At 47.6% G+C, this 288,358-nt stretch overlaps 3 protein-coding genes across 4 annotated transcripts; 2 read left to right on the top strand and 1 right to left on the bottom strand.

Annotated features, from left to right (window-relative positions):
- Positions 1-34,211: 34,211 nt before the first annotated feature.
- On the bottom strand, positions 34,212-61,804 carry ADAMTS15 (ADAM metallopeptidase with thrombospondin type 1 motif 15). The gene is made up of 8 exons (XM_065417075.1): positions 60,839-61,804; positions 47,102-47,234; positions 45,077-45,244; positions 43,423-43,706; positions 42,222-42,399; positions 37,374-37,555; positions 36,312-36,487; positions 34,212-34,992 (listed from the first exon to the last, which is right to left on the bottom strand). The coding sequence occupies exons 1-8, from the start codon at positions 61,802-61,804 to the stop codon at positions 34,212-34,214; spliced, it is 2,868 nt and encodes a 955-aa protein (XP_065273147.1).
- A 24,120-nt stretch (positions 61,805-85,924) lies between these two features.
- ADAMTS8 (ADAM metallopeptidase with thrombospondin type 1 motif 8) lies at positions 85,925-111,075 on the top strand. Its single transcript, XM_065417094.1, has 9 exons — positions 85,925-86,542; positions 100,021-100,260; positions 101,157-101,289; positions 102,324-102,491; positions 103,203-103,501; positions 106,372-106,555; positions 107,135-107,307; positions 107,419-107,594; positions 110,343-111,075. The coding sequence occupies exons 1-9, from the start codon at positions 85,925-85,927 to the stop codon at positions 111,073-111,075; spliced, it is 2,724 nt and encodes a 907-aa protein (XP_065273166.1).
- Positions 111,076-133,423: 22,348 nt separating this feature from the next.
- ZBTB44 (zinc finger and BTB domain containing 44) lies at positions 133,424-191,965 on the top strand. Of its 2 annotated transcripts, XM_065417427.1 has the most exons (6): positions 152,020-152,065; positions 158,659-159,726; positions 168,619-168,703; positions 179,541-179,704; positions 183,469-183,769; positions 186,494-191,965. In XM_065417427.1, the coding sequence occupies exons 2-6, from the start codon at positions 158,709-158,711 to the stop codon at positions 186,774-186,776; spliced, it is 1,851 nt and encodes a 616-aa protein (XP_065273499.1). In that variant the 5' UTR covers positions 152,020-152,065; positions 158,659-158,708; the 3' UTR covers positions 186,777-191,965. The 2 variants fall into 2 exon arrangements, with proteins under 2 accessions (XP_065273500.1, XP_065273499.1); XM_065417428.1 differs by lacking the exons at positions 152,020-152,065; positions 158,659-159,726; positions 168,619-168,703 and adding an exon at positions 133,424-133,435.
- The last annotated feature ends 96,393 nt before the right edge of the window (positions 191,966-288,358 follow it).

The following is a 288,358-nucleotide window of genomic DNA, read 5'->3' as shown; positions in this document are numbered from 1 at the left end:
GCAAGTGGGAGCCAGGGTAAGGCCTTTATGCTTGTAGGCTGGCTACTGGTGTCAGAGCTCTGAGCCGTAACCGCACAGCATTAGGGCACCCAAATTGACATGGCAGGTGGTGACAGAACGCTTACTGCTCTGGGGGATCCCCAAAACGTCACTAACAGCTGTTCCCTTTCTCCCTATTACAATACTGCAACTCACCAGCCTCACCTACAGGAGCGGCTTGATTCTAAACGAGAGGCGAGCCCAGAGATTAACAAGCTTGATTCACCCGACTTTGCTCCCTGCATTGTCATGTCCTCCCGAGTAAGGCAGGTGTAAAACACTGCCGTTCTGAGGTGGTCGCGGTTTGCACCTAGCTTGCGCTGGGGTAAATGACAGCACAAAGCGCAGGGCAATAGAGAAGCAGGCCCAATGTACCTAAAAAAAAGTCTGGTTGGCCAGGATGAGCATTAAGTTCCAGACAAGTTTCCCAACCTGGTTGACAATAGTGTGACTGAAAACTCACTCCACAAACCTTTTTCTAATTCCTTAAAAGGGGGTTGCTATCACCAGCTAGAATCCCCTCCCCTATCTCCTCCACCAAGCCTAACCCGCAGCCTGAGTAAGAATAATTCATACTCATCCCAGGATCTCAAAGCACATTACAAATGTGAATGAAGCCACACAGCACCCAGGTGAAGAGGGAATCCATTCTTAGCCTCATTTTGCAGATGGAGGTAGCTGAGGCAAAGTGACTTGGCCAAGGCCACTTTGTGGGCCAGTGGTAGAATGAGGAAGAGCAACCAGGAGCCTAATTCATTCCTGACAGCAGTGGCCCATCTTCAACTGGTGTAAATGGGCAATGAAATGAATGGGGAGCTCCACCCATTTACACCAGTTGAGACTCTGACACTCATCTCTGCATGTGAAACTATAGTGATAATGAACCTACTCTGCCCACCTGACCTCTTCTTGTTATTCCCGTTTATTTAGTTCCCTGAAAATTGTCTAACCCAGACGAAAGGCCTGATCCAAACCCAATGGAAAGACTCCCCTGAGCTTTGGATCAGGCACCCTGCCCCTGCAAAGCAGCAGGGCAGGGCCCTGGGGAAATGTCAAATTTGCCTGAGTCATAACAAAAATGCACTCATTCATTTTACTGTCAAATCGGCTTTAAACAAGCCCAATGTGAGTAAACATGGAAGCCTAGATCGCAAAGCCTATACAAACACTCTGGGCTAATTGGTTTATACGCACTATGCAGATGTTGTCATTTTGCGAACAGAGATCTGCTTAAAGATTAAAGTACAATTTGAAAAAGCAAACGACAATGGGTGGGGGAGTTGGGTGTATGTGTGGGAGCAACGCATGGGCATTGCTGTTCTCACAGGAGAATCATTAGGCAGGATTCTTGAATTCACAGTGTTAACAGTTCCAAGTACATAGCCCATAAAGATGGGGCCATGTAGGCATATCTCATACTGACATAATGGCATGGTGGACCAGAGATTCTCAGGCTGTGGTCTGTGGTCTGTGGAGCCCTTGGCACTTTGGTGCCAGTTCAGCTAAGCAACCTTAAGGCCTGCTTAACTTTAAACGCACCTTTAAGCCCATCCCTATTCAGCAAAGCACTTAGGCCCAGATTTGTAAAGGTATTGGGGCATTGCTTCGCTCAGTGTTGCAACACCTAACTGTATCAGGAGCCTAAGGGTACGTCTACACTGCAGTGTGAGTAGACATCCCCAAACTAGCTTAATCTAGCCAGCTCGGGTAACAGAGCAGTGAAGCTGCAGCCATGTGTTTCAGAGCTGGCTAGCCCTGCAACTAATCACCCAGGGGTCTAGGCAATTAAAGCTAGCTCAGGTATGTTTTCTCAAGCAGCACTCAGAACCCATCACTGTCGTGGAGAGGGACCCTAAAGCTTATCTTCATGTAAGGGGACTGTTGCCCCCTTACTAACATTCAGTGGGGGTGTTTTGATTGGCTTGCTCCCAGTACTAAAAGGGGAAGGGTCGATGGCAAATCAGGAGCCTGAGACTGACAGTCCCCAGGAACAATGGGGAGAGGCCAATGCTCCAGATCAGCCTGATTGACAGGGCGGGCAGGCTAATCAGAGAATCAGGAGGCGAGGGGGGTCCCGTCCTCCGTGTGAGCTGGAATTGCCTGGGTCAGACTGAGTGGGGCCGAGCTAAGGAGAAAGCAGGGGCCCAAGCTGAGCTGGAGAGCAGAACCGTGCCAGATCCAGAGGCGCCAGAGGCGCAGCCACAGAGCCAGAGACAAAGCCCAGGGAGAGAGCAGGGGCCTGAGCTAAGTTGCTGGGAGCAGAGCTGCAGCCCCAAAGCCAGAGCACAGCCAGGAGAGAGCAGGGGCCTGAGCTAAGTTGCTGGGAGCAGAGCTGCAGCCCCAAAGCCAGAGCACAGCCAGGAGAGAGCAGGGGCCTGAGCTAAGTTGCTGGGAGCAGAGCTGCAGCCCCAAAGCCAGAGCACAGCCAGGAGAGAGCAGGGGCCTGAGCTAAGTTGCTGGGAGCAGAGCTGCAGCCCCAAAGCAGAGTTACAGAAGCAGCCTGCAGAGCAGACCTGCCCTGGGAGGAGAGCCGCAGCAACCAGAGCCAGAGGGGCCAGAGAAGCAGCCCAGGGAGCTGGAGGCAGAGCAGCAGCAGCAGCAGCCGTGCTGAGGCAGAGTGGAGCTGGAGCTGGGGCTGGAGCAGTCCGGAGCTGGGTGCGGTGAGCAGCTGGGGAGAGTGAGGGGGACCCTGGCAGTGGGCCCAGCGCAGGGAGATACCTCAGCCAAGAGGCCTTGCAGGCCAGACTTGGAGGGGGATCGTAACCCTGACAGGGCGGGGGCGACGCTGGGAAGAAGGGTCCTGCCACCTAGAGCCTGAGAGCGTGTGGCCACCGCCAGAACAAGTGTCCAACCCACAGCGTCCCTGCAGCACAGCCAGGGCCTGAGAAGGAGGCCCGGGACCTACAAGGAACAGACTGTGAACTGCCCTGATGTTCCAAAGACACTGCTTGTGATGATCCCTGCCTCAGAGCAGGGTGATGTGTTTCCTTTAACCTTTTCCATTTTTCCTTATTCTTTTTTAAAAGTAATTGTTAATTAAACAACTTGTATTTGCTTTAAATTGTATAAGATGATCAGTGGGTCAGGGAGGTGCCCAGTGCAAAGAGAGTACCCCGGAGTGGGGACACCCTAGCCCCTGTCCTAGGTGACCACAGCAGGGTTGGGGGTCAAGCCCCCCAGGAATCCTGGGCCCAGCCTTGTCGGGGTTTACGAGGACTCTGCCAGACAGGAGAGTGGAAGGGGCGTCCTCAAGGGCAGGGAGGCCTCTGGGTAAAGGAAGTGGGAGCGAGGACTCGGATCCTTTCGCTAGCCCACTTCACCGGGGTAGTGCAGAAGCCAGGAAAGTTCCCCACAATAGCGGGACCATTCCCCCGCTTACATTCAGAAGTGCCTTAGACTTAGTCTCCTAAGTCAGTTAGGCATTGAAACACTGAATGGGGCAACACCTAAATTACCTTTAAAAATCTGAACTTTAGGGCCTGATCAATGGGTGTTTAGAATTATCCAGGTAAAGATTAGGAATAATGATCAGTATCAGAGGGGTAGCCGTGTTAGTCTGAATCTGTAAAAAGCAACAGAGGGTCCTGTGGCACCTTTAAGACTAACAGAAATCAGTAGTGGTTTCACACCTAAATTGTGCTAGATAGCGCGGATCAGAAAAGAAGGGATTTTTCTGTGGAAGTTTTTGACTTTTGGGAGAAATATTTCCACTGAAAAAGAAAATGTTTCTATTCAAAATGGCAGCATGGTGCCTCATGGGAGTTGTAGTTCAGATACTCCCATTCTCCTGTGTGGGCCAGACTCTCTCGCTAGCCTATATCTCCCATGATGCACCGTTTTATCCCTTCTTGGTGAGTGGAGGTTCTTCATCATAATAGTACCTGGCCATGGTGCATTATGGAAGATGTAGTCTGGCCAGAAAGCCTGATTTCAATGGAATATTTTTGAGCACCCCAGACCACTTTACAGAGTATATAAAAGACCCAGTCCTTGCCCCAAGGAGCTTACAGTCTACATGAGACATGGCACATCAAGGGGATATGAGAAAAACAAAATAAGGGAGTGCACAGACATTACAATAATGGGATGATGTGGTTGCTTAGAGAGCAGAACACACATCTCAATGAGTGTTGCCAGAGGGTTCTTTTTTTTGTTGAAGGTTTATTTTTCCTATTGTGCATTTATAATATGAGTATATATATATTCTGAGGGTCAGCCTTTAGGGTTGAAGTGAGGAGGAGAATAGAGGAACAGGGGAAGTCCTGAAGGAATAAAATAACGAGGAGAGATATAGCACATGTTCTCTACCAGTTTTTGTATACTGTGTAGTAGGCCCTGATCTAGCAAAACAGTGGGATTCCTCGTGTGATTTAAATTAGGCACTCATTTTAGTACTTTGCTGACTTCTGACTTTAGTATATTAGGGCTAGTCTACACTAGAAGCGCGACAGCAGCGCAGCTGCACCGATGTAGCACGTCTAGTGAAGACGCTCTTTGCTGACGGGAGAGAGCTCTCCTTCCAACATAGCGCTGTCCACATCGGCGCTTAGGTCAGTGTAACTTCTGAGGGGGATGGCTTATTCACAACCCTGAGTGCCATAAGTTATACTGACATAAGTGGTAGTGTGTACGAGCCCAAAGAATCTACAATGAAAAGCACCTAAAATAAAGATCCACCAGGGGTCACCTTATTAAATTAATAGGTAGTAGGTTTAAAGCAACCATAAAGATATACTTCTTCACACAACACAGACTCAACCTGTGGAACTCATTGCCAGGGGATGTTGTGAAGACCAAAAGTATAACTAAGTTCAAAAAAGAGCTAGATAAGTTCATGGAGGATAGGTCCATCAATATCTATTAGCCAAGATGGTTAGAGATACAAGCTTCTGTGCAGGTGTCCCTAAACCTCCAACTGCCTGTAACTGGGAGTGGACAACACAGGATGGATCACTCAATAGTTGCCCTATTCTGTTCATTGCCTCTGAAGCACTGGTTACTATGAGAAGACAGGATCCTGGGCTAGATGGGACATTAGTCTGACCCACTACAGCTGTTCTTCCGTTGTCTCTCTCAGACCCTGATCCAAAGTCCTTTGAAGTCAGTTGAAACACCCCCACTTACCTGTTGAGCTTTGAATCTGATATCCTGTTGTCTCTCTATCGGTCAGCAGAGGACAGTCCTACAGCATCACCGAGGGCAGCCTTACTGGAATGTGATTCAACTTAGTTCTGATGCTGACTGTGATAGGAAATGCCTGCATTCAAGCCAGGCTAGCTTATGATGAGAACTGTATGCTGGCTGTTGCTTCAGCAGATGCCTGGAATAAAACAATGCAGAATGCAAGAGAAGTAAAGGATGACTCATGGATGAGTGACCATCAATTAGCAGCAAAAAGGAATATTCCCCTCCCCCGCCCCGAGAGAAGGGTGGAAGGTGCATGGCAAATAGGCACGGAGCAACAAAAAATAACAAAGAAATGTCAGCAGCTGCGAAAGCCAAATTCATAATGAGGGTTTGCAGCATGTCATACGCACATGCTGATACCAATGTCATTTTGCTTCAAATTACAGGGAGGGGAAACACGCTCATTGGCTGGGTCGTATTATCTCTGCCACACAAACATATACAGTGGGGAGAAGAGATGTTTCCACCTGGCGACATCCGTCCCCCCGTTGGTAAACATTGATGCATTTGTGATTACATGTCCCAGGTCACCAGAATGTATCTCACTTGCTCAAAGGAAAGATGAATAATACCCTCTGTAAATCAGCCAGGGACAGATAGCTCACTCCTGCAGCCTTCCTTCACATCATGCTCAGGCTCATTGACTTCCATGAGCCCACTCACATGTGTAAAGGCCACTGGGAGGAAGAAGGGTCATGTTGCTGGAGCAGTAGCCTGGGCTCAGGAGAACTGGTTCTGCCCATGCTTCTGGGCTAGTCCCTCTCTCTGTGCCTCCGGCTCCCCCTCTGCAGAATGTGGTTAATAACGTCTCCCTTCCTCACAAGGGTGTGGAGGGTGTGAAATACCAGGGTACGATCCAGACTAATGAGCTGTTGCGTTCCCCCTGCCCTACAACCTCGGGTGCCCTACAACGCCTTGCTGAAGTAGCTCCCACCTCAGCTGCTCACAAACATTTTCCCAGCATGCAAGTCACATCCTGAGTGTCTGTGTGTAACTGCAGCCTGCTGGCCACACTTGGGTTACATTCTGGCTCTCACCAGCCTGGGTTTTACTTCAGGGTGACCCCAACGTACTCTCAGTCAGCAGCCTGTTAAGCCTAGTCCAGGGTCTGCATCCCAGGGTGGATGCAAGTTAGCATTTTTGAAATTCGTCAGCATGCCTCCCTAGCCCAGAGTTGCTGCCACTCTGCGAAGACGTAGCTGTCAGCCCTGCTTTACCGTTGTTGGCCCAAAATTGACACTGGCCTGGAAGCACTGGATGAGCGCATGAACCTCCGCCGTGAAAGGATTTCAGACGAGTTGCACATCGATGAGGGAGTGTGTCTCCTGAAGCAAGACATGTCCCCTACCAGGGGAACTGTAGTGGAGCTACTCCATCTTTACACCAGTGTGAAAGAAGAATCAGGCCCCGGGGGTGGGATTCAAGGCCAGTTCACAGACAGTGTGAGTGTTTGTATTTCTCCCTCCCTAGCTATCCATTGTAGCACATTTCTGGCATCCATCAAGGAAGCCCTGAAGCCCCTTTGTTTGTCTCTCCCATCATGCTGTTTGGTTTACAGTCATTTTCAGCCTTTGTGCCTCACGCCATGAGGGGGAATGCAGTCGGGTTTTATCTCCTTTCCGCTCCGGATTTATCAGTTATTTGTTTATTTGGGTTTATTGCTTTACTTGTTCATTTTGACATTTAATTTATTAAATCCCCGAGGCTGCTGAAACATGGCACCGAAAAAAAGCAAAGTACAACTTATTATTATTTGTGTGTTCTCTGGACTGAGCCAAGAAAAAGAGTCTGGGGGGGGGGGGGGATTCTTCTCTGTTTGTTTCTTCAGAGACACGCTCAAGGGGGGGGGAAGGCTGATGAAATACTTAACCCTTGCCTGCCTGGGCCGTCACTGCACCATCAAGCTCTCGGCATCCCATTGAAACAGAGGAGATTGTGGGGTGTAGGTTGAATATTCGGTAGCAGGGAAAAGGAAAATGAGAGAGTGTGAATCAGAAGCAAGTTTCTTTATATTACCGGCTTTCTGCCGTCAGAAACTTGTCCGGTTAAAAATGCTGGGGGCATGTCTATCGAGCAAGTGGGAGAAGGGGGCAGTGTGGTCTGATAGGGCACCAGAATGAGAGTTGGGACCCCTGGATTCTACTGATGGAGCTAAGAGCTATGAATATACCCCACAGGCTTACATAGCAGAGGCCTGCAAATGCCTTGGCGGCATGAGAAGGATCTGACCTCAATGCTGCGAATGAAAGTCTGTTGCAGCAGCTCGGACTTCTCCCCCAGCCACCTCCTCCATTGCAAAGGGGTGTCCGTTGCACATCCCCTGCCTTCCTGCAGTGGCAATGAGGTCACAGCTCTGCCGTCCCTCGGCAGAAGGGTGAACAACAGTCTTTGCTCCGACGGGTCTGACACATTGATGCCCATCAGATACTTTTCTGGAGATAGTCCTTGGGCAAAACAAGGGGTTTCAGCTCTGATCCTATGGCTGCCTATTGTCTCTTCTAGCTCGGGTCAGAACTGTTGATCTTCATTGTATCGTTTGCAATCATTAAATCCCACTCCATCATTATCCCCTGGCATATTCCTCAGCACAGCTGCTATTCCATCATTAACTGGATACAGCAGCTTAGATAAGTCATAAGCATCTCCTCAGCCTGTGTCTTTCCCGCTGTGTGTTTAGAGTTTCTGCATAGAGCATCTCAGCCTTCCCCCAACACTAGATCAAACCTCGGGAACAATTTTGTTTGCTTTGCAAACTCAGTTCACATTCACAAAGGTCTTCTCCTGTCATTTAAGCAGTTTTAAAAGGTTTATTTCAAGGGTGTTTTGAATTTTAGAAAAACACAACCGACGTGACATCTTTTCCCCGGCTGAGCTGTGTAGGTGGGGGAGCAGCGCCCTTAAGAGCTCAGCCGGCCCAGCAGGGTGCACTACGTACTGCAGCCAAGATTTTCAGAAGTGACTAAATTTGGTTTCTCCCATTTCTTGGGAGCCCAACTTGAGATACCTTACAGAGGCCTGGTTTTCAGAAAGTCCTGAGCACCCGCCTGCCCCCTGGAAACCAGGCCCATTTAAGGTGTCCCAAGTTGGGCTCCCAAAATCACTAGTCACCATGGGCAGCACGTGCACTCCCCCATTCAGAGAGGCTACCCCGGTCTAGGGTGACCAGATAGCAACTGTGAAAAAACAGGACAGGGGGTAGGGGGTAATAGGTGCCTATATAAGAAAAAGTCCCCAAAAACGGGACTGTCCCTTTAAAAACGGGACATCTGGTCACCCTACCCCTGTCCTGCTTCTTCTGCCCAAGGCCCCGCCCCACTACGCCCCTTCCTCCTGAGGCCCCGCCCCCACTATGCCCCCCATCCCATGCTCTCACCAGCCATCCCGCTGTCACAGCCCCAAACCCAGCCAGTGCCCAGAGCAGCCCCGAGCCTGGGACAGCCTGCCAGCACCCAGAGCAGTGCGGCGGAGCCCCGAACCCCAGCCAGGAGCTCTGACCCCCACTGAGGCCCGGCCTCAGGGCTGGGGCAGGAAGCATTAGCAGACGTTTGGGGAGGTTTAGCCTCCTCCAGCCTCCATCATCCATCGCCCATGCTAGTCACTTTTGAAAACCTCGTCCTAGACACCTAACTGTTGGCACCCCACTTCGCAAATGCTGACCCCAGAAACGTCCCATGGCTCGCACAATGCATCAGCGGCACATCCAGCGACAGACCCTGATCCCTAGCCCTCTGCTCTCCGCGAGCCCTCTCTGGTTCTAGACCACACCTTTCTGCAGGAGCGGCGCCAGGGTTTTTGCTGCCCTAGGCGGGGGGTCTTTTCGCACTCCCAGTCTTCGGCGGCAATTCAGCGGCGGGGGGGTCCTTCCGCGCTCCCGGTCTTCGGGGCACTTCGGCAGCGGGTCCCGGAGCGAGTGAAGGACCCGCTGCAGAATTGCCGCCGAAGACCCGGAGCACGGAAGGACTCCCCGCCGCCGAAATGCCGCCCCCCCCCAAATCCTGTTGCCCTAGGCGACCGCCTAGGTCGCCTAAATGGAAGCGCCACCGCCTTTCTGCCCTCTCTCCCAGCGTTTGTCCACACCCAGAGTGCATGGAAGCGGAACTAGCTCCCATCTCCGTTAAGAACTGTATCTAAGCACCGAGCCAGAGAGGACGAAGGAAAGCGGTTTTGTAGGTCAGCTGTTGCTGAATGGGAGACGTGGCCATCGTGGAGAGTTTGATCTTCCAATCAGAGCTGTCTCCCTTCCAGATTCCATTCTGTCAGCGTTTGGCAGCATGGAGAACAGACTGCTGGCCTCAACTCATCCACGGTCATTGTTTCTTTAGTCAGCAGCAATCACATCTGCAAAGGCAAATGCCATTGGGTCAGAGGGATAATACCTAACTAGTTTCCTCCTCCTCCTCCTCCTCCTCCTCTCTGGATCACACAATGAACGCTCCCTGGCACCCTGAGCTGATGGCTTAGCCCAGGCAATGCCAACCACCAATGGGGGACTTTGCTTGGGAATCCAAAACGTGTGACTCATCAGAGCTGAGTGGGCTCAGAGATGGGGCCCGGGTAGGAAAATCTGCTCTCCTGGGAGCAAACACTTGCTGTGGTTTCTTAAGGGCCTGGACTTGTGTTGCTCCCACAAACCCCCCTGTGCATGTGAGTCTATACAGCAACACACATTTAGCTGGATGACCGCTCTAAAGGCCTCAGCTGTATTCTGTAGCCATGAACAGAGTGTCTTTCAAATTGCCCCAGCTCCCTTTGCACGGGGAGAAGGCAGCATGAACTGGAGATGGCTTCTTCTCACCATTTCCACCTCCTCCTTGTTCTGTGCTCTACAAAAGGTGCCTTGCATTTTCCCCAACCCCTGGGCAGCTCCCGCCCAGAAGCTGGGGCACCTGCAAACTTTACTGCCCTGCAAAAGCCATGATGTGTTTGCTGTAGGGAAGATAATCATGTGAGCTGGTGAACCTCAGAACGATCGGCAAGTCAAGCCGGGAAAGCATCCGAAAACCAGCAGCTGACAATGCCTCTTTGGGCGAGGGCTAGGAGCATTGTCCGGTGGGGAGGGGGGCTAATGTTAGATTACGATGAGCCTAATTTTGCTCCTCTTTCCCATGCCAAGGTCCACTTACTCATGGGAATAGTCCCATTGGGCCTGGCATTTGTTCTCATTGTCCACTGTATAGCCAGGGTGCACAATGCTACCCGGTGAGTGTTTTATACCCACTTGGAGCTGACTCTGCGCCGGGGTAAATGACCCAGATTGCAGGGCAGCAGCAAATCAGGCCCACCGTCTTGGCACGTGCCACAGTGTGGGGTCTGTACACCCCATCACACTGTGACAGCCAGGAAGGGGTTAATGGATGGGTCAGTTACTTCTTCAGCTGCAGCTGATGAACCCAGCTGCGATAAAAGGTTTCAGCTGAGGTCGAGGAGGGTGGCTGCCAGAGTGGCTAGAAACTACCCTGAGACGGTGCCTCAGCAATGAGCCAGGAAAAGCTGCATGGAGAATGGAAACTCCAGGGAGAGGTGACTGGAGATTGCAGCTCTGTGGCAGATCCCTGCAAAGGTAGGAAGCAGTCCAGGGAATCAGCAAGGGATTGTAAGAACCAGACCCTAGCTGTGTATTGCTGGAGGGTGGGGCTGGGTCCCTGTGCCATCCTCTGCTGTAAGCCTTGGGAATAAAGGGAGAGCAACTGGTGAGGCTGAAGACCTGGTAAAAGGCCTGGGAGTCTAGGTTTTTGTTTGGCTTTTCCTGTTACCTTAGAAGGCATGAGGTATTTTACTTATTTCTTTTATACCTGGTGTGTTTTTGTTTTTTAAATGCTGGGGTTGGTACTACTGGTAGCTCTGCAAGACATAGTGAAGCATTAATCATAGCCAGAGAGAGCAAGAGAGCATGCGTGCACCCATTTCAGACACCTCGACCTACAGGAGACTTCTGAGTATGGGTTAATTGCTTCCTATCGTTGCTCATTTATTTGTCCCGAAGCAAACTCATTTCAGGTGGCTTTTCCGTGCTGTAGATTAAGTTTCAGCCACTGCCCTGAGAGATCCCTGCCCTGGGGCTACTGGGCTTGAGGGGCAAATGCTCAAGAGCTCCCTGTGCCCTCTCTTTTTGGCATGGCATAGAAAGCCAACTTGTCAGGTGCCCTGGTAGACGGGCAGCTAGTCCTGTTATCTGCAACAGCAAGAGAGAGTGAAAAGGGAAGAGCAAAGAAAGAAGGAATGGGAGGAGGAGGAGATGGACAAAGAGATTGTGAGCCCATAACAGTAGCCCGTTGTAATCCATCATTATTCTTGGGGCTACCTCCAGTGGCATTAACCAGCCCCTGATCTGCTGCATGCGCCCTGGAACCAGTTTTCAGTGCATCCATTTGAATGAATTTTGGTGAGGATGGACCCAATGAATGGGTCGCAGTGGGGCAAATGCATTTCCAAGGTGGTATCCAGCATATTCATCCACAGATTTTTAAGGCCAGACTGACCTCCCGAATGAACACAGGCTCGGTTGCTCCCTGAATTTCAGGGACTCGGCTTCCTAGCTCATGAGTGTGGTGTGATGTGTATGAGAAGGGCCTGGGGCTGGGTATCAGAAGACAAACCTGGACTCCAGATCTAAATAGCAGTGCAGCCTAAAGAATCATTAGTGGCGACAGCAGAGGCACGGCTGAGCCCGTGCAGAGTACGAACCCATGTGAAACTGGTGAGTTGGCACGACTCAGCTGTGCCACAGCGTCACTGCCATGTACACTTGCACTAGCGTGAGAGCCAACATGAGTATGTGTGCATGAGCAGGGGAATCACACCCCTAGCTTGTAGTATAGATATAGCCTTGGTGTCTTAGTTGATCTGTAAAGTGGAGATGATAGCATTCAGGGATGTTGGAGGATAAGATACTAAAGAGTGTGAGGGTTCATACCCTATGGTAATAGGGGCCATATAAGTACCTTAGGCCTTGCCTTCACTGCTAAAATGGGTGATCTTTTTACAACAGGGTAACTAACACATATGAGTTATCCCAAGGTCAAACCCACAGGGGAAGACCAAGCCCTCTAGTTTTACCTATAGGAAACCAGCCCTGTATCCCCTCCAGGGGCTGACCTCAGCAAGTTTGTCTTAACTGAGCTTTTTTTATCTCAAGATAGCTCATGCCTGTTAGCTACCCTGGCGTAAAACAATTCATCTTTTCAGCAGTGAACACAAGGCCTTCGGTTCCTTCTCTCTCTCTCTTTCCATGTTGCCTTCAGTCCCTCTTTTCCTCATGTTTCCTGTCCAGATGCCCTGTCTGTACCTCTGGTGCCTGTGTTTATAAAGCAGAAGGGATTGGTTCTGGATAACCCATGTCGTCAGGAATGTAGGGAGTCATCTCAGAACATGCTGATATTGTCCCTAAAGCTGATATAACATGTTTCTGCTATCAGGGGCGGCTCCAGGCACCAGCGCACCAAAAGCGTACCTGGGGCGGCAAGCCGCGGGGGGCGGCCTGCCAGTCGCCGTGAGGGCGGCAGTCAGGCTGCCTTCGGGACGTCCGCCGGTCCTGCAGCTTCAGCGGCAATTCGGCGGTGGGTATGCCGAAGGTGTGGGACCTGCGTACCTCCCGCAGGCATGCCGCCGAATCCACGTTACCAGCGGACCTCCCGCAGGCATGCCGCCGAATCCACGTTACCGACGGACCTCCCGCAGGCATGCCGCCGAATCCATGTTACCGGCGGACCTCCCGCAGGCATGCCGCCAAATCCACGTTACCGGCGGACCTCCCGCAGGCATGCCACCGAAGGCTGCCTGACTGCCGTGCTTGGGGCAGCAAAATACATAGAGCCGCCCCTGTCTGCTATTCAGATATTAAGTGTTGGACTTCAAAAATATTATGAACAATATCTAGTTAACTGAAAAATCAAGGCGGTAAATTAACAATAAAAGGACCCTGTTCTGTGACCGAAGGAGAGAGGGAGATGATATCTATTTTATTTCTAAGGCACAAATGCACGTAGGCCTTGATTCAGCAAAGCGCTCAAGCCTGTCCTTACCTTTAAGCATGTTCTTAAGTCCCATTACTGAATATTTTGCTGAATTGATATGGCTGAATTTAAGAATGTGCTTAAATGCTTTGACTCAGGGACACAGTGTATATCAGTAGATAAGAGTTTCTTACCTACTATCGCTGGGGTACATGTAATCGCTTTTAGGACCAGGAGGGTCCATTATAATGATCTATATAACACAGGCTTGAGAACTTCATCCAGTATTTGCTGCCTCAAGCCCATCACTTCTAACTGAGCTAGATTTACCAGTGAGTTAATGCACAGAGAAGCTTATGGCTGATTTTCCAACTGGCATTCTAACTTGCCCCCTACTCTTGTCAAACTAATTAGGATTGAGCTGCACTGTTCTTGGTCTCCTAAATCACCCCCCCCCCCCACTTTAAGGCTCCTCTGCATTACCAGAGTGGTATAAAGGGGCCTTAGCGTAAAGGAGACCCGGACCCATTGCTGTCGGAAGTCTCCTGTTGCGGTATTAATGCTGAAGACGATTTGGTCCATTGAGAGGTGAGGTCAAGGTAGCGGAGATCAAAGGGGCTGGTGCAGAAAGGAAAAGAGTGCACAGTGTGCAGCTCTAGCCGAACGGTTGTGTCAATACTATGCTCTACTTGTTAATAAGTCTATCGCCATTATGGGTCCCACCCTGTTGAGCCATGGTGGCTGTCAGGCAGAGAGCAGCTGACAGTCTGCAGTGATGGAAGGCTGGCTTTGGCCATCTCATTTGATGAGTCCATTTGGACTCCAATTCAATGTGTTAAAAGTCTGGGCGTAGCATGCGCTGTATTTCTCACCCCCCACCCCCCGCAGCTGTTCTCCATTGCTACGGTTACATGTGGAGGCAATCCTGTTCAGCGTGCATGCAGAGACTTGGCATGTGTAAATGCAACATAAAAACTGGAGAACTGGAGCTCAGGAGATCTCTATCTATGTGCAGAAAATCCCACTCGACATGCTGCTATGGCCCTCATCGCCACCGTTCTGAGCACCCCACAGTCATAAATGGAGTTTATCCTTACAACAGCCCATGGAGGGAGACGCTTTACCTCCGCTTTAGAGAAAAATAAACCGAGGCAGAGAGAGATCAAAGGATTTGCCCAAGATCAAATAGCAGATCTGTGGCAGAGCTGGGATTAGAATTTAGATTTGAGGGGTCTTAATACACTGGATACCCACATGGAAACAGTGCAACTGGGGACTTTAGTTATCCTGTCCCAAGAGTGAGGAAAATGCTTCTTGCTAATCTCTGCAATCACTAGTCAGTATCCATACTTCAAGGGACAGGAAAGAGCTGTAGCTCTGTAGCATAGAATTGCCCATCTAATCACTAGCTGTTATTGTTATAATGATATTCTTATCATGTAGAAGACTCTAAAACACTTCACCAGAGAGACCTTCAGTTTCCAGGGAAGTTGAGCTGGCACCTTTCACCAGCGCTAAATTCATTTACAAGAAAAAGATGTAAAAATAATCCTGCTAAATTAAATTACCCTCCACGATTTCATCAGGCTCGGCTGGTGTCCTGGCTGCACCTGATGTGAATTACGCCAAATCCAAAAGCAGTGTCTTTTGTGGTACTCGGATGGAAAGTGCTCCCTGATCACCCCGTGGCTGCAATTTCCAAAGGATTTACTTAGTTAAAGGTTATAATCTTTAACAGCTGCCTGATTTACTCAACTCATTTTCCACCCTTCATTAGAGATGCTGACATGGATCTCAGAAGAGGAGTATAATCTTCCTCCTTCTGATGCGACTTCTTTGAGGATTAAACCTTTTTCATAAAGGCAAAGTCTGGGATGGAGACCTCAGCATGGAGCTCCAGTGCTTTCCAGCATACAGCTCTGGTACAGTCGACACTATCAGCAAGGAGCTGAAAGCATATTTGCCACAAATCTGCTTAGGGCCACGCTCCAGGTTAGAATTGCTGGACAAATCTGACCATCTTCATGTTGCATAACTGGGCAGCTCTAACATCAGCTTCTTGGCTAGGGAGTCTGATTCTTTAGGAAGGCCAGTGGGCATCACCCCATACCTGATCAGTATCTCCCCCACTCTCTCACTTTTGCAGATCAGCAGCACGTAGAGGCTTTTAAAGCTATTCCCCACCCACCTCTTAGTAATGTAAAACATGCCATTAGGTCCTTCCTTTATTGATCTAGATCTGTTGCTTATCTGGCACTGGTCCAGACTTCCTGCAGGCGCATGTCCGGGGCCATTATCTGTGTCTGTCAAAGCTGGCTTGGGGTGAAAAAAAGACTTTCCTGCATGGAGAGCCTCTCTTGGCTAGACTCAAATCTTGGGCAGAGATGCCTCTGGAGAGCACACATTGTGGCAAGAAGGCTATGAAGGTTAGCAAAGTCTGCAGTCAGCCAAAGGAAACTGTTCAAGTGTCCCAGTCACACACAAAAATTGGAGAGGGACTTGCGACAGGTTCCCAGATCTGACCTACTATGGGCTTTGGGAGTTTGAAATTCTGTTTCAGATCTTGGTTTTGCAGTTTGAGGTCAGCTCTACTGAAAAACAAATTGGGTGCAAGGTAACTTGTCAATATCTGAATGCTGTTGGGACACACTGGGGCATTTCCATGTGAGGAAAGAGACACTTAATTCGTGCCTTCTCTTGGGATGGGGGCAATTCTCTCTTCTTCCCAGTGCCTCGCTGTTCTCTGCTCTGACACGCTCAAGCTGAGAACTAATCACCATGGCCACAACTCATAGAATCATAGAATATCGGGGTTGGAAGGGACCTCAGGAGGTCATCTAGTCCAATCCCCTGCTCAAAGTAGGACCAATTCCCAACTAAATCATCCAATCAACTCTGCCATTGCAAAGCTCCCTCGGACATCAGTGGGAGTCTCGACTGAGGAAGGACTTCAGGATTTCGCCACCTGTGAGTAAAAGGCATTTTCCTGTTGATCATCGTCCATCCTCCACGCTTTTGGCCTATGGGAGGTAGCGTGACTCAGTGCGTCGTATGCTGGATTGGTACTTGGTTCTTCCTCTAACCTGCTGGGTGACCTTGGGCAGTCCCATTACTTTTCCATGCTTCAGTTTTTAAAATGGGGGCTTATGAAGCCTACTGCTTTTGTAAAACACTTTAAGAGCTATGGATGCAAGTGCTATGTCCGAGCTAGGCAGGTCCTGTCTGCTAATTGCTGTGCCCAGGGACGGCTCTAGCTTTTTTGCTGCCCCAAGCACGACAGGCAGGCTGCCTTCAGCGGCATGCCTGCGGGAGGTCCCCGGTCCCATGGATTCGGCGGCATGCCTGCGGGAGGTCCGCCGGTCCCGCGGCTTTGACTTACCCACCACCGAATTGCCGCTGAATCCGCGGGACCAGCAGACCTCCCGCAGGCATGTCACCAAAGGCTGCCTGACTGCCTCCCTCGGAGGGACCGGCAGGCCGCCCCCCGCGGCTTGCCGCCCCAGGCACATGCTTGGAGCGCTGGTGCCTGGAGCCACCCCTGGCTGTGCCATTCCAATCTGGCGTTGAACAAACACTCACTCTTTGGCTCGAAAGGATTAATAGCAGCCTAAAACAGGGGTAGGCAACCTATGGCAGGCATGCCAAAGGCGGCACGCGAGCTGATTTTCAGCTGGCCACCGGTCCGGGGGGGCTCTGCAATTTAATTTAATTTTAAATGAAGTTTCTTAAATGTTTTAAAAACCTTATTTACTTTACATACAACAATAGTTTAGTTATATATTATAGACTTATAGAAAGAGACCTTCTAAAAATGTTAAAATGTATGACTGGCACGCGAAACCTTAAATTAGAGTGAATAAATGAAGATTCGGCACACCACTTCTGAAAGGTTGCCGACCCCTGGCCTAAAACAACAGAAGCAGGTGTCAGGCAGGGATTCTGTTGTAGATGTTGTCGGTAGGTTTATTGGGCATCCCATCCACTCTGCATTGTAAGTGGATTGGGACTAAATTTGATGCTGATCCATTGAATCTTTGTGGACCCCACGAAAGGTCTGTCCACCAGCCTCCCCGCCAGTCCATCCTGTACAGGATTTTCAGCCTCGCTTCATGCAGGCAGGCCCCAACTGTGCCATGAGCTTCCTCAAACCTGCTCAAAGTTTGAGGCTGCATGTACCCAGTGCCCTCCGATGACTCGCACCTCTTGCCCACTCAACAGATATCATGCAACTGCCTCTTCTGCACCAGCTGGGGTGCCCAGGACTTATCTCCTCCCACTGAGTGGAGCAACAGAGTTCCACCTCCCTTAAAGACACATCACCCTTACTAAGCGGAAAGAATTGTCACTGATTTGCTCCTCACTCTTTACCTTCTGAAGAGCTGGAGACTTAATTTCAGCTGCTTTGTCTGCAAAAGTGGTTACAATTTAAAAAAAAAAATAGACTGTATAACAATCCAGTGATGGAGCCTGTGACGGGTTGGATCACAGAAACCCCCTTGGGAGCTGCCACCTGATGTACCAAGACTACTTCTGCTCCTGTTTTCCCTGCCAGCTCAGGACTCCAGCACCCTGTCTTGCTGAGCCAGACACTCCCGTCTGCTCCAACACAGACCCAGGGTCTGAATCACTTGCCCCAAAGCTGCAAGTTTACCTGAAAACAGCTCCCAGAAGTGTGCTTGTCTTTAGCACTCAGATGCCCAACTCCCAATGGGGTTTAAACCCAGATAAATCCGTTTTACCCTGCATAAAGCTTATATAGGGTAAACTCATAAATTGTTCACTCTCTATAACACTGATAGAGAGATATGCACAGTTGTTTTCTCCCCCAGGTATTAACACATACTCTGAGTTAATTAATAAGGAAAAAGTGATTTTATTAAATGCAGAGAATAGGATTTAAGTGGTTCCAAGTAGTAACAGACAGAACAAAGTAAGTCACCAAGTAAAATAAAATAAAATGCGCAAATCTATGTCTAATCAAACTAAATACAGATAAGTTCCTCACCAGTTCCAGAATGCTCCCTTTTACAGGCTAATCTCCTTTTAGCCTGGGTCCAGCAATCACTCACACCCCCTGTAGTTACTGTCCTTTGTTCCAGTTCCCTTCAAGTATCCTGGGTGGGTAGAGAGGCTCCTTCCTTAGCCAGCTGAAAACAAAATGGAGGGGTCTCCCACAGGTTTAAATAGACTTTCTCTTGTGGGTGGAGACCTCCCTCCTATGCAAAGTCCAGCTCCAAGATGGAGTTTTGGAGTCACCTGGGCAAGTCACATGTCCCTGCATGACTCAGTCTTTACAGGCCGAAGCCATTGTCCACATGGTATCTTGCATGTCTCCCGGAAGACTTCTTATGTGGATTGGAGCATTCCAAGATGCGTTGTTCCCCAAGTGTTTCCTGATCAGGTACTTAACCCGGCGAATTCCTTCCTAAAGAAGCTGACTAAATGCCTCACAAAGCTTACTTAGAAACCAAGCCAGCATACAGCCCATATTCTTAACCTCAAGTAGAAAATGATATATATGTACAAATAGGATGAATAGATATAGTAGACCATAACCTTTACGGAGATATATTACATGGCACAGGCAGCACAAAACATATTCCAGTTATGTCATACATACATTTATAAGCACACCCCCCCCATAAAGCCTTATGGGGTACACTGTCACAGAGCCAGCAAGCTAATTCAGTGGTCAGCTGGCAGGAGTCATGCAGTAAACAGTGATTACAGCAGAATAAACTAAGGGGCATTGAGCGAATCAGCTGTCTTCAATCATCTGAGTGGGAAATGAGTTTACCACATCACAGACCAACGTGTTTCTTGTTCTTGGTATCATCCTCTGGTGCATGCTGCCATTTTTGTTTGGCTTTGCCGACCCCACGGGACCGCCTATATTTTATGTATCTGATGCTAGGCATGACTTGCTAAGAGCCCCAAGTCATTCTGCACAGCTTGGTTACACTCGGGAGCAGCATTTCACTCCACATGTTACGAATTAGGCCCATTAATTCAATCTACGTCTGTTTGTTTTAGTCTCTTGGCCAAAAAAAAAAAAAAAAAAAAAAAAAAAAGGAACCCAGGCTCAACAAGTTGATCTGAAGCCACATCTCAATCAGAACTAAATCCTCTGACCAAAAAGAAATACCAGGAGGCCTTTTAACATTGCTTAGGAAGGTTTCTCTCCCTCAACATACATTTAATACTGTTCTCTTCCCCACCCTCAGTTCCTTTTATTTCCGTTTAGAACAAAGGAAAACAAGCAAAATCCCGTTCAGTCCCAGACCCAGGATCAGAATCTAATTTTGAAAAGTATTCAGTATGCACAGATCAAGCCATCTTCCTTCCATTGACTTAAATGGAGATACATAAGGAATGAATTGGGAGCGAAAAATTAGTTGATTTGGACAGAAAGCAACGTATGACTTCCTCCCTGGCACCAACCGCACGGCATATTAAATCACTTAGCAAAGTTATTGCTCATGATTTGCATTACACTGATTTGCATTACATTACATCCAAAAGCCTAAAGATCTGTTTATCCACATAGTACACAACAATACTGCCTCATCCCGCTCTGGATAGGAAAGTTCAGTTTCCACAGACATGGGGGGTAGGTATTTGGAGTCAATAGCTTTGCAATGCAGACACCCCTCCCCTGGGAGCTCCCTTCACAGAGCTGACCTTTCCTTGACTGCTGACCTGGACTGGCTACCAATTAGGTCAAAGGCACCAGAACCTCAATTACTAATAGCCTGGGCCATCCAGTTCCCCTACAATAACTGGCTTGACTGGAGATAGGTGTGAGCCCCAGTCTTTGGACCCAGTGTTTAAGCGGGATGTCTGCACACAGAGTGGTGGCTTTTAAATTTTTTTTTCAAAGATGCCTAGAGGGTTGGACATGTGTCAAAATCCCACCCATACCATACGGCACCTCTTCTGTGTCACGTATGTTGCAAGGCCAGAGAGAAAGGATGATCTGCTGGTTAGAGCACAAGAGTAGGACTCAGGGGAAATCTGGGTTCAATTCCCTGCTCTGCCACAGACTCCTGTGTGATTTGTGTAAGTCACTTACTCTCTCGCTGTGCCTCAGTTTCCCATCTGTAAAAAGGGGGCACTAGCCCTGCCTTGCATTACAGGGGTGTCATGAGAATAAATATGCTAATGATTTGGGGGAGCTCAGATATTATGGCAATGGGGCGCTAGATAAGGTGACTCTGTGTCATGGCTGGGGCTCATTGAGCAGAAGGCTGTGTAGCTCAGTTCTTATCTCTTTGGGCCATCATTTTATTTTAAGAATGTGGGGATTTGTCTTGATTTAAAGGCCAATAAAGAGACCCCTCTCCAGTTCTAGGGGCCCTAACAGTCATGTAATACAGCAGTAACCACCCAGCAGGGTAACAGTCCCCTCCACGACACAACTAGAGTAAATGAACCTGCCACTCATGTAAACAGCAAAGAAAAAACCACCCAGTCTCTGAACGGTCCCCAGAACTTTGTAGCGTGCTGTAACAGGGCGGCCTGCTACTTTAAGGGCCAAGAGGACTGGAGCCGGTCAGCTCTGTTCATTTAGTCCTGCTGCAGCGCAATACCTGTGCGGGGTCTGGGGTTTAAAAGGAGGAAGCCCAGCAGTTGAGGACTGGCTGGAGTGGAGAACAGCAGGCTGTAGGGACCCACTTTGGTGGCAGAGCGGCACCATGCTAGGCCTTGCCGTGATGGGGTGCTCTGAGGTGATGAGTCTTGTAGGTGTGCCCTAAAGAGTGGCGCTATTTCAGTAGAGCAGCTAGTTTCTCAAAGGATGTGCCGAGCTGGCTGTTCCCGCCCTTTTTTACCAAGGGGAACTGCAGCTCCTTAGAGCACAGCTGTGGCAGAATGGCCTGAGGGGTCGCTTGGGAAAGCAGGCAGGTCCCAAGCTTATTTAGGGCTTTCTAGATTCATAGAAGATTAGGGTTGGAAGAGACCTCAGGAGGTCATCTAGTCCAATCCCCTGCTCAAAGCAGGACCAACACCCACTAAATCATCCCAGCCAGGGCTTTGTCAAGCCAGGCCTTAAAGACCTCTAAGGATGGAGATTCCACCACCTCCCTAGGTAACCCATTCCAGTGCTTCACCACCCTCCTAGTGAAATAGTGTTTCCTGATATCCAACCTAGACCGCCCCCACTGCAACTTAAGACCATTGCTTCTTGTTCTGTCATCTGCCACTACCGAGAACAGTCTAGATCCATTCTCTTTGGAACCCCCCTTCAGGTAGTTGAAGGCTGCTATCAAGGCTTCAGGTAGTTGAAGGCTTCTAAATCATCCCTGTCCCCAATCTCATCCAAACAGTGGCTAAGGCCCTCAGCTGCAGAGTCAGATGAGACAGACCTAAAACTAGGTGTCTCTACATACTGAAGATACTCTAGGGGAACGTTAGTGAGGCGGCCTGGGTGGGGCTGAGGTATGTTTACGCAGCAAGCCTGGGTCAACAGACTAGGGCTTGTGCGACTTGCGCTACCGCACTTACAAATATCTGTGTAGACGTTGTGGCTTGGGCTGGAGCTCAAGCTCTGAAGCCAGGGGAAGGGTGCAGGCTTCAGAGCTGCCGCAGGCTGTGTAGACATGCCCCTAACGGCCTCGTGTGCGTGTGCAAAAGGAGTGAGGATGGAGCCCTACCATCGTGCCCGAGTGTAAGTGGAGAAATTGCCTACAACTAACCCCCCTGCAATTTCCCTGGGAGAAGACCAAAGCCGTGGGAGAAAAATGTTTGAAACATTCTGAGCAGCTCTAGTCACTGCTAGATTCCCAGTGTTAAGTGCTGACCACCACGAATGAATGCACCAAAGGCACCGCCCTGGGCCGAAGGGGAGCATATTACGTCAGGGCAAATTCAGAGCCATTCTGAGGGTAGAAGAGGAGGTGCACTCCTCCAGAATGCTCTGGGATAAATGCAGCTGGGAAAAGCATGCATGATGATTCTCCTATAATGTTCAACTGACAGTGGAAGTCCTCTGTCTGCTTGATGCTAGGGCTACTTCTGCTAAATCCTGTATTAAGTCCTCTCCTGTCTACCCAAAACCACTTACCTGAACCTCCAGCTGGCTGACAACAGGGATATCTACACTTCCTTCTACCTGACTCTTTCCCTCGCCCCTCGGTCGTACTAGCCCCTCTCCCTGTCTGCCCCTACTACACACTTTATAAATGAGAGTTTCAGGGAATTCCTGGGCTGGGGTTTTCAAAGAGACTCCTGCGAGCCCATCTCCAGGAGAACCACTGGGATGTCCCTAAAACCATGCATTCAACACAGCACCAAACACCTTCATAAAGTTCAGAGAAAGAGGGGGGGGGGGCTCGTATTAGTGCAGCAATAATTTCTGTTTGGTGGCTCCATCGAGGTGAATGGGCCTTTTTATTAAATGACTTCCCTCTAAAAGCAAAACATGGCCCGATGTGATTTATAAGGTGCTATTGTGCTTTTATTAATGGCAAGTGTTTGAAAGCAACCTGCTGTTGGCACATCTTGGCGCTGCTGCTGGCATGTGTTGGGGTGCTAACAGAACAAAGAGGAATTAAAACCCAGAAACGTTAATTTAAATGTGGGCCGCAGGGAAACGTTTATAAGTGCCTTATAGCCAGTTCCCACTTCGAACAGTGAACAAAACCACAAGGTGAACTTGGTAAGGAACAAGAGTTTCTACAGTTCCTTTTTGATAAGGAGATTATATTTGTACAGCTCCTTTCATCCTGAAAGGTTAGTAACCATGATTTCTAGTTAGTTAAGAGTCACTTATTCCAGTGTTCTCTAGGCTGCTACACAGAGCTGCTTAGCAGAGCCATACAAGTAGCGAAGAACAATACTGTTTGCAGTTGTAACAGGAGGGAGATTTAGGCCTGGTAAAATGTAGTCATTACCCTAACTGAGCTGGGCCATGCCTACATCTCTGTTCTTGTCAATTGCTCCACTTATGTCCTGGCTGTGCTACAAGCTTCCTGTGTGACCTTGGGCAAATCACATAGCCTCTCTGTGACTCAGTTACCCAGCTGTAAAACGGGGATAATAGCATTTCTGTACATCACAGAGATGTTGTGAGGGGAAATATGCTAAAGATTGTGTGGTGTTCAGATACTACGGTAACTGAGGGCTAAATAAATACCATAGTTTTATGGTTCCATTCACTGTACTACCTAAGCACCTCAAGTCACAGATGTGAATCAATCCAGTCTCTCAACGCCCCTGTGAGGTAGGGGAGTGTCACAGACAAGGAGCTGCCACATGGATGGGTTAAGCAACCTGTCCTGGAAATCTCAGTTAGAGTCAGGAACAGAACCCAGGTCTCATGAATCCTACTCCAGTGTTTTCACCACTAGGCTGTCTTTCTTCGGAAGCTTTTTACATGCTCATAAAGTAGTTGAACCCCAGATTTCTGATGCCCGTGAAAGGAGACACCTCCAGCGGCACAGCACTGCCCTGAGGCATTGGTTCAGGAGTGGCCCGGAAGGGAAAGTGCCACCAACGCCCCTTGCCGCTGTACGCTGGGGTTTCACTGCAGCTTCCCCCTCTGAGCATTGCCTGGCTGGTGAGATGGCATGAGTGCACAGGCCCAGTTGGGTGTGGCTGCAGGCCACGCGGCGAGGCAAAACTACACCCTTGTATCTTGAATTTGCTCCCTCCCCTCTCAGAGCGAACATTCCTCTGCAACACTCTATAAATAGTGCTCTGGGCCTGAGTGCAGAGGAGATCCGGAGGCACAATGCTGGCAGGTCAGTGACTAATGCCTGGGGCACTCCGTCACCCAGGGTGGCCAGCAGACAGCTTGGAAACTGCCCACTCAGAGGAAATGGCCTTGCAGTTACAAGCTTACCCATCCCTAAAATGGGAAGCCTTCCTGGAATAGCCTCTCTCAGTCCACGGGTGTATCCGGGGACCCGGAGCACTGGGGGTGGCTGAGGGAGACCACAGGCAGCTGAGTCAGACACTGAACAAATACCTTTTCCTTTTTCTTATGGTTCTTGGTCTTAAAACGGTTCCTAAGAGCCATCATTTCCCCTCGAATTCAATATCGCCCATGAACGCCTTGGGTTTCCCAAGCTTCGCTGCATCCCCGTGACTGTCATATACTGTAGCAGTTACTGTCAAATTGCCACAACTTACACACCTGAGGGGTTCCCACAGCGAGTGGCTGGAGCAACTTGGCTTCGTTTGGACAGACTTGTCCCCTTGCTATAGCCTAATGCCATTAGCTGACTGGGGACTCTGTCCAGAATGCACTGGATTTGCCATAACTCTCTGCGAGGGGACGTCAGCACGATTGGATCAAGCACTGAGCTCAGGAGACCTGGATCTATTCCTAGCTCAGCCCCAAGACCTGTTGTCTGACCTTGTGCAAGTCACTTCACCTCTCTGTGCTTCTGCTTCCCCTCCAAGCCGTTAGGTTGTTTGTCAGCAGCCCAGGGCCTGTCCCTTACTCTGTGTCTGTGCAGTGCCAAGAACCATGATTTCAGTTGGGCCCTTGAGGGGCTGCCATCAGACCAACAGCAATAAACAGTCCTCCTTTGTTGGAGCAATTAGCTCTCCTCCCTCTGTAGGGTGATGGACAGTCCATTGAAATGGAGATGCCACATCTCATGCTGGCCCATGTCCATTGGGAAGCGGGAGAGGTTCCATATCTCTTCCTGAACCTTGCTTCCCCTTAAAGAGAAGCCATCCTTCGAGAGAGGTGCAATGGCAACCTAGCATCGGGTTCCACTGCTGTGCAGAGTACTCCCAACTATTGTAAGCTGCTCTTTTCTAAATGCTGTGGGTATATACATCAGCTGCCTCCCTGGAGCAAGGCTTGCCTGGGGATGGCTCCTGGGTGATTATAGTTTACCCAGCCAAAGGCTGAGGCGATGGTGGGTAAAGGGCGCTGAGTTGAAGTGATCTCCCGCTCCCTTTCTCCTAGATGGTGGGGGCTCCTGGGCTATTTTGGAGGGGTAGGAATATTGAGAGGACTGGCTGTGGTTACAAATGGGTTTATCTAAGCGATGTGGCTAGGGTGACCAGACAGCAAGTGTGAAAAATCAGGACAGCGGGTGGGGGGTAATAGGCGCCTATATAAGAAAAAGCCCCAAATATCGGGCCTATCCCTATAAAATAGGGACATCTGGTCACCCTAGATGTGGCCAAGGTGTATCAGTACTTGTCTCCTGGGGACCCGGTGATAGTAAAGGCTTGTGTACATGGGGACCTTCAGGAAAGTTAATCCGAATTAACTAAAGGTCTGAATTTAAAGTGGATTAGTTGAACTGCATTAAATTTGTGTGTATGTTTCCTTTCTCCAGATGCAGACAAAAACAGACTGAACCACATTGTTAGGGAGACCCTATGAATAGGAAAGAAAACAGCTCAGTGTCAGAAACCCAGAAGCTGATGTCCCTTAAACCCAGTCTGACCCCAGGGAAACCTACAGATTTACATTAGTGCATGTACTCGAGTGTAAATCTGTGTCAGATTCAGTCGTATGGGATTTCTCTCACTGGGATAACAGATCTGAAGAAAGTCATAGAGCCATAAGGCTCAATCCTGCAAGGTGTGCTGAGCATTCTGAACTCTCAATGATTTTGGTTGTCAGAGGCGGATCCTCAGTTGGTATCCATCAGCATAACTCCACTGTAGTCAATGGAGCTCTGTGAATCACAACTGCTGCAGATCTGGCCTTCAGCATTCAGGACCTTGCAGAAGTGATCCCTTTGGGGAAAAGTTCTAATTTGGGTGCCTTCCGCTAGACACCTAAATCCATAGGCATAATATGGATTTAGGAGGCTACCTGACCATTTTGGTCTTACCACATCTCATAAGAATGGCCATACTGGGACAGACCAATGGTCCATCTAGCCCAGTATCCTGTCTTCCAACAGTGGCCAGTGCCAGGTGCTTCAGAGGGAATGAACAGAACATGGTAATTATTTCGTGATCCATCTCCTGTTGTCCAGTCTCAGCTTCTGGCAGTCAGAGGTTTAGAGACACCAGAGCATGTGGTTGCCTCCCTGACCATCATGGCTAATAGCCATTGATGGATCACCCCTATCACAAAACTGATTTTCTAACCCTTTGTTGGAATGTTATGTGCTTCTTTTTCTCCAACCCCGTATTTGGGGATTGAGATAAAGCAATTGGTTGAGATTTTGCCTGTCAGTAAGAACTTCTTTCCTCTGCCACTAGTTATGCTCTCTGTTTTTTCTAATGTTTGTTCTTCGCCAATATGCTGTTCCTGAACAGTTTGTTTAATATGGCTGTTCCATGTCACGTACGTCACTTATGTCATGCCCTTTAATAGTATATTTCTCAGATACATTAAGCAATTGTGTGGCTTTCCCTAGGCGATATTCCCAGACAAGGCACTGAGCAAACAAACTTGGAGTTGACCAAACATAGACTCTAATCACTTTACTTTGAGCTGGGGTTTCAAATAGTGGTGGTTGTTTCCTTTAGTCTTTCGCCTGGAGATGGTTTCTCTGCATCCACATAGATTCCTCCCTCCCCCCCCCCAGGGGCATTTGATGAGATGCAGTGGTGCTATCTAGTCCCCAGTGAACAAGGGGTTAACTTGAACTCAGTTCCCGCCTCTCGTCACATGGGCACTCAGAGGAAGAGGTATGGGATCAGAGTAAAGTTCACCCTTGTACAGAGGGTTAGCACAAAGCTCGTTGTGCTTAAGTGAGACTTAAGTGGCACATAGATCTTGTACTAAAGTGGGGCTTAAATTGTGCGGGTCCTCTGAATTTCACTCTAAATTTCCCTCTAAAACAGTGAGAGATGCCCATACTACCACACCAGCATCTACCAGACTAGATTATTACATATGCATCCATTTGGTTTGCTGGTATCTTAGAAATCCAGCAATCGTAATCAGACAGGATCAATATCTCCATCTCCCTTATGCCCCACTTCTGCAGCAGCAGGAGATATTTATGCCATGTAGACATTCCAGCTAGCTCCTCAGCTGGTGTCAATGAGCAGAGCTCCATTGCAATCACTGGATCTCGGTCCATGTGCATCAGCTGAGGATCTGGCCATGTGATCTTGATAAAGCTGTTTGTAACTGGATCCTTTGCAATATTGTCATATATTTGAACAGAATTTTTTTTTCTTTTTGGGGGGCAAAGAGGAACAAACTATCAATCACTTTCAATAGATAATTTAGATGCAGGAGTGGTAGCAATTTCTTGTGCAAAAGAAGTTCACCCCCGAAGTCTTTGGGGTGCCCTCAAAATTTGCCAAGCAACTGCAATATGACAATCAAGCTGTCATCTCCTTTGTTTGGGATAAAATAAAGAAAAGGACAAACTGTCCCTGATGAGAGCTGGATGTGACTTTAGTCATCTCTGTACAGACATGTCCTGCTACAAGGAAGGAATTGGGGCTTATCTCATGTTGGCGCTGATATGACTTAAGGAGCGGGAACTGACTCATCAAGGGTGTGCTGGGAATCGTTCTGCAAGCAACGGAAGGCATCGCTAATGTTTTCTAAGCACCTAGCAACATTGTTCATGAGCCAAACTGCTCTCATTGGCACCCATGTAAATCTGGAGTTGCGTTCATGAAGAACTCACAGGTGATGTGGAAAGTGGTATAACTTAGCGTCCCTTTAATATGACTCCTTCAGACTCGGTATACCTAGACTCCCTCAAGCATTGGTGCATAAGATGGTCCAGAGGAGCCTCAAGGAGGTGTTAACAAGGGTCAGTTAAAGTACTGCGCCAGTTATTCTAATGTACACCTTCCTTTCAGCAATAAAAACAACCATCTACTAACCCCTCAGCATGGGAATTCCTCCAGATTAGATTCAATTACGTTCAGTGGGCCAGATTCACAGCTCACTTATTGCAGTCCATGGGAATTACACCAATTTAAATGAATAGACTCACACAGAGTTACCTAAGTTGAGAAGGAGTAATTGGAGTAACATAAGCACAGAGTGGGCCTGATGAAGATGCAGCTTATAGCAACCTGCATGGAACTTCAGAGGAGGAGCACAGGTTGCAGGAGGAATATGTTTGGAGGAGGCACCAGGAAGTCAGTCTGCGTGCACATGGCTGGAATGTTAGCTGCCGTTGCAGCATCTCTGTAAATAGTTATTTTAATGAAGAACTAGTCTAGCTGAAGTCGTCTCGTGCCATTACCCAGCTCACAGGGCATGAAACACCATGGAAACGGTCAGTCTAGTGAGACTCAGTGAGCAAGAATGAGACAAACAACGCATCATCCAGATACAGAGCAAACAGGCAGCATGGAGGAACTGAGACCACGGGCAATGCTAGATTCCTATCTACCTTGCACAAGCATGGAAGCAAGAAATGAGTCTTTATGGGAAGCTGACCATGGGGCAAAAGATGAGAAAATGAGGATACAATTTAAGAAAGCTTTCTCGTTGGGGAAAAGGAGAAGAAGTGAGAGAGACACTGTTGCCAGAAATAATGCCCAAAACATGAACAGCTAATACGTGTGTTTGAGTACTGTGACCCTAGGCAGAGAGACTGAAGAGAGAGTAGTGTTTTTGGTTTTTTTACTGGAAACCAAAAGCAGAAGAGGGAATGGATAATAACATTTACAGAACTGAGATCTCTGGCACCCACATGTAATTCTGGAGACATTAAGATTCCTTGATGGGGGGCATGCGAGTGACGTGATTCAAGCTTACAAGAGGGATTGTGGAGAGAAACTGCTCTAACCCTAGAGAAATACCCTTGCTATTTGCAGGCGTCTGAACTGTCCAGAGACAGGATCAGAACAAAAATGCAGGCTCTAGCTAAAAGGAGCGTGGGGAAGAGGAACCATTTTATGTCCCAATGCAACAGCTGCCCCCGAGAAGAAAAAAGCAACAGTCCATGCGGTGCTTGAGGAAAGAGAGAATGAAGAGGAAGATGTCTGCAATATGATTTTAGCAGATCCAAAGACACAATGCACTGCAGGAGGAGGCTGCCAGCCATTCAACTGCCATATTTGGAACAATGACAAAGTTTATTCCAACTAGATTGTGGAGCCAGCTGCAATGTAATCCTAGCAACAGTGATAAGCAGCAATGTTCGAGTGGAGAAATGTGACCAAGTGCTAGTGATGTACAATAAAACCATTGTTAGGCCAATTAGTAAAATGCAAGCTGTAGATAAGAGACATTATCACTTAGCAAATATGTTTGCCCACAAAAGTACCACCCGCTGCTGGGCAGCAAGGCAGCGAAAGCCATAGATTTAATCACAGAGCAATACCAGAATATCCTCAATGTGAGAGAAGAGGGAGAACGGTCACCCTGGGCCCTGTCCAGCATTGTAACAGAATATAAGGACCTACTTCCAGGAGATGCACACCTAGAGGGCAAGCTGAAGTTAGGGGAGGAAACCTCATGTGCAGCCCATAAGGCTACCAAAATACAGAGTTCCATTAGCCCTGGTGGAGTCGCTGAAGAAGGAATTGGCAAGCCTGCCAAGAAAAGACATTGACACTTTTGTTGAAACTAGCACAGAATGGATCATCGGCCTGTAGGGGTAAGAGAAACTTCAGGTCAGCTGAGAGCTGCATTTGACCCAAAACCACTGAACAGAGCATTGAAACAAGTCACTCCACATTGCCAAGGATGAAGGTCCTTCTATCCAGGGCCAAAGGTTTTTGCTGTTTTGTGGCATCAAGAAGGGGGACTGGTGAGCCAGTCAGCCACTTGACAACCTTTTCCACATCTTTTTGGCAGGTGCTGGGGGATACGAATGTCTATAGCATCAGCCTGGCCTCAGAGGTGCTCCAATGTAAACTCTGTTTTAGCAGTTATGAAGCGCTAACTTTTTGAATTTTTACTGTCAAATAATTGTCTGACCCGCCCCTCACACAACTGTGGACATGTAAATTGATTGGTTTTAACCGTGTTTTTTTATTTTAAACATCAATATATCTGAAATTATATTTAAAACCAAATCTAATTCTTCCAGCCTCCATGGAGGTAAGCCAAGGTACATGCTCTCTCCTCACCGTAAACTTTAGGCTCTTTAGGGTGTACCTTGACCAGTTAACGTGTATGAAGACTACACCCTTATGGAATAAAAGTCCAACCCTAGTAGGGTTAGGTTGAGAGCATGGCCAGATTCTGCTCCCAGATAGACAGAATGCACGGACCCATACTCCCAAATAATCGGATGGAACTTTAAATACCACTTTATTTCAGGTTTGCTATCAATGCACAAACAGCAAAGACTGATGTACAGTATACATGGTATACACAAAGCAGCCAGTACAATAGGCATTTCTGTCCTTCTGCCATACATCTTGCAAAAGAACCACAAAAAAACAAAACACCCCACCCCCCGCCCCCCACAACTGTGACAATTCTTGATGGTGTTGGGAACCAATTCTTTTCGATGGAAAGACACAAAGGGCAGCCCCTCAGGACCAGCTACACAACTGGAACTGGTAGGGGTCAGCTGTGCTAGACACAGCAAACCCACCAATAAACATAATGTATATTCCTAAGGATGAGGGGGTGGACTCTAAGACAGGGAAAGAGGTAAAGTAGAAGTGTTACATACAGACACTGATTGGTCTAGGGCCTGGTCCAGTCTGGCCTAGTGCAGAACTCTTTGACAACCCTGGTAACTGCTTGCCCAATGGGATTTCGTTTCCTTTCTCTTGATCCTCTCCCACTAAAACATATTATTTCTCTTCTATAACCAGTAACCAACCAGTCCAAGTTCTCTCTCCCCTATGCTGATACTAATTTTATATCATGAGAGATTATGGGAATGCTGAGAGTTGACACTGTCTTATCAATGCTCATTGATCATTAAACACTGGGAAGAAAAGTGAAGTGAACACTCAAGAGCTGATTTGTTCTGGAGACTGGGCGCATTTTTAAGGGGATATTGGATTATGTTAACCAGGGCCTTTAAATAGGATAAGATGCAGTGCTGAATCACAGCTGGAGTTAGGTAACAACAAGCCCCATCATCCATTCTGCACAGCATCTGTGAAGGACAGTGGAGAGAGAGAGTTGGTGTAATTTGGTGTAGCTCTATCAAAGTCAATGGTGTAATTAAGGCAACAGACCTATGCTGATTTACACCAGAGGAGGATCCAGCCCAGAAGCCCTAAATCTATCCATCAGAAAGGGGTTTTGCCATCGAAGAACTGTCTATAATCCCAGTGCTATAGTTCCTTGATCTGAAATCCAGCATTAGGTGTGGTTAATGCCCTTTGTAATAAAAAATCTGTTGAATTTCCAGGTGGGGTTATTTTGAAGCCCAGAGATCTTTGGGCCCAGTCCCGTCCCACGCAAGTCTATGCCAGAATTCCTACTTGCTTCAGTGGGACAAAGAAGACTCATCTTCCCCATAGAGTGGAGAGGCTGCCTCACAAGACATTCCCTAACTACTGTTGCTCGCATCCCAACATCAGAGGGAATCCTCTGGATAATATAGGGCTTGGGGGCTGGAGAATGATCCATGGGCAAAGCTTGGACAGACCATTCATCATCTGCATGCAGATGCTCAGTGCAGCACTTTGCCTGTGAGACAGACTTTGTGCCCTTCAGTACACAGTTGTATGCTCAAACAAGAGATTTGGATGCTCTGTTCTGGGCCCAAACTTGGGAGGTGGGCTTGTGAGGGCAAGCTCGCTCTAGAAGAGTGTCCTATCAAAGTATATCCAGTGGGCTGGCTGGAAGGGGGCATGTTGGTAAGAAAGGGTATGATGGAGCCATGGGGAGCCCAGTAGAGGGGTAGGAATTGACAATTAGCCCATTGCCAAGCAACATTTGAATATGAGTTGTTCATGCACTTTAGAGTGCGGGGGGGTCTACAGCTAGCTGCCGTTCTCTGGCACTGGAAGGCGGTTGGTCTTCGGTTCAACGCCTGAGTTACAACCCGGCCAAGGGCCAATAATAAAAAATACTTTCCCCTGTTCTGGTATCTTCCATGCTAAGATCTCAAAAAGCTTTGCAAAAAATGAGCAAGTATCGTGATCCCCATTGAACAGGTGGGGAAATCGGGCCACAGGGGCCCCAATTCAGCAAGGCATATGCCTCACTTTAAACCGGTGAGTTGTCCCCTTGATGCCAGTGGGAACACTTGCAGACTTAGCCCTGGTCTACACTGGGGGGGGGGAGGAGGTAGCGATCTAAGTTACGCAACTTCAGCTACGTGAATATGTCGACGTACTTAGATCTACTTACCGCGGTGTCTTCACTGCAGTAAGTCGACAGCTGACACTCTCCCATCGACTCCGCCTGTGCCTCTCGCCGAGCTGGAGTACAGGAGGCGACGGGAGAGTGCTCGGGGGTCGATTTATCGCATCTAGACTAGACGTGATAAATCGATCCCTGCTGGATTGATCGCTGCCCGCCGATCCGGTGGAATCCTGCAATCCTGCAATCGCAGGGTGTGATTATAACTTGAGTTGACCTACCCAAACTACCCTCTGTCTAGCTAATCTGAGTCCTGGAGAAATGAAACTGTGCTGGTTTGTGCTTCCGCACGGGTTGTCCAAGCCTTCCTGGACCCCTGCTGATGCTAGCCTGGGCTGAAGCATTCATTACTGCAGCGTCACTGCTCCGGGACCCAAGCTTGCTAGATTAAAGCTAGCTCAGGTATGTCTGCACAAGATGTAATCGCACTCCACAATTGCAGGATAGACACACCCATAAAATTAGAGATGGGCTTAAGCAGGGTACGTAGCATAGATCTTAAGGCCAGAAAGGCCCACGCAATCATCTTCTGGGAGGAGAGTTAGTCCCCATTTCTTTTATACTTCAGCACCGAAGATCTCTATGTGTTTTTGAGAAATAACCTGAACAAAGATGTTAGGAGAAGAGGGTGGAGGATAGTGCGAGTACTGGGCACGGAGTGACAGTTACTGACATACACGGAGCACCGTTTCAAAAAAAGACTCAGTATTTGCCACCCGTGGTAGTCACGCATACAATACTCTTGGCAGCGTTTCTCATTCTTCCAACAGGAAGCACTGTGGTGGGGCACCATTGTGCAGTACCTCCTAGAATTAAAGCCATATTCGCACATACACCGAGATCCCTTTAAGCTTCAGCCGTGTAAAGGGGTCGTGGGAATGCAAGTTGTGCTCATTTTAAGGCACCTTTACATTATTAGCAGAGCAAAAAGGGACCTAAGTGTATTTGGTCTAAAGAGGTTTCTTTAAAACACATACCCACCTTGTATTAGCGACACACTGCCCCTTCACACACCCTTCTCAAAGCACCATATAAAGAGGCATAGTCTTCTGAGAGGATCCAATGGAAAAATGACAAAATTACCCCAGGTATGCAGGGTTTGCGTCAACCACGAGGAAGGAGAATAAAAATACAGATATTAAGCACCATAAGAATCTACGTTGTTCGGTCCATACACATGAAAAGCAAAAGCCGCCGATCAATGACCCGCATACAGCCCTGCATGACAACGCTGCTGCCCAGGTGTGGAGAGCAGCAACACATCGGCTGCAGAGTCATTGCTAGCAAGCCCTGAAGGCATCAGTTCTTAATAGACCCCAGCACTTTATTGCACCGGTCGTTAAGCAGTATAGTTTGTCGTCCTTGCAATGGTAATTCCTTTTGGTCCCATCTAGCACTAGTGTTTCGGAGGTTGGGGCGTGACCCTTTGAAGCCTAGAGGGAGGCTGGCCATGGCGATATAGAAACACACTCTTGTTGTCCTTGGTGTTTTGGTGGATCCCGGAGAGCAGTCCCCAGAGACCGATCCTGCCCTCGTTCCTGTCCTTCCCCCTCACGCCCATAGCATCCTCTGGATGGGGAGGGAGCCTGGACAGTTTGGCAGCTTCGAGGTAGATGTTTATTTTACTCCATCTCTGAGCAACCTGTTCTATAACACCACACTGGGCCCCTCTCACATGTGCACGCTCTCGCCCTGCGTACAAGTCCTTTGTCCGCTGATATGCCCTATGTAACAGACCCCTCACCTCAGACAGCTCCCCCTCACCCTCCCCCCAGCTGCTGTTCAGCCTTCAGCCATTTATCTCCAGCCAGAGAGACACCAGGCCTTCTTTGGAAGCAGCGCCCGTGGGGTCAGCACGGCCTCAGGGTGCAGAAGTCCAGCTCCTGAGGCTTCTTCCTGAGGTTGCAGCGATCCCGAGGCAAGAGCTGGCCGGCCCGTGCCGTGCATTTCAACATGCGCCTCTTGAAGCCCCGGCCGCAGGTTTTGGAGCAGGGGGACCAGGGGCTCACCTCCCACGTGGGGCAGGGGTCGCCGCATATCCTGACATCGATGGGCCGCTGGGCAGCATCGCACACGGAGGCCAGTTGGCCGTAGGAGTCGCGACAGTGTACGGAGCGCTTCTGCAGCCCGTTGCCGCAGGAGACGGAACAGGCCTCCCAACCACTGGCTGCCCACTTGTAGGACACACGTTTGTAATTCGGCCTGCCCGGATCCAAGCGGTTGGACATGCTCAGGACGTGGTTGTTGAGCACAGGTGGGCTTTTCCCGTCTTTCCGATAAGAGGACTTGTCGTCTTTGCTCTCCTTGGGCAGGTAGAAGGAGTAGCGCACACGTGGTGGAGTCATCTTCCCCACTGACAGCACCTCCACGGTCAGCGGCTCCTGGATGGGCTTGAAGGCCTGGAGGCTTTCCACCGCCGTGCCCGTCCCACTGTACCGCAGCACGCTGCCCTTCACCATCAGGTCCCTCTCCACAGCTGAGACGATGAAGTGTCCGTTCAGCAGATACTTGCCTTGGCCGTTCTTCAGAGCTAGGTAGTTATCGTCGCTGATGAGGCCCTTGTACCCCCGCTGCCTGATGTCAATGCTGGAGGCTCCTGCTGGGATGGTCACCACAAAGTTGTAGCCGTGCCTGTAAGAGAACAGCAGACAAGCCACCCGGGAGGTGGTGTTAGCACCACTGACATCACTGGGCATGGGCCTTTCATTCATAAGCTGTTGCTCTTAGAGGTGAGACTTGTCCTCTCTAGGGCTGGTGCTTCCCAAACTTCTCCCTCCTAGCTCTGCCAGGGCCCCTCCCCTTGCCTGAACCCGCCTCTGCTAGACCAATAGAGGGACCCCACAGCTCTGCCAATGTGCCTCAGTCCTGACCCACCGTACCCCATTCCAGCCCCGCCAGTGCTCTGCCGCCCTACAGCAGCTCTATAGCTCTGTCCCTGAGACTTTCCCGGCCCTGAAAAATCCCCACAAGAGGTGCTGGACAGACAGCTTCAGGGTAGGCTTCCCTGTCCCCCCAATGGGCCTCAACCCTGACCTGAAGGGGTCACCTCTAGTGATGAGAGAGGAGTTCAGTTTCCATGGGTTTCCTTGGTCCCTCTGCTGAGATGGCTACCAAGGCAGGCAATTGTGGTGCTGAGTCTTTCTGATGTAGACACCTGAGCGCTAGGAACCAGGCGGAGAGCAATCATTCATTTTACACAGTCCACTAGAAAGCCACCGTAAAACCATCCACTCACTCCCAACCTGGGCTGGGTCTGATTCAGAAACCTACAGCTGAAAGGGTCACTGGTCCAGGATCAGCCCCTGAGTCATCTAGTCCAGTGGCTCTCAACCTTTCCCCTTTCAAGAGTCTGATTTGTCTTGTGTAACCCCAAGTTTCACCTCACTTAAAAACTACTTGCTTACAAAACCATACAAAAGTGTCACAGCACCCTCTTACTGAAAACTTGCTTCCTTTCTCATTTTTGCCATATAAAAATAAAAAATCAATTGGAATATAAATACTTCTATTTCTGTGTTTAGTATTTAGAGCAGTATAAACCAGTCATTGTATGAAATTTTAGTTTGTACTGACTTTGCTAGTGCTTTTTATGTAGCTTGTTGTAAAACTAGGCAAATATCTAGATGCATTGATGTACCCCCTAGAAGACCTCTGTGTACCCCCAGGGGTACACGTACCCCTGGTGGAGAGCCACTGATCTAGCATACCCATGTGAGGTTCAACTGTAGACAGTTCACCCCCAGCGCAAGAGACCAGATTGAAACCCCTGAGAGTAGCCTAGAACTTGGAACCTTCTCTTCCAAAGAATCAGGGCCTACCGATGAAGCTAACGGCAGAGCTCCCATCCCTGGAAACAGTACTATTGGTCCCTCCCTTCCATGAGCCCCATGTTTTCTGAGGCCTATTTTATAGGGCACATGGGGAAAGCAGCAGGATCCTCTGGCACTCACATGGGTTTGGTGAACAAGCCCGAGACCTTCTTGCAGCTCTTGTTGTCTCCTCCACACACGCTGCACTTGTCAAACTTCTTCTTGGAGCCCAGCTTGCCGTCGCATCCCGCTTTGATGCATTTGCCCTGGACGCAGACCGAGGTGGATTCGGGCGCGCAGGGAGTGCCATCCACAACCTGAAGTTTACCCGTAGGCAGAGAGAAAGCACAAGCCATCAAGTCACTTTGTGCTCAAGTGAAGATATTTGCCCCACCTGTGCGTGTTCCGCCGGCATTTCAAGAAAGAACTTTTGGGTGCCCATCCGGGACTATCGTAGCCCTACGTGCCAGTGAGCCGGCAGCTGCTCTAAGCTAAGTTGCCTGAGCAGCCCAGTATGGAGGAGGTGTTATGATGGAGGACATAAAACCGCCTTTGCCTCCGTTCCGGGCTGTGCCTTCGAGAGGCACTCGAGAGGTGCTCTTTGACTGCTGACTGCCACGTCTATAACCACATCTCTCTCTCTCTCTCTTTCCTCACATTGAATCCTGAGGGCAGCACCCTGCAAACTAGCAGCTTTGGAGAGTTGATTAACTCTTTGACGGTGTCATGTGCACACCACATTCCCAGTCCCAAATCTGACAGGCGGCCCCGCCCTGTGCATGTGAGCCAGAATCCCCGGGGGGAAGTGTCTAGTTGTTATCCTTTATTCCTGTTCTAGTGCCATAGGCATGCAAGCTGGGATGCTTTACAAACACAGGTCCAGGCATGGGACCAGATCCACAGCCGGTGTAAATTAGCACGGCTCCATTGATTTACACCAGCTGATCTGGCACATGACCTCTCATCTAATCCCCTTTATGCCCCATGATAACACTGATAGCCAAAGAACAGGCTAATTTTTCTTGAATCCCAGCCTCCGGGGCAGTGAATTCTAAACGTCACCCGCTGGGTCAAAAAAAAATCCTTCTGTTCATTCATTTCCAGCTGCCCTTGTGTTTCCCTATAGCCCCTTACCCGATTTCATTTACAATGGCCCCCCTTCCCCCATGGTCCCCGGTTCACACTGTTTGTTCTCCTGCTCACCTTAGGAGCCAACACGTAGAAGTAACCGGTGCCATTAGCTCTGCAGATGAGCTTGCATTTGTCCCGAGGCGAGACTCCCGAGTACTTCGGGACCCAAGAGACGGTGGCGGTGAGCCGGTTGGTGCTGTGATTGTAGCCGTTGAAAGCCTCGCACTGCTCCTCTCGGAAACTCTTTCCTAGCCCTGGAAGGATACAAAGCATGCGTGGGCATTTCACTGGAGAGGACATCCTCAGCTAGGCAGCATCAGCCATACAGTATCACACCATGGAATCTGGGGATGCCCAGGGTCAGATTCTTCTCTCCCTGCAACTGGTTTTACTCCAGTTCTGCTCCACTGACTTAAGTGGAGTCACTCCTGATTTACACGAGTGTGGCTAGGCTCTGGTTCCAAATGTATGGCTGGTCTGAGTTGGTCCCCAACTGGACTATTAAGGATTGTAGGTGTCTGCCAGACTATCTGGCTTTCTGGGTTTACTGAAGCAAATGAAGCTTTGGTGTTGCGATTCGTGAGACATGTTATGTCCTAGACTCAGAGGAAACTTGTCTGACTATTTGTATAGTCAAGGCACCCCCAATGAAGAGATGATACAAGGGAGAGTGGTTTGTGGGGGTACAATAACAGCGGGACAGTATCACCAATGGTGGAGGGTACAGAAAGCCACTTCAAGCCACACTCACAGCTAAGCCAGTGTCAGTTCCAGGGGTAACATCCCACAACCATTGCTCGAAACAACTGCCACCTTTTTACTCCAGGGAGAAATGAAACTGGCAAGACTGTAAAGTCTACGTGCATGGCTCATGTCTTGGCAATCACTGCCTCATATTGCAGGCCATATCTAGTAACGGGGGGGGGGGGGAGGGCACTTGATGTTATTGCAGTCTTTCAGAAATGGGAACAAGATGTGTAATAAAAGATAATACAGCTCTTCACCCAAGGGTCTCAAAGGAGAGTAAATAGTATTATCCCCCTTTTACAGATAGGGAAGCGGTGAGACACAGAGTTGGGCAGTGACTTGCTCAAAGCAACACAGTAAGAATATAAGAATGGCCATACTGGGACAGAGCAATGGTCCATCTAGCCCAGTATCCAGTCTGCTGACAGTTGTCAGTGCCAGATGCTTCAGAGGGAATGGACAGAACAGGGCAATTCTTGAGTGATCCATCCCCTGTCATCCAGTCCCAGCTTCTGGCAGCCAGAGGTTTAGGGACACCCAGAGCATGGGGTTGGATCCCTGACCATCTTGGCTAATAGATATGGATGGACCTATCCTCTGTGAACTTATCTAATTCTTTTTTGAGCCCAGTTATATTTTTGGCCTTCACATCATCCCTTGGCAATGAGTTCCACAGGTTGACTGTGCGTTGTGTGGATAAATACTTCCTTTTGTTTGTTTTAAACCTGCTGCCTATTAATTTCATTGGGTGACCCCTGGTACTTGTGTTATGTGAAGGGGTAAATAATACTTTTTCTGCACACCATTCATGATTTTATAGACCTCTATCCTATCTCCCCTCTACCCCTCCCCCCCACAGTTGTCTCTCTTCTAAGCTAAGGAGTCCCAGTCTTTGGAATCTGTCCTCACAGGGAAGCTGTTCCATGCCTCTGATCATTTTTGTTGCCCTTCTTGGTACCTTTCCCAATTCTAATATCTCTTTTTTGAGATGGGGCCACCAGCACTGCACACAGTATTCAACGTGTGAACATACCATGGACATTCCAAACTATGTTTGTTTATTTTATCTGTGTATTTGGCACTCCTTGCAAGACCTCTGAGCAGTGTGCAATAAAACCTGAAGAAGACATCCGACAGTTAGATTATTAGAAGAGACACAAAGAGACCCTATCCAGGAGATGGCAAGGAAAGAGTTAACCCTCTCTCCTGAGAAGACTACAGAAACTACAGCACACAGCTGCAGCCCCTCAGTGCAGAGATTGTGGCTCCTGTCCATGACTATGCCTGAGCCCAGCTGTGAAGAGTTAGGTAATTCCCCCCAGCACATTACAAGAGACATGTGCGGGGAGAAAACTGGAGTAGCTGGCATTAGGAGTTGGGTCCTGCTGGTGGGAAGGAGGAGGAAAAGTTAAGTGAACAGGCCTTTCCAAATGGATCCACGCTTGAGCTGCACAAATCTTGGTTACTCTCCAGACCTTCTGAATGATTCTGTGAGAAGGCCACGCTCAGAAGACCTTCCAGAGCTTGGGGTATTGGTCTCACACTGTGCAGGGATGTTAGGGGGTTGTTAGATATCTATCTGAAAGGTGTTTTAGACTGCTGCCCATCGCCATGGTATCTGGGCGGCTTCCGCACATAATCAGTAAGAGTAGCAAAGCTCCAAGAGGATTTCATGGCATCTTTGGCAACTCTCCCTTTTTGGGGTCAAAACTCTGCTTGGGGGATGGTGTTTCGGGGGTTGGAAATAGAAAGCAGGGTTTGTATCATCAGGGTCATGGATGGGATCTGCCTTTCTCAAAGTTGTGCAGCGTTTTCTAACGATACTCAGACACTGGATGTGCCTGACCTCCCCTGGAAGACTGTTCCCTAGCCAGAACCCCTCAGCTGACAGTGCTCTGTACCCAGCTCTCAGTGGCTTTGTCATGGGCTTAGTGATCTGCATAGCCCCCAGAAGAGCACAGCTGTTGTGGTGGTGCATAGGGACAGGGCCGGTGGAAGGATGTTTCGCGCCCTAGGTGAAACTTCCACCTTGCGCCCCCCCCGTCCCCGAGCCCCCACCGTGAGGCCCCCCCCCCCGCGGCAGCTCCCCCCGCTCCGCCCTGAGGCACACCCCCCCCGCAGCAGCTCCCCCCTGCCCCGCCTCCTCCCCAAGCACGCCGTCGCTGCTTCACTTCTCCTGCCTCCCAGGCTTGTGGTGCCTACGCTGATTGGCACCGCAAGCCTGGGAGGCGGGAGAAGTGAAGCAGCTCACCCCTGCTCCGCCTCCTCCCCGAACACGCCGTGACTGCTTCACTTCTTCCGCCTCCCAGGCTTGCGGCGCCAATCGGCTTAGGCGCCGCAAGCCTGGGAGGCGCGTGCTCGGGGAGGAGGCAGGGCAGGGGTGAGCTGGGACGGGGAGTTCCCCTGCGTGCCACCCTCCCCCCCCCTTGCTGCAGGCGGCCCTCCCCGCGCTCCACTGCCCCAGCTCCCTCCGCCTAAATGCCAGCGGCGACTGAGGCGGCCAAAGATCCGGCCGTCGCTGCCGAAGAAAATGGCGCCCCCCAAATCCTAGCGCCCTAGGCGACCGCCTAGGTCACCTAAATGGTTGCACTGGCCCTGCCTAGGGACCATCATACGTAGTGACTTTGGAGTGTATAATCTCTCTCTCACACACATGCACTAGCACTATATTCCCCTGCCCTGCAAGCTGGGAAGTCACTTCCACCTATCCAGTGCGTAATATTCTACTGTAGTACCATGGCCAGGCCTGGTTCTCTGGTTGGGTAAGCTGGCGATGCTCTGTTGGCTTCAATAAAACAGGCTGCTGTAAATGACTGCACACAGCAGCAAGGCCAAGGAGAATTGGGCTCACTGTCTCTAGTGAAATTGTCCCTAAACTTTCAAACCTGGCAGTGGTTGCTATGGCGATGCTAGCTACAGCTCGTCGAAAATGTTTGACATTTTTTCCAAAATGTTCTTGCTTATTTTTTGCCAGCTTAAAGTGCTCAGAATGTTCCAGAAAATTGGATTTTTGATTACAGTTATTTTGCGTGCGCGCAAAAAAATTCTGCATATTTTTCACATAGTCTAACTTTAGTTCTGCTGTGCACAGATGAAACAACAGTTGCAGACATCTGTCCGAGCTTTAGTCTCTGATGATGTATTGTTTGCCTTATACTACAGGTGGAGTTAGGTCAGACGTTACCAGCTGCAAATACCACCTCCTAATCAACGTGGGCAAATTAAAAACCCAAACCAGCTATTTTCAGGTGTGGTTAACTTTCCCTTTCTGCCCCATCAGGTTTCGTGGGCCTTTGAATGTTGGCCAGGGCAGAAATACCATGAGAACTGGGATTTTTATGGTATTTCCAGCTCAGCTGGATTGAGTGGAAATAGAGCAGAGAAGGAATGAGCCAAAGTGGGTTCTACTAAAAGACACAAGCGCCCATTAAACCGTTACCTAATTTAGATCTCTCCAGACCCATTGTAAGACTGATATTTAGAGCTGTTTTCTTCACTTCTGGCATGAAAATCCCTTCTGACCGTCTGTTTTCCCTCATTCGCCTGCTCAGTTTTGCAGTCTCAAGAGGTTGAGACACCGCTCTGTTGTTTTTGTATCCGTACTGACCACACACTCAACCTGTGGAACATCTCTCCATCCCATCACAGTGTCTGAGCGCCTCAGTCTTTCGTGTTTTTATTCTCACGACTCCCCTGCGAGGTAGGCAGTGCTGTTGTCCCCATTTCACTGACGGGGCACTGAGGCCCAGAGAGGCTAAGTTACTTGCCCGAGGCCACACACCGAGTCTTTCTCTAGGTACTCTAACCACTGAACTGCCTTCCTCTGGTACCTACTGAAATCTCTAACTTGATTTGCAGACCAGAGAGATCTGTGTCACCTGCAGAAAAGCTGCCAAACTTTTGGGGTCACCTGACCCAAACCTCCATAGCTCCTGAGACTCACACCTCCAAAACCCTCATCCGCCACTAACTTCAGTGACACCTAACAGCACCATTAGCACAACGGAGAACCAACAGCAATGGGACTGAGTGGGATAGCAGGTAGCTGCTTGGGATTGGTGGTTTGCTTGAACATGTACAGCTCTTTGCAAGGCCCAACTGTGCCCATTAGAAACTAGTGCCAGGGCAGGTCTCTGCCCTCCCGGCTGGCCCCATCCCTTGGGGAAGCCTCACCTGACTCAGAACAAAGGTCAAGGTTACAGGAGCGGTATTTGACTCGGACACCTTCGCAGTACTTCCCTCCATTGGCAGGCGCTGGGCTGTTGCACTCGCGCTTGGCTAGCTGGACTCCCCCACCGCAGGTCCGAGAGCACTGCCCGTATGGGGTCCACTTCCCCCAGCTGCCCTCCACCTGCGGGAGAGAGGGTGTTAAGAGGAAAACCCCTTTGCCCTACAACCATGTCTCTTCAAAAGCAGCCCAGCGTGCAATATTTGGGTCCCCTATGGAGGGAATCAGACTCAGATGGGGGTGCCCAGCATTATGCAGAAGGGACTCTACCCTCTATGGCTGCCACACCCAGCATAAGCCATTCACACCTGGTGCCATGAGAAAACACTTGCCAGGCACCAAGAGGAGAGCAGAGCTGCTTCAGAGCGACGTTTTGGGCGTAGCTTTGTCCTGGGGCAAGAGCTAAGTCGAGGGGAGCCTCAGCCCCAGCAACCAGGGCCGCAAGTCCTTTGGAAAAGATAATCATTTGTTTCCTCCTCTTCTCCATCCCCACAAGCGCATTTGCTGTTTATACACCTGCTGGGGACTCAGTTTGGCCTCCCGGGTTACAGATGGGAAGTGGGGGCCTTTCCAATCTAGCTTGCTGACTTTCCGCAGTGCTTGGAATTGGCTGGCCTGTTTGCAACAAGTCAGAGACTTTGCTTATTCGTGGCCAGGTGTTCAAGCAACACAGCCCATCACAGCCAGCATCTTGGATGGCGGCCGTGGAGATGAACTCCTCTCTGAGCCCTCCAAGTGCTCGCTCCGTGGTGAGGCCGCTCCATGAGGAGTACGCTGTGGCTATCCGGTCTGGAGGAGCCCTAGATAACTGCAGCCAGGCCCAGCGCCCTGGGGAAACGGTCACGATGGCTGGGTTTAAGGACGATGATGACTAGCACGCCTGTGCAAGTGGGGAATGGACAAACCCCTTCAACTTCTGGCTGCTTCCCTCCCTGCAGCGGGGTACAGCCCGGTGGCTTTCAGCCATGCCCCTCCCGTGGCCAGCCCCTGGGAGAGCATTGGCACTACGTCGCCTGGTTTCAGTGCACAAAGAACTCTGAGCTACATGTTCTCAGCGTCAGCCCAAGCTGCCTTGCCGGGCTTCACCTTATATACCCCCTGCCCTCCCCACTCACATCCCCCAGCACGGAGCGGTTAGGTACTCACCCTGTACTTACTGATGTTATGCCTCTCGACACACGTGCCCTTCAGGCAGAACCTCCCCTCCCCGCAGCTGGTGCCGTCGGCCCAGGGGAAGTGGCGCGTCTGGCAAACAATCTGACCCCGGGCTTTCCCCGTGCACCAGAGCTTGGTGCAGTATTGCATGTAGGGGCAGGGTTTGGACCCAAGGCCGAAGGCCAGCTCGCACTGCTGGTTGAGGTTGTAGTTGGCCCCAGGGAGGTCCTCCGGCAGCGAGATGGGCTTGATGGGCTGATCCAGCAGGCAGTCCCCTGCGGGGCAGTGAGAGAAATATTAAATGGGAGATACCATTCAACTGACCGGGCATTCAATACATGGTGTTGCTGCACCCAACCCTTGGAGAGCATGCAAAGCAGACGTTCATGGCCGGTGCTGGCAGACCCGTTACTTGGCACCATATAACTTGTGGAACTCACTGCAGCAGGAGGCCAGCAAGTAAAGCTACAGCTGGATTTTCTTCTCTCTTAACAAGGCCTGTGTGATTTTTCTAATCAACAGCATTTGTCGTTTCCGTGGTTTCCATCCAGTTCCTACAGGTACAGGGGTCCATTACACAAAACCTACCAATGCAACTGGCACTGACTAGCAGCTCCATCAGACTGGCCAGTGACCAGCCTCCCTGCTCACTTAGAAGTAACTATTGAGCTTTTGAGATCGGTCTAGGGGATTTAGGCACACGTCTCCCATTAAAGCTGAATGCCCTTGAAAATCTCAGCCAACCCCTCCGGGTCACAAGACATAAGCATGTTGGCCGTGAGTTGTTCAGAGGCGCGTCCCAGGAGAGGGCTGCAGGAGTTGTGTATCGAGCCCTTACGTCATGTAGACCCCACAGCAATGAGCACAATAGAGATGGTGCATGCAGGGGGAGGGGACGTCGGTGGGCAGAGGCAGGTGGACTCTCTAGCCTGACCTGGCTTTGGTTTAGCCAGGTTGAAACCAAGAAACCACTGAGTCCGAGTTAGCCAGGGCCCAAGCTGACCTGCCCTCAGCCGCTATTGACCCCCTGCATGAACGCAGCTTATATGATTTACTGCTTGCCCAAAGTAAACTGTTTAAAAAGGGAGAACCGTGCTGGAGTGTGTGGAGCCGAGGGACGTCCCAGCTCAGCTGTGTGAGGGCTTCAAGGCTGCAGACATCTGGTGTGAGGAGCACAGATGCTTCTCCCCTCCCCACGCCCACATCCCCGTGAGAGGGAAAGGCTCTATTCTTCACACTTAAAGCTCGTGAGCTGCAGGGCCAGTTTTAAACCAGGTCCCAGCGGGCGAAATGGGACTGGTGACCCGCAGCTGGGAGAAGGCGAGATAAAAGCCCGGCTGCACTGACCCAGAGCACTGGGATGGAGCGGATCTCACCACAGAGCAAGCATGGGTCCCGTCATCGGAGTAGGTAGCTACAGGCTCCCAACGCCTGCCCTCGCTGCTTACCCACTTCTCCTCCCCGCAGTGTCTCCACACGTTGTGTCTGAACCCTTGCCAGCTGGATGGCCCCTCTGGGCAGGGATTTTGCCCCTCCATCTGTTTTATTAAGTGCTGCACGCCTTTACGGCACCTTAGACACCGATAACGACGAGCCACCGTCAGCAACGGCAGCCAAGTCCCCCTTCCCAGCATGCCCAGCTCACCGTGCCCACTGTCCAGGAAGTCGGTGATTATGGCGGCACTGCAGGCCGACCAGGGGTTGGCGCGATCGATCTGTATGAGGGTGGGTGACATCATGTGGTTGGTCTTCAGCCTGCCGAAGACTTCCTCACAGACCTTCACGTTGTCGTGGGGCATGTTGAACACGTGTCCTGGAAGAGCAAGAGGGGCCGTTAGTCGTCCCAAGCTGTCGCGCAGCGCTTTTCACCCGTAGATCTCAGAGCAATTCACAACGTCAGTCCCATTATCCCCATTTTACAGCTGAGAAACCTGGGGTACTGAGAAGCCAAGTGACTTGTCTAAGAAGCCTAGGGCAGAGCCAGGAGGAGAAGCCAGGAGGCCCATGTCTGAGCCACAAGGCCATCCTTTCATCACAAGGCAACTTCTCCTTCTCTAGCAGGAGGCTCTGATCTGACCAAGTCTCCTATACGTGGGTAGTGCGCTTAGTCTCAGTTTATATACATATCTGGCTAGTCCCCTAGGATCCAGCAAGCTGCGCCACAGACCGCTGGCACGGACCCTGCTCTAGCTAATGCCACGGAGCCCTCATTTGCTTTGATGACCCACCACACCTATATGAGCCCTGTTGTAACAGCCAAACCACCACTGCCTCAGCAGCTGATGTCTCTCCCCTCCGCCCCTGTGTGATCTTCCCGGATGCTAATGAGTCACATCGCCCCAGATCTTGGCCACTCTGGCTAAGCCAGACGAAAGCCTTTTGCTTGTGGGACTAACAGCTCTGAAATACCTGCAGCCTGGTGGTTAATGGTCTGGGTGTTCTGTCCCCCTGACCTCGGGCTCCACAAGCTCCGTTCCTTGTGTTTAAATCAGATCGCCCTTAAGACGGACAAGTTATAAGCCTGCCAGTGGGGTCTCTGAGCCGGCACTTTGCTGGCCAAAACGCACACCATCTGCTTCATGTATGGATGCGGGTTATTCAGAGAGAAAAGAAGGAAAGGAAGAAAGAAAGAACATTGAAGAGAGAGAGCAATTTCATTGCTCAACCCCCCCAGGGACTGCAAGTGTCTCTGGATTTAGGTGCGTGCCTAATGCATCCCAGCCTTGGTGTGTTATTTCAGGACACCCGAATCCTGGAAACTGAACAAAAGTGGCAATAACAACAACAAAATATAGCTGGGACGCCTGACCCGCCCGCACTGGCCCCACTCGCTTTCCTAGCAGCTGTTTTCCAACAGTTCCTCTCTCACCTCCCAGAAGCGCTGGGAAGAAAGCCTGTGCGTCTCACTTTCTCACCCCGAGGTGGAGTTTCCCCAGAAAGCTGTTCCGGACACTTGGCTATTGTCTAAACTTCCTGAGGCTGCAATTCAGGGTTATTTTAAACATCTCAGGCTTTCCTCCCTCCCCCTTCCCTCCTAATTATGGAGCCATAAACATTAGCAGGTTTGGGATATGGGTTGGGTTTTTTTTTCCCCCCAGGTGGCAACCGCAGCCTGGGGCTCCACGTCTCTGCTGTGGGTTTGGTTAAAGTGGCAGCTTTCTAAGCCACAGAATGATGGATGGAGGCGTTCGCTATTAAAACCAGAAATGGTCTGGTAACTGTTTGAGGGACAACGTGCGAGGCAGAGGCATGAGAACACAGGGAATGAATGGCTTGCCCGGGAAATCGGACACTCGTGCGGGTCATGGAAGCACACCCCCGGTGACGCTAGCATTGTACAGCAAGGGGAACAGAGAGTCAGCAAACTGTACAAGAAAACGCAGTCATGCTGTTATCAGCGGGGCAGCACATTCCAGTGGGCTTGGAATCAGGACTCTGAGTTCTATCCTGACTCTGCCACAGCCTTCCTGTGCGACCTGGGGCATGTCACTTCGCTCCCCTGCACTTCAGATTCCCACTGGGTGCCACGCGCTTTGAGACCTGTGAAGTCGAGGCACGGGGTGGGTCCAGAAAGCCAAATTCTGTTCCCACAAAAGCCACGCCGCAAACAAACGAGGGAGCAGCCCCGAAAGGGGACGGGCGGGCGCTGCCCTGAACTTCAGCCCCTTACCCAGCTCGTGAGCCGTGGTGAAGGCGGATGGCAGCCCGTCGTCCTCGATGACCGAGCAGCTGCGCTTGGGGTCACACATGGTGCCAACGTCGGCCATCCCCAGGGTGTCGCAGGTGGTGGCACCACACAGATCCTGCAGAGAACATGGGGAGAGGACAAATTGGACCAGTTAGTGGTTGGCAAGGATTGCACTGATGCTACAGACCCTGAGACGCCAGCACCAGAGGACCCCTCTGAGATGCCAGCACGTGGCTTTTATTATTGCACTAACTAACCCCTAGAAAACAAGAATGATAGGAGACAACAGGATAGGAACCATACATCCCTGTTTACACTGAGTAGGAGCCAGGAAACCTTTGTGGCTCACTGACCTAAAATACACACAACCTTGGGCTGTCCAGTGCGATGAAATGACACGTTTGGAATTAACCCTGGCATCAGCGATACCATATATGTAACACCTTCCTGAGTCTTCAGTGACACAGATTCCTGACTTCTAAGGCCCCTATAGACAGGGAAGGGGCCCAGCCTAAACACCAGGGGAGGCAGCCTGACTTCTTTTTGTTTCAGAAGGACAAAGGGCCTGACCCAAAGCCCCCTGAAGTCAATGGGAGGGCTCCTGGCTTTGGATCAGACCCAAAGGAAGGAGACAGGTCAGTTTCTCACCTCTCCTTGGCTGTGAGAGGTTGATGGGTCAGTTCCAAAGTCTGTTGAATTCATTGGAAAGGCTCCCATTGACTTCCGTGGGCTTTGGCGCAGGCCCCATGCCAGCGCTGCACTGGGAGCAGGCAGGCAGTCTGAGTTAAACAAGAACTGGCCCCACCTTCACCCGCAATTCAAACGGAAATTGACCTTTTAAGGGCCAGAAGATTATTCCATTCCTTCCCCTCTCCCCTTTCAGTTTCATAGTGGCTCCAGACTGTCTGAGTTCTGGATGGGTCCAGAAGCATTGGAGAACTGTGAACTGGTAGGAGAGTATTTCCAGGGCATAGCAGAAATGGCACAAAGAAGCACCTGATCGCCAGATTCCCAGCCTGATTCTGCGAATCCCAGAGGTTCAGAGGAGCCAGGCTGCAGAGGGATTATCTGAACCAAAGCTGTGAACTGCCTGAGGTTTGTCCAGCGCTAGTCTGTCGGAATGAAACCAAAGCAGGACTAGTCCCTGCCAGAGGATAGCCTGAGGATGCCCTCTGTCGTAGAGTGTCTGTCCGCTCTCACAATGGGTTTCTGCACAATGGGGATATTTTTTAAGCATAGGCAAATATTCTGCACACATGCTTATTGTTATAGGCACAGTGCAGACACATGCATATTCATTTTGATTATTGATTATGTGTATTACTAAAGCGCCTAGAGACCCCAGCTGAGATCAAGACCCCAGAGGGCTAGACACTGTATCAACATAGAGGCAGACATAGCTCCTGCCTCAAAGAGTTTAGAGTCCAAATGCTCCAGACTGCCAAAGGATGGGGAGCCTGGGACAGCTGGGGAAATTGACACAAACACCACGATTTTCAAAAGTGACTGGCGATTCTGAGTGCCCAACTCAAGACACCTTAAACAAGATGTGATTTTTTTCAGAAAGCGCTGAGCATCTGCTCTCTGAATATCAGGTCCCTTTAAGGTGTCTCACATTGGGTCCACAAGAACTGAGACATCCAAAGTCATAAGTAAATCTTGACTGGAGAGATTAAGTGACTTGCCCCAGGTCCTACAGGAAGCCTGTCCTACAGCCCAGGAGTTGAAGTTAGGCCTTCTGTCTCCCTGGCTAGCACCTTAACCACCAGACCAGCCTTCCTCCTTCAAATATGCAAACAGTGCACCAGTTTCCCCTAACATTTGCTTAAACTCCCCTACCCTAAACAAGCTATTTGCAGCTCTCAGCCCTCACAGGTCATTGCAGTTTATCTGTGCACCCCAGACACAGATAGCTCACACAAGCCAGTGAATGGCACGATTCATTCGCCGGAGGAGGAGATGGCACTCTGTGAAGCTTGCAGGGAATGGGCTGCCTTTTTAACCAATGGATTGAACCCTGATAATGATAATCATACTTTGCACCACTCATCCTAAGATCTCAGAGCGCCTTTCCAAGAGGGTAAGTATCATTCTCCCCATTTTACAGATGTGAGGACTGAGGCATAGAGTAGGGAAGTAACAGTGCCGGAAATAGAAGACCTATACCCATGCTCTTGCCACCAGCTGGTGCTGTCTCTCTCTGCCACACCAAAGGAGAACCTTTCAGAAGGAATGAGCGTGGAAGTGGCAGAGGAAGAGAAACGGATGAGGGAGCCGTGCCGGAGATGAAGGATGCAGTTGTGAGACTGTACCTGCTAGGAAGGGTGGTCCAGTGGTTAAAATGCTAATCTGGGGCTCAGGAGAGTGGGGTTTGATTCCTATTTCTGTCACACCTCTATGAGATGGGGGCTTTCTAAACACCTGAGGCAGATAGACTTACGGAAGCAGGTAGGTGGGGAGATTACCCCCAGCCCCAAAGAGAGGAACAAGGGGGTTTCTCTGTCAAACCCAGAACAGCCTTTCATAGAGGAAGCTTCTCCCACTCTGACGAGGTCCTGCTGAAAGGTTCTTTGCAGCTGGGGAAATCTGCAGCCCCCCAGTTAACACCAGAGAGAGGTAAGTTTTATCTCCCAGCTGGAAACCCTGAAGGCACCTAGTTGCTCTCCTTGTAACCCATTCCCCTTCTTTCCCAGGCTGGGAGGTTTAGGTCTGACCCTACTTTTCCCCCTAGTTCCCATGTGACCACACAGACAACGCTGAACAAGACAATAGTGACAGCCACTGAAAGCAGAAGCCCCAAGCAGAGGTTATGCCATTCGCTCTGCTGGAGTTGTTCGGAGCCAGGACTGACCGTGTCTAACAGATGTTGCTTACGGAGACAGAGGCTGGTATATAGACTTCAGCTGGGCAGTGCCATTGCCAGATATAAATTGCTTCCTTATTTTGTAGCTCACAGGCGAAGAGAACCAGTTTGGCTAGCTACATCAGGGCCTGGAATTCCCTTCAACCAGAACACATGCAGTCACGTTAATAGTCTACTACATAACAGAGATAACAGAGACATTGGGGATGCACAGCCACGGGGGGAAGGGAAATTTCCCCTCTGAAAGAACTGCCGTCCAAGCAGGGCACTTGGGTCAGGCCTCCTGGGTTCTTCTCACACCTCTGCCACTGACGAATCACTTAAACCAGAATCTTCACCCTGAGGTGCCTAAAGTCAGACACAGTATTGATTATCTTAGAGCACCCCCAAGCACGCTCGACATTTCACAGGAGACATGATAAGCACGCGCCCTGCCCCAAGGAGCATCCAATCTAAATTCCAGAGGAGGGGTGGGTGTGGAAGGAGCCAGGTTACAAGAGGTGTAACCCCTCTTTCAGAAGTGCTGAGCACCCACAACTCCTGCTGAGGTCAATGGGAACTGCTGGGGCTCAGCGCCTCTGGTGAAACCAGACCAATTATCTGGAGGTCAAAATATGGATTTTGGTACGGCAGTTTGAAGGTTTGGGTCTTTAACCTCTCAGTGCCTCAATTTCCCCATCTGTAAAAGGCAGGTGGTGACCCTTACACACCTGGTATGGAGCGAGTGATGAGAATGCATTCATTAGGGTCAGCTCCTGCATTATTAAAATCTGTGGGAGTTTTGCTATTGTCTGCAAAGGGGGCAGGATTGGGGCCAGAATCCCTGTACGGTGCTTGGACCATCACATTCCTTGAGTGAAAGATCTAGGGTCAATTCTTGGCTCTGCCGCAGACTCTCTGGGTAACCTTGGGCAAGTCACTTAGCGTCTTTCTAGCTCAGTTTCTCATCTGTTAAATAGGGATAACCACACTTCCTTTCTCCCAGCCTTTGTCTGTTCTGTCTATTTCAATGATGAGCTCTTTGAAGGAAGGCCAGGGGATTGTACCTCACTTTATGTCTAAAGAGGGCCCAGCAACAACAGAGCGTAGATCTCTCTTGAGGCCAATAAGTGCTACTGTAATACAAATCATATGGTCAGATAAGTCACTGTTCAAATACATAGTATTAGTGCTACATAAGCACAAAATGTCCTTCCTCCTTTTCCTCACACTCTTCTCTTTCTCCAGAGCTCAAGGGAGAGAGGGAGTTAAGGAGACCTACTGAAGATGACCGATCCCCAATGCCGGCCTCACTCCAGGACTCTCGTATCGGATTCCACTTGACAGCTCCACGAAGTTTTTCCCTTCTAGGCAGCCCTGGACTCTCCTTTGAAGTGCCCCCACAGGGGAGAGTCTGGCAACAGAAGTAACTGCCTGGAATTTACACGCTGACATTTCATTTGTTTGTGAAGAGCCGAGCATCATTTTTCACCCCTTTATCATCTTCTGAGATCAAGGTGGGAAACGCAGGAATCCAGGAGAGGATGTGCTCACAGGACAGGCTGCGGGAAGGGGCAGGGAATCTCTCCCACCTTAAATATGGATGGGATCAAGCTACAATAGGTGGGTCTTTGGGGTGCTACCACATGATAAATGAGAGTGATTCATGATGCGTTCCTGTCCAGGCCAATAGCAAAAAAATATTTAATAAGTTCATGGAGGACAGGTCCATCAATGGCTATTAGCCAAGATGGTCAGGGACACAGCCCGGTGCTGACTGCCAGATGCTGGGACTGAACAACAGGGGAGGGATCAGTTAATAATTGCTCTGTTCTATTCATTCCCTCTGGGGCACCTGGCATTGGCCACTGTCGGAAGTCAGGATACTGGGCTAGCTGGACCATTGGTCTGACCCAGCATGGCCATTCTTATGCTGTGTAATCGCACAAGAGAGGCTGAGGTGGTCTCCAAACTGAAGTTCCTATAAGAATCCAAACCGTTGGGGGCTTATTCAAGGTTCGTCCATCAATAAATACCAACGTCAGCAACTTCAGAGGGTTCTGGCCCTGCCCCGCTGGCTTTAGTAGCAAGCACGTGGCTGAGAATTCATGAAATACTTTGAAAACATCAGGGTAATAACCTGTGGGGAAAGGGCTGGCCTTTGCATAGTAAAGAAGCAAGCCTTTCACGACTGAAGAACTGGACAGACAAACCAGCACTTGTCTGCGTGTGAAATGAATGCGATGGGCTCACCCTGGTCCCTCGTGAGAACATATCGGCATCACAAAGCCATCACGCACTTTGACACAACTGGTGACAAGGAGAGGACCACAACTCGGATATCAGAGATAAGATGGCAGAGCTGCCCTGGGAGCCCATGGAAGGATTAGGAGGGGTTGCTGCAGATTAGGGTTGAGGGGCATTGGCAGAGCTGAGTGGGAGTCCCAGGAAGGAGGTGCACCCTTAAAGTGCATGGACAGAGCTGGGGGAGTGGAAGCCTGATCTGGTTTATTTGATCTTTGAAGCTTAAAGACACAATTGGGCAGGGAGCAAACTGGCGGCTTATCTCCAGGGCCTGGCCCAGGCAGGAGGCTCCTACAGCTTTCTTCCCTTGACTGCTGAGGGCTGTAGCTCATATGTCTTGAGGGAAATCTCTCTTTCTCTGACAGGCAGGTTACAAGAGGGCACCCAGCAAATCCATCACCGAGATAGCCCTGATGGCTGCTGAGGAATTCAGGAGAGCTGGCTTAACCGCTCTGTCTCTGTTGTTCTCCAAGGGGCAGCCCTAGTTTGTGGGGGCCTATGTGCAGCGAGATACCCAGTTTCCTCCCCACCTGTTGCAGTGGCCTGTAGTGCTGTGGTGAGTCAGTTCTTGGCGACGGGGCCCTGTTGGATTCCACAGGCCTAAGGCCAACAGTCTCTCCGTCATGTGTGGGCAGCACCACCATTGCATGAACTCCTGACCACTGACTTCAGAGGCAGTCATGCCCATGCCTCTGCCAGGATGGCCAGGCCCCTGTATCCTGCCCGCCAGGGATGGACATCGATCTCAACTCCTCAGACAGACTGGCTCTACGCTGCCCTTGCAGCTGTCCCTGGCTCCGGAAGATCAGCAGCATGACTTGCCTATGTGCCAGGTGGGCATCACGGCAATGCGTAGGAACACCCGCGCACGTCCCATCATTCAGTGCTTTGGACGTTCACGGCTGATGCTGTCAAAGCACTTTAACAAACCACCAGGGAAATAATCTTCATACCCCCTGGTATTATAAGCCTCACTTTACACTGGAGCCCAGATAGGGTAAGTGACCTGCTTTAGTCAGTGGCACAGCTAGAAATAGAAGCCAGGAGTCCTAGCCTGCCCTCTGCAAGTCCTAGCCTGCCCCCCCGCCTTGAGAGGTGAGTGGTTCATCTCCAGCAGGGGGGGAGCCCTGGTCTGATCTACTAACTGCTAGACAGCACTGCTGCTGACCTGGCTTTCCCACGAGGGACAGAGGGTACTTAGCTTAGTCTAATGTAATCTGGTTTTGATAAAGTAGGATTGTCTGTTGCCAAGCAAGTCGGATCTCTGTGATCTCGCTCCTATTTTATGCCCTTTAACTTTCCATCTCACTCTTTCTGTTTTTACATTTTTTGTTAAATCTTGTCCAAGAGAAACAGTGAGCAGCATGAGGACCATGGAGCCTGACTGCTTTCACTCATGCTGGTGCAAACCAGGAGTAACCCTGCTGAAATCAACAGAGCCACACCTGTCTAGAACTAAGGTAAGCGAGACCAGAACCAGACCCTCTGAAATCCAAAGTGTCAGGGCCTGGATTCTGTTGGGGGAGGGAGGGAAAGCCCCATCGCCATTTCCGGGGAGCATTGAGGGCTGCAGGTCTGGGTGTTCACAGCCTGAAGGAGGTATGAGTCTGTTCATTATTGCATTGCTTCTGAACAGCACCCCTGGAAGGATGGTCCAGTGGTTAGGATGCTAGCCGGAGACCTAGGTTCAAGTCCCTGCTCTGCCTCCGACATCTTGTGAGTCACTTAACTGTTCTGTGACTCAGTTTCCCCATCTGTAAAAACGGGAATAAAAGCACTTCCCTACTGCATAGGAGTGTTCCGAGGATAAATTCGTTAGAGGGTATGAGGCACTCAGGTACCATGCTAGCAGGGGCCAGATAAATGCCTTAGATAAATATAGGGGAAATATGCATGTTCGCGAAGGCTGCAGCAGCAGCATCCAATGGATGAGGCACTAGACGGGGAGTCAGGAGACACAGACGTACCGTGGGACCCTTTTCAGTTCACTTCCCCTCTCTGCGGCTTAACCTCCTCATCTGTACAATGGGATACGGATACTGACCTTCCCTTTGTAAAGTGCCTGGAGCTCTATGCCAGGAAACTACTAGTCAGGGCAGAGTTGTAGTAGTATCAGTACAGGTAAGGGCTGATGCCTCAAACTGGCCAGGCAAAGCCAAATGCTGGGCCCCTTCTGTGAAGGAGCCAGTGCTGAGCTGAAGATGGCCTCGTGTTTACAGAGCAACCATTTATTCCCGGTTCTAGGCTCATCTGCTCCCTCCTGGGACCGAGTATCAAAGCAGCCCTTGGCTGCAGTTTAGGTAAGTCTGCTTGAGTATCTGCCACAGGCAGAGCCACTGAGGGCAAATGGCCTTGGTTAAAAGGGGCGAGGGTGCCGTGGGAACACACCGGGAAGAACCCGGCCTTCGGAGTCTCATTGCTCTTTTAAGAGTTCCTGTTTCCTTGCTGGCTGAGAGCGCTCTTGGCTCCCTGCCGAACACCTGCACTGACACACTGACCCACTTACTGCTGCGAACCTTGTCCGCTGACTGCAGGGATAGATTAACAAGCAGCTCTTACCCGGCCCTCCTTTAACCTCTGGGCCTGGGTTCAAATCTGAACCTCAGCCTCCTGGTGCCATTCCCCTTTGAAATGCCAGATGGCAGCGCCACACCCACCTGCCGTGCCCCTCACCCCCACCGAGAATCCCTCCTCCAGCCACGCTGGAGGTCCAGCCAGCTCCCAAACCTGGCTCGGAAAGGTCAGCGAAGGGCCACAGAGTGAGGGGAGGAGTCCTTCAAAGAGGAGTCAGCAGAGTACGAGATTCCAAAACATGGGATTGGGGATGTGTCTGGGGGCTCCCAGAGTAACAATGGGATAACATCTCCTCTGTACGGGGAGAGACTCTACAAAGAGCAGATGGGGACGAAGAACAGAGGAGAGAGGGAGAAAAGAGAGAGGGGCAATTAGGAGGAGACAGGGTTACAGGTCGTGGGGAAGGGAAGGAAATAGGGGGAGTAAATGGGAAGAACAAAAGAGAAAAGGGAGTGTGAGTTTGCAATGCAAAGGGCCTGACCCTCCACAGCCTCGTGTCAGCATTGACACTTGTGCAATGAGTGGGTGTGAAATTGCACCACTGGTGCAAGCGTGGAGACTCCTGGCCTCACAGCATTTTGCACCCACCTTGCTCAGGTGCAAGACAGGAGAGGACCAAGCCCAAAATGTGCATATTCCTAAACGCAGGAAGATTTTGCAGTAGCAGCACAAGGGCAGATTGTTATTGGGACTACGGGGAAGAGGCAGGAGCTATGTACTACGGGGATAGCAATTTATAGATGCCTAGATAGGCAGACTACATGTTGGAAAGAGGTAGCAGGAAGAATCCAAAGCAAGAAGATTCAAACAAATCCAAAACAAACTATTCCTTCCCTAAAACAGTCTCCTTTCCTACCTGAATCCTCAGAGATCTTAAGGCTAATGGATTCTTTAGGCTCATCTAATCTGATCTTCTGCATAGCACATGCCAGAGAATTTCCCCAGAGATTCCAGCATCAAGCAATGTAACATGATTCCACCAAAACTCGAGAGGGGGCTGAAAGCATCCGAGCCTGGATTAGGGAGAGCTTTCCCATCCCACTGGAAGCCAGGAAAATGCTAACCGCATACGCAAGTGTCACCCATTTAAAATCCCCTCAGATCTGGCTATGATGGGAAAGGGTGGAAGGTGGAAACAGCCCAGTTACAGCTGCTGCGTCCAATGGGATTTGCAGAATGTTCACAGATAAGTCATGGTCATTATTTCACTTCGTCTTGGCTATGCTGAAAATGATACTAGTACCGGTCCAAGAATGGGATTTTACAGTAAACTAAGACCTTGCCTGTCACGCCAGCGCCCTGCCTGATCCAGACACAGCTCTCCTGGTCTGGCTCTGCCCACTGGTCCTTTACAAGGTGATAATACTTTGCTCCAACAGCCCTCTCATTGCGAGGCCCCGAGCCTCACCATAACCCTGTATTTCCAGCCGCTTCACAAATAGGGAAACTGGCGCACAGAGAGATGAAGTATCTCGTCCGGGGTGACACAGAGTCAATGGCAGAGCAAGGCAAGAGAACCTATCCTTCCCAGCTAGACCGTTCTCTGCCCCTGCCAAGCTGCGCTCGTGGGAGATGAAACAGACACAGCCAGCGTGCTGCCCACACTCCTTTCTCAAACATCACGGAGGGTCGCCAGGGGTCTACATGCTTCTTTTTGATTTGCCCACCGCCGTGAGATGATGAACTGGGCAGCAGAGGTGTTCCGCCATCTGAATCCAATAGCTCCTGAGCTAATGGAGTATAGAATAAGAATTCCCCCTCTCCTCCTCCTTTCTAAGGTAGGTAGCTCTGTGCATGAGGGCGTTCACTTTCTAAGGAGGGGTATTTCTTCTCCGTCCCTTCCTAGACTTTCCTAGCCCCCTCCATTGTGTGGGTGTTGGAGAACAGCCTACACGAACTGTCATTGCCGCAACTGGGCAGGCTCGACAGAGATGCCACCATCTCCACGTAGGGCCCAAGCAGTTGCCTCTCACCAGCCAAGCATGGTGACTGTGGTCCCATCTCCCGTGGGGTCCATAATCCCATATGATACTCAACTTTCTCCTTGTCCCCCCTAAAGCAACTCAGGATTATGCAACCACTCACTGCTGCCCCATTGGATTTCTCCTTCCAGGCTTGGCCGCCTCCCCAGTGATTCATAATCCGTGTCTTTCCAGATGCTTTGCAGGTTGGCTGCAGGGAACCTTGCAGCAGTTGTGTCAAGCACTCAGAGGATGGAACTTCCTCCCTCCTCAGCTGCATGTTTTCTAAGCTCCCTACCCTTGCGTCCATGGGTAATGGAATTCTATACCCTCTCCTGCCTCTGATGCACAGCAGTAAAGGGAACAGCTGTTTGGCAAAGCCAGCCATTTAACGACAGTAGATATTTTAAGAACTTCCATGGTCATCGTTGGCAGATGTCAAGCCGGACAAAGCTGCAGAGCATCAGTTTCCGGATGGTTGTAAATGCAGCCAAGTTACTGGACGCCGCTTGCAGACCCATTCTCCATTCCGTAGGTGCAGTCACAAGGGGCAGCTGTGCATCTTAACGCCGTATGCTCCAATGGCCCCTTATTCAAGCACCAGCTAAAGTGGGAAGATCGAGATCTCTTGCTCACACTTGCTTGGCAGACCTGAATTGGCCAGATGCACAGAATGAGTCCACCAAGGACATATCCGCAATCCAGAGCAACTGACATCATAGAAAACAAGGCTGTGCGAGAGCGCCTGATGCCAGATTGAGAAAGGACAACTCCATCTATAAGCGACTTGCTGACTACAACTGGAAACTGCCTATCAATTGGCCTTTAAACGAAATAAAAGTTAAGGGTTTATGTAACAGCCTTTTGGCAGGGAGATAAACTCTTGGGTCCCAGGAGACCACAGATGGACGAGTTCAGGGAAGGCAGATGTCTGTGTTGATCATGTGCCCTTGCATTGGGGTTTCAGGAATGGACGGTTTTGTCATGCGTAAAAAATGCAGCCAATGTGGCAGCACGTGCATGTTTAAGGCCAATCTCATCCCTGGTGTAACTCCAATGACCTCAACAGGTTTCTGCCGGGGTGAATCTGGCCCATTAGGGGACAGTGTCAACATGCTGCCTGTTCTTGCACCAATCGTAAACCAGGCAGGGCCTGAAGCAAAGCCCAGTTGAAGCGGTTGACTTCAGCAGGCTTTGGATCAGGCCGTCTGCCTTTGTTCCCATTTAAAGAGATTCATGTCCAGCTAAAGGACGTGGTCTGAGGAGATGAATTTCCATCGCTGAAATTGTCACTGGTTGGGTTGCTACCATTCCAGGGTAGATCAGAGGTCGCTAGTTGTTGTCACAGGTCTGTGGTGCTCATATCATGTTGATCATTAAGTCTTGTGGTGATCAATAGCCTTTCCTTCCATGAATGCCTTACTAGGATGCAAGTTACGGAAATGCCCCCACAGCTTCCGCTCCGGAATCGAATTCCCCAGAATAAAGAGAGCAGGTTGGCAGGGAGGTAGAGAAAAGAGAATTGAAGAATCACTGTCACTATTCTATGAGCTTTTTCCCTATTGTCCAACCCACCCTAGCTGATTGCCATGATATCGTGTATTTGTAGACACTTCCTCTCTTTCTGACTAGCCTCTTTCTCCTGCCTGACATCTTCCGTCGGTGATTTCCAAATTCAGCAAGTAACATCTCACCCCATTAATGTCTATAGCCACACGGTATCACGGTCACTGACCTAAATCCGGGTCCCACTGAAGCCAGTGGCAAAGTTCCCATTGCTTTCAACCAACAGGATGAGGATTTGATCCACTGAGCCAGATTCTGTCCTGGTTTACACACTGTGTAGGAACTGCAGAGGGGTAGCTGAGAGTACAATCTAGCCTATGTCCGTCTGAAGGCCCAGGTAGGTAATTGGAGGTGATTAGTTAAGTCTGTCAATAGCACTCATCACTGTAGCAGAAAGGAGAAAGCTTCAATATACACATAAGCATCCGAGCAGCAATGTGATGTGATTCAGCAAACAGCAGCCATGGGAAAGGGAGTGCAAAGCCCAGAGTGCTTTAACGAGTTGGGGTGAAGTATTCTGAGTATTTTAAGGGGCAAATATCAAACTTGATGTGTGCAAGCATTTCCCATGGAGAGAAGTGGGATTCCTCCCAGGGACTGAAGGCAGTCAGGAGCCCAGAGGCTGTCTGAGTGTGGCAGAGTTTCTCCAAGGAAGTTTCAAGCATGTCATCTGTTTGCATCCAGTCCGAGCGGGCGGTGACTGAAAGTCACTCGTTCCCATCTGCTGGCTGTTTAGGGGCCCATGCCAAGTGAGCTGCCGCTCTCGGTCTTGTTCCCATTGCACAGTTAACCATGCGGCAAAATAATCATCCCAAACAGCATTGACATTGGCACCATTGCTGGCGGCATCAGCTGAGTCCAAGGACTGAATGAGGCAAAGAGAAAGAAACACATCAAGTCTAATGCTTCTCTCTCTCAGCGGAGCCTCAGAGGGTCTCCCTCCAGACCACAGGAGCAGGGGCTGTGGGGAAGCCATCTCCACTGCTGCCTGTGCCGTACTTGTTCTGTGGACAGAGAGAGGACTCCAGCCTGCAGGGATCTGACACCTTTCACCAGCACTAAATTCACTCAGGACCAATGGAGGAGAGAGAGTTCCAGGTTCTCATGGGGCTCTTCAAGCGAATGAGTCAGAGGAAGTGTGAAGCTGGGAGAGGCTCTCTCTTCGGCAGGTGCAATGCGCGGCACCGGCTCCAGGCCTGAGCTTTCCAGCTACTCCCAGCTGAGGAGGAAGGCTCGGAAACCAGGGCCGGATGCTTGCTCTGCTTCTGAGGCTGTCCTCAGATGGACTCGAGCGGATTGCAAAGAGAATCATAGACTATTAGGGTTGGAAGGGACCTCAGGAGGTCATCTAGTCCAACCCCCTGCTCAAAGCAGGACCAAGCCCCAGACAGATTTTTGCCCCAGATCCCTAAATGGCCCCCTCAAGGATTGAACTCACAACCCTGGGTTTAGCAGGCCAATGCTCAAACCACTGAGCTATCCCTCCCCCCATGAGCTATCCCTCCCCCCAAGTTCCTGTGCCCTGTCGGGAACCCCAGTGTGACCCCAACTCTGCTGTTTTGTATCAGAGACTCAGGAGCTGTGATAGATACTAGTGCTGGGCGTGGGGGGTCTCCTTCCTGTCCGATATAAAATACCTGCAAACTGGAAGCGCTGGGTGGCTGGTGAAAATGCACCACGGAGAAATTAGTGACCATGAACGGTTTGCTGGCCGCACTCAGCCTGTGACAGTGATTTTTCTGGGCTGTTGTTCAGAAGGTATTCCACGCATGCCATGCATCCAGCAGAAGCCCTGGGCTGCCCTATCGTTCTAATTCGACCCTCCGCCCTCACCATCATCTTTGCCCTCCCAGCCCGAGTTCGGGCCCTTGAAGAAATCCGTAACTGGCTGTGTGGGAGGAGGGTTGTTATTCAGCATTCCCCCTGCCTTTGGAACTGTGAATCAAGCTAATGACCCAGATCCACACGCACAGCTCTGCTGGAATAGCTTGAGCTGCCTTACATTTCATCATTAGAGCGCCTCCTACTGGCCATGGGGCGCACCCTCCGATTCAATGCTAAATCCACGCTAGTGGTTCCCATCACTCAGCGCTTTCTGGGAGGTTGTAGCTGGGGGAGACGGGACCGTATTGGCAAGAGCAACCAGAATAGAAATACTGTAAGTTAAGTGACATTGCAAAATCCAGCCTGCGCTTTTGCGCATGCCTCAACCCGGCCTGCCTTTGCTAGGACAATCTAGCTCTCACCTGAGCAGCTGCAGGGTTGACAGCGGAACGGGGCTTGCTTTGCGCAATCCGCGCCAGAGTGAATTGAGCTTTGGCAGGAGGGGGAAAGGGGCAACTTTGCAGAAAGGGCGCAGTGCTGCGTTTGGCCAAGGGCCGTGTCCCAGCCAGTGCCAGGGAAGGAAAGCCTGGCCCGCTGCCCCCCACTCCTGCGACGCCTCCCCTCCCTGCGCGCGGACCCCAGACCCACCTGCTTGGTGAAGAGGATGGCGGTGTCCCAGTACTCGGGGTGCTTGTCGCTCACTTTGTTCCACTTCTTCTGCCAAGCGCAGAAGTTCCGCAAGGTGAGCGCCGCGTTCCCGGTGACCTTGGGCCCCTTGTCATCCTGGCCGATGACCAGGAACTTGACCACCGCGATGTTGATGGGGTTGAGGATGCTGGGGTGCTTGTAGAGCCTGGCCGCCGTGGCCATGAGGGTGAGCAGGTAGTGCTTCAAGTCAGCCCCGTGGAACTTCACCATGGACTCGTCCGCCACCACCAGCGTCTCCACGTACCTGGGGATGGAGACGAAGCGCTTGGAGCGGCCGCTCTTCCTGGGCAGCCTGGTCTCGTTCAGCTGCTTCTTCCGCTGCTGCTGGGAGCCTTTGTATTTCTCCAGAGCTTGAAGGATGGCCGGGTTCAAGCTGGAGCCCACGCCGCACCTGGAGGTGGGGTCTCCGGCTTGGATAGGCGCGCTCCTGCGCTGCAAGAGGTGCTCCCCCTGGCTGTTCCTCAGCGCCCCGTTCCCGGTGTCATTCCGGAGCGGGCTGATGAGATATTCAGCCCCTCGGTACCCGAAAGCCCCCCGGAGCCCCCCGCAGAGGCTGAGGGCTGCGAAGGATTCCCGGTCGGAGTTGACATCTCCGGAGTAGAAGCAGTGCCTGAGGTCGGGGCGCTCCCTGGCCGCGCTGGGGGATGCGCCCAGGTAGTGGATGGCGAAGGCGGGCGCAATGAACTGCGCGTCTGGAGTCAGGTTCAAGTAGAAATCCTCCTGGAAAGCGGTGATCTGGAAAATCACCCCCTGGGGGCTGGGCTCCTCCGGGCCCCTTTTGAAATATTGCCGGCCATTGATGTCCGGGTCTAAGCGGAGCGGGGTCACGATCTCGCTCTCCAGGGGGGAGCAGAGCGAGGGCAGGACAGCTAGGCACAGCCCAGAGATGGCCAGCAGCAGCAGCATGATCCCAGGCGCTGCCGAAGGGGGATGGCGAGGCGAGGGGCAGTTTCAGATCAGCAGCCGCAGCAGCTTGATCCAGGCATGCGAGGGGGAAAGAAACAATCAAAGCCTGCACCTAAGCCCGCTCGCACCGGTAATCCAGCTGTCAGGAACCCCAGGAGCGCGCTCTTGTCAGCACCAGCCTCGCCAACTCCAGCGCCCATGGAGGGGCTACCCAGCCCCTGCCCCCCGTACCTGTCTTTTCAAGTGCATCTGCTTTTCTGGGGGTTTATATACATTTCTGTCATGGGCAAAAGAGCGAGGATTTGTAACCAGAGTTCTGGGGGGGGGGGGGGGAGGGAGGGAGGTGCTGAGGGCGCTTATTGGACCTGCCCTCAGCCACTTGTAGCTCTCCAAATACTATTCTCACTGCACAGGGCTGCAAGTTTTTAAAGAGGCAGAGCAGCTTGTTACCAAACTGCTAGAGTTGCTGGTGTGCTGGTGTTATTCTTGGCCTTTGCTCCCCTTCTCCTCCCCTGCAGCTGGTTTGCACTTTGTTCCACTTTGGGGTTGTTTTGGCAGCTTTGGGGTTTTTTTATTTGTTTGGGGAGGGGGGTTGTTTTTGATTAAAGTCCTGCCTTCCCTGGGTCTGTTGTCCTTCTTTATTATTGTGTTTGTTTGTGGCTGCTTTGAGAGGAGATCTTAGTGTTCTGACCCTCCCGAAGTGTTGACAGCTCAAGAAGAAGTGCCAAGGGCATGTCATGTAAAAGGGCTCGCTAGGAAATGCACTAGAGGGTCCAAAAAAGGCTGCATTGTGTCTCCCTTCTCCTAATTAGTGCTGGCTTTATCCTGCTGAGAAGCGATTAATCTTCACTGCTGACCACTGGTTGCAAAAAAGGTTCTTTAAAACAAGAAAGCTTTCTGTCATTGCCCTGGCAGTTTGGAGATTTGATTTAAAATTAGTGTTACACCGAGTTCTGCCCCTCAGAGCCACAGCCTGAGCCTGCCTCCCCGGCACTCGCTGAATAATGCCTTTGATCCTACTGAAATCAGTGGGCTGGCTTTCCTCACAAGGACACAGCATATAATGGTGTCACCCCATGAATGTCCCAAGGAAGGAATATTGGCTCCTAGAATCGCAGTTGGAACTGGCTGGAATTTTTGCCACAAAATGTTTTTTTTTTTCACCCCAAAATACCAATTTCTCGAATCCGAGACTGCGGGTGGGGAAAGGGAAAGAACATGAGAACATAAGAGCGGCCATACTGCATCAGACCAAAGATCCATCTAGCCCAGTATCCTGTCTTCCAATTGTGGCCAGGTGCTTCAGAGGGAATGAACAGAACAGGTAATCCTTTTGTTTGTTTTAAACCTGCTGCCTATTAGTTTCATTTGGTGACCCCATAGCACAAGAACTAGTGGTCACCAAATGAAATTAATGGACAGCAGGTTTAAAACAAACAAAAGGAAGTATTTTTTCACACAACGCAGGGTCAACCTGTGGAACTCCTTGCCAGAGGATGTTGCGAAGGCCAAGTCTAGAACAGGGTTCAAAAAAGAACTAGATAAATTCATGGAGGATAGGTCCATCAATGACTATTAGCCAGGATGGACAGGGATGGTGTCCCTAGCCTCTGTTTGCCAGAAGCTGGGAATGGGAAAAAAGGGATGGATCACTTGGTGATTACCTGTTCTGTTCATTCCCTCTGGGGCACCTGGCATTGGCCACTGTTGAAAGACAGGCTACTGGGCTAGATGGACCTTTGGTCTGACCCAGTATGGCCATTCTTATGTTCTTATATTCTTAAGTGATCCATCCCCTGTCACCCAGTTTGGTGTGGAGAAAGTTCCTGACTTGAAAAAGCGTTGAAAAAAAATTAAGTTTTGAAATTGTAACAAGGTCCTAGTTCGACTTTTTCAAATGGAAAAACTTTGGGTTTTACGGTTCAAACTGACTTTTGTCTTTTTTGAAATTTCACTTAATTTCTACTAAAAACAAAGTTAAGAACGAACAAAAGGGCAAAATCAAAATGAGACCTTTCAAAATGATCAAAGGGAAACATTTCAATTGGCCCAAACAAAAAATAATAATAATAATTTGTTGGTTCATGAAATTTTTCAAGATTTTGATTTTTGACCCAATTCTGGACAAGGAAATTTTTTTTTAATTTGGAAAATTCTCACAGGAGGGGAAAACAATTTCCTGCCTGCTCCCCCATCACAATTCCCTTCTGCTCCCCACCAGCCTCCTGGGGGCTAGTAATTTGCTACTGGCCTATACCAACAGTCAGTTAATACACACACTTTTAGCTGCACCAACCAATGAATGGAGAGGGTGGGGTTAAGTCTCCACCCATGCCCCTCCCGCCACACCTGCTTTGATGGGAAAAGGCTGGAATTTTCAGAAGAGCTCTGCTCTCATTTAGGCACCAAAATAAGTAGCTGGATTTTCAAAGCAGCCTGGCACATTGGATGCATAGTGCTTGAAAATCTTACCCCACCTGAGCACTTAGCCCTGTTTACTTTCATACACTCAGACTCAAGGTCAGGGTTGCCCTGGGGCATAAGGGCTCTTATTCCCTCCTTCTCTGCTGCATTGATGTGCTGTCCAAGTCACAATTTAGCCCAATGAATCAAGGTGGCAGAATTTGGCCCATGGTAAAGACGCCTGGGATCTTCAGAACAGGGTTTAATGTTAGAGGAGATGTGCGGCTAAATCCCCTGCACTGTCTTGCAAATCTCAGCCTATGTGCCTTTGACAATAACTGCCCCAAACAAAACCTTCAGCACACATACTTTCTGGGCATGTCCCAATGCAAGGAAGACAATACAATCCTTGGGCTATTTATCTGGTTTGTAATTCCAGTACCTCATTCCCCACTTCCCTCCTATTGTTAATTACATGTTTATTGCTTCTTGACTTGCATTAAACTGCAGTCTCTTTGGAACAAGACCTGTTTCTTACTCTCTGCAGAACAGCATCCAGCACAATGGGGCCCTGATCCTGATTGGAGTCTTTGGGAGTAATAATAATAATGAAGCTATTACAGCAATGAGCACATTGGCTTTGATTCAGCAAGGTGCTTAAGCACACAAGGAGTCTCCTTGACTTTAATGATGCTTAAAGTCGTGTACTTGCTCCCGTGCCTTGCTGAACTGGAGTAATGTCAATAGATGTATGGAATGGTGTCTGCGGGAGTGTAAGAGTCTCAAATGTATTTAAGCTCCTAATTTCCACTGATCCTTTGAGAATCTGGGCCTATAGTGTCTTTGTCAGCTGCCAAAGCACTGGCGATCATACTGCATGGAACAATCCCGTACTGATCGGGAGGGGTGCACAAGGTGACCAAATAGGTTTTTTCCATCTTTGGCTTCTCTCATTCCATGCTAAATGGTTTTATGCTTGAATTAGACACATGCATTTAAATAATGCTCTACAGTTAGCTGCTTATACATAAGTCACGTATTCAAAGCAAAGGCTTGTTTTTACTCCACCGAGTTGATTTAATGGTAAATTAAGCTGGTCTTGTAGACATGGTGGTTTTGATGTGATTTAAAGGATTTGGCATGGAAGTGATGGTAGCAGAAGAATTTTATGCATTTCCAAAATATAAACCAACAGTGCTGCCTAAGGGAGAGTGTGAGCTTCATGGCCTGCAGTCCTGCCTGTCCTAGCACCAGGATCTCACCACTGACTGGATTCACCATCAGGTCACCCCATAAACTACCTTCCAGCTGAACTTGTGACCCAAAAATCAGACTCGATGAACCCATAATTTTAGCTAATGAACTCAGTGACTTTAATGAATCAAACTCCGTTTGTACACCAGCCAAAACTCAGCAGTAACTTGGGTTCAGCTGGGAATTCATACTTCATGTTTCATGTCAGACCTTTCGAATTTAACCCAGCTAAACAGAGTCCCGCCTGCATGCTGATAGCCTGGTAAACTTGGGTTCTTATCCAAGGTTTCTCTTTTGCATGCTGCAGTCAGAAAGTAATGAGCGGAGGAGGGAACCCCTCAGAGAATCTCACACTGCACCTGATAACACATCAGACTCTGTGTGCCCTGATGTGGACGTGTTTTGAGATGGACTCAGAAGCACAGTTAATGAATGTGCAAGAGGAAAAGGCCAGGCTTAAGTATGAGCAACTCAAGACACGACAGGGAATCTGGCTTCTGAGGACCCAATGCTGGAGAGATGAGCCTGAACCAAACTCCTGGATCCAAACACTCTCAAAGTCCAGGGATGCTCAGAATCTGAATTCAGATCTGAATGTGGCACTGGGCCCCTCGCGCTACAATGGACTGAAATAAACCTTTGGGAACGGGATACCCCTGTGGGGAGGGGTTGAACTCCAGAGCTGAACTTTGCAGCTCAGTACTGTACAGCACCTGGCACCATGGAGCCCTGACCTGACTCCTGTAGGCATGACTGCAATATAAATAGTAATCAGCTCCACTGAGCTGACCTGGCTACTCCCATTCAGGTCAGACCTCCCAATCTGACACCGACACTGCATGGGGGTGGTGGACAACTCTCCACATCATTGGCTGGTCCCCTGGTATCTGAAGGGATGTCCCTTATCTGGAGACTAATGTCACACATCCCATTTGGATGCAGAATGCACCGTGGGTGAAATTCGCACTGGTGCAGAGGGCCAGGACAAGGTACAAGTTAAGTCCTACGTAAGCTGGATTCTGAGGCCTTTGCTCAGTGAAGAATGATACAGTGTGATTCAGCCATACGGGCAGGGAACAGAAGCTGAGGGGATGCCACCCTTTAAAAATCAGCCTTTTCATCTCATTGTTCTTCATTCCTTTGACATACAGGGAATTATCCCACTACGTGATCCCTTCCTCTGGCAGCAGGAATGGAGGGGCAACTCATAACCCAGTTCTCTCTCGCCCTGGCTCAGCTGCTGGGGATCCTCACAGATCAGAAAGCCCAGCCGGAATCCATGACTCAAAGCTCCCAAGCAGAGCACATGGGCATTTTGAACTTGACTTTTTTTTGCTCTAATCTAACCCTCCCACTCTGTTTATTCTAAGTGGCCACATGTCTAAAGAAAACAAAACCCTGTTATTTTAACATGCAACTCAACTCCTGTTTTTTCCCCTGTGCGTCAAACTTGGGATGGACCGGGCTAGTGTCATAGAATCATAGAATATCAGGGTTGGAAGGGACCTCAGGAGGTCATCTAGTCCAACTCCCTGCTCAGAGCAGGACCAATCCCCAGCTAAATCATCCCAGCCAGGGCTTTGTCAAGCCAGGCCTTAAAAACCTCTAAGGATGGAGATTCCACCACCTCCCTAGATAACCCATTCCAGTGCTTCACCACCCTCCTAGTGAAATAGTGTTTCCTAATATCCAACCGAGACCTCCCCCACTGCAACTTGAGACCATTGCTCCTTGTTCTGTCATCTGCCACACTGAGAACAGCTTAGCTCCATCCTTTTTCTACCCTTCAGATAGTTGAAGGCTGCTATCAAATCCCCCCTCACCCTTCTCTTCTGCACCTAAATAAGCCCAGTTCCCTCAGCCTCTCCTCATCGGTCATGTGCCCCCGGGGCGGCTCCAGGCACCAGCGCAGCAAGCGCGTGCCTGGGGCGGCAAGCCACGGGGGGCAGCGTGCTGGTTGCTGTGAGGGCAGCAGTCCGGCAGCGTTTGGCGGCATGCCTGCGGGAGGTCCGCCGGTCCCACGGTTTCGGCGGCAATTCGGTGGCAGGTACGCCGAAGGCGCGGGACCAGCAGATCACCCACAGGCACGCCGCCGAAGGCCGCCTGACTGCCGTGCTTGGGGCGGCAAAAAACATAGAGCCACCCCGTGTGCCCCAGCCACATAATCATTTTCATTGCTCTCCGCTGGACTCTCTCCAATTTGTCCACATCCTTTCTGTAGTGGGGGGCCCAAAACTGGACACAATACTCCAGATGTGGCCTCACCAGTGCCGAATAGAGGGGAATAATCACTTCCCTCGATCTGCTGGCAATGCTCCTACTAATGCAGCCCAATATGCGGTTAGCCTTCTTGGCAACAAGGGCACACTGCTGACTTATATCCAGCTTCTCGTCCACTGTAATCCCCAGGTCCCTTTCTGTAGAACTGCTGCTTAGTCAATCGGTCCCCAGCCTGTAGCAGTGCATGGGATTCTTCCGTCCTAAGTGCAGGACTCTGCACTTGTCCTTGTTGAAACTCATCAGATTTCTTTTGGCCCAATCCTCCAATTTGTCTAGGTCCCTCTGGACCCTATCCCTACCCTCCAGCGTATCTACCTCTCCCCCCAGCTTAGTATCATCTGCAAACTTGCTGAGGGTGCAATTCATCCCATCCTCCAGATCATTAATGAAGATGTTGAACAAAACCAGCCCCAGGACTGACCCCTGGGGCACTCCGCTTGATACCGGCTGCCAACTAGACATCGAGCCGTTGATCACTACCCATTGAGCCCGACGATCTAGCCAGCTTTCTATCCACCTTATAGTCCATTCATCCAATCCATACTTCTTTAACTTGCTGGCAAGAATACTGTGGGACACCATATCAAAAGCTTTGCTAAAGTCAAGGTATATCACATCCACTGCTTTCCCCATATCCACAGAGCCAGTTATCTCATCATAGAAGGCAATCAGGTTGGTCAGGCATGACTTGCCCTTGGTGAATCCATGTTGACTGTTCCTGATCACCTTCCTCTCCTCCAAGTGTCCGGCACTGGTTTCTGGCCATAGCAGCCCAATAGGCTTGAATGGGGGCTTGAATATCGGACTGGGAGGGACCTATTTGGTCACAGATGCCCATCCCCTGCTATCACAGGCAACTCTATCATGGAAGCCTGCTCATAAACTTAGCAAGCTCCAATTTAAAGCTAGTTCGATTGTTTACTCTGACTACTTCCATTGGGAGGCTGTGCCAGAGCCTCCCTCTGATGGTTAGAAACCTGCTTCTAATTTCCAGCCTCAGTTTCTTCCTGGCCAGTTTACCCCGTTTGTTTGTTCTTGTGCCAACATTGTCCTTTAGTTTAAATACCTCTCCTTTCCCCCTGCTTCCCCCCACTCCCCCCAGGGTTTACCATCTGTCATAGGGTGACTGGTGCGACGCTTCTCAGAGCACCCAGGGCAGGGAGTCATCGAGTTGCCACCTCCTCCAGTCCAACGGTCTTGCCTATGCCAGCTGGGTGTCAGCTCCCTAATACAGCCAACCTGTCAACTGCTTAAGCACCCACCTCTGAACCTGCCCAGCCGCCAAGTCCCTTCAAAGTGTCCCCCTGTGGTATCTAGCTCCTGACCACTGGACACCCACAGACATCCCAGATCCCCTGTTCCCAAAGGAGCAGTGTACCCCCGTTAACCAGTTTTCCCGCAGCCCACTGCTCCTATCCCACACACAGCAGGCGCGTTCCGTTCTAGTGAAACAAGAGGAAATTTTGTTTAAGAAAAAACAGAGACTCCAGCTGAAACAAATGTGCATGCTGCAAACACATAGATATACTCAAAACAAAATCAGATAACTCAAACTAGGGCCTACACTTCCTAATAGTCACCCTTCCTACCCAGCAAAGTAGATCCTCACCCCAAAGTTACGTCTTTTGCAGTGCTTGCTAGCCCCACGGAGCCAGGACCCAATCTTTCACGCAAAACTCAGCAAGATACCTCCTCAGTGAACGGATGCAGGGTGTCTTTCTCCACCCTGCGATATACCAAATCCATCTTTTGTCTTTATTCACAGGCAGGGCCATCCCTGTCTATTGTAATGTTCCTTTTTACCTCCAAGTGGGTTTGATTGTTTGCAGTTGTCTTTGACGGTTTTCCATTCACTGTTCTGTGATGGGGCAAGGGTAGACAATTGAGCCTTGCATTACATCACCAGAGGAGGGGTGCCAACTCCCTCCCGCTGGAATGGGCCCTCCCCAAGACACATGATTCCCTGGTGACTAGCTTTTACTCCAAGACCACAAGGCATAGTTATATTATTCCCTAACTATTACCCCTACACTCATCTCACAGTGATTAGGAGTATTCATAAAGTACAAGCTTTCAGGAAAGCCCTCACAAGCTACCCTTCATGGATAAATACCATGAAAGTGGTGTATTAGGTGTAGCGAGTTTGTCAGGTCTGAGACAGGAGTTGCTTGTGAAAAACAATGAGCCCTTTGCCAGTTGGCACCAATGGCACAACTGGCCCTTTAAGAGAGAGTGCTGTCCAGTGTACCTGTGACTGGGCAGCTGCCTCCCAATTGGGCTTCAGAGAAGGCACTGGGGCTATATAAAAGGCCTGAGGCTGAGCTAGAGTTGAAGTGAGGAAGAGTTCAGGTGAGAGCGTCCTGAGAATGGAGGAGAACTGGATGGAGCAGCAGAGAGTTGCTAGAGAGGAAAAGCTGCAGGAAACTTGAAGGAGAGCGGTACCTGTAAGCAGCTGGTGATGAGTGCTGTGGATAGTTGTTTGGAGGACTGGCTAGAGCTGGGGGACCCTGCTAAGTTGTGGGGAGGCTTCTGCTGAGGAGTGAGGGGAAGAACCAGCATAGTCTGTGCAAGCCAGGCCTAGAAGCAAGGGGTTGGTTTAGGGGTGGTGGTCCCCAGGAGTGGAGGTAGACATCCCAGGTGAGGGGGCTGGGGAGTGAATTGCTGTGGGGAGCCATCTTGCAGGAGTCCTGACTTGGGGTCCAAGGAGAAGACTCCTGGGAAAGAAGTGGGTCTTGGTACTCTCTGGTAGGAGGCCTGGGGGGGTGGAGCCCTGGAACAGGAGCTAAAGGAAGTGGGACAGAGGGCTTATGACTGTGGGGTGGCTGTGTTGGGAATGGTGGTCTTCAAATGGGACTGAAGACCTGCTGTGGTGTAACCTTGTTTTACTCTGGGGGGTTGGGAGGAGCTGTGTTTGCCCTGAGGGGTCTGCAGCCTCTGGCACATCCCTATGAATAGAAGGGCTTGAATTTGCCACTGAAAGAGATGCTTTTCCTCTGAATGGGCAGATAAAGGGGCAACTGAGGTGAGCTGGGCCTGTGCTGCAGGAGGGTACACATTCTCTGTAACCTTCACCTGATGTATTTTCAGAGAGCAATCAGATCCCCGCTTGGCTTGTTTAGTCTAGGAAAATGAAGGCGAAGTGCTCTTATCTGCTCCTTGTGAGATTGGTGCTGATCATCCAGTAGCTCTTTTCTGCACCTGCGCCTGTTTGAATTTGCCTTTCTAGAACATGTACTGTCTTTTTATTCTATGTTTGTACAGCACCTAGCACAGAGGGGCCCGGGTCCATGAGCAGGGCTCCTAGGTGCTGCAGTAATACAAAGAACAGCATGGGTGACCAGAGCTGGACACAGTATTCCAGCTGAGGTTTTACCAGTGCCTTGTACAATGGCCTTGACATCCATTAATATTAATATACAAGGGGGGGAGGGCGACTGCTGTCCTTTGAGTTGGACAGAGGAGGGGAATGAAATAGCCTCTGGATTAAACTCTCGACAGTCCTGTTGGAAGGCAAAAGAAGGGAACAGGTCCAGAACCTTCTCCTAATACCTCGGGGCTGCAGACTGCCCTATGCACCCCGCACCACAGCATCTCTCGGCCTGACGCTAATGACAACTTGCAGGTGTGTCTTGTTGCTGCTGGGATGCTCTTGAAAAACATAAGGAAGATGCAGTTTTCTTTGTAATGATCTTTCTCTTGAGAGACAGCTAGAGAGAATATTCATGCCCTGCATCTCATGTATCTGCGGTTAACATTGTCCCTGGATGGCTTCACTACTGAAGAGAGTAGCTTATGTGTAAGCAGGAGAGATCGCCTACATGTGTGTCTGTTCCCTTGGGATATCTCAGTCTGTTCCTATAAGAATTCCTCGAGGAGGTGAAAAGGGATCGCACACAGGGTCAAGCATTGCACAGTCGGTCAAATCACTTATTTGCCTGCCTTTGATGTCTCAGATATTGGGCATTGCTGGAGGAGGAGGAGGACTCCTCGGGGAGCTAACACCTAGCTCTCATGTAGGGTATTTCATCCACAGATTTGGGGCCCTCAGTCTTGGTTGGGCCTTCTAGGGGCTACTGGAGTATATATAATAACAGCTCTTTAAGTGCCTTATAAAGGAGGGGCAGTAGTACTACACCTATGTTACATGGGGTGGGGGGAAACTGAGGCATGGGGACATGAAGTGATTTACCCGTAGGTCACAGGCAGTAGAACAGCGGGGAGTAGAACCCAGCTCTTCTGATTCCCAACCCAGTCCCCTTGATCACACAGATTTCCAAATCTCTGCCGCTTGTCTATTTTAAGGTATTTTGCTCTGAAGGGAACACGTGCCTCTCCTGTGGTAGGAGAGGCCATCCATAGATGCAAAAAGCGCTGATCACTCAGTGATGGTTAAGAAGCTCTTTTGCTTCTCCTTACAGTCCCCGGAGTTCATTGTCTTTTCTCAAGTGTCAGGATGACCCCTGGGGTTGAGACTGCGGGGTGTCCTCTGGTGTCCTAACAGAATGCTGTTTCCTCATTCTCCTCATAACTGGCGTTTATCTCAGATGCAAATGAACTGCCCATTGTCTCTGGTGTCCCCATGCTCAGTTTATATTATAGGCACAGGCAAATCAACATCCCTTTGTCTAGAACAAACTTGTTTATCAAGCCTGCCCCCAAAATAATATTTCAGGACCATTTTTCCAGCACACATACACAACCTTTTATCCCCCATTGGTACATACATTATGCAACAACATTCATAGAATATCAGGGTTGGAAGGGTCCTCAGGAGGTCATCTAGTCCAAGCCCATGCTCAAAGCAGGACCAATCCCCAACTAAATCATCCCAGCCAGGGCTTTGTTGAGCAGGGCTTTAAAAACCTCTAAGGAAGGAGATTCCACCACCTCCCTAGGTAACCCATTCCAGTGCTTCACCACCCTCCTAGTGAAAAAGTTTTTCCTAATATCCAACCTAAACCTCCTCCACTGCAACTTGAGACCATTGCGCCTTATTCTGTCATCTACTGCCACTGAGAACAGTCTAGATCCATCCTCTGTGGAACCCCCTTTCAGGTAGTTGAAAGCAGCTATCAAATCCCCCCTCATTCTTCTCTTCTGCAGACTAAATAACCCCAGTTCCCTCAGCCTCTCCTCATAAGTCATGTGCTCCAGCCCCCTAATCATTTTTGTTGCCCTCCGCTGGACTCTTTCCAATTTTTCCACATCTTCCTTGTAGTGTGGGACCCAAAACTGGACACAGTACTCCAGATGACTGGGGCATCACCAGCTCTTATTTGCTACTTCACCTGATGCTCTTTACAGATAACTATGACAGAAATGTGTTGGGTGTAATGAGTGTCAGGCCTCATGGAATTACAGAACAGTGGGCAGTTGGCACTGAGGGGCTCATAGGATCACGGGTGGAATTTTGATTTCAGATTCTTTGTTCTTTCTTGTTTCTCCTCAAGTCAAAGAGAGAACATGCAGTGAGTCTCTTTGTACCATTCTGCATCTGAACAATAACACAGAATGGTCCCTGGTGTCTCACCTGCTGCTGGCAGAGAGGCTGTATTACCTTTAAAGGTGCAGTAAAGAGAAATCTGAATGGGATCTCTTGGCTGTTATGTAAACTGCAAACACCATGATGCCCTTTGTATGTGCATCTGTGAATCAACTAAGACAAGAAACGGGAGAAAGATGCACTGATTGGATTGCACTGTAAATCTCTTTCAAGGCACTTGGGGCTGGATTTTGCTGCTTTACACTCCAGTAATTCCATTCTCTTTGATGGGAGTCAGCCCTGAATTGTAGTGGGAGTGGTGCGATCTAAAATAGATAGTATCCGGACACAGAAGGAGCTGGTTTTTCCAGATCTGGTTCAGATGATGCTAAACTCTCCCAAGAATAGCTGGTGAGATCTGGGCAGCACTGGATCCAAACATGAACCCTTGCCTTCATTTTAAACTCAAAATCCCAACCTAATGTGGAATTTTAAATCTGCTCTGGATCCAAATGCTTCCTCCTCAGCCCTTCTCCCAACTCTCTCTGCTCCCATTGGTGTGTTGCCAAAGGCAGAGATTTTTGGGTTTTGTTTTGTGGTGGTGTTTTTTTTACATTCTGAAGCCACTTTGCAAAGTCAAATGACGAGGGGGGGGGGGGGGGAGGTGGAAAACCCCAAGTATCTCCCATAAGCTGCAGTCCAAAAAGAGAAGTAGTTTAAAATAGCCTGGTAGAGCGCTTGAAGCCAAAGATAGAGTGGAAAGGTTCTAGCGGAGGAAATTCTGGCTTTATTACCCCACTTGTCATGTTGGCTGCGTCAGAAACTGGATTGCAGCCCAATAGGACAAACTGAGCTCTTCCCCGCTGCCTAAGCCAGGAGCTCTGTCCTGACCACCTGGTCAGGAAGAAGTATCCTGTCTCCAGGGAGAGAGGATGAATCAAACCGAGCTGTTTGGAGGCTGTTATACACCTAGGGCCAAACCCATCCCCACTGTAATTCCAAGCAGTCAGAGGATTTGCAGCAGGGATCAGTCTGGCCCATGGTATTCACCAAATAACACTGGTGTGGAGCTTAGGTGACATGGGGAAACTTGGAAGCAATTCTTGCTCACTTAGTCTCTCCGTGCAATGGCAGTAATAGCACTGCTCTGCTCTTGTGGGTGTCTAAATACACTAACGATTGTAAGGCGCTCGGATACCATAGTGACAGGGGGGGCCATATAAATACACTGATGCCCATCTGTCTATTTTATGTATGCGAAAGCTGCAGATATACACGGAGTTGGCCTGGGAGAGTTACACATTTGTCTAAACAAATCAATGCCAACTGATTAGGAGCCAGAGTAGAGTGTAAATATACAGGGCCTCGTCCTCTACTGAAAAATCTACTGAACACATTCCCAAAGGACAAGCCTACATGAATCACCTGATTCCTAGTTAAAAAGTAATTCTTACACAGGAATCGCTTAAACTTAGGCTCCAAATGGTGTGTCCCATCTATGCTGGGGTGTTTTGCACACTTGTAGCTGCATTCGTGCAAACCTCTAGTGTAAATGCATCATGCTGGTGTAAAAAGTGAGGTAAACTTCACTAATGCAAGTCACTTTTGTACATCGAGTAGCACATCTACAATTAGGGGGTTGCACTAGTGAAACTACAGCGATGCCAGAATTCCCTGGTGTACCCAAGTCCTTAAGACAGCCAATTCCCCTCGAGTGGGCCACCCTGCTAAGCAACTGTTTTGAGGAAGAAATAGGAATTTCTTCTATTGCTCCATAGGTCTCTGCCCTTCTGGGTCCCCTCTAGGTGGAGGCTAGGGATGAGCAAACCAGTTTATTTTTCAAGTGGCATTCCCTGCCCCCATGCTCTAGTTCCCGACAGGCAGGAAGTCTCATTTCTGCAAAGTTCTGAGAATGTCCAGGTATGGGCCACTTCACCTTGAATGGGCCCTTAAACGTAGGTTACCTACTGATGCTAAACAATCTGCTCCACCTTGTATTGAGCTGTGACACTCAGTACATTTCCCAGATCTGAAGAGCTCTGTGTAGCCAGAGCCGTCCCTTGGGTACGGCGAAGCGGGGCGACTGCTCCGGGCCCCGCGGTCAATCTTGGAAGTGATGGGTCGGTCCCTGAAGTGACTGATTCGTCACTTCCGCCCCAAGCCCTGCACCCCACTAGGGACGGCCCTGTGTGTAGCTCAGACTTCTCTCTCTCTCTCTCTTTCACCAACAGAAGTTGGTCCAATAAAAGCTATTACCTCCCCCACCCTGTCTCTAATATCCTGGGACTGACACAGCTCCAGCACTGCTTAGAGGTACTCTTCTGTCATGCCTGCCTTGGCTGGTGCTCAATCTGGAAATACCTAAATACCACAAGCAAGTCAGTCCTTACCACACCTCCAGCCCAGCTTGGCAGGCCTGAGGGCTGCATGTAGTTCAACTCAGCTTCAGCAAAGCATCCAACTGCTCTTTTCTGGAACCCCAAACCTTTCTAAGGTTCAACCCTCCTTCGGGCCCAGTGGGCCAGTTCTGTTGGCCCTGGGACGAGCAATGGGTAGGTGAACTGTCCTTCCAAATCGACTGATGCTCTTTGTAGATTGGTGCTTTTCTGTAGTGGCCCCTCTGATCAAACACTTGCATGAGAGGCAGGGTTGCCCAGGGGTTAGTGCGCTAGCCTGGGCTTCCAGAGACCTCTGTTCTATCACCAACGTCCTGGGAAACCTTGGTAGAGTCACATAATCTCTGTGCCTCAATTCCCTGTCTGTAAAATGCCTCCCAATGAAGCAGCAGCAGCAAAACATCATGCAGGTATTTAATGTAAAATGCATCCACAGGGTGGACTTGGTACTGGAGCCCTAATATGCAATGCTGAGATTTACAAGCCATGATAGTGCACGCACCTGTTTTATACAGGGTTCATTCCAGATTAATAAACCTCCCTCAGGATGTCCCAGCTGGATGCAAAGTGTAGCTCAGGTTCAAAACAAAACCAAAAATACTATGGTCATGAAACTGCAACGCTCCTGAGCTGGGGAAGTTCAAAAGGTTGCCCGAAGTTTACGCTTCTGGAATAAACCTGGTGTAATGGGGATTCACACTCCAAAGACACATGTGGACTGAGCAAGCTGTTCTACAATGATTTGTTTTCTTGTCAGCCTATAACCCAGCAACGTCAGAGCAGGGATTCTCACACTTTTCCATAGGGTGCTAACCAGCATACGCTCCCTGCCCTAGCCAAGGGGAACTGAGCAACTGTGACTTTAAGGGACTTGCTCGAGATCATACAGAGAGTCTGTGGCAGAGCCAGGAGTGAGCCCACGGCTCATGAGACTTAATCCAGCACCTTAACCATACAACCACCCTTTCTCTCTCAGTAAAATGATTGTGTCGGAGATTCCTCCCCTCCCATCTGGCTTTGCACAGCCCACCTCTTTCCCCTCCATAAACACGTAAGATCCCTGCAGCAACTACCTTAGTGGAAAATAACCCTGGGGAAGTATTGGACATATTGGTAGCTGACTTTAATCTATCACTGATGCTTATTTGGCTGCTGTCGGTGCAATAGTTGAGCACCTCCAAATCTTTCATGAATTTATCCTCAACACCCCAGTGAGGTAAGGCAGTGCTATTTACCCCCAATTTACAGATACACTGACTTTCCCCACTGTAGGAGAGCCGAGACTTGAAACTCACGCTCCCAACCACTAGGCCACCTGCTTCCTCCCACTACATCGGGGATCTAGCTGCTGGGACTAAAGAGGAGCCAAAACCAGGTGACCAGCCAGTAGTCTGCAGCCCCCGGCAAGGTTTTGTAATCAGATGGCCTAGAACCAGCCAACTCTGGTCTGAAAGAGATCTGTCCCGTGCAGATCTGTGCTGCCTGTGTACAGAGAACTCTGTTGTAGCAAAACTTTCTTTCCAGTTCTAGACATTTGACATTTCAGCCAAGTGAGTGGAGGGAAAAGTCTGCAAAAAAAAATGTTTCAACTCTTCTGCTACCAGCTTCACATCCTGCCTAGGAAACAGAGCATCAGCCTTTTGGCTCCACAGCGGCCTGACATGTGAGGCCAAGTAAGATCTGCCACCAGGCACAGCACTTTTACCTTCTGTGGGCTTGCAGCAGGGGTCATTGGTGCGCACACACATGCTCCAAACCAGGCAAAGCTCATCCTGAAACAAGGTGGATTCCACAGCCGGGTGCCACCCTGTAATGGATCCATGCAGATGGATCGACCACTGAACTGGGTACCTGTGGCATCAAAGATGGGGTATTGCAGATAAACCCACAAGCCTTTACACCTCCTCTGTGGGAGAATCATCCTTAGCTGTCAGGGGTAGCTGCACTGATTTTTATCTCCAATAGTCCTTCAGGGGCAGTGGAACCCATAGGCACCAGCCAGTACACTGCATTGTGTAAGGCTGGCCTGGCCTGGGGTGCAGGCTGCTAGTCAGAATCTCGCTCTCCAGCCCCCTTCCCCCAAGGTTCAGAACCAAACCCAGGGCCTGGTAGGCCTGTGAGGAACAGGATGGGGGAAGCCCTACACCTTTCCCTCTGGGGCGGCCTTGCGCCATGACAACCTCCGCTCTGTGGTCCACCAGCATCCCCTGAGCTCTCAGACTTGCTGTGGCCTAGTCTGGCCCCGCGGAAGGGGAAATAAGTACAACCCTCAAACACGGCTGTGCTGGCAGGAACAGAGCTTGACTTAAATGGGGGCCCTTTGATGTTGGGGCTGCCAGCAGGGGGAGTGTCCCACATGCCTCTCTCCCTCTGCGGTAGGCGGGAGACTGTCCCACAATCCCAAACCGTGCCCCTTGTAAGAGTCTGACCCAGGACTGTAGGATATTTGCCAACGGGCGGGATTCCCAGACGTGGGTAGATCTGTGGCCCCAGCTCAGTGTTAAAACTGAAGGCAGAGTCACATTGCAGCTGCTCCCTGATCTGTCTTATCTTGTATGATGTATTTTTTGGAGGGGGGACTCCCCATCTCCTCTATCTGGGGCTCACCTCTCTGCTCCTGGCCCCCAGGTTCAAGCTGTGTGGACGGGTCAGAGGGCCTGAGGCAGAGGAGCTAGCCGGAGGCGTGCTGTGCTCCCAGAGCATGAGGAAGGGGACTGTGGGGCAGGATCACACAGAAGGGAAAGAAGCAGAAAGCCCCCTCCTGTTTGCACCTACTTGAACTGCTGCAGAGAGGCCAGGAGGTGAAGGGAAGAACAGTGGGAGACACAAGAGAGAGGAGAGATGGGGGAGAAAGATGCTCAGAGGTGAAATGGGGCAGGGTGAGAAGAATCTGCCCCAGGGGAGTAAACAGAGGAGGGTTCCTGCCCCATGAAGAGGGGAAATAAATTAGGGGAAATAAAGGAGACTAGGGGAGGGGAAAGAGAAAGTGGGGAGGGAAGGAAAGCATGTGAGGGCCACCTGCCCTGTCCGCTAGCAGATGGATGCTCCGTGGCTGTGTCCTTAGATTTATTCTGTCTCCCCCTGGAGCTGCAGAGTGGGGACAGGGGACATTGCTGCTGGGGTCTAGCTGCTGCTGTGGGGTGAGTAGCCTCTCGTGCCCTGAGTGGTTACATCAGCCCCTAGGGTTCACTAGCGAGTAGGATTTGCCCTTCCTCTTCCCTCATCCAGCTCTGCAGGGTTTCACCCAGTGATGCCCCTGTTGTACCATTTAAAACTTGCATGCCTGGGAGCAGCACCTCCCTGCCCCAGCAGCTGGGTGAAAGCCCCACACAGGAATCTATCCCAGCTGGGGAAGTTCATGCTGGAGTCTGGTTTCTGCTACTGCCCTACAGCCTGGCCTTCTCCTTCTGCCTGCGGCTTTGGGATGGGTGGAGAGGAGCTCAGGGCCCAGGGGAGGAGACCTTGGCAATACAGCATCATGGTGCAGGTGCCACCACGCTGTGGGAGGCAGACCACTCGCCCTGCTGCTGCAAAGCCAGGCTTGGGGCTAGCCCCACTTGCCCATGGATCCATCACTGAAATAGTCCAGCCAGGAGCCACTCATGTCATGTGACTCGCCCCTCCATCTCACATGCTCTGTTGGAGTCCCCCAGCAGAGAGAGAAGGCTCACAGACCTGTCAGTCCATTGCTTGCCTGGCAGCTGATGAGGATAAACAAGGCAGAGCTTATGTGTCTCAGGAGACATAGGAAACATAAGCCGGGGGGACTGGGTGGCCTGGAGGACTGAGAGTGGGCTAGGAAATCTGTCATGGCTAAGGGACCTCGTCAAATCAAGAACTGTTCAGTAGTGGCTGAAAGGCACTGCCGTGTGAGGAGTGTGTGAAGACATGTATGGAACGAGTTGCCACGTCTCCGTCTGGTGCCTAATGCACATCCCCAAAATCACCAGGGTGTTTCGTCCGTCTCAGCAGAGACAGCAAAAGCACCAAGAAGCCCATGGAAAGTGCAATCCTCTCTCACCCATCTCCAGGCCTGTTACCATGGAGAAGAGAGGGGTTCGGTGTCATTCCAGGGCTAAATTCACTGAAAGAAATACTGAGCAGGGGAAAGGGCAAAACAAGGGAGGAAGAGCTGTGACTCTTTCTATCATAATGTAAAAGGGGAATTAAAGTCAGAGAGAGAAAGTATGAAATACAATGTGGAAATAAACCGGTATGTGCATCTGGTGGCTAGAGCACTAGAGCGGTACTCAGGACATCTAGGATCTATGCCTGACACTGGCCTGGGTGACCTTGGGCAAATCTCTTCACCGCCCTGGGCCTCGGTTTCCCCATCTGTAAAACGGGGCTAATAATACTGCCCTCCTTTGTATCGCAATTGGAGCTCTGCTGATGAAAAGAGCTAAGAAGTATTCTTATGGGAGTGGGAAGGGTTTCCTGGAGCTAGGGCTCTAGCTAAGGACTTAGGAAACCTTGGTAGAGGTCCCAGCTCTGCTATAGACTTTCAGCAAGTTCCGCATTGGAAAAATGGGGGTCTTGGCACGTCCCTCACTCCGGGAGTGCTGTGAGGGTAAATGCAGGTCGTACTTTAGCTGTGTCCAGAAATGTATCATTGTCATTTATAGGCATTAAGATGGCACCAATAGTTCCTCCCTGAAGAGTTTACATTCTATCTCTTATTCTATACAGAGCCTAGCACAATGGGGCCCTGATCTCAGCTGGGATCCTTAGGTGCGGCCATAATACAAATAACCTCATTTCATTATGTCTAAATAGGCAAGCCAGACAACAAGAGGCAGAAAGGAAACATTATCCCCATTTCACAGAGGGGAAACTGAGGCACAGAGCAATTAAACTGACTTGCCAAAGATCGCAGAGGTGGGACCTGAGCCCATGTTTCCTGAGGCATCAGGCAGTGCCTAAACCGCAAGATCGTCCTCATACATTTTCTTAGCATGTTTCCTTGTAAGTGACTAATGGAGTTGGAATGATGGGACTATTGTTTAGGAGTTTTTGGAAAGTTTTAAACCTGTTCTTCTTAAAGCGCACACATATACCTGTGTATAAGGGTACCACTGACTGGACCATCAGTGTGGAAAATAATTTGAAACCACAGTCAGTCAAGACTGCCCTCTGGAGGCAGATAATATCATCCTTAGTTCTGTAATTCAATATAAATGTATTTCTAAAAACTAACTGAAACAAAAATTTCAAGGCCCTAAACTGACATATATAAATGGAGTAACTCATTATAGTGAGGAGAAATCTGAATGATCTTTGCATAATATTGCAGGGGTTTATGTATTTATAGTCTAAATTAACAGCACTTATAAATCAAGGGTGACCTCTGGTGGCCAAATTTACATGATTGAGTATTTAATACACTTATTGTGATCTTGATATCATACAATGATATATATATTGGTGTTTGATACACTCGCCCAATTATTAGGGCCTGACTTTGAGCAGTACAGGTGCTAATCAGGGCCACAATTCTTTTTCACAAGTTAGCTAAAGAAAATGCTAAGCTGTCAACATGTCTGAACTGTAGTTTCACATCTTTATGACCAAGACGTTTTCACTGAGTACACTAGAATATAATCTGGCAAGAAACAAATCCTGTCCATGGATCTTTTCCTAAAGAGATGTGTTCTTACCCACTGGGTTTTGTTTAAAAAGAAAACTAATCAAATGTATTATTTCAACCTCAGGAGATGCAGTATTTACATAGGCTGGGCCAAATTCTGTTCTCAGTTACTCTGAATTTACTCTGATAGTTTCAGTTGAGTTCCTCTGGGTTCACACCATGCAAGTGAACTCAGAGTCAGGCCCTGTGTACACAAATAATTCACTGTCTTTTTTTTTTTTTTCATTTGCACACTTCACTGTCAGCTACAGGCCTGAATGAAAACCTCAGATTCAACATCCTATGAGTCCGGATGCCTTGCTGCATCTTGAGCCAATATTTGCAGTGTAAGGTCTGTTCAAATTGTTCTCCCATATGGGAAAAGTTGTCTCCTGGGGCCGATTGTTGCTAGTTCTTTCATCGAAACTGACACAGTCACACGGGTGGAATACTGGGGGCCAGCTGCGAATTCAGTAGAGAACACACTTCCAAGAGTTAGTCATATCACAGAGTGATATTCACTGTGTGAAGGTAATTTAACTTGGATTGCAAGAAGCTGATCTATATCTAACACTGGATGAATGGATAGATAGATCCTGAATTCAGTTGACTAAACACTACCCCCCTCCAACCCTCTTTATAACAGTCTGTGTGAGGTGAGAACACACTCTATAAGACACTGACTATTCCCCTTGCTTGGGAGTTCATTATCTACACCAGCAAGAGAGGATAAAACAGCACTGACATCTAGCGGTTGTTTTTGGAGTGGTAGGACTGTATGTACTTTATCTAAGATGTTGTCACTAGACAGCACAGGGAAGGCAGAGGAGTGAGTGCAAATGAACCAGGGTCAGTGCTGCAAAAATGAAGTGAACTTCCAAATCAGGCAGGTGACCCAAGACAATGTATCACAGGTGACAGGTGAAAGTGATCAGTAGATACTGGAGGCTTTTGATTGCTACAGAATCATGGGAGCATGTGCAATGGGCCCGATCCTGGAAACAAAACTGCCACAGAAGTCAGCGTCTTAGAATTGGGGTTCTGCATTTTGAATAGTGGTGGCTTCCCTGAGGTTTCTGTTTCTTAGTCTCCTAGCTCAGTGCAGTGATAGATTCAGGTGTTTGGAGAGGGGGAGGGGAAAGAGTTTGCAAACAATTTGATCAAAGGGGCTTTAAACTCACATTGATTATTAATTAGATGCTTTTATATGCTCAGCCCCTCTCATTGAAATCAAGGTCCCATTGAAATCAAAGGGAGCTTTGCCACTGACTTCAGTAAGACTGGCATTAAACCATAAACTCCTATCCTCCGTTGGTGGTTTGTAAAATGGATCTGAAAGGGTTACAACAAGAAACAAATACTCCAGAGAAGTCAGTGGGGTTTTTTTTCATCTGCTCCTCAGATCTGTGAAAGGACAATGCCTGAAGCCGGAGGTGAAAACCAGGTTTGGTTCTGTTATCCCAAAGCACTCCTTAGAACTCACTTTAACAAGTCCGGAGAGACTTGTATCAGCTACAAGAAACTACAAGCTACTGTTTGCAGACAAAACCACTAATGAAAACCAGGCCAGGGCTGCCTAAAATCTAAGATATAAATGTGTCCTCATAGGTCAAAAGCATGGATAAGAAATGAGCTGCATCCTATTGGAAAGATGTGTTCCCCCCGTGCCTTGTGTAGATGTTACTGCCATAGTCAAGCTTGCTGGGGGTCATAATTTATATCCTGTTATCCCCAAATTCCCTTCTACCAAACCCTAGTCACGTTTGTTTCTATGCACATTACATGGATGTATCCTAGGGCAGTGAGAGGCCATCCTTCTCGTCAACTATCCTTAAAGAAAAGGAGTCAGTCAGGACGCCTGGGTTCTATTCATTGACTCTCTGCGTGACCCTGTCAGATGTCAGCTATCTGTGCCTCGGTTTCTTTAAAATGGGGATGAGAATATCGACCTCACAGATTGTGAGGCTCTAGTCATCAGTGTGCTGAGGTTCTTGGATGAAAGACACTACAGAAGAGCCGTGCTGCAAGTGTGAACTTTGCTATTTTTGGGTTACTTTATGAAATGTGAAGTGATTCTTAAAGTGACATTCTTCCAGAAAAATCACTATGTAAAAATGGCCTCTTCTAACACTCCCCAGCCATGTGCAGCAGAGTCATACCTGCAGGCTTTAATTACAAAATAAATATATATTTATACCTGTATCTGTAATTTTCACTCCATGCAACTGAAGAAGTGCTTAATGCCCAAATAAATCTGTTCAGTCTTTAAGATGCCACTGGACTCCTTGGTTTTTTGTGTTTTTTATTTTTTTTTTATTTTTTAAATAAATATACATCTTAGTACTCTGTCCCCTCTGAAGCACAGAGAGTGCACGCTGGAGTCCATTCTAGCTCATGTGTCATAAGCAACAGGATTAGCAGCTAAGATCCAACAGCAGCAGCCTCCTTATTGTAGATGCTACTGGGTGGGTGAAAGAGGCCCCAGCTTGACTTTCAGATCCCATAGTGAGCTGGCGGGAACCATTTTTTGTAAACTGAGCACGTTTAATACTGAGCCACTGAGAGAGAGGTCACGGATGGATCACCACCATGTTGTTTTTACAGCTCCCTTTAAAAAGACAAGCAGTAATTAGAAACTTGGCCCCTGGATAGCACTCTATTTAGAGACACTGCTGTGTGTTTACTATATAGGTAGAGATGTGGTTTTTAAATAGAGACCATCAGAGAGAGGGGCAGATGTAAATACTCCTCACACTAACACATTTGTGTAGGGAAAATAGCCTGTAAACCATGATCCTGCCCCCCCCCCCAAGTCTTAGCCATAAAACTTCATTTCCTGCTATCTAGAGCTTCAGAAGGCTGCGTTAGCCTTTCAAATATTTGAAGGGTTAGACTTTAAAACACAGGTTAGATTGGCTGATCTCTGGGGTTTCATGCGCTGGAGGGGAAAGGAAGTTTTGGCCCAATCCTGAGCACCTGCAACTCCACTGAGGCTCATGAGAATTGAGGGTGCGCTTTGCAAAAACGAGGCTCATTGCCAATAGAGTTGGCTGCAGAAGGAGCACCTGCAATGATGTTCCATAGGATTTGTAATAGGGGCGGAAGAGAAATGCAAAGCTTTGGTATCTCTGGGGCTAAGTGGGAAAGGGGGCTTAGAAGGAAAGAAACAATATATCAAAGGGGGCGATTTCCCTCTCGCCTTCACAACAGCTGGTTCTAAGAACTTTCCCAGCCAAGAACATCTGCTTTCTGTTGGAGCTGTGTTCTGCCTTCTCCTTGCTGGGCACATGCTAACGGGTGACTTACCTGCCCCTGCAGCTTCCAGATCTAGGAATCCCACTCCCTAGGAAGACCCTCCGGCATCAAGCTCGCTGTGATTTCTGTTTCTCTAAATCATGAGATGGGATAGTTTCAGGAATACCCCCCTCGGGGCACACCACACACAAAAAGGTGGGGAAGGAGCAATGTGGTTTGGGTCATTCTATTCTCCTAGGCACACACCAAGAATCTGCTTTACCAACTAGTCCATAAAGCCTGGTGCTTTGTTTTGGTTTTAGGAAAACAGCTTCGTTCAAACCCTCCGGATCCAGCTGCTTGTGTGATGTTCTGTTCAGAGACCGCATTCCCTGTGTGACCGTGAGCATTTGCTTCTGGGCCACAGGGTGTATTGCCGCTGGCTGATATATGGGGGGGACTGTGGACAGAGTCAAAACTTGTTGCAGTAGGTTTGCCTTCAGCCCTCACGACAATGCTGTCTGAAAGGTAAGGGGCTGATTCTGCTCTCGGCGGGTCTCCTTGCAATGGGTGGGCGCCGATTCAGGCCCCAAGGGTCTGACTCTGACATGGCAATCTGGAGCAACTCCTCTGGACTCAGTGGGGGTGAAACTGGTGTAAGCTGGGGGGGGGGAGGGTCTGCGTCTGATCTCCGTGCAAATCAGGACTAACTCCCCTGAAATCCAGGCGCTTTTTGCTGTGAGAGCGGGCTCTTTGATCTCGGCAGAGGCTGGGCTGAAGGAGTTAATACGAAGCGAGTAAAAGGGGGGGGGGATGCTGGAGTTGACACTTAAACAGGAGAGGCGAGTCCCTCTGGCTCCTGATTGGCCTCCACTTCCATCCAAAACTTTTTTTTTTTTTCCTTTTTCACTTCTCCTCCTCCTGCTTCTCCGGGTCCCAGGGGAGGGGAAAGTGGAATAGTGCGAGATCAAAAATAAACCTCTTATGTCAAACGAGGGGGAAGAAAGTATAAATACTGAGGAGTCGGCAGCCTGCTTTGGGGCTGCAAAGGCTTTGGAGGGGCTGCTCCAGGCGAGCTTGGCCAGAAGCGTCTGGGGAAGACAGGCGGGAAGCAAACTCTTAGCGAGAGTGAGAAGCCCCTTCCCCAAGCCCCCTCCGGCTCAGCACCTTGCCCAAGCAGCCAGCTGACTTGCTGCTTGCCAAGGTGCAGGGAGCTGGTGCTGACCCCCAGTCCGGGCTCTGGAGGGAAGCGGAGCTTTCTCCATCTCTCTCCTCTTGCTGGTAATTAAACCAGCCGGCGTTAATCTCTCCCTCTTCTATTGCATCTGGCTTCACTCCCCAGCGCCGGTCCCACGCCGGCTTGCGGAGCGCGCCCTGCCCTGCCCTGCCGGGGGTGGCACTTGGGTCTCCCATCGCATTGGTCCGGTTCCAAGCCCGTGGCATCCATGCCCCTGTCCCGTCGGGAGCCGCCCTTGCCTGGCAGGCTGGCACCTGCCTTCCCCCTCCTGCTGCTGCTGGGCGCTGCCCGCGCGCTGCCCCGCCAGCCCGGGGACTCCCAGGAGGTGGTGCCGGTGCGGATCCCAGACCCGCGGGGCGGAGAGCAGGTCTCCTTCTGCCTCTCCGCCTTCAGCCGGGACTTCGTGCTGCAGCTGGTGCCCGATGCCCGCTTCCTCGCCCCCGGGCTGAAGATCCAGCGCCTGGGCCGGCCGGGCCCGCGGGCGGAGGAAGACGAGGCGGGGCTGAGGAAATGCTTCTACTCCGGGACCGTCAACTCGCAGCCCGGCTCGCTGGCGGCCGTCAGCCTGTGCCGGGGCATCCGCGGCTCCTTCCTGGTGGACGGGGACGAGTACCTCGTCCAGCCCGCAGCCCGCAGGGGCGGCGATCCCCTGCTGCAGCTGCACCGGCTCCAGAGGAGGCGGGCGCCCGAGCCTCCCGAGCCCGGGAGCGAGCTGCCCGTGGGGACCAGCAGCCGAGCCAAGCGGTTCGTGTCCGCGGCCCGCTTCGTGGAGACGCTGCTGGTGGCGGACGCGTCCATGGTCCAGTTCTATGGGGAAGAGCTGAAGGTAAGAAGATGCTGCCCCCCCCACTCCAGCCCCTGGCAGGTCCCTTTCCACCCTCCACGCGTGATCTGACACCCGTGGGAATGAGAGGGGGCAGGATCCAGCCCCTTGCGATGAGCATCTCTGGTTCCTGGGGGAGCCTCCCAATCAGAGATCCGGGGGTGAGCCCCACTGGGGAGCAGCCAAGCTCAGGGGTCGCGCTGACTTCAGGGCGAGGAGTTGCCTCCCCAGGAACCCGGCCTATTGTCTCCCCCTGGAGGGAGTGGAGCTTCGAGGAGACCTGCTGTCTCAACTCAGAAACCAAGCCCCGGTGTTAGCGCTGCGCTCCCCACAAGGGCTAAAGGCTTCTCGGTCCTGTCTCCACACTTGAAGCCACCGAGAAGAAATACCCTGAGCTCAGGGGTGAGCCTGAGGGGTTCCGGTTTGGGAGCTGCTGGTGACTGTCCACGAGCTTGCTTTGCAAAGGCTGTGAGGCTCGTCCCTCTCCGGGTACCCTGACTGGGTGGCAGGTGGGGAGGGAGAGACCTGAATTCACCCTCTGGTGACCACGGGCGTTTCTAAACATGGCCAGTGCCCCGGCTCCCAAGGCGGGTTGTGACGCTTACCTGTGTGGAAACATCCTATGATCAGACAAATAATGGGCTGCTATAGAAATCGGTCTAAAAACCTGAGCGCCTTTCAATAGGGTCTTGGCCCCACCTGGCTGAATTTTGTAGCAGGGATATATTTCTATGAGAGACTATAGCATGGTCCCCCATCCCCCTCCAAACAAGTGTATTGTCTTCCATTACATTCTCTGTGCTTTTGACATAAGGCTGGTTAACTAATGTTCCTAAAGTGCTTTCAGATCCTAAGTGTCCCTGAAGTGTGAGTTTGAGACATAGATATCAAATGAAAGAGATGATCCTTGAAGGTGAACATAAGAATGGCCAGACTTGGTCAGACCAATGGTCCGTCTAGCCCAGTATCCTGTCTTCTGACAGTGGCCCGTGCCAGGTGCCCCAGAGGGAATGAACAGAACAGGGAATCATCAAGTGATCCATCCCTTGTCGCCCATTCTCAGGCCAGCCCTGGTTATGCCCAGTTGATCTACAGCATCTGTAACGTGGGCTTTCAAACCTGTAATGAGCATGATCACTTGCATATCCCTCACTGAGGTCCAGCTACATCCCAAGTGTGACGCATTTTAAAACTCAGCTATTGTTAAGCGATGTTTGTGCATTCTCTCTCACACACACAAATGACTGTGGAGTGATTTGGGGTGTTTTAACCAGACTAATAGTATTTTCCTTATCTGAGTCATTCAAAGATAGCTGCATGGGTTTTGATGAAGCTTTGTTGCACTCTTGAGCTGACAAATGGTGCAGTTTCAGCCTAAAAGGAAAACTGTGGAGACTGTTCTGAGCAGCTGAGCTGGTCAGCTAGCGATGGATTTGCCCTCACCCTTAACTGTAACAGCATTGTCGCTAGCTATGGGCTAGTACCTTTCATGCTGCTACAGAACTAGCCGGGGAAGTAGGAAACGCTGTTGTAGCAGAAGGTGAAGGAAGTGTCTCTGACCAATGGAGTGAGCCGTGTCTAGGCCTGCATCTCACCAAGGAGAAAGTGCTACTTTTTCACCTGGTTCTGAAACCTGGTTCATCAGGGTTTGGAGGGGAGAGGGGGGAAAGGGGGTAATATCTCTGTCTCTTGGATATATAGGGAAAGTGCTCTGCTGCAAAACAAGGGGATTAACTGAATTCCCTCTTGGAGCTTTAGCACGGTGAGTAATGCAAGCCTCAGCGGAACAATGCACCAGCCTGCTTGGGGTTAGCCACCTGCTATCAGTTAGCGCAGACCCTCCCTGCACATGAACACACTCTATGCCACGAGGCAAACAGACTCTTCCCCATGCTTCTGCCCTGGGAAATGTTCTCTCTTCTATGGGAGAAGAAGTGTCCTTGGCCCGGTACGAGTCCAGGTCTCACGTGTCCATAGCATCATACCAATGGCACTGATTGGCCCCGTGCTCAGTCTGAATGGAGAGGCAAAGGACTGAATCGCCTGTGGAGGCTGATCTCCCCTCTCACCCTTCAGGTCGGGACTGATGCTCTCTAGCAAGGTGCATGCCCTGCCAAGCCTGCTCTATGGACAGAGAGTGTCTGTCTCCAGGGCTGTCAGTCTGGGCCCCCGTCACCAGCACTGTCACTTTTCAAACCCTTGGCCTATAGTCTCTGCCCAAACCCAACTTCTACTCACCTTCCCAGCCATCAGATGCACCATAAGCAATTGTACAAGTGTAAGCATGAAATCCACCTGCTCTTGTATGGGGGCATACGGCACATTTAGACAGCAGAACACAATCTACCCCCGGAAATCCCTGTATAACTTCCATTAGTGTAATAATAACAGCAATCCCTAGGTCTTATAGTGCTTTTTATCTGCCGATCTCATAGTTTTTTTGCAAGGGAGGTCAGTATCCCTCTCCCCTTTTTTACAGATGGGGAAACTGAGGCACACAGAGGGACATGACTTGCCCAAGTGTAGGGGGAAAGGAGACCATGCCTCATGAGGCAAATATACCCCAGCTATCACTGGCACCGAGTGGAATCCACACCACTCCGTATATTACCCTGCCACCTGCTTGTGCAGGTATTTGCCATTGTTTTGGAGGCGTGTATTCTGCAGCAGAGGGTGGATCTGGCACTGAAGGCTAGACTGATTCTAGGTTTGTCGTTGGGTGGTTTGAGTGACCCGCTCGTGCTTTTAGGTACTAAAATGACAGAGGGTGCAAGAGACTGGCACCAGTGTGTTAAACAGTAAAGTCTGTAGGATAGCAGCAGTTGATCTTAAATGGCGAATGGTCCATAACCAGTTTGGGCATGGGGGGGTGTATACACACACATACTGGGGAGGATGTGCAAGAGACAAGACAAGGCCTGACTCTGCAGTAGTCCTAGGTCCTGAGCTCAGATTGAAGCAATGGGATACAGGGGTGGGTAAATTGTAGCCAGATGAAACCCATGTGCTGCATTTTGACTGAAGTAAGCAAGCAGCCAGCAGGATTAAGGTGGGATCTGACCCCTTCCCAAAGGCTTCCCTTCATGTTCTCCCCAGTGGGGGCACATTCTCATTCCTGCTCTCTTCAGTTGAGACCTGATCACAGGTGCTTGGGGGGCTGCTGCACCCCCTGGCTGGAAGTGGTTTCCATCATATCCAGGGTTTACAGTTTGGTTCAATGGCTCTCAGCCCCCACTATACTAATTGTTCCAGCATGCATGGTCCTGATCCTGAGAAGTGCTGAGCATTCCAACTCCCACTGACTTCAGTGGGACTTGAGGATGCTCAGCAAGCTTCCGGTTCTGGCCCTTGTTTGTTGTTGTTTATATAATACCAGTAGAGTGCTCAGTGCTGTATAGATAAAGTCCCTGCCCCGAAGAGCTTACACTCAAAATAGCAGTAGATCAGGTCCTATTAGATGCAACATTGTGACCCAAATCGTAAGGTCCCAACTGGTTTGCTCAGTTCTTCATCAGACAAAGTCAGTGAGAGTTCGGAATGCAAGAACCTGAGGTTTTGGGCCCATGGCAAAAAACTTGGCCTTGGATAAGAATGTCACCCCACCATTGCATTTCCCATCCCAGCCCTGAGAGGGGCCACCAGTGCAGACCATAGTAGTAATAATGAGGTTTTGCATCTTCCATGTCCTATTTTTGCTTTCAAATGGGCAACAAGTGGCTTGAAAACAGCGGTAGGGTTTTCAGGATTTGTCCCCAGCTGGTTATTGAAGCTCCTCCTAGCTGTCTACGGACACGCTGATGAAATCAACAGATCTCTGACCGAATAACTGATCTCGCTGGGTTTCTGTGATCGAGCTCTCACTAGGCAGCTCTCAATGGCACCACGGCCACTGAGCTGCACTTAGAACCGATGGGCTGCTGACATGCCAAGGATGTAGCTATGGGACAAATCCAGAAGCCAGTTACCGTGGTTTAAAGGAATGTGATGCTACCAGAGGCCCATGTAAACAGGCTGCTTATCAGCCAAGAGATCCCAGGACAGTGTGTAAAAGGGTGGAAGGGGCCCTCTCCCGATCCACTATTGGAAGTTGCCAAGCTGTTTAGTGGGAAGGGACCATAAGCATTAGGGCTTCTCAGGGGGAATATGGCGTAACTCCATTTTCTGCAACTGAGGTTGGATTCTGGCTCATCTTTCACAAAAGCAAGATTGAACTGACTTCAGGGGAGTTCTTCAGGATTTAGAGGTGTAACTCAGAGGAGCATCTGGGGCAGAGCATATCCAAGTAATCCTCATTCAGTTCCCCATCCTGCCCCACCCTCTTCCCCTTCCTACTGATTTCTCGAGGGAGGGGAGGGAAATATCATTTTCAAGATGCTTATTTTGGGGGGGAGGGTGAAGAGAAGTCAATTTTTTTTTTTCCGGTGGAAAGAAAATGATCCAAAAAAATCAACATTTGAACATAAAAATCCCACTCCGTTCTAGTGCTGAGTTTACACACGCCAGGGCGGTTATTCAAAATGGCCCCACGCGCCGGCTCTGTTTTGGCTTCTTGCGTGATCAGTAACAAGAGTTCTGCAGCTGAAACTCAGCTGCCAATCCAGGAGGCGGCTCAGAATCCAGCTCACGCTCCCATAGCCGAACGGGCTTTGCTGAGCTACTGGGAATGCAAACTTGTTTGCGTCAGTGGGAGCAGCACATCTGACTGGAAGATGCACAGGGAGCAAAAATGTTGAGACAGAAGGGACCGTATTTACATAGTTACTTTTCTTCTCGTAACAACACTTTAATTACCAAATATTTATTAAAGGTCAAAAGCATTGTTTATAGTAAGAAGCTATTTTCTTACATAAGCTGTAACAGATCAGGCATTGGATATACATAAGAGGAAACGGGAGGGTCAGAGCAGTGTAAGTTATAATCAATTTTATGCTGCTATTAAGGAAGTTCTATCAAAATTTTATTCATTCCATTCCATTTGCTCCATCCTTCCTCAAGTAGCTCAGCTGTTAGCCTAACTCAGACAGCAGGGGTCTGATCCTGCTCCCTCTTTACGCTGATGGAAATCAGGACTAACTGTCCTGACATCCGTGGGGGAGGTGACAGCAGAACCGGGCCCTAAGGCTCTCTCTTTCTCATCACTTCTCTGAATCAGATTATTCCAGTGGGCATTTGTTGTTGCTTGTTCCTGAGAGGTGCTGAGCGCTTTCCGTTCAACAGGGCCTTGGGAGCGCTCGGCGACTCTTGGGAGGCGCTCAGACCTTCACAAGATGGCGTAAGCAGTGATGAACGGTGCCTAGATTCTACAGTGATAAATGCAAATACCCGCACCAGGCACCCAATGCTCGGCAAGGCTCCTCCAGAGACCCCACAGCACTTTACAAAGGTGGGTGAACACCATTAGCGCAATAGGGCTTTTTTTTTAACAGTTGAGGAAACTGAGGCATGGAAAGGACTAGGGCCTAATTATTTCAGAGATGCTGAGTACCCACAATTGCCGCTGACTTCGATGGGGCCTCTGAAAATCAGGCCCAAGGGGAGTGGAGTTAGGAACCCGAAGCAATGGGTGTGTTTGAAAATAGTGGTCTCTTTGACTTGCTTAAGGTAGCACAGCCAGTCAGTGCCAGAGTCAGGGCTCAGATGCAAGTCTCCTGACTAGCGTGCCCAGTTCACTTGAGAGTGACCTCAGCCGGCCTGGTAGGAGTAAGGGCTTTGGCTGTGGGCACAGTGTTGCCAACCCCAAGCGTTCCACAATCGTGAGTTTGGTCTTAAAAATCATGAGATTTCAAACAATAATAAATGTTGGGTCCTTTTTCTTTGCCATCTGGTCTCTGAGCCTTCAGGGTGCACTGGGGTCATGTCTTCAAGCTTTTCTCTGTAACTTCCTTTGTTCTTGTCAAAGAAAACGGGGACTCTCTTGGTATCCCCTGACTCCAGCAGCTGAGGCTTGAAGAAAAAGCATCAAATATCACAAGACTCGCGATAAGATCAGCAGCTCTGAGTAAGTCATAAGATCCACCCTTGACTGTAGCGTTTCCTCCATACAGTTGGGATCTGCACTAGAGCTCCATTGGGCCAGCTACAATCTGGTTCCTTTGAGAACAGCCAGTAGCTAAACCGCTGGACCCAGTTTGTGGAGCAAGGCTGTATTGCATCGGATTACAGTCAAAGTCCCATCTATTGCAGACAAGCAGGGCACACCCTCTACATAGGCCAACTGATCCTCAAAGTGACCTTGCAGGTGAGCTAAACCCAACCAGATCTTGCTGGTAGAGTTGCTTCTAGCAGTTCCCATCTACCAAGTGGCTATTCCAGCTCAGATGAATTTTCTGTGTCCCATGAAGTCTCAGGGTGACATTTCCAAAGTCTCCTAGGGGAATGAGATGCACAGTTTCTGCTGATTCCAATGGGAACTAGATGTCTGAACCCCTAGGTGGCTTTGAAAATGTCACCCTGGGCTTCCATCTGGTGCAGGTAGACAGTCGCAGCTCTCTGAGGAGGAAACGGATATTTGCTTTGCTGCCTCTCTGCCACTCTGTGCTCTCTGGCCGTGACAGCAGATGGCTCCAGATGTGATTGAGATGGAGCTAAGACTGCCTTGTGCCAGGATTTTTCACAGTTTGCACAATAGAGTTCAATTAATCCCTTGACAAAAGGAGCCAGCCCTCCTTATCTGATTGCTGGATAAAGGGGGCATTCTGCAATCCATGGGGGCCATCTCTGAAGGGTCAATTAACATGGGCTGCCTGTTTCCAGCTGCTTTTCACCGCAGCCCCGGAGGAGAAGGAAGAGCAAGAGAAGTGGGTGGCTGAGCACATCAATGTATTGGTCTCTCCGCTCCGGGGCTCTTGGTTGGAGTTTATCTTGCACATGGAAGTGAGATAACTTTGGCAGCCTGAACTCTGGGTTCAAGAAGTCCAGGACGAGGTTGAGCAAGGAGCTTAAGAGGCATAATCCAGAGGGGGCCAATATATTCTCCCCCCCCCCCTCTCAATTTCTGCCCACTGGATGTGGGAATCGTCTCCACTTCCTTTCCTGAACTGCAGCGTAATGTTAAACAGCTGCCACAGCTGACCCCAGAGGTGGCTGCTGGCAAAGTGACTGTTGATTATAAAGCACTTTGGTATGAAAGGCACAGTGTAAGAGATCATTGTGATTACTCTGTGTCTCCTGCCTAAGGATCTGTGCGTAACTCCCACATGCTGAGAAAACAACCTAGCCTGGAATAATTACAGTGGTGGCAAAAGACTAAACAAACGTGACTGTGCTCCTGTCCAAAGCTCCGTCAGAAAACAGACATTGCTTCATCTCTCCGATCTGGTGTGTCTAGCAGGTTAGAACATGGGACAAGGCGTCAGGATTCCTGGGTTCTACTTCTGGGATGGAGTGTGTTCTTGTAGTGAGAGCAAGGAACTTTGGAGGCAGCGCGCCTGGGTTCTATTCCTAGCTCTGTCGCTATCAAGCTGCGTCACCTTGGCCAAGTCACTTTAACCCTTCTGTGCCTCAGTTTGCCCACCTGTAAAATGGGGATAATGATATTTGCTGACCTCGCAGCCATGGGCGGTGGGTCAGCTGATTAGGAAAGGGCCGTGGTGACTGAAATGCTGTCATCTCAAAGGAGAAGGAAAGCAGGTTGGATTCCAGGCCCAGCTGTACTGACCCTGAGCCACCTCCCCTAGGGCACTTGGTCAGGTTACGGGGCGGGGGGGGGTGTATGAAGAGCACACTCTGAGCAGAGGATAAGAACATCGGAGCATCCCCAACTCCTTAAGCATGGAACATTCAGCGAGGAGGGAAGGAAAGGAGAGTGGGAGGAAGAGAGAGAGAGTAGGAAAGGAGGGAGGAGAGACAGAGCTGAGGGGGGGGGGAAGAAAGGACTAAAAAGAGATGAAGGAAAGGAAGAGATGGGGCAGAGGAGGAAAGGGAAAGGGGAAAACATGTGAAGGAACAAAGAAAAGAGGGAGGAGAGGAGCTGGAGAAGAAAGAGGACCAAGAGGAATATGAGCAGGGCAGCAAACAGGAGGACGGGCCAGGGTTCACTTTGCCTCCTGGCCCCGTGCTGCCCACAACTTACTTTGGCTGCAGCCTGGCTTTGTGCTAGGAAATTCCTGGCTCAGCCATCAAACTGCCGAAGGAGGTGTTGTGTGAGAGGCAGGAGCCAAGGCCCTGGCAGAAACCCCAAGAGCTCCCAGAGACTTTGGTAAACATTGAAGAGGCTGCCCCGCTCCCCACCCGCCAGGGATTCCAGCTGGGGCTGGAACGTCCTTCTGGTTCCCGCTAGCCCGTATCATTATGGAACAGGAGCTGATGCTGAGCCATCTCCCGAGGAGCTCCAGTCCAGTCCCACGGCTCCGCGCTGCACGCACCAACCGATTAATGCCCTGACAACCAGCAGGGAGTGAGTTTTGCTTTGCAGTCGTAGGGTACAAATGCTCGGGGAACTAGTTCCACACAAAATCTGTCTGCATAGTATCAAATCAGTGCTTGCTGCTGGGGGGGCTTTTAAAGGTCCTTTTCAGAGCTCGTTGGTACTAAAAACTGACCACCTGTCTTCTTCCCGTGGTCTGTTTGCATACAGAATGCCCTGGACTTATTTCCCCTCCAATAAATGCTGTCTTCTAAGGAGAAAAATCACTGCCGGTTAGGATGTTTGGCTTACAAGCGACCCTCCAATAGCAAATCAGAATGCGGGTCCTACAATAACACATCAAACTGGGGGGGTGTCCTACAGAAATAATCCGACCGTAAAAAACCAGGTTGAGTGGGTTTGTGTCCTACTGAAACAACCCTACAGCAACAGATGTGTGTGTGTGTGTATAGTTTCATTCATTTTTTTACCCTTCCCCCTGACAATATTCAGCAGACTGTGCAGCTTCAGATAAATAAATGTGCAGAGAGGCGTTTCGCAAGACTCTTTACAGTCACATGAAATCCTTAGATGTGATCAAATTAAATGTAACCACTTACATTCTTATCTCTCAGCTTATCTCCTTCCCCCTGTGTTGTGCTGTACGCTAGCAGCAGTCTCATGATCTGTAATGGTTTGTGCTTTTCACGTCGGTCAGCTGCAGAGCTGCTGGCCTGACCGATGGGGCACGTGGGTTCCTTGCTGGAAAGGCAGCTTGTTTGCTTTGTAACTCAGCTGAGCAGGAGCTGTTAATACTACCGGAGCATAATAATACCTAATAATAATTAATATCTAGGCTTCCACAGTACATCAGCCATAGATCTTCAAGCGCCTCATTAGGGATATTAAGAAACATTATTCCCAGAGGGAAACTGAGGCACCACTTCACTTCCTAAATCTGGTGTGTCTGCTACTGAGGGTCACTGAGTGGCATTTTCTGATGTGTTCCCCAGTCTGTTTCTCCTTTTGGGGGAATTGGATGGAATTTGGTTTTCTCACAATAGCAATCAGCAGAGAATCACAACTCCACAACCACTACAGGGGAGGTGGAAAGTTACCGAGGGCTTCATTAAACAGCGGAAACGTACCACTTTATTTCAGTATGGGCCAAATCCTGCCGCATCTGCCCAGGCAGCTGTCCCAATGCACTGGGTGAAAAGGAAGGATTCCTCTCTCTTTCCTCTGAGAATTTGATAGTGATCCAGATTCATCTCCCCAGATTGGAACCTGCCCCTCCAGTTTTAATTCTAGGTCAGATCCAGGACTGGAAAAGGACCAATTGTCTCACTTTAGTTAAAGATGTGAGTGAAATCTTGAGAGCAGTTTTTCTGAGCAAGATGGCAGAAATCTCACAAGAACACTCCTGATCCCACAATGCCATTCAAGGTGGCAAAAATCATCTCACAAGATTTTTAACCTCATCAGATCTGATCCCCTCAGCCTTGATTCCACCCTTTTCCTAAATCTAATCCTGCTTCTTCAGCAGCAGGGACACCACGAAGGGAAACCCATGGAGATCCAATGACAGAGAGAGGCTAAATCTCACTCTGGACGTTCTTCATAAATACAGAGGCCGGTAGGGTTAGGGGTGGCGGAAAGGAAGGTGGACAAGCAGGATCAAACAACTTCAAATGTTGTCTTCGGCTGTGAAACACAGTGATCGGCGTCTGCAGAACCCCTTGGATTCCAACATGTTTCTGAACTGGCGCTGCTGGTCAAATGGACTTTCTGCAGGTGGCTTGCTTCTCACCCAAGAGCAGCCAGGTTCCTACCACGGGTCAGCAGAAGCCCTTGCTCGCATGCTGAAACAGAATGCGCTGCACAGGCTGAGCGCTGGTATAAATAGACACCAGATGGTGGAACAAGTGAATTTGACCTTTTAATCTTCACTAAATAGCTGTTTGTTCAGTTCACTTTCCGTCTTTGCCTTCCAGTTCTTTTCTATGTTTGCAGATACAGGCAGGAAATAAGATTTTAACCCCTAGCCCCACTGTGAGGTCTGCCAAACCAGCCTACCCCACCAGAGCATGCTCCTGTATCCTGCACCTTTGGGCTCAGAAAAGATCTCATCGCACTCTTTGCAAGAATTGAAATGTAAACCCAGGTGTCTGAGCCATTTCAAAATAGATAATTATTTTCAGACCCTTCAAAATTCTCATTCTGGTTCCAGTCTCCCTTGTTACCTCATCCCCCTCCCGCCAAACCATTGCTATATTCTACTAAGCAGCTACCATATTCCACCCCAGAGTCAGCTGTACTTCAGTGGTGGGTGATGTGAACCCCTGGATGGTTTGCATATGCGTTCAAGTGCTTCGGGGAGCCTTCTGCTTTAAATTGGAGGTCATTATGCCAACTTCAACCCCAGTCTTGTGAAAATATGGAGTCCTCTTCAGACGCATTATTCCACAGCTCTGTGGCCTTTTTATTAGGGTGCGCATTTTGACTTTACCTCGAGGCAGAGATAAAGAATTCTCACATTTCCCCTGGAACAATAACAGTAGGATGTTGCAAGTTGCATAGGCTGGTGTATGCTTCTTGCCTCAATAGTGAATTCTTTGCTGCATCGGCTCTGTGCTTTGCAACTGTATGTCACATTATGGAATTCTGGCCAGTCTGAATAAACACGTCTAGTGAGTGTGCCCCTCACTCGTTCTGGTGCCTGCTAGAATGTAATGGACTGAATTTGACTAACGTGCATATTGCTAAAATTAGACGTCTGTTCGCGTGGCTAGTCTGTGATAGGATAATATGTTGCAGAATGATTTAAGATAACTAGGAATGTCCTGCTTATATGGCATTGGTTCAAGACAGCCCCAGTGCACCAATTAGTCTTTCAGAAGAGACATAAATCCAAGCTCCTGACCGCATTTTGCTAATTAGGAGTGGCACTTTTCATAAGAATAGGGATACACTGACTGCAGTGTGTCAGCCACATTTCCGTTTAGTTAATTACGTTCCACCTCCTCAATCTTGCTGCTCCCTGCAGTTGCAGTTGATTGTGGTATTCTTCACTTCACTCCCTTCGGTATTGTGCAGTGTTGCTGTTAAACAGCTCTCTCATTCCACCCCAGAGGTGGCTGCATTATCAGCAGTGACTGATCTCCACACACAGTCTGTGAAGTGCCTGGGGATCCTTGGGGATGAAAGTCATTTTGTACGTTATTTATATATGAACGTTGCAAAGTGCATCAGAGGCGCCGTGTTGTGACAAGACCTCAGATCCACTGAATGTTGGGATGCAAGCGAGACGCCCATCATGGCCACTGATTTACATGTGTGCATTGGTGAGTCTTACTAATTTTCAGAGCAAATGGCGCTTCTGCTCCTCCCATGCAAATCACTGGCCCAGGAAAGGCTGTGAGCTTTGCGAGCTGTTTATTCCCCACTGAGGCAAAGAATTTGGTGCATTCCATACTACGGGATACTGTTCACTCTAGCTAGAGCTGAGATTGTTAAACTCACTGGTCTCAGCTGCTGGTGTAAATCTGTAGCAGCTCTGCTGACTTCAGAGCTGCTCTGGATTGGCACAGGTGTAAGAAAGGGCAAAATTCAGTCCTTATGTCTGAATCTAATCTAATTAAATAATTATGCTAAAGTCACTGAGGTGAGACCGCAAAGTGTAATTTGCCTGGGATGAGAGAAGCCACATTCTCTTTCTCAGTACTCATGCTGTTGTGCAATGATTGCATTTTTTTCTCATGAATATGATTCCGTGAGACGGTGCCAAACGGAGGAGGAATTTCAACGCGCCGATAAGATGTTTACATCAACCTAAACATTGCTGGAGCGTTTGACGTATTCAGTAACCTCTGGTTCGCCTGTTCGCCCAAGCAAAAGGAACTCCTGAGTGAATGCCTGGCAGCTTGCATAAGTGCTATAGGAACAAATCCCATTCACAAATAATAACACCGGAGTATAACGCCCACACACGGTTTGGACTAAAGTACCGCAGCGCTCAGGGCTTGCTGGAACGAACTCGGCTATTTCCTGCTGTGCTCGTACCTCCTAGGAATCTCTGAGCCAGGCGTGCTGACCACCCTTCAGGAGTGGAGAATGTGTTTAAAGAGCACCTATTTGAAGCTGAGTGTAAAGGCCAGCAAATACTCCTCCATACGGTAGAGTGAAGACTTGGGGCCAGATCCTCAGCTAGTGAAAATTGGTGTTGCTCCATTAAAGTCAACACAATTATATTGATTTTACTTCTGCTTTCCACCCTCTCCCCCCTATGTTCGTACTGCAATCATACATCCAATAATGTAGATTTTGTATCTTTAAAATGCTTGTAAAGTATGTGTCATGCCCCCTCTAGTGGCTGGTCCACATAGAAGTTAACAACCTGCTATTGCAGCTAGCTAAGAGAGTTCTTGATATACCTCAACTAGCAGAGGCCTGTAGTTTGGAGCTGAAGGCCCTCGGGTCAAACCCTGCTGACCACATAGATATGTGGGTGTTACATACACAGCACTGAGATGGAAAATGTATAGTTAAAGTGGTTACATTCTGATTGGTTCCTGGCTTTAGAGGACTGGGGTTGGAAAATGAGGGCATGGTTCATGCTACAACTGAGGATGCACAAACACATCCCTCAGATCACTGACATCCTTCTCCTGAGCAGCTGCAGACGGCAGTGTGTTATGTGCAATACAGAGGATCAGCAGTGCTCCAAAAGGCAATACAGACATAGACTGAGATACACCTCAATCTAGGCCCGGGGATCTGATTTTTCCCCTGTCTTGCACCTTAGGTTGTAATTTAAACCAGTACAGAGCAGGTGTAAGAATTTTACGCCCACTCTGGGCTGGAGTAAACGACTGCCCAAGGCGCAGGGCAATGGAAAAGGCGGCCCATGGATTGTATTGAGGATGCTGTCTGCTAGGTGCCCACTTTAGACGCTGTAGGAGTGACCATGAAGGTTGTATTGCTTCATCCCTAGTGCCCAGGACTTAATAAAACCCTAAGTAGTGGCCCCTGCGAGAGAACAGAAAGTGGCAGACTTCACGCTGTATACTTTGGACCCAGAAGTTTCCCCTCCGCAAGGTTTAACCCTCTGGTTGCCCGTCTGCCTTTCTCGTTTCAGAACCACATTCTGACCTTGATATCAGTGGCCGCTCGGATCTACCAGCACCCTAGCCTAAAGAACTCCGTCAGCTTGGTGGTGGTGAAGGTGCTGGTTGTGGAGGATGAGAAGGCCGGGCCGGAAGTGTCTGACAATGGAGGGCTCACGCTGCGCAACTTTTGCAACTGGCAACAGAGCTTCAACCCCGCTAGTGACCGTCACCCAGAGCACTACGACACTGCTGTCCTGCTGACTAGACAGGTCTGTAGTCTCAGCCGCTGAGAGACCAGAATCCATATGGGATTTACCTTGGGTATGGTCTGGAGCATAGAGGGAGATAAGGAGGGCGCAGAATTATACCCCTCCAGTCCAATACTCTAACAGTGCTAGGCGCTGTACATACACCTATTAAGAGATGGTCCCTTCTCCAAAGCTCTTATATTCTAAATAGAATGCAGACTGTTATTCCCATATCAGTGATGGGGAACTGAGACCCAGAGAGATGACATGACTTTGTCCGATCTAACCCCGGGGCACTGAGGCAGAGCTGGGAGTTTAAGCTAGATCTCCTGATTCCCACTCCAGTGCTTACCCATAAATCCGTCTTTCCTCTCCATGAAATATTTTCATTCTGGTCCATCGTCAGGTGCCCAGCAACGGCATCAGAACTTTAGAGAAAAGGAAGAGATGAAAACTGCTTGGAAACCCACTGACTCATAACTGTGAATTTCAGAAAACCAGCTGCTCGAGGAACCTCACTTAGTAGTCAGTTAATAGGCCACATCTTGTCTTACTTATTTTCATATCACAGAACCATGGGATTTATATACAGCAACGATCTAGGAGTTCATTTTGTCTATGCCTCAAGCATGAGAGAGCTTGGTAGATCTGAGTCTAACGTGCAGTACCATCTCCTGGCACAAACATACAGACGTAGACAGTTCTTTCAGCAATCTACGTAGCAAGACACAGGTTAACATACAAGGAAAAGCTAGAAGTGGGAATAGACCCCAGGGAGTGGCATGCTAACGGAACGATCGAAAGATCCCTGGTTAGCCATATACCTACAAATCCATACAGGCCATGAGTCCGTGGAATCACATGGGGACCCATGCTTTCTCTAACTATATTTCCTCTGGCTCCGTTTTCAAACACAGGACTTCTGTGGGCACCAGAGTTGCGACACTCTGGGAGTGGCTGACATCGGCACCATGTGTGACCCCAACAAAAGCTGCTCTGTGATTGAAGATGAGGGTCTCCAGGCTGCCTACACCCTGGCTCATGAACTAGGTAACTCCTTTTGTACGGCACGCACTGGAGGAATAGCCGCCGGACCACTGCGGCAGAATCCATGGCAGGGTCTTTATAGCTCCAGCATCTCGGCTCTGAAGTCTCTCTCAAGTCAGGGGGACTGGCAGGGGGCAGTTTAAAATGGAGGGCCAGATCCTCAACTGGTGTAAACTCACACAGCACCATTGTAAACTGGCGGAGCTCCATTGACTTCAATTATTATTATAAATGATGTTTATTATATTAGTGTCTAAGGGCCAATCAAGATCTGGGCCCAGCTGTGACAGGTACTGCTCCGAGTGTAGACCGTCCCTGTCCCAAAGAGTTTATCAGCTCAATAGACCAGGCAGACCCAGGGTGGGGGCAGAGGTAATACGCCCAAACAGAGTGAACAAGATGATGGCACCAAACGTCTTTTTTTCCCCCCCGCAGTCAAGCTATGCCAGTTTACACTAGCTGAGGATCTGGCCCAAGCACTCCAAACCCTTTTCTTTTTATTCACTGTGGTCCTTTGCGCCTGCTCAGACTGGTCTATGTCCAACACGGGAGATCAGCTCCCACTGTGTAATTCAGATACAGTGGGGGGAAAAGATATCGTTGAGCTTTGTTCCTGAGTCTGGTTGGTTGCATTTTGCCACTTGGGATATGATGTTTGGCTCGATAGCTCCTGGGGGAGGAGGCACAAAAAATACAGGGGCACCTCTAAGTTAATGGATGGAGTTGCGGACAGTGGAATCTCCACCTCGCAAGCAAGCACCTTATTGAACATCCGCTTCTTGTGGCAGCACCTGCTTTTGCCTGCACCTGGCTTACGCCTGTCCTAGGTGAGGTGCTCCCCATGGGCCCTCTGTGTTTGGGACTCTCCTGGAAGCCGACGGGGATTCCCCGTTCAAACCCACGACAAGGCTGTCAGCCTGAGAAGGGCGGGAAGTGTCAGAGGCCGGGTGGGGTGTACTCAGAGAGGATGTAGGCTGGTGAGGATGGGAGGAGGGAGGAAGACAGCTTGCTAACATTCAGGCTCTCTCTTCTTCCAGGACACGTGCTCAGCATGCCCCATGACGACTCCAAGACCTGTGAGAGGCTCTTTGGGCCCCTGGGAAAACATCACATGATGGCTCCTTTCTTTGTCCACTTGAACAAGACCCTGCCCTGGTCCCCCTGCAGCGCCATGTACCTCACAGAGTTTCTGGACGGGGGACATGGTAGGAATCAATTCAGTTCCCTCTGGATGGCTGGGGTTGTTCCAAACCACGGGAACCCAGGCCAGCACAGGTCCTCCAGGGCCAGATTTTCAAATGTATTTAGGCACCTAACCTGCTGTGGCACTTTTGAAAATCCCATTCGAGCCCACCTGTATCCTTAGGTGTCTATATGCCATTGACAATATGGCCCTATTGATATCCCTGCCTCCTGTTCTGCTGGGTGCACAGACTTCATCTCTAATGGCTCTTAGGTCGGTCCAAGCACCACGGCAAGTTGGAACACACAAGCTGGGAAAGGGAGGCAGTGGGCCCTGGCTGACGTCTTAAGCAGGCAACGCCCAGATAGGTCAGAGGCCCCCAAGCGCCCATATCAGTCTTTTACCCACCTGCTTGGCCTATAAACTCTCCGTCACAGACACCGTGCACTGGAGCGTCCCCGCTGCACTTTCCTCGCTGCTCAGGGGTTATGCTAGGGAAGCAGAGGTGCTGGGGCAGCTTCATGCAGCCAATAACAGCTGAGGAATTGCTTCACTGGGGGATACTGACAGCTTCGACGTGACGCTCACTGATCAGGGACAGCATAGGGATAATAAAGTCATCTCTGCCGGACAGCAAGAGAGAATGGAGCTGGCCCCTAGGACCCCAGGGCTATGCCTTAGGTGAATGGTAAACAATTTTATTTCACTCTGCTTTGCCCTGTTCACTGACCAGGTGACTGTCTGCTTGACGCGCCAGCCGAACCCATTGTCCTCCCCACAGACCTTCCAGGCCAACTCGCCATGTACGACCTGGACCGCCAGTGCCAGCAGATCTTCGGCAAGGAGTTCCGGCACTGCCCAAACACAACGGACGAGGACATCTGTGCGCAGCTGTGGTGCAGAATGGACACCAGGGAGCCCCTATGTCACACCAAAAATGGCAGCTTGCCGTGGGCAGATGGTACACCCTGTGGAGCAGGCAGGCTGTGCTGGGATGGCAGCTGCGTGGCACAAGATGCGAGGAAGCCCCAGGTAACAGAATGGCTGATGGGAAAGAGATGATCTGTCTCTACCCGGGTGAAAGAACTATTCACCAAGAATGCGGCTGAAGAGCCGGGCCCTCACCCATGATCTTCCTCTCCACCATCATCTTTAAAAAGCAGTTGAGCTTTAGGTGTTGCCCAGCCTTGAAGGCCATATTATCATTATTATGTGTATTGTGGTAGCATTAGGAGTCCAAGTCATGGCCCACGACCCCACTGTGCTAGGTGCTATACAAACACAGAACAAAAAGTCAGCATCTGCCACAAACAGTTTGCCATCTAAGTAGAGTTAATACTTAGCACTTGCATACATGATTCCTCCTAAGAACCAGGGAAGTCTCATTAACCCCAGATGCGGAAACTGAGGCAGAGAGCCGACATGACTTGCCCAAGGCCACATGGCAATTCACTAGCAGAGATGGGATTAAAACCTTGAAGTCCTGACTCCCAGCCTTGTGCTCAGACCGCTAGACCCTACTTCCTCATTGCCTACATCCAAGGAGGGTGAACTCAAACACCAAGCAATTTCTGCCCGGCTCTCAAGGAAGAGACAAGATGAGCAAATACTCTGGGCGTGAGTGTTAACTGCTGATAGTGTCAATGGCCCCAATCCTGCAATCCAGTCTGCTAATGTGGATCCCTGTGGATCAGGTTTATGCCAATTAGAATTGGGCTCCTAGACGGCTGGCAATTTATAAATGAAGCACCTCATGTTACAAAATTGGCAGGGGCGTGGGGGCAGTTCCCTTATCCTCGTCCATCCTAACCTGTATCCAGGAAGGGCCCATATCTTTTGATTTGCCTGGGGTTTTTTTGTGAATATCTCCTTTGATAGCATGTTACGCTGAAATATTTTTTATTTCAGCCCATGCTGGACAAGGCCAGCTCATAGATTAACTCTGCAGTGAATTTCATTATGGTTTGTGCTGGTCTGAACTAGACTGAGCAGATTGTCCTTGTGCCTTTGAGTCATTTTCTTTCCCCGCTGGGAACGTACATGGAAATCAACTACTTCTGAATCAGGGCCCAGTGCAGCCAAGTATTTAAACACGAGCTTAACTGTAAGCACGTGAATAGGTTCATTAAAGTTGATCATGCTTAAAGATAAGCAGGTGCATAAGTGCTTTGATAGATCAGGGCCCCCAGTCAGCACTGTTAGGAAGCAACATATGGGGTCATTTTACTGGTGCTTTAGTCCTTTATTTGCCCTCCATATTTACATGATAGGATCAATGTCAGGATAAAAATCACGAGGCTGAGTCATAATTCACAACAGTTTTCCTCTGGTGTGATTCCTCTGGCCTTCGTGACCTTGCTACTGAGCACAGGGGCTACAAACTGAGGAGAGAACACCTCTCCTGTTGTGCCAAAGCATCGCAGCTTTACTCCTTTAACTGTGAGTTTCCTGTCCTTCGTGGGCTCCTGCTGCAATCATAGCGATCTTTTAATGTGCCAACAATCATATTTGTGTTACCCCCCCTTGCTGCTCGCTGTTTGCTTTCTGCACTTCACGAGGGACGTGGACCGCTCAGTTTCACTTGGGCACCACAGGTTTGTTTCCTGGCTGGTTCTCCTGTGATGCTGCAAGGTTTGGGTTGCAAACGCCACAGGGGATATTAAAACCTCAACCAGAGCATGTGGCTTGGCTGCATTTTTAAAAGAATATTTCTACCTCCATCAGGTTTTGTACGACACCTTTTTGTCATATTTATCTAGTTAGAAATTAATACTACCACCTACCCCGTGCGCCCTGCAGCAACGCACCGACTGACAGATAAACACGCTGTAACATAACCTCTAGGCTCTTCAATGGCCTGCCACCATCAGCAGCCCAGTCCCGAGCACAAAATGAACCCAAAGCCCAGCCACAACTTACTCTCCCTCTCTCTGTCAGTTCCCATTGGGTGACACCTGCCCTTATTGACCTTAATGGCAGAACTCCCATTGATACCAGTGGGGTCAAGTTTTCACCCATGGACTTCAATAGATGCTCATCCCCTCTGAGAGTCAAGCCCTAAGCCCTGTACAAGGTTGAAAGGTACAATGACAGCTGCCTGAAGGATGGGAGCTTGACCTACTCTAGGAGTGGTCCAGGCCCCTAGTTCGGGCCCCGGTTCTGCTCCATGTTCAGCCAGGGGTGGTTGTTACAGCACATCACCGGCTTCTCTTCTGGTGTGGAACGTGATGGCTCAGAAGCTCTGGTGAGCTGCCAGAGGGCAGGGGCTCTGGAGGCGAGGGCCTTCCCCTGCGTCGGGCCTGCCACCGGCTGTGCAAAGTTTAAACCCTGGAGCCAACGTCACGAGCGACCCCACCTGGTTGAACTCTGCTGGCGGTGTGGCGAGGGAGGTGGCTTACGGTTGAGTTTTGCAAAGCCAACTTGGGGATTTGCGTGCCCAACTCCCAGTCACTTCAGTGGGGAAAAGGGGGCACAAATAGCAGTTAGGGGCCTAACTCCTATTGAGAACTCGGCACCTACCTGCCATTTGTGCCTTGGAAAAATTTCCCCCACGTCCTTTCGGCAGCTTGGAAAAACTCAGCCTAAACGGACAAGCCTATCTTTGGCACCCAGAACCCTTTTGAACGTCCCACAAATGGCCTCTCTAGTGGATAGTGCATTGGACTGGGACTCAGGAGAGCTGGCTTCTGTTCCTGGCTTGGCTGCTGGCCTAATGCTTGGGCAAGTCACTTCCCTCCCTGTGCCTCAGTTTCCCCATGTGTATAATGGAGATGATCTGCTTTGTAAAGCACTTTGAGAGCTACTGCTGAAAAGCACTAGATAAGAGCTAAGGGTTGTTACTGATTTCTTTCATTGCCATAACGAGAGCCTTCCGTAACAGAATCCTTTGCAATGTCTTGCAGCCCATGGTGGATGGGAACTGGGGCCCCTGGAGCCCGTGGGGAGCCTGTTCCAGGACGTGTGGAGGAGGAGTGCACTTCTCGTACCGGGACTGCAATGACCCCGCACCTCAGAATGGTGGAAAATACTGCGAGGGTCAGAGAGCCAAATATCAGTCATGCCGCACAGAGGAATGCCCGCCGGACGGTAATCCGCTGTTTGCAAGTCACACTACCCTCCGCACAATATCCCTGGCTCCGTCTGCAGACGCTCCAGAGAGAACGGCCGGGTAATGGGTTTCCCAGCGGGGGAGCTCAGGCGGACGTGAAAGGAGCCATTGTACAGCTATCGATATAATTTACGAGGCATTATTTATGGCAGCAGCCTGTCTGCTGAGATCTGACTGCCAGGCACTGCATGGTGTAATGTTAGGGAGACAGGGAGGGCTCTGTCTGCCACTGAGACAATCAGAGTATCCCTTACCCAGCTTCTGGAGGCAGCACACAGCCTCCCATCCCAAACCTACCAGTAGGTTTATTCACCAAAACCACTCCTTCCCAGTCACCATTTCCCCAAGAGCCATTGGCAGGTTAATTGGCCACAGTCTTCTGGCAGGGGTATTCACCCAGCTACCAGCTCCGCCAGGGTCTAGTGGTGAGACTTGCAGTGTGCATGCATGGATGAGCAGCAAGCCTAGCTCACTGACCGGATGCCGTTTGTAAGATTTCAGGCAAGTGATTCATTGCCCTTGGGTTGCTGTCGGGTCACATTTCCCCTTCCTTTCAGGGAAGAGCTTTAGAGAGCAGCAGTGCGCAAAGTACAACAGCTACAACTTCACAGATCTGGACGGGAAACTGCTGGAGTGGCTCCCCAAGTATTCCGGGGTGTCCCCCCGGGACCGTTGCAAGCTCTTTTGCCGAGCCAGAGGGAGGAGCGAATTCAAAGTATTTGAGGCCAAAGTAAGACACTTGCCTTTAATTATTATTGTCCTTGCCTGGAATATAACTGGATGAAAGGCCCCAGCTGGGGTCATGGAACTGTCTCATTATTGTCTGCTTCTTCTGGCCCAGGTGATCGATGGGACGTTGTGTGGGCCAGAGACCCTCTCCATCTGCGTCCATGGGCAGTGCATCAAGGCTGGCTGTGACCACGTGGTTGGCTCCTCCAAGAAGCTGGACAAGTGTGGGGTGTGCGGTGGCAATGGGTCGACATGCAGAAAAATATCTGGCTCGCTCAACAGATCCAAGTAAGTCCTGGGGAGGTTGAAGCCTGGTATTCCGGGGGGTGACGGAAGGAGATGATCGTAGCATAAAGGTGGCACCAAGTGAGAGAGGTTTGTCTCTCCTGTGGATGTTTTTGGAGCAGCGGCTTTCACCCCATAATGGTCCTGCCCCTTGCAGGATCGAACCCCCAAACAAGCTGAAAACTCCGGACGGATGCTCTTAGAGGGCCTGATTCTACATCATTCCAGCTAATTGAAGCTTTGCAGGATCAAGTCCAGAGAGAAAACGGGTTTAATCATCAAACATAGTCACTGTTTCCAAGGCTCTTTCCCCGGGGGCCAAATACTGGACTTCAGTGGAGCTCCACTGACCTACAGCAGCTCAGGATCCAGCCTCTGAACTGATTCTTCTCTCTAGCTACACCTCTGCAACCTCATTGACGTTAATGCATTCAAACAGGGTGTAGCAGAGGGAAGAATACAGCCACACGTTACTAAACACATATTTCCTTACACAGACGACCAGCAGCATGTCAGATGTTTACAATTATTTCAGATTTAATAATCCAGGTTACTCTTCCCCCTTTGTTTTAATTTTTACTCTTGAATCAGCTTGGATAGTGAAACCAGACCCGGTCAGGCCCACCTTTTGTCTCTTGTCTGTTACCCTTTCTGATTCTCCTGCGCTATCTAAGTGCTGCAATGTTGTGGATGCCAAAACTGCAGGAAAAACTTTAAATATATATATATTTTAAAAAAAATACCTCTTAACATTAACTTTTAAATGTATCATGAAATTATTAAGGTTTGCAAAACCAATTCTCTCTCTCTCTCTCTCTCTCTCTCTCTCTCTCACACACACACACACACACACACACACACTCTCTCTCTCTCTCTCTCTCTCTCTCTCTCTCTCTCTCTCTCTCTTAGAACCTAAACTACCTGTCAGTCAGGCAGATTCTGATCTAATTTGCACTAGGATAAATCAGGCATAACTCTATCAGTTTCCATAATGTTAACCTGGATGTACACTAGTGTAAATGGGCTCAGAATCCAGGAAAGTAACCCTGTAATGTTTGTTATCTCTGCCCCAAACTCCATGAAACTTCTGCAAAGTTTATTCCTTATGTAACCCAAGCCGTGCCTGTTGCTTCAAACGTTATCTGGTGCCGCTACCATGTGCTTGGTGCTCTACCAGGCACCAATAAAAAAGTCAGTCCCTGCCCTGAGGTGTTTACAGTCTAAGCTCAGAGGTTGAATTTCACCCGTGTGCAGCGGGCCAGCATAAGACCTATGCAATGCTTAAATGGCTCAGTGATCTTGTGCTGGCCTGACACATGGGCGAGTTTTGTTGTCTGGGCCAGAGCCTAAAGATGGTATAAATCCATGTAGTGCCACTAACATCAATAGAACTGTGGCAATTTGTACCAGCTGAAGAGCTGGCCCTTTGTGTTTACGGTTTAAACTTCAAGCAGAATAATGCTAGCCATCGGAGTCCAATATAAAAGACTTCTTGGAAAGAGAGTAACAAAGGGCTGAGATGTCAAATTCCATGTGGCGAGATTACTCCCGGGGTCAAATTAGATTTCCTAAATGGTTTCCTTCCAGGGAACACAATGAATGGAACTTCCATTTGCCAATGAATTGCTTGTGGTTGACTAAAGAGAGATTAACATGGTCATGACAGCCAAAAGGATTTAATCTACAAGAGATCCTATTAAGATCAGGGTTAAGGATGCCAGCACAACTGACAGCAAAATTCGACCCTAAGGCTTTGTTCCAAAATACTCTATGCATAACTGCCAGCCACAACACAAGCCCTTGAAACGCTTTGTGTAAATATTCCTGTCAGCTACAGGTGCTGACTTGTGCCAGGTGCTGGATTCTAGTGTGTTGCCTCACACCTGTCACAAATGATCACTATTGTTTGCTCAGCACAGACAATGTACAAGGCACAAAGACAGACAGTCCCTGACTTAAAGGCCTTTTAGTCCATAGCCATGACTCAGTGTTCACACTGCAGTCCCTAGGCCCCTGCATACTCCAGGATTCCACAGCGACACAATTTGCCATGGAATCCAGCCCAGTGGCAAAACTGCGCTCCAGAATCTGATTTCATTTTTTTAAAACTCAGTTGCTATCTCTGATGGTTGCAAAGAAAACCTTCCAAACGTAAACCAAGTGCAACCAATGTGGAGATACCTGCTTGAATCTGCAGATGGCCTGGAAAAAAATAGCTCAAAGAGGTGTGAACTGCCCCACTCATCTCGCAAGAGATGTTAACTCTGAAACCTAAAGAGGACAATATAAACATCAATATCAGTAACTGCTTAACTGCTGATTGTTTTAGCAGAAACATCCAGCCAGTGTTCTTATCCTATAGTTCCAAACTGTCACCGAGCCCTCCCCAGGTACCAAAAGCCCCAGCTGCCTCATACCCATCTGTCAAAACCCTCCTCTGTGTCTGTGACGAGGTCCCAATGCAGATCTGAGCTTCCCGAACAAAACTCTGCAGCCCCACTGCAATGTAAAAATTTAGGGGCAGTGTAAAATAAAGGGAATTTCATATCAAAATAAATAACTGATTGCACTGCTCATTTTCACATTTTGTTCAGAAAAACCCTCCCGTTTAACATTTATCGGAGGCTGTCACAGAATTTTCCATCCATGGCACTGGAGTGCTGATTAGGTCAAGCTTGTCACAGGCAATATGCTATCCCATAATTTGTTTGTAAGTTCAGGATGACAACCATCTCCTCTTGATCCACGCAGGTATGGATATAATGACATTGTCACGATCCCTGCTGGAGCTACCAACATTGACATCAAACAACGCAGCCACCGAGGGGTCCGTCACGATGGAAACTACCTGGCTTTGAGAACCCTGGATGGCAAGTACCTCCTGAATGGAGACTTTGCCATTTCAGCCATGGAGCAAGACCTCCTGGTGAAGGGGACAATCCTGAAGTACAGCGGCTCTCTGACGACCCTGGAGCGGCTCCAGAGCTTCCGGCAGCTTCCGGAATCTCTCACTGTCCAACTGCTGACCGTCTCCAGTGAGGTCTTCCCGCCCAAGGTGAAGTACACTTTCTTCCTCCCCAAGGACATCCCCTTTAGCAAGCAGAAGGTCAAGGAAAAGAAATCAGCCAACATCATCCAGCCCATGCTGACCTCGCAGTGGGTTATGGGAGACTGGTCCGAGTGCTCCAAAACCTGCGGCTCTGGCTGGCAGAGGCGAACGGTGGAATGCCGGGATGTGGAGGGCCAGGCCTCCACCACCTGCGACAAGGCTCTGAAGCCTGAGGACATCAAGCCCTGCGGCGACCTCCCGTGCCCCATTTGGCGCGTCGGCCCCTGGTCGCCGTGCTCCCGAACTTGCGGCGAGGGAGTGCGGACGCGGAGCGCCGCCTGCATTGACTACGCAGGAAAGATCGTAGCCCCTGAGAAATGCAGCTCGCCCCCGCCCCAGGCAGCGACCGCCGCCTGCGTACTGCAAGAATGCTGAACCAGGGCAGGCCTAGTGCATCGGAGACGCATAACGTAGCCAACTACTAACCAGACCAGACCTGGCTTGGCAAGTCAAGCAGGGACGTAGGTTTAAAAATGAACATGCACTAATTGACCTGAGCAGGCCCCCGGGGGCAGACCTGCTTGGAAGACTCGTTTCTGGTTCCATCCCCCGCCAATAGACATCTACCTCAGAGGGGGCGGAAAATAGTCCGGGGGAAGGGAGGAGTCCAGTGATTTATTTTTACTGGTCAATAGCAGATGAATTTTAATTTAAGGAGCGAGTAATCCTATTCTAGGCTATTTCCCAAAAGGATGACCTGAGTTTCAGCCATGCCCACCCACTCTCCTTCATTATTTACCATATGTGGCCTGAGAGACTCATCTGCAGGGAGGCTGAGGGGTAGGATAGCTGCACCCCCTGGCTTGAAGGGGTTTCCATTATGTTCAGGGTTTACAATTTGGTTCAATGGCTCTCAGCACCCCCACTATACAAATTGTTCCAGCACCCCTGAGTTTAACACAGGTTTGTTTGTTTTTTAAACCTGTATGGGACGAAGGGCCTGATCCTGCCGCCATTACTCAGGTAGAATTCCCATGCTCTTCAGTAAAGACTGTGGGAGCAGAAGCCTTAAACATGACCTTATACTAATTTGGCAAATTCCATTAGGGTTCGTTACTACAGAGGGGCTTAAGCTGCACAATTTGGCCCCTCTGCCCTGTCCCAACTTCAGTGGTGTTCGGACCTGGGGCTTTGGTTCAGCCCATTTGAAGCTGGGCCCCTTTGCAAAACTTCTGTGGATCGTGGCTCCGATTTCGGTCCCCTTTGTCCCAAAGTTTGGGGGTGTTTGGATCCAGGGGGCTTGTTCAGGGCCATCTCTATTCTTAGATGGTTATATACAGCCATCCACCATCTGAACAGATGAAAGGAGAGGGGACAAAGTCGGTCCATTAGTGGTGCACAAATGCAGTGGAAGCCCCGTGAAAAGACAGCCAGCATTGCACGTGCCCATCTGAACCTTTCCGACTTGTCTCTCTCAGTTAGCCTGCACAGACAACCAATGAACTGTTGCAGGAGGCAGAGTGTTGTGAGTAGGGGACCGAGCTCCAGCTACTCCTGAGTCTAAAGGACACTCATTCCTTTATGCAGCCTTAGATGAGTCACTTAACCTCAATTTCCTCAGCTGTAAAACGGGGCTATTGGCACTACCCTGATTCACAGGATGTCATGAGGATTAGCTGATGTTTGAAGGTGAAGAGCGAAATGTTTATTGCATGATATAAGCTAGATGCTGCATCTCAACTATGCCCTGTCTCCTGACCAGGAGGGTGTGAGCTAGTGTTTCCTTGCGCATAGAAACCCTCCTCGGTTTTCAGTCAATTCTCCCACCACTTTGCCCTAGTATTGTCCTCCATCTGACCAGTCCTGACTAGGACATCTAAAACAGCTTCTCCCAAGGCTGGAGTCTTTTTTTTTTTCCCTAGCAGGGATTGCTGCCAGAGTTAAGTAACACAGCCAGCTCTTCTCTCTCTCCGACCCAGATGTTGTCTGTCCCCAGTGCAGACATCTGGCCAGTCTCTGAACTTTCACCTTTTGAAGCAAGCTCCCTGTGCTACACATCCGGTGAGACTGATCAGACCTGGCAGCAGCCTCTGTCTTTAGGGAAAATGTGCAAATTCACTTTTCATCAAAGTTTCTCAATAGGGGAGCCTCATATTACCCAGAAGTTCCATTTTCTTATGCCCCTACCTTGGGGACTCCCAAGCATCTTTCTCCCTTTTGATGCTCTCACACTCTCTCTCTCATGTGTACGGCTTCCATTTAATTGTTGGAAACAAACCCCAGCGAACTAAAGAGATCTCCATTTGTCTGTCTCTCTCTCTGCCTGTCTCATGTATGTCCTTTTCTAATTAGGGCTGGGTGACCCTCCTGGAGGATAAGATTCTGTGATCATTGAAAACTATTTGGGGGAGGGGAGGGGTTCTCAAACCTATTGACCCTATTTCCCCTGTATTTTAATTCTAGGTTTTTCTAGCTAAAGCAAAGCCTGTACTATAGGGAGGGGCATGCCAGCATTTCCCCATCAGAACAGTGGTGAGAGCAGGTTATTAGGAGGCAGGATTCCTCGGGTCTGTTCCTGACTTTGCAGCTGCTTTCTGACCTTGGGGAAATCACTTCTGTTCTCTGTACCTGTGGCTACGTCTACACTGTGACACCGAGTCTCCGAGCCTAGGTCAATTGACTCACAGGGATTGGCTGTAGGGCTGCAAATAGCAACCTAGAGGTTTGGGCTCGGGCTGGAGCTCAGGCTCTAAGATTCACCCCCTTTGTAGGGTCCCTGAGCCCGAATGTCTACGCTGCAATTTTTAGCCCCGCAGCCTGAGCCCTGAGAGCCCAAATCAGCTGACGCAGGCTAGCTGCCCTGCAGCCATGCCACAGGTCTTTTATCTGTATAGGAGAGGCCTGGCCGAGGTCAGCTCCTTAAAGGTCAGCAACTTATTGTTACAGAATGAGAGTATTTGATGAGGCCGGGAGGAAGCTATTTTAGCCACAGATGTCAGCAGTGAGGGCGCACTGAGTGGGTGGGCGGCTGCAGAGCCCTTGTAAGAGCCATTCTTTTATTTATTTATTTTTTTCGTTGTTATTCTTATTATGCCAGAAATTGACTCGTGCAGCTTTGACCTGCTGCTCCTCCTGGGGCTGGCACTCCATGCAGAATGTGCTCTGGCAACCTCATTAGGGGTGTGCCCCAAGACAACATCCACAGTGGGGTCACCCTTTTTTCCTGCAGTCGATGACCTTTCAAACTAAAGCTGCTACATGTGCTGCTGCTATGGGGCTCCCCGGCCTTTACCCACTCCCTGCATAGACTAGAGTTAACATGCCGCTAGCTTGGCCCACGTGAAAGGGAGACCCTTGCCTGGGGCCCCATTAAACAGCCACGCCAAGGAAAAAGGGAAGGGGGTTGACCCTTCCACCTTGGAATGGAGTTGGGACAGTGAAAGAGAAGCCCGTTTTGTTCATCTTGAATAAAGAATAGTCTGCCTGCTGGCTGCACCATATTTAATGTAAGGGGCAGCAGGAATAGAAGTGCTAAAACCAACAGTTTGGTTCGTCAGTTAAACTCTAGCACTTTCTTTTGGGAAATCTAGCTAGCTCGCTCGAAGGTGTGTGGTTAAATCCTCGGGTTGCATTTGAATATCTCAACCAGTATCTCAATACTGGGCTGACCCAAAATCCCAGATCCGAAAGCTCCTGATTTAGGGGTTCAAAATCCAGATCCAAAAGTGTGGCCTATTCAACCTTGGGGTTTGGATCTAGACCCTTACAAAGAGAGGTTTGAGCTTTGAACTCTTATCAGAAGTTGGAGTAAGGAGGGTTGGGTCCTACCCACGTCTTAATAAGAACTGACCCAAACCTGAGCTGAACCCAGATAGAACCTTAGCACTGCTGCCTCTTCATTTCTAGATTCTGGGTGCAGATGTGCCAAAATACCATGAGAAAGGCTGTTTGCACCAGGAATCTTTCCAGAAAGCCAGTCCTCACCAGACATCTAGCTTAATTTTGAAGACCTAGAACATTCAGGCCCTGATCTTCCTCCAGCAGGATATGGATAACTCCCACTGAAGCCCAGTGAAGTTTTTCTTATCCTGGGGGTTTAGCTGAAGGGAAGAGAAGACCCCTGCTGATCTGGTTGTTTCCTTTAATCAAACTACTGAATCTCAAGTTTGCTCTCCTCCAGATATGTTGGGAAATCTTTACAAATCCTCATTGGCTTCTTTCAGGACGCAGTGACTCATGCGTTTCTCACCTTCCCTTCGCTGATCTGAGAATGTGTATGCAGAGCAGGTCATGAACTCAATAGCGCCCTCCTCCAATATCATTTTACCGGCATGTTACACAATATATAAAATGGTCGGACCCGAGCCAGAGGGTGCACCTCAGGGTCCAGACTTTGAAAAAGTTCACAGCGTGAGGAATCCAGAATTTCTATTAGGCCCCTTTTATGGAGGTAATGGACAGCTGCAAAGTTTGGATCCAGCACTGAATTTCCCCAGAGTTTGAGGTTCAATTCAGGCCTCTCTAATGAACATACACAGAACGCTGCTCTAGCTCCAGGAATTTAAACCATCTCACACGCTCCAACAAATAGTTGGATGCTGAAGTCATGCTTTCTTGCTTTGGTATTTTTTTTTCCTTCACGTGTGTGAGAGTTTAACTCAAAAGCAACTATGTGTCTTTTCTCCAAGGTTGTAGTGCCCATTTGAGATAGGTCAGAAATTGTAGTCTGAGATTTTCCTGAGATTGTGCCAAGGAAAACATATGCACTAATAATGAAGCCCACACTGGTGTCAAACAAGCAGAGAGACCTCCTCTGTTCACGTCCATGGCGCAGTTCATTAGCTCGAACTTCTTGCACGTGCAAGTTCCCGGTTACAGACAAATCCCAATCAGCATGATATTTTTGATTAACTCCCCAATTGCTTTCTAGCTCTGCTTGTGTTCCCCTTAGTCCTAAATAGTGTAAGAGGACTCTTCGTCCCCAGTTCAGTAAGGTACTGAAGAGCACATCTGGCATTAAGTATGTGAGTAGTCCCATGGACTTCAAATGAGTTTAAAGTTAAGCATGGGTTTAAGTGATTCGCTGGATCATGAGTGGGAGACTGCATCTGTGGTATATAAAGCTCTGTTGAAAAAATACCGTGGTGTTTTGCTGTATTGGTCCCTGATATGGAAGTAACATTATAGCAAGCATTTGCACTGGTACTGTTGTTTTATATTCAGCACAGGCCTGTGTCTCTAAGCTTGAAGTGAGAATTCTTTACAGCAGCTGCATTCCTGCTACTGAGGGTTAATAGTTTAACGCCAGCATGTGAGGTCCAGCCCTGACCACTGAAAAGTAAAGCTAACCTCGAGGTGACAAGGGCAGGAAACCTGCCAGTTTCTCATTCACGCCAATGTCAATCCTATTTTAAGCAGACCTTTTTGGTCTCTTGTTCTCACTCTTCTAGTTACTGTAGATTGAGATTCGCTCTCAGCACAAAATGTGGATCAGGATCAGAACTTCTTTATGGGGTGTTTTGATCCCGGGCATTGGGGCCCAGGTCTGATACATACATTTCACTGGGTGATGACTGTTTTGGAATTCCTGACCTATCCTTCTCTTAGAAACATGTAGCATTTATGGTGATGTAAGTCAAATAAGTTATATATAGGAGATATATATATAGAGAGAGATGTATATATGTTTCCCTTCAGTGAAGGATTGTAGCAGTGTACTGAGCCTCTTCTGTAATATATTTATTATGAATATTTGTTTTGTACAGTAGCTGTCTGAAAAGAAGGTGTGACCATTTGTGTTTTAAGATGATGCTGCTGTCCTCCCCCATCCTACACCCGCAGTGGAGTTTTGGGGGAGGAAATCTCGCTAATCTTTCTAATTGCTTAGTTACACAACTGGTATCTCACTACTGTTTGGTGTGCAAATCAGGACGCGATTTCCAATCAAGCTTTGTAATCATAACAAACCAATAGAAATAAATGTTCTAATTTTATTTTAACAAAGAAACATTTTCTTGTTTTATCCTGGGTTTTGTTTTGTTCTGTTAATCTTTGAAAATGGATAGTCCAATTGTAATGCTAGCCTTTATCTCTTAATAAAGGACTTCCTGGAAATTACCACATTGTCAGTTTTTGTTTTCCACTGGTTAGATTTGGTTTCATGAATACTTTCCTCTGTGTGTTTTATATGTCCAGCCCATGAGCCTTATTTCTGATCCTTGCTTTACCTTTTTTTATGTAACTTTTCAGAAATGTCTCTCTGGATTTTAAACTAATGAAACAAAACATTACGATAGGAGGCAGTCAAAATAAATCTGTGAGAAATTGTGGAGTTGTTTACATTTTGCAGGTTGCTTATGCTGTGTTAGTAGGTACTGCAGAACTCTGTGACTTATTAGACCTGAGAAGAAATATGCTCTAGTGGTTAAAATAGGGGGACAGCTGCGTTCTTCATTTAACTCTGCCGCCAAATGAATTACTATGCATTTATATTGGTGTCAGAGAGAGCAGAATTTGGCCCTTATTGTTATAAATGTAGCATCATCCTCTAAAAATACAGCTGTTAAAGTTTGGCACTTCTGACGCCATATTAGGTGGCAAACTTATCTGGATGTATGGACTGAGTTTAGAGGGTGTCTCACTTCATATATTATAGATGGTTTGCCTTTCTCAATGCACATGTTAGCTGGATTCCCTCTACCTTCCCTTAAATGACTTAGGCCCTGATTCAACAAACCACTTAAGCACATGCTTAAAGTTAAGCACGTACTTAGGTGTTGTGCTCAACTGGGGTCTTACATTGCCAAGTCAGTAGGAGTCTAACACATCCCTTTGTATCTTATATATCCCTTCTGAATTTATCCTAGCAACATTAAACACTAATGCCACTGACTTCAGTGAAGTTACTTTGGATTTACACCAGTGTCTCTGAGCAGAAATTGACCCATTACTCTGCTTATGTTCTACTTGAGTATGTCTGATTCTATGGTTGATTCACACAAGCTTTGCTTCTGTAGTCTGTACTGTCACCAGAAGCCTTCTTCAAAAACACAGCCGTCCATCATATAGAGGCTAACATTTATCTTCTTTGCATTACATGGTTGCTCATCTGTTATTCTGTTTAGACCTAGACCCCAGCCGTAGGGATGGTTGACGTGCCATCCATGGAAGGTAAAATAAAACCAACACATGCCATACATTTCAACATGTTCCTTCCTGAAAACTGTTGTCACTGCAAGATTATAACTTGGCCAGTGAAATACAAAGCCTTGGGCTTGAAATACCAAGGAGAATTTGAATAGAAAATTCTGGTCCCAAAGCAAAGTGAGCACCTCTGAAATGGCTTCTTTGCATCTTTCCAGTTTCCGGTTTCTTTGCCAACAAAGAGACATGCTGGATGGGGGCTGGGGTAGTTGGGTCTCCCTGTGGTAGGGCCAGTGCCGCTCAGGAGAATGGGGTTCAAAGGTTGCTGTGTTTGTGCTTCCCCATGGTGCTAATTTGCACCTTGGTTACACACTGGTGGTCCACAGCCACAAGGGCTCTTGTGCTAGTGAAGGATTGCCGTGCTATAGGGACACACTGGCTGGGCCTCCTTTCCCCCCAACTGGTGGCATGGCACAGGTATTGCTACGGTGCATCTATACCCTAAGGAATCTCCCAGGCAAGGGGACAGACTCCTGAAGAGTCTGGTTAAGTTCCTTGGGCCGCCAGTACGGCATAGAACAGCCAAAATGCAGCCGAGGATCACTCCTTGCCTGGCTTTGCCCTGCTGTGCAGGGATGGTGCCTCACCACCTAGCTGGCCCTCTTGGCCTACAAATGGTCTATGCTCCATGCCCAAGCTTCCTCTATCCTGCCCTCAGCTTGAGCAATGGGGCTGCACCAGGGGTTGCTTGAGGGACACCGATTCCAATGAATTCAGGCACGTACTTGCAGCTGGTACCCTAGCAAGCCTCTGAGGTTTGGGAACAGTTGCTTTTACTTCCTTCCCTAAAGATTTACTGGGCAAATGGTGCTGATGGCAGAGGGTGAGGGCTGCTATTTTTGGTCTGAGCCCAGGAAAAACAGAAAGGGTTAGTCCTCCACCACAGGCAGTGCAGGGTAGCTTACTCTACAACACGTCACTGTGTTAATGGGCACAGAAATGCATGACACCCTATTTATAACCTTGCGTACCACTAATTTTAGACAACATCCGTTGGCCCCTGTACAGCTGGGTCCTATCTTTCAGCTCATTAAAAAGCCAGGCTTGCCTATTGTTTCCTCTTCGTTTTCAAACCAAACTTTGTATTGCTCTTATCGCTGGAATTTCGTGAGTATTGGTCAGCTTGGTGCTGCTGCATATCGGTGAAGCCATGGGTGACAGACTATTAATGGGTAGGTAAAAGCTACCAACTAAGCAGGCCTCTGTATCACTACAACTAGATTTAAGAGGTTAAAAACGGGGCAGGAGGAGGCTATAAGGAAAGGCATATCACTGGAGTTTCTCTGCAGCTGTTCCCTTTCGGGAAACAGACAGACTAGGTGACAGCGGGCAGTGAGATGCGCTACCTTATTTTTGCCAGGGAGAGAAGATGTGTCCCAGTCCTGGATTCACGCCGTTCTCGCATGCAGAACTAGGGCTGTTATCCAGTGTCTCAGTTGCATTCCAGTTTGAGGTAATTATATTTTGTCAGCCTACTTCCCTCACTGCAGATTTCCTTGGTTATGGCATTTCCTTCACTTCTCATCCTAAACTGCTGGGTCATGCCAAACAGTTGCTGCATTCCACCCCAGAAGTAGCTGCACGTCAGCAGTGGGTGAAGTGATTCACGTGTGTCTGTGCTGGTGCAAAGCACTATGTGGTCCTGTAGGATGAAATGTGCTATCTACTCACTTAATCCTATCAGGTCCTTGAGTGCAGCATCCCACACGATCACGCCATAAATGTACAATACATAGTAGCCATTCTCATATAATGTGTGTGAGCTATACTGGAGATGGGCCCAAGCATGTAAAATCATAGCCAAAGCCAGATTCCCAACACTCACAATGGACTAGGGCAGTGATGCTCAGACCGCAGCTGGCTCTTTAATGTGTCCCCTGCAGTTCTTTGCAGCCCATGATATTAAAACAGTGTGATTTAATTAGTAACCAATCTGAGTTATTAACCAATCAGGATGCTTTTACTACATTATTAACCAATTAAGTTATCAACTTGCACTAAGTTATTAACTTACTTGCCATGAGACTAATATATATATAGAAACTAAATATTTCCCCATCAGATTCGTTTACTATAGTACTATTCATATTTAAACAAACAATGAATTTGCACCACTGTGGCTCTTTTGGGTAATGTTAATTGCCAATTTGGTTCCTGAACCACTGACGTCTGAGTATCACTGCTCTATAGTGAAGGATGCAGCCAGGGATTTCCTTCTCTCTTACTATCCCCTAAATAAGTGGACTGGTTTCCAAAGGTGCTGGACACTTGCACTTCCTGTGACTTCAGTGGGATTTGTTGGCATTTAGAGCCTCTGAAAATCACTCCACTTTCATGTAGGTGTCTAAATAACGATTTGAGCACCCAGGTTTGCAAAATTTGGCCATATGGACCTAAGTCTGATCGCCCTTCCACCAGTGCAAATGGGGGAATAACGCTACTGAAGCCAAAGGAAAAGTGGGGGTCAGAATAAGCATTATAGAGCCAGCCTGGGTCAGAAGGAGGAAGGTGTGATGGGTTGGCCCCCCCTTATAGGATGCCACCTGATGTATTGGGATTTCAATGAACCTGCCTGCTCCACTTGCCTGGGCTCCCTCTCCCTTTTTTTGCTGAATTAGGCTCTCCAGCCTCTGGCAGCGCACACATACAGGTAGGTACACACCAACTGTAGAATCACACAGGGTCTGCAAACAGTTGTCTATGAGAAGACTCATCTAGGAAATCACCCACCACTCAAGTGCAGCTCCCTTCTGGAAAGTACACCCCAAATAATATTGTCTTGCGCTGTAGAGCAATCTATACAACATAAGCTCATAAATTCGCCCCTTCCCTCAATGTGGAGGAAGATATGCACAACTTCTTGCCCCGCAGTTAGCAATTGCACAAACTGGATTTAATAATAAACAGAAACAGGATTATTAACTATAAAAGGCAGATTTTAAATGCTTATAAGGGATAGCAAACAGAACAAAGCAGATTATCAAGCAAATAAAACAAAACACGCATACTAAGCTTAAGATCTTAAAGGGACTGGTTTCAAGAAATAATTTCTCATCCTAAATGTTGTTTTAGGCAAGTTGCAGAGTTTCTGTAGCTTAGACTTCCAGTTATTTCTCTTTATAGCCTAGACTCCTGTCTTAGTCTGGACTCAGCCCTTGCCTTTCCCACTGCTCAGTTCCTTTGTCTCTTCAGGTACTTTCAGCAGGCTTTTTTCATAGGTAAGAAGGTAATGGAGGGAGGGTTAGCTCAGTGGTTTGAGCATTGGCCTATTAAACCCACGGTTGTGAGTTCAATCCTTGAGGGGGACATTTAAGGATCTGGGGCAAAAATCTGTCTGGGGATTAGTCCTGCTTTGAGCAGGGGGTTGGACTAGATGACCTCCTGAGGTCCCTTCAAACCTTGATATTCTAAAAGTCCTGTTTGCCTTACTCCCCGGCCTTAAATAAGATTTACATAGGGCAGGAATCTTTTGTTTCCCAGTCTTGACCTCCCCCTCCTTTATAGTGGAAAATTACTAGAAGTCCAAGATGGAGTTTAGTACCAGGTGGCAGGACCACCTGACCTAGTATTGTCACAGCTATGTCCCAGGACGCCTCTCAGGAAGGAGAGAGATTAGTATCTTTAAAGTCTTATTGTTTCTTCCTCATGGCCCATCAAGGCTGTTGGTTGGTTGTCTGGTGGGTGTCTCCCAAATACACACACAGTTGTCATTGTTACATAGTCAATATTCCTAACTTTAGATACAGAAATGATACAGGCATACAAATTGGATAATCACATTCAGTAAATTATAACCTTTCTGATGATACAAAAGATCCATCTTGCATAAAATATATCTCAGTTATGCCATATCCATATCATAAGCATATTTCCATAAAGAATATGGGGTGTAACGTCACAGAGGGATAATTATTTGTTTCTTCGGCCTCAGGTAATGTCCTGAGGGAATCCTACTCAGGGAATCTTGCAAGGGGCTGAGAAGCAATGAAGTCCGTGGCAGCTGAGACGTCGGCCCCTTGCAGGAGCTGTTCTTTTCATACGCCCATTGAGAGCTGTTTGCCTGAGCCAAACGCTCTGTGTTCTCACTCTTGCTTCCTCAAAAGCCAATCTGAACTATGTGGCAATCCGACAGGCCTGGGGCAAGTGGCTCTCTTTCATCCCCAAAGAGTCCACTCTCAAGAAAATCTTGTCTCCCAATAACTGCCTGAGAGTTCAACACAGAGCGCTTGTGTCTGGAGAGCCATTCCTAACAGGAATCAAATGCTAATAGTCCTATTCTGACAGGCTTTTTACACAGTCCCCTTCTACCCACCCCCTTCTGTCCAGGCTCAGAACCATTTAACAGTCCGTCATGTTTTTGCCTGCCTGTTATCTCTTGTTGTTTCTTTATCAAATGCCAGCTAAGGACCCAATCCTGTGACTCAATGGCAGCTGAACCCTCAGCACTCACAGGATCAGACCCTCAGGTACTAGAGGGTGCGTCCAAATCCGCAGCATGGCTTTCGCAGCAGGGCCCGGTGACTGAACTGTATTCCCCTTGGGCAATTAGTCAGTCACACGTACATAGTGTCCTGCACGGGAATGGCCTGCCATGCTACGCACAAGATAAAACCAAATAAAACATAACTGGAGAAAAAAATTGGCAGTTGCCAAGCAACTAAGTCCGTGGACTTGATCTAAAGTTAGTTAATGGCCCTTTAGAGACTAATATGGGCAGGAACGAGGAGGTGAATTGAAGAACTACAAGGCAGCCTTAAAAGCTTGAGGGCTAAAGCAAAGAATAGGCAGCAGTCTCTTGAGGGTAGCAGCAAAAGTGTTTCCCTATGGAACTACCCAGATCAAAGAGGTTGGGTAAGTGTGGCAGGGAGACAGCCTATGCTGAGCGTTGTGTGTAAGGGCTTTGACTTAGTTCCTGGGTAGGAAATGATGTACGGGACCCAAATATGCCAGAGAACCTGAATCAAAATGGGAATCGCATCTGACCCAAGACTCATTGAAGTTAATGGACAGTGTCCCGTTGACTACAAGGGACTGCTCATGAGGCTAATTTATTAGGACAACAGTAGCGTGCCTGCCACCCTGTATCTGATCAGGAGTAACACATGCCACTACCCTGGGACTGGTGAGCAATTCAGGGAAAGGCGGTACCCTCTAGGGTTACAGCATGAGATTTTGAGCCGGAAGTGCTCCTGGGTCTGCCACAGACCTATGGAGCAACTGTGGGCAATTCATAACCTCTCTGTGCTTCAGTTTCCCCATCTGTAAAAAGGGGAATATAACACTGAGTGTGCAGAGAGCTCTGAGGCTCAGTGAACATTTTGTAATGTGCTTTGAGATCTTCTAGGGGAAAATATACAGAAGTGGGGAGGAAGTTCTGCATGGGTTGCAAATTTTCTGAGGAAGAAGCAGCCAGGAGACTAGCGAGTGCAAAAGCGACATCCTGGTGGAATAATTCCTGTAATTGTACTAAGGCTGCCTGCCTAAAAATGCAGCTCCAAACACCCAAGGTCAAAAATATTTCCAGTATGAGAAACTTTGGCAGCAGGAAGAACAGCACTGCCATGAAAGGAAACAGCCCAGGAGGGGAAAAGAGGTCTCAGTGTGCAGAGCCCAATCAATCACAGCTCTGGCTTGTCAGTGTTCAGCTTGAGAAAATTAGTCACCTCCTCCAAACCTTGCTATCAGAAAGGCAATCACACCGTGCCTGCTGTCGAAAGGGCCAAGAGATATACCTAGGTGTCTTCTGCATAGACGGGAAACCGGAATCTCATCGCCAGACGGAGAGGGCTTTAAGTGTCATCACTAGTGAACTGCGCTGATGCAGGCCCTTCAAAGATCTACCCAACAAATCAGCTCCCTGGATTTGTGGCACAAAATGTTCACTCTGAGCCAAAGCCACGAGCATTCCACCGGAAGGAGCGCTACAAGCTGCTGAAAGTGATACAAGACAGCGCTGATAACTGCCCTGAGCTTCACGCCACACTTTCGGGGAAATCTAAGGAAAAAGTTCTCACATCTTTATGCTGTAACAGCAGCAACCCCCCGATAACGGCTCTGAGAGAAGATAAGCTATTAACAGTTCTTCCAGCTAAACAGGGCCCTTAGGTAAAGTAGAGCACAAGCCCTACTCATTAGAAAGCAGCATCCTGGAAAACTGGGCATCTAGCTGCTGTGTTGTTGGGAAAAAACCAAGAGACTCTTTGGCAGTGCACACTAGGGACTACTGGATCTGCAAAGTAATTGTTTAAATTACACATAATCTCTTGTGTGTGTGTGTGTGCGCACAAAGGGAATGCAACATGGTGTAAAATGTTACCAGATCAGAATTCTGCATTCCCTTACACTACCGGTAGAGTTTTGTATGAGAATATGCCAGGTGCAAGGTAGCAAAGAATCAACACCCTCTTCACCATAACTCATATATGGTGTGGTGTGAAAGGGCTAAAGGAACTCTGGGCCAGAGCTGCAAAGATATTTAGGCCCCTAAGCCCCAGTTGTAGGCACCACTCTGCAACCTACACTTAGCTGCTGCCTAACACGGTAGGTGCCTAAACTTGTTCTGTACCTAAATGTTCAGGGTAAAAAATTCTCTAGAGGCCTATGTTTCTGCCTCGGACCATAAGTACTGCTGCCTGGTTCTAGACTTCCAGACACCTGTCTCCTGCCTAAACACCAGTGCAATCCAGGAACAGGGGGAAGATAGGCCGAGGAGCGCTTATCTTGCCTGCCAAGGGGGACAGTTCCCTTGGTGATCTCCTCTTTCTGCTTGAGGCTGTTGGGGATGCAGAGGGCTGTGGGTGGGGACAGAGTATGTGTGGAGCCCCCAGGAGGAAGGGGGCAAGCTTACCTTGTGATCTCCTCTTTCTGCCTGCACCTATCTTGCACGCCTGCATCAAATCCCATTCAGACTCTGGTCGCCACCAGCAGCATACTGAGCAAAGCAACGTGACAGCCCCTTTGTGGATCCACGCCTCTGAGCCTAAGGGTAAAACTTTCAAAAGCACCTGGGTCTTATTTTCAAACGGGACCAAGGCAGGGGTTCTCAACCTTTTTCTTTCTGAGCCCCTCCCCCACCCCAATTCTGTCAAGACATGGCGGTGGCTTCGACAGGCACATGCGCATGTCATGGTCAGTGTTCATCCTGGCTCAGCTTTAGCTCCGGGTGGTGGGGTTCAGGCTTCAGCTTCAGCTTCAGCCCCGGGTGGCAGGGCTCGGGTTTCGGCTTTCTGCCCTGAGAGTCTAACGCTGGCCCTGCTCTCTGGTTTATTTTGGCGGGCCTCCTGAAACCTGCTCGCGGCCCCCAAGGGGGCCATGGGTACCCGGTTGAGAACCACAGGACTAAGGCACTTAGGAGCCTTCCAGTGAAAATCAATGAGATTTAGGCTCCTATGTTACCAGGGGCGGCTCTATGTTTTTTGCTGCCCCAAGCACGGCAGTCAGGCGGCCTTCGGCGGCATGCCTGCAGGCGGTCCGCTGGTCACGTGGATTCGGCGGCGTTTCTGTGGCTGATCTGCCGGTCCCGCGCCTTTGGCGTACCCGCCGCCGAATTGCCGCTGAAGCCGTGGGACCGGCGGACCTCCCACAGGCATGCCGCCAAAGGCTGTTGACTGCCACCCTCGCGGCAACCGGCACGCCGCCCCCCGCGGCTTGCCGCCCCAGGCACGCACTTGCTGCGCTGGTGCCTGGAGCCGCCCCTCCCTGTATGTTACTTCAGGGCTTTTGAAAAATGTATCATAATTCTCCTCTCAGACCAGTTTATACCTTTGAAATTCTATTTACTTCGGTGATGTTACTCCAGATGTACAAATTAAGTGAGCTCAAAATTAGTTCCAGTGGATTTACAGGGCCTGATTCACCACTGTACTACTCCAGTTTCATGCCAGTGTAACTTCAATAATGTCAACGACTCATGCCCGTAATGTTGGGAAATGAGTATGAGACTAAAATCAGGCTCACCCTTTATGGAAAAGTCCTGTAGAAAATGATGGCTTTCCCATGGGCTTTCTTTAACCATCCTGTAGCATTTTAATCAAACATGATAGCCCAGCTATCGAGGTGGATAGGATGGTTCAAAAAAAGGAGCTCATTCTCTATTAATTAGGTAGGTTTTTAGAGTAATGTTTCTAGAACTGTCACATGCTGCCTGGCTCTTTAAGGGGAGTTTGGATCTGCCTGGCTTGTGACAGATCAGAGTCCCCTGCTCCCATCCCCCCACCCCAGCTGATCCTGATCAGGCTGGGGAATCAGGTGGCTTCGTTCAATTATCTGGCCCAGGTGGGGAAGAGTGGGTGATTGCTATAAAGGGCTGGAAGATCCCATCTGGGGAGGAGAGAAATTGTTTCCTGTCATTGGTCCTGAAGCAAGAGGGTGATCGGAGAGGAGATGGTTCTTGTGGCAGGCCTGGGAAAAGACCAGCCTCCAGGTAGATGGCCTGGAGGTAGACTGGGTATATGGACCCAGCCAGGGGGAAGGACTCCTAAACAGAAGCTCTGAGGGTCAGTGGTTTGGGTAGGAACTGACCGGCCAGGAGGAAAGTCTGGAGAGCCAGCAATCTGAGAGTGCAGGGTGGATGAGGAGACCAGGAGGAGTAGAAGACCCTTTTGTTTGATGTTTTCCTAGGACTAGCCTGCTGCTTGACGTAGCCTCCCTGGGACAAGGTCCTCCTGTCAAAGAAGCATTGCTGAGACTAAGGGGAGAATGGCGGTGGAGCTGTTGCTGTGCCGTGCCATTGTGGGTCACTGGGGAGGGATGGCATGCTGCCACAAGAACGCTATTAAATTTCTGGAGAATCCTACTGGTTTAATCCCTATTGGACTGTTTCTTCAGGGTCTGACTTTATCCATCCCACCTGCTCACTGCATGCAACTGTGGCGTGCAGGTGCTAGAGGCAGACGGGCACCATTCATTCCAATGTCCTTGGGAGAAAGCAGAGGCACCATCGCGCCCCAAGGAGAAATTACCAGTTGTACAGAAAAAGCAAATAGTAATAAAAAATGACCTGGTTTCTTGGGAATGAGGAGGCCAAATCATAAGGACAGCTCCTACATAGATTTACCCCAGCTGATAATCTTGTGGAACTGCTGCAGAATCTATTTTGAAGGGACCAATGAATTCTTTTTACCAAAAACAGTCCTCTTCTGCCCTGCTTGGAAGAATTTGCTATTTAGGTTACGCTTGGGAAGGCTTACGTCACAGGACCTCTCACAATTGAAAGCTGGGGGATGCAAATATGATAGGATCGGCTGGGCTGTACGCACCCAAGACCGGACAACCACTTGTGGTTAAGTCCCTGGCGCTGACCCAATGCTGACTTCACAGCCTCATGTTGACTTGGAATGCAAATGCGGCTGCCACTGTGTTTGATTTACAATGCTTAATTTACATCAGAGACAGGGGTAGGTGAATTGATACGCTTTTACTGACAGAAAACCTGTTTGTCAACTCTGCCTTGTTACATAGTTTTAGTAGGTACCCATAAGTCATTAACCGTACATTTCACAATGATATTAATGACCAGCATGACACCAGCTTTAATTTGTACCTTGCAAAACACTATGAAAGTAGTGTGTTAGGTGTACTGAGTTTGTCAGGCCTCTTAAGAGTTGCTGACACAGAGTAGTGCAGGGGTTCTCAACCTTTTTCTTTCTGAGGCTCTCCCACCATGCTATAAAAACTCCACAGCCTACCTGTGCCACAATAACTGTCTTTCCGCATATAAAAGCCAGGCCCGGCGTTAGGGGGCAGCAAGCAGGGCAATTGCCTGGGGCCTAGGATGACCAGACAGCAAATGTGAAAAATTGGGACAGGGGGTGGGGAGTAATAGGAGCCTATGTAAGAAAAAGACCCAAAAATTGGGACTGTCCCTATAAAATCAGGACATCTGGTCACCCTACTGGGGCCCCATGCCACGGGGCCCCTGCGAAGCTACATTGCTCAGGCTTCAGCATGAGCCCCTGTGACGGGGCTCAGGGCCCCTGGCTTCAGCCCTATGAGGTGGGGCTTTGGCTTTCTGCCCTGGGCCCCAGCAAGTCAAATGCTGACCATGCTTGGAGGACCCCCTGAAACCTGCTTGTGGCCCCCTGGACAAGAACCACTGGAGCAGTGAACCCTTTGCCAGCTGGCACCAAGGAGCCTTGGTGTCACAATTCCATTTCAGGATTCTCCAAGAACAAGAGAGAAAACTGGGACGAAAACAAATGAAGGGGTTGTTCTCACTGGGGGGTCTTATCCAAAGCCTATTGAAGTCAATCAAAATCCTTCTCCTTGAGCAAGTTTCTGTGGAGAGAACTATGGGGGGCGGGGGAGGCGAAGGGCATGAAACATGCTGACCTGCCTGTCTTCCCAAGCAGGCTTGTTCCCTGTGAGGGGCATTTGGCAGACCTGGGAGAAGCTGAAAGAGGGAGCCGTGAATGACTGCATACGCTGGTCATGTCCCCGCATGACTGCGTGGTAAATACCAAGCAACTGTGTCACATTGCTAAAACCTGTGCAGCTTGGCATCTGCGTGCATGTTAAGTTAATGATTTCACTTTGCTTCAGTCCTAAACATCTGCCAGAGTCTGAGCAAATGAATCAGTGAGGGCTGGGAAAGCAGAACTAAAAATGTGATTTGAAAAATCCAGCGCAAGGGGGTCATCATGCAATTGGCAGATCCTGCTGAACTGTACTGGGTCAGTGGGCCGTTCTAATTGACCTGGCAGAGTTCAGGCAACTGTCACAGTTGGTTGATTTAATTCAGCTGGGGGTGCTAACAACCCTCATGGAGTTTTCCGTGGAAAGCCAAGTGCATCCGCATAGAAAACTGCGTTTCTGATCCTGCAGCCACTTACTCCCATGAGTAGTCCTTCCTCACTTGAATTCAAGGGTCTACTTGTGGGCGTAAGAGTTTGCAGGATCAGGCCCTAGATAATTCACACTCCTCCCTACCATGCACAGACTAGACCACCTAGAGGTATGGGGTCAGATCCTCACTGGTGTTAATCAGCACCGCTCCAAAGTTATGGAAGTATACTCAGTTACACCCACTGAGGTTCTCGCCTATAGTCTTTGTCCATTCTCATTTCCTCATGCCTCATTTTATAAGATGATAGCTCATTACCTATGATCACATACATTGTGTCATTTGGGCCTGGGACAGTCCTTTACTATATGTTTGTACAGTGCCTGCCTGTGGCCTCCAGGTGCTTTCACTAAATAATTTTGTCAATGTCTTGTTTCATGCAGTGACATGACACTTTTGTTCCCATTTCTGTACTGACTTTAATAGCTCATCGCCAACCTGCACATGTACAAACAAGGACAGATGTAAATGGTTTTTTACTGGCATTTCAATCCTTTTTCTCTGAAATATCTGATCAGCGGTGGGGTATTGCTTGAGATGCTCCTCTGGTCTGTTCAGGTATGACAAGTCTTATTTGTTTATTTACAGGTCATTCTGACCCCACTGTAGCGTGATGGCATTTCTGTCACTGCCATAATTCTTAGCTGGAACCCCATTATCCGAATGGAGTTGGGCAAGTCCATGCCACCATTCGCACAGGTTATATCCCTATTTATCTGACCACCAAAGTTGAACCTACCTATCATTACTGGTGGCATAGATCAGAAGTTCATTGTCCTTCTCCCACAAGCCACACTTTGGGTGAGAAACTTCTCTACAGATTCGCCTATCTGGGATACTCTTCATATGTTCCCATGCTCCATTGACACTCCAGCTAATTTAAAATCTCACCTTAAGATGTACCTTTTCTCTCTCCTCTATGACTATTAATTTCCCTTACCCATTGTTATCACTTTCTAACTAGAATCCTTTATTTGTTCACCATACATTCAAGCTTTCCAGCACTGCTTTTTCAATAACTTATGCCACACACTATCCAGTGTCTTTGTTTGACTCTGTACAGCATTTTTAGATGCGCTTTGTGTGGAAGATACCGTACCAAGCTAGGATATGTTGCATTCCACTGTCAAACTGGTTGACTGACTACACAGCAGTGAGAGTCTGATTTATTCTACACTGGTTTTACAACAGTGTAACTCCATGGACATCAATAAAGTTACCCCTTATCTGGGCTAACTGCCCCTCTGATCCCTTGCTGGATTGTACCCCCTCTCGGGCCTGAAGCCATCACCTTCGTTAGGGTGGAATCACATGATGCTCTCACTCTCAGATTGGGCCTTGCGCCCCAGATGTCAGTCAAGATATTCTTGGCAGATCTGAATTAGGTTCAGTACCTGCAGTTCTGTTTCCTCTGGGAGCAGCGGTAGCCAGGCAGTCTCCTTAAAGCACATGATTATTTATTCAGAACAAAAGCATTTAATAGAAAACAGGTCTTAAACCTGTGTAGTTTGAAAGCTGGTACCTTCCACCAATAGAAGTTGGTCCCATAAAAGATATCTTGTCTCTCTCATATCCTGGGACCAACACAGCTACAACACTTACACCACTGGAAAGTCTACGTGCATGCCTGTCTTTCCCTAAGACTTACCATTCCCTGGAAGCCACAGAAGCCTCAATTGCTTTTAGACACCCTTGCTGGACCTGTGTCTCTCTCTTTCATCTCAGTCTGTTCTCACCAGGAACAGCATCCTCAGGTCCCTGCTCTTCTCTCGCCAGAGTGTCCTTTTGAGCGTTTGCTGTTCTTGTGATCTCTACCTACCAGCAGGGGCAAAACAAGGCTTGTACCTTCGCTGGAGACAGGATATAGCAGGGGTAGGCAACCTATGGCACACGTGCCAAAGGCGGCACGCGAGCTGATTTTCAGTGGCACTCACACTGCCCGGGTCCTGGCCACCAGTCCGGGGGGCTCTGCATTTTAATTTAATTTTAAATGAAGCTTCTTAAACATTTTAAAAAATGTTTACCTTACATACAACAATAGTTTAGTTATATATTATAGATTTATAGAAAGAGACCTTCTAAAAACGTTAACATGTATTACTGGCACCCGAAACCTTAAATTAGAGTGAATAAATGAAGACTTGGCACACCACTTCTGAAAGGTTGCCGACCCCTGGGATATAGGATCCTCTAAATTTTCCCCATTGTCTTTCAAGTGTGTGCTTGTTTTGCCAACAGCCCCCTATTAAGTTAGATCAATACATTCATATAGGAAAGCCTAATAATCCAATGCAACTATACAGTATCTTTGCCTCACTGATCAGGTCACCTATAGCATTCATAAATTATTATAGTATTCTTAGATTAGTACATAGCAGCTCCACATCTGCTACACCCCGATTTGCAAGGATATAGGTGAGAGAAGAATCAGGCTCAACGGGTGCGGGCATGATCCTTAACTGTAGTTCCACTGAAATCAGGTGAACTATGCCAGTTTACATCGGCTGATGCACTGGCCTGGCAATTTTTGCATCAGCATGTAGAGGCTGGTATAAAGTAGGTCTGATTATCAACTCATATCAGTGTAAATCAGGAATAATCCATGGCAGCCAGGGCCTGATTCTTCACTGCCTCACAATTTATGTCTCCATTTACACCTATGCAGAGTGGGTCTTCATTTAACGCTGCCAAATTGGCATGGGAAAGTTTTATTCCTGCTTTGCAGAGGTGTAAATGACAACACAACATGCAAGGCAGTTTTGAATCAAACTCCCATTGTAGTTGCTGTACATTGGTGTAAAGCCAGAATAAGTGAAAAACGAAGCAGGAAGAGCATTCCTGGAATCTGCTCACTCTCACACTGGTTTGCAGCAAGGCTCACTAGTTTTGCTAGGAACCTATTACAATTGCCCCAGTATTTTTAATACAGCACTGAGAGCTTGCTCCTGTTTTTTATCTTTAAAACAGTGAGCAGTGTGTCACTTTCCAGCAGATGACTTAGATTTTTTACTGCTGATTAATACTTTTGGATTGTGGACTTTCACTCTGTTTCCTGCTGCAATTTAATTTGAATTTATTACAAAAACGTGTAGCAAATGGCTGCACTCCTCAAGTTAAATCAAGCCATGCTTACATTGGGTTAGCACTGACGTGGACCAAATTCTAGGGAGGAATTAACTGAAGCTTTGACCTGAATGGATCAAATATGCAGCCACCCAGAGTGACTTTTGGGAGGCGGGGAATGGAAGCGTGCTGCCAGAAAATAATTCCACATGCAAGGAGCGAGGAAGGGTACTTCCTTAAATCTACAGTTGGAGAGGCCCCAGGGTGCTTCAGAGCATGACATGTGGCTAATCTGGTCAACCATTTATCTAATCTGCCACTGCCAAATTCTAAGACACTTCTCATTCTAAGCAGGGTTCGGTCATTTTCTATATTATCAGGAGCGGCTGAACACAGAATACATTTCCAAGGGAGAGATTGTGATCTGGCCCCTGGGTGAATACACATTGGTGTGAGAATGGGCAAGATTTCCCTCACTTGCTTTGTATGCCCTGAGCAGAGACAAGATGCCATTCCATTCTCCTGAGAACCCTGAGCACCACGTGAGGTGACAGTCTCCCCAAAAGGACAGGGAAGAAACAGGGCTATCCTAAGGAGCAGGTAGTGGCTGCACTTCCCAAGAGCTACCCTTGGCTTATCCCGGTGAACCACAATTGCCTTCAGAGCTGACCCTGGGGTGATGCAAATCCACACACTACTTCCTACATAAAAGGCATGTCATGTGAAATGATAGTCTCTTTTTCTCTCCTGCTCTTTGCACAGCAAGGTTGGGCTGACATTCCTTTAGCACCAAAAGGACTGGAAGTATCAGATGGTTCTGCTGCAGTTGGGCATAAAGGAGGAGGCACCTGGGAATGGCCATTTGAAATGATGGGAGTGGCAGCTGGAAATGACAGTTAAGATTCAGGTTGGGAACTGTATCATATGGATTAGGCTGGGGACTGTTCATGCATCGGGTACCTGCCCCCAAACTGGAGACCGTGTATGCATCGGGCTGCAGTACCTGAACTAACTGGGGACCATGCACATCTGGCTGCACTGTGGCCACCCAAATGAGCCTGGGAAGGGGACAATGCATGCATCGGGCTGCAGTACCTGCACTAACTGGGGACCAAGCACATCGGGCTGCACTGTGTCCTCCCTCATGAGCTTGAAGCGTGCATCGGGCGTGCACACATCGGGCTGCAGTTCTGCACTAACTTGGAACCATGCATGCATCGGGGTGCAGTTCTGCACTGGACTGTAGACCATGCATGCATCAGGCCGCAGTACCTGCACTGGGCTGGGGACCGCGCGTGCATCGGGCTGCACTGTCTGCGCCTGCAGCAGGCTGAGGCCCGGGCACGCAGGGGGCTGTAGCATGCGGCCCGGGCACGCTCTGAGCGAGCCTCGCACTGCGCCTGCGCATGGCAGGCGGCCCTTCCTCCGCCCGCACGGCCGCGGCCGCGGTGCATTGTGGGACACAAACAAAGTGCCCGGCCAGGCTGGAGCGCGGAGCTCGAGCGCCCGGGCCCCGCGTGCCCCCCCCCCCCGCCCCGAGAGCCTGCGCGAGCCGCCCCCCAGCAGGGAGGAGGCAGCGGCGGCCCCCCCCCGCCCGCCGCCGCCATGGCCCAGCAGGGGACCCGGCGCGGCCCCAGATAGGGGCTCGGTCTGCCGCGCGGCCCGGGGCGCCGGGCCCAGCCACTGCAGGTAACGGGGCCGGGCCGGGGGTGGCGGGGCCGGGGGGAGACAGCGAGAGCCGGGCCCGGCGTCTGCTTCGTCCCCGGGCAGCCACAGGCCTCCTCCGCCACCTGCCCCTCCCCCACTCCGGAGCCCCCTTCCTTACAGACCCGCTTCCACGGGCACTAACCCCCCCCGAGAGCCCCCCTAGCTCTTACCCCCATGTGCCCCCGAGAGCCCCCCCTCCCCCGGGCACTAACCCCCCGAGCTCTTACCCCCATGTGCCCCCCGAGAGCCCCCCTCCCCCGGGCACTAACCCCCCGAGAGCCCCCCGAGCTCTTACCCCCATGTACTCCCTGAGAGCCCCCCTCCCCCGGGCACCAACCCCCCTGAGCTCTTACCCCCATGAGCCCCCCCGGGCACTAACCCCCCGAGAGCCCCCTGAGCTCTTACCCCCATGTACTCCCTGAGAGCCCCCCTCCCCCGGGCACTAACCCCCCGAGCTCTTACCCCCATATGCCCCTGAGAGCCCCCCTCCCCCGGGCACTAACCCCCTGAGAGCCCCCCTCCCCCAAGCTCTTACCCCCCCATGTACTCCCCGAGAGCCCCTCTCCCCTGGGCACTAACCCCCCCGAGAGCCCCCCCCGAGCTCTTACCCCCATGTACTCCCTGAGAGCCCCACTCCCCCGGGCACTAACCCCCCGAGCTCTTACCCCCATGTGCCCCCCGAGAGCCCCCCGGCACTAAGCCCCCCGAGAGCCCCCCCGAGCTCTTACCCCCATGTGCCCCCCGAGAGCCCCCCTCCTGCTCCCCAGCACGAACCCCCCCGAGAGCCCTCGAGCTCTTACCCCCCATGTACTCCCCGAGAGCCCCCCTCCCATTCTCCCGACACAAATCCCCCAAGCTCTTACCTCCCCATGTACTCCCCGAGAGCCCCCCCTCCCGCTTCCCCGGCACGAACTCCCAAGAGCCCCCTGAGCTCTTACCCCCCCATATGCACACCGAGAGCCCCCCTCCCGCTCCCTGGGACACTAACCCCCCCCCGAGAGCTCCCCCCCACCCCCGAGCTCTTACCCTTCCACATGTACACACTGAGAGTTCCCCCTCCTACTCCCCTGGATACTAACCTCTCCCCCCGAGAGCCTGCCCCCGAGATCTCCCCCACGCTCATCCGGGGACTAACCTACCGAGAGCCCCCCATAGCTCTTAATCCCCCCGTGTACCCCCTAAGAGCCCCCCTCCTGCTCCCCTGGACACTAACCCCCCGAGAACCCGCCCTGGACTCTTGCGCCCCTCTTCCCCCCCCCCACCCCCAGCTTCTCTGGGCACTAACCTCCTGAGAGCCTCCACTGAGCTCTTACCTCCCCCCATGTACCCCCAAGAGCACTCCCTGGGCACTAACCCCTCAAGAGAGCCTCCCCGCTGCTCCCCTGGACACTAACCACCTGAGAGCCTCCCTGGGTTCTTATCTCCCCATTCACCCCTGAGAACCCCCCCTGCTCCCATGAACACTAACCCCCTGAGAGCCCCTCCAAACTCTTGCCACCCCCCCACTGGGCACTAACCCCCTGAAAGTCCCCTCCCCCGCTCCCCTGGACACTACCCTCTGGAGAGCAGGCTCTTAGTCCCCAATGCACCCCTGTGAGCGCCCCCTGCTCCTCCAGGCAGTAACCACCCCGAGGGGCCCTCCAGGTTCTTACCCCCCTATGCTCCCCCAAGAGTCCTCCCTGGGCACTAACCTCTCAAGAGCCCCCCTGGGCTTTCCCCCCCCCATGCAACCCCAAGAACCACCCTCCCTCTCCCCTGGGGTTTTACCCCCTAGAGGACACCAGATGTCTCCTGCCTCTACCCTAGAGGCCGTCCTATTTTCCCTGTCCAAAACCTTGCCTGGCATTTATTACCCCAGTACAAACTCTCTAGAGATGCGCACCCCTCCCTTCCCCTCTCTCTACCCCTTTTCCAGGACACACCCTAGAAGTCCCCCTAAGTCTCCTCTCCCACAGCTTAGCAGCTCCTTCTCCCCATTCCCCCCACTCCCTCTTGACATCTACCCTTTCCCATAGCCCTTGAGGCCTCTCCATTTTCTCTCTTCCAAAGCCTGGTCTGGTCTCTCTGTGTCCCTTTCCTCCCCCCTTGCCCCCATGAGGCCTTCCTGTTCCCATCAGCCCTCCCCCTGGCATCTATCTATCCCACTCACCCTTTGTTGGAGGTGATCCCGCTCCATCCTTCCCCAAGGGTGACCGCTACTCCCCATCCCAGGGGGTTGCTCTCCAAAGCCATAGGGGCTGGCAGCTGTTCGGGGCAGCAACTTGGCATTACTTGCACACTTGTGGTGCCTCCTGGGGAACCCTGCTAAGTGATGCACTGAGCACAGGTGCTCCTGGCCTGGCAGGGTATGCACACTCACAGGATAACTTGTCTGTTGGAGGGGGAAGGTGGGTGATGACACACTTCCCTTTTGCATAGGGGTGTGAGTCCCACCCCCACCACAGGGCCAGGCACATAGAGATGTCTCTTGGGGTTGGCCCACCCACAGTTTTTGCACCAATTTAGCTATATCTGCTTAGAAAGCAACATAGTTAAATAAGTGATCCAATTATATCAGTGCAGGTGTTTTTATTGGTAAAACTTGTTTTGATATGAACACTTCTGTAGTGATATAACTATCCATAGTAGGGGGTTACAGTGATTTAATGATCTTTGTTTCTATTCCAGTACTTACATTGGTGAAAAAACTGTAGGTAGGTAATCCCTTACTAGAGGGATTTCCACTTCTGTGCTGATCTCCCCAAGTGGGAAATGCACAGAGGATCCCCTTTACACTAGGGAGAATTGTTGTTTCTTTTGCATGTCGGTGATTTTCCCTAATTTGCTTCCTGAACCTGACACACAGAGACTCAGTTTACAGGGGAAGGGAATGTCCCCGTGTGAGATTTACAGATGCACTGGGGGAACAACCAATTAATACTTCTCTTTATTGTTGTCACATAAGATGTAAATGAAAGAATTAGTGAAATGAACTCTATGCATCATTTGTTGCTGCAAGAGGTTGTATCACATGTTCTGCCTGGTTTTAAGGAGGGTAATTTTGTGGTATTCATAGTAAAATGTGTGCTAAAATGTGTGCTAAAATAAGGGTCCAGTCAGATGTTGGATATTTGCTAGATGGGTCAGAAAGAAATTTGACTCCCTTTCTACTGTGTATAGCATTGCACAAGTAGCCTAATCCATTGTAGGAATGTTTGCCGTCTTCTGAAGCTTCAGGTATTGCCAGGGATAGACTATCTGATCCAGTATGACAAATCCAGTGAATATTTTGGTTAAGGAGGTTTTTCTCTTTGGTATCTTTCTTCTCGTGAGCAGTCTTTGCTGTATGATGTCTGTATTACAGGATTAATAATAGACATTACTGCCATGTCTGGTCTTTTAATAGACTGTATAGTTGATGAAAAGGAGGGCTTTGGGACCATCACCCCTCCCCATACTGATATTTTTGACATTGTGCAGTCCAATACACCTTCTTTGCTGTATGTGGTAAATCAGATCAATTCTGTACCAATCCACTTGAGTGTTTCAGTATATGTTCATTCAGTACTATACAACCTAGCTGCTAAGAAGTCTGCTAGGAAATAAAAAATCAAATCTCTTAACTCTATAAAACTATAAAATGAAAAAATAGAAAACAGGAAAATAGTAATGTAAAGATATTGTATGTAAACCAAATAATTTAGTTTTGGGGTGCAAAAAAGGAAGCTGAGAGAATTTGAGTTCTAGGCTATAAAAATAAATGATGTGTCTTTAACAAAGGATTTGATGAGAGAACTACTGGAATCTAAGGGATACTTGCAAGTCTCTGATGATGAAGAATCAGCTTTCTAAGTAATGGTGATAGATTCCATTTATGAGCCTTAATTATAATCCATGAACTTGAATGACCAAAAATAAGCATCATTTTGTGAATGTCTGTCTCTGCCAAATCTTCTCTCTTTAGACAATCTATATAGATCTTTCCTTTATTTCTTTTAAAGCATTGTAGCTTGTAGGCTGTCTTTGAAACCTATCAGGTGTGTAGCAAACCTTTTTCTGAAAAATGGTTTCTAGTATTCATTAGTGGCAATACATTCAGATGATTTTTGTTCACTTTCCTGCTATACTAAAGAGTGCATAATATATTTGTTCTAAATACTTGTGACATCCCCTTATTCTGTTGACATACTTCTATCTTATCCACTGCAAGAAAGTTATCCCAAATTATTCAGCCTGTGCAGACAACCAGACTTTAGAAACTTTGAATATTTTCATGCTTAAAGAGCGCACACATTTTTAAATGAAATGATGTAGTTGAACAATGCTTTTACAATCTACATTACTTTAAATATTATGACATAAGTTGTGGAATTTGTCTTTTAAAGGGATACCACCTTAAAAAACACCTCTCTGAAAATGTTTTGTTATAAGGAACATGTAAAATTGCAAGGAAGAAAGTGTGTGGTTGGTATGCCTTACTTCTAATGTCACTACATATTAGTATTTCAACAATTATATTTGGAAATAATGAAATAACAGCTAAAAAGTTAACAGTTAAAAGGGAATTGGTTTGTTTTAATATACTTGGGAATAAATATGAAAATGCAACCTCTGTGCACTTAGGCAGAGATTTTTAAAAGTATTTAGGGGTTGCTGTGTTCAGTGTCACAAAACCTGATTGATGGAATTTAGACACCTAAGTGCCTGAATCCCTTTTGAAACAGGCTTCTAAACCAGTTACGGGTTGTGATGCTGAGCACAGCAGTGCCTAAATACCTTTTAAAAATCTGGGCCTTGCTCCTGACTCAACTCCATGGGAGTCCACTGTCTTTAACTTGCTTAGTAGTTAAAATTGGTACTCACAATGAACTCTCAGGAAGAAAACAAATGCTTAGTGCTGCTATGTCAAATGGGCATAAAAGTGGACCACTGGAAAAACAATGGGTGGGATGATACATAAAAATGGAGTAAAATAAAAATGGTTTTAACTAATACCACTATAGAAGAGAGAAAAAAGAATTCTAAAGCTTTAACAGCATTCCTTCTTCCAGCTTCCATTTAATCAAGTTACAGAGGAAGCCTCTTAAACTACATATTGTGTTTACAGGCAGGCTGTTTGTAACATGTATTAGAAAGAAAAGTCTGCTTAAGCTAAATTATGAGTTTTATTTAAATTTGAAGTTGGAAGAAATCAAATTCTGCAGATGAACAGTTAAAATACCTGTTCCATTGTTCACAGAAAACTGTTTCATTCATTTTATTCGAGAGGAATGAATAAAGGCAGGTTCTCTAAAGCACAAACATCTTACTAAATGGATGTTTTTTCTCTGATCGCATATCTGTATTGACAGTGTAATTACTGAGTACAATGTCTTGCATACAAAAGTGTGACTCCTGTTCGTTTGTATTAAGAGCAGTTTTGTGGAAAGTTTGTGGATATTGAGGAAGACTTTCAGGCTGCTAAACTTGGGGCTGGTCCACACTAACCCCCCACTTCGAACTAAGATACGCAACTTCAGCTACGTTATTCACGTAGCTGAAGTCGAACTATCTTAGTTCGAACTTACCGCGGGTCCACACGCGGCAGGCAGGCTCCCCCGTCGACTCCGCGTACTCCTCTCGCCGAGCAGAAGTACCAGCGTCGACGGCGAGCACTTCCGGGATCGATTTATCGCGTCTAGACAAGACGCGATAAATCGATCCCAGAAGATCGATTGCTTACCGCCGGACCCGGAGGTAAGTATAGACGTACCCCTGCTGAAGATGGCACTTATGAAGTAGATGGCAGATTATCTATCTAGCACAGGGGTTCTCAAACTGTGGGTCGGGACTTCAAAGTGGGTGGCGATCCCATTTTAATGGGGTCGCCAAGGCTGGTGTTAGACTTGCTGGGGCCCAGGTCCAAGCCCCACTGCCCAAGGCTAAGGTTATATGACCCCCGTCCAGGACAGAAGCCCTTGGGCTTCAGCTTTGGTCCCTCCCACCTCCACCCAGGACGGCGGGGCTTGGGCAGGCTCGGGCTTTGGTCCCTCACCACACACCCCTGAGATCGTGCAGTAATTTTTGTTGTCAGAAGAGGGTCACAGTACAATGAAGTTTGAGAACCACTGATCTAGCATATTATATACCTGGATATTATATATAGAAATAGCTTTACAAGAAGATGGCTTAAAATGACTGGGGGTTTTGCCAGGAGCAAGTCTTTTGGGAAACATGCTCGATAGCATTTAGAAGTAATGTACCGCAGGGTACTGGAGCTCTCAGGAATGGTAATGGACTCTGTACAGGCTCTCCCCCCGCCCCCCTCAGTTGCTGGTTTGAGTCCAGCCCATGTTAGTAATGACAGAAAGTTGTTAACATCTGATGACTTTTAAGTGTGGTTATTATTAAGGCTATGTTTTAGTCATGGGTATTTTTAGTAAAAGTCATGGACAGGTCATAGGCAGTAAACAAAAATTCATGGCCCCTGACCTGTCCATGACTTTTACTATGTACCCCAGATTAAAACCCTGGGGTGGGACGGAGCGCGGCTCAGGGGGGTGCCTTGGGAGGGAGGGGGGTTGGCAGGGCTGGTGCAGACTCCCTACCCAGCTCCTGGGAAACAGCGACCTCCAGCTCCTAGCTCAACTTGCTGCCTCCGCTCCGCCCCAAGCCCAGGTTCTGCAGCTCCCATTGGCTGGGAACTGCGGCCAATGGGAGCTGTGGGGGTGGTGCCTGCAGGTGGAGGCAGCACTTGGAGCTAGAAGCTGAGGGAGGGGAGTTCCTTTGGCCTTTCTGGGGAGCCACCTCCAGGTAAGCACTGCACCCCAACTCTGAGCCCCCCCCAAACTCCTGCTGTTGGGGGGGAGGGGTGGGGCTTGAGACTGCCCCAACAGCGACAGGTGCGACTGGCCGAGGGGCTGCTCAGGGGGCTCCCGGGCCATCCGCATGGGCCACTGCAGAAGTCATGGAGGTCACGGAAAGTTGCAGAATCCGTGACTTCCATGACAAACATGGAGCCTAAGTTATTATATTTACATAGTATCAGACTCTGCATAGCACTTTACAAAGATTTAGAAGAAAACAAGGGTCCCTGCAGTGATACAGAGTCCAGCTTCTAATGCACAAGGTACCCATGTCACAATAAAAACACACTAATTGGCAAGTTTAGTGGCAGTGTTAGAGGCCAAGGACTGAATGGCCATGCGGAGACTCTGCTCTTACCCATAGAGAGAGTCCTTCCAGACTCAATCATACAAGGGAAAAAATGTGGGAAGCTTGCATTGCTTTTGCTCATCCTTGACCTATTCTGTGGATAAACAGAGTACTCTTCAGTTTCCAGGGCCAAGGACAGAGTTCCTCCTAGGCATTTGGTTTTGCTCAGGTAACTGTTGGTTCATTAAGTAAAACAAAAAGAAACACTTAGGGCTTGTCTACACTGGCACTTTACAGCGCTGCAACTTTCTTGCTCAGGGGTGTGAAAAAACACCCCCCGGAGCACTGCAAGTTTCAGCGCTGTAAAGCACCAATGTAAACTGTGCACAGCGCTGGGAGCCACGCCTCTGGTGGAGTTGGTTTTTAGAGCACTGGGAGAGCTCTCTCCCAGCACTCTGCCGTGACTACACAAGCCATGGTAAAGCACTGCCAGTGTAGACTAGCCCTTAATGGTAAGTGTGCTGAGACAGAGCTGTATTCCTTCCATGCTTAAATTTGTTTAGGACTCTTTAAATCCACTTTCTTTTGAAAAAGTATCCGTATACTTGTTTATACAGTATATGTCTGGTACCTTGAGGAGTTGATCACACTCCATGCTGCCTGATCTATCTTTTGGACTGATGATTCCTGTTTATTGTCTTAAGTTTTTGCATGTGTGACTTGAACTCTCTCCCTCAGCCCCAGCACAAATATATTACATATAGTTTCTTGTTACTGCAGTTTTCTCTTTACCTTTTGCATTAATATGACTTGGATTATTGAGGGGTAAAGTGGAGGGATACGTTTTGCTTCATAGCTCATTAAGAAACCCAGTCATGGAGGTTCACACTGTATTTCATCAATCATAGTGTGAACCTCCATGATTGGGAGGTTCCCAATAACCTGTTATGGAAGTTAGAGAAGGAAAGATAGCAATTGTTATAAAAGGAAATCTGTTTACAAGTAAACTTTATACATAGGACACATAAAAACCAGCAAACTCAAAACTATCCTACCTTGCTGTTGTGTATGAAGTTACAATTGTATATTCGTGTAAAATTATGGGATAGAATCTATATCAGAGTTTTGGGTGACGGGAGTAAAGTCTCAGAGACAGAAATGGGGGATAATTCTTCAGGTAGTGAAGTTCTGCTGTCCCAGGAAATTTAGGGAACCCGCCCAAGTAGCCAGGCACTCAGTTTTCTCAGAGGAAGTGAAGAAGGAACTGATTTTCAAAGTGTAACCTCCACTTTTCTCTCTTAGAACTGGTGTTTGAATCTTATATTACCTTGTTTCAAAACCCAGGGGATGTGACTTTTCAAATAGGGGGCTCAGGTTGGTTTGGTTTGAAAAATTGAGATTCTACTGAATTTCATAGCTTCATGTTATTTGTTTTCTTAAGTGGGACAGAAGTTTTGTTCTGTGAATAGACATCTTTTTAAACTTAAACATGCATACACAAGCACGTTCAAGTTTTTTTTTTATTTTCCCCCAGAGTTTAAATACCAGTGTTTGTATAAATCATTGTGAGCTGCAGTATAATTGTGTTTGGGCATGCAAATAAGCACATTAAGCATCCCACTTTGCTTTAGATTTCCTTTACACAGCATGTCCACAAATAGCTTTTTAAATTGGGGTGCAGTTTACCCAGACTACGTTTGTAAGAGTGAATATTTTTGTCATAAGTTTGAATTTGTATACTAGTTATACTTGCAGAGCTTCTAAAATTGACATTGATTGAAAAGCTATATTCAACTGTAGAAAATCACTTCCTTCAATTAGCTCTTTTAAAGCTTTTTTATTGCTTCACTAAGTTGCCACTGCCATGTGCCAGATGTCAGAGGTTTATATCATTATTCACAGTGGCTTGTAGTACCTTACAGGTTAAAAATTCTATTTTGGTTTCCTTTTATTTTTCGCTGCCTTCTATTTGCATATTGTTATTGCAGGGCTTGTTTTCAATATCATCTTCAGGTACTGCTTCTGTTGGTGGGCTGGGAACAGTTAAGTATTTTTTATAAAGGTGTAGTATATGTGGAGGGGTTGGAGGTCACAAAGGTCAAACTTTGATCCTAACAACTCTAGTGTTGTAATTGTGTTTATGCCAGTGATCTAGGTATGACTATTACTATTCTTTGTGTTCAGATAATTGATACGCTTATATAGGGTATAAGTTCTACATCTAGAAAAAAATCTGCAGGTTCATTTTACATGCTGGTCTTACGTGTGGTGCCTTTTAAAGGCACAATAATCAACTTAATTTGGTCCAAACATAAATGTTATAAATGTCAAGTTTTTTATCAAACCTAAGCCCAAATGTGAAACAGGCTTCACAGATTCATAAATAACACAGACTAAATTGTGTATTGTTTTTATTCATCTAAAGTGATGATAGTAACACAATTAAATTTGTTTACATGTTTACGTTGGTAGTGTCTCTTTAAGCGCTTTCAGACCAAGTGAAACAATTCTGTTTTTAATTCACGTTCTGGTAGGTCAGCAACTACACTTGGCAGATTACTGTTGTCGTTATGCAGGAATTGCAGCACCATGAAGCTTTGCTAGTTATTTCCTGGAGTGTCAAGTGGTTCCCCTATATAGCAATTTTTCAAATGCTAATTGCAGATTATTTTACCACGTGAAAATAAAATTCATTATAAAACAAGACTTGTAATGAATTACTGTTCAGATATTGTTAATGGGACATCATCTTAAAAATTGCACTACTTAAAAAATTGCTTGCCTACTATTCTAAATAGCATAAGTGAGATTACTGTGATGATGGAGTCTCCCATTGAGTTTGATGGGTGAGCTACAGTCACTTATTGTGAGTCCTGAGATGGGACCAAAGACCAACTTTGGACCTGCAGCCCCATCCACAAGTGCCAGAGGTGAAGACAATTGTAGATGAATGTGTGCTGCTTTTAGCTTTATGCCCTCTCTCCTTGGTTGCAGCAATCCACAAGCTCTCAGTCTTTCAGTCCAAGATGGTAGAGGTGCTGCCATTGACTCTTGTCATGGGCTAAGAGCTCCCAGGTGTTGAGGTCAACATCACAAGACTGCAGGTTGACCTTGAGAGTGTATTTGTAATGTTTTCCTGGTCTGCCCCTAAAACAAGTTGCTGTCTTCAATTCGCCTAGAAGATGGCCTTCGGTATTCCACTGTCAGACATACAGACCACGTGACCACACTATCTCAGGTGAGTTCTCACTATAAAAACTTCAATGCCTGGGAAGTTGCAGCACTCAAGCACCTCAGTGTTTGGAAATAAATATTGCCAGACACTGAGGTGTCCTCCTTATAACTGAAGGATTAAAGGAGAAAATATTTATTTGGTTTGTGTACTAGTTTACTTGGATTACACAGACAGCTGTCAAATACAATTTTACTCTTCCACTCTATAGTATAGTAAATTTTCTTTGGCTACCTTTAGACAAGGAAACATTCTTAAACAGTAGTGTCAACAGGATTTAGCACATTTATAAACGTTTTAGCTGGTTGTGGTCAAGTATGGGGAGAGGTTAAAAAAACATTCAAATATTTTTAAATAACCCATTTTTCTAGTCTAGATATGGCCTTAATGAAAAAGATTGTAAAGCTCCCAACACTTGTTGACAGTGGATCAAATGAGACTGCCCTGAAAGGCCTGCTGGTCACAAGACCACTTACAGGCCATATCCCAGGATCCATTCTTTGTTTTGGCAATACAACTTCTAAAAGGCAACAGGTTAAATCTGGGGCTGTCAAGCGATTAAAAAAATTAATTGCGCGATTTAAAAAAATGTGAAATTTCTAAAGATAGCTACAGCACTCAACCCAAGATTTAAGAATCTGAAGAGCCTTCCAAAATCTGAGAGGGATGAGGTGTGGAACATGCTTTCAGAAATCTTAAAAGAGCAACACTCTGATGCGGAAACTACAGAACCCAAACCACCAAAAAATAAAATCAACCTTCTGCTGGTGGCATCTGACTCATGATGATGAAAATGAACATGCATCGGTCTACACTGCTTTGGATGGTTATCAAGCAGAACCTGTCATCAGCATGGACGCATGTCCCCCGGAATGGTGGTTGAATCATGAAGGGACATATGAATCTTTAGTGCATCTGGCATGTAAATATCTTGCGACACTAGCTACAACAGTGCCATGCAAATGCCTGTTCTCACTTTTAGGTGACATTGTAAACAAGAAGCAGGCAGCATTATCTTCTGCAAATATAAACAAACTTGTTTGTCTGAGTGATTGGCTGAACAAGAAAGAGGTAGGATTGATTGGACTTGTAGGCTCTGAAGTTTTACATTATTTTATTTTTGAATGCAGGATTTTTTTGTACATAATTCTACATTTGTAAGTTCAAGTTTCATGATAAAGAGATTGCACTGGAGTACTTTTATGAGGTGAATTGAAAAATACTATTTCTTTTATCATTTTTACAGTGCAAATATTTGTAATAAAAAATAATATAAAGTGAGCACTGTACACTTTGTATTGTGTTGTAACTGAAATACATATATTTGAAAATGTAGAAAAACATCCAAAATGTTTAATAAATTTCAGTTGGTATTCTGTTGTTCAACAGTGTGATTAATCACGATTAATTTTTTAATGGCAATTACTTTTTTTAGTTAATTGCGTGAGTTAACTGTGATTAATTGACAGCCCCAGTTAAATATAAAGGTTGTCTTTCAAGTAATGCTTGATAAGATTCTACTCTCTGAAAGCACTGATCTCAAATAACTCTGCCATAATTTCAAGAAAGTTGTGGTTAGATATAAAAACGCATGATTTGCAAAAACAGTGACATCAGAAAGATGGGAATTTCTTGGGGGATTTTCTTGCATATAATTTAGGTTATGGGAGTAGACAGTATATTCGACTTGATGAAAAGACAGGTGCTTTTTTTCTCATTTGTCAAAAGATGAATGAGAACAGTTACTGTGTTTAAACCCTCATTAGAAAACATGTATTAGAAGCTCATCTTGGTGCACCAAGATGTGACAATTCCACAATTTGAGCCTCTGTACTTAAATATTTGAAATGGATTAAGAAAAATGATGGCCCTCTTTCTTTTCCACATTCTAAATGTTACACCATAATTAAATGGAAAACATGGAAATTACTGTGATTGACTATAATTAATTAGTGTAAAACTAAAATAACACTTACTAAGCTGTATTAACTCACAGTTAAAGAAAAAACCTGCAGTATTAAAGTATTGGAAATAAGTTTGCAAAGGAAGTAGAAATCAAAGCAATATTGCATGTTTTATAAAACCAAGGCAGATACTGGGTATCCAGCTGTTATGAAAAAATGCATATCTTACAGAAAATCAGTATCTTAAGACTAGATGATAGTTCCCACCAGAATTCCCGTAGAACTCACCCATGCCTGAAAATGTGGTAGGTAATAGAGAGTTCTGATAGAATTTGATGGACTATTCAAAAGATGTTGCCCAGATGTTTGTACCTTCCAGTCTGGTTCTGCTGTTCAAGTCACGTAATAACATGAACAAGGTGCAAACTCACCACCACCTGTTTAATCTCAGTGAGTGAACTTCAAAGCCTAACATGGATCACTGAAGTGTTATTAGAAGTGACCTTGCATAGAAGAGAAGTCTGTCTTTGTTTGTTTGGAAGGGGGTGCGTGTGGAGGAGAGAAAGATGAAGGGGATTGTTGCTTTGTGATGTATAAAGAATTAATTGTTTAAAAAACAAAAACTTTTGAATATCAGGTGTGGTCTTCCAGCAAAACCAGCGAAGTCTAAGGCCTGGTCATACTACAGCTTACGTCGACCTAACTGTAAGCATCTACACCAGAGGTTCCCAAACTGGGGTTGTGAACCCCTGGGCATTCACAAAATGTTACAGGTGGTTCTCGGGGAAAAAATTCCCTAATGATGGACAGAGATGTCCCTAGGGATCCCAGGCAGCACGGGGCCAGCAGCCCGGAGCCCCTGGACTTCCAAGAGCTAAGCAGACCAAAAACAAGCATATCTATCACACTGAGGAGATTTAAACTTCAAGACTCCTTATAAGAAATGGAAAGGGAGGTGGATATTTTTTGCTGTTTTAAAAATTAAATAGGCAGCTAGTATTGTTTTTAAAATTATTATGAAGAACAAGTTTAAGCTTTGTTGTAACGTGTGTTGTTTGCCCGGACTGCTCAAGACCTGAATGCTTGTGTAGGAGGAACTCTTTGAGTTGGCTTCTTAAATACCTTCATGCTGTTTCACATCTGGTACTCCTTGATGAAACATAGGAGCCTTGTATTATAACAGGCTTATTGAAAGTGATACAAGCTACGAATGTGAGATCTTGGAAGAGTGTTGCCGTTTTCATAATGTAATAAAAATACTGTAATGATTATTAATAAATAGTGTGTAATAAGTATGTCATAAAAACAAATTTTATATTTTCAAGATCACTGCTTTTATAATTTATACTCAAGTAAAGGAGAAAATCCCTGGAAATATTCATTTTTAGACGAGGGTTCACGAGACTTGACATTTTAGTGAAAGGGGTTCACAGATTGTTAAAGTTTCGGAACCACTGATCTACACTAAAATGTTGCTCCCACTGATGTAACTTGCCTACTACAACAAATTCATAACTCCACCTCCGCAAAAAGTGTAGAGTGTAGGTCAATGTAGTTCGGCTGACTCAATGTCAGTGCAGACATTGCGTTGCTTACATCTACTGTTGCTGCCTTTCAGAAGCCATCCCACAATGTCCCGCACTGACAGTCAAATTGGTGCAAGCGCTTCTGGTGAGGAACACACTGCCAACACAAAGAACATAGTGTGGACGTGCAACAGCGATTTAATTACTGTGGTGGCTGTACATTGATGTAACTTAGGTTGACTTAATTTTGTAGTGTAGACTTGCCCTAAAACTGCTTTCTCAATAAGCAGCTGAAGGGGTGGAGATATCAAAGTGCCTTTCTCCCAAGAAACAATCAGGAGTTCAAAATAGATGTTATTAAACACCTAACAATAACAAAAAACCCAAAACAGTGTGACACAGTCCCTTTCCCTTAGAGTGTTCCCAGATGAGACTATTTTAATCCAGAGTTAATCGATAGCAAACATGTTTGTAAATGAGTATCCTGGACAAACATTTTTGAGTGTCCACACTGGGATTTACAAATGCGTTAGCTAATTCGAGTTAACTGGCTATCAGTTTACTTGAGTTTAAAAAGTTCTAGTCTAGACAAACCCTCAGTTGCTCAGGTTTCACTCTTGTCGTGCCATAATCTCAGTAGACTTGCATCATAAACAGGAACATTGTAATGTTAAAGAGAGTCAATTTTCTTTCAGACCTTTATACATCATAAAGAAGCAAAAAAGGACAAATGTAACTTTTTTGCTTCTAAAAATTGTGTATATAAATAGATCAGCGTAATGTTAAAGTCAACAGTTTTGATCTTGGGTGCTTAAATTTAGGTAACTAAATCCATTTAGGCATACATACTTGAAAATATTCCTTTTACATGAATATTAAACTGGCCAACGTGAGTATCCTGTGTGGTGTAGGGCATATATATTGTGCATGTTGAAAATAAATAGATCTATTAATCTGCATAACTCTCAAATGAAAATTGAGAATAATACTATACACACTGGGGGGGGTTGTAAGAATGTTAACTTTTTAATTTTCCAACTAACTGTGCAACCTTAATGTTTTAAATAATGTGGCTTTTTTGCAATGAATTATTCTCTAACTGGGTACTAATGAGCTAAAATCTGGAGAACGTTTGCAGCGGAGTGGGTGGTTTGGGATAGCTGTGGTTTGGGTGTAATATTTTATATATCTCAGGAAATGTTTGTTTTTTTAAATATGAATGCGCACACATTGCTGCAAAGAAACACTGTAAAGATTTTCTTGAGCTAATTGATATTTTAAACCTCTTATTTTCAGATTTGAATAAATGAACTTGACTGCAGTGGAAAAATTTCCTTGCTGGCTTCTGGAATTTGCCAGACTACTTGTAGTTTTGTGGTTTTACTGGGCACATAGATTCTTTCTTAATTTGGCCAAGATTCTTGCAGATTTACTTTATATCTAATTACTGGTCTTTGAAAGAGCCAGAAATTTTACTATGTTTTTGAAATAATTGGGACTGTAGTCTGTCTTATTTTGGAGGATGAAATTAAAGTACCAGTAGTGCCGCCAAGATTTCTGACGGGTCTAATACAAAATGAGACTGTCTTTAAATATTACTGATTCTTCTCCCCTTCATCCTAGCAGTTTTTCCTTGCGAATGGAGATAACAGCTAGTCTTCCTCAGAACAAAGTTTGAACCAACGGATTTGGCAGCAGTGTTTGGCTGTAATTGCAACAGTTCGAAGCGCTTTAAACTGATTTTAATGAAAGGAGCAGTGACAAGGTTTGCATGCCTAAAACGTGATCATCTTTGATACTTAGACCTTTCCGTAGACTAGAAGCTATAGTTGTATTTAACATCATGTGTTCCCTCTGGTATGATTCTAGCACAACCTGCATCCAACCCAAATGACTCAATTCTGTCTAGGTTCCACTAGGTTCCACGTACACTGGAGTTCCTGCTAGGGCTGACCATGACCAAGGCAATTCGTGTCAGCTTTATTGTGTTACTGTGTTACTGTCCATGTGGATGGAGGCTAATGTCATGTTAAAACACACAAGTCAAATTGGTCTTCCATAACCCTTTGAACTACAGGAGTGATCTCTTTGGCTATGTAGCTAATCTTCATTGCTCGGGTCAGCAAGGCCAAAAACCACCTACTGGTTTAAATTTCCCTGAATGGCCACATGCATTCCAGCTGAAGACTGATTCCACAGCAACCAATTACTTTTGGCAACTGATCAGCAAACTGCTTCATGCTTCATCTGTAAATTAGTTATCTATCTGCTATAAAACTATAATGTTGGCAACTAGCTACCCACAGTGCTTCTAGCATGTCAGCTGTGGGCATCTTAATTTTGGCTGTCTTCTGGGCCAAGGCACCAGCCATGCAGAATTCCTTTAACAGAAATCACAAGGCTTACAATAAGATTTCAAGTCATCATGCCAAACTGGAAATTTCCCAGACCAGAATGAAAGCCATATCAAGGGGATGAAGGTGGCCTATAGGAAGACAAAGAACAGTAAATCCAGGAATGTTACCAATGTTTTGTCCATTTCCTCATGAAATGAATTGAATTATGAGATTCTGCCCCAGTACAAGGCTGGTATACTTAATGGACAGCCTGGTAAGTTCCTTTTATTTATTATACTATTATATTCCTTTACTTGGCTTCGGGTGGAAACATTGTGAGGTTTTGTGGAGGCAGCCATTATTGGCAGATACAGCTTCATTTGGGCACAAAATTTTCCATCCATCTCTGTGGCCTCCTCAGGTTCCAACCCAGTTGCAATCTAATCTCCTGGTTGGACTCTGACCACCTCCTTCCCACCGATCTCACCCAGCCTCCCTACACCTTGATATCTCTGGCAAGGTTTCTGGGGCACAGTTGCTGAGCAAGGAAAGAATGTCCACTCTACCATTGGTTATGACTGCCTGTTGGCATGGCACATACTGGCAGGCAAAATGGTGGGTAATCAGGGAAAATTTTCAAAAGCGAACTGCACACACAGTGCACTGAAGCTTAATTAGGAGGGTTTTATTGCTTTAAAACAATGTCACTCAGCCTTTTCCAGTGGTACCCCATTTTACCACAGGAACAGTTTTGAGATGCCCTCTCATCTAGCCATAAAGAAAGGGTGGGTGGTTGTGATGCTCCCACCCTAGTTTGAGAACCCATACTGTAACACAAGCAGAGGCATTCCTAGAATACAGGAGTTGCAGGTGGCATTTTTAACCCCAATATGACATCCAACTTATACAGGTAAGCAAACAAGTGCAGATTATTCCATGTATGCATTTGAACATTTCATAGTAGTACTTGTACAATACAAGTTATTTTCAAACTAGAGTTCACTGAAGTTATCTGATTGGTTTGGATCATATGCTATAAGAAAATAAAGCAGTGAGAAGTGCATTCAGAGCAATGAGAAACAGTGCACTTGTGCATGCACTGCTTACATGCAATATAGCAGGGGTCAGCAACGTTTGGCACGCGGCTCGCCAGGGTAAGCACCCTAGCAGGCCGGGCCAGTTTATTTACCTGCTGACGCGGCAGGTTCGGCCGATCGCGGCCCCCACTGGCCGTGGTTCGCCGTCCCGGGCCAATGGGGGCGGCAGGAAGCCTCGGCCAGCACATCCCTCACCCGCGCTGCTTCCCGCCATCCCCATTGACCCGGGACGGCGAACCACGGCCAGTGGGGGCCGCGATCGGCCGAACCTGCCGCGTCAGCAGGTAAATAAACTGGCCTGGCCCGCTAGGGTGCTTACCCTGGCGAGCCGCGTGCCAAACGTTGCCGACCCCTGCAATATAGGCAAAATTATTTTAGTAAGGCAGATACTACAGACACTCTACCGTAATCTGTTTTTGGACTTAATCAGTATCCACCCTTGTGGCACAAGATCAGAAACTTTCCCTTTTATGCAATATTCCACATTGTTCTTGAGGCCTACAGGGATGACCTGCTTTTCCTACACCTCCACTCCCTTTTACAGCTGACACTGCCTTTCCAAGCATCCAGCAAGTGTCTTCGTATGCCAAAATGAGACTGTGGTATAGCTCATTGGCTTTCCTCTTGTTGCCTGAAACACCTGGGGCCTTTCATACTCTGGAGATGAAATATTAAATTGTCTTTAAGGATCTAATTCCCATGCCTTGATAGTCTTTGGAAACCTTAAAGGGAAGGCAGTAGTTTACGGTGGTGCTGCCCATGTCTCTTGGTGAAATTATGTATTGGAATGTAAAAGTGGAGATAAGTGTCTGTTTTTCCCTTTCCAGAAAGGATTTGGTGCTATGTTGCTGTGGACACTGATATAGACTTTTGGCTTTTCCTACAGGCCCTCTTAATGCTGCTCATCCCAGGCTCGAATCAAGAAGACCCATGTCCTAACTGGACATGCTTCACAGTCGTCATGCCAGGAGAACAATTCAAAAGAGGGCAGACTGCTTGAATTTCAGGCGTTGTCATACCTCTGCTAGTCTCCTTCTCAGCTGGAGCTTGGAAAAAGGAGACTTCAGGTTGCAGAGAGAGGGTGACAAGCAGTTTGACTGCCGGACCATGGCTGAATATGTTCGTCCTCACAGATGTGAAGGGAGGACAGTGAATTCCAAAGACATAAATTTCAGGGATTTTGAGGTGCTTACACACAAACCCTTAAGCCATCCTGCTCCCTCTGCCTCATGTACACTGCTTGTACCTGCTCCCTCGCCTCCATGTAACGATGCACTCCAGAATAGAGTGCTGTGGTACTTTAAACAGCAGGCGCATGTCTCAACCATAGCCTGTGCATGCCAGTGCAGAGAAGAGGGAATGAGAAACAGCGCCCTGAAGTGATGCACTTCCACTACCTCCAAGGTATTGCAGAGAAGAGTAGCCCCAAGCTTTCTTTTTGGGCGAATGCATTTAAGGTTACATATGCAAACCTGACTAGTTAGTTGGGGATATATTACAATAGTCCATTTAAAAAAAAAAAAAAAAAAAAAAGTACATTTGGGAGCTAATGTTAGTCTTATTGCAAGAATTGCTTTCTTGGCCTTGTTTTGTAATGCTGGATGCACTGTGTACTGTCTTTTTTTCAGTTTCCAATTTAGTCTTTTGTCACAAGTTGGCAGCTGGTCTACCCTCTCTACTTCCAATAAAGCTGTGTTTAAAACCACTCATTTGTTACTTGCACTTCAAATAATTCTATCTCAAATAATATTTTCACCACCCAAGGAGACAACCGGAGCCTCACTGCCAGGGCTCAGGCTCTCCTTCTCCCCACCCCCCAAATCCCTCATTGGGAGACAGACTGGGCTCAGGCTCTCCTTCCCCCTCCCCTGAATCCTTTAGCAGGAGGTAGCCTGAGCTCTCCTTCCCATCCCTCCCTTTCCCTCCCCCCCAATCCCTCACCTGGAGGCGGTGGGGCTCCAGCTGTCCGCCCTGGGGTGGCAGCAGCTGTGCAGAAGTAAGGGTGGCAATGGGGTGCTAAGTCTGCTGTGAAAAGTGTTATTGACAAATACCACTTTTCACATTGCCTCCCCTCTGTGCTGCTGCTGGCACGGCGCTGGGTGCTCAGTCAACAGCCGCTGCGCTGTGCTCTGACTTCAGTTTGGTGGCTATCTATGTACTTGGCTGGGATTGCGGAGGCATAAATGACTACAGACACAAAGAAGGGGAGCCTGATCAAATAAGTTTGAGAACCACTGATCTAGTGTAATCATTCTGTGTTTGTGGGCCTGACCCATAACTGCTGCTTGAGTGTTCCCTTCATCCATGAGGAAACGATGCAGTTACTCGTGGAACTCCTCTGAGGCTTGGTCCACACTGGGGCGGGGGATCGATCTAGGAAACGCAACTTCAGCTACGAGAATAGCGTAGCTGAAGTCGACGTTTCCTAGATCGAACTAAGTTTACTTACTGCGGGTCCACGCGGCGCAGGCAAGCTCCCCCGTCGACAGCGTTTCCTCCTCTCGGTGAGCAGGAGTTCCCAGAAGCGCTCCCCCCTCGACTGCGGAACTCCTGCTCGCCGAGAGGAGGAAACGCTGTCGACGGGGGAGCGCTTCTGGGATCGATTTATCGCGTCCAGATGAGACGCGATAAATCGATCCCAGAAGATCGATCTCTACCCGCCAAATCAGGCGGGTAGTGTGGACCTAGCCTGAGACTCTCTTCTTGCTGGGTATTCCTCGCACCAGGCTCCCAACTAGTAATGCTAGACTACCTGCCACCGCCTCAACAGCTGGCATGTGACTTTGAAATCCAGGAAAAGGAGTTCTTCCTTTGATAGTTCTCTTCCCTGTAAGGATCCATGCCAGTGGGGAGTTGGCTGCTGTGGAAGCAGCTTGCAACTGGGGCCCACATTAGGTTTGCTAGGAAATTAGATAATAAGCTTTGGGACCTTGGAGGAATTATGAGAGCCCCCCCCCCCCCCCCCCGCACCCAAGGAATCTTGGGATTTTCCAGGACAGGTTGTAGGAGTTGAGAAACTAACCCCTCTGCGTGCAGTTTCCCTGGGCACTTGCAAAAGTCTCTCCAAGGCCTGTGTAGTTCATCCATGAGGCACCGCAGTTTGCTGTGGTATTGGGAACTCTGAGATGCATCTCCAGAAAGCATTGCTGCTAAAATAATGAAGTGTAGTGCTAGTGTGGATACAGTATGTAACAGCAGACCTGTGTGTAGACACACTGACATGTTCAATAGAGTCAAACTAAGTATTGCGTGTCTTACAGTTAAGATAACAATGGTGTGGACATTGCTTCAAGTATAGTTTAAAGGTAATGTTTTGTGAGTTACATTGTCTACCCCCACTTCCCAAAAAAAAAAAACAGTTTCACATTTTTGGTGCCTAACCCTGTTGACTCTTGTAAACTAACTTCTATAAATGGTCTCTCTATGTAAAACTTTCAGCAAGGTGATTTGTGAAAGATCAGTATTTGAGCCAAGAGATGGTAGTTTATTGCAGAAATAAATGTTCAGTGGTCTTCACAAAGTAAGGACTCTTTTAATGACAACTCTCAAGGTAGATCAATTTTTAGGCCTAATATCCTCGATTATAACAGTTCCAAACTCTATCGTAAAAGAAATATAGCATCTGTGGAGCAACTGGCGTAGCCTCGTCAGACTAATTATGAAAGCTGTGATAATGACCGCTATCCCCAAACTTGTAATTTGATGTCTTTAACTGTAATTCTGCTGGACACTTGTGCTTTTAAGTATGCAGTACTCGCAGAGATGGGACTGTTAAAACATTGAATTTGTATCTTGATGGCTCAGTGCCCTGATGTATTCACCCATTACCTCTAAAGGAGACAGGTTTGCATTCCATAGATTCTATTACAGCAGAGTGAATATTTCATATTGAAGTAATTGCATGCAAGGAGATCTTGCAGTGTTGGCCTGCCTTTTTTTTTTTTTTTTTTTAAACAACATAGGTTTGTCCACACTGATGCTCAAACTGGGCTACTGAGCTGGCTTAGAACAGTGTTTTAAACCATATTCAGCGAATAGTGTTCTTGGTCCAGTGTAAATGGGAGGCCTTTATCAGATAAAGCTGACATCTTGAATATTTTTTGTGTATTTTTGAAGTTATAGGGCTAAATCCACTTTTGCTGTTAGGATGCACAACTGGTGAAGTTGGCCCGTGGTCTCACCCTAAAAAGAAACCAATTTCACAGTATAAATCTCATGTTACAAAGATGATAGTCTTAAGCTATAAAGAAAAATTTAAAAAGCAGGAGGCAAGTGAGAAATAAAAGTATTGGTAATGAGAGAGGACAGGCAATATAAGATAGAGAATGCTGAAGTCGGACCTGTTGTTTGTTCATAGTATACATTGTACAGTTTATACTTTCAAATATGTTAGTAGTTTCCAGGCAAGCAAGTTTTACATACAACTTAGGCTTGGTCTACACTAACCCCCCAAATCGAACTAAGGTACGCAACTTCAGCTACGTGAATAACGTAGCTGAAGTTCGAAGTACCTTAGTTCGAACTTACCTCGGTCCAGACGCGGCAGGCAGGTTCCCCCGTCGACTCCGCGGTACTCTTCTCGCCGAGCAGGAGTACCGCAGTCGACGGCGAGCACTTCCGGGTTCGACTTATCGCGTCTTGTCTGGACGCGATAAGTCGAACCCAGAAGTTCGATTGCCAGCCGCCGAACTAGCGGCTGGGTATAGACGTACCCTCAGATGTTGAAAAATAAGTACTTTAGAGGATATGAACTGGTACATGTGATTTGTTGATTCAGAGATTTTAAATTTTGTTCTTTCTCCTTTGGAAGTAACTACTTGATTTCTTCAGTGATCTTCAACCAATAAAAATGAGACAAGCCACCTTAAATGGTTTAATATCAGGTCTACATTACAGTTCTAACTCTATTTAAAATCCATTAAACTGAACTTGTTTGAAAACCCAGTGCCCGAACATTTATCAGCAGCCTACCCATCAATTGGCAATTCAGAAAATTCTCCTTGCTCTGGCATTCTGAGGCACTCTTGTCACACTTCAACAGAGTAGTGACTGGCTCACTCAAACCATAAGAGTAAAGAAAATGTCAGGGAAAGTTTGAAATAAATTGCTGTTGCACCAACCTATTAAACTTCTTTGAAAAGTTTTTGAAAATAGCATCATTTTAAATTTAACAGTTAATATAAGTGGTTTATTCCTTGAACTTGAGAACACTGTGGTGTAGCATGTTGCATGTGTGTGGAAGAGTTTAATTCTGAGAGATGAGGGGTGAGGAGTCCAGCACCCATGCCACCAGTTCCTGGGAAGGGGAAGCATGCCTGTGTTTCTGTCAGGGTGCTGTCCCTGCTCTCTACTCAGAGTTGGTCTCTTATATTGTCCTATGACTGGAGGTTGTTAAACTTTTCCAGTTGCATCCTGCCACGCATACACCCCAACTCCACTCCTGGTTGCTGTTGGGGGGGAATCTCTACTACTCTTGTGCCTCCTGGCTGCAAAGTAGCATCAGGATTAGTTCTCCCTTACTCCATCCACTCCCCAGCTCTCCATTTTTGGGTCCTCTTTCCCAGATAAACACTAGTTTGCATCCCCTGTTCTTCAGTAAAGCTATAAACATCAACAAAGCCTCTGGAGCTATCTGTCTTCAGACCCCTATAGATGTGAGACTGGGATATGGTTTCTTTCACTTAGCAAGTGTTTTGTTTATGCTTAATTTCTCCCTTCACAGTGGCGTGAAATTTCATTTTAAATCCAAGTTGTCTTCATAATTTGACTGACTTCATAAATTAATGTTCCTCTCATAACTTATGGTTATTGAAATAAATTAACCATGTGACTGCATCTGTAATGTTAGTCAGTTGATTCTGGGCTCCAGAAGGAGTAATGCCTTTCTCTGTCTGAAGTAGTTTGCAATAAGAAGAGTGAAATAACAGGAACAAGATAATGTGAGGTGGAAATATGGCTCATATTTAATAGTGGAGTGAGTGAGTAATGAGAGAGAGTCACTAGGAGCCTCTGACAGCCACTATTTATGTATATTTTAAGGCTCCAAATCTGTAACCTATTCCACATAGGCAGCTCCCTGCATCATGAGGTTATAAAGCTGCTCCTGGGCATGAGGTCATCTTGTACGGAACAGCTTGCAGATTTGTGAGTGTGTGAGGCAGATGGTGATGGCTAGAAGGGAGGAGAAACTTACCCCTGTCAACCAACCAGGTATAATTCAGTCACTGATATTTAAACATGGAGAAGCACCTTATTTATGCATCCAGCCTCTTCTGAATTGTGTAAAGCATATAAACACAGAAGCAAATGGGGTCCCTACTTTAATTGGGAGTTATGTTCATGTAAGGAATGCATGCTTAGGGCCTTAAGTAACTGAAATGATAGCTTGTTTCCCCTTTAACAATTAAATACATAATTAAAGCTGCCTCAGAAACTAGGTCTCCTCATTTGCAGACCAATTCTGCCTTCCTGTGCCATTGCAGAGGGCTGTGCATGCAGCAGAAGTGGTATGGTTCCCTTGCAAAAGATGCACACAGAGCCTCACTGTGCAAGGACTCTCTCCACATGTCTGTAGAGTGAGGGGTTGGGGTCACTGGACCATCATATTCCTCTGTAAAATCAGAGGCATGTAGGTTTCAAACAGTCAATAATGGCTTGAGAATGTTTCCTCTGTAGCCTGGAGGAGAGGATTCTGTGCCTTCCACACCTCCAGGAAATTGTGTCAAGCCTTTTTACTTAGATTAGAATCAAAGAGAGGATTTGTCCCTAAGGGTATGTCTTCACTACCCGCTGGATTGGCGGGCAGCGATCGATCCAGCGGGGATCAATTTATTGCGTCTAGTCTAGATGCAATAAATCGACCCCCGAGTACTCTCCCTTCGACTCCTGTACTCCAGCTTCGCGAGGGGCGCAGGCAGAGTCGACGGGGGAGCGGCAGCAGTCGACTCGCCATGTGAAGACACCATGGTAAGTCGATCTAAGTACGTCGACTTCAGCTACGTTATTCACGTAGCTGAAGTTGCGTAACTTAGATCGATTCCCCCCCCCCCCCATGTAGACCACGGCTAAGAAAATAATTGGAAGTGTTCTGTGTTTTTATTTTTTCAGCAATAGATATGCAAAGGAAGATGTTACGTCCCTTGTGTTTGCTTTACCTTGTAAAATCCAGTGTTGTAGATATGATTTGGTAAGCCAGAACTGTACTTTGAAGTTTAGAATGCATTTTGTTTTTGGAGGAATTTTCAGCAACCTCTCATCCTAGTCCAAAATCATTTATTGAAAACAGCTTTAGGCAATCACTGCCTACGCTACCAGCAGCACGGCTTAGCTATTGTTAAAAACTGTTCTGTGTTTGCTAGCTTGAACTCTGTCTTCTGAAAATTCATACAGTGGACTCTATAAGGCTTTCTTATTTAGAACCTTCACTGAGAAGTTTGTTTGATTCTACACATTTGCATCCCAGCCCAAACTAATGTCAGGGTCTTCAGTTTACAGAACCATTTCACAAAGCCCCTGAAGACTAATAACTAAGCAATAGATTATTGATTCCAGAAAACAAAAATACAGATTTAAGACACATACATACTAGTTTAAAAGCCCATATTTCCCATCTCAAAAGGTGATAAGTGTCCCTGTTACCAAACTCTGATCAGGGTAATTTCTTTGAGCAGGTAACAGCAGAGATCTGAAAAGTGATATTATTGGCTGAGTTCAGATAATCTGACTTCCACATTTCATTTGCATTATTACAAAATATTAATAACTCAGTGCATTGTCGTAGAGTGAACTTAATATAATCTCTCATTTTTTCTGGCCCATGGGACAGTCTGGATTCTAAAAGCTCTAATGTCCTGGACTTTAGTGTAAAGGACGATTCTCTTTCATGTTGGTCTCTGCAAATACGAAGTCACTAATCTTTAATTCTCAGTGTAGAAATTTGTAGTATAGAATATCTTTATAAAAATGACAAAAGATAATGGTTTTTGTCTGTCTTTTAGGACACTTGTGACCACTTGCATGGTGAAAGAGCATCAGCAAAAGTGAAAAAATGGGTGTAAAAACATTTACTCATAATTCCCCTGCTCACAGCCAGGAGATGCTTGGAAAACTTAACATGCTTCGCAACGATGGACATTTCTGCGACATCACCATTCGCGTACAGGACAAAATCTTCAGGGCACACAAGGTGGTCTTGGCAGCCTGCAGCGACTTCTTCCGCTCCAAACTAGTTGGCCAAGCAGAAGATGACGGCAAGAGTGTATTAGACTTGCATCATGTGACAGTGACTGGCTTCATACCCCTTCTGGAGTATGCTTACACAGCCACACTGTCTATCAACACAGAAAATATTATTGATGTGTTGGCTGCAGCCAGCTACATGCAAATGTTCAGTGTTGCTAGTACATGCTCAGAATTCATGAAGTCGAGTATTTTATGGAATACGCCCAACAGCCAGCAAGACAAGGTGCTAGATGCAGGACAAGAAAACAGTGCAAACTGCAACTTTACTTCTCGAGATGGCAGCCTTTCTCCAGTTTCCTCTGAATGCAGTGTGGTGGAAAGAGCCATTCCTGTTTGTCGAGAGTCCCGAAGAAAGCGCAAAAGCTACATAGTCATGTCTCCTGAAAGTCCACTTAAGTGTAACACACAAACGAACTCCCCCCAAGTGCTCAATCCTTCAGCTTCCTACGCAGAGTCCAGAAATCAGCCAGTAGATTCTTCCTTAGCTTTTCCTTGGACTTTTCCTTTTGGAATTGATCGAAGGCTTCAATCTGAGAAGGTGAAACAGGTAGAGAATTCTAGGACTTTAGAACTCCCTGGTCCATCTGAGGCAGCCAGAAGAATTACTGATTATGTGACATGTGAGAGCACAAAAGCCAGTTCACCTCTTGTGATTGAAGAAGATGTGCGTGTCAAAGTGGAAAGGTTAAGTGATGAGGAGGTTCATGAGGAAGTATCGCAGCCTGTGAGTGCATCCCAGAGTTCTCTGAGTGATCAGCAGACAGTCCCAGGAAGTGAGCAAGTTCAGGAAGATCTCCTGATCAGCCCACAGTCTTCCTCTATAGGTACAGCCACTTCTACTATTTTATATATGTATACGTACATGCACTTGTGATGTTATTTAAGAAAGTCTGCTTGAATTTTTAATTAGGTCACAGAAGATTGGTGAAACTGTATTTTGTTGTTCTAACTTATGAAATGCAATGCAGTGATTTTAACAGTTTGTTAATAATTATTTTCTTAATAGTGCCAAATGGTTTGACCACAGTCCATTCACAGAGTACCATTTTGGAAAGATTGGTGCTTACCGTTAACTCCCTTTACAGTTACGGAATCTCCAAAATCAAGCCTTTTATCAGTGTAGGTACAATGATAGTAGAGAGCTTTTATAATAAGAGTTAAGAACATATTTTGCAGAATAAATGGTGGAAAGCTGTCAAATTAATATCCCAGACAAAAACAAAATAGTGAAGTCATAATATAGAGAATCTTTCCATTTTAAAGGGATTTAATCACAAATTGCAGCTCTTATTCTGCCAAATGCTGAGACTAACATTTTTCCCAAATGACAATTTGTAGCCATTTTTGGGTTCCTCTAGTGAGCTGTTATCTATTAATAGCTAATATTTAGAGCAGTGATTCTCAGCCGGGAGTGCATGTACCCCTGGGAGTATGCAGAGGTCTTCCAGGGGGTACATCAATTCATCTAGATATTTGCCTAGTTTTACAACAGGCTACAAAAAAAGCACAAGCGAAGTCAGTACAAACTAAAATTTCATACAGACAAAATGAGAAAGTAAGCAATTTTTCAGTAATAGTGTGCAGTGACATTTTTGTATTTTTTATGTCTGATTTTGTAAGCAAGTAGTATGCAAGTAGTTTTTAAGTGAGGTGAAATTTGTGGCACGCAAGATAAATCAGTAGTCTGGAAAGGTTTAGAGGACATCACTATAACAATCCGGTTTTCTCTTTGCATAGAAAAGACTCTTACAAATGGCTTGCAGTAAGTCTGAACACAGTTTGCAATATTTCTAATTTGGTTGCCAGAATTTTGCACAGATTATCTATTTGCCTTTGTATTTACAAAGCCTATTTATTGAAGGATTATTTCAGTAAAATCTGGTTTATTTGAGAACTGTTTGGTCGACTTCATTCAGATAATATCATGCCAAATGCTGTTTCAATTAATAAAATTATAAATATAGTCTTGTACGCTAACTCTACCTCAGAGTTTTGTCACTGTGCCTTCATGAGGGAGTAGTAGGTAGCTGATCTCTCTGACCCTTTCAATGAGGAAATATCTGGCCACTGTAAGCATACTATTTCAATTGCACAATTGCTTTAAAGCAGCAGGAACTTTGTCATGTTAGTACCTGCTTCAACACTTTGTATATTGCTATTTTTTTGTATGTCATTTTTGTATAGCTCATATGGTAGCATTCTACATTGGTAGTGTTTATGCCCAATCTAAACTGCTTTACTTACTGGAGTTTTACAGACATGGTTTTTGTGAATCCCCTTGGAGTAGTAGCCACAACTTGTGAGTATACTATCAGAGTAAATACTGATAGTTTCTTTACTACAGGGAGAGTAGAGTTTGTGTTCCAACAGCCTCTAGGGAAAAAAAAGACTGGTTCACTGAACTGGTGCAATTTGACCCAGTCCTTAACACATTGTAGCAATACCTTAGAAAAGAAATTGCCAAGGACATGTGATAGTTGTGTGAAGTCATACTATATTGATATATCAGTGAGAAATATAAACTGCAACATACAAAAAAAGACCATGAAACTAAGGGTCAGGAAAAGGAAAAAAACATACCCACTGAAAAGAGTTTTACCCACTGTATTTATCATATTCAAGCAGCCTGAAAGACAACTAACTATGCTGCTTCCTTTTGATCAGGATCCAGTGTGATCTGTGTAGAAAATGTCAGAGGAAAGGTACATTACATATCTGTTCTAAGCCACTCAAAAAATAGCAGTGTATAAAAATACGTGTCAAACATAAAAAAAGTAATCTTTAACCATAGGAGAATGGGAGGAATGGAAATATAAGAGTGAGACCAGCACTAGATCGTAAAGAGAGAGACTTCAGTGAGTGGCCTAAATGTTCCTTTTCTAAGAAAGTCCTAGAATTGAACAAATGCACTGAATGTACGCTAGTGATCAGGCCCTGGTAATGTATGTGACTGCGTTCCTTTTGCCAAAGAGTGACCTAGCCAGAATCCTTAACTGTGAAATGACATTTACTGAGAAGCAGCTTTGAAAATGTCACCTTATAGTGCTGAAGCTGCAAAACAGTTTCTGGAAGGCTTACCCTTTGATCTCTACCCTTCTGGGTCTATTGCCACGGAAAGCATGTTCCCTAACCATATTTACAGCACAAGAAGAGGGTTTGGGGTCTTGTGCCATGTTTTTGTGTACTGCATTAGTGACCATCATTTTAACCAAATGCTCTAAAGTCTAAAATCAAATGTCTGTAAGCTTTGAGGATAGTTCAGTATAGCATGCTGCTGCACCTTCATGGCTGCAGATACAAAAAAGTTGGCCCGAGGTCAACATAATAGAATCCCATTCTGTGTGCTTGAATGATGCATGTGTGATGCTTTCCTCAGGGCACCTAGAGCTGTAAGCCACTCTTACCTCTGCTTTAGCAAGAGAGAGTTTTGCTGGAGTTTAGATTAAGAGACAGTTCCCTGCTGCACTAATCTGTTTGCCTCACCAGCAAACTCCTGAGATGCTGCCAGTCCTTACCTTGCAGGTAATAGAGTGAATTCAGGTTCCCCAGAGACATCTCGCAGCAGAGAGGTAAATCCACATTCCTTTGTCTAAGGCAGGCTTGCCTCCAGAACATATTTCCAGCACATATACATAATTCTTTATATACAACCTGTACATAGATCACACAATATGACCAGCATGTCACCAGTTTTTTATGTGATACCTTACCAAAACCGTTTGGCTAAATATTTTGACACCGTGTGTTGTCTTCCCTTTGCTGTTTGGCATAAAGGGCCCTTAAGGTATCAATGTGTTTGAATTTACATTTAGCATTGTTTGCACAACACTATTATACCATGATTATAGATTATATTCCTATTTTGCTGTATTCTAAAGAAGGGCAAATTCCTTGTTTTAGAACAGGGGTCGGCAACCTTTCAGAAGTGGTGTGCCGAGTCTTCATTTATTCACTCTAATTTAAGGTTTCACATGCCGGTAATACATTTTAACGTTTTTAGAAGGTTTCTTTCTATAAGTCTATAATATATAACTAAACTATTGTTGTATGTAAAGTAAATACGGTTTTTAAAATGTTTAAGAAGCTTCATTTAAAATTAAATTAAAATGCAGAGCCCCCCGGACTGGTGGCCAGGACCCGGGCAGTGTGAGTGCCACTGAAAATCATCTCACGTGCCACCTTCGGCACGTGTGCCATAGGTTGCCTACCCCTGTTTTAGAAGGTTTGCACTGTACCAAAGGTATGATAAAGCACAGTTGCAGCACAGGCCACATTATAAGCATCCTTTGTTTTCTAAAGAGGTATTGCCTTGCACACTATCACAACATTAGGGACGATCCAGTACAGCAATAACTGTTGGGGGCAAGGAGGTATGTTAAAACACAACGTTCTCTTTCCTGAACACACACATTACCCTTTTAAAATTACATGTACTTATCTCAGTGCTTTATAATGCATTTATAAAAGCTCCCCTGCCTGTTTTTCTTGTATTGTAAAGAGCTCTCATTCGCTACTTGGGCAATTGCAAGAATTGCTCATTTGCAGTTTGTTATATGTAGTATCACTTAAGCAGTGCGTAAGAGCACTTTATAATACTGGAGAAAGACAAGCAGGAGAGCCTTTATAAATATATTGTGTCATTCTGGTAGCAACACTAGTTATGTTTGAGAAGATATTTTCATAACTCTTTGACATCAGCCCCATCAGAGAGATAAGTACACAAAATAAAAATTCTAGCAGCAAATGAACTTTTTTTGGACTAGATTTTATTAGTTGGCAATATCGTGAAGGATAAAATCAATATAGAATTCCGTTTTTTATTTTTACACGTTGTATTACATCTGATCTTGCGCACCCAACAATAGTCAGCTTATTTTAAGTCACACTGAACCACAGTTTTAAATTTGATATTCATAATGTTGTTTTCAGAAACTTATCAAAGGTGAGTCTTCCATCAGTAACCCCAAAATATGGGATCATTATATTTTGGATCCCTAACTTTTCTTTCGGTTGGGAAATATGGGCCTTCCTTGTGACTCCTGACATCTTAATGGGCTTTTCTATTTTCTATTCTAGCACTCTTCCTTTTGGAATAAACATTTTCCCCCCTCTCCTGTCTCCATATCGCATTGTATCTCTTCTCTTTCCATTTGTATCTTCGGTCTGACAATCTCATCTGAAGCCCCAATAGTATTGTTTTTCTAGTGTTGTATTTCAGCGCATACTGACAGTGGGTCTTTTCCCATTGAAGTCTGTTGGAATTTAGCCATCAACTTTCTTCACTCCCACTAAATCCCAATACCGTCCTCAATGAAAACCCCAAATGCCTGTCCCCATATGCAGGCATTACAGAGTGCCCTAAAGTTCAACAAATTCAGGCTGTTTTGCATGATGGGAGGGAGGAGAAAAGGTGAAATCAAAATTCAAGGGACTCTTCAGCAGCTCATTTATATATCTGGAATATTGATCTGTCTTCACCGAGGTAGTATGGCTGAGGAAAAGAGGCAGTGTCTCAGGTATTCAGGTCCCTGGCCATATACTGGGTGACTTACCTAAGGCTATGTCTACATTAGAGAGCTTACAGCGACGCAGCTGCTGTAAGAACTCCTGTGTAGCTACTCTATGCTGATGGGAGTGAGCTCTCCTATCAACATATTTATCCACCCCGACGAGTGGCGGTAGCTATGTTGGCAGGAGACACTCTCCCACCAACATAGCGCTGTCCGCACTGGCACTTATGTCGGTTTAACTTATGTCGCTCGGGGTGTGTTTTTTCACATCCCTGAATGACAAAGTATGCTGATGTAAGTGGTAGTGTAGACATAGCCATAGATACAAATCTAACAGCTAGTTGACCTCTTGTTGAAGGATGGATGTAAACCCTGTTGCTTTAGCTACAGGCTGTAGAAAACTTAATCTTAATGAAATCAAGTTGGTTCTTGTATGGACTTTAAGAAACCTGTAACTTGAGATACTTTAAAAACATAATGGAGCTAAGTTATGTAACAGACCGTATGTGATTGCACCATGAGCTGGTTAGATATATGGCACTCACTTAAGATATCCAAAGCTGTAGGATCAAGCTAAATGGGAATACAGGATTTAAGATGTGCATAACCAAAAGTTTCAGCAGGTCAGTTATGCTTAAGAGGTTTGCACAGGATTGCTCTGGACACTAGTACTGAATAAAGCAAGCTCTTACAGTCAACCTGATGACGTCTTTGTGTTTGTAACAATAACTTTGGAGTACCACATCAAACAATTCCAGAACTTCAGAACCTGATTTATTTTTGCTGAAATTGGAAAATCTGAAAGGGACATGTAGAGCTGTGTCTGCCACCCCCCTTCCCTCCCCACCAAAAAGCATCTGGTGAGCACTCACATCAGCGTCAACCAGATCTGTAATTGACTATAGATCAGAGCTGGTTGATGGCAGCCATTAACACCTTCCTGCGTAACAGTACCCTCATCTCAGTTCTGCCCGTGGTCTCACTTCATCTTAAAAAGCTGACACCCTAGCGGTATGTCTACATTTTCTATACAGATCACACTGGATCCTGATCAAAAGGAGGCAGCATAGTTAGTTGTCTTTCAGGCTGCTTGAATATGATAAATACAGTGGGTAAAATTCTTTTCAGTGGGTATGTTTTTCCTTTTCCTGACCCTTAGTTTCATTGCCTTTTTTTATATGTTGCAGTTTATATTTCTCACTAATATATCAGTATAGTCTCCTGCCACCACTATGTTCATTTAATGACTTTACACAATTGATCACATGTCCCCTGGTAGCCGACTCAGGTTCACGGGGCTTAGGCTGCGGGGCTGTTTTGTTGCTGTGTAGAATTCCGGACTCAGGCTGGAGCCTGGGCTGTAGAACCCTGCAGAGTGGGAGGGTCCCAGAGCTTGGAAGTCTACACAGCAATGGAAGAGCCCTGTGACCCCAAGTTGGCTGACACGAGCCAGTCATGGGTTTTTCTTTGCTGTGTAGACATACCCTGTGTGACTTAATTCCCAGACAGAAAATAAATGAGAATGGTGGGAAGGGGGAAATGGAGGAGGCAGAGCTCCTGGCATGGGGGAATTAAAAAGGAGATCCTGGAATGGGGTGGGTACACAGGTGCCGGTTTCTAATTTTACCCAGACATGGTCAACCCCTGCTCAGCCCTAGGCCCTGCCCCAACTCCACCCCTTCTCCCAAACCCCTGCCCCGCTTCTTCCTGCCCCCGCTCCACCTCCGTCCCCTTCCCCCATGGCCCCACCCTGCCTCTTCCCCACCCCTTTCTGCCCTTTCCCCCAAGCATGCCCTGTCCCCGCTCCTCCCCCTCCCTCCCAGCACCTCCTGCATGCGGTGGGCAGGACGCACTGGGAGAGAGTTGATCAGTGGGGCTGCCCACGGGCAGGAGGCGCAGGGGAGGGAGGGAGCTGGGCACCTGTGGGTGGGCATACTGCCTCTGGCACAGGAGCAGTTGAGGGCCCACAGATTGTGGTATATGAAGAAAGAGGGAATTGAGGTGGCACAGGGAGAGCACACAGAGTTCCTGGCATGGGGGAGTGCAGGGAGTCTATGAAATAGAAGGGGATGGGAGGATGGCACACACGGAGCTGGCAGGGTTGGAGATGATGGAGGAATGCAAGTGACCCCCCTGGTGTGTGCAGTGCTCTCAGCCTACAGAAGCTACTGTGTGGAGCACTCTAGTTGTACCACATTACCAAACAGGAGGATGTTTTCCAGCAGAGAGGATGTTTTTTCTACTGCTTTTTATTTCTTGGAACTAAATTGACACCAAGATCTGATCAACTTCCTTATCCCCTTTCTGTTAGAGTGAAATGTGGTCAAATCTTGATCAGAGTGGATTTGATTTAAATCAAATTGATTTAAATCGCTAGTCAGGAAGACTTGATTTAATCATGGATTTCTACATAAAAGTGCATTCTTGGTGGTTGTTATAACCTTAATACATAATCTTCAAAACTCAGAGATAGATGTAGGTTTCATTTTTAGAAGGTACACACTATACATTTTTAAAGTGATTTATTTTGAAAACTTTTCAGATTAGTTTTACAGCTGTATCAGAAATTGAATGATTGTTTGGTTATTTCATTTACCAAAGGTAATTGAAGCAGATATCTATGAAGTCATTGGGAGGTGAACTATCTCCAATTCAACACGTTAATCATTAATATTTGGAGGATTTTCTTGCCATGCTGTATTAGGAGGAGAACATCACCCGACAGGCATTTAAATTGTTTTATTTAACTAAAACAACAACGTTATGTATTCTGGATTTTTTTCTTCAACAGCAAACATAATATTTTAACAAAACAAGCATATGAATTTTTTAAATTTAGTTAAACAGTCAAGTTTTTTAAAATCAGGTTTGTTTGTGTTAAAATTGTTTTTAATTAAAATAGTTAAATGAAATATTTTTTTTAAAAAAAACTTTTTAAAAAAACAACCATTTTTGCTGTTAACAAGCATGTTATCTCTGGAGACAGAAATCCACAGTTTGAGAACTGCGAAACTAAGCATCTCTGATGGTATCTTCTAGACTGAGCACTGAGTCCCATTGGGTAGATAGAAAGATTAACCTATATAATCTATACAGAAGCCCCTGGAACCCCATAAAATTGGGTCCCTAATCCGTGAGCTATTGGAACTCATTTGCAAAACTGTTCTTAAACATTACATGAATATATTGTCTCATACTATAGAATTAGAATTTATAATCCCTATTCCATGATGAGATATCTTTGAGCTATAATATATCTTAATTAAAACTACCTTTAGATAGGTTTTTTCCTCAAAAAGCATTTTATCAAAAAATCCAATTTAAAGTTTAAAAACAAACAAACGATTTTTAAAAAAACAAACATTGATTTTTATCCACCCTGATCTTGATGCTGTTACTTAGTTTACTCGGTCCTCACTCAAGCAAAACTCTCATTGAATCAAAGGAGACTTGTCTGAACAATGATTGAGTAAACAAACTAAGTAAGGATATCAAGGTTTGATTTAGTGCTGAAATTATACTAGATCTGTTTCCAAAGCTCAGTTCAGCTATATTTCCCAAGACATTTTGTGTCCTAATGAACCATTATTCAGACTAGCATCTCTCTTGCAGTAATAGGTGGTGGGTATACTACTGTTTAGTCTCCTTTGGATTGCATTTTTAATCTGCCAAGGGCACCAAGAACCTGGAATTGGCATTCTTTTATTAAATATCCTTATGTATAGAGGATGCATAAGGTATGGGAAATAAAGATCCAAGACAGTAGCAGGATTAAATTGCTCAGTATACCTTAACATTTTGAAAAATCTTGAGGAGCATAGTTGTTTTACCTGAAATTAGCATTTTCTGGCTTAGAAGTGTTAGTATAGGAGAAAAAAATATAACATTTATTGACGACCATTACTGCATTTTAACACAATTTTATTAGTCTTTTAATTTATCCTCTCATTTTGTAGGCACACTGAATATTTGACCATATATTAAAATTAGTTCTCCCTCTGCTGAGTTCTTGATAAAGTGGGGAAGAATCCTGAGGTCTAAATGCTGCTGGTTTTGAAGGAGCTCTGGCAGTTTTAGTGTGACTCCAACCAGTAAACAGTGTCTGCAGGAGACTCTTGGAAGAGAGCTTTTACATGTAGTTACCCAGCTTTTGAGCACTTTTACTTGCATTAAATTGCAAATTGATGTTCCTTTTTTCTTCCCCAGGTTCAATAGATGAAGGGGTTACTGAGGGATTACCCACTCTCCAAAGTACCTCTGGCACTAATGCTCATGCAGATGATGATGATCGGTATGTACCAACATAGTGTGCAAACTGTTCTGTAGTGAGTGAGTGGTATGCTATAATTAACTTGCCCCAGCCCTGCTCGGAGAAAGGTTAGCTGCTCTTACATATACTTTGTGTTGAACAAAGTACAATCAGTGCCTGAAGGATCAAATACTTTAAGAGAGCAGAGGTGATGAAAGTCTGTGTTTGCTTAGCAGTTGCACTGTTTCCTTTTGCAAAGTTTCCAACTTAAACTGAAGAGGAAAGTGATGAGCTTATTCCTGTGCTGTATATTCACACTAGTCTATATTTATATACAGACTTCATTGTGAAACAATTAAGGTTGTTGCATACAGTGTATAGCTGACACAAAAGCAAGGAAATGAAAAATTAATCCACATAACAGTACATATCTTCTCCTCTTCCACCCAGAGAGAGACACGCAGCTACTACAACTACTGTACATCACACATACCACAACCGTAACTCTGTTCCCTCAATCTGTTGTTCTTAATATACCTTTACCAAAATACCCTGTTTCATCACTATTCGTTGTAGATGTTTAACATAGTTTGCTGTGCTGGGAGCGGGTAGTTTGTTAAAGTGGGTGATGGAAGGCTGGCATCCCGTTGTATATAGAATTAAGGTTATGGGAGCCTGGACTGACGTGTATGGTAGTTGTGTTGAAAGGAAGGTATGTGCTTGTGGGTGGAGTATGGGGTATGCGCTGTTGGGTAGCGTAACTTTTTATTTCCTAACTTTTGTAGTTTTTGTCATGTGTGGTATGTATGGAGCCACACTGTTTCCCAGTGAAGCTTTTAGTGTATTAATTTCCTAGTGTTTAAAGGTTTGATCAAGGGAGTTGGTCTTGGGCAAGAGGTATGGACCCTATGAGGGCTGTTCCAGGAGCTCTGACACAGTTGCAGTGTCTGATAGAGAAAACGTCATCAGCCAGCAGCTGCACTTTTCTAGCACACACAATCTCTGTTGGCTGCTGATACATGTAACTTTCTCCATTGTAGAGTTACATGTGAAAAAAGAATGTAGCTGCTGGCAAAAGATTTAGTGTATGATTGAGAAGATTTTACACACTTTGGTGTGTAAACTTAGTTATAATAATAACATAGTTCTTATAACTATCACTAATAGTTAAAATAATCCTAAATATCCTTTTAAAAACTACCTGTTGCACCAAATCTACTCCCAAGTTCATCTCTATCCCGGTTTTTAAAAAGATACTAGTCAACAACAAAAAAACCAAACTGCCACAGACAGATTTCAGCCATGGATCAAATTCCGACACCTCCTATTAAAAAATCATACGAAAAGAAATTAATCAAAAACTTAATAGAAAATTCAAAGGGCATAAAACTAACACATTATGAAATTTACATGTAAAGGAGAAATAGGAATTTATGCCCCATTTTAAGCCCATGCTCGAAAAATTCCCAAACACAGATTTGTAGAACCATCAGTTAAATCCAGCAGGATTTGTGTACTATTTATTCAGTACTGAAGAAGCTGCTAGCTGTGTGCATTTATTAAGAACAGAATTCTGCACTTTGGGACTTTGGATTTTCTAAACCAAATGATTTATTTTATAAGTTCCTATGCAGGTTACAGGCCCTACCCCATAAATTGGCTAAATATTTAAGGCAGAGTTTCCTAGTCCCAGGAAGCTCACTCTTAACTCTAATATAGTGGGAAGACCTTTTTATGTACCCCAAAACTTTATTCTCACTCTAGAAAAGACTTTATTACCATTACCAGCATTCAGATCTGCTCAGCTCAGTAGTACACAATCAGCAGAAAAATCTTTAGCTGCTCTCCTACTCTTCTCTCTGAGGAATAAACAAATTGTAGTTTAAAAAAAAAACACACACTTGTGCTCTTACACTCTCCCTCTCTTTCTCTCTCAGTGCATGTATATGTCTATATAAGGGGCTCTGGTTTTGTCTGGAGGACAGTAAACTGGCCTCCTGGGCAGGTCACTATTTTTAATTCATTGTGCAGCATTTAGAATAGACGCTTTAGAAGTGGGTTGGATGCTGATTCCTCATGTGTTCGGAGTACAATAAAGCCTGTAACTCTTGGTCACCTTCTGTTTAAAAAAAAAAAAAAAAAAAAAAAATCTAAATGCTTCCTCCTACAGATAGCATTATCCATTATGCCCTAGGCTCACTCGAGAAACACTATACCCCAAATATAGCTTGAACTTACTCCAGGCTCCTGGGAGCAACAGGATTTTTTCCTATCTGAAATAAGCATGAGAACTTTGTGTTCTTCTTCTATCACTCAGTAGAGCTTCTGTTACTGAGCAAAGCTCTAAAAACACTTGGTTAGCAGATATGGATACAAAAACTTTGCTCATTGGGTTTTTTTCCATATGGATCATTAGTTTAAACCTCAGTTGGAAATTCCTTTATTGATAGATTCTTGAAACTCAGAATCAAGTTTTAGACAGACATAGTAGACTTGTATCTTGAAACACTTAGTTGACTATGCGTGTGCTGCTCTTCTGTTGGGCTAGTCTTTGTATTCTAATCTAAATATGTTCTCCATGCAAAAATCATATTATAAAATATTTTTTCTGGTAAAATATCTTCATTCAGTGTTAATTGTTTAATAGGATTAAATAGCCTCCTTGTTTCAAAAGCAGGTCAGATGATACATGACTTGAAGTAGACACATGAATGTTTTATGTATTTGAACTATTCTCATTGAACTGATTTCTGTAGTATTCTTTCTTCTGTTGAACATTATTAGATTGTAAATTTCCATAATATGGATATGTAGTAGACTGGTTAAATGTTTAGTCTAGTTTATTAGCTACTGTTAAATTAAGTTGAGGCAAATTACCAGTACTGAAATATATAATAGTTTGGAAAGTCTAATGAGCCGTTTGTTCAAATGGCTTGTCCATCTCTACAAGCGGGGGGCATTCTTGGGACAAACACAATGTTTTCGTGTTCATATTTGTCAGGATTTAGTTTTGCATAGCTGAATGTGCATTCCAGTCCATTTGCAGAATGTCAAAAGCAGATCCGTTGCTTATAGAATGTGATATCTGGAGGTTATAACACATTAATTATAATTAACAGTTCTTGTTTCTTGATCTGGGCTGATTGGAATGTTTTCTGTGCTTTTATTTAATTTTTAAAAATTACAAAATATTTCTTATTTAAAATGAAGCTTTTTTATGTATGTTACAAAGCGTCCAAAAATGTTTGTTTTAGTTTAGATTTTCCCCATTATACCTGATGTAACAGGAATTGCTCACAGCTTCCAAATATTTAAATAAGTGAGTGTATAGAATGCAAGGAAGAGAGGGAAAAGGTGATTTTGTTTTTACATTTCTTCCTTGTGCTAAGGTCCACAGATCCATGAGGATGGGTACTTCAGCCAGCTTGCAGCGTGGGGAAGAAACTGACCTGTCAGTCATTGGGAGCTAGAAAATGCCCTGCTTCCTGAAATGCCCTCCAGTTTTATCTGCCTCCCTAGGGACAAGCAGATGGCTCACCCAAGCCCGCCTTGCTGCAGAGCTTTCTGGGGGAAATTCCAAACCCTATTTCAGATTTCTTACTATTTTAACTCAATAAAATATTGTCTGATTACCAGTTATCTCCGGGTGGCGTTTGCCTTTCAGGGAGATTGTCCCCTCAGTTCTGCTTTGCCTTCTGAGGCATTTGCAGCAGCTGGTGCTCCTGCAGGCTTCAGGGAGTGAGCTAGGCGAAAAAAAGCCAGAGGCAAAAGGAAAGGTGCATGTCTCCTGCTTTCTCCCCTCTTCAAGTATCTCCTTGGTGAGCTCGTCTGACTCTGTGGGCAGAATGCAGTCTTTCTCCAGCACAGTCCAGGCGGGGTCACCTCAGACCCCTTCCCCCCGGCAGGAAAGTAGCCAAGCAAGGTTGGAAAAACTGACTCCAGGGACAAGTAGCTCCCCTCCTTCGGCCTTGTGAGTGGAACATTACTTAAAGGGCAGTGCACCATACAGCTGGCAGCAGCAACCATACCTCAAGTGCGGGGTTCAGCCACCACCTCCCCCTCACATTCTCTGAGGCTATGGTTAGAGGACGGTGGACACAGCACGGACTCTATCAAAGCTGCTGCCACCTCCATAACAGGCGTAGTGTTCCCCGCTGATATCCCAGGCTGGGCCCTCCAGGAGAAATGCAGACCTATCAGGCCCAGGTCGATCCCTTGTGCTAGAGACAGGTAGAGTTTCTGGGGAGTTCATTCTTGAACTTCATGCCATGTCTTTGTGGGGAAGGAGAGGCGACAAACCCAGCCTCTTTCAGGACACAGAGATTGCTAGCCGCTTGAAACAGTTTAGGAGCAATCTGAGCCCAGTCTCTCCTCAAAGCAAGATTATAGGAACAAATTTCCAAAGGGGAAATAAACAAAATCAGCGCTGTTCCCTCTGGATGCCTCCATGGAGTGCAGCATGCACCTAAAGCAGTGGTTCTCAACTTATTTGCTATTGTGGGTCGTATATGCAGCTCTATATGTGTTATGTGGGCTGCATCCACACAATATATATACTACCTTTATGGCCCTGAGGATGTCACATGAGCCGTAGCTCTGTGCTGATTGGGCTGCATGCAGCCCACGGACTGCGGGTTGAGAACCACTGACCTAGATGTTATGGGTAGGGCTACGATTTTGTCACAGAAGTAACAGATTCAATGACTTCCAGAGACCTCCGTGACTTGAGCCTTCAGCACCTGGGAGCTGCAGGGTCACCCCATCACCCGTGGTGGCTGGGAACTCTGGGGCCCTGAGCTCCCAGCCACCTTGGGCAGAAGAACTCAGAGCTGCCGCGGCCGGCCAGGGCACCCTGGGAGCTCGGGGCCGGCGGGGTGCCCTGCAGCTGGGAGCCAAGGGCCGCGGGGATGCCCTGCAGCTCCCAGCCAGGTGGTGTGCGGACCCTCAGCTCCCCATTTTGTCAGGCATATTTTTAATAAAAGTCATGGATAAGTCATGGGCTTCTGTTAATTTTTCTTTATTGCCTGTGACCTGTCTGTGATTTTTACTAAAAATATGAGAGACAAAATCTTAGCCTTTGTTATGGGTCATAAGGCAAACTGAAGTAGTCCCTGAAGTACAGCAGGAGAAAATGCTGCAAGTGGTAGCTAGAACAAGAGCAGGCAACTGAGGCAAGGTCAGTAGCTGCCCTCAGTTGCCTCAGAACTATATGCATGACTCCCAAACCAGGCCTATCTGGATTTAGATCTGTGTTTGGTTTCTGGGTCCTTCAGTTTGGGAGCGAATGGCTACCAACCGCTTTAGTTAAAATGAGGTCACTGGACATTGTCCACAGGAGGGAAGAATCTCATGAACAGCTTTGTCCACTCTGAATCTCAGGCAACCTATGGAAATGCCAGGATGTGAATGAAACCATCCATAGTTTAATTCAGATCAGAGCAGTACAACCCTTTCCCCATCCTATTTTCTAGCCTCATGCAGTCAGGAACAAACAGACCAGGGCATAAGTTCCTTAAGGATGCTTATCTTTCCCATTTCACCATCACATAGACAATTCTCCCCTCTTGCATGCAGATGGCAGCTTTTTATTTTCTCAACTTGTATTACCATTTGATTTGACAAGTGGTCAAATCCAGGTCTCTTCCAGGATCATGCCAGTATTAATATTGACTTTAAGGAAGACACAAATTCACTTCTCTTCCTAGTCAGTTTTTCTGATCAGGGCTCTGTACAGAGTCAGCTGCAAAAAAAATACAGCGATATGTTTTCTAAGATATCTTGGATACATGATGAACCCAGTCATATGGTGCCAGGGGAGTCGATCATAGTATTTATTCTCATCCCAATCCTATCAGATGCAAGGTTTCACCTCAGACCATTTTTAGCAGAAGATGAAGAACAAAGGAAGGGCATGCAGTATCCCAGAAACAAAAATACAGCTCTATAGGGCATGCTGTTCTTATACACAGACATGCTTCCGTGATCAAGAGTTCATGAGAAACATCCAGTAATTCTTGTTATCCTCCTCTGCATCACATCCACTGGCAGAGATCAAGGTCTCATTGGATAGTCTCCACTCTCTCTCAGATGAGTGCACTAAATCCGATGTTTTTTGAAGGGATCCACCCATTAGCAAACCAGGCAGAGCAATCTTCATTTGATGCTAGTTGGGGGGTAATGGAGAGGGATCATTCAGGTCCCAGTACAATCCAGGGAATAGGTCCTAGAAAAAGCAGCGCACAACGCCAGTGATCTGACACAATGATTCATTGAGGCCTCAGAACACTGTTCCTTTCATGGGTCACAGACTTGTTTGGGTTGTGACAGTCAAAGTATCTGATAGGGTTTTTTTTATAAATAAACATGGGAAACATGATCATATCAATCACATAGAAAAATCAACTTCTCCGGTCCTGGGCAGAGCAAAGTTTACTATCCCTGTGTGCACTGTCTATCAAAGGGGAGATGAACACCAAGGCTTACGTGGCAGAAGTTTGATTAAAGTGGACCCTGCATCAAGAAATGTTCTTACTCATTGTAAGTTAGTGTGGTGGGCTGGTGAGTCACCTGTTTGCATCTGGAAACAACAATAAAGCACCCTGTGGCCTTTCCGTATGTCGGGACTGGGATGTGAGATCAGAATTGACTTACAAAGCTGAGCAATGCCTCTACTGTGTGCCTTCCCACCTTTTCCACTGCTCCCCAGAACCATACAAAAAATAGGAAGGAGTGAGTGGCAGTGAAACTGTTGTCTTTCTGTCTGTCAGGCCTCATTAACCTAGCACTGAGTCTTCCAATGTCTGTTTTTTTCAATAGGAGACCTCCTCTGAGGGGGGGAAAAAACCCCAATCCAGACAGGTTTAAATGGATACATGAATGAAGTGAATTCATTCTCATGGACCCTAAAAATCATTCAACAAATAGACCTTATTCTGCTGGTTGATGCAAAGTCTGTAATTTAACTACAATGTTAAACAAGTGAAATATAGCCTGGAATTCCTCCAGGAGGGCCTTAGTGTCAGTGAATAAGTGTCCAAGTAAAAAGGTCATGTCTCTAGTATAATGTTATCAACATGTTCAGGAAAAGGGAATTTTGTACAAATCCCAGCATTAAATACTTTCTTAAGGCAACAACTGTTACTCTAGCTCTGTGAGGCCATAGTAGAGCATGACTTTGGAACCTCATTCTGCTCCTTAGAGCGTTACCCAGATTGAGCCCCTGTAGGAGGTGTCATTATACTTCCTATCCATTAAAGTAAAGTAAAGGGCAGATTGGAAGAAATAGGGCAGACAATCCCCCCAAACTGGTGAGGGTTTTTCTATAATTAGATTACCAAGCCAGTAACAAAAGAGCTTCTGCAGTACCCCACAGGTTAACCAGGAGCCAAACACAGTCCACTTTAGGCATTTCAGCCCTTGGTTCCCCTCCAGACAAACAGGTTAATATAGTGAAGAGTTATTGAAAACCTAATTCATCATATGTTAAGGTTCTTACTAATCCCAAAGACTCAGACACTTACCCCAGGACAATATGTATTTCAGATCTTACCCAAATATCACGGTCAACCAATCCTTAGTAAATTAACTAAAGATTTATTAATAAAAGAAGAGAGTTATTGGAATGGTTAAGGAATCATATACATCGGGGTGGGCGAACTTTTTGGCCCGAGGGCCACATCTGGGTGGGGAAATTGCATGCAGGGTCATGAATGTAGGGCTGCGGGAGGGAGTCCGGGGTGTAGGAGGGGGTGCAGTGTGCAGGAAGGGACTTGAGGCCGGGGGTTGGGGTGTGGGAGGAGGCTCAGGGCAGGGGTTGGGGTGTGGGGTGCAGGAGGAGGCTCAGGGAAGGGGGTTGGGGTGCAGGAGAGGTTTGGGGTGCAGGCTCCAGCCCAGCGCCGCTTACCTGGAGCAGCTCCGGGGTAGCAGTGGCACGCAGCGGGGCTAAGACAAGCTCCCTGCCTGCCCTGGCCCTGCACCGCTCCCAGAAGCGGCCAGCACCACATCTCTGCGGCCCCGGGGGGAGGGGGACGGAGTAGAGGGCTCCAGGGGCCACAGGGACGTGGTGTTGGCCGCTTCTGGGAGCGGCGCGGGGCCCGCGGCGCCACAGGAGTGGCAATCCCACAGGCCACATCCAAAGCCCTGACGGGCCGGATCCAGCCCGCGGGCTGTAGTTTGTCCACCCCAATATACATACTAGTGATTTTCAGTGTTCATAGATCAGGATCGTAGCAATGATGTTATATTTGCTGGCTTGCAAAAGTCTCTTTGGAATTATCCCAATAGGTCAGAATCTAAAGGCAGCTTAGATGTAAAGTCTGTTAGATTTTCCAGGGTATTCCAAATAGCTACTTGGAGGATCTCAGTCCCATGGCTTAAACTTTCCCTGTTTAAAGCTTGGCAGACTAGAGATGCAGGATCAGGCCTGAGGTTTCACTTTTATAGTTCTCCAGCAGGCTGACAAGCCTCCTCGGGGCTTTTCTCCTAGGAAGAATAGGCAATGCAGCTCGTTTGTGAACCTTTGTTTTGAAGTTAATCTTCTATTTCCTGTGCATACACAGGTGCACTAGTTACACTCATTTACATAATGCAATTAGCTGGCCCTCCATCATAACAGAAATAGATAAGCTGAAGACAATGTAGGTAATATTATCAATTTCCTGCAGTGTCTCACATCTTTGATCTTAAGGTTAACTGAACACAGTCACATATATAATGTAAGGTAATTAAGACATGAAAACGGACTTAGAATCTAAAAGCTAATTTGGTTACATTGATAAACTTCTAACAAGATATAGGTAAACACAGACAAATACACTTAGCATCTACCTTTGATGTCTGTTACGACAAATGAATGGGTTAATGATTGCTGGTCTAGTACATCTCTTAGAAATTCACATACAAGTGAATTATCCTGATAAAATTGTAATGCATCCTGTTAAGTTGTTATGGGTCCTGCACAGGTTGGTTGGTCTGCCAGTGTCACAAGGGATAAGAGGGAAGGTCTTCTTTTCGATCAGTAACCGATTATAAGGTAGGAAACAGAGGGTGGGAATACATGGTCAGTTTCACAGTGGAGATTGGTATATAGCTGGGTCCCTCAAGGAACTGTACAGGGACCTCTGCTGTTCAACATGTTCATAAATGATCTGGAAAAGGGGGTAAACAGTGAGCTGGCAAAATTTGCAGATGATACAAAATTACTGAAGATAATCCAAAGCTGGCTGCAAAGAGTTACAAAGGGATCTCACAAAACTGGGTGAGTGGGCAACAAAATGGCAAACGAAATTCAGTGTTGATATGTGCAAAGTAATGCATTTTAGGAAAACATAATCCCAACTATACATATAAAATGATGAGGTTTAAATTAGCTATTACCATTCAAGAAAGATCTTGGAGTCATTGTGACTAGTTCTCTGAAAACATCCACTCACTGTGTAGCTGCAGTCAAAAAAGCTAAAATGTTAGGAACCATTACAAAAAGGATGTATAATCAAGACAGAAAATATCGTGATGCCACTATATAAATCCTTGACACCCACACCTGGAATACTGTGTGCAGTTCTGGTTGCCCCATCTCAAAAAAGATTTGAATTAGAATTGGAAAAGATACAGAGGAGGGCAACAGAAATGATTGGAGTTTGGAACATTTTCTATGTGAGGAGAGATTAAAAAGACTTTGTTCAGTTTAGGAAAGGGGGGATATGGTAGGGTCTATAAAATCATGAATAGTGTGGAGAAAGTGAATAGGGAAATGTTGTTTACCCCTTCATGTAACACAAGAACCAGGGATCACTCAAAGAAACTAATAGGCAACAGGTTTAAAACTAACATAAGGAAGTACTACTTCACACAACACACAGTCAACCTGTAGTACTTGTTGCCAGGGGAAGTAGTGAAGGCCAAATGTATAACTGGGTTCAAAAAAGAATTAGATAAGTTCATGGAGGATAGATCCATCAATGGCTATTAGCCAAGATGATCAGGGATGCAACCCCATGCTGTGGGTGTCCCTAAACCTCTGACTGACAGAAACTGGATTGGATGACAGGATAGATCATTCAGTAATTGCCGTGTTCTGTTCATTCCCTTAAAGCTGTCTGGCACTGGCCACTGCCAATATGGCCATTCTTATGTTTGTGTTTAAGTGACAGGCAAGGCTGTTTCTAGTTGACTAACGTGTCCCATCCACCGTGAAGAAAACACCACACCAGAGGACCAAATTACAATGCTATATTCCCCCCAGTTAGTTTGCAGTTAGAGAGTAGATGAGGGTACTTAGATAATGTCAGGTAATTAATTTATTTGAAAGTTAAAATATTTCCTTCATCTGCTACCTAGTGACCTTAAAATTATAACCAAGTTTAGCTAACTTTTAAACATACTGGTACATATCCTGTCACACAACAGGCTGTATCAAACAAACATCCAGTATGAACTAATGCAATTTACTTTCTTGCTGCCTGCTGGGCAAGCTAATGACTTGAAATTGTAAATCATATTATTGATTAATTATTGAATCTGATTTGAGCTGAAAATGAAAACTGTCCTGCCTCAGTTTCCTTTAAATGTCACGGGAACGGCAAAAATAAAAAAATGGATTTGCTTTCCCATCTCACTAAATTCTTTCTCGTGGTCCATTTGCCAGTTGCACTTCGTTACGTACTTTTGGAAGAATGCACGTATTCAATATGTATACATGTTCTCTGAAAAACAAAGTGCATTGTACAGCTAGTGTTCAGTGACTGTTTCCAAAGATATTGAGGTCAGAGGTCAGTGTAATTTCTTGCTTCAGGTCAGGTTTTCTTTGGACAAGCCACCTCCATTTTTTTTTCTAGCCTGCTTGTAAATTAGTGATTTTTTTTTTTTTTTTGCCCCCCAGGTTGGAGAGTGTTCAGTATCCCTACCAACTCTACATTGCCCCTTCTACCAGTAGCACAGAGAGACCCAGCCCAAATGGCCCGGATAGACCTTTTCAGTGTCCAACCTGTGGGGTCCGATTCACCCGCATTCAGAACTTAAAACAGCACATGCTCATCCACTCAGGTAAGAAACTTCACTGTTTCCATGAATAAGTAGGTCATGGATCCAGGATGCTTGCTGGTTTTACAGCATGCTCAGTACTGCAACTGTTTGTTTTTAAATGAACTGCTGTGTGCAAACTGACTTTTTTGCTTCAATCTCTTTTTCAGAGGGGGGAGACTTTTTTCTGAAAATTGGGATTAACCACTGTGTGTGTACCTATTTGTCCCACATACAGTCTAGCAGTTTTGCTGAATAATTAAACTTTGTATGGATGAAAATATATTTATTAAAGTTAGTGGAATAAAACATTCATACAGTAATGAAGCTCCTGCTTTTATGGAAAGGTTTGAGGCAAAATGAAGATGTTAAGCTATGTTGCTCAGGGGTGTGAATCATCCACTCCCTAAGCAGTGTAGTTTTACCACCCTAAGTGCTGGTGTAGACAGCGCTATGTCAGCAAGAGAGCTTCTCCTGCCCATACAGCTGCTGCCTCTTGCGGAGGTGGCATTATTAAACCAAGGGGAGAGCTTTCTCCTATCGGCTTAGAGTGTCTTCACCAGAAGCACGACAGCAGCACAGCTGCGCCAGTGCAAGTATCTAGTGTAGACAAGCCCTATGAATCCTTTGCAAGTGTTGTACTGCATTGGCTTTTTTTATTATACCAATTTCAAGTGGTGTAGATTGGAGTTCATCCTTGGATGTCAGACTTGTCTGCTGTGTTGCTTGAAAAGACTCATAAATCCTAAGAAAGCTGTGACCAAAACCATTTTATCCAAAGCAGGTAGCTGAGATTAGTAGTTATGGCCTCCTGTGTCTCAGAAACTTCTGCAGGGATAGGTGAAGGGGAGCAATCGAAATGACTAATATATTAAGTGGTTGCAATCTGTGTCATTTAGCAAGAGTTAAGTATCAGGTCTGCCTCTTTTGAATCAACCTTTCTCTCCACATTTCTTTGCAGCCATTTTGTTTTCTTTCAAACAAGTGATCAAAGAATGAGCTGTTAATGAGGTTGTTACTGTTTGTCACCCAGAGATTTAACAGTTTAGGACAGGGGTGGGCAAACTTTTTGGGCCGAGGGCCACATCTGGGTGGGGAAATTGTATGCAGGGCAGGGGGTTGGGGTGTGGGAGGGGGTGCGGTGTGCAGGAAGGGGCTCAAGGCAGGGGATTGGGGCAGAGGAGGGGTGCAGGGTGTATGAGGGGGCTCAGGGAAGGGGGTTGGGGTGCGGCAGGGGGCTCAGGGAAGGGGGTTGGGGTGCAGGAGGGGTGCGGGATGTACGAGGGGGCTCAGGGCAGGGAGTTGGGGTGCAGGAGGGGTGCGAGGTGCAGGCAGAGGACTTAGGGCAGGGTGTTGGGGGGCGGGGTGCAGGAGGGCTTCGGGCTCCAGGGTGGCAGAGGCGCGCACTGGGGCCAGGGCAGGCTCCCTGCACGCCTGCCCTGTCCCCGGCCCTGCGCCGCTCCAGGAAGCGCTGCGGCCCCTGGGGGAGGGGGGGGCGGAGGGCTCCGCATGCGCTGCCCTTGCTGCGCCTCCAGGTACCTCCCCCAAAGCTCCCATTGGCGCGGTTCCCTGCCAATGGGAGCTGAGGGGGGCGGTGCCTGGAGGCAAGAGCAACGCACAGAGCCCTGTGCCCCCAACCCCCATCCGGGGGCCGCAGGGAAGTGGTGCTGGCCGCTTCTAGCGGTGCAGGGCCCGCGGCGCCACGGGGCGCAGTCCCGCGGGCCAGATCCAAAGCCCTGAGGGGCCGTAGTTTGCCTACCCCTGGTTTAGGATTTGCTAGATCAGCAATAACTGTGTCTTTGATAGTCCAGTGAATGTAGAGATACTTTTAACAGTTACAGTGCAGGCCTCAAAGATGCCCCTTATAGTTGTATACCAAATGGAATTTGTGCCCGTCAGTCAGAATGGTTGATCCTTGCTGATGGTTTTTAAGAAATCAGATTATTCATAATAGTTTTGATATTTTAAACATGTTTATGGCTGAAATACACAATAACTTATATAAAGTGTATATAGTAAACAACTGTTGGTGGAGTTAACCACCATTTACCTAATAAAATGTTTAAATCTATAAAAGTTATTTTGATATAAGAGAAATTGGATACTTGCAATTGAACAGTAACACGTTTATTCTCTCCTGATTAATATTTGACATGTCATCTTGCACAAATGCCATAAATTTTATGTGAGCAGAAGAACCACCATTCTCAAGGCACAAGTTTTTACTAGCAACTGTTATTGAGCCCAATAATGATCCATTAATATAGTTTTTTGGCATTTGACATTTAACAAGACAACCTGCCTGTGGATATTTGGTTATTAAATTGTCCCAAGTAGGCTGCTAAAATTTTAAGATATCCACCAAGCATGCATGAAGTATTTCAGCCTGATCTGTCAGTGGGCAGCTGTCAGTAAGACTTGCACGGGAAGTTGGCAGATATTTTTTACTAGCTGTTTTTGAGTTACTCGTGTGCAGAAACCTCCAATCTGTAAATGCCAGAAGTATTTTCTCTTAACTCAAATGGCTGAAGAGATTTGCCTCAAGCTTTTCAAGAAAATAAATGCTTTTGGGCAGAGACCAAGCATGGAAAGTTTCAGCCCCAAAGGACAATATTTTAGAATGTTTTGCATGTGAAAGCAAGTTTATAAAGAGACTCAGTTTAACCTTAACTGTAGCTTTCACTATGTTGGAAGCCACAATTAAAGGAGCTCACTTAAACATGAGGAAAGCAGAGGAATTGACAAGTAAAGTTAACAGCTTGGACTGAAACAACATCCTTAATTTAGACCATTTAACATTTTTTTTTTCTTTTGAACTATAGTGTGAATTGAGTCAGAGTCCAGATTCTTGGCCTGAATTCTGTCAGACCATTTAATAGGACTTTTTGTGGTTTAACCTTTTGTATAGTATTAGTGCTGGTAGTGATGTGATTGTTTAGGGAGAGCATGTTTCTCTCAGCCATAGGCATTCCATTGCAAATTAACTGCTGCTGTACCATGTAATATTTGTATTCACTCTGAAATGAGCATGGTGAGTAAATGATGAGAGAGTTGGTAACAAGGCTTCTAAATTGGATGTAGGACAAAACTAAGGGCCAGATCGTCAGATGTGTTAGTGCAGCTTTGTGCTCCTTTGACTGTGCAAAGCTTCATTAAGGCTTACTTACCTGACCCCCAGAGGATCACCCCTGTATGCAAGCATCCTTAGGTGGCATGGAGGTGCTGTATAGGCTCCTACACCACAACTCTCTTGTCAGGCTCCTTGCATAAGCTAGGGTATCCCTATGCCCAGGCAGTCCCTTACTACCAGAACTGCTCAGTGGGGCTATAGACAGCTGATGAAACTTTCTACTAAAAGCAATCTAAAGGTTGCTGTGTTGCACTGACCAGCCCAGCTCAAATTGGTCCAAGATCAGGAGACAATAAAGGTGGTTTATAGGTTCTGCTGCACCGAACAGTCTGGCTGCAGCTCAGTATCCTTGCCTTGGTTTCTAATCCACAGAAGCCTTACAGCAGGTTTAAGTTATATAGTGAAGAAGGACTATATAAGGATCCACTTTGTCTCTCTGTATAAGGACCTGGTCATTATAAAACTTCCTTCTCATCTGATTGAGAGAAATATCAGGTTTGATGCTAATCACTTCTGCCATTTTAAAGATAACCTGTTTGTCTCCTTATTAAATCAGTACTTTACTATGACTGGTCACAGCTGCTGTCCTGTTGAACAGAAATTGCCAAATGTGACCTCCAGTTGCACAAAGTAAATATTTCCCCCTCTTTTCCCACAGGCATTAAACCATTTCAGTGTGACCGTTGTGGGAAAAAGTTCACCCGAGCTTACTCGCTAAAGATGCATCGCCTGAAGCACGAAGGTAAACGCTGTTTCCGGTGCCAGATATGTAGTGCCACTTTCACTTCCTTCGGGGAATATAAACACCACATGCGGGTTTCCCGGCATATTATCCGCAAGCCTCGGATTTACGAGTGCAAAACATGTGGCGCCATGTTCACCAACTCTGGAAATTTAATCGTTCACCTGAGGAGTCTGAACCATGAAGCGTCAGAGCTAGCAAACTACTTCCAGAGCAGGTGAGGTCCACAACAAAAACCTAACAGGGGAAACTTGCTTTTTCTAAATCATCTCTTCCTGCTTTCAGGGCAGCCTGCTGTTCCTCTCATCAGGTTGCCAGCTAATTGCAGTCACGTTCATTCTTGCACTACTATCTGTAATCTCTGATCTGCTTTTTAGTGTGTATAAACTGTATAATAAGGCATTGAAGAATCCAGTAGTATGGAAAGACTTCTTCTTAGTGACTAGGCTACTTCTCTTTCCACTAGTATCTAAAAGCACGTTAATAGTGCTAAAAATAATATTATATACCACAGTCTTTGAGTTTTTATGAATTATTTGATGGCTGTATCTGAAAGAGTTTGGACTGTCTGTTTAGATGGGGGGTGGACTCATGACCTGATTTTTTTTAAGTACGTTTTATTGAGGGGAGGATTTTATTATGAGACTGCATGAATCCAGATGATCACATCTTCATTCTCATTTTTAGGTTTATTTTACTGCTAAATGATGAAATTTTAAAATTTCCAACCTGTTAATCACACAGGCCTACTGCACATTTCTTGTTAATCAGGTAGTAAAGAATTGGCTTAACATACAAAAACATAAAAGCTCTTCAGAGGCCCGTAAATGAGTCTTGAGGAGTCAAAGTAGCACAATAATATCACACTGATATGGGATAAGTGTTTATAAACAAGAGATTTTTAAATAGAGGGATAAATAAATGAAAGTGAATGAGGGGGACTCTAGAGAGAGGGAGACTTCATTACTGTTAAATATTTAATCTCCTGAAAACAAGTTGCGTTTTAAAAAATAAAAATAAAACAAAAGTTCCTTCATTCACGGTAATGCAGATGTGTACATGTAAGTAGGCTGTTTGTTTTTAAAAGTATGAAGTAAACCTGTTGTAAGTTTATTCTTTGCATCATAGCAACTAAAATTCCCCAGCAATAATCTATCAGGTGTTTTCTAGATGTCATATTTTTTTTGTCTTATGAAAGGTTTCAACATTTTGTTTGGTGGTTAGTTCTACACCACTTGTATAAAGAATTCCAAAAGAACATAAATCAGGAAATGTTTGCTTGTCAGCTGTCTTTCCCCAAAAATATAGTTTAAAAGTACAAAGTTCAGTACCTTCTGGTGTGTGCAGTTCATTGAGGGTACCACTTGTGCCAGAGGTAGCATGAATATACCACGAGATGATGCGGTTGCTGTGGTAAGCACTCTTTTTTTGTTGTTGAATACATTAAAACACACTCATTTTAGTGATTTCCTGGGCATTATTTGATTTTTGAAAATCCAGATTAACATGTTAGCATAGAGCATTTTCCCATTGTTCCCCGATTTGGATTTCCCCTAGATTTGGAAAAGTGCATCCTCTTCTGCAGAAAGAAAAGGGTCATTGAATCTCATATCATTGTTCTAGGAAACTGCTCCCTTTTGAATGGACTACATGGAAAAACCAAAGAGTGCATATACTGGTTTTCATTATGAATATGTCTGGTGCTGGATATCTGCAAAAAAAGTTGATTTTGTATCATGCTCGCACAGAGTAAATCAGGAAATATTGGTAGAGTGTGTGAGACCTTTCCTCTGAGCATGTTCAGCCCCCAGTTTCTGAGAATAAGCTATCTAGTTATTGTGACAAAAGAGCCAGGACTAGGTGGCTTGGGAGGAAATGAAATTCAGTCCACTTCTTAGTACGGGGAAACCTGCCAAGAGTGACCACTCATGGGAGTTAGCAAAAATGGTCGCTTGTAAGAAGTGGTCTCTCTTTAAAGTTTGCACACCAGATAGTGGTGGTGTTCCATGACCTCTGCAAGTAGTCACTCATGACAGGCGGTCCCTCTTCAGAGGTCGTCTCTAAGGCAGGTTTTACTGTAATAGGATAGGTGTCAGCATCACAAAAAACATCACAGTTGGCATCCTTATTGATAGTTAAGCAGAGAGGCCAAGGATGGAATGGGCTACTGAAATTGAACTACCCTCTGTCATCTCGAATAGTCCTGTGTCGTTGTTGAGGCACGTTGACAGGGCAACTTGAGGCAAGGCTTACATTGCTGCTGCCTGTGCTCCATCTGCTCTGTGGATAGAGAGCTCTCAATCCAACTTCTTTACCTTGACTTGTTGGAGCAGTGGGTGTCATCTGCAGGTCTGTGCACTGGGTCCTGCGCTAGCACACTTTATTTTATATATATATATATATATATGTATGTTATACCTTTGTCCCCAAGCCTCAGCCCTGCCTCTTTTGTTTTCTTTATCCCTTTTAATTCCCTTTGACTTTGGACCCCTCCCCTTTGAGAGGAAGGTTGTGTATGATTCTCTGGTAGTCCCTGCCCCTCTACAGAGGTTGAATAGACCTGAATTTACCTGCACTAAATTCAGTTCTTAAAAAAACAAAACTCCAGCGCTCTCTTTTTTGGCATGGAGGCATTCCGCACCAGGTGGTGATACTAACATCAACTCCCATCCTCAAGGGGCTCAAACCCAGATATGAAGCTACCCCTGAGGAAATATGGCTGCATAAACTATGAAAAATTGATATCCCAGGTCTAGCTTCTCCAAACATGTAAATAAAAACTGAGTTATAACACTTAGTGAAGCATATCATTGTGAAGATTTTAGCCCTATGCTGTGATAATCGTTTCTTTATTCCCTGCGCAATGCAGTGGTTAGCATAGCTGTATCTGATGTTTCTTTGAAAGGTTAACATTCTCTTCTGTCCTTTGCCCCTCTTCTAGTGATTTCCTAGTCCCGGACTACTTAAACCAGGAGCAGGAAGAGACCCTCGGGCAATATGAGCTAGGAGACCATGGGTTTGAAAGCAACTCCTCTGTCCACATGCCTGTCATTTCGCAGGTCTCGTCGACTCAGAATTGCGAAAGCACTTTCCCCTTGGGGTCTTTGGGTGGGTTGGCAGAGAAAGAGGAAGACATGCCGGAGCAGCCAAAGACTAATGCCAGTGCCGAGGCAACCAGTGATGACCCCCCGAAATCAGAGCTGTCCTCTATTACTATTGAATAATTCATGGTTTGGTTTCATTTTTGTTCTTTGGAAAGTGCCTGTGTTTGGTCCTGTACATTTTAATTTAATTTTTTTAAACAAAAGGAGGGAGATTTCCCTTTTTACTTTGTAAGCTACACTTTAAACAGAAAACTGCAACAGATGTTACATTATTTTTCATGACTGAATGATCAGTTCTGTGAAAATGTTTAAGCCTGAATGCACAATAAGGTCCTGTCAGAGCATCATAAAAGCTGTGATGCACTTCTAAAGAAGAAGCAATTGACTGAAATCACTTCAACTTCCTTCTTCCACAATTAGAACAGCTCATTACATTTCTGCAGACCCTCTGGTAAAGGGAGAGAATCAGAAGACACTTTTAAAATGACCAGTACAAGCATGCATGCTCGCAAGTTAATTAATGAGCAGAGTTTTGACTAACTTTGAGTAGATGCGTTAATCCTCTGTTTAAAATATGGCATGTCCTAGCTTTGTCCTTACTGTTTTTCAAAGTGCTTACTATAACCCTTTTCTTGGAAATCGTAAGCATTTCTGAAATTTAACAGTACCGCCCTTTTAAAAAATGTCTCTTTACAAAAAAAAATCTCTGAATCAGTTCTGACAAACTGAGTGATGATGCCATGCCAGGTCCTCCCACTTCTGATATTCCACTCCGTTTAGAAACTGCTCATTCAAATAACCGATCCTGATTTGCTTATATGGGGCGAGACATACAGTCAAGGGAAGTATAAATCCATGCAAGCCTGACAAATCTGTCATCACTGTATCTTTCTGAAAAGGAAACCAACTTTAAAAAAAGAAAAAGTGTCCCAGACTAAAATTCTTAAACCTTGGCCAGACTGCTTGCAGTCCTAGTCACTTTCCCCTATCACACATATCACTAATATCCAAAAGCTGGCTAGAGAGAGTTTACAGAGGAAAAAACAAGTTCTTTTGTGCATTATTGCACACTTTTGTGCTTATACATATGCATGTATGCTTTCTGGGGGTTTTATTAGTCTGTTTTGGACAAAACAACCAATTTATTCTTTTTAGAGGCCAAGTTTCTAACCCAACAGGGGGTTGTTTATAAAAACCCTATATAACAATGTTATGTTGTTCCTGTTCCAAAACATTTTAAACCTTTGCCAAGTTAGTTTATTAAAGGCTGTTACTCCAGCTACGTACACAGCTCAAACAAGCAATAAAGTGAAAGATTTGCCATTTCATTTTTTCCAGATTTAGAAAAGGTTGTAAATTTTGGGTATGGGATTTTCAGAGCAGTGATTCTCATTTTGTTGCAGGCAGTTTGGGCTATAGTAAAGCTTAGAAACTTAAATTAGGGATTGTATAAATTCTTTGACTGCTGATGAAATTAACTCTGTTTGATACACAAACAGCTGTGCTCCACAATCCACAGCATGCTGAGAGTTTAAGTATTACCTTACCTTAGTATTCCAAGGGCATGTGTCAGACTCTCTTGGTTTTAGATCTACTTGGTAAACTCATGTCCCTCTGCCTCACACACATTGGATTGAAAGAGAAATATAGAGAAATGTTTTTAAAAAGGGGAGGGAGAGGAGATGCAGAGCTCAAATAGCAAGACTGATTAGTGTGCAATGACTTCAGCAGTTCTAATGCATCTGTAGAACTATGAAATATCTGCTGATAGCAAATCAGTGTAAAGCTTGTTGCACATTGGTAATATTTTAAAAGGCTTCAGTGATAACATACTTACACATTTCTAGTGTTTCTTTAAACAAGTTTTCCCTACCCTGTGTTTATGTAAAAAAACAAACATTAATAAGATTCCCAGTTTTTTCCAAATTACTGAAGCTAAGTTTTTTTTGTTTTTTTTCCCGTCTGATCTGCAGAAAATGTCTCAGCTACAATTCATCTTATATGTCTATCTTGGTCTTTTGTAAAGGGCTTGGAGCAGAAATTTTTTTTTTTTTTTCAAAATACTGTACGATGAAATAGGCCAGTATCCATTGAAGGGACTGGATCAGATGACCAGTCCTCTTCCACTTCTGATTTCTATAATTGAGAATCCAGTGAGACAGGACAGTGCCTGTTAAATATTTCTTCCCTCGCCCCCCCAGTAGTTCAGGATAAAAGAAGGATCTGGTACTAAACTCTAATTCATGATCCTCTTTCTCTATTACAAAAGCATAAGTCTTCCTTGTACATGACAATTTTTAGTCAGTCATAAGTTAAAAAGCACTTAGGTAGACACACAAACTCAGACTTTACAACTGGCCCAGTGTATATAATGCACAATGAATTAACACTTCACACATGGATGGACTTATTCCTTCTGCCAAAAAAAGATGGTTTTCACCCAGGACAAGATCTGTCATAACACATAATTTACTGATCATGAGATGTGCAAATGCAGAATACATACACCTAGAATAACTGGTTTTTAGATGACTTAAAATTTTGTCGGAAGGTTAAGTGCTGTCTGAAATGCTGTGGAGAACACATTAAAACTTGGTAGCTACAAGGACTGTATTGTAGCTCTAATCTGTTCTTTGGTTGGTATTTGTAATTGTTTCCTGTGAATATATGTATCCCTTCTCCATAGAGAGGAGTCCAAATGAAATGTAAATCTTGTTTCATTTCTCTTTTCCCTGTCTTTCTGGAAGTGCTCAGTTCTTGGGAGTACATAATGTCCCTCACAGGAGAGATTTAAAATGTTCTAACATTTTACATCAAGCTCTATTGCTGGATATCCAGGTTCTAAACTGAGATAAATGTCTAAGTAAACTGAAAGCAGCATGCCTTAGACTACACTGGGGATTAAACCTGAAACATAGCTTCTTTAAAAGATGTTATCAGAGGAGTTTGATTCCTGGACTGCTTTTTCTAAAAATAGATACAAGGAATTAAGTTATATTTTGGTTAAAAAGTATGTTGTTTAGAATTTCTTTCAAATAGAGGAGGTTCAGTTTACTGAGGCAGTAGTACCTCTTGCAGCAACTGTTGAATTGACAAGTATTCTCCATATGTATTCACAAAGTGGTTTGAGTGCATTTTCCTTTTGCATAACCTTCTGGTGTACAGAGGACGATCTGTACATTAGTGGAAAATCCTTCCTTCCCCCACCCACTTATGCAAGAAGTGGGCCCTGACTACCACAGAACATGGATGGTTCTATTTGGCAGGGAGCAGGATTCAGGGACATGGATCTGCATTCCCTACATATTGTGTGGGACAGAGCCTCAAGGTGGAGGGGAGAGGGTCACCTCTGGCTCCCCCCGACCCACAGAGAGGGGAAGGAGGAGAAGCAGTTGCTTCAGCTGTGTGCTGGCCAATTTGGCCAAGTAATAGTTTCCTTTTGATGCATGCACACACAGCTCCCATTAATGTCAGTGGTGGGGATACATTCACATTGAGGAGATTAACCTTTCCCCCAGTACTAATTGGAATGTCAGTTTTCTGCAACACAGTTTTATTCTCACAGGTTAAAATGTTTGTGTCCCTGCTGGTTTGTCTTTCTCACTACAATTTGAGTTCAGTTGTCAGGCTAGTAAGTACTGTGGTCAAGTCTCTCATACTGAGAGTTTAGTTGACTAGATCTTTGAAAATGATTCTGATTTTCACGAGGCTGAAAGGTGTGAACTTAAACTTTTAAAAAAAGTAATAGCTGCCAATGCAGTAAAATATATTTTATGAAACTATGGTCCCTAGGTCCCGTAGGGGATAAAATTTTATTGTTTTTAAGATATGGCTTTAAGTTTTTATATGTGGGCTTCAGTCACTTCTTGGTTGCTGGTTTTCCCCTCCAGTCCAAAGATTTTAGGGCATGAGAATTTTGCCATCCTCTTTTCAGGGCATACCCTGCAGCATTTTATATGCAATTTGGAGGGGTAGAGGCTTTGTGCACGCTGCCTGGATTGGCTGGCATAGGTAATATGCAGATGTAGGGAGCACCTTCTGTTCCTACTTCATTGTGGGCAGAAAAAAGTACTGGTCTCACCATCAAATATGGGGTCGGACTATGCCTCAACCACATCAGAGGTCACCAGCAGAACACGGTGCAAATTATTCAGAGGGAATAAACCATAAAACGTAAACTTTTTTTAAAAATACAACAATCATTGGTAAAGCTCTGGGTTTTTGTTAACTCAGTGCGTGCTACGACAGTCATTCAGTATCCTACAGGGCTCACCTACAGATCTGGTTGCACTAAAAAAAAAAAAAAGAGTTTCTGGGGCTGCCCTCCTGTGTGGAAACCACAGTCTTCCTGAGGGTTGATAAAGTTCCCAGAGGAGATTTCGACTGACCATTTTGTTTAGCTGATGCATGCTTTTGATATTCTGACTATAGCCCTGCCTACAAGAAAGTCCTCAATGGCTTCCTTGCCCTGCTGTTTCAGTGCCTTGACTCTCTGGGCACTGGCCTTTGATGGAACCCTTGAAGGGCGGGGGAGGGGAGAGCAGGAGGAAAAATGTGAATTAAATTATCATTGGGCTTCTTTGTGTGTTTTAGTAACAGTGCAACCCTTTTAACTGTGCCAGTCTCCAGTCACCAGCCGTATATCCAGTCGTCATCTCATACACAGTACAGCTTCTCTTGTTGACGCTGGTCACAGCTAGATTACTTGGCATGTTTATTGACTTAACAGAAATGTTTTTTGGTTTTGTTTTTATTGTATACGATGTTTAAATACACTTCACATTTTATATAATGCTATCTGGCTATTAGTATTTTTCAGGAACCATAGTTCTTGGTGGCTATATATATTTTTGTGACTTTTTTGTAAACTAAGTGCCGTTTCAACGTTACAATCATTTTTAGAGTTCTTGTAATCAATGTGAATATCATGTTTTTTCAAATCTGTTCTGAGCCTGTAGTGTATGCTTTGTGATCATATGTGTAATGTATATATTCTGTATAGTTACATTGTACTGAAATACTAGCTTGTTTGATATAAGAAAAGTATGTATTGGGTACTTTTTTGCTAGCCTGATTGTTTAATCTTTAAAAAAAAATGTTTTAAAATACAAAAAAAAAAAATCTCCAAACTGGTCCCCTTATAGGTCAAAATTAAGGGGGGGGGAGGAAAACCTAGTTTTGAGTGTCTTTGGATAGAAACATGAAGCTAAGATTTTTCATTAAAATATTAATGTTTTATGGAGTATATACTTGCTTTGTGTCGTTACTTTATCTACGCCTAAGAGTACGGACAGTAGACTCAGTTCAGCTCGGCTATAAGCGGGTGCAACTCTCAGTGGGATTTCAGCCTTTTATATTAGGGCTGACTTTGGTCTGAAGTAGTTAAATAAGGTGCGAAACGACTGTTTTCAGCATCCTGTTCAGAGGGAAGGTAGCTTTAAACGAAGTGAGTGACCGCAGAGACTGCCTGAGTAAGGAGTATTATAAAAAAGTACCTGACATCATTTGACTTTCATATATGTGTGTACGATCCTTGCTATTCTTTTGCCATGTGTTCTGCGGGGAAGGCTTCCTTCTGAATGTGGTTTTCCTGGTGGAACATCACTGGAAACAGGCCTGTTCTCAATAGAACAATGTTTAAAATGTCAGTTGATGGACTCTTTGCAATTGCAGCTGTGAGCTTCAGTTTGACCATGGGACAAGCCCTGAGGAAGGGAGCTTAAACTGTGCCATCTCTGTCACTCCTTACAGTTAAACTAGGCCTGCTCTAACAAGTCCACATGGCCCTGGCTATGCTAGAACACTTGCCTCTCCACACGGCTAGGGGACCGGTGTCAAGGCACATGACTTCTGGAACAGCTTGATTGAAATGTTTAAAACTCTACCCAGCCACATGCATATTTGCCATTCCTGCCATGGTCTGATGTGATTGCCAAATATGAGCATGCTAGCAGTCCAATCCTTGCTGTGTTCAGCATCTGAAATTGGGATTAGAAAACTAAATGGAAAATGAGATTCCAGAGTACAGGGTAAACATCCATGATGAGCTTTGGAGGGGTAGGTTAGGACAGCTTGGGTTTTTATGTATTTTGTGCTCTTACTTTCCCTTTTGAAAACTTTGCCTCATGACTGGTGTATGGTGTGAGAATCATAATGCGTTTTGTTTGGGGAATAGCGGGGTTCTGATAAAAGTGTTTTGGACAGATTTATAATTTGAGCTGGAGGCCTTGACACTCTTCTGGTCATACTGCCCTGAAAATAGGAACCTTAGAACGTCCCTGTGAAGACATTCACACTGAAATTGGAAAGGAGCAGTGATTCTGAATGAACTTGCACAAATCGAAAGCTAACTTTCCAATATATGTGCCTCAGTGTGAACATCTGCTGAGATGAGAAAAGATCAACAGTGTGTGTTGCCTTGATAGATCTCAGGGTCCAAAGAAGTCACTTGGGTGTGTAGGCAAGGGGACTTTTGCAATACAAATCCAAATATGCTAAACATGCATTTAAATTTGATATGAAACTTTTTCTATATTGAAGACCTTGACTCGGCAGTTGTACTCTGTCTGCCTTAGGGTATATCTACACTACAATGTGAACCCAAGGTTAGTAGAACTCGAGTTAGCAGACCCTGAGTTTGCTAACCTAGGGCTTAAGCGTCTACACTTATTTGTAACCTCAGGATAGGAATTGCTCCTCCCTCTGCAGGAAAGCAGGTACTTAGGAACTTCTCTTCTTTGACCTTTCTTCATCCAGGCTCTGCTGCATACTCCAGCAATTGCTCAGGAAATCCAACCTGTGACCGCAGAGCCCATTGTGGATAACTAGTCAGTGCAGAATCAGTGGGGGCAGCACTGGCTCGTACCAAGATTGGATATGATCCTCAATATTTGTTGGATTTTAATAACTTCAGTGCGTTCCAGCCTTGGTGATATGGTGCCCTGTCCTAGGAGATATGATTAGGACTATGTCCAAGGGCTGATGGCTTTGGGTCTGCTGCCAAGGTGACAAAGAACGTGATGGAAGGCTTGGTGGATGTTATTCCTCAGGGAAAAGAAACTCCCAGCTGAGAACAAATGTCATCTGAAATAGAGCATGGATGATGGAGGAGATGGGTCTTGCTTTCATGGTCAAATCACGGCTAGTTTCCTGAAAAATTCTGATGAAAATGAAATTTTGACAAAAAATAGAAACACCTTCCCCCTCCCCCAAAAAATGATCACATTTTCTACCTCTAACTTCAGTGCTTTTCCCATGACAGCATAAAATGACTCCCTTTTAAAAGCTTGATCCTGCACATTGAAGGCAATGGGTAACACTGACACTGGCGTCAAAGGGCCAGGAACAGCCCCTGCAGCCCCAATTCATCAAAGCATTTAACCACGTGCTTCAAACCATCCTTATTCAGCAATGCACTGTTCTCTCGTGCTTGCGTGCTCTGCTGAATTGGGGTCTTAATGTTAGTGGCTTCTCTAACTTGCTTTCGTCTTGAGTGATCTTCTCGAACTTCAGTTTTTAAAGGGGTCCATGGAAATTACATTAGATATTGGACTGGAAACCCTAGAAGAAGAGGCAATAAGGTGGACCAAGATAACATGGAAACGCACAATAGAAGCAGAATAGAAAGCTATCAAAATTACATGGGAAGAAGCTAAGACTTCTTCAGCAGGAGCCCAGCAAAGATGGAAGGCAGTGATGAAGGCCCTATGTTCTGCATTGAACAGAGAGGCATGAGAGAGAGAGAGATGGAAACTATATTGTTGTTAGTGTGTATTTGTATGAAAACAGACTCATGAACTGTGTAGAATAAAATCCCACAGAAAGAAGAGTCTGAAGCACTGCATAATAGACAACAGAACTTCAAAAAAGCAAAAAATGAAAAGAAAAAAAAAAATCCCCTCCAAGTTCAGACTTTCTTTCCCACAGTTTAATAAAAAATGCCTTTATGTAACATCGGAGCTATAGCGATCAGTTTCAGGGTTGATGTGACAATAATTATAAACAACTGTTATGTAACCTCTTAGTTGATTGAGCTGAAATTAATACATTTAAAGGAAAAGACAAACAAAAAGAGAAGTCCTTTAGGGAGTTTATGTTTTAAATAAATAAAAATCTTTCAGGTTGACCTTTTTTGCAAAATTAATGCAAGCCCTGGATGAAAAAGCTGCTTGAGGAATAGTTGGACAAAAGGAGCTGCTCTTTAGAAACACTATTTATGTTAAAGGGAGAACCTTGTTTTAAGAGCTACGACGCATTTGAGTCTGAAACGGGGCAGTGGTGTTTAATAGTTTAATTTTATGTCCGTTTTGTTTACTTTGTTTAAAACACTTTTTAAAATTCTTTAACATGGGAGCTAGGTGTAAATCAGCCAGGTCCATTGCCTACAATGGAGATACACCTACTGAGGATATGGCCTATATATATAAAATTCCCCCTTTGTTTGCCTTTTGCCATCTGGCAAACATTCCCAGGCTTTCGAAGTCAACATGGCTGGCCTGTACCAACTGTCTCAGGCTCGCAGGGTTTGGGCTCCGGGGGTATTTAACTGCAGTGTAGATGTTCAAACCCGGGCTCTGGGACTTGGGGAGTGTAGACGTACCATAGGAAGCCAAGACTGAATTTAGCTTATGTTTTTCTATCTCCAGAGGTGTTTCATTAGCTCAGTTACCAGTGACATGTTCTACTGCGTGCTGCTTCCTGAATCAACTCAAGCAATCCAAATCCCTCTCCAAACAGACCCAGATTAACCTCATTCTTCCCCCCTTACTTTAGCCCTTTATGCCCTGTGACCTGTGCACAGCCACACCTTTCAAGAGGGAGCAGGGTAAACTAATTGAGTGAATTTAGTGTATCTGTGCAACGTAGAGGTTCTTATTTGATTCTAATCTGTTCAGTTATGTTTGATTTTATGCTGTTTATTGTTTAAATGACAAGACCCGACTTTGTAATAGTTCCCAGAGGTGGAGTTCTATGGCATTTAAATCAGGGGATTTGGATTCAGGAGGCCTGGGTTCTCTGCCATCAGTTTGCTGTGTGACTTGAGTAAGTCACTTCATCAGTCCTTGCCCATGTTTCCCTATCTGTAAAATGAAGATAATGAGACCTTGCCTATATTTGCAAAATTCTTTGAGATCTTTGGATGAAAGATGCTGTGTAAATGTAAAGGCCACACTAAAGGGTGCTGTTATGAGTGTGTTTGCTAAGGGTAAAATTCGCCCCTCTATGTTTTTTTAAATCCCACTTAAGCCCTGTTTTGAGGATGTAAGTGGTGCATGGGGGCATTGTACTGGCCCTCTGCTCAGGGGTGAATTTCACCCTAGATACATTCATGTTCTGGCCGCAACATGTCACTAGTGCTGTTTAGTCACTTGGACACTGCAGTGATTGGCCTGGCATTAAACTTAAATGAATGGATTGATTACAGCAGTATGCTGATTGTCCCTACAAGTCTGATCTTAACAGGAGACGCCTCCTGCCACCTCCAGCAGGTCAAGTCCCTGACTTAAGCAAATAGTTTTAAAGTATCCCTGTGTAATTTCTTGCAGGTTTGCTTAACCTTTAAACTCTCTCTTCTACTGAAATTCAGCGTGGTCCAGCAGTTAGGGCACTGAATTGGAATTCAGGGGACCATCTGACACTGTATGAACTTAGGTAAGTCACTCCACCTGTCTGCCTCAGTTTCCCCACCCACCTTCATCTTGTCTACTTAGTACCTGCTCTGAAGAGCTTACAGTCTGTCTCTTATTAGGTGTATGTACAGAACCATGCACGACTGGCCACAATCTTAGCTGGACAATCTAGGTGCTACTGTCATGCTAATAATAATATTGATTTGGCTGATTATTTTTAGCTGCTCCTTTGATTGCTTACTTGAGTGAGAGCTCATCAGGGGTCAGGAGTTACTCTCCAATTTTCTTAGCAGGAATTTTTTTTAAAGCCCTTCATAAGCGGTGTCCTCCAAACATGGTTATAATAAGCAAGCCATAAAAATGTGTGATGTTGCCAGGCTGGTGGAAATGTGTAATTAAGGACATGTCCAATTGTGATGTATGACCGGAAAGGGTACACATCCTGCACGATAAATTACTCAAATTCAACGCTTAAAGACATATGGAGAGATAATGTTTGTGGTTTTGTTTATTTACATATATATTGGTAGTGGTCAACAATGTAATCAAACAGTCCCTGTCTATGCTGTATTCTGTTAATTCAGAGATCAAAAGGACATCTTAACATTTAAATGAACTGTAAACATAGGATATGCTGTATTCATCTCCCTTTGAAATGTATAGCAAATCATCTGCGAATGGTGGAAAAACAGGCAATTGCCTTATGTTAATCTATGTGGATAATTACCTGCTACGCTTAGGAAATGGGTCCACTTCAAAGTTCCCATGAGTGCCTATTGTTTGCCAAAGGACTCCGAGCTGTCACAAGAGGGCCTGAAAATGTGTAAACAATGGCTTGGGTCCTGATCCTGTGATCTCAGATCTGCTTGAGGCTTCATATAGGGGAAGTCTAAGCCACAAGGACTGAGATCCTGGACTGGACCGCCCTGAATATAAACACTGGACTATAACCTATGAACTATTTTGGAAAGAACTCTTTGCATCTACAAAGCTCTCCATCTCTGCTATGAATCTGAATCTCAAGATTGTGCTCAAGTCTGGATGTATACTGATCTTTTACCCAATACTCTCTCTCTTTTCTTTTTTAATAAAGTTTAGTTTAGTTAATAAGAATTGGCTGTAAGCGTATATTTGGGCAAGATCTGGAATATTCATTAACCTGGGAGGTAATGTGTCCGATCCTTTGGGATTGGTAGAACTTTTTTATATGCTGAACAAGATTTTCAGTAATCCTCATCATATTTGACTTGGGTGTCTGGGTGGAGGCCTGAGGCTGGGTTACTTTAAGGGGACTGTGTTGATGGCTTCTGGGTAACCAGTAAGGTATTATATAAGCTGTTTTGTGCTGGTTTGGTAAATCTAAGTATTGGAATATCCACCAGCTTTGGGGATTGTCTGCCCCATTCTTTGCAGTTCACCCTAATCGAGTGACCTCAGTTGGCTCCCTTGGGACTCCGGTCACACCAATATAGATTATAAAAATATGTACGTCCTATGAATGTAGTGCTGCTGAAAGACTGACCCAGCCCTGGGGACTGATTTTCCTCCACACAACAGGTTACAGCAGAGACGTCTGTAGTGCAAGTTTCTCCACACTGCCTGGCTGCTGTGTCTCAACCCTGACCTGAAATGACCTACAGTGAGCAGATCACTCTGGCCATTCTGAGAGCGCCAATGGGATGGCGTCACTAGTGCCAGTTGCCAGGGTCCTTTTTCTTGGTGATGTAAGCACCTGTCCACTGAGATTCACCGAACTCAGTAACACACAGTGTGCTCAGAGCGGTATGAGACAGACAAGGAGGCATAGTTTGTGCCCTCGGGATCTAACGGGCTACATACAGAGGCATTCTGGGTTTTGCATGGCTATGCTCCCAGCAATCAAATTCCATGTTTTAAGAGCTACGTTGGTTTCGAATTAGTTGCCCAAAACGGCATTTTAAAAACAAAGTGGGTTTTATTTATTCCTATAAACTCAAATACCCTGACAGATTACTCTGATGTATTTTCTAAAAACTTGGCATGTGGATTGATATTGTAGATGCCAAGTGACTGCCCAGGGCGAATTGGTCTGACACACGTATCGCCTGGAAAAACATAAGCATAGAATGAGAAAGCTGGCAGACTCCTAATGGCACGCACAGGGCTGGTGAGCCTGACAAGAACAACTGTCCTCCACGTACCTGGGGCCTCTCGTGGTTGGCTCTAGCAGGTAACAGCCACACAACCCAAGCGGTAAGTGTTTACGTGCAGCACGTTGACTGATAAAGTGGAATGGGTGGTAACATGGGATGGGGGCAGGCTCCATATAGAGAGAACCAGTCTGCTCAGGTCAGGTTTTTAGTACTTCACTGTATGTTTTTCCCCCGTGTTCCATTTGGAGCCCTGAAAATCCTTTCTGATGTTCCTGCTTTTAATGCCCTTTTCTTCCCAAAATAAGCCAGATGTACCATGATCCACCCAGCACCGGCCTAAGAGACCCATGGGAACCCATCCATGCTTCCCCAATTGTCCCATAACGTGAGGCGCCCTCTCCTTCCAATGCCTGATTGTGTTGCCTCCTCCAGTGCGCTCAGACCCTGCCTGTCTAGGACCCCAGGCTCTCCAGTTTGGCAATGCAGAGCCATTAGCAGCTAACTGAGCCCACTGGATTTTTCCACTCCAAATCTAGTGGTTGGGTTTACAGAGATATGGACCCAACCCCAAACCCTGGATCCAAGCACCGCCAGACTTCATGGGGGTGGCTTATCCAAACCCATGTCCAAGGTCAGAAGTTTGCACCTGCCCCCTGACTTCATAACAGAGTGAACCAAGCCCCTGTTTACTTTGGACTGTTTGGAAACTGACACAATTTAGTGGTGTGAGCCCATCTCTTGATTTAACATTCCCTGGTAGCGGGGGTTGTTTTGGATTGGTTTTTCTTTTTTGTGTTGCGGGGGGCAGGTTGTTCTTGCTTTGTTTCAGTTTGCATCTGTAACACATCAAGCGCTTCCGCACAGAGGAGGTAGCCTGTAGTTTTCCACGTACAATCTCTCTGCTTCCACTCTGCTCTCCTGCGTGGACAGGTTTGTTCTGTGCTAAAACAGCAGGGCAGGCAAAACCACAAGTAAATCAGACTGTGGGGTTTTTTTTCCACTTTTAATAACAGTTTACTATTCTGTAAGTGCATATAAAGCACATGTCCCGTTCATCTAGCCAAGGAGCTTGATAGTCCATCAGCAAGAACTACTATAGGTCTAGGGAGACTGATTTATACAAGCGAGAATACACATGCCAGGAGCTGGCAGCAACTTGCTCTTTTTTTTTTTTTTTTTAAACAACTTGGCAAACCCTCTTCTTCTCCTTCATCCAAACTTTTGCCTTTTATAGTCGTTGAATAATGCTTTTTATTTCTGAAAAAAATGTATATAGTAACATTTTTCATCAGCCATTTTTCTTCCTTTTCTGAACTATATGTGGTATGGAGAACCCTAGCTACATAACAGGCAGTTGTTGATTGCACCCCCACCTGCATAAACAGCCGTATGTACTGTAACATGCACACAGTGCATGGAATGCACACCCTCTGATATGGACTCATGCACTCTTTCTTGCATGGGCTTAGACATGTGCACATCCACACACATGAACTCGCCACGCACAACACTCATGCAACAACTTACACCCATTCTCATGCTCACATGTGTGAGCATACACAAACGTACATTTGTATGTGTGTGCGTGCACACATACATACAGGTATATTAACTCATCCATACATTCATGCATGGACTCATGGAGATTAGTACACACACACCCCGATCCCTGCACAGCCTCAGCCGTGGTCTCATCCACGTTTGAACTTTTCTTGCCCACTTGGACTTACACGTTTGCAATTTCTCACACACGCAGGGACACATTCAGATGTGGACACACGCACACATCCTCAGGCACACATTCTTAGACACACACTGTCTCACCCAAGCATATAGATTTATGATTTGTTGAAAGTGGAAAACAGCTGGGTCAGGTTAATCAAATACACCAGAAGATTTAAGGCAAAATATTGAAAAGCAGTGTCTGGGAGTGGGGGAAAATTCTTAAAAGTGCGATGGTTTCATGGCTCTGTGCCAGTGCAAGAAGATGTGTGTCTGGCCATGATAAACGTCAGTATTAGGTCTGTTTCACCCCAGGAGTGCTCTCAGATGTCGGGGGGGGGAGGGCAGCAAAATCCATGCTGGGTTTGGCCCCACGCACCGGGGACGTCATTTTGAAGCACTGGTGTTTCAGAGCGGGACGCTGAGTTGCATAGCATGGGAACTGCAGCAAAGGGGATTACAGTTAAACCCCAGTTCATGCCACAGTTGATCAAAACACTGCTTCCCTGTCGTGTGTTTTCTGTCTGTCCCTTCCCATCCTTGCCAATGACTAAGGTGTGTTTGCTACCACGACAGTAAGTGTTACTAAGTGACACAAGCAGCTGAGTCTCCTGTGTGGTACAGCTGAATACCAAATACTGCAAAGCTGGATGGGTCAAGGGGATAGAACTTTTGACCCTGAGGTCACTGGTTCACAGCCAGACCAGACTGGGAGTGACTGTGACCAATTGATGGTGGTTCTGTAGCCTACATGGAATGAGTTGGTGGAGTCTCAGTCTAGTTGCTGGGCATCCACCTTGTGAGAATCATCCCTTCAGCTGTCTCTAATTCACTCCCTTCTTGGCAGTCTCTGCAGAGAGCCCAATGAGTTGAATGGCCACAGAGCCTGGACTCCCATCATTCCCCTAGTTTGGGTCCCTCCGGTTCAGGGTAACAGCACGTTGGCAGGGACAGAACGGGCTGGATGCTTGCATTACCGTTGCCCTGGCTATACCTGTTCGCTGGCTAAATGGAGTGCCTAATTCTACAGGGCTGTCAATTCAGCGTGTGCCGTAAGGGCTACAAAGGGTTGGAAATAATCAACTGCAGAGGAAATAATTTCATCTCAGGATTCTGCTGGCTGACGACGTGCGCAATTTATGATGCCCCCGGAAGCTTAGGCTGGGATTATTTCTGTGCGACTCCCACAGCTGCTGCTTGGCAGCGCCGTGACTGTGTTAGAAATGACTGAACTACATCAATAATAGTGGAGTTGACCTATAAACGTCCATGAGCCTGAGTGCTGGGGCTCAGTTTAGCTGAGTACAGATGGGAGCCATTCCTTTCCCTGTACCTCCTTCTCCTTCTGTCCATAGGTAGGGCTGCCTGGGTGGAACTGCCTCCTCCTCGACCCCGTGATTCCTCTGTTCCCATCTGGAAGATGGGACGTGCTGCTCTGCAGCGACTTCTCTTCTCCCGTCCCCAGACAAGACCTGCATCTCCTCATCTTTCATGCCCTGACTGATGTAGCCCATGTCCTCGTGTGGGACACATGGCTAGGAAGAAAGGCAGGTCTAGTGGGAGGGCACTGGGATGGGCCTCAAGAGACCTAGGATCAATTTGTCCTTGGTCAAGTCAATTAATCTACCCCATGCCTCAGTTCCCCATAGCACTTCCCTGCCTCTCGGCAGCGTAGTGAGGATAAATCCATTCATGATTGTGGGCTGCTCAGACTCTCTGGTGATGGAAGCCAGGTAAGTACATGCGTAGATTGGGAGGTGTGTTGTGCTCCCCTCCGCTGATTGGCTGGCATAGAACCCAGGGGTTCTCTACCTGATTCTGCCACTGACTACCTGTATGATAGAGAGCAAGTTGTGTAACCGTACTCGGCCTTGGTTCCCCAGCTTACTACATAACCGCCTTTGTGGAAGCACTTGGCGATCGTCGGATGAAAGGGACAGTGTAATTGCAGACTGTTCTATGCATTACATGGAGAGATCATCAATGCGCCTGCTTGTTAAAGAACCTGTAACAAAAGCTCATTTCTGACCAGCGCTGTTTCGTCTGAGCATCCACGTTCTGTTTCTTTGTAGGTAGATGAGCCTTGGCAGGTATAGAGTATGTGCTGAACACACGGGCTACAGAGATGAGAACCAGCTGCTCCTTCCAGATGTTTCATCCCTCTTTCCTGTTTGTTACACTTCAGGATAGGAACCTCTTCAGCTGTGCGAGACACTCACTGTTCTAGAATCTCTGGGGGTGGAGGGGAGGGATTAGTCTTGTGTGACGTCAGCAAGAAATGGAAGCAGAAACAGTTTCCCATTTTTTTGGGACATGCTTGGAGGGACTTGGAGCTCTGGCTCTTCTCCGTTGTTCATGTGTTTGCCTGCTGCCAGACAAGAGAGGCCAGAAAGGAGAGCTGCGAATTACAACTGAAAACACTAATGCTCTTTCCATGCTCATATTGTCCTGGCAGCATTCATGGTGGGCAAATGGAATTGGATACAATAGAATCCTCCTGGCTCAATCCTTGCTCAGAACTTAGACCCAGTTCAGATCCCCTTTAGATGTTGTCTGCAGGAGCCTCGCAAGTGAGCTTAACGCCCTTTGTCAAGCCTCATTTCACCATGCTTAAGCACAGTGATTAAAGTCAGCTCGGAGGTCTATGTAAATGAGGCACTGGGCAATAATAGGAGATGTTTACTCTGCATCACAGGGGGTGGCTGCAGTTTGTGTTGATGTACCCAAGCTAGCTGACTCAGGTACCGGACGAAGTGAAGCCATGACAGCATGTGAGCCCGCACAGACTGTTCAAGTCCACTCAGGACCCCAGGTGATTACTTGCTTGCTGCTGTAGCTTCACTTCTCCAATCCCCGAGCTGGCTCGATTAAAGCTAGCTTGGGTAGGTCTATAGAAGCTGCAGTCCCATCTCATGATTGCAGTGGATACATACCCTTGGAGACTAGCACAAATGTGGGGTAATTTCCCCCTGTTGTTTTAATTTGGCGGGGGGGGGGGGCGGGGTGGAGGGGATGACTTCTGTGCTCTGGCTGGGGCTGGCGTGCTATGGAGAGTCTGTTCTCAACCCCTCTCGCAGGGACCAGGAAGCACCAGAAACCTGACTGGGGAGAGACAGTTCTTGTGAGTTGGCCAGCCCAGTTTTGCAGACTCGAGCTTTGAATAAGCAGCTTGTGTGAACCAACTTTGGATGGTCTGGGCGGCTCACCTAACACTTGGTAGGATCCTTCTGTGAGAATTGTGTCATGGTGGGGGGAGGGGAAAATATTTTCACCATGCAGGAGCTTTTCATTCTACTTGCTGGAGCTGGGGGTCCCAATGGATGTGAATAGAAATATTTTTCCAGACTTCAGCGGCGTGGTATCCGGGACTGTGGTTTGTCCCCTTGGAATAACTCACGCTATTAATGCTTTTCTACTGTGGATCACAAAGCTCTCTAACAAAGTGGATAAGCATCGCTAACTCTGCCCCAAAGCGGATGGAACACTGAGTCTCAGAGATTGACACGGCTTGCCCCACCTGCAAGCAAGTTGATGGCAAAGCTGGGGTCTCCTGAGTGCCGGTCCTGTGCTCTGTCTCCTGGGCCTGGCCATATCTGTCACACAGATAAGGGCCACAAGCAAAGTTCTGAGCCTGAACAATTGCTATAGCTTAGAGGCGATTGTAGGTCTACGGTTTCACATCAGATCCGGACATTTCAAAAACCCTCTGGTAGCTGAAATAGACACAGCTTCAGGTGCAAAGAGCCTTGTATTTTTCTGTGTGGGTTAAACCACGCATAGTACAGAGCAGCGAAACTGGTGGAAGACCCCCAAAGAGAACTGGCGCTGGGATCTGTCCCTCCCACGCGCTCGGCTCGGGAGGAATAACATGCAGCTGCCAAATTTCCCCATTAAAATGTTGAGTTCCCTCTCCCCGCACCAACCAAATAAAGCTTGATTGAAACGAGCCGTTTTCATCTTCAGTGCTGCGATGTTTTGTTCCTTACTGTGAGTCAATGATTTTTCCAGTCCCTCCCCCACGATAAACAAGTGCAGGCTGAGTGTGGCCCAAAGGAAAATGTGATTCCCTGCCACATGCCTCCCCAGTACCAATAATAACCATATGGCCGCTCCCAGACCCCCTCTTTCCAACCAGCAGAAGCGCAAGCAAGAATTAGCACTGGCACGTACATAACAGGGGCTTAACCCAGCGTTGCCTGCAGCTGGGCTGTGTGCGCCCACTTAACACAATCCCATCCTGCCACAATCACAGAGCCTTGTGCTGTGGTCCTGGTAGCTCTCCCAAGCAAAGCAGGGTTGGGTTGAGGGGGTGCTTGAATGGGAGATCTATGAAAAAGGAGCAGTGGTGCTGAGGTGGCTCTGAGATGCTTTTTTATCGCATGCTAGGGCAACCTATGCAATTCTGTATGCCTGCAGTGAGTAATTTATTGATGAGCATGTATACAGGGGAGTTTTAGGACTAACTTCTCCCACAAGCCCTAGAGCAGTGGTTTTCAACCTGTGGTCCACAGACCCCTGGGGGGGTCTTCAGACTATGTCTCAGATTTCCAAAGGGGTCTGCACCTCCATTCAAAATTTTTTAGGGGTCCACAAATGAAAAAAGGTTGAAAACCACTGACCTATAGGGACAGTCAAGGATGTGCAGCATTACTCCAGCCAGAAAGCCAAAAGGCAAAGAATCTGTCAGTCAAGCCCTGTATCTAAAGTCCCCGTCTGCCCACATTTTGCAAGTGCTCGCAGGCCACCCATTGCAGCCCCTTTCAGTTAACAGTAGTTACACTTTGCCCTCCTATAGAACTTTCTGTTACTCCCTGTAGTTCAGGCATTTCCATAATAGGCCTTAACCCTAGTCCCTGGCACCTTTGTCAGAGAGTCCAAAAGTGTTTCAAAAACACTAAGGAATTAGGCTGGGATGTCAAAGGAAGCTCAGGAAGTTAGATGCCCAAGTTCCGTAGAAATTCAGGGGGGATTTTCAAAAGTGCCTAAGGGAGTTAGGTGTCCATTTGCCATGAACTCCCACGTGGGACTTGTGCTCCTAAAATCCCTTAAGTACTTTTCAAAATCTTCCCCTCAGTGGATTTTTCAATAGTGCCTACGTGACATAGGCGCACAAGTCGCCCTGAAAGTCAATGAGGGTTGTGCTCCTAAATCACCTTTAACTCTCACTGAATTTTAATGGATCTTGGGAGCAAATTCCCATAGTTTCCTTTGGACAATCCCAGCTTTGAGTCCCTCGCCGTACCACCGTAGGTCAGCATTAGCCCAGCTTTTCAAAATGTTTCAGCTTTCAAAAATGTTTTTATGGACTTGTAAATACTATAAAAACTTTGTTTCTTTCTCCTTACAGGAGAAGGCTGGCAAGTAGCCTTTGGGCCGGGAGTGACAAGTTTTTTAGTACAGAGGCTGTTTTATCTCTGTTTCGCAGACGGGGAAACTGAGACAGATTAATGACTCGCCTGTGTCAGCTGCCTTCTTCCCCCTCTCTCTCGCCATGCTTAGGTACATATCTGGACCCCCATTACTGAGCCCCTCACACTCTTTAACAGTACACCTGTGACTTTGGGCAGAGCTATTATCCCCATTTTACAGATGGGGAACTGAGGTCCAGCGCTGCTAAGTGACTTGCCCAAGGTCCCAGAGGAGGTTTGTGGTGGAGCAGGGCATTGAATCCAGCTCTCCAAAGTCCTGGGCTGGTGCCCTAAGCACTGGGCCATCCTTCCTCTCTTCTAGCCCTGTGCTTTGCTTGCCCTAGGTGCGATTTCTACCTGGATGGCATCCCTTTTCAATTTTTGATACCACAGAGTCTCTGAAGCACTCTACCTAGATTTGACCTCTCAGTATTTTGTATTTTGATTGGCTGGCCATTTTTCCTCAATTTGGGATTATCGAGGCAACAGGAAGAGAATTTTTTTTTAAGCGTTAAAATATTAGCAGGGTGACGTTTATTAAAAACCAAAGAGAATAAATAGCTAGTGGGAGCTTTACTCAGACATCGGTCCGTCGGCAGAGGCCTGTTTGTGTTTTAGAATCCTTGTCCTCTCCCTAGATGAAAGCCCTGCAGAAGGATTTTGTTTTTCAGACAGAAGGCAAGCCAAGTTGGTGATTTCATCCCAAGGCAGGCTGTGTCAAGCTGGTCCTATTCAAGCACGCAGGAAATCAACCTTGGAGCTCGTTCAGAAAAGAAGAGGGAGGGAGCGGGATTCTTAAACTGAACTCCAGACAAGCAGGAAAGATGCTTTCTGTCATCAGGGTGCTCCAGGGGATGGTTCCTCACCCTTTGAAGGATTAGCTGGCAACGTTTCAAATAGTATTTCTTAATCCCCAGCTATTCCAAAGAGCAATTTGATCTCTGTCCTTCTGGAGCCGTGTGAGGGGCATGCACTGCATCACTCTGATAAGGGGTCAGGTGGCGATCACAGGCCCAGGCAGATTTTTCCCAAGCTGCTGTAAATCCAGTGCATTTTTTTCTGTTTATAACAATTGTTACCTAATTAAAACAGATGCTTTGTGGGCTTTAATGGGGCTTAGTGAAGGGAGAGAGAGAAAGCAAGCTATGGGCAAAGGAGAGGAATGGGGAGGCTAGTTGGCAGCTGTAGAAACGAGATGGAGGAGTGATTTAATTTCCAGCAAAATAGTTCTGTATGATCTGTGTGAACATTCTTCACTGACGTACTTCAAGAGCAGCTCGAGCATGGACTGCAACCATACAGGCTACAGAGGATGGATGGTCCAGAGGTTAGAGCACTGGAGGACGATTCAGGAGATCTTAATTCTTTTCCTGGCTTTGTCATGGACATTTTCCATGACTCTGGGCCAATCGCTGAATCTCTCTGTGCTTCTGCTCCTCAGCTGTAAAATGAGGTTAATATTCCTTCTTCGCAGGGGTGTTGTGAGAAAACATTTTGCTAACGTTGGTGAAGTTCCTGGATGTTTAGTGATGGGGGGCCATAAGTCTCTAGATACCTTTATTGCATTGCTGCCCCTTGCCCCGGAGAGGCCACCTATAGCGATGAGAAGTGAGTTAAATTTCCATGGACCATTCTGTTGCCGATCTCTATCTCTCTGCAGCAACAGCCAATTAATATTGGTTGTAATGTGGGCATCAACAACCGGATTGGGAACCTCCTCTCTGTTAGACCACCAGACACTCCACAGCTGACTGACAGCCACAGTGGTCCTGACCAAGATTTGAAGGGGCAACTAGGAAGTCACAGGTTCCATAGCTCAACCCCTATCCCATGGACGTACCCAAGTCCCATCACAGAATGAAGCAGAATGGGCAGACTTTGGGTTACTTTCTGATTTCTCCCATTGAGCCCCATTGCCTGTTGCAATCTGATGGGCACTGTTCATGGGACACAGAGCTACTTACCTCTAGATCATTGTGTTGCTAAGTTGGCTAGCAACCAAAGGTAACCATAATTGAAGAGTGATGTGGTGCCTTATGAAAAATGAGTTGGGGGGGCCTCAGATTCGTTCCCAGTGGGCAGGTGTCCAGATCACAAGTCACAGTGGCAGTCTTGGCAGAGAGGCCAAGCACAGAACTTGCCTCTCTCATCATGTAGGTGCAGAATGAAGAACATTGGCTGGATGTAAGAACAATATGACAATGGACCAAACTGCATTGGGGAGTCATGGAAGTTCCTTCCCTGGAGGTTTTCAACAGGAGGCATGCACGAACGTCAGAAACTTTTTCCCTCAGCGGCTCCCGTCGGGCCTGCAGGGTCTCCCCTCCCGCCAGAGCGGCGCCCCGCTCTAGCGTATATATATCCCTGCCGGCCCGACCCTCCCTCGGTTCCTTCTTGCCGGTGACTCCGACAGAGGGGAAGGAGGGTGGGAAGTGTAATGGACGTGAACAGCACATCTCGAAGAACAACAGTTACAGAAGGTAAGTAACCGTTTTTTCTTCTTCGAGTGATTGTTCACGTCCATTACACATTAGGTGACTCACAAGCTTACCATTGGAGGAGGGTAGGAGTCAAGGAATAACTGATTGAAGCACAGCCCTGCCGACAACCGCATCCTCTCTGGTCTGATGATGGATGGAGTAGGGAAACACCCTCTCCAACCCCTTGAGGAATCGGACTACTGTGGGGTTGGAGAACACCGAAACCCCCAACTCCCCAGGGTGGAACGCCGATATGGCAGCCAGATGCACCTTAATTGAGGCGGGAGCGAGCCCTTGATGCTTGAGGTGTAGCAAGTAGTCTAGAATTGATGGGATTGAGGCCTGCAGAGGCTGGATGTGGTGAGGCTCACACCATGGGAGAACCGTTTCCATTTGGCAAGGTAGGTCGCTCTTGTGGAGGGCTTTCTACTACCAAGGAGGACTTGCTGGACCTCATGAGAGCACCCGTGCTCCCTATCGTTTAGCCAGAGAGAAACCACGCCGTGAGATGCAGCGACGGTAGGTTCGGGTGGAGCAGGCGACCTCGGTCTTGTGTGATGAGGTCGTGATGGAGGGGGAGGGTTATCGGAGTGGACACGGACAGTTCCAACAGGGACGTGAACCAGTGCTGACGTGGCCACGCCGGGGCAATAAGGATGACTGTCGCCTTGTCCCTGCGGGTTTTGAGGAGGACCCTGTGGATGAGCGGGAATGGGGGGGAAGGCATACCCCAGGCTCCCGCCCCACGGGATTGCGAAGGCATCTGCCAATGAGCCCGGACTGCGGTTCTGGAATGAACAAAACTGGGGGCATTGGCTGTTGTCCTCGGTGGCGAAGAGATCCACCTGGGGAAACCCCCACCTCCGGAAGATTGAACGCAGGACGTCCTGCTTCAACGTCCACTCATGCATGAGATAGGACCGGCTGAGGTGGTCCGCTAGTCCGTTTTGGACCCCCGGGAGATATGTCGCTAGTAAGTGGACTGAATGGGCTATGCAAAAGTCCCAGAGGCGGAGTGCCTCGTGACAGAGGGGAGAGGACCGGGACCCGCCCTGTTTGTTTATATAGAACATGGCGGTAGTGTTGTCCGTCAGAACCGACACGCTGTGGCCTCTTATGGTAGCGTGAAAGGTTTGGCAGGCGAGGCGAACCGCCCTTAGCTCCTTCAGGTTGATATGAAGCAACTTTTCTTCCCTGGACCACAAGCCCTGAGTGCGCAGGTCCCCCAGGTGCGCCCCCCAACCCAGGTCCGACGTGTCTGTTACTAACGTCAGAACGGGCTGTGGGGCGGCGAAAGGGACTCCCGCGCAAACCTGCTGCCGATCGAGCCACCAACGGAGGGCGTTCGACACCCGAGCCGGGATAGTCACGACCAGGTCTAAGGGGTCTCTGTTGGGGCGATATGCTTGGGCCAGCCACAACTGCAGCGGCCTGAGTCTGAGGCGGGCGTGTCCGACTACGTGGGTGCAGGCCGCCATGTGCCCCAAGAGTTGTAAGCAACATCTGGCCGTGGTCGTGGGGAATTGCTGGATGGAGCTCACGGCCTTCTGAATGGCCAGGAACCTCGACACGGGGAGACTCGCCCATGCCGCCACTGAGTCCAGGACTGCCCCTATGAAGTCCAGTCTCTGCGTAGGGACCAGTGATGACTTGGGTACATTGACTAGTAGACCGAGTTCGTGGAACACCTGTAGCGTCAATGCCACATGGGAGCAAACCTCGGCCTCCGACCGGCCCGCTAGGAGCCAGTCGTCCAGGTATGGGTAGACGCGCATCCTTCTTTTTCGAAGAAAAGCTGCTACCACGGACATGCATTTCGTGAATACGCGCGGGGCTGTTGCCAGGCCGAAGGGCAAAACTGTAAATTGGAAATGGCGCTGGCTGACAGTGAAGCGCAGGAACCGCCGGTGGGCCGGTCGGATAGCGATGTGAAAATAGGCATCTTTCATATCGAGGGCAGTGTACCAATCCCCCGGATCCAGGGATGGAATGATGGTACCAAGGGAGACCATACGGAAACGTGGTTTGAGCAAGTATTTGTTTAGCTTGCGTAGGTCCAGAATAGGACGAAGGCCCCCTTTTGCTTTGGGAATGAGGAAGTATCTTGAATAGAACCCTTTCCCCCTGAGGTCCGGAGGAACCTCTTCCACCGCTCCTACTGTGAGGAGGGCTTGCACCTCTTGCAAGAGGAGTTGCTCGTGAGAGGGGTCCCTGAAGAGGGACGGGGTTGGGGGGTGGGAGGGAGGGGGCGAGGAGAACTGAAGGGTGTATCCTGCCTCCACCGTGCGTAGGACCCAGCGGTCCGATGTTATACGTGACCAAGCACGGTAAAAACGGGACAGGCGGTCCCTGAAACACAGGGCGGGATCCGGAACAGAGGTTGGTACACTGTCCTCGATCGCAGCTTCAAAACCCTTGTTTGTTTCCCGGCTGCGGTTTGTTTTGGCCCTGATTTTGGCCTTGGTTGGACGTGTTGTTGCGTCTACGCCTGTTATCCCTGCCCCTCCTGCGGTACGGCTCCTGTCTAGGATGAGGGTGGTACTGCCTCTGCGGAGGTTGGGGCTTGAAGGGCTTCCTCTGCGTCACTGGGGTGTGCATCCCCAACGACTTGAGGGTAGCTCGAGAGTCCTTAAGGCTGTGTAGTCTGGCATCCGTTTGGTCCGAAAACAAGCCTGAACCCTTGAACGGAAGGTCTTGGAGGGTGTTTTGCACCTCTGGGGGAAGGCCGGAAGCCTGCAGCCATGCCGAGCGTCTCATTACCACTCCTGACGCAATTGTCCTAGCGGCTGCGTCAGCGGAGTCAAGTGAGGCCTGTAAGGAGGTTTTGGCCACCGCCTTCCCTTAGTCTACTAAGGCAGCAAACTCGGGTTGCGAGCCCTGAGGCAAGGCTTCCTTGAACTTGGACACCGATGCCCAGGAGTTGAAATTGTGCCTGTTCAGGATCGCTTGTTGGTTCGCGATCCGCAGCTGGAGGCCTCCGGACGAGTAGACCTTTCTCCCAAATAAGTCCAAGCGTTTTGCCTCCTTGGCCTTGGGGGCCGGGGCCTGTTGGCCATGTCACTCCCGTTCGTTGACCGCGGAGACGACCAGCGAACATGGGGTTGGGTGGGAGAATAGGAAATCAAACCCCTTGGATGGGGCGAAGTATTTCCTCTCTACGCCCTTTGCCGTAGGCGCCGCGGAGGCTGGTGTTTGCCATACGGTCTTGTAATTAGATTGGACCGTTTTTTATGAGCGGGAGCGCAATCCTGGAGGGGCCTTCTGGGCTTAGAATGTCGACCATAGGGTCTTCCTGCTCTACGGTTTCCTCTGCCTGCAACCCCAAATTGAGGGCTACTCGGCGGAGCAGGTCCTGGTGTGCCCGATGGTCAATCGGGGGAGGACCGGACACTGTTGTGCCCGCCACGGCTTCGTCTGGTGAGGAGGAGGAGGTCATGGCCTTTTGTGCGTCCTCTTCCTCCTGTAACTCCTCATCAGCAGGGCGCTCCTCCGGAGTGCGTTCTCTGACGTGGGCCTGAGACGGTGCCGGGCTCGGTGCCGAGTCGGCCCTTTCCCTTTCTGGCGGCCTGGATACCGTGGACTCCCTGCGGGAGGGTGGGCGCCACCGTGGGGAGCGGGACCGGTGTCCTGAGGGGCCCGATCTCGAGGTTCTGGACGGGGGGCCTTGTTGATGGTAGGCCCAAGGGGTCCAGAATGGCCATTGCCCTGGGTGGCCCCACTGTGGTTGCCAAGAGGCTTCGTGCTCCCTACTGGCCTGCGCTCTGTGGGCATATTTGCTGGAATGGCCCGAGTCCACCTCCGAAACTATGGACGGTGATCTAGAGGGCCACAGCGGTGCCGTGGGGCGGTGCCGGTCCGGGGTTGGAGAGCGGTGCCTTCGTGACCGGGACCGGGAGTAGCGCAGTGCCGACCTGGACCTGGATCGGTACCGGTGGCCCCGGGACTGGGAGCGGCTGCAGGAGGACGGTCTCAGGGATCGCGCGACCGAAACGTCCCGGTGCCTGCTCGAGCAGGGCTGCTGGGCCGGTGCCTCGCGTCTGCTGGGGCCCGACGGTTGTGCGGCCCGCTGCGCGGAGGGAAGCCGGGAGTCCACCGAGGCAGAGCTCGACCGGGATTGGCGCCGCGAACGGTGCCGAGATGGCGACCGTGATGGGCGCATCATCGCCGGCTTGCCTTTGGACGGCAGTCTCGGGGGAATGTCCTTAGCGTGGAGGGTGCCTTCAGCGGACAATTCAATGAGGTCCTTTGCTGCCTCAAATGTGTCCGGGGTGGACGGCTGTTCCAACAGTTCCTCCAGCCCTTCCTCCTCACTCGACGTGCCTATCCCGGGGCTCGACGGGCCTTTCGGCGCCGGAGCCACTGGCACCGGGATCTGTGTTGGGACCACAACGGCTTTAGTGGCACTTGCGGTTTTCGCGGGCGCTACCCTCTTGTGCAGGGAACGTCCTCGGGCCTTGGGTTGGCCCTTCGGCTTAGCCGGCGAAGAGGACCGGTGCCGGGGGTGTTCCCTCTGAGCCGGTGCCGTAGGCTTAGGTTGCCCCGCCGGCATCGGATCCCGAACCGATGCCAGGGCACTCCGCACCGAGGTTGACGGTGCCGTAGAAGTGGAGGGCTGTAACGCCGACTCCATGAGCAGCTGCTTAAGGCGAAAGTCTCTCTCTTTCTTAGTCCTGGGCTTGAAAGCCTTACAGATCTTGCAGCGCTCCTTTTGGTGTGCTTCCCCCAGGCAACGGAGACAGGATTCGTGTGGATCACTCAATGGCATAGGCTTGCGGCACGTGGCACAAGCCTTGAAGCCTTGGGCGTGCGGCATGCCCCGCCGCCCAGGGCCGGTGCCGGGGTTAGCCAAACACCTAACACAAAGAGTTTAAGCCTTTGTAAAGAACTGATAACTGCTAGCTTAACACTAACTACTAACTACTAACGAACTGATAACTGTAACACTAATTACTATGCTAAGGGACACTCTCAGATGAGAGACAGAGTTGTTCCAACGTCGCCACGGACGGTAAGGAGGAACTGAGGGAGGGTCGGGCCGGCAAGGATATATATACGCTAGAGCGGGGCGCCACTCTGGCGGGAGGGGAGACCCTGCAGGCCCGACGGGAGCCGCTGAGGGAAAAAGTTTCCGACGTTCGTGCACGCGGCGCGCGCACACCTAATGTGTAATGGACGTGAACAATCACTCGAAGAAGAACAATTCATTCATGTTCCTCCCCAGCAATACGTCCCTTGTTCCCTTGATGCTCCTCAACCCCTGGCTCCTCTTCCCCTTTTGACTCCCTGCCATACCTTCCTCTTTCTCTGGCTGCCCATATGTTTCACCCCCCACTCCAACTACCCACAAGTTCACTGACTAGAGAGACCCTATCAGGAGCATGGTTCCCAGCCGGCCTGTAGGCTATGGAGTTATGGTTAGAGCAACTGTCTGCATAGACCCATGCTGCCCACAGTTTTCACTGTATCTCTGCAGCCAAAAGTCAGTGTGTGTGTGGGGGGGGGTGTTCTAGGCTAAGAGTCCTGGATGACCCCTAGAGCGATCCTGTGGGACTCTACCCGTAAGGATGCAGCACAGAGCACCTACCCCACATCTGCTAAGAAAAACGGGCCATAGAACTGGGTGCTCTGGGAGCAGGTGCCTAAACTTAGGAAAGTCCAGGCTGTCATGCTGATTTCTTTTTGGCCTCTCTCTTCTTCTGAGTGGGCAGCCATTGTCATCCCTGTGGGAGAGCCACATTGGCGGTAGGAGGTGGCTCCCTTGTTTCTCGGGGGTGAAATAGGCCGGGAGGCTGCACAGCCCTGTGCGACGAGACATAACCGTGTCCCAGGAGATCTACTGAGAAGCACTTGGCCAGGGGAGGGGCAGGTGAAAACCAGGCCAAGGCCTGGGAGTGTGACTGAGGGACTATTGCGTAGGGTTACCATATGTCCGTATTTTCCCGGACATGTCCGGCTTTTTAGTTCTTAAATCGCCGTCCGGGAGGAATTTTAAAATATCTAAAAACGTCCGGGAAAATATGAACGTATGGTAACTCCAAGTCCAAAGTCCCGGGGCTGGCGGTGCTTCCTGGGGCAGCTCCCGGCACCCGCCCGCCGGCAGGAGCCTGCAGTGTGGGCGGTCCCTAGGCACAGAGGCGGAGGGGGTCTCCGCATGCTGCACCAGCTCCCTCCTGCCTAATCAGAGCTGTGGGGGCGGGGCTTGCAGGCGCCGGCAGCGGGCAGAGAGCCCTCTGCCCCCCTCCCCCCGCGACCCGACTCTAGGAGCCAGAGGGACCTGCCAGATGCTTCCTGGGAGCCGCCCCAGGTAAGCACCGCCGGGACTCCCCACCTCGCCCCCTGGCAGGTCCCTCTGGCTCTTAGGGTCGGGTTGGGGGGGTCGGAGGGTTCTCTGCACGCTGCCGGCGCCTGCAAGCCCCGCTCCGCGACTCTGGCAGCTCCCATTGGCGCTTTTCCCGGCCAATGGGAGCCACGGAGCTCACGCTTGTGGCGGGCGCAGCATGTGGAGACCCCTCGGCTGCCCCTGATCCTAGGAGCCAGAGGGACCTGCGGCAGGAGGGGTGAGTAGGCCAGCAGCGGGGATTGAAGAGGCGAGCGAGCCAGCGGCGGGTGGGCGGAGGTGAGGCAAGAAGCGGCGAGCCAGCAGCAGGCGGGGGTTCTTGGGGTGGGCATGGGGGGTTTGGCAGGGGAGTGAGGAGGTGTGTGGCACGTGGGAGGAGGCGAGCCGTGGGTGGGGGACTGAGGAGGGACGCAGCAAGCCAGCGGCCGGCCAGGGGGTGAGGAGGCGGGGAGGGGGTGGGGCCTGGGGCAGAGTGCAGGCGGAGCGTGGGAGGGGCCAACACCCCCCCGTGGAGTGTCCTTTTTTTTGAATGTTCAAATATGGTAACCCTACTATTGCATGTCTGAGCAGTAACCTTGCCATGGCCCATTCACTGAGGCACAGATGTATGATTCCTGTGCCATGGAAGGGGTAATGTCCCCTTTGTTCTGTCCTCCCCCCTGCCCAGCTCATGCAGGGGCTTGAAATACAGGCAGGTGTCTCTAATCAATTAGACTAATACAGAGCTGGCTGTGTGGGAGAATTCCTAATTTACACAGGTGTTCGCAAGTAAGGCTGGACCCCAGTTTAGGGTTTTGCAGTTGTAAGTTTTCCTAGCTGTTGTGGGGATTTATTCTTTGTATTGTATTACAGAAGCATCCGGAATCCACACTGGATCCTGGGACCCTGTTGTCCTAGGTGCTGTATTGTACACATAGTAACAGAGTCCCTGCTCCAGACAGCTTAGAATCTAAATACACAAGACAGACCCTGGGTGGGAATAACATACCTCAGGTCACAGCAGTGCCAGGGACAGAACCCAGCCAGCCTGACTCCTAGTTTAATGATCTATCCGCTGGGCTATGCTGCCTTCAACACCACAACTTCTCTTGCTAATTTTAATGAGAGCGGATGAGTCAATCCTCTGCCCTGCTTTGAAAAAAAAAATCTGTGTTATAAATAAGAAAATAAAAAATAGAATTTGGAAGTTTACACAAAAGCAAATATGGAATGAAATGTTTTAATGAACATAAAGCACCTAATGAAATGAAAACAGAGGTTTTTGGGGTGGAGCGCAGGCTTTTTGTTTTATGCGCATCCCAGACATGGAGCTACTGCGGGAGACCCAGAAAGCCAAACTAGCCAGCCTACTGTAATAGTCCCACCTAAAAGGAGACATGCAAAAGATAAAGGAACATGCAATCTGGCTTCATGGGAAAATGCAAACAAGTTAAACAATCCAGCAATTTCCCTACATTCAGCCAAAGCCTGGAGTGCAAGGAAGAACTGGAGAACAATGCAAAGAAAGGAGAGGTAAAAAATTAGCCTTTTTTTTTTTTTAAGAAAATCTTGTAAAGAGGAAATAAATCTTTAAAAAACTGAGTGTCCCCCCCCGACCCAAATGGGTGAAAGGTGACACTGCAGAAAAAAGCATATGCCCTAACTTTCTCTATTCCTTCTTTACATTTAGAGTTGGGCTGAGTCCTATGGTACTGGTTCTGGTTACCTGATTGGCTGGGCATACCTCTTGTGGTCAAATGGGCTAGTAGAAGCCATAATGACTTTCTTTTTCAGAGACAGAAGAAGCAGCTGTGTGTTCTGGTGCAGTATAGAGAAAGTGTTGTTTAAAGTCTCCTCACCCTGAAGACAGCCCAAGATTTTAGGATCTCACCTGGCAGCCTCCCACAAAAACATTATGAGAGAGCAAGTATTCCAGGTTGTGGGAGTATTCAGCCAATGAGAAGACAATAAAAGGTAGGATTAAAGGTCAAAGTGTACCTGAATCTTTTGAGGTGCCTAGGTTTCCCTGGAGTTTGTTTAGGTTGCGGGGCTGGTTGACTCGGTGCTTTTATGTACAATAGGGTTTTATTAGTTTAAAATCTGCACATGGGTGCTGGGGGTACTGTCACACCCTCTGGTTTGAAGTGGTTTCCATCATATACAGGGTTTATGGTTTGGTTCAATGGCTCTCAGCACCCTCAAATTGTTCCTGCACCCTTGAATCTACATTTTAAAAATTTTGTTGCCCTTGTAGTCATAGTGTATAGATGATAAGGATCAGTAATGCTGCTGGAGATAACAGGCTGCCTTGTCTGACACACCATGAACAACAGCAAGAACAATTTAAGATGTGATTTCAAACTTGGTTCGCTTATTCTGGATGCCTGAAATTCTGCCTGAAAGGTGTAGATTTTGTCAACCCCATGTCTGTGTGTGTGTACTTCCCATATTAATCTATGTGGGCTTTTTGTACATGTTGTTCTATATCTCTATATGCCAAAAATGCTCAAAAATGGTGGCCATGGGTCTTCTGTGTGACATTTGGAATGGGCAAAATCATGAGCTAGAAGAGGAGAATTTTGCAAGCTGACCGGGGGGGGGGAGGGGGGGAGAGGGGATTTGTGGAAGGGGTGGCAGAGTTTAGAATTTGATGGAAAAGCACTTTGACTGCTCAGAGGGTCATGCAAAACAAATGGATCAAAATGTTCCCGCAAAATGTTGTGGAAAGGTCATTGCTAATTTAGACTAGTCCTAGAGGGGATTAGTGGACATTGCTAATGACTAAGATTCTTTTCTGTCTTCGTTTGCGTAAAGGAATAGTAGTTGTCATGGGTATAGGGCTAGGTGCCCCTCTGTGACCAATGGTGTACCATGACAAAACAGGCTTCTGAAACCAATGCATTGTTTATTTTAACAATAGGAACAAAGCATTTAGAGAAAAAGGCAGACCTAACTTCTTCAGACATCCCCAGCAGGTGTGTGTCTCAATTTGGTTCCCACAAACAACTCCCTGCTCTCTTGAGAGAGAGAGACACCCTTTTTAGTTTGCTATAGTTTTTTAGTTCTTTGGGGTCCCAGCTTTTTCCTGTCCTGGTATTGTCTCTTAACAATCCTCAAGTGTTTGCAGAAAAGTGGCTTATCTGAACCCATTTTTCTTCATTTTTGCTTGAAAAGGGAATGGGTTAACTATGGGTAGGGTGACCAGATGTCCCGTTTTTAAAGGGACAGTCCCATTTTGGGGGACTTTTTCTTATATAGGCACCTATTACCCCTCCATCCCTTGTCCTGTTTTTTCACAGTTGCTATCTGGTCACCCTAACTAGGGCCTGATTTTGAGCTGAATTTAACTCCTGTTCTCACAACTTTCCATTGATTTCAACCGGAATTGGACCATGGCCTAATTGGGGTGCCAAAAATCTACATCTCCCACTGAAATTAATGGGAACTGCCAGGTACTCAGTGCACTTGCAAAATCAGGCCCTAGATCGCGAATGTATTTTTAAAGTATCCACTATTATAGTATCTAAACCGATGATGTAGGATTAAAAGAATCCCTCCTCGTTTGTAAACAAATGGGCTAGTAAGGCCATATCACCATACAAAAGTTGTACTGCTTTAACTATTGTTGAAGCGGTACAAACTTCCTTTTGTGTGTGCAGATAAGGGCCATTTCTAGGAGTGGGTGAGCAAAGCAGCTGCCCTTGGCTTCAACTTCCAGGGGACACCGAAATGCTTATTCCTCTAGAGCAGTGGCTCTCAACCTTTTTTCTGGTGACCCCTTTCACACAGCAAGCCTCTGAGTGCGACCCCCCCCTTATAAATTAAAAACACTTTTAAATATATTTAACACCATTATAAATGCTGGAGGCAAAGCGGGGTTTGAGGTGGAGATTGACAGCTTGCGACCCCCCATGTAATAACCTCGCGACTCCTTGAGGTGTCCCGACCCCTAGTTTGAGAACCCCTGTTGTAGAGGAAGGGGAATAGGCTATGCTGGTATTGTGTGCAGTAGGGGTTGTACCAGTGTAACTATCAGTACCACTAACTGACTTAGTTATATACCAGTACAACAGCTGTGTAGACCAGGCCTGACTGTCCCTGCCGCACAGGTGGGAAAGGGTCAGTCGGACTTGCGTGAAAGCCGCATGCAGAATGGTGATTAAAGGGACAGCGAATTGTCCTAGAATCTCTGTTGAGAAGGATGAAATATCTCAAGGGAAATGTGACGCAATTTCCAGCCGAACGTAGCACATTTTACAAATGCTTTAACCATTAATTAATATCAAAATCTGCAGCCCATTATGGGGCTTTGGCAAAACATTTCACTTCATACTCAAATAATTGGGAGACTGCCCGAGTGTATTCATAGGCCAACTCCCAGGGCTACAATAAAGGCTATTGTCTTGTGTGAAGTAGTAATTTGCCCCTCCCACACCGCTTTACTCTCTGCATGACCTTTGGAACTGGTCAGTTGCCTTTACCATACATGGAAGAGCATCTTCAAACGAAGTGCTGAGGCTAGGAGGTATTTTTATTTTTGTAAACCTAAAATATCATCGTTACTAAAAAATCTGGGGACTAGGAAGAAAAAACTCTCTCTGCAAACTCAGCCAAGCATTGCAATGTGGTTTAGATTTAGTGCTAGAATTATGTCATCACTGAGCCCTGTGGCCCAAGCAGAAACTTCTGGTATATCTCATGATGGAAGGTCAGCCTGAACGAAGGGCGACAGTGTGTCTTGTTCTGATGACTGAGGCGCAGGCTCTAGCGTACTAAGCATAGGACTGAGAGCCTACACTCCTTGAGCCAAATTTCCAAAATTCGGCTTCTATTTAGGCACCAGAATGGGGGGTTAGATTTTCTAAAGAGCTCAGTAGCAAGGGTCACATCATTCCCTGCCCAGAAGTGTCCTGATGAGAGCTGCTGGGTGCTGTGCTCTGTGGAAAAATCTGACCCCGGATTCTGTTTCTGGCTCCACCACTGACTCTGTACCTTTGAGCAAGTCATTGTAGTTAAGGCACTGAACTAGTTCAATTCCCTGCTCTGTGTGACTTTGGCCAAGCCCCTGAATCTCTCTCTTAGTTCCCCACATATAAAATGGGAATAAAAATACTTCCATTCTCCCCTCATTGTCTTGTCTGTGTATATGAAGTGACCAGTTAGACTGGGAGTCCGCAGCACAGCTAGGAGGTGAACCCAGATCTGCAGAGATCCAGTCCAGTGCTATAATAAGCCATCCTTTCTTAGACCTCCAGATTACACTTCCTTAAAGGTAAAATGGAAGTGTATCTAGTAGTTAGGGCAGGGGATTGGGAGCCAAGTGACCTGGGTTATTTCCTGACTCCGCCACTAACTCGCAAGACCATGAGCAGAATACTTCACCTTCCTGGTTGAGGGTATGTCAAGAGTGCAGCTAGGAGGGTAGCACAGGTGGTAGCCTGGGCCAGTCGCCCTAGTATGTAGTACGGGGGGTTTGTACACAGGTAGCTAGTCCAAGCTGCTGCTCCTGCTACCCCCAGCTACGCTGCTCTTTCTAGTGCCCTTGCTCAAGCAGAGCTAGCATGTGTGTCAACTCATGCTGGGAAGTATCCTCCCAGGAGCTGCGTAGACATACTTAGCCTCTTCCTCTGTAAAACCGACTTTTGTGATTTGCTTTGAGGACTTTCAGCGAAAGGCATTATATCTGTGCAGAAGGGTTAGCCCTTTAATCATCATTAATAAGGCAGTTATCTTAATAAAAGAATGGATGATGACACGACAGTTGTATTGAGGTTTAACAGCTGTCATGGATCCACTGAATTATAGGTTTGTTAATCCTCAATGAGGGTGTTCCGTTTTGTCGGCTGATTTTTACTGAACATGTAATAAGTGTCTTACTCAAATGAATCTCTATTAAATGCATATGTGGAAATCTTAATTTGAAGCATGGCAGAAAAGAAGGACTCGGTTCAATTCATAAAATCCTGTTTAAACACGGTGGGCTCCAAAATCCATCCAATGCCAAAGCAAACTGTGACCTGTAAACTTCAGGCCAGATGTCTCATGTGGGGTGTAATAAAAAGCCAAAGGACGGGGGGGAGGGGAAAAAGGTCTGAGGGGAACAGTTTGGCCCTTGAATCTCCAATCCATACAAAGGGGTTTCGTTTCCATTCAGGAAATATAAACCTCTTCTGTGTTGTTCATATTCAAACTGTGTGTTCAACAGTCCCCCTTCTCCCGCTCCACCCAGCAGCGGCAACCTCCTTATGGTGGCAAAACTCCTTTCTTACATTGTAAGCTGTTCAGGAAAGCAGCCATGTCCGCTTCTCTGTCTGTGTTGTATCTAACACAGCAGGGCCCCGATCCTGACTGGGCCAATGGGCTTTATCCTGATAAAAGTAATAACTATGCTGAATAAGGACTAAGGTCTTGAGGATTTGATGCATAAGAATAAGGGTGGGGGGAGGAATAAAACCTATTAGATCATCTAATCCCTTTCCTCAGCTATTGGAGAACTGTTTCCTATATTCCATTCTCCATTGTTTTCTCAAGTCTAATTATAAATGTACCCTGGGGTGGAGATTCCACCTCTGTCCTTGGGAAATTATTCCACAGCCTATTAGGTCTCACCATTAAGAGTTTTTGCTGATATTCAGCCTAAATTTTCCCTTTCCTAATTTCATCCCATGACTCCTCGTTATACCCGCCCCCTTCTATTGTCCTAAATAATTCCACTCTCCGTAATGTTTATTTGATCTGTATATCACTAGCAGTTTATGTTCCCTCCCTCACCCCTCTTAATCATTTTCTCCTGAGTCAGTCCCTCCAGCCCCCTCTTCATTTTTGTGGTGGTTCTTGGAATCCCAGTTGGTTACACTATTCATTACAATAACCTCACTACCTTCAAGGACTGAGAGAGACATTTGGGGTTCAACCCAGACCAATAAAGGGATATGTCACTTCCTACTCTGCAACTCTGGCTGCCTTCAACACTATGCTGTTGTGGTTCCCAGCCTGGACACCAACAGCCAGCCTACAAGCACGCAGGTCACACCCTGGCTTCTACAGCCCGGTTACTTTTTGCAGAGATCCCTACATCCCTCCAGTCCCAAATTTCTCCCAAACTGTCAGCCTTGTAGTGTCAAGTCCTGCTGACTGTAGCACACTCAGAACCTTGTTTGTTGCTCCTTTAAAGAGTCTATACACTGTTCCTCATTCATTTAACTGGGCTTTGACAAACACATTCATTTCTAGCACAGCCCTGAATTGGTTTCTTGTAAAAGCAAAACAAGTTTATTAAACAAAAAGTCCTGGCTTTAAGTGATACCAAGTATCAGGGGCCAAGACAGAAATGATTACAAACAAAAATAAAAATAGACTTCTATACAAAACTTAACTTCAGCAAGTTACAATCTTTCTCACCTGTATTCAGTTCCCAGAGACTTCCTCTCCCTCGCATGAAGGGCCCAGTATCCTGTGATTTCAAGAGGTCTGGCCTCTTGAACCCCCACCCCCAAGTGATGGATACCTATGGGGGGGTCTCTCTCCTTTCTTTTTATAGTCCAATATGCCTTTGAAATGTATTCTTTGAAAAGTAAACCCCGATAAAGTTCCTTTTCTCCGCTGGCTGTGGACACCCGGCTGTCGTGTGTAGACTCCAGGCTGTCCTCTCCCCCACTGGTGATTTTTACAATGCCAGTGATCTCTCCCTGCAACCGCCAATGCAAATGAATAGCCCATTGAATTTGGCCACACATGATTTGAGGTGTTGGCCTCTTTTCGTTGTCAGGAGAAAACCTGTTTATCAACTCCCCCTGGCATGTCTGGTTTGTACACCTTTTAATCACAGACTTTAAAGCATAATATTAGTGAATAGCCATAAATCCTCATATAGTGTTATACATACCTTTCACAATGATATTAATCACCAGTGTGTCATTAGTTTTCAGAAAAGGCATACTCAATACACTTATAATACAGTATTGTATACAGTCAGTTAATTCATTTATCTGTCATTTGAGGTTCAGACCCCTTGTCTCTATAGTTAAGAGGCTATCTGCCCCACTCTAGGTTGATGGTTTTGTTTACCTTTTATATAAATGTACCTTGTGACAGGGTGCTCCACTCACCGCTAGGATGGCGCCGCCTCCTGGTTGTTCTGGGGGATAGCTCACAAGGTTGACGCCCATTCCCACAGTTGCACTCTGTCTCTCTGGGTCTGCAGCCCCTCTGTAACTCCGTGAGCTGCTGCTGCCTTGTCATGACTCAGCCCTCTGGCCAGGTCACTATCTGCATTGTCCCTTTTTGGGGTATCAAAGTCTTCCTTCAGCAGTCCTGGGCAGTCTTCCCATTCACTGGCCCATGGTGCCACTCCCTCAGTGGCTGGCGGGAACCCGGGCCCACTCTCTACCCTGGGTTCCAGCTGAGGGACACTCTAGAAAGCGGTCAAGGTCTGTTCTCTCTAGGCCTTACTGCCTTTCCCACCTCCCTGGCTGCCCCCTGGGTTTACCAGCCCAAATGTACCTCCCTTCTCCCAGGGAGTGACTGCAGACTTTCCCAGCAGGCCTCTCTGCTTCCAGTTTCCTGTCTTGATAGTCCCAGCCCAGCTCATTCATCCTCAGCTGGGCTTCTTCATTCAATCTGGGGATTACTTAGCCACCTGGTTCCTCTCAGCTGTGGCCTGTTGGGTTAATTAGCTCCCTTCTTTGTCTTCATTAACCATTTCAGGGCAAGTGTGGGGTTAACACCCCATCACAGATTTTCATTGTTTCTGCCTGATGACCAGGTTGATCAGACAAGCAAATACACATTTCTTTATCTAAGGCAGACTTTGCTTATGAACTGCTTTCCAAAACAAATTTTAAAAACATACTTCTGGCACATATCCATAGCACTTTGGACACACCCCATACATACATCACACAAGAATACTAATGGTCAGAGAGTTATGAGTTTTCCAGTGATATGCCACCATTTGAGTATATATCATGACAACAGTGTGCTAGGTGTAGTGACTATGTCAGGCCTCACAAGAATTGCTGATGCAGAGCAGTGAACCACTAATGGGCCTTGGTGTTATAACAATGTGATTTCTCTTCATCGGTCATGGACACCATTCTGGATATGGCATACCTGCAAGGCGCTGGAACCGGAGGAGCCAGGGGGCCCATGGTCCTCCCACTTTTTGAAAGTGGAAGGGCCTGTCCTGTCCACTTCTCACCACAGGTTTCCCTCCCTTCCCCTCCCCCCCCCCAGCCAGATCAGCAGCTGGAGCCCATTTGGGGAGCCAGGGCAGCATGGGGCGTCACGCCACAGACCCTCCACCTGCCTGGGATGGGGTGGGGGGCAAGAGCAGCCCCCAGCCTATGTCCCCAGGCTCCCTGCCCAGGGCAGGTGGAGGGTCTGCTCCTGGCCTGCTCTGGCTTCTGGCTTGGCTGGGGTCTCAGGCAGAAGGGGCGGGGTGGGGGCCCCTGGCCCCCCCACTTTTGGAAAGGCTCTGCCACCCCTGCATACCTGCCTAGGTACATATGCCATGTCTTCCCTGTGGAACACATAAGACCTAGGATGCACCTCCAGGTCATAGAGAGGATGCCCTTTTGAGGAATATATGCTGTGGCCTCAGTTTTCAAATGTGTGCCTTAATAGGGTGTCCAAATCCACCCTTTAGATTTTCAGATCATGTAGATGCCACCACAGAACCATAGAATGGGTCAATGACAATGTGAGCACCCAAATGTAACACTTAAACTTCCTATTGTGTTGTCCGCATTTGAAAGTTGGGCTCTATACAGCCAAAGCATTGAAACGGTTAGGAGATGAAGTTCAGGGCATGTTAGCAAAAGTGCTTCATGTAAATAGGGAAACAGCTAGAGCCAGGCAAATCTGTGGGGAAAATCTGTTTTGTGAATATTCATTTGTGTTCTAAAATGAATTTAGATTCAGTTGCTTTTGTGACCTTTTGATGTTCATTTCCTGGGAACATGAGAGTGGAATTTTCCTAGTGTGAATCCTGTTTTGTGAATGATTAGGCAGCAGGTGTGCTGAGACCAGTGCCCATCCTGCTAGCCAATATTGTCTTGTTGTTTCTTTGTGCTCTCCTATCTGTCGTCTCTTGTCTTATATGTAAAGTGTAAGCTCTTGAAAGCAGGGACCTTCTCTTTGTTCTGTGTTTGTACAGCGCCTAACACAATTGAGTCCCAGGCCATGACTGGGGCTCTGGGGGGCACTATGGCAATACAAATTAATAAGAAAGTGAGTTTTATGCTTGAATCCTCCATTCTATCAATGCAGAATTCGAATTGTATATTTTGCTGCATTATTCACAGCTTTAGTTCTGAGTTTTCCAACCAGCAAACAAAAACCACATCGTGTGACCTATGTAACTAACCAATGCCACATGAAGCTTGAATATTGAGTATTGTAAACAATTGCTTGACAGTTTGGGGGATAAGTCTATGTCCGTTTATGGATTCCGTTTTGGTTTTGCAAATGCCATGTATTTCAAACTCCATTTTGAATGTCACCTTTGAGCGTGGATTTTGTAGTAGGAACTTGACACCTAGTAGAGAGACTGCGTCTGGGAAGCTGTGACAGAGCAATCAGGGGGCCACCAACTACTCTACAATGGGTTTGCCAGCAGCAGGGCCATTGACTTCGTGAGGACCCTAAGCAAGAGTGTGTTCAAGAGTTTGTTGTGTGTCCATAGATCTGTGATTCTCTTGTGCTTCTTTAAGAGTATAATGTGTGTGCAGTCGTACATATGTGTAAGAAGTTCCTTTGCTAAGCCTGTGGGGTTTCCTTAATTTACAACCACATTGTAACTAGGAAACCAGAGCTCCCACAGCCAGATGGACTAAGGGGAAATGTGTTTCAGCAACTGGGGGACTTGGGAGGACTGAGGCACTGGTTTCAGGGTCTCGGCATCCAGACTGCTGGGTCCCACTCCCCAAAAAGGGTGTCAGAGACAGCATCTGCACCTGACCATGCGCTTGAGGTACCCAGAGCTAGGAACAGCGATCGGTTGCTACCCAGATCCAGGGGCTTGGAAGCATGTGGGATCTAGTGGTTTGATCCAAACCAAGACTACTGTCCATCCAGAGAATGAGACTGGGCCAGGTTGTGGCAGATGGTTATTGACACAGAGGGAAACTTTTGTGAATAACTTCAAATTCAGGAATATCACCATCTGCTAATGAAAAGAAAAACATGTACAATTTGGCATAATAAATTATTTGTTAGCGATTATTCACTTGGCAACAATGTTTTTTAGCTGTGTTCCTGGTTAAAAACTTCTTAACTTTGTAGTCACAAATGGAGCAAAATGTAAACTATTTGAATAGAATAGAGGTATAGAAGGGAAGTGGAGGAATTAATTCAGATGCATGGGTTGACCATCAATTGTTCATGAGGGGATGTTTGTGATGGAGGGGGAGGACATGATACCATCTCAGATCACAGAACTTTCAGATAAATAGGGTTTTACTGTCTGAGTGGGAAGAATGGGAGGAGGCGATATAAGTGCAGAGGAAGCGAATGGGGACACGTGTCTATGGTAGGCTCAGATGAACAGGAAGGGAAAAGTTGATGGGAAAAGCTTTTGCTTCACCTTGCTGCTGTCTGTCCTTCAGCTCAAGAAAGTGTCCTATTTTTACCATGGGGCAATTTTGTAAGACTAATACGCGGTCTGAACAGCCACAAGCCTGTTTTACTGCTAGGAACCTGATTATATGGACTTTGAAGTCTTTGTATGTATGTGACTGTTTTACCGTTTAACATCTCTCTTCTTGTTTTTTTCTTCTTTCTTTATAATAAACCTTTAGTTTTAGATACTAAAGGATTGGCTGGCAGCATGGTATTTTGGGTCTATACTTACCTGGTAATGTGGCTGACCCTTTGGGGTCAGAAGAACATTTTGTATAGTGAGCAGAGTTTTTTAAATAACTTCTCATTGTACTGGACCTAGGTGCTGATTGGGAACTAGAGAACTGGAATACAATAAAGGGGGCTGTGTGATTTCTTTTTTGCTTCTAGGTAACCAGTGTGGGGGATCAGAAGAACAGTTTGTGACTAGTTGGGGAGTTTAACTTTAGTGTTACCCACCAGTCTTGGGAGTATCTGCTCTCCCTTTTGCAGCCTGCCCTGACCTTGGCATTTCCAGTGAGGGCTGCCCCAGGCACCACAGGTCACAATACCCACTGACCAGTCATTTCTGCTCTCAGCTGTTCTTGGTCTGTAAACGACCTTTTTTTTTTCCTTTGGGAATTCCTAGAATCACAGACATTAGAGATGGAAAAGATCTATGAGGTCATCTGGTTCATCCACCTCCTCCTGGGGCAGATTTGTTCCCTACACTATATTTTCCTATATTTTGTCCAGTTTTCAGTGACTTAAGCAATGTGGCTTCCATCATTTCCCTTTGGGGACTGTTCCACAGCCTGGCAGACCTCTCACCATTAGGAAAGTTTTTCCTAATGTTCGACCTAACCGTTCCATTTCTTAACTCCATCTCCTGGAACGGCTAGGAATATAAAATACAGAATTTTGTTGAGAATTAGTTAAGTGAGATCTTCTATCATCTTACTCTCTAGGTGTTAATCTTACACTTGTGATTTACCCTTTTCATGCCAGTCAAGTGAACGTAAGAACAGCCGTACCGGGTCAGACTAATGGTCCATCTAGCCCAGTATCCTGTCTTCCAACAGTGACCAATGCCAGGCGCGTCAGTAGGAATGAACAGAACAGGCAATCATCGAGTGATCCATCCTCTGTCATCCACTCCCAGCTTCTGGCAGTCAGAAGTTGGGGACACCCAGAGCATGGGGTTGCATCCCTGACTACCTTGGCTCATAGCCATTGATGGACCTGTCCTCCAGGAACTTGTCTAGTTCTTTTTTGAACCCCGTTATAGTTTTGGCCTTCGCAACCACCCTGGCAACAAGTTCCCCAGGGTGTCTGTGCGTTGTGTGAAGAAATACTTCCTTTTGTTTGTTTTAAACCTGCTGCCTATTCATTTCATTGGGTGGCCCTGGTTCTTCTGTTATGTAAAAGTGTAAATAACACTTCCTTATTCACTTTCTCCACACTAGTCATGATTTTATAGACCTTTATCATATCCTCTATTAGTCATCTCTTTCCAAACTGAACAGTCCCAGTCTTTTTAATCTCTCCTCATATGGAAGCTGTTCCATATCCTTAATCATTTTTGTTGCCCTTCTCTGTACCCTTTCCAAGTCTAAAATAACGTTTTTGAGATGGGGTGACCAGAACTGCAAGCAGTATTCAAGGTGTGGGCATACCATGGATTTATAGATTGGCATTATGATATTTTCTGTCTTCTTAGCCACCCCTCCAGTCCAGTGAAAACCGCACCAAGTGTGGCACCCCATTTGCCCAGGTACAAGTCTGTTCTACACTGTCTGGTTGCTGATTATTTGAATTTAATATTGATAAAAGGCAGTAGCATGACAGAGTCAAAACTTTTATCCATGAAATAAGGCCAGCCAGAGGAGCAGCAGTGTAGCTTTCCCGTCCCTTAGCCGAGCAGCTAGGGTTGGCTGATGAGTGATTACTTGAACGAGTTGGCAGTAAATTATTAACAGGCAGGATGCTTATTAATTAAACTGATAGAACAGTGGAGAACTTTACGCTCTCCTGAATACTTGGGAGCACTTGCAGGCCTACCCCTATCCCTGAGGCTGTCCCAGAGCCTTATCATAGCTCTGGGTAACAAAGGTGAACTCTCTGCCATTGCTCCTAGTTAGCTGGGTCTTAAGATTTCAGCTACCTGGTAGCTGCCATCTCTGCCCCTTTCAGTCAATCCCAGTGTTTTCACACAAAGCGCACTTAACCTGTGGATCTTGATGCCGTAAGATATCACTGGGGCCAAGACTAGCAGGGTTCAATGAAGGATTGATCACTTATATGGATAACAAGAATATCCCCATTTGTTGCAGTTAGGGCTTAAAAATCCTGAGGTTTGCAAGGCCGCCTGCTTCAGGACATGAGCCAATTTCTAATTGCTGAAGGTCAGGAAGAAAATTTCTCTGTGAGCTGGTTATTCCATCACGGCCTATTGCAGGATTTCTTCCACGTTCCCCTGAAGTATCTGCTGTTGGCCACTGTTGCGGTCAGGATATTGAATGAGATGGACCCTTGGTCTGATCCAGTTTGACAGCTGTTTTATTTAGGCTTTGCCTCTGCTTAACATTCCCATCAGGAAGTAGGTATTTCCTTTCCCCCCTTCTTTCTGTATTACTTGAGAAGCTATTGATTTTTCTGGTGGTGGTGGTGTAATCCTGTCTGTGCTACCAGTGCCACTTACCTGACAGGGTGACTCTGGCGACTCTAGTATAAAATACAACCTGCTAAATGGATCAGTCACTACAGGGTAAAGCCGCTTCCCAGGACCTAATCTTGTATTCATTCTGGATAGCCATCTGCCTTGGATGGTTTAGAGTAGACCATCTTGTATCTTGGCAGGGGGTTAGACTAGATGACCCTTGCGGTCCCTCGTGACCCTGGGGTGCTGTGATTCTATAATTAATTCTTTTCAACACTTGCTTTGTTTTATTTGTGTAATCAAAAACAGTAGTGTACTTTTAAGAAATGTAGCACAATTTGGCCAAAGAGGAGCCAGTGGAAGAGGAAGTGAAAAGAGTGAAAGCTAGTGAAAATTAAGGCTGTGATTTAGTCACGGAATCCATGACTGCCAAAGACCTACGTGACTTCAGCCAGCACTGGCTGGGAGCTGCAGGGTCCACTGCCACCTGCAGAGGCAGGGAGCTGTGAGATACCCCTGCTGCCCCAAGCGGTGGGAGCCCCATGCAGCTCCCAGCCATTGCGGGCAGCAAGCAGACCCCCCACAGCTCCCAGCCACCGTGGGTGGCGGGGGGAACCCCCGCTGCTCCTGGCCACCCCGGGCGATGGGGGAACCCCAGAGCTCCTGGTGGCAGGGGAAAGCCCCGCAGCTTCGGGCCGCTGTGGGTGGCAGGGGGGACCCCCTCAGCTGCTGGCCGCCCTGGCAGCAGGGGGGGCCCCCAATGCTCCTGGCCGCCCTGGGCGACAGGGGGGAACCCCAGAGCTCCTGGTGGCTGTTGGCAGCAGGGGGAACCCCCGCAGCTCCGGGCTGCCATGGGTGGCGGCAGGGGGAACCCCCGCAGCTCAGAGCCGCCAGCGGAGGGGGACCCTGGAGCTCAGAGCCCACACGGGAGGTGGGGGGCTCTGGAGCTCCCAGCCCACATGCAGCTGCCCAGGCTTAGTCCCCATTTTGTCAGGGATAGTTTTAGTAAAATTCAGAGACAGGTCACAGGCTTCCATGCCCGTGCCCTGTCCATGACTTTTACTAAAAATATCCGTGACAAAATCTTAGCCTTAGTGATAATACCTATAACTTGGTGGACAAAGGATGAAAACATTTAACTATTTCCAAATGCCAAGACGGGTGAGGAATTGCTTATGCCGGGACAAGGGGATGGAATCAGGAGTAATGGGATGGAATCAGGCAGAATGTCAGGGCATGTTTCCTAATGGTGAGTTTTGTGAGACTATGGAACGGTCTCCCAAGATGCGTGGTGGAACCTCTAGGTCAGACTGGGGAATAAAACGTAGGGAACAATCTTGCATTCACCACCTGGGGTGGAGCAGATGTTCTGGCAGGTCTTTTCCATCCCTTACTTGTATTGTCCTCAGTCTTATTGTAACTGGTGTGGGATGGGATGTGTGAATGAGTGAGTTTGTTGGGGCAAAGAATTACAGCCCAGGTGTTGGGAGACAAAGCCAACGAACATGACTAAACAGCTTCATAAAGTAGAACCATGGCTGGGTGAATCAGAGTCAGACTTTCCTGCAGGAATGTCCGATAATGGTGCGCACACAACTGAGATCACATTTTTAGCAGGAACTGGCTGCAGTATGAGACCCAGTCATCTGGCAGCACGTTGCTTATTGCTGTCTCCGAGGCAACCCTTGGACATTGTGTGTGTTATCATCTCTCTTACTGTAAGCCCAGCAGATGTGAAAGGCCTTACCCATGCCAGTGAATCTTTACCGGACAGCTCTGCTGTGACAAATGGTACTACCTTGCGCAAAAGATTCATAGGTTTTAAAGCCAGAAGAGACTATTATGTTCCTCTAAGGTCTGTTCCTCCTCTGTCTATCTGTCTCTGGCTGATGTCAGTAACAAAAAGGTTTACTTCTTCCTCTAGCTACCTCTGAGAGTGAGCTGGAATCTACTCCCTGGGCATCATCTACAGACTTGTTTACAAACCCACTGAAGACAGATATCCCTGAGGGTATAGCAGTGGGTGCAGAGTCATCTATTAATAATCCTGATGCATGAGGTGAAAAGAACCCAGTTTAGCTGTCAGGTCCCATGGTGAGTTTGCCAGGCCCACAGCTGATAACTATTTATAAACCAACCATCTCTGATATGGAGAGAACGGAGACCCAGCAAACATGCAACTCGGACAGTCACTAACGTAAACACCCATGCTCATTAATCTGCAGCACAAGGCCTCCCCCCAGAAATTGTGGTGTCTGTGCATAGAACTGAATACTTGGCTTCTATCCCTGGCTTGGCCTCAGTTTTGGGCAAGTACCCGCCTCTGTCTTTGTTTCCCCATCTGAGTACATCAGTGTTACTTCACACACAGGGCTGAGGGCACCACATGTGCTTCTCATACACTCCCCCAGACTACTCAGAGCTCTTCTCGTTTTGCCTGAGGCATGTGAGGCAGGGCAAATAGCAGCGACGGGCTGGATCAGAATGGGTTCACTGTCTGGCCATCCTTCCAAGAAGCCAGTAAGAGAGGAGATGGAAGATAAGAGAATCGCCTTTCCCTTGCCTCTAAGCAACCGGGTACAGGCAGAGAGTACATAACCATGGAAAAATATCCTGACATTGTGTATGCAGGGCCTTGTGTCAGCATGGCATGATGCGGTTTTGCAGTGACATAATCAAGGTGCAGAAGTCCTTAAAGGGACACCACGCCCCGATTAGCCATCTAGTTCATTGAGTGGAGTACTGCTGACACAGAGGGTATAATAATACCTTCTTCCCAGGGGGGCCGGGGCACTTAACAAATGTTTGTAAAGTGCGTCAAGAGCACTGGCGCCGCAAAAGGCCAAATAACTGACCCAATTCCCACGATTGATTTATAGTTCAGACAGGCATTGTTGCACGGCCGAGATGGAGCTGAAATGGGAGTATGTGAGCGGCGAGAAAAAATACTGACCTTCTGCACTGAGCTTATAAAGGGATCCCAATCTAGTGAAAGTATCAGTATAAATAAGTGGCCTTCTATCTTTGACTAGTAAGAGGCTCATCAACTGCTTCTAAACATGTCCGCTAGTATGACAGTGTCCGCTCCTTCCTTGGCATGTGCTCAACAGAGCCAGACATACCATCAGCAAGACTTCCCCTAACCAAACCTTCCCCTTTCACAGTTCAAGAATGAATATCGGGGTGGGGGAATTCAGGCCTTCTCACTCCTTCCAGGATTAGAAAACAATCCGGGCTGCTGACATCAAGGCTTCTAGCATCTATTGTTCCCACCTGTCTGTGAGAAGAGAAGAGCTGGGGAATGCAGGGGCCGTGCATGCAGGAATGCACTGGAGGAGTCTCTGTGCTTGACAGAGGCAGTGCAACCCCATCTCCTGCGCTCTGAGAATGCCGGGCTCTTAATGTTCTGGGTTGGCGGGAGGCCAGGGAAAAATCAGTTGCACAAGACAAAATGAAAAGTTGTAAAACTCCTACACTGAAGCTGAAGTCAGCTGGAAGTTATGGGTCCAATCCTGGGAAGCATGGCACATCCTCAGCTTCTAATAGCAGCTCCGTGCTTCCCAGGCCCGGGCCCTGGGTATTCTGCTAAGCCCAGGCTCCCCCTCACCCTTCATGAAACTGCTGAGATTGGAATTCTGTCCACACACACAAAAAAGTCATAGAATGACAGCTGCTAACCAGGAAGCAGCCTGGCCCAATCACGCCACAGCCACTCTTGGAGGGTCGGATTGCTAATAGTTTGATTGCATTTTTGTCCTCACTTACTGGGAACCATCATTCTGCTGCCATCTTCCCAGCACCTCTGCAAGGAGCTGGCATTTTATAAATGATGGGCCAGGTTCTGTATCTCTTAGCACCTGACTTGGCAAATGGTCCCATTAAAATCAAGGGTCAGAACCAGCCGCCCTCACTCCCTCTTGATCATGATTTGTACTACGATGCCCACGCAAAAGCGTAAGCGGGAATAAGAGCCACCCCCTCCCCTTCCACTCCAAGGTTTCCTGCTCAGACCTTGAGTTCAGGGCTGCCTGCTTCCTTACTCCTTGTCCAGAACACGTGGGTGAGGGAGAGCTGGGTATAGGCTGAGTCTTGGCTCCACTCTCACTGGCCAGCACAGATCAGTCATTGCTGGGTGCAATAAAAATCTGCCAGTATAGGCCACCCCTAACCTGGGGCAAGGAGCAAATGAGGAAGAAGTGTGACCTATGGTGCTAGATAATGTCCTATCCTGGTGTCCTCACTCGAGGCCTGATTCTGCTATCCTTACTTGTGTTGTGTAGCATCTTACGTCTCGTTGATTTCAGTGGGGGTTTACAGAGTAAGGCTCGATGCACTGTGAATAAGGAGGGGAGAATCTCGCCCCCAGTTCTTACCAAATGAAGGTTTTGGCTCCGTGAGGACTGCAGGATTTGGCGCAGGATTTGCAAAAGCATCTTGAGTTCTTCCTGAGCGACAGGTGCTCTAGATATATGGCATTCTCATTTACATTGCCTTATGACTGTCCTAGGAGAAAAAAATTCTGCCTCTATCTTAAGCCTGTTTGAGTATCAGGGAGCTAGATGCAAACCTGAGTTGGTTCATTTACTCAGGTATATTTGCTCACCTATTATTTTTCAGCAATAACAGTAGTTAGGAAATCCCATGTTGGAGTTGTGAGCCCTACCTTCTCCCCAATCAGATTCTGGCTACCTGGACTAGCCATGCACAGCTCTGCCAGTGACCTCAGCTGCAGCATCTCTTGCTATTCCAGTCCTGGGTTTCTCCTGAGCCAAGTCTGCCAGTTGCGCCAAAGAGTGGGGATGTGTTTATTTAGACATGCATCCTCCAGGGACCAAGCAGATGCCACTAAATCAGTAAACCTGGTACTCTGAGCCTGGGTCTCACAAAGTAACCAGTGAGAGAACTGATGGAACCTGTTGTTGCATTACATCGAGGATCAGAGCAGAGAGAGGGCTGGCGATGCCTGCCACTCCACCGCTGAGGAGCTGTAACTCAGTGAGGTACTTGGGAGAATAACGCCAAGCAAGGAAGCCAAATGGGGCTGAAGTATGCAGCGTTTACACTGAGCCATCAGCTGCGATAAGATAAGAGCCTGAGTAACTGTGAAATAACAAATCTGCCTGGCAAGTTGAGAGAATTGTTTTTGAGGCATGTTATGGAGACTGTCCACTTATGTCTTGGCTGCTAAGGTGGCTTCTTCCTGCATCTCCCCATCATCGAGCGGGGGAATGTGTTTAGGAAATGAATCACTTCAAGTGAAGAGGCCGACAGACACATTACAGTAATTCTCCTCTCATGGATGCGCTCCTTGATGGACCCATGTTTCCCAAAGAACAGTTAGATCAGCGACACTAACACCAGACAGAGATTCTGCTGTAGTGTCCCCAGAATGAACTGGGAGGAGAGAGGAAGCAACATCTGGGCTGCTGCTCTCCAAGTGAGGAATGCCCAGAAATAAATGGGCTTGTGCAGTCTGCACGGTCCCGTTGCTTACTCCAAGCTCATAAGTGAAATACAAGAAAGAGGGTAGGTTAGTGCTGAAGCACACGTAGGGCCTGATACAAAAGGGTGCTGTAAGAGCCGAGCTGTGTGTGAGAGAATATTGCCCTCTAGGGGCTTTGCTACAGACAGGATGGGAAACCTAGTTCAGTGTAGTTCTCCTTTAGCTCACATGCTAGGGCCTGTGCTTTTGGAGCAGGAGGACCTAAGTTCTATCCCCATTCTTGCCATGAAGTTCTGAATGGCTATGATGTGGAGCTTACCCTGGCCTGCTATCTACTGGCTAGAAATAGAATGTCCTTGTTAGTCCCACAATGTGTGTGCATGTGTATGAGAGAGATGACACCCCACTTCTGGTTGAAGCCAACAGATAACAAAAGCTCCATGGTCCCTCACCAAAGGCTCTTAAGCAAAGTAAGCTGTCATGGGATAAGAGGGAAGGTTCTCTCATGGATGGGCAACTGGTTAAAAGATAAGAAACAAGGGTAGGAATCAATGGTCAGTTTTCAGAAAGGAGAGCGGTAAATAGTGGTGTCCCCCAGGGATCTGGACTGGGCCCAGTCCTGTTCAACATATTCATAAATTATCTGGAAAAAGGCGTAAACAGGTGGCAAAATTTGAAGATGATAGAAAACTACTCAGCACAGTGAAGTCCCATGCAGACTGCAAAGAGCTACAAAAGGATCTCACAAAACTGGGACTGGGCAACAAAATGGCAGATGAAATTCAATGTTGATAAATGCAAAGTAATGCACTTTGGAAAACATAATCCCAGCTATACATATAAAATTAGCTGTTACCATTCAAGAAAGAGATCTTGGAGTCATCGTGGATAGTTCTCTGAAAACATCCACTCAGTGTGCAGCAGCAGTCAAAAAAGCTAACAGAATGTTGGGCATCATTAAGAAAGGGATAGATAATAAGACAGAAAATATCATATTGCCTCTATATAAATCCATGGTACGCCCACATCTTGAATACTGCGTGCAGATGTGGTCGTCCCATCTCTAAAAAGATATATTGGAATTGGAAAAGGTTCAGAAAAGGGCAACAAAAATGATTAGGGGTATGGAACGGCTTCCGTATGAGGAGAAATTAATCAGACTGGGACTTTTCAGCTTGGAAAAGAGAGTAATGGTGGATAAGATAGAGGTCTATAAAATTATGACTGGTGTCGAGAAAGTAAATAAGGAAGTGTTATTTATTCCTTCTCGTAACACAAGAACTAGGGGTCACCCAATGAAATTAATAAGCAGCAGGTTTAAAACAAACAAAAGGAAGTATTTTTTCACACAACACACAGTCAACCGTGGAACTCCTTGCCAGAGGATGTTGTGGAGGCCAAGACTGTAACAGGGTTTTAAAAAGAACTAGATAAGTTCATGGAGGATAGGTCCATCAATGGCGATTAGCCAGGATGGGCAGGGATGGTGTCCCTAGCCTCTGTTTGCCAGAAGCTGGAAATGGGCAACAGGGGATGAATCACTTGATGATTACCTGTTCTGTTCATTCCCTCTGGGGCATCTGGCATTGGCTACTGTCGGAAGACAGGACACTGAGCTAGATGGACCTTTGGTCTGACCCAGTGTGGCCGTTCTTATGGTGGATGGGGGACAAGAGCAGGAGATAGGAAGAGGTGCAGAGGGAACAGAGAGAAGAGATGCAAGGAGGAAGGAAGGTCAGAGAGGGTGTGACACATTATTCGTTAGCTTGACAGCTTTATTTACCGTATACGTAAATGTACTTTCATTATTCTCTGCCTGTAATCAAGCTGGTCAGACAGATGACTACACATTCCTTTGGGTAGCGCAGGTCTGGCATATGCTCTGCCTCCCAAACACACATTTCCAGCACACACGCATAACTCTTTGCACACCACCCCTACATACATCACACAGTGATTTTCAGGACCAGCGCGTTGCCAGATTACATATGATCCCTTACATGATGCCTCTAACATACATGTTATAGCAACAGTGTGTTGGGATAATGAGTGTGCCAGGCCTGATATGAGTTACAGTACAATGGGCCCTTTGCCTGTTGGCTTTGAGGGCTCTTAGGATCATAAGGGAGCTCCTGCTGATGTCTGTCCCTCAAGCCCTTGAAACCTCCCAGGTACCAGCTTGCATATGTTATTTTCCCAGGGCTGCCTACCAGCCAACGCCTTAATTAATGGGTGATGCTGGCATTCAAACTGGGACTGTAGCTGTTTGTGCCTCGCATCGGCATTAGTGGTTTACGCTGGTGTAGTTACACCAGTGCCTACAACCCCAATGTAAACGACACTTGAGATCCGTCAGGAAGGACCCAGGGCCAAGGCAGCAGAGAGAAGAGCTGGTGAGGTTCGCTTCCTCACAGGAGTAAAGTCTCTTTGGTACCTCCGCGCTCCCGGTGCCTATGGCATGCATGAGTAAAGCCTGAGATAATGGATAGAAGTGGAGCTGGACAAGGAGGGGGCCAAGGCCTCAAAGCCCAGGCTAGTGGGAGTTGGCGGAGGCAGGAGGTACTGGAACCTAGGCTAGCTAAGAGCATGAAAGAGGTGAGTATTGGGGCCAGCGCCAGCTGAGAACAAGGGAGGCATGTGTCCGAGTACAGGCCAGCCCAACAGAAAAGCAGCAGGCATGAGAGCCAGGGCCAGCCAAGAACCAGGCCGGGGGGGGAGGGAGGTGGGCATCAAAGCCAGGGCCCACGAGCATTGGCACAAAGGCCAGCCAAGCATGAGGGGCACAGGCATGAGAGTCAGAATCAGCCAAGCAGAAGGGCAGCTGGCACCGTGCCACTTGTCTGGTTGCACAGGGCAAATATTCTGTGCGTTAATGTAACACTTTTCCTCTGAAAGCTTCCAGAGCTCTATAGACACTTCGAGCAAAACCCGGAGAGGCACCTAGCACCTGCCATAGCCACAGACTCCAGTTGGATCCACAGGTACCCAGAACCCCTTAGGATTTGATCCTTAGGATACAGGGAGCACCAGTGAACATGGGTGCTGGAACTAGGGGTACCGGGGGTGCTGCTGCACCCCCTGGCTTGAAGTGGTTTCCATTATATCCAGGGTTTACAGTTCGGTTCAATGGCTCTCAGCACCCCTCATTATACAAACTGTTCCAGCACCCCTGCCAGTGAAATGCAGCCACCTCCAGAGTGGAACAAGGCAGCTGTTGCTATGTGAGGGTTTAGGACACAAAGTGGAGAAGAATCCTGTATCCAATTAAAACTGCAGGGAGTGGGGGTTGGGAACATGGAACATAATTGTCCATCTTGGCCAGAACAGGGGAACTCAGAAATATACCTAGATTTACTCTGAAAGGGAAGCCTGCATGGTCATTTTGTCTGGCCCTTCCAAGTCATGTGAAAATCTTTTCCACATAACCATGTCCATGTGGGATATTTTCCTCAGTTTGATTCATCATGTGTAATTTCTCCAGAGGGCCCGGTGCGGTTTCGCAATCACTCACAATCTGTTTGGGGTTTGTTCTTGGTCTGGCCATGGTTGCTTTGGGTCCTGCTCCCAGTGCTCTCGCTCACCTCCAAGGGATGCAGCTATTTCCAGCTACCATCTGCAGATCTAGCTATGGTTTCCTCCGCCTCCCAGCAGCGCGAAATGCTGTCCGCTCCCCATTCCCTGACCCTTTTGCCTGCGTGGGCTTTTTGGGGTTAGAGGCTGCACCGATGATTGCTTTGGGATCCTTGATCTCTTTACTTTTCTCACCGTTTCTAAGGCGACCGATGCAATAAGAGCTGAACGTCAGCCCCCCTTGTATATTTTGTGTGTGGACAGGTCTGAGTCTCTGCTTCGCCTCCCGATTGCTTCCTCGGCTGCCCTCGGGTTACATAAGCCTCTTGCCTTCCCCGTTCTCAGTGTTACTGTTAAACATCTCCAGCCCCAAGCGCAGCAACCACTCATCCCTAATGGCTCGAAATACAAAGCGGACCCAGGCACTCTGCTTACATTGCTGCTGATTTATTTAGGCCGACGCAAGTGGGCAAATGGCCAGCTCGGAGCGTGGCCTCAGCAGACCCTTTGCAGTTTCTTTTTACTTTAGACTAAACTGAGTGGTGGTGAGAAGTGCCAGACAGACAGCCCCACAGACGGGGCGCTGCCTTGTCTATCCACAGAGCAAAGACAGCCTCCCTCACACACAACCCCACCAAGTGTGCCTTTGTCCTGACAAGGACCATCTGCCTGGAGGGACAAAAGACTAGTTCTGTTTCCATGCCTTTGGGTGTGACGCTCTGGCAAACCAACCCCACAACAGGCTGGTTTGGAAGATTACAAACAGAGGATGTCTTGGGAGATTAGATACAATGCTTTGCAGCCTACCCCCAGCTGAGTTAAGGAGATTTGGCCTTCACTGTCCTCTAACTGGAATCAGGGTCTAAGATCCAGCACAGCAATTGTTGCACAGAAGAGGGATCAATGGGGGCAAAAAACCAACTGGCTTCAAAACTGAGCTTGATACGTTTGTGGAGGGGATGGGATGATGGAACTGCCTATGATGGCATGTAGCCAATCTGCAACTGCTAGTAGCAAATATCTCCAAAGGCTGGTGATGGGACACTAGATGGGGAGGCTCTGAGTTACTACAGAGAATTCTTTCCCACATGCTCAGGGTCTAACTGATCACTATATTTGGGGTCGAGAAGGAATTTTCCCCCTGGTCAGATTGGTAGAGACCCTGGGGGGGTTCGCCTTCCTCTGCGGCGTGGGGCACAGGTCACTTGCAGGTTTAAACTAGTGTAAATGGTGGATTCTCTGTAACTTGAAGTCTTTAAACCATGATTTGAGGGCTTCAGTAACTCAGCCAGAGGTTAAGGGTCTATTACAGGTGGATGAGGTTCTATGGCCTACAATGAGCAGGAGGTCAGAGGAGATGATCATGATGGTCCCTTCTGACCTTAAAGTCTCTGAGACTACTTGAGAGAAACAGCAGCTCCAGAGCAAAGAAGATGGGCAACACCCCAATACATAAAGACACCAGGGCCCTAAGAACAGGGCCAACAGTGACTGTGGAAAATAGAGAAGGATCTGAGACCCAAAAATTCAGGTCCAGATAGGGATTCTCCCCCACCCAAATTTGGGCGTGTTTGGGTCAGTTTTATTTCTGCCAACTGCCAAATTTGGATCCTGATTCAGATTCCACATCTGAATCTACCCTCTTCCCTCTCTAGTTCAGGGCTGTTTAGATCCAGGATCATCTCTAGGGGGAGCAAGTCTGTCATTATAAATGCTGCCAGGCTTGACCCTGGAGCCAAACAGAATGAAGGGACTTTCCAGATGATTCAGTTCTATTTCCATCCCCTTCCCCTCTGAGGTCTATTTATTTACCTGACAATGTCAGGTAACTGCACATGTCCCTCCTACACACAGTGTCGACTACATTTGTTTCCCTGTAGAGCAGGGGTCAGCAACCTTTCAGAAGTGGTGTGCCGAGTCTTCATGTATTCACTCTAATTTAAGGTTTCGCGTGCCAGTAATACATTTTAACGTTTTTAGAAGGTGTCTTTCTATGAGTCATTAATATATAACTAAATTATTGTTGTATGTAAATTAAATAAGGTTTTTAAAATGTTTAAGAAGCTTCATTTAAAATTAAATTAAAATGCAGAACCCCCCGGACCGGTGGCCAGGACCCGGGCAGTGAGAGTGCCACTGAAAATCAGCTCGCGTGCCGCCTTCGGCACGTGTGCCATAGGTTGCCTACCCCTGCTGTAGAGTCTCTCATACTTCCTCTGTGATCTCCAGCTGCTGTCTCACGTATTGGCTGCAGCCACTCCTTTGGCTTGGAGAGAGGCAGGGACATGGATTGCAGGCTGGACACTTGTCCTTTAGCTGCCCCTCTCTTCACCATCTCAACCATCCCAGATGTTTCTCCGCAGGCGGGATAGCCAGGAGCCCTTTTTAGCATGGCGAAGAGAGACATCTAGTGGGGGCTGAAGTAAATATGATTTTTAACATCTTCATTTTTCCACATATAAGTAGAGGAGATGGGAGTGGGTATGAGAGAAGGTGTGTACGTCAGACTGAGTTTTGGGGTAGTCGTGGCCTTAGCCGTTGCCTGGCTGGTTCTGCTCTGAGGCCTGGATGCTTAGTAGTTAGGACTTCACTTTGTCCAGTTTGACTCTCGGCTCCTCAAACTGGGACCTTGATGGGGGCAGCCCTGGTTTCCTTTGGGGTTAGTTCATTGCATTGCCATGTAGGAGAAGTAGGATATGATAGGCTGCTCTTTTTCAGGCTGGTTCTGAAGGGCCAGGCTCATGACCTATCTCCTGTGGCTCACAGTGGCTTGCGCTTGAATAACCCAGCAATGACCAACGGGTTTCTTGCTTACCATTGAGCTGTTGGAATGGCTCGTGTGACATCCACAAGGACAATATTTCCGTGTTCTCTTGAAGAAACCAAATAGCTTAGTAAATTTCATACTAGGATTGGACATTAGTAGGGGAAAGAAAGTAGTAGCGACAGTGACACTAACGCAGGTAAATATTGCGAGGTGTTTATGCTTTGGGGGCATTAGCCAATCAGCAGCCGGGGAGGAGTCCAGAAAACATCTCCCTCCATTGGTGCTTCATGAGGATAAGTGAGCAGTTACATTATCCTGTGAAGCATTGACAGCTAGAAGGTCCATCTTCTCCAGTTTGGCCAGTCATCTGTTCTTGACTTGGGTCCTTCTGTTCCTAACTCTGAAGGCTGATGGGTTGGCTTGTTATTTGGGATTCTTCTGTAGTTCCTGATCAGCCCTCCCTGTGGGTTCTCAAAAAGGAAAGCGATCCAGCAGTCAATTTTGTGAAGGGTATGGGGAGGGGAAGAATAAGTCTGCCACATCAGAAGTAGCTTACGATAATACACAGGACCTGTTTGTTTGACACACACACAGGCACAGACCCCCACCTGTAATCTCCTGGCTCCCCAAAGACAGGGCTAATCTTTGATTTAATGTTTGTCTCTTGCTGAAATCCCATTCTTGGCACTGCTACCTCTCTCTCTCTCTTAATAGGTTGCACATAATTAGGCTGAAACACGCCAGCAGTAGCAGCAGGGAGTAAAGCACGTGATGGGAAAGTTTTCTCTGCTCTCATGTAACACAAGAGAACGGGGGATTTGGTGTGTGGCATAAATAACTTGCTCTGGACCAGGCTGGCTGCTCTGACTAGTCACAGGAGCCTGAAGATCTCACATCCTGGGTCTTAATAAAAGGGAATGATGAGACACAGAAAAGTGTTGCCATTATTATTTCTATTACAACAGTGCCTAAAGGTCCCAGCTGAGATCAGGGCCCTATTGTGCTAGGTGCTGTACGGTAAGAGACAGTCCCTGCTGTGCAGAGTTTATAATCTAAATAGGCAAAACGGACAAGGGGTGAGAGAGGAAATATCTCTATTTTACAAACCCGGACTGGAGAGAGACAAGGGTGAAGTAACTTGTCTGTGGCAGAGCCAGGAACTGAATCCTGATCTCCTCCGTTCCAATCCAGTGCCATAATCTCGAGACTGTCCTTCCTCTCTACCTTGCCATTGAGAAGGTGGGGAATGACACTTGTGGAGCAGGGGGGCAGGAAGGGGAGATGAGAGGAGCCATTTTTGGAACTCCATTTAGTGTAAGCATTCTTGTTTACGGGGCAAACCCATTACGTGAATTTGGGGCTAAACAGGCTCAGGGGATGTCATCTTGTTTAATTCTGAGCCCACTCAGATATTTGACATGTTTTCCTTGTAGATGTTGATACGTCTATGGGTAGGATCTAGTGAGTCAGGTAACTAAACCTCAAAGTGCCCCCCGAGCAGCAACTCAGGTGCTGCTGCTGAAGTATCTGACATGTTGGGGATTGGCAAGCTAAGGGTGGCCCTGTGGTGTCTAATGGGGTCAGCAAATGGGATCTGAGAGGGGGCAACAGCAAAGGGCCTGAATGGGGTAATGAGAACTTGAGCAGAGACGAATGAAGCTAGATCCTCCTTTGAAAGTCCCACTTGTTGGTCCCTCTCCCCACTTCACCAAGCAGCACATAGGCACATGAGCTGCCAGCACTGTTCAGTGGACGGCGATGGCTCACGGAGGACTGATGTGCCACGCCAGGCCTCTCATTGTCAGAGCAGAGCTCAAGAGATCTCTTGACCTCATGAACTTTGCACCTCAGCTCGGATTCCCTCTCCCAGCAATCTTAGCATCTCCTTCCGTGTGGGACGCTTCTGACACGACTTCCATCATACTTCATGTTCGGTAACAACAAAGGCACTGGTGTTAAAATGAGTGAGATGACCCCACGGCTTTAAAACTAGGCCATGCTGGTCAGCGTGGCTTTCTCCCTCATTTCAATTCTAGCATGATGTTGGCAGCCAGTATTTTGATGAGTCCCTAGAGACAGAGTTGAATTACATATTCCACTTGAAATGTGGGATTCCAAGCTCTTGGACAGCATCCCGTGTTGGTACTGTCTCGTAACAGTCCTTGAGAAGTCAGTGAGCATGAAAATCGGGTTGGAAGTGAAATAAGAGGAAGAAACCAAAGACTGTCATTGGAACAATGTCATTGAGAGTTGTGATTTCTTACATACCACCAGTGTTAGGGGAAAAAACTCCTAGACATCATCAACAAGTTAATATTCCCAGCTTTCTAGGGTGGTATAACATTAGTTCCTATCCATGCAAGCTCATGACATATCTTATTTTGAAGAGATCATTGGCCCCTTGGATCAGGCAAAAAAACTAGGCCATTTACCAAACAGACCCAGGTGATTTCAGCATACAGACGCTCCCCGGGTTACACAAACCCGACTTATGCAAATCCGCACTTATGGAAAAAGTTCCGTAAGCTTTTTTTTTTTTTTGTCGGGTATACGTTCCTGACTTACGCAAAATCTGACTTACACAAGGCGTTCGGGAACGGAACGCTTGCGTAAGTCGGGGAGCATCTGTACTGAGTATGTCCAATGTCCACCCCTTTCATCTACTAATGTTCTCGGCCCATCTCCCAACCACTCTTCAGAGCTCGATTTTGCCAAACGCTAGCCCTCAAAAATACATTCCAGTCCATACTCATCTTGCATTACAGACACAATAAACACACATACCTAGCAATGCCAAGAGTGAAGAAAGAGTTTTCTACTCCACTAACCTTCCCTGCATATCAAACCATGTTACTCAAGAATCACAATAGCCCCATTATAAATCGGGTGACATTATAAACCCACAAAAAATGGAAGGCAGGAACTTTTAAATCAAAGGTTCAGTTAAGATCCATTCATAGCGAGAACAGGCAGAATGTTACTTCCTGCAGCATGTCTCCCACTGCACATCTTGGGGTGATAGGACCCTGGCTGCGTCACGTATATGTTCAGGGCATAAAGGACACATTGGCGAAGGAAGGAAGGAATGTGATGTCAGAGCCAAAAAGGCTTTTAAGATATTCCTCTCCCAAAATTAATTCAGGACAGATGATAGTCGGCTAGCGTAGATCCAGTCTGCAGTGATGGATGAAAAGTATTGTCCTTCTGTTCTTCTCCCCACCTCCCAGTGTACTTCTTAAAAAACAGCGTCAGCCGTTCAAGGCTCACCCGGTGGTTTCTGATTTGACGCATCCAGGAATTAAGCTGGCCTCTTCAAGCACCCATGTGTTTTTAACTGGGCTTTGTCAGCAAGGAGTTTACGAAGCAAAGCAGTCACGTCCAAACAAACTCGGGTACTCCATGATGATTTGTCCTGGCCTGCTGCTTGTTGTTTTGTTTCTAGGGAGGGTGGGTATTCAAAAGTACCTTTAGTTATGTAGGTATTTTTGAGATTTTTACCCATCATTTTAACTAGTATGTTCAATTTAACAGCTGGTATGATTTATTTGCCTGAAACATCTCTTCCCCCCCCCCCAGAAAGGGTTAACTGGGCTCCACTGACTCACTACCTCACTGGGGGCACGTCTTCACTACCCGCCGGATCGGCGGGTAGCGATCGATCTATCGGGGATCAATTTTTATCAGAGCGATCGGGGATCGATTTTATCGCGTCTACACTAGACGCGATAAATCGATCCCCGATCGCTCTGCCGTCAACTCCGGAACTCCACCGCAGCGAGAGGCGGAAGCGGAGTCGACGGGGGAACGGCAGCGGTCGACTCGCCGCCGTCCTCACAGCCAGGTAAGTCGACCTAAAATACGCAACTTCAGCTACGCTATTCGCGTAGCTGAAGTTGCGTATCTTAGGTCAAACCCCCCCCCCCCCCCCGTAGTGTAGACCTAGCCTGAGATACAAGGAAGGTGAGAGAGGACCTAGAGTAAGGGCTGAGCAGCTGTGAAGGGGGAACCATAGAAGCAGCCAAAGCTGGGGAGAAGATTTGTGCTGAATTTTTTGTTGATTACTTTGTTAGTAAAGCCAAACCCTAGGAAGGGGGTGAGTTTAGACTCTACAGGGTGTGAGCAGGGTGTTCGTAAAACAGGCTGGGAAAGCATGCCCATCACCATAGCATCTGAGTGCTTATAGGGAGGAGCTGAACCGTTCAATACTTCAGTGACTTCAGTGGAAGTTGAGGCCACCTGGGGTATGTCTACATTGCACACTAAGCTGACTCAGGCTCACGGGGCTATAAAATTGCAGTGTAAACATCCGGGCTCTGAGACCCTCCACCATTGCGGGCTTCCAGAGCCCGGACGTCTACTCTGAAATTTTATAGCTTCACAGCCCAAGCCCCGTGACCCTGCTGCGTATGTTTTATTGCAGTGTAGACGTACCCTTTGAGACAGGCCAAAAGCTGTGTAGAGTTGGACCTTGCGAGGGGAATTAAAACCAATAGTAAGAGGTTTTATAGCCATATAAATAGGAAGAAAACAAAGAAAGAAGAAGTGGGACCGCTTATGACTGTAGATGGAGTGGAGATTAAGGATAATCTAGGCATGGCACAATATCTAAACGAATATTTTGCATCGGTCTTTAATGAGGCTAATGAAGGACTCAGGAATAGTGGCAGCGTGACGGATGGGAATAAAGGAGCGGGGGTTGACATTACCGTATCCGAGGTAGAAGCCAAACTCGAACAGCTTAACGGGACTAAATCGGGTGGACCGGATGATCTTCATCCGAGAATATTAAAGGAACTGGCGCGAGAAATTGCAAGCCTGTTAGCGATAATTTTTAATGAATCTGTAAACTCGGGGGTGGTACCGTTGGACTGGAGAATAGCTAATGTGGTTCCTATTTTCAAGAAGGGGAAAAAAAGTGACCCGGGTAACTACAGGCCTGTTAGTTTAACATCTGTAATATGCAAGGTTTTGGAAAAATTTTTGAAGGAGAAAGTAGTTAAGGACCTTGAGGTCAATGGCAATTGGGACAAATTACAACACAGTTTTACAAAAGGTAGATCGTGCCAAACCAACCTGATCTCCTTCTTTGAGAAAGTAACAGATTTTTTAGATAAAGGAAATGCGGTGGATCTAATATACCTCGATTTCAGTAAAGCGTTTGATACGGTACCGCATGAGGAGTTATTGGTTAAATTGGAAAAGATGGGGATCGATATGAAAATCCAGAGGTGGATAAAGAACTGGTTAAAGGGGAGACTTCAGCGGGTCGTACTGAAAGGTGAACTGTCAGGTTGGAGGGAGGTTACCAGTGGAGTTCCTCAAGGTTCGGTTTTGGGTCCGATTTTATTTAATCTACTTATTACTGACCTCGGAACCGAATGTAGGAGTGGGCTGATAAAGTTTGCGGATGATACAAAGTTGGGAGGTATTGCCAATTCGGAGAAGGATCGGGATATCCTGCAGGGAGATTTGGATGACCTTGTAAACTGGAGTAATAGTAATAGGATGAAATTGAATAGTGAGAAGTGTAAGGTGATGCATTTAGGGATGACTAACAAGAATTTTAGTTATAAGCTGGGGACGCATCGGTTGGAAGTAACGGAAGAGGAGAAGGACCTCGGAGTCCTGGTTGATCGCAGGATGACTATGAGTCGGCAATGTGACATGGCCGTGAAAAAAGCTAATGCGGTCCTGGGATGCATTAGGCGAGGTATTTCTAGTAGGGATAAGGAGGTGCTGGTTCCGTTATACAAGGCACTGGTGAGACCTCATTTGGAGTACTGTGTGCAGTTCTGGTCTCCCATGTTTAAAAGGGATGAATACAAACTGGAACGGGTACAGAGAAGGGCCACTAGGATGATCCGAGGAATGGAAAACCTGTCGTATGAAAGGAGACTCAAGGAGCTCGGTTTGTTTACCTTAACCAAAAGAAGGCTGAGGGGGGATATGATTGCTCTCTTTAAATATATCAGAGGGATAAATACCAGAGAGGGAGAGGAATTATTTCAGCTCAGTACTAATGTGGACACGAGAACAAATGGATATAAACTGGCCGTCGGGAAGTTTAGGCTTGAAATTAGACAAAGGTTTCTAACCATCAGAGGGGTGAAGTTCTGGAACAGCCTTCCGAGGGAAACAGTGGGGGCGAAAGACCTCTCTGGCTTTAAGATTAAGCTTGATAAGTTTATGGAGGGGATGGTTTGATGGGATAACGTGATTTTAGTCAATAGGTCAATAACGTGCCATCGCTGGTAATTAGTAACAATGGTCAATGATGGGATATTAAAAGTTACTACAGAGAACTTTTTTCCGGAGGGTCTGGCTGGAGAATCTTGCTCGCATGCTCGGGGTTCAGCTGATCGCCATATTTGGGGTCGGGAAGGAATTTTCCTCCAGGGTAGATTGGCAGAGGCCCTGGAGGTTTTTCGCCTTCCTCGGCAGCATGGGGCAGGGGTCGCTTGCTGGAGGATTCTCTGCGACTTGAAGTCTTTAAATCATGATTTGGGGACTTCAACAGCTGAGTCAAGGGAGAGAATTATTCCAAGAGTGGGTGGGTCAGCTTTTGTGGCCTGCATCATGCGGGAGGTCAGACTAGATGATCATAATGGTCCCTTCTGACCTTAAAGTCTATGAGTCTATGAGATACTGGGGGATGGGAGACTAGGGTGTTGGGAAATAGCCCCTTGGCAAGCAGTCAACCCAATCACTGAATTTAAGAGTCTTCCAGGAGTATAATTCAGGCCATGTCTACACACAGATTTGCATTGGTTTACTTGAACCAGTGCAAACCCATGTGTGTGAACCGTTGTATTTCAGTGGAAGGAGAGCTTAAAATCACCCCTTAAAGTAAACTGATGCAATGCTGCTTGTAGTACAATCCCTCTGTGTTCACAACCGCAAGGACAGAAGAAGCTGGAAGGATTCCCCAGGTAGGGAGGTCTAAAGTCTGGACCAGTTTAACTTAAGGTGTGATTTTAAAATTGCTTTAGTTAAACTGGTACCAAAGGCCATCTGGGCCCTTGCAGTTTGGCTTCGCTTAAATCAGTTAGGAACAAGTTTAAACTAAACCAGAATGAGCCGCTCTTAAACCTAAATGAGAGTGTCCACATGGAGGCTTACACCAATTCAAGTAAACCCAGTTTAGCTAAACCAGTGCAAATTTGAATGTAGATAAGGCCTGAGTCTTGTCTTCTCTCTTTCCAGCTTGCAGTGCAAGGCTGACCAGAGCTGTGCCATTCCCAAGTGACAAGGGACCTTGAGCAAGGGTCTGTCTGGATCAGCCCAGCTGCCCCGGTAATCTCTGCTTGTTGTGGCAGGGCCTCCATTACTCCAAGCCAATTAAAGGGTCTGGATTGTAATTGGATTTGTCTAAATTTAATTGCTTCAATTTCATCTTGGTGGTTTAACTTGAACTGGGATTAGTTTGATTCCTCGTTGCCAATCATAAGATCTGCCTTAACTTCAAGTGACTGTGAGGATGGATGGGTGGGGGAACAAGAGGATGGGGAAGACCCCAGATCTCCTGGGCTTGTTCTGACTGGGTGAAGGAGAGAGAAACCACACGCTTGAAGCGCGCGTGATGTTTATGGAAAGACTGGATCTAGCTACCCATTGAAATGGAGCGGTTCAGAGAGAGGATTTATGATCTTGGGAGAGACCCATGGTCCATCTAATCCTGTATCCCGTGACCGGGGCAGATGCTGTAGAGCAGTGATGCTCAGACAGTGGCTCGCGAGCCGCATGTGGCTCTTTAATGTGTCTCCTGGGGCTCTTTGCAACACATGTGTGATTTAATTATTAACCAATCAGGATGCTTTTACTATGTAATTAACCAATTGTAGTTGATTAAATTAATAATAATACTTGGTCAGTCATTTTGCTGTGAGAATAATATACACTAAATATTTCCCATCATACTCACTGCAATGAGCCCCTTGCTGGCCCAAATCGGACTGAACAGTGATATTTATGAGCTGATCCTTCTGGGTAGGTTCAAAGAGCATTTGGCTTCTGCCAGCAATGTGACACACTCCCAGCCTGAAGATTTGTGTGACAGACCCTGAGTGACTCCCCTAATCCGCTCGCTCGGAGGCTTAACAGCAGCTCAGCCTGCAAAGGGGCTAAGGGGAACAGTCACTGCTGTGGGTGGCACCGCACAGCCCTGATGGGAAGTGCGGGGGCCCAGGGAAGTCGTGTATGTAGCCAACGGCCCGGAGGTTTCTCACCCATTCAGCCGTCACCTCAGATTAGAGAGGGAGAGAGTCTGAGTGCACACACCCAGAGACCAGAGTCCCCAAGCCTTAGGATGGAGCTGAAAACTTCCCAAGAGGCCATAGGGCTGTGTCTCAGGAGCAGCACTGTACTGAACACAGGTCCAGGTCTGCTCTCTGACACCCATGTTAATCTGGAGTCACTACTGAACCACTGGAATTGCTTAGTCTTTACGAGGAGTATAACTGAGAGCAGCTTGACTTCTAGTTATGTCACAGGCTCTGGGCCAGATTCTGATCTCAGGTACACTGATGTAAATCTGGAGTAACTCCATCTGATGCTTTCTTGTTCCCAGGGCTGAGTCACCTTGTTACACCCCTGCCTCCAGCAAAAGGGAGAGAAACTTGTTGGCGCTTAATTGGTTGTCAGCTCCCTGACAGCACCAGCCTGTCAATCTCCTCTGGGCTAGACCAGCCCAAACTTTGCCATCCAGGTTAACAATGGTGCACCCCAGGCCCTGAGCCCCTGTGTTATCCAGCCCCTGTCACTGGCTACGCACAGAAGTACCAGGTTTGCTATCCCCAAGGGTCCGGTGAACGCGCTAGCGTGTTTGATCAGCTCAGCGTCACAGCACTGAGATCTGTTTACATGGAAAACACCCATCAGTTTGTCATCAAAGATTAAGATTTGAAAGATAGGGAGTAAGGATGAATGATAGAAACATCAAAGTTACATATAAAACAAAACCCTAACACGCCTTCTAGCAATTCAGCTTAACCTCCTGTCTAAAGCAGTCTAAACTCACCCAAGTTGTCTTGCAGTATTTCCAACCCAGGCTGGGTGGGAGCCTGTTTTCATGAGTGTAATCGCACTACTCAATTATTTCCACAGGTGCAGGATAAAGGGGTATCTTTTTGCCTTCCTCTCCTATTCCCCAAAGTCATTGTCCCCAGAGTTAAGAGGACCCCCCCCCCCTTGGGATTTATTCTCCAGTGTCTTGCCTCTCTGTTGACTTCCCATCCCCCTGCTGACTTCAGATGTAAATGGAGCTTGCAGTGCGTTAGCTTACAATGCTCAATTTTGTGTGAACCAAGACAGACAGGTGACTATCCATCCCATACCTGCATACCTGGCAGAGACCTGTTTGTCAACCCTGCCTTGATTCAGACTCGAGGAACGTATTTTCATTCTACAGATAGAACGTTTTACATAATAACTGGACATACATTTCACAATGATATTAATGATCAGCATGATCTCAGCTTTCATTGAGGCTCTTACATGACATCATTGATGGATAAATGCCATGACGGCAACGGGATAAGTGACGTGAGTTTGGCTGGAGTTGCTGTTACTGAGCAGTGAACCTGTTGCCAGATGGCACCAATGAGCTGCTGTGTCTCACTCCACTGACTTGCTTTGGAGCTACCCAGGTGTGAGCGATGGCAGAAGATGACCCTCTGCCATTCAGGATCTATGTACTTGGGTTATATACCCAAGGCCTGATCCTTCTCTTACTTACACCATTTGACACCAGTTTAGTGTCACTGTCTTCAGTGCGCTTAACCCCTGATTTACACCTGTGTAACTAAGAAAATTAGCCCCCAGAGTCTACTGTAGATACCCAGCTTGGTTTCTGTTCCTCCTAGTCACTGGTGAACGAGGCTGTCGCAGGCTTGATTAGCCTAGAGGCTCAGCTCAGCACCTTAATTTTAAGGGACTGGATTGAGTAAGAATTTTTCTTGATTCACTTGGAGAGTCCGACAGTAAAGATCAGTCTGGTGGTTATTGTACTAGAGCCCACGCGGCACTTCCAGGCGGTCCATGGAGCAGCTTCTGTCCTATTGGGAAAGCGCCTGTCCAGATCCCCAAGCATGAGGCTTCCTGCTAGTTCTAGCTCAGACTAGGACCCTGGACAGATTCCCAGAGGCTAATGAAAACCCAAGGCCCTTGCTGCACCATGATGCCCTGCTCCATGGCTTTCTGCCCGTTTCTTTTTGTGTGGTGTAAATGAAGGATCAGATTTGTGGATGACAACAAAACTGGAGGAGTAACTAACACACAGGAGGGGGAGAAGCAAAGTGAATTCAGAACACAGAAGAGTGCAAACAATAGGGCAGGTGCAGTGCTAGTGAATGTAGTGTCTTGTGTTCAGCAGGAGCCTAGATGCAAAGTGTGTGTGTGTGGGGGGGGGGTAATGGGGGAACAGAACCAACCAGCCCACGTGGGTGCATTAAAGCAAGTTGATTTCCATCTTCTCTCCTTGATCCTGTCCAAATGTGACTGCTTCATACAACCAACCACTAGAAATGCCACAGGAAGTGGACACAATATGAGAAAGTTTCAGAAGTTTTGTGTGTGTGTGTGTGTGAGAGAGAGAGAGAGAGGGAGAGAGAGAGAGAGCACACAAGAGAGACGCTTCTATACATGGAAGAAAAGAGATCAAGTGTCGATGGATAATATGTAAGCACAGCTAGAGAGAGATTAGCTAGATACACTCACATACTCCAGGACGCTAAATTATGTTAAACTGGAATTAAGATAGTGAGGCCGTATCAGTAACCGAAGGGTAGAAAACATTACAAGAATGCTGTAATTAGTCCCAAAACAAGCACTATAAACCCAAGCTATTCAGTCAAGGCTGAATTTAAAGGAAATCCAGACAAGCCAAGATCTGGGAATGCACAGCTAGGGAACCCAAAGAGCTTTAGCTCTGTAGTCAGGATTGGGCCCTTGGTCATTTTGTTTCTAATCCATCATAATAGTCAAATAGCACATTCACGGTCATCTGCCCAGCTACAGGTTTCGTTCTGGCCACTAGAGCAAGGCAGCCTGAGAAAGAGACGGAGCAGACTGGGGATTACAGTGATTCGGGCAGAAACTAGCCTGAATAATGCTTGTTTGGCTCTGGGCTCGAAGGTTGAGTTGCTGGCATTTGGAATGATCAGACTGATGATCATGAGCCAGGATACGGTGAGAGCTCTAATTTCAGGGGGTGACTTGTGGAGACAGGGACCTCTCAGAATAAGGAGGGGTAGCACCAGGGCCGGCTTTAAGACCTGTGGGGCCCGATTCGAATCCCTGGCGGCGGTCTGGGTCTTCGGCGGCACTTCGGCGGCAGGGGGTCCGCTCCGCATCTTCCGCGGCACTGAAGGACCCCCCACCACCGAAATGCCGCCGAAGACCCAGAGCGGACCCCCGGCCGCCGAAGTGCTGCCGAAGACCCAGAGCGGACCCCCGGCCGCCGAAGTGCTGCCGAAGACCCAGAGCGGACCGCCACCGGGTGAGTAAAAAAAATTAAAAAGGCACCTAAGGCACCGGGCCCTCTTAGGCGCGGGCGTGGGGCCCTCTTAGGTGCGGGGCCCGATTCCGGGGAATCGGCCTAAAGCTGGCCCTGGTTAGCACAATCAGGCCCTTAGGTGTCACCATTAAGCTAAGTCAAAATATTAAATCCATAGCTGACTCTCTTTTTGTTAGGATTCATTTGTATTTCGATCACTCTTGTGTTGTGGTTTTTATTTATATTAAATAGTTCCAGCCAAGGGGGGGCCCATCGTGCTAGGAGTTGTGTATATATACATGGTGACAGACAGTCTCTGCCCCCCGAGAGCTTACAGTCTAGAGACAAGATATGTAAAGGGTGGGAGGAAGGAAGTATTATTGCCCTCATTTCACAGTGGGGGAAACTGAGGCACAGAGCGAGTAAGTGACATGACAAAGGACTTACGGTCTGTGACAGAGCCCAGAACCCAGAGCTCTAAACTCCAGCCCACTGCTGCAATATAACCATAGCCACTGGGGTTAGTGGAAACTGACCCGACACGGGACTGAGTCCCAAAAACCTTTGTCATTCCAGTCATATGACTGGAGCCAGCAAATGAAGTCCAGTTTCTTGCTGCATGCCAGATTGTTACTACGTACAGTGCTGGGAGGGGAGGTGTTGATTGCCTACTAGATAGCAACCAAATGTCAAGGGTTAATTTTTCTTAATGCAAACTCCCATGGTCCAGGACTCCTTTAAAAGAAATGAAAACTACTTTGTGCAATTTGGAAGGTGGAATTAAAAAAGCAACAAAGAAGCAGGACTCTCTAAACCAAAGGGCTCCTGGCTGTTCTATGGAAGTCTGTGACCATCAGGTACAGAACAACCATAGTAATTTACAAACACTAGAGACTGGTAAATTGATTTAAACACTTTCCCTTATTGTAACATCTATCTACTTATAAGTCCTCAAAAACATTGAATATTCCACATAGATTGATGGATTTATCCTTGCCATGCTCCAATGAGATAAGGAAGTAATATGCTATTTTAGAGCTGGGGAAACTGAGGCACCGAGAGATTAAGAGCGTGAGCCAATGCCCGTTGAAGTCAATGGGAGTCTTTCCACTGACTTGACCAAGGTCACACAGAAAGTCTGTGACACAGCAAGTAATTAATTCAGTGTCTCCTGAGTCCCAGCCCAGTATCTTAACTTCAAGCTCATCCTTCCTCCCTAGAAAAACAGGCAGCATCTGTAATAAGCAGAATAAAATCTGTTTCCCTGGAGAGAATCTGTTCTTCTGTCAAATTGAGCCAGGCCTGAGCTGTGAACGTCAAATCCCAATTCCAGCTCCCGAGCACTCAGTGTGTTTGGCTTAGTAGAGTTGATTGGGATTGGGGCTAGGGGTTTGACTGAGGCCTGTAATTCTGGAGGAAGAGGATCAGAGTTCAGTCCCTGCTACAGCTTTGAAGTGCCAGAGGGCCCTGGTGTGCAGTTTTTAAAACCTTATTCAATAAAAACCTCCTTTCTGCTGCCTCCTGCCTTTGCACCCCAACGGCATGGAAGATCCCCTGGGGCTCCGGGATCAGAATAGACCTGGTTCCCCCAGGAGTTCGCTTCTAGCCCTGGCTACCTACTGCCCTGAGGCAAACTCCCTATTCCATTCCTGCCTTCCAGTCCTTTTTCTCACGTGATATCTACAGGAGTGTGGACTTGGGACAGAAAGTGAGAATGGGAGGGCCTGGGAGACAGGGCTCCTGGGTTCTAATCCCACCACTGATTTGCTGTGTGAACTCGTGGAAAGTCACTTGGTCTCTGTGCCTCAATTTCCCCATCTGTACAGGAGGGGCAACAATAAACTTTTACCCCTCAGGTTGAGTATTACTGAGCTTAGTTAACATACCTCAAGGAAACGGAGCCCCTAAGGGACCCACTCCAAATGAACTCTCTCTCCTCTGCTGCGAAACATCTGGATCCACCTCTGTACTGTGGCAGGGCAGCTACGCTGCAGCCACTTGCTGTATTGTTCGATAGTGACATCTGCTGGCAAAGCATTAGTACTGTGAGCTTTTCGATTCATCGGGGAGCGGCCAAGAGTACTTAGCTAAAGCTTAGCCTTTCCTTCCGCTGGTTTAGACAGCAAAAGTCAGTGTAAAAGTCCAGGATCAGTATCCTAACCTCAAGAGCTGAGACCTGCATTACTGAATTCTCAGAGCAAACCCACCCTGTGATATGGATAAAGGGGGCATCCTCGTGCTTTCTCTCTTCTGATTGTAGGCTGAGCCTCCGCCTTCAGGTCTAGCCCATGTACCCCAGTCTGTGCATTGAAGACAACTATCTGCCTAGTTTCAAACAGAATAGAGAAGGCCCCAGATCCAATCCCAGCAGCCCCAAATTCTGGGGTAGTTGGATTCCGGAGCTGAACTTCATGGCTGAGGCCTATTCCTAGAGCAAGCTCCTGATCAATTGCACCTGGTCCAAACACCCTGGCATCCCGGAGGGATACAGCTCCTAAGGCAAACTGCAGCTCAGGCTCACCTCTACTAGTAAAGTATCTGAGTGCTGCTAGTGTAGACAGGAAGCAGGGTAAGCTTCCTCCCCCAGCACGTCCCACCAACATCCCTGCCCCCCCTCCCCAGCTACACATGCAGGAGAAATCCCTCTTCATCCAAGAGATGGAGATCAGTCTCCATGGCCCACTCAGTGCTTGGCCTCTCAGCCAAGTGGGGAGGCCAATTAGTGGTGTCTGGGGTGGTGGTCTGTATGACTAGGGGGTCTCACGCTTAACTGCTTCTGTGGGCAGAGCTTATGGCACACGCCAGGGGCTCTTTGACTCCTCTATTTCACTTCACATGCTCCTTGGGCCACCTTCCATCCCCCTCTGTTTCAGAGACTCCCTTCCTCCAGTCTCCCCCTTGCCAGGGGTTCTGTGTGCCTCCCCCCCACATTATACTTTGTCATTCAGGATGTCAACATGTTGCACTCTATTGGGAGAATGAGCAAAGATACTGTTATGCTGGAAGGCGCTAATGGGTGCCATCAACCAGTTTGATCTACAGACAGTTACAGAGTGCTTGAAGGAGTGGTTCTGTTAAACTGATGGCAGGAGCTCCTTGTGTTCCCCATTTTCCTCCTGTCAGTTTTCTATCCCCCCTGCAAATCAGTAGGGTTCTGGCCACTGATGCCTGCAACACTCCCTGAAATTTTGGACTTGATTGGATGTGGAATTCAAAGTTCTCACACTAGACAGACAGCTGAAGAAATGACATCCGGTTGAGTGTACCGCCTTCTCCAACTTGGTCAGATATCCAATCCCAGAATTATTTTTCTTTTTTATGCAGGGTTCACGCAACCAGAAACTATGTCCTTGTCTTGAGAGCTGTTACTAGTTACGCCCATGACCTGAAGAAGAGTTGTGTAAGCTCAAAAGCTTGTCTCTCCCACCCACAGAAATTGGTCCAATACAAGCTATTACTTCACCCACCTTATCACTGTAATATCCTGGGACCAACACGGCTACATCACCGCTTCATACATGATACTCACAGCTGTCTTGGTGGGTCATGACCCACCTGCTGGGACCTCCACAGTTAAGATAGGTGCTTGAATAGGCACAGGAAATGAACCAGGAAGCCAGGGCAGGGTGCTGAACATCACCAGTGTGCTGACCTCTTGGCAGGCGTCTCTGCTCAGCAAGTGGTCCAAGGTCACTGCACCTCTTTCTAATTCCTTTGAACTGCACCTTTAATGATGGTTGTGACACTGTTCGGTACCCTCTAGACCCACACAGCCCTATTAACTCCCAGTGATTGTTTTACAACGCCGGTGATGCACCAGGAACTCAGAGAGAGTCCTGAAAATGCGAGAGCAATTGAGGAAAGTTGTGTAAAAGCTGCCACTGATCATCTATGTAGCAATTTGCCATTCTCATGTGTGCCATAAGGTGGTGCAAGGGAAATGGTTTCAGTCCCTCTTTTCCTTGGCCTCTGGAAGTTTCACGTGTCTAACTTTTATTTCACTCTAGGAAGCGATGACCTCAGGTATTGGTGGCAGGGGGTGCTGAGCAGCATGGAGGGGCTGCCTAGTGATATAAAGGCCCAGAGATCCACAACGCTGTATCCAAATTTTCTTTTGAACCCTTGGGCTTCTCCCAGTTCAAAGGTCACGTCCCTTGCTTAGAATATCAGGGTTGGAAGGGACCTCAGGAGATCATCTAGTCCAACCCCCTGCTCAAAGCAGGACCAATCCCCAATTAAATCATCCAACAGATTTTTGCCTCATATTCAAGGATTGAACTCACAACCCTGGGTTTAGCTGCCTCAGGCTGGCTTCATCTGGCCCACAGGAGGCGAGGATGTTCCCACCCTATATTAACATCTATAAACGCAGCATAAATCACTCACTCACTCACCACAGTAAGAGTGAAATGACAGCAGGTCTGGGTATGGAGGAAGTGAATGTAGGTCTAGACTGGCACAGGGCTGGCGTATAAAAGCAAGAGCCTGCTTTTCCATTCGCCTACATGTGGCTAACTTCATTGGAGTCATTCTCACCTCGCTGGTGTGGGTAAGATCAAAGTCAGGCCTTAACGGTTTCTGAGCTGACCTAGTTCTCTGTCGCCAGAAAAGTGAGGAGGTGGGAGGGGACAGCAGAGCTAGGGGGAACTTTCCCTTTCTTAGAAGCACAGCGGGTCCGGGTGAGAAAGGAAAGCTAAGTTGCAAAGCAAACAACCAGGGTACCAATTGGAAAGAAACCCCTAGATTCACATCTGAAGAAGTGGGGGGTTTTTTATCCACAAAAGCTTATGCCCAAATAAATCTATTAGTTTTCAAGGCGCCACCGGACTCCTCGTTCTTCTAGATTCACATCTTAACTAACTCTCCTCAGTTGCTTGCTGGCTACCTTAGAGCTGGGATTAGGATTTTAAAGGTGTATTGTTTTTTAGAACACATCGCCTCACCCATGCTAACTAACACACTCTAAAACTCCGCTGTAGACAAGGCGACGGAGACATGACCAGTTTAGCCCATGTTAAAATACGTGAAATGAGCGAGGAGTTCATTGAAATCTCTGGCAGCACTCGCTGTAGTAAAGTTAATGATGTGTGTTAGTGTTTGTGGGATCAGGCCTTAGTGTGTAGCAAGTAGTGATTTGGCTGTAGCATCTTTGCCTTTGGAATGAACTATAGTGTAGACACTGGGCCCCGTTCTGACTTACATTAAGTGGTGCTTACTCCTGCGATTACTCCGATAAATTTCAGTGGCACTGTTTGGCTTACTGAGTAAATGAACTGGGTCCACTATTGTCAGCTCACCACTGAGAGACTTCAGAAGACTCATTCTGGTGATGTTTATTTACCTGATAGTTCATAGACTGTAAACTGTTTGGGGGAGGGACTTTATCCTCTTTTGCACAATGCTTAGCACAATGTTAGGCCTCTCCGTGCTACTGTCACATAAGGCCCAGATTCTGCTATTATGCATGTGCTTAACCTTGCTATTGTAAGTAGTCCAGTACTCTCAGTAATAAAGATACATGTGGTCGTAAGTGCTTGCAGGATCATGGATGAAATGTTTAGGAATGTACAGTGTCCAGGTGGCAAGGTGATGGGCTAGGGTGATTAGGTGTCTGGTTTTTAACAGGTGTCCTGGCAGCTCTGGTCAGCACCGCCGACCGGGCCGTTAAAAGTCTGGGTGATGGTGCTGCAGCAGCTTTAAGGCAGGCTAGTCGCTACCTGTCCTGGCACCATGCTGTTCCTTGGAAGCGGCCAGCTCCTGGGCTGGAGGGGACCACGGGGCTCCCTATGCTGCCCTCGCCCCAACCACCAGCTCCGCACTCCCATTGATCAGGAACGGTGCCTGCGGCCAAGAGCAGCGCACAGAGGCTCCCCCCGCCCAAGAGCCGGACCCGCTGGCCACTTCCCAGTAACAGCACGGTGCCGGGACAGGCAGGAAGCCTGCCTTAGCTCCACTGCACCACTGACAGGGAGCCAGCCGAGGTTAGCCTGAGCTTATCTCCAGCCCCACCCCAGAGGCCGTACCCCCTCCTGAACCCCTGCCACAACCCACAGCCCCCTCCCACACTGACTCCCTTGGCCCCATCCTAGAGCCCCCCTCCTCCCCAGCCCCACTCCAGAGCCCCTATCCCCAGCTGGAGCCTTCACCCCCTCCCACACAACCCCCTACCCCAGCCCAGTGAAAGTGAGTGGGGGAGGGAGGGGGGAGAGAAAAGAGAGCCAGCCACCAAGGTAGGAGGAATGTAGTGAACAGTAGCGGGGGGCCTTGGGGGAGGGGTGGGGCTAGGGTGTTCTGTTTTATGCGATTGGAAATTGGCAGCCCTATGATGGGCACAGGGCAGACCTTTAAATATATAACAACCTAGACAAATATGCATTTTCCTGGGGAGGATATGCTTGGAACCACCTTTGAACACTGCAGTATATTAATTTTTATCATTTCATATATATTTTAATAGATTGAGACAAGATTACAAACATACAATAAAACTGCACTACAGACAAATTGTAGAAAAAAGTTTTCAAAAACCATTCCCATAGCAAATCCCATTAAAATACACAGCGAGAGAGAACATTCAATGGCTGAAAAGATTCCTGTGAATGTACTACAAAGGGGAATGAGAGAATTAAAGTAGGAGGATCTAGATATTCCAAATTAGATTGGGGTCTATTTCCCCCACACCTAGGTTTGTTTTGGTTAAATTGCACCCTTGAAAACTGCTATAGAATTGCTAGTATGCAAGTGTGTGTGTGCGCGCACCCCCTTTGGGACGCTTCATAGAACTGGCTTTTTCTGGAGGGATTACAGCAGCTCATCAGAAGGGTATTAAATAGGTCATTTGCATTCACATCAAGTATGGTCATGTTTGAGTGCTGTGGTGGGACAAATCAAAGGTGGTTAATAGGAGCACGTAGCTGGGAAATCTGATTGTGCACCAAAGAAACCAATTCCATTTAATCAGTATGGCACACATCTGAGCCCATGGCATTATACTGGGAGAGACTGAATTAAATTGATGACCTCTCTCTTGCTCTTGTGTGTTGAGTGTGATCTAGACATTAGATCAGGGAAATGGGAGTTAGTTTAAAACCCTTAGGTTCTGTTCCTAGCTGCCCCATTCATTCCAGAAACAGAACTTTGAGACAAATCTTTTAACTGCTCAATGCCTCAGTTTCCCTATCAGGAAACATGGGGCTCTGTTACAAGAAATCCCAAATTGAGGGCTGATTGTATCTTTTATGATCTACCTAGGGTCTTTTGCTGAGAGGAGGATGTGAGTGCTTTGCCGAGATCGCTATATAAATAGCCAGTGGACTCATCTCCCCATTTCCCTTCTTTCACTAATTTATTTAATTCATTTGTCTCCTCCTCCCCCCGGATGTGCAGCAGTCCTGTGAAAAATCAGAAATGGTTACAGTACTTTCTGGAAACCCGTCAGTCACCATTTTATCAGTGCCACTTTAGTAAAACTAAAGATTAAGAACCCAATGGATCCTGCTCATAAATGTGTCATGGTTTATAGCACAGTCAAGTGATTGAAAAAAGGAAGATCACATGCAATAAAAAGTGTAACAAGGGAGAAATTTCATTAATCTTCACTTAATGTTGTAGTTATGGTCCTGAAAGACGCAACTTTAAGCAAATCCAATTTCCCCATAAGAATTAATGTAAATGAGGGGGTGAGGTTCCAGGGAAATTTTTTGACCATACACACAGTATAAGTTTTAAACAATTTAATACTGGTACACAGTGATGATTATTGTGAAGCTTGGTTGAGATGGAGGAGTCAGAGGGTGGGATATTTCCCTTACTGCTAAGTGATGAACTAGCAATTGGCTGAGCCCTCAAGGGTTCTCTCTCACTCTGCAAGGCAGCAGGAATGGCAGGAGATATGCACATTTCCCTTAATTACACTGCCTTGTTAATTAGATCTGCTTGCTGAGACACAGCTGCAGCAAGCTACCTCCATCCTGAGCCCTGCTCTATGGAAGATGGGGGTAAGCGGGGTGCAGGGGGGAGGGGGACATCCTGACATTAGTCCCCCCCTTTCCTTCCCTCCCCAGCACAGGAAGGAGTCGTCTCGGGGAGCAGCTCCAAGGCAGAGGGCAGGAGCAGCACATGGCAGTGGGGGGGAAGGGACACAGCTGAACTGCAGGCAGCTGCTGCACAGGAAACTTGGGGAGCAGGGAGCTGATGGGGGAGCTGATAGGGGCTGCCGGTCCACCCTGGTTCCAAGCCCCCACCAGCTAGCTGCAACGGGCTGCTCTTCCTGCAAGCAGTAGACAAAGCAGGCAGCTGCCAAACAACCTTAGAAGGAAGCATTGCGCAACTTTAAATGAGCATGTTCCCTAATTGATCAGCAACGAAACAACGTTAACCGGGACAACTTTAAGTGAGGAGTTACTGTATTAAACAAGGGCAGTGTTTGAAGTAACAACAATCATACTGTTTTCAATAGCAGATGAACAACAACATGTTTTAATATTTGACACCTCCCATCCCACCAGCCTGATGCTCCCGAAGCCCCTGCTTCCCTCCCTGCTCCTTATCTTACCCTCCTGTGGTTGATCCCACTGCCCCGACCCAGCCAGCCCCTGGCCTCAAGAGGAGCTGCTGCTGTAGGTTAGGCAGCTAGTGGTGGTTGAGGCCTGGCACACAGCACCCAGGGCAGGGCCTAGGTTTCAGCTGGGCCGCAGCACACAATCTCCCAGCCATGTTCAAGACCTGGGCTTCAGGCTTTAAAAAGCAAGGAGGCAACAGCCCTTTGGAGCCCCATCTCCAGCCCTTATGCTTTCTCAATCTGATTCAAAGGATACCTTGCAGCCCTGTCTGAAAGGACTGAATGCAGGTCAGCTGCCACTGATGTTTCCATTTTAGAGCAGCGATTCCCCAGCTCTGCCTAAGGGAGAGATGCTTTGACCCCAGGGTTGTCAAAAATGGAACAGATTGCAACTGCCCTCATCTTTTGTCTGGAGGTATCCATGCTAGCGTGAGGTGTTCTGCACAGATGAAGGTAGAGTACTATATGTGGGGACCTGCAATTTTCACAAGCTGCTGCTCAGAGCTGAGGGGCAACATGGTCTAGTAGTGGCATTGGGCACAGGACTAGGAGGCAGGAGATGGCCGTTCATTAGTGCATGTGCATTAGTTGTCCTATCAAATAAGGCTAGTAATATACCTGCCCAGCTGTGTAAAGTATTTTGAAATCCACAAATGGAAAGCACTACATAAATGCCAAGATGAGGGTGGCCACAAACCACTTTGTAGAACTCAAAGGTCAGCAGCTAAACTACCCCAGCTTTGGAGCAAGAGACAAGGACAAGGGTCTGTTGGTAGGCTCTTCAGGAGGTAGTCGCATTTTGCACTGGATAAACCCGTAACGGGTAACTGCATTATACGCAGTGAGGGGCCAGCATCTAGTTTGACCGGGAAGGGATCATTTTTGCTATTGCTTGGCTGATGATTGGGAGGCCTTTTCAGGACATTCAGTCACCAGTTTGATGACATTCGTTGTGCTTACGCATGTAGCAGGAAAGACCACAAGCAGGTTGTCGTCTCCTCCCCCAGGAAGAGGTTAGTCAGTATGAAATGGGCTTTGACCAGGTTGTTTTCTTATTTCCCTGGTACTTATGCAGCTGGTGCCTTGGGTTTTAAATTACAAAGTAAAACAGATCTGGCAAAAATCTCTGCCACAAGGCCTACATAAAACTGATGGTGGTTAGGCTGCTGGTGGGTGGAGTCCACTGCCCATCATGTGGATGAATGTCTTTTTTCCCCCCTTGTGCTCTCTGCTCTGTCTATACCCATCTGTTCTTTCTTGTCTTAAACTTAGAGGGGGAGGAGGGAAGGCTGTCATTTTGTTCTGTGTTTGTACAGCACTTAACACAGTGGGGTCCTGGGCCATGACTGCGGCTCCAAGGTGTTAAAATAAATAATCAGTTTAGCCTTAAATATTTTCACTGGGGAATGTACCTGTAACAGATAGAGCACTCACCACCACATGTAGCAGCTCGCTCACTCACCAGCACCTCCTGCTGGTCAGTCTGGGAATTGCTCGATCTCCAACCTCAGAACACCCCCTGCTGGCTGCTGTCTCACCTGCCTCAGCCCCCTGTGTCCCCTTACTCTGGGGTTCTGCCCACTGCAGTGCCCCCACACTCTGGGTCTCCCCTCCCAAGGGAAACTCCCAATCCCCCATACCCACCTTGCCTCAGGCTACGGCTTCACTACAGGGGGGGGTTGATTTAAGATACGCAAATTCAGCTACGCGAACAGCGTAGCTGAATTCGACGTATCGCAGCCGACTTACCCCGCTGTAAGGACGGTGACAAAATCAACCTCTGCGGTTTCCTGTCGACGGCTCTTACTCCCACCTTCACTGGTGGAGTAAGTGCGTCGATTCGGGGATCGATTGTCACGTCCCGACGGGACGCGATAAATCGATCCCTGAGAGGTCGATTTCTACCCGCCGATTCAGGCGGGTAGTGTAGACCTAGCCTCAGTGGCTACTGTCAGTCATCATCTAGCCCTCTCTCACTGGGGCAAACTGCAGTCTGTAATGGCTACTCATCATCGGCAAGGGCGGTCAGACCAGCTGCCTCTGCCCATTCTCAGGCTGCACCTCCCAGCCCCAGTACCTTCTTGGGCCTTAAACAAGACCTCAGCCTAGGGAGTTGCCAGGCTAGAGCGCCTCTTGCCTTTCCCCAGCTTCAGGTATCCTTTCCTCCCAGGCAGCTAGGTTCTTCTCATTCCCAGGCTGGAGTAAGACTAGCCCAGCTCCTCCCTGAGCCCTTATATCCACGCCAGGTGTGGCCTGTTTGGGTGTGGCCACAGCTGTGGCTGCTTCCCCAATCAGCCTACCTTTTTTTCCCCAGGAGCAGGGTAACTGCCCTGCTACAGTACCCCAAACGTCACAGCTAAATGCAAGATGGAACAAATTGTTTAATAGTTAGCACGTATTCTAAGGGACCTTTCCCAGACCAGAAGAAGAACTGTGTGTAGCTCTAAAGCTTCTCTCTCTCACCAACAGAAGTTGGTCCAGTAAAAGATGGTACCACAGCTACCTTGTCTCTCTCATATACTGGGACCACCATAGCTACACTGCACGCATAACTCCGCACAAGGAGGTTGGGGAGCAAACAGCCTCCATTATCACATTCAGATCCAGGGTTAGGATACTCACCGAGGGTATGGGACAGCCTTGGTCAGTTTCCTCTCCCTTCCTGGTGCGAAAAAGGGATTTGAAGAGGATTTGTGTGTCCTGAGAAGAGGCCTCATGCATATCTATTAGCCCAGTGGTTAGAAAACGTATGGGGGATGTGGTAGACTCTGGGTCAGTTCTTCCATTCTAGCCCACGAGAAGAGATTTGAATAGGGCTGTATCAAGTGAGTGCCCCAATCACTGAACTAAGGGATATTTGGATGTCGGTTGCTCTTCATACATTCTTGAAGCTGTTCCCATTTCATCAAATAGTAATTGGGCAACAAAGAACATGAAAACCGCTCTGTAGTCCAGGGTTTGGGGTACTTGCCCAGGTTTCTAGTGGGTCTGGTTGAAATCCCTTTTCTTCTTAATGAGAAGAGAGTTCAACTCAGATCTCTTGCCTCTTAAGTGAATGGTCTAAGTGCTGAGGTATTCAGAGCTGACAGCTCCCATAGTCTTTTCTGTTGAAGGAGGGTCACATTCATTACATATTCATTGGGCAAAAGGCATAGTAAACAGCTGGCTGTAGTCTAGTGGGTTGGGTACTGTCCTATGCTGTGGGAGAATGGGGTTCAAATTCCATTTCTTCTTGAAAAGAAGGGATTTGACCTTTGATAGATCATCTCTTAACTGAAAAGCCAAAGTGCTGGGCTAGGAGGTAGTTGGATGTGGGGGCTCTACACATCTTTTCTATTGAAGGGAGGTCACGTTCAGTAAATATGAGATGAGAATTGGGCCAGTCACTCCATATGACTTCCTTTGTAGTCCTGTGGTTTAAATACTTGCTCTAGAAGCAATGAGCTGCTGGTTCAAATCCTTTTTCTGTTCCTTGAAAAGCTGTTGGCACCTTGATCTCTTACCTCGCAGGTGTTCCACTTTAACTATATATTAATCAGGGCAAAGGAAGCTCTCTAAGCCTGCTATGGTATAGGTGTTAAGGTGCTGATCTGGGGTGTGAGAGCTCCTGGTTCAAATCCCCTTTCTTGTGGGTGAGAAGGGAGTGGTGCCTTGATCTCTTACTGCTCAAGCGTTCCACAGTCCTGCTGTAGTCCTGTGGTCTGGCTACTTACCCAAGCAGCAAAGAGGTGCTGGTTCAAATCCCTTCCCTGAGACGGGATGGGCGACTCAATCTCTTACCGCTCAAGCGTTCCACTTTAACTATTTATTAACCGGGGCAAGGTAAGCTCTCAAGTCCCTCTACGGTACGGGGGTTAGAGTGCTCGCTCGGATTGTGAGTGACCCTGGTTCAACTCCCCGCTCTGCGGGACAGGCGTGCCTGTGGTGTGTGAGAGGAGACCCCTCCTAGCTGAGCAAGAGGCCTGTCACAGGGCCTCTTGCTCTTTTAATTAAAGAGGCTTTGCTGCTGAGCAGTAAAACCCCCCTCTCACTCTTGTCCACCGTGATCAGGATACACGCCCAGGTTGTGGCAGACCCCAGGGCACTCCCCTGCTCTTTTGAGGGGTGTGAACTGGGGGCCGCCACCTCCTGGGGAGAGTCACTGGTGAGCGATCCCTGTCCGAATCCCCTCTCCGTCCCAAGAAGACAAAGGCCTCTTGAGAAAAGAGAGGGGGTTCGGACAAGGATGGCCCACCGCAAAGGACGGTCGCCTAGGAGGCAGGAAATCCCTGTGCAAATCCCTGCCGAACAAGCAGCTGGGGGATTTGAACCAGGATCTCCCACAACCCAGGCGAGTATCCTAACCACTGGACTAGAGAGTGAGGGTAGCGGCGAGGCTGGCCCAGAGCACATTTAACTAAAGTGGAACAGCTTCAACAGGCAAGAAGGAGGCAGGCCAGCCCCTCGCAATTAGGGAAAGGTCAGGGGAACACGCCCCAGACGAGATTCAAACCCACATTTCTAGCACCCCAGGGACGTAGCTTGACCATCAGCCTACAGAGGGTACGGTGGCAGAGTGAGGCCCAAATACCATTTAATTAAAGTGAAACAGCTCGGAAAGGCAAGAAGGTAGGCAACCCCGAAGCTACCCCAGAAAGACAAGTGCACGCGCACCACGAGAGATTTGAACTCACATCTCCCCCCACCCCAAGCATACAGTCTAGCCATCAGCCTACAGAGGGAAGCCTGGCAGCTTTGGCTCGAGCAACCCTTTAATTAAAGTGGAACAGCTTCCACAGGCAAGAAGGTAGCCGCCCTCCCAGGGCAGTACCCGAAAAAGCAGGGAATACTCACCAGGCCTGCATTAGGGACTGACCTCAAGGCCTTTTTAGCATTAGCAGGGGGAATTGAACCCACAGCACACGCATCCCACATGCACAGCCCAACCCCTGGACCGGGGAAGGAATGACAGCTATGGCTTTGCCCAAACAATAGTTAATTAACGTGGAACACCTTCTACGGGCAAAAAGCAAGGAGCCTGTCCACCCCAGAACTACTGGTGATATCTTTTCAGAGGCCCTTGCAACAGGCAAAGAGAGGATTTGAACCCAGAGCAGCCACAAGCCAGCCCCGTAGCCTACTCACTGAACTACACAAGAAGGTGCTGGGCTTTCTGACCCAAATAATAGTTCATTAAAGTTGAACAGCTGCACGAGCAAGAGGAAGGGATCACGAGACCCCCATCGCTAGAGCCGCGGAACCGCAGAACATAGACAGGCTGTAGGACAGCCCTCTTCAAACCCCCCCCTGCCCACCAGGGAGAAAGAGGATTTGAACGCGCCATCCTCATAGGCCCTCTGTGAAGCCTAACCACGGGATCAGAGAGGGAGCCACAGCCTCTAACTGGGCCCAGGGGCCTTTAATTAAACTGTAACAGCTTCAACTGAGGGTGCTCCCATCACTGTAGCCCAGGACCCAATGATTAGGGCACTCAGCCGGGCGGTAGGTGAGCCCTTTGCAAATCCCTCGTGCTCATCAGGCGGAGGGGAGAGTTAAGAACGGGAACGGGCAGATTGCATCAGACCAATGGCCCAGCCAGCCCACTGTCCTGTCTTCCCACAGCGGCCAACGCTACCTGCTTCAAAGGCAATGAACAGAAGAGGCCAATTATCAAGCGATCCGTCCCGTCGGCCCCTCCCAGCAGCCGGCAGTCAGCGGGCTAAGGACGCCCCGAGCGCGGGGCTGCGTCTCTGACGGTCTTGGCTAACGGCCACTGATGGACCCATTCACCACGCACTTTCTCATGCTTTTTTCGAACTCACTTACAGTTTTGGCCTGCCCCACATCAATTGGCGACGGGTTCCACGGGCTGACTGTGCCTTGCGGGGCGACGTATTGCCTTTGGTTTGGGTTAAACCTGCCGCCTACTAATGCCAGCGGGTGACCCCTGGTTCTTGCGTTGCGTGAAGGGGTGAATAACACGTCCTGAGTCACGTTCTACACCCAAGTCATGATTGTCTAGCTCGCTATCAGAGCCAACCTTAACTGTCTCCTTTCCCAGCTGAACCTGAAGCAGCCCTCGACCCCCATCACAGGCGAGGCCCCTAACCACTAGGTTAAAAGTTACACGGGAGGCCTCTGCCTCCTTCTCCCTGGGCTGTTTTGCGGGGCGTTCGGCAGGTCCCTAACCATCTCACACGAAGTGGGTTAGGCACCTAAGTCACCTGAGGGGTTCCTGGCCGTGGCCGGCAAGCAGAGGTTGGGAGGGGAAGACGCTGGGTCAATTTCCTTCTCCCCGCCTGATGAGCAGGGAGTTGAGGAGGGCTCTGCATTCTCTCAAGCGTGAGCCCGATACTGAAGTAAAGGACGGCCTGAGGAGGCTCGCTCGTTGTAGCTTGTCGAGCCTGTGCCACGTTCATTCAGTAGTAACTGGCCAGGCCCACTCCACGAACCCCTCTCTAGTCCAGTGGCTTGGGTACTTACCCAGCATGTGGATGATGCAGGTTCAACTCCTTCCTCAGCTTGCTGAGAAGGGACTTGAAGAGCTGTCTCCTGCCTCCAAGGTGAATGAACATGCAGCTGCTGGACTAAGAGGGGTTCTCGTTGGGGCCTGGCAGTGGCCGTGTCCAATTTTTCTGCTGCAGTTGTTCCACTTTCGTTACATATTCATTGGGTCGCAAGCTTAGCAAGCAGCCCTGTGTGGTCTAGTGGTTGGGGTGCGTACCCAGCCTGTGGGAGGCTGGGGTTCAACTCCCCTTTATGCTGGCTGAGACGGGATTTGAACCTTCATCTCTTACCTGGCAAGTGAATGGCCTAAGTGCTGGGCTAGGCAGTATTCTGCCCCTGGGGCTCCCTTGCTCTTTTCTGGTGAAGCTGCTGCACTTTCATTACATTTTCTGTGGGCCAAAGCACAGCCAAGTAGCCCAGTGTGGTCTAGTGGTTGGGGTGTGTGCCCAGCCTGTGGGAGGCTGGGGTTCAACTCCCCTTTATGCTGGCTGAGACGGGATTTGAACCTTCATCTCTTACCTGGCAAGTGAATGCTCTAAGTGCTGGGCTAGGAGGTATTCCAATGTGCTGGCTCCCTTAGTGTTTCCTATTGAAGGTGGGCCAATGTCATTAGGTAATTAAGCAGTCACTGGGCCACACCTCCACTGTGAGTCCCTCTGTGGTCCAGTGGTTTGGATGCTCCCTCCTGGACGGGGTGGATTCAAATCCCCTTTATGCTCCCTGAGAAGGGATTTGAAGGTTGATGGCCTACCTCTCAACCGAATGGCTTAAGTGCCTGGGTAGTGGGCTGTGGGGTCTCCCTCAGTGCTTTCTCTTGAAGGTAGGACACATTCAGTAACCATTACATGAGAATTCGGCCAGGCGCTGTGCGTGAGTCCTGCTGTAGTCCTGTGGTCTGGCTACTTACCCAAGCAGCAAAGAGGTGCTGGTTCAAATCCCTTCCCTGAGACGGGATGGGCGTCTCAATCTCTTACCGCTCAAGCGTTCCACTTTAACTATTTATTAACCGGGGCAAGGTAAGCTCTCAAGTCCCTCTACGGTACGGGGGTTAGAGTGCTCGCTCGGATTGTGAGTGACCCTGGTTCAACTCCCCGCTCTGCGGGACAGGTGTGCCTGTGGTGTGTGAGAGGAGACCCCTCCTAGCTGAGCAAGAGGCCTGTCACAGGGCCTCTTGCTCTTTTAATTAAAGAGGCTTTGCTGCTGAGCAGTAAAACCCCCCTCTCACTCTTGTCCACCGTGATCAGGATACACGCCCAGGTTGTGGCAGACCCCAGGGCACTCCCCTGCTCTTTTGAGGGGTGTGAACTGGGGGCCGCCACCTCCTGGGGAGAGTCACTGGTGAGCGATCCCTGTCCGAATCCCCTCTCCGTCCCAAGAAGACAATGGCCTCTTGAGAAAAGAGAGGGGGTTCGGACAAGGATGGCCCACCGCAAAGGACGGTCGCCTAGGAGGCAGGAAATCCCTGTGCAAATCCCTGCCGAACAAGCGGCTGGGGGATTTGAACCAGGATCTCCCACAACCCAGGCGAGTATCCTAACCACTGGACTAGAGAGTGAGGGTAGCGGTGAGGCTGGCCCAGAGCACATTTAACTAAAGTGGAACAGCTTCAACAGGCAAGAAAGAGGCAGGCCAGCCCCTCGCAATTAGGGAAAGGTCAGGGGAACGCGCCCCAGACGAGATTCAAACCCACATTTCTGGCACCCCAGGGACGTAGCTTGACCATCAGCCTACAGAGGGTACGGTGGCAGAGTGAGGCCCAAATACCATTTAATTAAAGTGGAACAGCTTCCACAGGCAAAAGCAAGGACAGCACTAAGGACACACATCACAGTTGCTAGAGACACCTCTTCATGGTCCTTTGTAACATGCAGAAGGAGTATTTAAATCTACAGCATCTCCCACTGCCTAAGTAAGCAGCCGAACCACTGGACTATACCAGGAGGCACAGGTTTTTGCTGGCCCAAATAATATTTAATTAAAGTGGAACAGCTTCACAGGCAAGACTGAGGGAGCCCCCATCACAGTAGCCCACAGCCCAATAATTAGGGCACTCACCTGGGCGGTAGGTGAGCCCCCTTCAAATCCCTTCTCCTCACTAGTCAGAGGGGTTACGGACATAAGAATGGCCAGACTGGGTCAGACCACTGATTCATCTAGCCCAGTAACCTGTCTTCCGACAGTGGCCAATGCCAGACGTTTCAAAGGCAATGAACAGAAGGAGGCAATTATCAAGGGATCCGTTCTCTGTCGTCCTTGCCCAGCATCTGGCAGTCAGAGGTTTTGGGTCTCCCAGGTCATGGGGCTGCAATCCTGCCCACCTTGGCTAATAGCCATTGATGGATCGATCCTCCACAACCTTGCTAATGCTTTTTTGAACCCACCTGTAGTGTTGGCCTTCACAACGTCAACTGGCAACAAGTCCTACATGTTGACAGTGCGTGGTGTGTGAAGTAGTGCTTTTAAAGCAGCTGCCTGCTAATTTCATCAGGTCACCCCTGAGTTTGGGTTACGTGAAGGGGTAAATAACACGTCCTTATTTACTTGCTCCACCCCATTCATGATCTTATAGACTTCTATCACATCCCCCCTGAGTCATTGCTTTTCCAAGCTGAAACTGAAACAGGGTCCCCCGCATCACAGGGGAGGACCCAACCACAAGGCTAAAAGTTACACAGGAGGCCCTTGTCTCTGCCCCGTGTCCCCTGGATTGTTTTGTGGGGCATTAGACAAGTATCTAACAATCTCACCAGAAACAGGTTAAGCACCTGAGCCTGCCCATGGTCTACACTGCACAGCGAGGTCCACGTAAAGCAGCTTATGTCGACCTCACTCTGTAAGAGTCTACACTAAAATGTCACTCCCACCAATGTAACTTGCCCAGGACACTGACTTCATAACTCCACCTCCGCCAGCAGCGTAGCACTCAGGGTGATGTAGTTAGGTCAAGGCAGTGTCAGTGTAGACCCTGCGTTGCTGACACCGACCCGGTGCTGCTGTGCAGAAGCCATCTCACACTGGCGCACACTGGCGGTGCAATCGGTGCAAGGGCTCCTGGTGAGGCCCGTGCACCGACACAAGGAGCACGGTGTGGACGTGCAAATGCCGGCTAAGTCCCGCAGTGGCTGCACCGCCAGGCAACTTGGGGCAATTCATTTTGTCATGCCGCCTTGCCCTTTAAGGGTTTTTCCCTCGGTCTGTTCCCGTAAGAGCCGCTTCTCCCAGCTGGGCCAGGTGAGCGAGCTAGCCCCAAGGCTTTTCAACTCAGCCAGGAGCTCCCAGCCCCTACTGCTCCCTCCCACACTTTGCCCAGGCTTCGCCCCGGATTTGGGCTTGCCTGGGGGGCTGCCGCGCCGGCTGGAAGCAGGCGGGGCTCCGCGGGAGGGTCCGGCGATGCAGCACTAATTAAAACGCGCCCAGCCCCCGCACGTGGGTTTCCGCCGATTGCTGCAGCGGGCCGGTTCCTGGCCCAGGTCCCACCGCGTGGGAAAACCCCGGTGTGACGCCACGAATAGCAAGCCTCCCGTTTCGCAACTGGGTGCGGTTTGGCCCTGCAACGCTTGTATAGGATAGAGAGCAAAGTAGGGAAACGGGAGCAGGGTCTGTTTGTGTCGCTGCACCGGCGCTGGAAGGGGAGGGGTCGAGGTGTTGGGCTGCTTCCCTCCGCCTTGATCTCCAGCTTTTCGCCTTCCCCGCGCACCTTCTCTGCCTCTCCGCTGCCCGGGGCCACGCCACTCCTCTCTGCCCGTCCTGCCGATCCCGCACCGGCTCCCCAGCCATGGACCCCCCCAGCTCTCTGCCCTACGCCCGCCTGGAGATCCCCAACCTCGACTCCGTGCCCTCCTACAAGTACTGGTCCATCTTCAACATCCTCTGCTGCTGCCTGCCCCTGGGGCTGGTCGCTGTCTTCTACTCGGGACAGGTAAGGGCCCCCCCCGGGGGGGTGTCCGCTGGAGCAGACCCGCTCCCCGTGAAAACTTCCCCTGGCCCCTCTCTGGGAAGCGCCCAAAGACTGGGGGTTGGAGAGGGAGAAGTAAGCCTGGCCCCGGGGGTAGCCTGGGGTTGGAGCCCTCGCTTCCCCTCCACCCGTTTCTTTGCTGCATGCTGGTGTTGCAGAGACTGCAGCGTCCCCAGCCTCCCTCCCTGCGTTTGGGCTCTGGGGGCAAGGCCTCCCGTTTCTTTTCCTCTCCCTTAACTCAGGGTGGGGTGCAAATGGAGCCTGCTAGTTTCTAAAGACACAGGGGACGTTTTAGTTCAGTGCATGATTCTTATTTTTTTAAAGTAGTGTTTTCTTGTTTCCAGCAAACTTTGCCTCCTCTCACGCTGGTGTGCAGACTGCATTGCTGTCTCGGGGGTATTTAATAATTATCCTTTGAAGCAGCACAGCTGGCTTGCATGCTTTAGGGGGTGGGAGGGAGCTCTGAGTTTGAATTCTTCCTCAGAACTGAGAGTAAGTGGCATTCTGTGCATTTCTAATACTCCTGTGGCTGTTGGGGATGTATTCCCTGCTAAAACTCCATGGCTGGGGGGCCCCAAACTGCCTGAAACCCTTTAAGCCTCATGCCCTGCACATCAACACCAGTATGCACACGCCTCAGTCATGTACTGACTGCCAGGCCTTGATACCCATGTAACTTGCCTCAACCCAAAGTTTGTAGCATAAAGGTGGCCTCAGTCTCAATGACTCACTCTGTGGATATTTTTTGTGGCCTCTAAAATTTCTCTTGTTGAGACTTTTGCATGTTTTCTTTTTGGCCCTTGTCTGGGAATCTATGAACTAGACTGTTTGTTCATTTTGGTGAAACTGCGTGTGATGAAATAATTGCGTATTCTGACAGATGGTTTTATAACCCCCGGAGTGCCAAAACTGCAGGAAGATTCAAATATTGCACCTCATGCTCAGAGATGGAGGAGGGCTGGGAAATCCGATGCTGAAATGCCTCGGGCTTTCTTAGATGAGCAGCCCCAGGGTATGCAAGATTGCTTGCTGCACTCAGGTGTGAGATGGCCTTGCAGGTGGACATTGTAAAAGGCTACAGAACTTTACCGTTATAGAACATGTGAGTTGCTCTGTGCAGATCTCTCTACGGCAGCTCCCCTCCGTTGAGACTGTGCTGTGTGGAGACCAGCTGGAGCATGTCTTGACAGAGATGTTTTATGAGTAACTTTTGTATGTGAGCAAATTTTGCATTCTTTGTGAATGAGATCCCTCATTCCTGACTGCCTGCTGGGCTCTGGTTACCCAAAATGAGGGCTGGGAAGGATCCACCTGCCCCCCTCCAATTCTTGGTATGCCTTCTCAGGATATCCGTCCTCACCCCTGGGCGCTGTGTGTCATATGAGGAAACCTTTTCCTTCCTGGGGAGCAATCCTGTGCTCTCTCCAGAGCCAGAGTCCTCTCTGTGCCCATCCCCTTATGGGTCAGAACTCTGTGTCCTCTGTAGCAATCCCTGGTTGCATAACCCCTCAGTAACAGAAGGCAGTGGCTTGGCCCTGGGCCACTGCCTCTGGCCTAGTGCATCAGAGCCAATGTAATGCAGATTGTGGGGCCCTGTGCAGAAGTCCTTCCCCTTTCCCGCTCTGACCCGTTTCTCCCGTTTCCCAGGCATTGTGCAAGTGTAAAGAGCAGGTCAGCTCAGAACAAGCAGTGAGGAGGAGCTGCCCCCACCTTCCTCCTAGCTCCTGAGGGCTAACAAAGCCTTCTGTTTGCCCAGGCAGCAGCCAGCAGGCCTGGGCTCTGCCCCAAGCTTGCCAAATCACCTCTGTATGAAATCTCAATTGCAATGGCCCCTGATAGTTCTGTGATCTTTACTGGGGTCTGGGCTAAGGGCTCTGCAAATGGTTCTACCTTTGGCAGCTTTCATCCGTGTCTATCTCCCTTCCAGCACTTGATGTGATTTCACCCCTGGGGGTTCTACTAGGGTATGGGCCAGGCTAGTGTCCTTCCACCCCTCCAATGTCTCCCCCTTAACTTGCATTGGGGATGGGGTTTTTCTGTTCCCATGAAGAAGAGAAGTTGTGCACAGATGGCCGAGTGAATTCAGCCACATGTACGTTGTATGCCTGATGCACAGGCTGTGGAACTCCCCTCCCTCTCAAGGCTGAATACCCTAGTAAATGCCAGACCTTTGCCACTGGGGCTGGCTCTCCAGCTGGACGGTCGGTATGTTAGCCAGCCGTGCAGCATGGCCAGCCCCCTGGCGCGTTTAACCTGGGCAGCTTGTTCACTGGTGACCTGTTCCCAGAGACCGGAAGGGTTTTAACTCTTTGAGTCAGCTTGGGGCTGCCCCCTTTCCCAGATTATCCATTCCCCCTCACTGAGCTGCACCTGCATATTCCCCTCACCTGGGTCCCATGCTTGGGCCAATCCCCTTGGGCTTCCTTTAAGAACCAGGCCTGGTATCCACATACTCGTCAGCCTGTGGCACTGAGGTCTTTTGGCTTCCTCGCCCTACCCACCTTTTAAGATCATGGTGGGGACAGATCCTAAACCTGTTCCAACCCGACCATTTCATACAGCTCCTCTCGGGGAGAAACTCCCCTTGCCTTTGCCCCGTTTGCAGAGGTAATGCCCCAGCTGAGTCGCCATCTCTTTCTAAGTCCTCCCCTTCTTCTTTAGAACCCCAACCCCTCCCCCTCCCAAGATCTTTTCCGATCAGCCTGGGGAGTCGGTTCAAATTTAAGGAGCAAGGCCACTTTAAATTGATCATAATCCTCAGAGACTGGCCTGGCCCTTTGGCTGTAGGCTGCTATGGCTTTTTACCTCCAGTAAGGGAGTGGGAAGACAAAGCCAATCCGCAGGGGGAAACCCGACAGCCTGGTGCTCAGCCCAGTGCTCTGATACATCCCATGATGAGAAGGCCTTTTCCCTGTCTTGTACATGTAAATTGAATAATGTATGTCAATTAGCAACAATTTCCTAAGAAACCCCTTTGAATCCTGGAAGATGCTATCAGACCATATTGAGCCCCTTATGGTCCCAGGTTAGTGTAGGCGCACGTATCCGAGCGTAGTCATGGGACTTCACTTTGTATCCCCTTTTTCCTCTGTGGTGTGGGTAGATGTGAACCTGTGGTGCTTTTTGTTTTCTCTGTGTCACCCTTTTAAACTCCTACGCTCGTTTTCTGCGTGCAGAGAGCAGCAGCCATTTTGTGCAGATGTTCCACAGAGGGAGCTGCCTACGTGGCATCGAAGGGGGTGAGAGCCATCGGTATTCCCCTTCTTAAACTGGAGCAACAAGTCAGCATCTGTTCTCCATGCGGAGTCAGCACGCTATGTTCTATCCCCGCTTACTGGATCACCAGTTTTTAAAAAGGGCTCCAGAGTTGATCCTGGCATTTACAGGCCGATAAGTCTAACATCAGTACTGGGCAAACTGGTTGAAACTACAGTAAAGAATTGTCAGATACACAGATGAACACCATTTGTTGGGTATGAGTCAACGTGGTTTTTGTAAAGGGAAATCATGCTTCACCAATCTACTAGAATTCTTGGAGGGTGTCAACAAGCATGTAGACAAGGGGGATCCAGTGGATACAGTGTATTTAGATTTTTTTTTCGGAAAGCCTTTGACAAGGTCCCTCACCAAAGGCTCTGTCATGGGATAAGAGGGAAGGTCCTCTCATGGATTGGTAACTGGTTAAAAGATAGGAAACAAAGAGTAGGAATAAATGGTCAGTTTTTAGATAAATAGTGCTGTCCCCCAGGGATCTGTACTGGGCCCAGTCCTATTCAACATATTCATAAATGATCTAGGAAAAGGGGGAAACAGTGAGGTGGCAAAATTTGCAGATGATACAAAACTACTCAAGTTAGTTAAGTCCAATGCAGACTGCGAAGAGCTACAAAGGGATCTCACAAAACTGGGTGACTGGGGAACAAAATGGCAGATGAAATTCATTGTTGATAAATGCAAAGTAATGCACACTGGAAAACATAATCCTAACTATACATATAAAATGATGGTCTAAATTAGTTACCACCACTCAAGAAAGAGATCTGAGTCATTGTAGATAGTTCTCTGAAAACATCTGCCCACTGTGCAGCAACAGTCAAAAAAGCAAACAAAATGTTGTGAATCATTAAGAAAGGGATAGATAAGATAGATGCAATATGATATTTTCTATATAAATCCATAGTACGCCCACATCTTGCATACTGCGTGCAGATGAGGTCACCCCATCTCAAAAAAAATATATGGGAAAAGGTACAGAAAAAGGCAACACAAATGATTAGGGGTATGGACAGCTTTCGTATGAGGAGAGATTAATAAGACTGGGACTTTTCAGGTTAGAATAGAGACGACTAAGGGGGGATCTGATAGAGGTCTATAAAATCATGATGGTGTGGAGAAAGTAAATGTTATTTACTCCTTCTCATAACACAAGAACTAGGGGTCACCAAATGAAATTAATAGGCAGCAGGTTTAAAACAAATAAAAGGAAGTATTTTTTCACACAACGCACAGTTAATCTGTGGAACTCCTTGCCAGAGGATGTTGTGAAGGCCAAAACTATAACAGGATTTAAAAAAGAACTAGATAAGTTCATGGAGAATAGATCCATCAGTGGCTATTAGCCAGGATGGGCAGGGATGGTGTCCCTAATCTCTGTTTGCCAGAAGCTGGGAATGGGCAACGGGGATGGATCACTTCGTGATTACCTGTTCTGTTCATTCCCGCTGGGGCACCTGGCATTGGCCACAGTCAGAAGACAGGATACTGGGCTCGATGGACCTTTGGTCTGACCCCGTATGGCCGTTATATTCATTACGTCTCTGGCTCCTCTGTTGCCATGAGGTCCCATTCACGCTGGCATTGCTGTTGTGCTGGCGCTGTGCTTCTGTGGTGCCGGCCCTGATGCTCCCCATTCATTGTGCTTTTTTTCCCTCTCTACACTGGTGATGCTGCTCCTGGTCAACAAGCCCTTTTGGGCTCCACTTCCTCCCCCTGCAGGAGCAGTTTTCCCTCCTCCAGCTGCAGCTTCTGCCACTCCAGGACCTGCTGAATCATGGAACCTGGATGGGCTCAGTCACTGTTCTAGCTTCTCAATCTCTCTCTCTCAATAAATCTGGCCAAAATTACCTGACATTAATAACACTGAAGAATCTGCACCATTGTTATCGACTCTGGGAACTCTAGTATAGAAGGGCTGCTGCTCTTTTAAGCACCTTGTCAACTGAGCTGGCTTGGGTCTAATTATTAATAATTGTTTGTATTAGGGTAGTGCCTAAGAGACCTAGTCATGAACCAAGGCCCCATTGTGCTTGGTGCTAGACAGACTCGGGGGGGGGGGAAGAGTCTCTGGCTCCAAAAGCTTATAATTTAGGTCAGTGGCTCTCAACCTTTCCGGCCTACTAGACACCTTTCAGGAGTCTGATTTTTGTCTTGCTGTGACCGGGGTCCCAGGGAGCCAACTGAGGTCACTCGATTAGGGTGAACTGCAAAGACTGGGGCACCCAAAGCTGGTGGTCATTCCAGTACTTAAATCCACTAAGCTAGCCTCAAAACAGCTTCTGTAATACCTCACCGGTTACCCAGCAGCCAAAACAGTTCCCTTAAAGCAGTCTAGCCTTAAGCCTCCACCCAGATACCCAAGTCAAATAGGATGAGGATTACTGAAAATCTTATTAATCATATAAGAAAGCTCTACCAATCCCAAAGGATCAGACACATTACCTCCCAGGTTAATGAATATTCCAGATCTTACCCAGATTCACACACACTTAGAGCCAATTCTTCTTAACTAAACTAGAATTTATTAAAAAAGAAAAGAGTGAGTATTGGTTAAAAGATCAGTAGACATACAGACATGAGTACCATTCTGAGATCAGTTTTATAGTAGAGATGGGGAGCTTTGTAGCTTCAAGAAGTCCTTTCAGAGTTAGTCCATAGGTTTTAGTCCAGTGTTCATATTCAGGATGATCCAGGTGGGACTGGAGATCTCAGATTTAGGATTCAAGGTTCCCCTGCATAAAGCATCAAGCAGATCTGATAAAAAGGATCAGAACCCAAGACACCTTTATACAGTTCCCGGCCTTCCCTTGACTGTACAGAGTCCTTAGGCCAACAACAGGCAATCATCAAGACTTTGAAGTGGACCTATTTCCTAAGCATCACTGATAATTAACTAACATAAGGCATTTGCCTGTTTTCCACCATTCACAGGTGATTGCTATACATTTCAAAGAGAGATCAATACAGTGATATCACTATATTAACAGTTCATTTAAATGTTAAGATCTCCTTTTGATCTCTGAAGTAACAGAATACAGCATAGACAGGAACCGTTTGGTTACACTGTCAACCTCAAACAATATATATATATAACCACACAAAAACACAAACATTATGTAATAACATGTCCCTAGAGGTTGAATTTGGGTCATTTATCCTGCAGGATGCTTAACCCTTTCTGGCCATGTGTCACACTTGCGTACCCCATGTTTCACCTCCACTTAAACTACTTGCTTACAAAATCAGACCTAAAAAATACAAAAGCGTCCGAGCCCACTGTCACTGAATCATTGCTGACTTTCTCATTTTCACCATGTGATTATCAAATCACTTGATATATAAATATTGTACTTGCATCTCAGCGTTCTGTTTATAGAGCATTATAAACAAGTCATAGTCTGTAGGAAATTTTAGTTTGTACTGACTTTGCTAGTGGTTTTTATGTAGCCTGTTGTAAAACAAGGCAAATCTCTAGCTGAGTTGATGTACCCCCTGGAAGACCTCTACGTACCCCCAGGGATACACATACCCCAGGTTGAGCACCACTGAGCTAAGTGATACAGTGTGTAAAATAACAAGGAGTCCGGTGGCACCTTAAAGACTAACAGATTTATTTGGGCATAAGCTTTCGTGGGTAAAAAACCTCACTTCTTGATGGACTGGCACCTGTGATAAGTTGAATGTGTGCTAGGAACCGGGGGTTGGGGGGGAGTTGTACAGCAGGGGCAAGACCTCTGGATAAACTGCTTCCTGCCGCAGTTTGGTTTTAAACTGAACAAGTAGTGCCCCGGCCTCAGGCCCTGTTTATTGACGAGCGATGTAAACTTTTAAAGAAGTGCCATTGGCCCCTAAAAATCAGGACTCCTCTGCCAAATCAAAATCTCCCCAGTGTCGCAATAGCAAGCGCCAGCAGCAGCTGCATGCTCAGCCTAACCTCTTTTCTCACCGTGTGCGAACAAGCTCATGAAAGGCTCCAAGTCATGCCAGTAATTGTGAGATTTCTACACAGGAAACAGGGCAGGATAGCAGGAAGGAATCTGAATAACTCACTGTTATGGCTTTATTTGCCGGGGGGGAAACAAGACCACGAACTGTGTGGAAATGTGAAGTCATAGCGCTAATGCCAGGAAGGCCCTAGTTTTCAGAGCTGAGACTGGGACTCCCTCCAGGATGTTGTTCAGACAGTATAATCTTAGGCAAATTAGAGAGACGGCAGGTGAGGTGATATCATTTATTGGACCTGCTTCTGTTGGTGGGAGAGAGAAGATTTCAGGCCAGCTATTTCACCGCTCTGGGCTAAAACTTGCCCCTGTGTAAAGCACTGCTCCCTTTCTAACCACTAAGGAATGTCACGAGGTTTAAGCCACTGTTGAGTGTACAGCGCTTGGAGAAGCTTGGAAGGAAGGTGCTAGAGCATGGCAAAGATTGTCTGTGATGTTCTATGAGGTGGAGGCTCTAAGGACTTGGTGAGAGATTTGCCTAGACAATGAATCCCCTGATGAACAGCAGATTCCACCACGTACGTGGTGGAAGAGGAGAGGCTGAATTGAGGATCTCTGGCCAAACACAGGCCCAATGCCCTCTCCTCTTCCACCACATACCTGGTGGAATCTGCTGTTGATCTCCTGTCTGCCTCATGATTTAGACTGTCTGGAAGTGGTCAAGGATGACATGGGCAAATGGGGACTGATCCAAAGGAAATAGAAAACTGTTGCCAAGCAGCACAGCGATCAGTTTTACGCAGTGTCTTACAAATATAACACCTCAGGGTTTTAGATGAGGAGGCATGGCTTTGTTAAGGCACCGGGCTGGGACTTAGGAGATCTGGGTTCAGGTCTGGCTCTGCTACAGACTCCCTGGGACACCTCAGGCAAGTCGCTAAGGACTAGATTAAAAAAGGTGTCTTTCCGCCCAGTGGAATTCAGAGCCCCAAATTAGTCTCCCAGGCTTCACATGCATTGTAGGGGAGAGTTAGGCCCCTCAGAGAGGGATTCTCAAAAGCCAGCAAGGAGTGAAATGCAGAGGAAAGGAGTGGGGTTTAGGGCCCAATCCACAAAGGGTCTTAGGTGCCTAACTCCCATGGATCTGGGTCTCTAGGTACCTGACAACAGGCTGCAGGGAGGTGTCTAACCTCACTGGGGAGTCTCAGCCATGATCTCTCTCCTGGAATTAGCCTTCTCAACCAGGTCATCCATTTTTCCGGGGCGTGGGAGGAGGAGAGACAGACAGATGCACCCCAATACAGCCAATAGCCCAGGGGCAGGGCACTCCCCTGGGATGTGGGAGTCCTGTTTTCAAATCCCAGAGCTACCTTATCTGGAGCAGAAACTTGAACCTAGGAAAATGCCCATCCCACCCGGCTCTGGGGTATTGCGGGGTGGGTGTCTCAATCTCTGTGGTTGAAACTCTTCCACTTTGTATTCACTGTAGCCTGGTGATTGGGGCATTTGCCCCTGGGTACTTGGGTATTCCAGAGATGCACACCTGCCCCCCAAATTCCTACCCTGCTTGCCCCCGGCTGTCTTTTTTGTGTGTGTGTGGGGGGGGGGGTTGGGTTAATGTTCAGCACACCTACCCGAGTAGGCCACCCAAGCGAGATTGCTAAGGGAACGCTTCGCTTGAGAATCCCTTCAGGGCTTAGGCACAAGCAGGGGCTCCAAGCAGCTCCTGTGGGGTCCCCATGCCTACCAGTGGAAACATAGGGGCCGCTAGGCTCCTAGAGGAGCAAGCAGCAGCTGAGTGGGGATTTTGTGTACGTTGGTGGGGCCTAAATGTTGGATTTTAAGTCCCTTTGTGAATCTAGCACTTAAGGGATCTGCCCTTCACTTCCCCAGCTGTAAAATGCAAATACTTCCCTACCTCCTGTCCGTTACTGGGGTGGTAACGGAGGCTACAGAAGTACTTAGATGAGCAAAGACAGTAGGATTGGGCTCAGAGGAAGGTATGGGCTTGAATATCCCTTCATATGCCCCTGAAGGGCTGGCCCTCAAAGAGACCTCCTAACAGGACAGGAAACCATCAGTAAGCTCCTCACCCCAGAGAGCAAATCTCCACTGAGTAATGGTATCCATTTCAGCTGACTGCTGTGGGGTTTGGGGTTTGAGCAGCGCCCTAAGGCTGTGGAAAGTCTTCACCCTAATGCAGCTAGTTCAATTTCATTGACCATGGGAGCTCTTTAAAGGACTTATAGTTGTATCCCTAGTGCGTACGCTAAACATGCAGCTGCAGGGCATCTTTTTACAATGGTGAAGAACCCCCTGGGAGTGGTGCACAAAACAAAGATCAGTTTCAATTCAGGATGACCCCTTCATTACAGACATCTGCTGTGTCCCTCCTGGGTTTCATATCTAGGCTCTGATCCAGCTTAGCACCCTCCAACTTCTAGTGACTTTGACTTGAGCACTTCGAGGCCCTGGCAACAGGCAGCAATGCCATGTCTCAGCCAAGTTCATTACTGTGAAACTAATAATCCTTGACATTCACTGACCTTCAGAACTTGCTAGCACTGTTGTAGGGACAGTTAATTATAGACTGCCTGTTAACCTTAATTTTCCCTTATCATGCATCTTACTCGGATTCTGTACTTAATGAAACCACACAGAGCTGCCATCTACATCTTTCCCAACTCTGCTCTGTATTTAAGCCACCTGCTCAATTTCTTTCCCCCATATATTTGATTACCTGTATCTTGGGTATATCTTAATGGCAATTAATTACTTCCCTGTGTTTATTACATCTACTAATGTCTTCTGCAGTGCTGTTTCTGGGGCTGATCCAGAGCATTGGTGAATAACAGCATCTCCCCCTGACTTCAATATGCGTTACAGATGCTCAGCACTCTTGGGAACGAGCCGAGAGATTGTAAGCCTCGTGTGACTTGATTTTCATGGACATAAATCAATACTAGTTTAATTTTCAATACCAATTGTGTAACGCTGTAGCATTTCCTTGCATGACTAGGACATGTGGTGCAACAGATGGTATTGGGCTATGAATCAGGACACCTAGTGGCAGAAGCACCTAAGTTTTTGTTTGGCCTTGGTTTTGTCATCTGTAAAGTGGGGACAATGCTGATTTACCTGCCCGAGTTCCACATTTTGAAATCTAAGCATGAAAATTGCAACGCTTTAGAATAGGGGATGTTTTACTGGAAAAGCCTGTAATCGAATAGTTTTAAAGATCTGTCTCTCAATGATAGAACAACACACCCAGAATGCGTTTGTGCAATCAGTCAGATTTCTCACTTACTGGAACAAATGGGCCAAATTCACCCTGGCATAATTTGGCCCAATGAGTAACTTTTGCTGCTGATTTTTTTGAATGATCCATTTTTAGTCTTGCTCTTGGTGTAGCGCTTGTTGTTCTGTTAATCCACCAATTACCTCTCTTCATCAACACTTGCATTAGACAGGTTCTTTTTACCTGTTTAGCTGGGTTTGAAAAATCAGAGGGAAAGAACTATCAGTTTCTGCAGAATCTAAGCTTTAAAAAAAAAAAAATCTATCCCTTCTTGCTATTCAGGATGCTTTCTGATTGGTTATGGTGTGTGAATCAATGCAGTATTGTCATCCTGAGTCTGCAGACAGATGGCTCTGGAGTCTGCAGCTCAGAGTTCTCCCAAGCTGCCCATAGTGAAAATGAACCCCCTTCTTGTCAGTTTTCACTGCTGCTGTTTAGGAGCCTGTGGTCAACGTGAAAGTGACAAGCATCAGTCTAGTCATTAGGTAGGAAGGCCCCAAAGGGGAGACTGCAGGAGGGATAGAGTAGCAGACACCCCCTACTCAAGAGCCAGAAAGCTGAGGGAGGAGTGGAGCTGTGCAAGCACACCTAGTGCAGCAGCCAGGAGGCTGGAGAAAAGGTAGAATAGCACTCCTTCCTTCCTTCCTCAGCCACCCAAGACATCCTGCTATGGGAGTGGAGGAGGAAGAGATTGCTCCTCTTCCCTTAGAGCAGCTATGGGGTCTGAAATCTGAAGCTCCCCACTAGGTGGAGAATTATATAAATAGGATATCTCCATTAATGTATTTATCTCCTAGAACTGGAAGGGGCCTTGAGAGGTCATCTAGTCCAGCCCCCTGCCTTCACTAGCAGGACCAAGTACTGATTTTGCCCCCGATCCCTAAGTGGCTCCCTCAAGGATTGAACTCACAACCCTGGGTTTAGCAGGCCAATGCTCCAACCACTGAGCTATCCCTCCCCCCAACAAAGGTCCTGGAAGAGCAGCCTTGGAGAAATCCCAGCTTCATCCCCTCCCACAGCAGTGGCTTGTCACCTGAGAATTGACATAGACAGCCCCTCCCCCCAGACTATTCTCCAGTTACTAGAGTCTGGAAATTCCAGGCTGCTGAAATCAAATTCTCTCTGATAGAGAGAATGCTAGAGCTGTTATATGGAACTGGCACACAGCAGCTATCATCATTAACCTGGTGCTCTACAATTTGTGTGGTTTTCTTCTAATCTACCCAATCTGATGGCCCATTAAATTTATGCAGAATATTGCACCAAGGTCTGCTTTAGCATACCAAATAGTATATCTTAGCAGTTGGTCTATCCTTGCTTCTCAGACCTCATCTAAACCTTTATCTTGATGGAGAAACTGAATGGCTAAATTCTCTCAGCCACAGGCCGTATAAAAGGCAGACAGCCCTTAATGTCCTTAGAAAACCAGTTCTAGGACATGGTGTGGTATCAATTTATGTTCTGTCTACAGACTTGGTTGAACTTGATTTTTTTTTGTAAATAATTTGGACATATACCAGTTTATTTTTAAGCAATTTCTGATTTGTCTATTTAAATGGTCAGGGTTGCCCAAAATTATGGATTAAGGATTTCCACCCCACCCCTGATTTTTAAACTTTCACAGGTGCAGTCGAACAATGACAGTAGATGTTGATTCAGAAACACAAACTGTCAACATCACATGTCCAAATATGCAAAGTAAATGTTCTTAAATCAAACTCAAGTTTTCAAGCAGCATTTCTCTCACTTAGACTAGCTGTAAATTCCAATTATCAATGGAAATTTTTTTCCCCTGTGTTTGGACAGAGAAATCGCCATTTACTGATTACAAATCTAATCCTCCTTCCTAGTTTAACTCACTGTAACACAAAGGTGGGCATACCATTTTCACTGATTCACCTTAGTTCTGCGGTTGGTCATTTTTAAGGGCTGAGTGATTTTATGACACGAATGCTTGTAACTATGCAAACTCTGACATGAACATTCAGATCTCATGCTTTGAGGTGGATCACCCAAGGGAGCCGGAGAGAAGTCTCCCCCTACCCCTTTATCTGCTGGGATTTGAACATGCCAGGCTGTGCACTCTCTGTTGGGGAGCAAGGAAGGCAATTCTCCCACCTGAGTTGGCTACTCTAGAGGTAGGGTTTCCTCAACTAGACCATTGGTCTATCTACTCTGAAAGATCTTTGGACAAAGTCTACCCTCTCTACATTTTTAGCCACCGCACAAGCAACAGGTGAGCCAAAGTCGTCATCAGGGGTTTTCTAGAGAGAGGCGGAAGCTGGAAAGTTCAGCTCTAACCTATCCCAGGATTTGGGGAAGTTTTAGTTCTGGGTTTAGCACATTACTCAATCCCTTTGCAGAAGTGTAACACACCTGTGACTGGATACTGAAAGTTTGTTTATTCTAGGTTTAACAACAAAGCAATTGTGCCAGCTTCATTTATTCAAGGAACTAGCTACCCATTAACAAAAGAATGATGGTTTCAAGTAATAAGGAAGGGACAGTTCCTCCTAAGGAAAAGCCCAGCTGGGCCTAGTAAAACTTTAATTGGCCTGTCTTTTCTCTCTCATATATTGGAGTGGCTAGACAGATGGCTGACTGTTCACACCACTTTACCAGGACAACTTACAGGCTGAAGTCTCTCCTGGGCACACTGATCTTCAATAATGCCCTGTTAAAGAGCAGATGAATTGACACATTTATCATATTTCATCTGACTGACAACTGTGCCTCTAGACAAAGCTTTATTAGGCTTTCAGCTCCCATAGCCCAAAAAAAAAAAAAAAAATTCCCAAATTTAAGGTGTACTTGTGTAAATTTTCAAATGCTCCTGATCTGAAACCTTTCCCCCCTCTATTACCTAATTTGGGGAGTGAGACTCAGAACTTAGCCTCCCTGGCTTCTTGTCCCACTGACTGGCTGTGCAGCCTCGTCTACACTTGAAACCCTGAGGCACCGCCGTCACGCTTCAGTGTAGACGCTACCTACGCCAACGGGAGTAGAACAGCAAGGGGTGCGGCACATTGACAGTGCTTTGCAAGGACCTCGGAGACTTTGCACAGCTGGTTAAGTGAGTTGCTCAGCTATGTACTTCATTTGCTTAAGGGTTACGTGAAGACAGTAAGTCTCCCATAAACATCCCACACACAGATTACTAAGAGTGAAAGACTTCCTACAGCAGGGCTGCAAAGTAAATAGACTTTAAAACCTTGTTTTACAGGTATAGTCATCTTGCCCTGAACTAAGCAACATGAAACCCTTTAGAGCCATACTTTCACACAGCCCCTGGTTTTCAACTCGGATTTAATTGTACAATGAGAGGGTAACATTAAGAATCATGACAATGGCAGCAGTCTCTAATACAGGATTCTTAAATCAGGACTGTATCATGTCAGTGCAAGTAATACACCCCGTCCTGAACTCCTGTTCGACTCCTCACTTAGCTCAAGATGGTCATGTACACATGGAAGTGGGTTTGGTGGCTGTCAGCAACTTGTTCTAGAAGTCTGCTCGGCCCCAATGAACGAGTCAAGGTGGTAGATGCTCCTACTTCACCCCTGTAGTTAGTATAGGGGCACTAAAGATGATGATCCCTGAATCTGTTCCTCTTGGCAAGTACCTCTTCTTAAGGGATGTAGCTGTGAGAAATCTCGTACGCTTCTCCTTGGGCATTAGCAGGTTGCCAGCTTCCTCCAATATCATGCCCTGTATTTCCTTACCCACAGTAGTGGCGAAGTCTAAGTGTAGCCTTGTTTCAGACAGGCTCCAAGCACGCCCAATGATGCATCTGACTTTTCTTGGTGCATTCCTGGAGCCCTGGTGTCCAGAATAAGAAACATTTACAAGTCTAATTTAGACAAGTGACAGCTCGACACTCCCCCTCCCCCCATTGCCATGTGTGACCCACAATCAGGAGAGAAAGTTGCCTGTAGAAAGTAAAGTGGAATTCCCCCTCCCCCCTCACTGTAATCATAGTTGTTACCTGTAACAGTAGATAAAGTGAATAGACTATTGAATGTAAAAGCAAAGCAATGTCAGAATAACCTCTCTCTCTCTCTCTCACAGCAGTTGGATTAAACTATTAAATATCATATTATGCTGCCATTGGGGACATTCCCTTTGATCAGCATGGGATAGTGCCTACTGGGAGGTGTCGGTTCCATGGTCTGCACCTCCTTGGAGTAGCACCGCTCATGTGAGGCAGGTCAGCCTGGCAGTAATATTGTGATACTCGGATAGCTGCTGGTGGGAATGCATTAGTAGTTACACTCCACTCTGGCTTCCCCTCTGGAGCCTCTGATGTTCGATTTTTAAGGCACAGGGCAGACAGACTACAAAAGAAAAGCTAGATCGATCCCACCCCAGGGATGGTCAGATCCAGAGCTGAACTTTGCAGTCCCTCTGCTTCGAAACCTTCCTGGTTACAAGCACAGACTGTTCACAGCCAAAGTAACCATGAGTAGTTGCTCCTAACCTAGTCTAGATTTGAAGCAATGGCCTAGAGGGGAAGGCCAGGCCTTCGATGCCTTGTACGGCGCAGTCACTCAACATGCTTGAGTCTGAAAAATCTGATTTGACGTTGCTGCTTCTGACCCCATACGCTTATGGGCAGGCAGTTTGTGGGTGGGGGGTCCTTGCAGGAGCTGGCTAACTGGGACCTGAGAATGGAGGGATGGGGAATAGGACGGAAAACTGATCAAAATCATCATCTCATCCAGCCCCCTCCTTGGAATTCACTGCTTTGGGCAGTTTTTCCCAACAGCCTTTTCTGTTCTCCTCCCAGCTGAGAATAGATGTCAGCTCTGTTGTGAGCAGCAAAAACTTTCTAAACCTCACAGAGTTCAGTGGCTTCTGCCTAACCCATAAAGCTTTCAAAAACAGGAAGCAACAGGGTTTAAAATACAGTGACGAGAGAGACAATCTCTAAATAGACACTGGGGCATTTTAGTTTGTGTATTAAATGCAAGGAGACCCTTTCAAAGTTAATTTTTAAAAAAGTACTCATTTGTTGGCCACTAGAGCTCACTACCCTGCTTGTGTTGTTCCAGACTTTGGCCGGGTCTATTAAGGTCTCAGCTGCACAAATGTAAACTAGTGTAAACACGCTGCGTGGTATGAAACAAGAGTGCACTGCATCGGTGCAGCACATGTACGTTCGGGGTTTGCATTAGTGTAGTTACCCTGGTGACTTCAACCCAAATGTAGACACGTTCCAAGACCCTAATCCAGAAGAGCACTTAAGCACAAGTATATAGTCCTTGTGAAAGCCAATGGGACTTCAGTGACACTACTGTGCTTTGCTGGATTGGGGTGTGACTGGCTGACGTAGCGTTTCATGGAAACTTCAGCAGGTCTGAACAAGTTTCATTTGTTCCACTGTGTGTTGGAACGGTTTGAAGGGAAAAAAAAAAAAACACACCTCACCTCCAGGAGGGGGCGGGTTACTCCCAAGGTGAAACGTGTTGACTGAATAGAGTTGGGGGAGTCCTGCACAACTGCTTCCTAGGCCGGCAAACCCTTCTCACCGGCACTAAAAGATATTAAAATGTAGGCGGGGAAACAGTCAGGTAACCAATGTATGGGAGGATAACATAGACCAGATAAGGGGCTTCTTTCAGTTAGATGGTTCATTCATCAAAGTTGTTGCTCAACCTGGCTGTTCTGATGACGCGGGTCACTGCTGGCTTATTTCAGCAGAACTCTGTTGCAAATAGCTTTCTGGACAGAGGGTGGGAATGTTATTCCTCTGTTAGAAGTAAGGAACAGTACAAAGTTACTCTTCCCCACAGCATTGTGGGGGTGGTCATACCACCAAGAGCTAGAGCAGTGGCTCTCAACCTTTCCAGACTACTGTACCCCTTTCTGATTTGTCTTGTGTACCCCCCAAGTTTCACCTCACTTAAACTACTTGCTTACAAAACCAGACATCAGAATACAAAAGTGTCCCAGCGCACTATTACTGACAAATTGCTTACTCTCTCATTTTTACCACATAATTATAAAATAAATCTGTGTATAAAAATATTGTACTTACATTTCTGTGTGCAGTATAAACAAGTCATGGTCTGTATGAAATTTTAATTTGCACTGACTTCGATTGTGGTTTTTATGTAGCCTAGTGTAAAACTAGGCAAATATCTAGATGGGTTGATGTAAGCCCTGGAAGACCTCAGCGTACCCCCAGGGTTACACGTACTCTGGTTGAGAACCACTGGGCTAGATGAACTCAGTATCTTTGAGAGGCTGAGACTTTGGATCCCCTAGTAGAATCTAATTGTAACACAAATGAGTTAAAGGGAAGAGATTTAATCTAAATTCCACCCCGCACTCTGATACTTGGATCATCTTGACCCAGGAGGGAGAGCTGACCTACCCAAGCACGAAGCTCCCGTCTCCAGGCATGAGAGCAGCAGACTGCTGTAGGGCCTTGGACAAGTCAGTCAAGCCTAAATGTTCAGGAACAGCCACGGATTGTCTGCCCAGCGTGATACCTTACGGACTAGTTTTAGGGGTGCAGAGAGCACCCAACAGCTCTCCTAGGAACTCAGCACCTCTGAGGCCAAAGGGGGTTTCAAGTTGAGTGCCCAAAAACTGATGTCTAAAAATGAGGGGCTGCTTTTGAAAACTCTGACCTTAGCTTTGATGGGTCAGTTTCTGCGCTCATTTTTGTTGGCGTAAATCCAGAGTAACTCCAGTGAAATCTGTGGAGCGACTTTAAATTTATAACCGAGCAGAATCTGGTCCTGTTTCTCTTTTACCTGCCTGTCAAACAGATCTCTTATTTTACCTGTTGTGGGGGAAGCCAATTTATTAGGTACAAGACACACAGATCTGAAAGCAGTTTACAAAATGTCGTTCCTAATTAGCCCGTGCCTCTGTCCCCAGGTGGAGGAGTGCCTAGCACGCAGAGATATCGCAGGAGCGAAGAGTGCCTCCGACACTGCAAGAACCATCAACATCCTCGCCGT

This window comes from Emys orbicularis, chromosome 15 (genome assembly GCF_028017835.1).
Source record: "Emys orbicularis isolate rEmyOrb1 chromosome 15, rEmyOrb1.hap1, whole genome shotgun sequence".
In the NCBI taxonomy this organism is placed as follows: Eukaryota; Metazoa; Chordata; order Testudines; family Emydidae; genus Emys; species Emys orbicularis.
The sequence above is the reverse complement of the archived record's forward strand: the minus strand, read 5'-3'. Positions and strand labels throughout refer to the sequence as shown.

Bases quoted from the DNA above. Each gene is read 5' to 3' on its own strand.
- ZBTB44 (XM_065417427.1), top strand. From the start codon at position 158,709: ATGGGTGTAAAAACATTTACTCATAATTCCCCTGCTCACAGCCAGGAG. The intron at 159,727-168,618 runs GTACAGCCACTT...TTTCTTCCCCAG, and splicing joins CCCACAGTCTTCCTCTATAG to GTTCAATAGATGAAGGGGTT. The intron at 168,704-179,540 runs GTATGTACCAAC...TTTGCCCCCCAG, and splicing joins CATGCAGATGATGATGATCG to GTTGGAGAGTGTTCAGTATC.
- ADAMTS8 (XM_065417094.1), top strand. From the start codon at position 85,925: ATGCCCCTGTCCCGTCGGGAGCCGCCCTTGCCTGGCAGGCTGGCACCT. The intron at 101,290-102,323 runs GTAACTCCTTTT...CTCTTCTTCCAG, and splicing joins CACCCTGGCTCATGAACTAG to GACACGTGCTCAGCATGCCC. The intron at 103,502-106,371 runs GTAACAGAATGG...AATGTCTTGCAG, and splicing joins AAGATGCGAGGAAGCCCCAG to CCCATGGTGGATGGGAACTG.
- ADAMTS15 (XM_065417075.1), bottom strand. From the start codon at position 61,804: ATGCTGCTGCTGCTGGCCATCTCTGGGCTGTGCCTAGCTGTCCTGCCC. The intron at 47,235-60,838 runs GTGGGTCTGGGG...TGTTCTCTGCAG, and splicing joins CCATCCTCTTCACCAAGCAG to GATCTGTGTGGTGCCACCAC. The intron at 42,400-43,422 runs GTGAGTACCTAA...TCTCTCCCGCAG, and splicing joins ATAACATCAGTAAGTACAGG to GTGGAGGGCAGCTGGGGGAA.